Genomic DNA, 272,368 nt, shown 5'->3' on the forward strand with positions numbered 1-272,368 from the left:
TAGGAGGATATATGGCTGATATCTCAGTCTATTGGGTTCACCCTAGTAAACTATAGGAGGATATATGGCTGATATCTCAGTCTATTGGGTTCACCCTAGTAAACTATAGGAGGATATATGGCTGATATCTCAGTCTATTGGGTTCACCCTAGTAAACTATAGGAGGATATATGGCTGATATCTCAGTCTACTGGGTTCACCCTAGTAAACTATAGGGGGATATATGGCTGATATCTCAGTCTATTGGGTTCACCCTAGTAAACTATAGGGGGATATATGGCTGATATCTCAGTCTACTGGGTTCACCCTAGTAAACTATAGGAGGATATATGGCTGATATCTCAGTCTATTGGGTTCACCCTAGTAAACTATAGGAGGATATATGGCTGATATCTCAGTCTATTGGGTTCACCCTAGAAAACTATAGGAGGATATATGGCTGATATCTCAGTCTATTGGGTTCACCCTAGTAAACTATAGGGGGATATATGGCTGATATCTCAGTCTACTGGGTTCCCCCTAGTAAACTATAGGAGGATATATGGCTGATATCTCAGTCTATTGGGTTCACCCTAGTAAACTATAGGAGGATATATGGCTGATATCTCAGTCTATTGGGTTCATCCTAGTAAACTATAGGAGGATATATGGCTGATATCTCAGTCTATTGGGTTCACCCTAGTAAACTATAGAGGGATATATGGCTGATATCTCAGTCTATTGGGTTCACCCTAGTAAACTATAGGAGGATATATGGCTGATATCTCAGTCTATTGGGTTCAACCTAGTAAACTATAGGAGGATATATGGCTGATATCTCAGTCTATTGGGTTCACCCTAGTAAACTATACGAGGATATATGGCTGATATCTCAGTCTACTGATGTAATAGAGTTGGGTTCACCCTAGTAAACTATAGAGGATATATGGCTGATATCTCAGTCTATTGGGTTTACCCAAGTAAACTATAGGAGGATATATGGCTGATATCTCAGTCTATTGGGTTCACCCTAGTAAACTATAGAGGGATATATGGCTGATATCTCAGTCTATTGGGTTCACCCTAGTAAACTATAGGAGGATATATGGCTGATATCTCAGTCTATTGGGTTCATCCTAGTAAACTATAGGAGGATATATGGCTGATATCTCAGTCTATTGGGTTCATCCTAGTAAACTATAGGGGGATATATGGCTGATATCTCAGTCTACTGGGTTCACCCTAGTAAACTTTAGGGGGATATATGGCTGATATCTCAGTCTATTGGGTTCATCCTAGTAAACTATAGGAGGATATATGGCTGATATCTCAGTCTATTGGGTTCATCCTAGTAAACTATAGGGGGATATATGGCTGATATCTCAGTCTATTGGGTTCACCCTAGTAAACTATAGGGGGATATATGGCTGATATCTCAGTCTATTGGGTTCACCCTAGTAAACTATAGGAGGATATATGGCTGATATCTCAGTCTATTGGGTTCACCCTAGTAAACTATAGGAGGATATATGGCTGATATCTCAGTCTATTGGGTTCACCCTAGTAAACTATAGGAGGATATATGGCTGATATCTCAGTCTATTGGGTTCACCCTAGTAAACTATAGGAGGGATATATGGCTGATATCTCAGTCTATTGGGTTCACCCTAGTAAACTATAGGGGGATATATGGCTGATATCTCAGTCTATTGGGTTCACCCTAGTAAACTATAGGAGGATATATGGCTGATATCTCAGTCTATTGGGTTCACCCTAGTAAACTATAGGAGGATATATGGCTGATATCTCAGTCTATTGGGTTCACCCTAGTAGGATATATGGCTGATATCTCAGTTATTGGGTTCACCCTAGTAAACTATAGGAGGATATATGGCTGATATCTCAGTCTATTGGGTTCACCCTAGTAAACTATAGGAGGATATATGGCTGATATCTCAGTCTATTGGGTTCATCCTAGTAAACTATAGGAGGATATATGGCTGATATCTCAGTCTATTGGGTTCACCCTAGTAAACTATAGGAGGATATATGGCTGATATCTCAGTCTATTGGGTTCATCCTAGTAAACTATAGGAGGATATATGGCTGATATCTCAGTCTATTGGGTTCACCCTAGTAAACTATAGAGGGATATATGGCTGATATCTCAGTCTATTGGGTTCACCCTAGTGAACTATAGGAGGATATATGGCTGATATCTCAGTCTATTGGGTTCAACCTAGTAAACTATAGGAGGATATATGGCTGATATCTCAGTCTATTGGGTTCACCCTAGTAAACTATAGGAGGATATATGGCTGATATCTCAGTCTATTGGTAATAGTTCACCCTAGTAAACTATAGGGGGATATATGGCTGATATCTCAGTCTATTGGGTTCACCCTAGTAAACTATAGGAGGATATATGGCTGATATCTCAGTCTATTGGGTTCATCCTAGTAAACTATAGGAGGATATATGGCTGATATCTCAGTCTATTGGGTTCACCCTAGTAAACTATAGGAGGATATATGGCTGATATCTCAGTCTATTGGGTTCACCCTAGTAAACTATAGGAGGATATATGGCTGATATCTCAGTCTATTGGGTTCACCCTAGTAAACTATAGGATGATATATGGCTGATATCTCAGTCTATTGGGTTCACCCTAGTAAACTATAGGAGGATATATGGCTGATATCTCAGTCTATTGGGTTCACCCTAGTAAACTATAGGAGGATATATGGCTGATATCTCAGTCTATTGGGTTCATCCTAGTAAACTATAGGGGGATATATGGCTGATATCTCAGTCTACTGGGTTCACCCTAGTAAACTATAGGGGGATATATGGCTGATATCTCAGTCTATTGGGTTCACCCTAGTAAACTATAGGAGGATATATGGCTGATATCTCAGTCTATTGGGTTCACCCTAGTAAACTATAGGAGGATATATGGCTGATATCTCAGTCTATTGGGTTCACCCTAGTAAACTATAGGAGGATATATGGCTGATATCTCAGTCTATTGGGTTCACCCTAGTAAACTATAGGATGATATATGGCTGATATCTCAGTCTACTGGGTTCACCCTAGTAAACTATAGGAGGATATATGGCTGATATCTCAGTCTATTGGGTTCACCCTAGTAAACTATAGGAGGATATATGGCTGATATCTCAGTCTATTGGGTTCACCCTAGTAAACTATAGGAGGATATATGGCTGATATCTCAGTCTATTGGGTTCACCCTAGTAAACTATAGGGGGATATATGGCTGATATCTCAGTCTACTGGGTTCTGACCCTAGGGTTCACCCTAACTATAGGGGGATATATGGCTGATATCTCAGTCTACTGGGTTCACCCTAGTATATATGGCTGATATCTCAGTCTATTGGGTTCACCCTAGTAAACTATAGGAGGATATATGGCTGATATCTCAGTCTACTGGGTTCACCCTAGTAAACTATAGGAGGATATATGGCTGATATCTCAGTCTATTGGGTTCACCCTAGTAAACTATAGGATGATATATGGCTGATATCTCAGTCTACTGGGTTCCCCCTAGTAAACTATAGGAGGATATATGGCTGATATCTCAGTCTATTGGGTTCACCCTAGTAAACTATAGGAGGATATATGGCTGATATCTCAGTCTATTGGGTTCATCCTAGTAAACTATAGGAGGATATATGGCTGATATCTCAGTCTATTGGGTTTACCCTAGTAAACTATAGGAGGATATATTGCTGATATCTCAGTCTATTGGGTTCACCCTAGTAAACTATAGGAGGATATATGGCTGATATCTCAGTCTATTGGGTTTACCCTAGTAAACTATAGGAGGATATATTGCTGATATCTCAGTCTATTGGGTTCACCCTAGTAAACTATAGGAGGATATATGGCTGATATCTCAGTCTACTGGGTTCACCCTAGTAAACTATAGGGGGATATATGGCTGATATCTCAGTCTATTGGGTTCACCCTAGTAAACTATAGGGGGATATATGGCTGATATCTCAGTCTACTGGGTTCACCCTAGTAAACTATAGGAGGATATATGGCTGATATCTCAGTCTATTGGGTTCACCCTAGTAAACTATAGGAGGATATATGGCTGATATCTCAGTCTATTGGGTTCACCCTAGTAAACTATAGGAGGATATATGGCTGATATCTCAGTCTACTGGGTTCACCCTAGTAAACTATAGGGGGATATATGGCTGATATCTCAGTCTATTGGGTTCACCCTAGTAAACTATAGGGGGATATATGGCTGATATCTCAGTCTATTGGGTTCACCCTAGTAAACTATAGGGGGATATATGGCTGATATCTCAGTCTATTGGGTTCACCCTAGTAAACTATAGGGGGATATATGGCTGATATCTCAGTCTACTGGGTTCACCCTAGTAAACTATAGGGGGATATATGGCTGATATCTCAGTCTACTGGGTTCACCCTAGTAAACTATAGGAGGATATATGGCTGATATCTCAGTCTATTGGGTTCACCCTAGTAAACTATAGGATGATATATGGCTGATATCTCAGTCTACTGGGTTCACCCTAGTAAACTATAGGAGGATATATGGCTGATATCTCAGTCTATTGGGTTCACCCTAGTAAACTATAGGAGGATATATGGCTGATATCTCAGTCTATTGGGTTCATCCTAGTAAACTATAGGAGGATATATGGCTGATATCTCAGTCTATTGGGTTCACCCTAGTAAACTATAGGAGGATATATTGCTGATATCTCAGTCTATTGGGTTCACCCTAGTAAACTATAGGAGGATATATGGCTGATATCTCAGTCTATTGGGTTCATCCTAGTAAACTATAGGAGGATATATGGCTGATATCTCAGTCTATTGGGTTTACCCTAGTAAACTATAGGAGGATATATTGCTGATATCTCAGTCTATTGGGTTCACCCTAGTAAACTATAGGAGGATATATGGCTGATATCTCAGTCTACTGGGTTCACCCTAGTAAACTATAGGGGGATATATGGCTGATATCTCAGTCTATTGGGTTCACCCTAGTAAACTATAGGGGGATATATGGCTGATATCTCAGTCTACTGGGTTCACCCTAGTAAACTATAGGAGGATATATGGCTGATATCTCAGTCTATTGGGTTCACCCTAGTAAACTATAGGAGGATATATGGCTGATATCTCAGTCTATTGGGTTCACCCTAGAAAACTATAGGAGGATATATGGCTGATATCTCAGTCTATTGGGTTCACCCTAGTAAACTATAGGGGGATATATGGCTGATATCTCAGTCTATTGGGTTCACCCTAGAAAACTATAGGCGGATATATGGCTGATATCTCAGTCTATTGGGTTCACCCTAGTAAACTATAGGGGGATATATGGCTGCTATCTCAGTCTATTGGGTTCATCCTAGTAAACTATAGGAGGATATATGGCTGATATCTCAGTCTATTGGGTTCACCCTAGTAAACTATAGGAGGATATATGGCTGATATCTCAGTCTATTGGGTTCATCCTAGTAAACTATAGGAGGATATATGGCTGATATCTCAGTCTATTGGGTTCACCCTAGTAAACTATAGGGGGATATATGGCTGATATCTCAGTCTATTGGGTTCACCCTAGTAAACTATAGGAGGATATATGGCTGATATCTCAGTCTATTGGGTTCACCCTAGTAAACTATAGGGGATATATGGCTGATATCTCAGTCTATTGGGTTCACCCTAGTAAACTATAGGAGGATATATGGCTGATATCTCAGTCTATTGATGTAATAGAGTTGGGTTCACCCTAGTAAACTATAGAGGATATATGGCTGATATCTCAGTCTATTGGGTTTACCCTAGTAAACTATAGGAGGATATATGGCTGATATCTCAGTCTATTGGGTTCACCCTAGTAAACTATAGGATGATATATGGCTGATATCTCAGTCTACTGGGTTCCCCCTAGTAAACTATAGGAGGATATATGGCTGATATCTCAGTCTATTGGGTTCACCCTAGTAAACTATAGGAGGATATACGGCTGATATCTCAGTCTATTGGGTTCATCCTAGTAAACTATAGGAGGATATATGGCTGATATCTCAGTCTATTGGGTTCACCCTAGTAAACTATAGAGGGATATATGGCTGATATCTCAGTCTATTGGGTTCACCCTAGTAAACTATAGGAGGATATATGGCTGATATCTCAGTCTATTGGGTTCACCCTAGTAAACTATAGAGGATATATGGCTGATATCTCAGTCTATTGGGTTTACCCTAGTAAACTATAGGAGGATATATGGCTGATATCTCAGTCTATTGGGTTCACCCTAGTAAACTATACGAGGATATATGGCTGATATCTCAGTCTATTGATGTAATAGAGTTGGGTTCACCCTAGTAAACTATAGAGGATATATGGCTGATATCTCAGTCTATTGGGTTTACCCTAGTAAACTATAGGAGGATATATGGCTGATATCTCAGTCTATTGGGTTCACCCTAGTAAACTATAGGAGGATATATGGCTGATATCTCAGTCTATTGGGTTCACCCTAGAAAACTATAGGAGGATATATGGCTGATATCTCAGTCTATTGGGTTCACTCTAGTAAACTATAGGATGCTATATGGCTGATATCTCAGTCTACTGGGTTCCCCCTAGTAAACTATAGGAGGATATATGGCTGATATCTCAGTCTATTGGGTTCACCCTAGTAAACTATAGAGGGATATATGGCTGATATCTCAGTCTATTGGGTTCACCCTAGTAAACTATAGGAGGATATATGGCTGATATCTCAGTCTATTGGGTTCATCCTAGTAAACTATAGGAGGATATATGGCTGATATCTCAGTCTATTGGGTTCATCCTAGTAAACTATAGGGGGATATATGGCTGATATCTCAGTCTACTGGGTTCACCCTAGTAAACTTTAGGGGGATATATGGCTGATATCTCAGTCTATTGGGTTCATCCTAGTAAACTATAGGAGGATATATGGCTGATATCTCAGTCTATTGGGTTCATCCTAGTAAACTATAGGGGGATATATGGCTGATATCTCAGTCTACTGGGTTCACCCTAGTAAACTATAGGGGGATATATGGCTGATATCTCAGTCTATTGGGTTCACCCTAGTAAACTATAGGAGGATATATGGCTGATATCTCAGTCTATTGGGTTCACCCTAGTAAACTATAGGAGGATATATGGCTGATATCTCAGTCTATTGGGTTCACCCTAGTAAACTATAGGAGGATATATGGCTGATATCTCAGTCTATTGGGTTCACCCTAGTAAACTATAGGAGGATATATGGCTGATATCTCAGTCTACTGGGTTCACCCTAGTAAACTATAGGGGGATATATGGCTGATATCTCAGTCTATTGGGTTCACCCTAGTAAACTATAGGGGGATATATGGCTGATATCTCAGTCTACTGGGTTCACCCTAGTAAACTATAGGAGGATATATGGCTGATATCTCAGTCTATTGGGTTCACCCTAGTAAACTATAGGAGGATATATGGCTGATATCTCAGTCTATTGGGTTCACCCTAGAAAACTATAGGAGGATATATGGCTGATATCTCAGTCTATTGGGTTCACCCTAGTAAACTATAGGGGGATATATGGCTGATATCTCAGTCTACTGGGTTCCCCCTAGTAAACTATAGGCGGATATATGGCTGATATCTCAGTCTATTGGGTTCACCCTAGTAAACTATAGGAGGATATATGGCTGATATCTCAGTCTATTGGGTTCATCCTAGTAAACTATAGGAGGATATATGGCTGATATCTCAGTCTATTGGGTTCACCCTAGTAAACTATAGAGGGATATATGGCTGATATCTCAGTCTATTGGGTTCACCCTAGTAAACTATAGAGGATATATGGCTGATATCTCAGTCTATTGGGTTTACCCTAGTAAACTATAGGAGGATATATGGCTGATATCTCAGTCTATTGGGTTCACCCTAGTAAACTATACGAGGATATATGGCTGATATCTCAGTCTATTGATGTAATAGAGTTGGGTTCACCCTAGTAAACTATAGAGGATATATGGCTGATATCTCAGTCTATTGGGTTTACCCAAGTAAACTATAGGAGGATATATGGCTGATATCTCAGTCTATTGGGTTCACCCTAGTAAACTATAGGAGGATATATGGCTGATATCTCAGTCTATTGGGTTCACCCTAGAAAACTATAGGAGGATATATGGCTGATATCTCAGTCTATTGGGTTCACCCTAGTAAACTATAGGATGATATATGGCTGATATCTCAGTCTACTGGGTTCCCCTAGTAAACTATAGGAGGATATATGGCTGATATCTCAGTCTATTGGGTTCACCCTAGTAAACTATAGGAGGATATATGGCTGATATCTCAGTCTATTGGGTTCATCCTAGTAAACTATAGGGGGATATATGGCTGATATCTCAGTCTACTGGGTTCACCCTAGTAAACTATAGGGGGATATATGGCTGATATCTCAGTCTATTGGGTTCACCCTAGTAAACTATAGGAGGATATATGGCTGATATCTCAGTCTATTGGGTTCACCCTAGTAAACTATAGGAGGATATATGGCTGATATCTCAGTCTATTGGGTTCACCCTAGTAAACTATAGGAGGATATATGGCTGATATCTCAGTCTATTGGGTTCACCCTAGTAAACTATAGGAGGATATATGGCTGATATCTCAGTCTACTGGGTTCACCCTAGTAAACTATAGGGGGATATATGGCTGATATCTCAGTCTATTGGGTTCACCCTAGTAAACTATAGGGGGATATATGGCTGATATCTCAGTCTATTGGGTTCACCCTAGTAAACTATAGGGGGATATATGGCTGATATCTCAGTCTATTGGGTTCACCCTAGTAAACTATAGGGGGATATATGGCTGATATCTCAGTCTACTGGGTTCACCCTAGTAAACTATAGGGGGATATATGGCTGATATCTCAGTCTACTGGGTTCACCCTAGTAAACTATAGGAGGATATATGGCTGATATCTCAGTCTATTGGGTTCACCCTAGTAAACTATAGGGGGATATATGGCTGATATCTCAGTCTACTGGGTTCACCCTAGTAAACTATAGGAGGATATATGGCTGATATCTCAGTCTATTGGGTTCACCCTAGGAAACTATAGGGGGATATATGGCTGATATCTCAGTCTATTGGGTTCACCCTAGTAAACTATAGGAGGATATATGGCTGATATCTCAGTCTATTTATGTAATAGAGTTGGGTTCACCCTAGTAAACTATAGGAGGATATATGGCTGATATCTCAGTCTATTGGGTTCACCCTAGTAAACTATAGGAGGATATATGGCTGATATCTCAGTCTATTGGGTTCACCCTAGAAAACTATAGGAGGATATATGGCTGATATCTCAGTCTATTGGGTTCACCCTAGTAAACTATAGGGGGATATATGGCTGATATCTCAGTCTACTGGGTTCCCCCTAGTAAACTATAGGCGGATATATGGCTGATATCTCAGTCTATTGGGTTCACCCTAGTAAACTATAGGAGGATATATGGCTGATATCTCAGTCTATTGGGTTCATCCTAGTAAACTATAGGAGGATATATGGCTGATATCTCAGTCTATTGGGTTCACCCTAGTAAACTATAGAGGGATATATGGCTGATATCTCAGTCTATTGGGTTCACCCTAGTAAACTATAGAGGATATATGGCTGATATCTCAGTCTATTGGGTTTACCCTAGTAAACTATAGGAGGATATATGGCTGATATCTCAGTCTATTGGGTTCACCCTAGTAAACTATACGAGGATATATGGCTGATATCTCAGTCTATTGATGTAATAGAGTTGGGTTCACCCTAGTAAACTATAGAGGATATATGGCTGATATCTCAGTCTATTGGGTTTACCCAAGTAAACTATAGGAGGATATATGGCTGATATCTCAGTCTATTGGGTTCACCCTAGTAAACTATAGGAGGATATATGGCTGATATCTCAGTCTATTGGGTTCACCCTAGAAAACTATAGGAGGATATATGGCTGATATCTCAGTCTATTGGGTTCACCCTAGTAAACTATAGGATGATATATGGCTGATATCTCAGTCTACTGGGTTCCCCTAGTAAACTATAGGAGGATATATGGCTGATATCTCAGTCTATTGGGTTCACCCTAGTAAACTATAGGAGGATATATGGCTGATATCTCAGTCTATTGGGTTCATCCTAGTAAACTATAGGGGGATATATGGCTGATATCTCAGTCTACTGGGTTCACCCTAGTAAACTATAGGGGGATATATGGCTGATATCTCAGTCTATTGGGTTCACCCTAGTAAACTATAGGAGGATATATGGCTGATATCTCAGTCTATTGGGTTCACCCTAGTAAACTATAGGAGGATATATGGCTGATATCTCAGTCTATTGGGTTCACCCTAGTAAACTATAGGAGGATATATGGCTGATATCTCAGTCTATTGGGTTCACCCTAGTAAACTATAGGAGGATATATGGCTGATATCTCAGTCTATTGGGTTCACCCTAGTAAACTATAGGAGGATATATGGCTGATATCTCAGTCTACTGGGTTCACCCTAGTAAACTATAGGGGGATATATGGCTGATATCTCAGTCTATTGGGTTCACCCTAGTAAACTATAGGGGGATATATGGCTGATATCTCAGTCTATTGGGTTCACCCTAGTAAACTATAGGGGGATATATGGCTGATATCTCAGTCTATTGGGTTCACCCTAGTAAACTATAGGGGGATATATGGCTGATATCTCAGTCTACTGGGTTCACCCTAGTAAACTATAGGGGGATATATGGCTGATATCTCAGTCTACTGGGTTCACCCTAGTAAACTATAGGAGGATATATGGCTGATATCTCAGTCTATTGGGTTCACCCTAGTAAACTATAGGGGGATATATGGCTGATATCTCAGTCTACTGGGTTCACCCTAGTAAACTATAGGAGGATATATGGCTGATATCTCAGTCTATTGGGTTCACCCTAGGAAACTATAGGGGGATATATGGCTGATATCTCAGTCTATTGGGTTCACCCTAGTAAACTATAGGAGGATATATGGCTGATATCTCAGTCTATTTATGTAATAGAGTTGGGTTCACCCTAGTAAACTATAGGGGGATATATGGCTGATATCTCAGTCTATTGGGTTCACCCTAGTAAACTATAGAGGATATATGGCTGATATCTCAGTCTATTGGGTTCACCCTAGTAAACTATAGAGGATATATGGCTGATATCTCAGTATATTGATGATGTAATAGAGTTGGGTTCACCCTAGTAAACTATAGGGGGATATATGGCTGATATCTCAGTCTATTGATGTAATAGAGTTGGGTTCACCCTAGTAAACTATAGGGGGATATATGGCTGATATCTCAGTCTATTGGGTTCACCCTAGTAAACTATAGAGGATATATGGCTGATATCTCAGTCTATTGGGTTCACCCTAGTAAACTATAGAGGATATATGGCTGATATCTCAGTATATTGATGATGTAATAGAGTTGGGTTCACCCTAGTAAACTATAGGAGGATATATGGCTGATATCTCAGTCTATTGGGTTCACCCTAGTAAACTATAGGAGGATATATGGCTGATATCTCAGTCTATTGGGTTCACCATAGTATACTATAGGAGGGTATACGGCTGATATCTCAGTCTACTGGGTTCACCCTAGTAAACTATAGGGGGATATATGGCTGATATCTCAGTCTGTTGGGTTCACCCTAGTAAACTATAGGAGGATATATGGCTGATATCTCAGTCTATTGGGTTCACCCTAGTAAACTATAGGGGGATATATGGCTGATATCTCAGTATATTGATGATGTAATAGAGTTGTGTTCACCCTAGTAAACTATAGGAGGATATATGGCTGATATCTCAGTCTATTGGGTTCACCCTAGTAAACTATAGAGGATATATGGCTGATATCTCAGTCTATTGGGTTCACCCTAGTAAACTATAGAGGATATATGGCTGATATCTCAGTATATTGATGATGTAATAGAGTTGGGTTCACCCTAGTAAACTATAGGGGGATATATGGCTGATATCTCAGTCTATTGATGTAATAGAGTTGGGTTCACCCTAGTAAACTATAGGGGGATATATGGCTGATATCTCAGTCTATTGGGTTCACCCTAGTAAACTATAGAGGATATATGGCTGATATCTCAGTCTATTGGGTTCACCCTAGTAAACTATAGAGGATATATGGCTGATATCTCAGTCTATTGGGTTCACCCTAGTAAACTATATAGAGGATATATGGCTGATATCTCAGTATATTGATGATGTAATAGAGTTGGGTTCACCCTAGTAAACTATAGGAGGATATATGGCTGATATCTCAGTCTGTTGGGTTCACCCTAGTAAACTATAGGAGGATATATGGCTGATATCTCAGTCTATTGGGTTCACCCTAGTAAACTATAGGGGGATATATGGCTGATATCTCAGTATATTGATGATGTGATAGAGTTGTGTTCACCCTAGTAAACTATAGGAGGATATATGGCTGATATCTCAGTATATTGATGATGTAATAGAGTTGGGTTCACCCTAGTAAACTATAGGAGGATATATGGCTGATATCTCAGTCTATTGGGTTCACCCTAGTAAACTATAGGAGGATATATGGCTGATATCTCAGTCTATTGGGTTCACCCTAGTAAACTATAGGAGGATATATGGCTGATATCTCAGTCTATTGGGTTCACCCTAGTAAACTATAGGAGGATATATGGCTGATATCTCAGTCTATTGGGTTCACCCTAGTAAACTATAGGAGGATATATGGCTGATATCTCAGTCTATTGGGTTCACCCTAGTATACTATAGGAGGGTATATGGCTGATATCTGTCTACTGGGTTCACCCTAGTAAACTATAGGGGGATATATGGCTGATATCTCAGTCTGTTGGGTTCACCCTAGTAAACTATAGGAGGATATATGGCTGATATCTCAGTATATTGATGATGTAATAGAGTTGTGTTCACCCTAGTAAACTATAGGAGGATATATGGCTGATATCTCAGTATATTGATGATGTAATAGAGTTGGGTTCACCCTAGTAAACTATAGGAGGATACATGGCTGATATCTCAGTCTATTGGGTTCACCCTAGTAAACTATAGGAGGATATATGGCTGATATCTCAGTCTATTGGGTTCACCCTAGTAAACTATAGGAGGATATATGGCTGATATCTCAGTCTATTGGGTTCACCCTAGTAAACTATAGGAGGATATATGGCTGATATCTCAGTCTATTGGGTTCACCCTAGTAAACTATAGGAGGATATATGGCTGATATCTCAGTCTATTGGGTTCACCCTAGTAAACTATAGGAGGGTATATGGCTGATATCTAAGTCTGTTGATGTAACAGATTTTACCTCATCATTATTATTGCACAAAGACTTTCACACACAACTCACCACTCTTTATTCTGACATCCTCTGTAGACAGAAGAAAGAGAAGATAAAACATGATGTATTATGGGTACTAGAACATGAAGACAGACTACATCCTCTCTATTCTGACCTCCTCTGTAGACAGTAGACAAAACATGATGTATTATGGGTAATTTCCTCTATTTCCTGTGATAATGTTGAATATTACATGAATATATTAAACACAGAGACAACACTTACCCATCTGTTCAGCCAGGTTGAGCAGTTCATCTAGAGGGGAGAAATATATTCACTCATCTTGTCACCAAGACAGAGACAGGAACACAGACAGACAGACAGACAGACAGACAGACAGACAGACAGACAGACAGACAGACAGACAGACAGACAGACAGACAGACAGACAGACAGACAGACAGACAGACAGACAGACAGACAGACAGACAGACAGACAGACAGACAGACAGACAGACAGGAACACAGACAGAGAGGAACACAGACAGACAGAAACACAGACAGACAGAAACAGACAGACAGGAACAAAGACAGGAAGACAGACAAGAACACAGACAGACAGGAACACAGACAGACAGAAACACATACAGACAGAAACACAGACAGACAGGAACACAGACAGAGAGGAACACAGACAGACAGAAACACAGACAGACAGGAACACAGACAGACAGAAACACAGACAGACAGGAACACAGACAGACAGAAACATAGACAGAGAGGAACACAGACAGGAACACAGACAGACAGACAGGAAGGCACATCAGACAAACACACTACTTACAAAGGTAAAGATCTTCCTCATTTGAATCTGTAGATGTTCATAAAACACAGTCAGTTATTAGACATGTTAACACCTTCTAAAACCATGTTATTATCAAACCCTGCTGATACCTCCTCAGAGCCTGGTTCCTCTCTACCCAGTACAGCTAGAAGAGGACTGGTCACCCCTCAGAGCCTGGTTCCTCTGGTCTACCCAGTACAGCCAGGAGAGGACTGGTCACCCCTCAGAGCCTGGTTCCTCTGGTCTACCCAGTACAGCTAGAAGAGGACTGGTCACCCCTCAGAGCCTGGTTCCTCTGGTCTACCCAGTACAGCCAGGAGAGGACTGGTCACCCCTCAGAGCCTGGTTCCTCTCTACCCAGTACAGCCAGTAGAGGACTGGTCACCCCTCAGAGCCTGGTTCCTCTGGTCTACCCAGTACAGCCAGTAGAGGACTGGTCACCCCTCAGAGCCTGGTTCCTCTGGTCTACCCAGTACAGCCAGTAGAGGACTGGTCACCCCTCAGAGCCTGGTTCCTCTCTACCCAGTAGAGGACTGGTCACCCCTCAGAGCCTGGTTCCTCTCTACCCAGTACAGCCAGTAGAGGACTGGTCACCCCTCAGAGCCTGGTTCCTCTCTACCCAGTACAGCCAGTAGAGGACTGGTCACCCCTCAGAGCCTGGTTCCTCTGGTCTACCCAGTACAGCCAGGAGAGGACTGGTCACCCCTCAGAGCCTGGTTCCTCTCTACCCAGTACAGCCAGTAGAGGACTGGTCACCCCTCAGAGCCTGGTTCCTCTCTACCCAGTACAGCCAGTAGAGGACTGGTCACCCCTCAGAGCCTGGTTCCTCTCTACCCAGTACAGCCAGTAGAGGACTGGTCACCCCTCAGAGCCTGGTTCCTCTCTACCCAGTAGAGGACTGGTCACCCATTAAATAACGACTAAATCATGAGATTTATACAGTATAGATTTTGTAAGGAAAGTGTTTTCACTTAAATCACAGAACTTATTGCATGCAGTTGTGAATAACTTTAACACACAACTCACCACTCTGTATTCGGACCTCTGTAGACAGAGAAGATAAAACATGATGTATTATGGGTACTAGAACATGAAGACAGACTACATCCTCTCTATTCTGACCTCCTCTGTAGACAGCAGATAAAACATGATGTATTATGGGTACTAGAACATGAAGACAGACTACATCCTCTCTATTCTGACCTCCTCTGTAGACAGTAGATAAAACATGATGTATTATGGGTAATTTCCTCTCTTTCCTTTGATAATGTTGGTAATGTTGAAAATGACATGAATATAGTAAACACATAGACAACACTTACCCAGCTGTCCAGTCAGGTTTTTATTGAGTTCATCTAGGGGGGACAAATATATTCACTCAACTTGTCAAAAATAAATATAGACAGACAGACAGGAACATAGACAGACAGACAGACAGAAACATAGACAGACAGATAGACAGGAACATATAGAAAGACAGACAGGAACATAGACAGACAGACAGACAGGAAAATAGACAGACAGACAGACAGGAAAATAGACAGACAGACAGACAGGAAAATAGACAGACAGACAGACAGACAGACAGACAGACAGACAGACAGACAGACAGACAGGAACATAGACAGACAGACAGACAGACAGACAGACAGACAGGAACATAGACAGATACACACTACTATAGACAGATACACACACAGATACACACTACTATAGACAGATACACACACAGATACACACTACTCAGTTCTCCTTGTAGTCCATCTGGTGTAAAAATGAAATAAAGATAGTGAGATAGTGATAATTAAATAATCATTGAATCAAGAGATATATACACTACATGACCAAAAGTATGTGGACACCTGCTCATTGAACATCTCATTCCAAAATCATGGGCATTAATATGGAGTTGGTCCCCCTTTGCTGCTATAACAGCCTCCGCTATTCTGGGAAGGGTTTCCACTAGATGATGGAACATTGCTGTGGGGACTTGCTTCCATTCAGCCATAAGAGCATCAGTGAGGTCTTCCTCTCTCTCTTCTCTCAGAGGACCTGCGCCCTAGGACCATTTCTCAGGACAATCTGGCCTGATGACTCCTTGCTGTCCCCAGTCCACCTGGTAGTGCTGCTGCTCCAGTTTCAACTGTTCTGCCTGCGGCTATGGAACCCTGACCTGTTCAGCGGACGTGCTACCCGTCCCAGACCTGCTGGTTTCAACTCTCAAGAGACAGCAGGAGCGGTAGAGATACTCTCAATGATCGGCTATGAAAAGCCAACTGACATTTACTCCTGAGGTGCTGACCTGTTGCACCCTCTACAACCACTGTGATTATTATTATTTGACCCTGCTGGTCATCTATGAACATTTGAACATCTTGGCCATGTTCTGTTATAATCTCCACCTGGCACAGCCAGTAGAGGACTGGTCACCCCTCAGAACCTGGTTACTCTCTACCCTACTACTACAGTGTATTTCCACTAGTCCAGAGTTCAATGGTGGCTTTACAACACTCCACCCAACGCTTGGCATTGAGCATGGTGATCTTAGGCTTGTGTGCGGCTGCTTGTCCACGGAAACCCATTTCATGAAGCTCCAGACAGACAGACAGACAGACAGACAGACAGACAGACAGACAGACAGACAGACAGACAGACAGACAGACAGACAGACAGACAGACAGACAGACAGACAGGAACACAGACAGAGAGGAACACAGACAGACAGAAACACAGACAGACAGGAACACAGACAGACAGAAACAGACAGACAGGAACACAGACAGACAGGAACACAGACAGACAGGAACACAGACAGACAGAAACAGACAGACAGGAACAAAGACAGACAGACAGACAGACAGACAGGAACACAGACAGACAGACAGACAGACAGACAGACAGACAGACAGACAGGAACACAGACAGACAGACAGACAGACAGACAGACAGACAGACAGACAGGAACACAGACAGACAGACAGACAGACAGGAACACAGACAGAGAGGAACACAGACAGACAGAAACACAGACAGACAGAAACACAGACAGACAGGAACACAGACAGACAGAAACAGACAGACAGGAACAAAGACAGACAGAAACACAGACAGACAGGAACACAGACAGACAGAAACAGACAGACAGGAACAAAGACAGGAAGACAGACAAGAACACAGACAGACAGGAACACAGACAGACAGAAACACAGACAGACAGAAACACAGACAGACAGGAACACAGACAGACAGAAACACAGACAGACAGGAACACAGACAGACAGAAACAGACAGACAGGAACAAAGACAGGAAGACAGACAATAACACAGACAGACAGGAACACAGACAGACAGAAACACAGACAGACAGAAACACAGACAGACAGAAACACAGACAGACAGAAACACAGACAGACAGAAACACAGACAGACAGAAACACAGACAGACAGACAGACAGAAATACAGACAGGGACACAGACAGACAGACAGACAGAAACACAGACAGAAACACAGACAGGAAGACAGAGGGGAAGACAGACAGACAGACAGGAACACATACAGACAGACAGGAACACATACAGACAGACAGGAACACATACAGACAGACAGGAACACATACAGACAGACAGGAACACAGACAGACAGGAACACAGACAGACAGGAACACAGACAGACAGGAACACAGACAGACAGGAACACAGACAGACAGAAACACAGACAGACAGAAACACAGACAGACAGAAACACAGACAGACAGAAACACAGACAGACAGACAGACAGAAATACTTATTGCATGCAGTTGTGAATAACTTTAACACACAACTCACCACTCTGTATTCGGACCTCTGTAGACAGAGAAGATAAAACATGATGTATTATGGGTACTAGAACATGAAGACAGACTACATCCTCTCTATTCTGACCTCCTCTGTAGACAGTAGATAAAACATGATGTATTATGGGTACTAGAACATGAAGACAGACTACATACTCTCTATTCTGACCTCCTCTGTAGACAGTAGATAAAACATGATGTATTATGGGTACTAGAACATGAAGACAGACTACATGAATATCGTAAACAGAGAGACAACACTTACCCAGCTGTCTAGACAGGTTTTGAATGAGAACATCTAGGGGGGAGAAATATATTCAATCATCTTGCCACCAAAACAGACAGGAACACAGACAGACAGGAAAACACAGACAAATCAGACAAACACACTACTTACAAAGGTAACGATCTTCCTCATTTGAACCTGAAGATGTTTGTAAAAAACACAGTCAGTTATTAGACATGTTGACAAATTCTAAAACCATGTTATTATCAAACCCTGCTGATACCTCCTCAGAGCCTGGTTCCTCTGGTCTACCCAGTACAACCAGTAGAGGACTGGTCACCACTCAGAGCCTGGTTCCTCTCTACCCAGTACAGCCAGGAGAGGACTGGTCACCCCTCAGAGCCTGGTTCCTCTGGTCTACCCAGTACAGCCAGGAGAGGACTGGTCACCCCTCAGAGCCTAGTTCCTCTCTACCCAGTACAGCCAGTAGAGGACTGGTCACCCCTCAGAGCCTGGTTCCTCTGGTCTACCCAGTACAGCCAGTAGAGGACTGGTCACCCCTCAGAGCCTGGTTCCTCTGGTCTACCCAGTACAGCCAGGAGAGGACTGGTCACCCCTCAGAGCCTGGTTCCTCTGGTCTACCCAGTACAGCCAGGAGAGGACTGGTCACCCCTCAGAGCCTGGTTCCTCTGGTCTACCCAGTACAGCCAGGAGAGGACTGGTCACCCCTCAGAGCCTGGTTCCTCTCTACCCAGTACAGCCAGTAGAGGACTGGTCACCCCTCAGAGCCTGGTTCCTCTGGTCTACCCAGTACAGCCAGTAGAGGACTGGTCACCCCTCAGAGCCTGGTTCCTCTCTACCCAGTACAGCCAATAGAGGACTGGTCACCCCTCAGAGCCTGGTTCCTCTCTACCCAGTACAGCCAGTAGAGGACTGGTCACCCCTCAGAGCCTGGTTCCTCTCTACCCAGTACAGCCAGGAGAGGACTGGTCACCCCTCGGAGCCTGGTTCCTCTGGTCTACCCAGTACAGCCAGTAGAGGACTGGTCACCCCTCAGAGCCTGGTTCCTCTCTACCCAGTACAGCCAGTAGAGGACTAGTCACCCCCCAGAGCCTGGTTCCACTGGTCTACCCAGTACAGCCAGCAGAGGACTGGTCACCCCTCAGAGCCTGGTTCCTCTCTACCCAGTACAGCCAGTAGAGGACTGGTCACTCCTCAGAGCCTGGTTCCTCTACCCAGTACAGCCAGTAGAGGACTGGACATCCCTCAGGGCCTGGTTCCTCTGGTCTACCCAGTACAGCCAGTAGAGGACTGGTCACCTCTCAGAGCCTGGTTCCTCTGGTCTACCCAGTACAGCCAGTAGAGGACTAGTCACCCCTCAGAGCCTGGTTCCTCTGGTCTACCCAGTACAGCCAGTAGAGGACTGGTCACCCCTCAGAGCCTGGTTCCTCTCTACCCAGTAGAGGACTGGTCACCCGTCAGAGCCTGGTTACTCTCTAACCAGTACAGTCAGTAGAGGACTGGTCACTCCTCAGAGCCTGGTTCCTCTGGTCTACCCAGTACAGCCAGTAGAGGACTGGTCACCCCTCAGAGCCTGGTTCCTCTGGTCTACCCAGTACAGCCAGGAGAGGACTGGTCACCCCTCAGAGCCTGGTTCCTCTCTTCCCAGTAGAGGACTGGTCACCCCTCAGAGCCTGGTTCCTCTGGTCTACCCAGTACAGCCAGTAGAGGACTGGTCACCCCTCAGAGCCTGGTTCCTCTCTACCCAGTACAGCCAGTAGAGGACTGGTCACCCCTCAGAGCCTGGTTCCTCTGGTCTACCCAGTACAGCCAGTAGAGGACTGGTCACCCCTCAGAGCCTGGTTCCTCTCTACCCAGTAGAGGACTGGTCACCCCTCAGAGACTGGTTCCTCTCTACCCAGTACAGCCAGGAGAGGACTGGTCACCCGTCAGAGCCTGGTTCCTCTCTGCCCAGTACAGCCAGTAGAGGACTGGTCACCCGTCAGAGCCTGGTTACTCTCTACCCAGTAGAGGACTGGTCACCCCTCAGAGCCTGGTTCCTCTCTACCCAGTACAGCCAGTAGAGGACTGGTCACCCCTCAGAGCCTGGTTCCTCTCTACCCAGTAGAGGACTGGTCACCCCTCAGAGCCTGGTTCCTCTCTACCCAGTAGAGGACTGGTCACCCCTCAGAGCCTGGTTCCTCTCTACCCAGTACAGCCAGTAGAGGACTGGTCACCCCTCAGAGCCTGGTTCCTCTCTACCCAGTACAGCCAGTAGAGGACTGGTCACCCCTCAGAGCCTGGTTCCTCTCTACCCAGTACAGCCAGTAGAGGACTGGTCACCCCTCAGAGCCTGGTTCCTCTCTACCCAGTAGAGGACTGGTCACCCATTAAATAACGACTAAATCATGAGATTTATACAGTATAGATTTTGTAAGGAAAGTGTTTTCACTTAAATCACAGAACTTATTGCATGCAGTTGTGAATAACTTTAACACACAACTCACCACTCTGTATTCGGACCTCTGTAGACAGAGAAGATAAAACATGATGTATTATGGGTACTAGAACATGAAGACAGACTACATGAATATCGTAAACAGAGAGACAACACTTACCCAGCTGTCTAGACAGGTTTTGAATGAGAACATCTAGGGGGGAGAAATATATTCAATCATCTTGCCACCAAAACAGACAGGAACACAGACAGACAGGAAAACACAGACAAATCAGACAAACACACTACTTACAAAGGTAACGATCTTCCTCATTTGAACCTGAAGATGTTTGTAAAAAACACAGTCAGTTATTAGACATGTTGACACCTTCTAAAACCATGTTATTATCAAACCCTGCTGATACCTCCTCAGAGCCTGGTTCCTCTGGTCTACCCAGTACAGCCAGTAGAGGACTGGTCACCCCTCAGAGCCTGGTTCCTCTCTACCCAGTACAGCCAGGAGAGGACTGGTCACCCCTCAGAGCCTGGTTCCTCTCTACCCAGTACAGCCAGTAGAGGACTGGTCACCCCTCAGAGCCTGGTTCCTCTCTACCCAGTACAGCCAGTAGAGGACTGGTCACTCCTCAGAGCCTGGTTCCTCTCTACCCAGTACAGCCAGTAGAGGACTGGTCACCCCTCAGAGCCTGGTTCCTCTCTACCCAGTACAGCCAGTAGAGGACTGGTCACCCCTCAGAGTCTGGTTCCTCTCTACCCAGCACAGCCAGTAGAGGACTGGTCACCCCTCAGAGCCTGGTTCCTCTGGTCTACCCAGTACAGCCAGGAGAGGACTGGTCACCCCTCAGAGCCTGGTTCCTCTCTACCCAGTAAGTAAGAGGTTCTTACCCAGGTGATAGACTAGATAAGGTTTATATTCCAGTGATATGTAACCAGAGGTAGAGAGGTTCTTACCCAGGTGATAGACTAGATAAGGTTTATATTCCAGTGATATGTAACCAGAGGTAGAGAGGTTCTTACCCAGGTGATAGACTAGATAAGGTTTATATTCCAGTGATATGTAACCAGAGGTAGAGAGGTTCTTACCCAGGTGATAGACTAGATAAGGTTTATATTCCAGTGATATATAACCAGAGGTAGAGAGGTTCTTACCCAGGTGATAGACTAGATAAGGTTTATATTCCAGTGATATATAACCAGAGGTAGAGAGGTTCTTACCCAGGTGATAGACTAGATAAGGTTTATATTCCAGTGATATGTAACCAGAGGTAGAGAGGTTCTTACCCAGGTGATAGACTAGATAAGGTTTATATTCCAGTGATATGTAACCAGAGGTAGAGAGGTTCTTACCCAGGTGATAGACTAGATAAGGTTTATATTCCAGTGATATGTAACCAGAGGTAGAGAGGTTCTTACCCAGGTGATAGACAACGTCAGGTTCCAGATCCAGTAGAATCCTGTTAAAGTCTAATTTCAACCTCCTTGAGTCGTCTGCTTCTTCTAGGGCCTTGTACAACTGTCTCATCTGGTCCTGTCTGGTCATCTGGTTGATCCTGGTGTTACAGTACAAGTCATAGAACAGCTCATACATGATGGGCATCACCTTGGTAACCTTCTGAATGAGTTGATCCTTATGGACGTCCACAAAACTGGCACCTGAAAAGAGATGTAGAGTTATATACTGTAGAACAAGAGGACATTACTAGTCAGGTTAAATGTAGAGGACATTACTAGTCAGGTTAGATGGAGAGGACATTACTAGTCAGGTTAGATGTAGAGGACATTACTAGTCAGGTTAGATGTAGAGGACATTACTAGTCAGGTTAGATGTAGAGGACATTACTAGTCAGGTTAGATGTAGAGTTATATACTGTAGAACTAGAGGACATTACTAGTCAGGTTAGATATAGAGTTATATACTGTAGAACAAGAGGACATTACTAGTCAGGTTAGATGTAGAGTTATATACTGTAGAACAAGAGGACATTACTAGTCAGGTTAGATGTAGAGTTATATACTGTAGAACAAGAGGACATTACTAGTCAGGTTAGATGTAGAGGACATTACTAGTCAGGTTAGATGTAGAGTTATATACTGTAGAACAAGAGGACATTACTAGTAAGGTTAGATGTAGAGGACATTACTAGTCAGGTTAGATGTAGAGGACATTACTAGTCAGGTTAGATGTAGAGGACATTACTAGTCAGGTTAGATGTAGAGGACATTACTAGTCAGGTTAGATGCAGAGTTATATACTGTAGAACAAGAGGACATTACTAGTCAGGTTAGATGTAGAGGACATTACTAGTCAGGTTAGATGTAGAGTTATATACTGTAGAACAAGAGGACATTACTAGTCAGGTTAGATGTGGAGGACATTACTAGTCAGGTTAGATGTAGAGGACATTACTAGTCAGGTTAGATGTAGAGTTATATACTGTAGAACAAGAGGACATTACTAGTCAGGTTAGATGTAGAGGACATTACTAGTCAGGTTAGATGTAGAGGACATTACTAGTCAGGTTAGATGTAGAGGACATTACTAGTCAGGTTAGATGTAGAGGACATTACTAGTCATGTTAGATGTAGAGGACATTACTAGTCAGGTTAGATGTAGAGGACATTACTAGTCAGGTTAAATGTAGAGGACATTACTAGTCAGGTTAGATGTAGAGGACATTACTAGTCAGGTTAGAGGTAGAGGACATTACTAGTCAGGTTAGATGTAGAGGACATTACTAGTCAGGTCAGATGTAGAGTTATATACTGTAGAACAAGAGGACATTACTAGTCAGGTTAGATGTAGAGTTATATACTGTAGAACAAGAGGACATTACTAGTCAGGTTAGATGTAGAGGACATTACTAGTCAGGTTAGATGTAGAGTTATATACTGTAGAACAAGAGGACATTACTAGTCAGGTTAGATGTGGAGGACATTACTAGTCAGGTTAGATGTAGAGGACATTACTAGTCAGGTTAGATGTAGAGTTATATACTGTAGAACAAGAGGACATTACTAGTCAGGTTAGATGTAGAGTTATATACTGTAGAACAAGAGGACATTACTAGTCAGGTTAGATGTAGAGGACATTACTAGTCAGGTTAGATGTAGAGGACATTACTAGTCAGGTTAGATGTAGAGGACATTACTAGTCAGGTTAGATGTAGAGGACATTACTAGTCATGTTAGATGTAGAGGACATTACTAGTCAGGTTAGATGTAGAGGACATTACTAGTCAGGTTAAATGTAGAGGACATTACTAGTCAGGTTAGATGTAGAGGACATTACTAGTCAGGTTAGAGGTAGAGGACATTACTAGTCAGGTTAGATGTAGAGGACATTACTAGTCAGGTTAGTTGACTTTACTTCCCTTTTCACTTTTCACAGAAACACTCTACCCAGTACAGCCAGTAGAGGACTGGTCACCCCTCAGAGCCTGGTTCCTCTGGTCTACCCAGTACAGCCAGTAGAGGACTGGTCACCCCTCAGAGCCTGGTTCCTCTGGTCTACCCAGTACAGCCAGTAGAGGACTGGTCACCCCTCAGAGCCTGGTTCCTCTGGTCTACCCAGTACAACCAGTAGAGGACTGGTCACCCCTCAGAGCCTGGTTCCTCTGGTCTACCCAGTACAGCAAGTAGAGGACTGGTTACCCCTCAGAGCCTGGTTCCTCTGGTCTACCCAGTACAGCCAGTAGAGGACTGGTCACTCCTCAGAGCCTGGTTCCTCTCCACCCAGTACAGCCAGTAGAGGCATGGTCACCCCTCAGAGCCTGGTTCCTCTGGTCTACCCAGTACAGCAAGTATAGGACTGGTCACCCCTCAGAGCCTGGTTCCTCTGGTCTACCCAGTACAGCCAGTAGAGGACTGGTAACCCCTCAGAGCCTGGTTCATCTCTACCCAGTACAGCCATTAGAGGACTGGTCACCCCTCAGAGCCTGGTTCCTCTCTACCCAGTACAGCCAGGAGAGGACTGGTCACCTACCCAGGACAGCCAGTAGAGGACTGGTCACCCCTCAGAGCCTGGTTACTCTGGTCTACCCAGTACAGCCAGTAGAGGACTGGTCACCCCTCAGAGCCTGGTTCCTCTGGTCTACCCAGTACAGCCAGTAGAGGACAGGTCACCACGCAGAGCCTGGTTCCTCTCCACCCAGTACAGCCAGTAGAGGCATGGTCACCCCTCAGAGCCTGGTTCCTCTGGTCTACCCAGTACAGCCAGTAGAGGACTGGTCACTCCTCAGAGCCTGGTTCCTCTCCACCCAGTACAGCCAGTAGAGGCATGGTCACCAATCAGAGCCTGGTTCCTCTGGTCTACCCAGTACAGCAAGTAGAGGACTGGTCACCCCTCAGAGCCTGGTTCCTCTCTACCCAGTACATCCAGTAGAGGCATGGTCACCCCTCAGAGCCTGGTTCCTCTGGTCTACCCAGTACAGCAAGTAGAGGACTGGTCACCCCTCAGAGCCTGGTTCCTCTGGTCTACCCAGTACAGCCAGTAGAGGACTGGTCACCCCTCAGAGCCTGGTTCCTCTCTACCCAGTACAGCCATTAGAGGACTGGTCACCCCTCAGAGCCTGGTTCCTCTCTACCCAGTACAGCCAGGAGAGGACTGGTCACCTACCCAGGACAGCCAGTAGAGGACTGGTCACCCCTCAGAGCCTGGTTACTCTGGTCTACCCAGTACAGCCTGGTTCCTCTCTACCCAGTACAGCCAGGAGAGGACTGGTCACCTACACAGGACAGCCAGTAGAGGACTGGTCACCCCTCAGAGCCTGGTTACTCTGGTCTACCCAGTACAGCCAGTAGAGGACTGGTCACCCCTCAGAGCCTGGTTCCTCTGGTCTACCCAGTACAGCCAGTAGAGGACTGGTCACTCCTCAGAGCCTGGTTCCTCTCCACCCAGTACAGCCAGTAGAGGCATGGTCACCCCTCAGAGCCTGGTTCCTCTGGTCTACCCAGTACAGCAAGTAGAGGACTGGTCACCACGCAGAGCCTGGTTCCTCTCCACCCAGTACAGCCAGTAGAGGCATGGTCACCCCTCAGAGCCTGGTTCCTCTGGTCTACCCAGTACAGCCAGTAGAGGACTGGTCACTCCTCAGAGCCTGGTTCCTCTCCACCCAGTACAGCCAGTAGAGGCATGGTCACCCCTCAGAGCCTGGTTCCTCTGGTCTACCCAGTACAGCAAGTAGAGGACTGGTCACCCCTCAGAGCCTGGTTCCTCTCTACCCAGTACATCCAGTAGAGGACTGGTCACCCCTCAGAGCCTGGTTCCTCTGGTCTACCCAGTACAGCAAGAAGAGGACTGGTCACCCCTCAGAGCCTGGTTCCTCTGGTCTACCCAGTACAGCCAGTAGAGGACTGGTCACACCTCAGAGCCTGGTTCCTCTCCACCCAGTACAGCCATTAGAGGACTGGTCACCCCTCAGAGCCTGGTTCCTCTTTTCTACCTAGTACAGCAAGTAGAGGACTGGTCACCCCTCAGAGCCTGGTTCCTCTCTACCCAGTAGAGGACTGGTCACCCCTCAGAGCCTGGTTCCTCTGGTCTACCCAGTACAGCAAGTAGAGGACTGGTCACCCCTCAGAGCCTGGTTCCTCTCTACCCAGTACAGCCATTAGAGGACTGGTCACCCCTCAGAGCCTGGTTCCTCTCTACCCAGTACAGCCAGGAGAGGACTGGTCACCTACACAGGACAGCCAGTAGAGGACTGGTCACCCCTCAGAGCCTGGTTACTCTGGTCTACCCAGTACAGCCAGTAGAGGACTGGTCACCACTCAGAGCCTGGTTCCTCTGGTCTACCCAGTACAGCCAGTAGAGGACTGGTCACCACGCAGAGCCTGGTTCCTCTCCACCCAGTACAGCCAGTAGAGGCATGGTCACCCCTCAGAGCCTGGTTCCTCTGGTCTACCCAGTACAGCCAGTAGAGGACTGGTCACTCCTCAGAGCCTGGTTCCTCTCCACCCAGTACAGCCAGTAGAGGCATGGTCACCCCTCAGAGCCTGGTTCCTCTGGTCTACCCAGTACAGCAAGTAGAGGACTGGTCACCCCTCAGAGCCGGGTTCCTCTCTACCCAGTACATCCAGTAGAGGACTGGTCACCCCTCAGAGCCTGGTTCCTCTCTACCCAGTAGAGGACTGGTCACCCCTCAGAGCCTGGTTCCTCTGGTCTACCCAGTACAGCAAGTAGAGGACTGGTCACCCCTCAGAGCCTGGTTCCTCTGGTCTACCCAGTACAGCCAGTAGAGGACTGGTCACTCCTCAGAGCCTGGTTCCTCTCCACCCAGTACAGCCAGTAGAGGCATGGTCACCCCTCAGAGCCTGGTTCCTCTTTTCTACCCAGTACAGCAAGTAGAGGACTGGTCACCCCTCAGAGCCTGGTTCCTCTCTACCCAGTAGAGGACTGGTCACCCCTCAGAGCCTGGTTCCTCTGGTCTACCCAGTACAGCAAGTAGAGGACTGGTCACCCCTCAGAGCCTGGTTCCTCTCTACCCAGTACATCCAGTAGAGGACTGGTCACCCCTCAGAGCCTGGTTCCTCTCCACCCAGTACAGCCAGTAGAGGCATGGTCACCCCTCAGAGCCTGGTTCCTCTGGTCTACCCAGTACAGCCAGAAGAGGACTGGTCACCCCTCAGAGCCTGGTTCCTCTGGTCTACCCAGTACAGCCAGTAGAGGACTGGTCACCCCTCAGAACCTGGTTCCTCTGGTCTACCCAGTAGAGCCAGTAGAGGACTGGTCACCACGCAGAGCCTGGTTACTCTCTACCCAGTAAAGCCAGTAGAGGACTGGTCACACCTCAGAGCCTGGTTCCTCTCTACCCAGTAGAGGACTGGTCACCCCTCAGAGCCTGGTTCCTCTGGTCTACCCAGTACAGCAAGTAGAGGACTGGTCACCCCTCAGAGCCTGGTTCCTCTGGTCTACCCAGTACAGCCAGTAGAGGACTGGTCACTCCTCAGAGCCTGGTTCCTCTCCACCCAGTACAGCCAGTAGAGGCATGGTCACCCCTCAGAGCCTGGTTCCTCTGGTCTACCCAGTACAGCCAGTAGAGGACTGGTCACCCCTCAGAACCTGGTTCCTCTGGTCTACCCAGTAGAGCCAGTAGAGGACTGGTCACCACGCAGAGCCTGGTTACTCTCTACCCAGTACAGCCAGTAGAGGACTGGTCACCCCTCAGAGCCTGGTTCCTCTCGACCCAGTAGAGGACTGGTCACCCCTCAGAGCTTGGTTCCTCTGGTCTACCGAGTACAGCAAGTAGAGGACTGGTCACCCCTCAGAGCCTGGTTCCTCTGGTCTACCCAGTACAGCCAGTAGAGGACTGGTCACTCCTCAGAGCCTGGTTCCTCTCCACCCAGTACAGCCAGTAGAGGCATGGTCACCCCTCAGAGCCTGGTTCCTCTGGTCTACCCAGTACAGCCAGTAGAGGACTGGTCAACCCTCAGAACCTGGTTCCTCTGGCCTACCCAGTAGAGCCAGTAGAGGACTGGTCACCACGCAGAGCCTGGTTACTCTCTACCCAGTACAGCCAGTAGAGGACTGGTCATCCCTCAGAGCCTGGTTCCTCTCTACCCAGTAGAGGACTGGTCACCCCTCAGAGCCTGGTTCCTCTGGTCTACCCAGTACAGCCAGTAGAGGACTGGTCACCCCTCAGATCCTGGTTCCTATCTACCCAGTACAGCCAGTAGAGGACTGGTCACCTACCCAGTACAGCCAGTAGAGGACTGGTCACCCCTCAGAGCCTGGTTCCTCTGGTCCACCCAGTACAGCCAGTAGAGGACTGGTCACCCCTCAGAACCTGGTTCCTCTGGTCTACCCAATAGAGCTAGTAGAGGACTGGTCACCACGCAGAGCCTGGTTACTCTCTACACAGTACAGCAAGTAGAGGACTGGTCACCCCTCAGAACCTGGTTCCTCTGGTCTACCCAATAGAGCTAGTAGAGGACTGGTCACCACGCAGAGCCTGGTTACTCTCTACACAGTACAGCAAGTAGAGGACTGGTCACCCCTCAGAGCCTGGTCTCTCTGGTCTACCCAGTACAGCCAGTAGAGAACTGGTCACCCCCCAGAGCCTGGTTCCTCTCTACCCAGTACATGCAGTAGAGGACTGGTCACCCCTCAGAGACTGGTTCCTCTCTACCCAGTACAGCCAGTAGAGGACTGGTCACCCCTCAGAGCCTGGTTCCTCTCTACCCAGTACAGCCATTAGAGGACTGGTCACCCTCAGAGCCTGGTTCCTCTCTACCCAGTACAGCCAGGAGAGGACTTCTCACCCTCAGAGCCTGGTTTCTCTCTACCCAGTACAGCCAGTAGAGGACTGGTCACCCCTCAAAGCCTGGGTCCTCTGGTCTACACAGTACAGCAAGTAGAGGACTGGTCACCCCTCAGAGCCTGGTCTCTCTGGTCTACCCAGTACAGCCAGTAGAGAACTGGTCACCCCCCAGAGCCTGGTTCCTCTCTACCCAGTACATGCAGTAGAGGACTGGTCACCCCTCAGAGACTGGTTCCTCTCTACCCAGTACAGCCAGTAGAGGACTGGTCACCCCTCAGAGCCTGGTTCCTCTGGTCTACCCAGTACAGCCAGTAGAGGACTGGTCACCCTCAGAGCCTGGTTCCTCTCTACCCAGTACAGCCAGCAGAGGACTGGTCACCCCTCAGAGCCTGGTTCCTCTCTACCCAGTACAGCCAGCAGAGGACTGGTCACCCTCAGAGCCTGGTTCCTCTCTACCCAGTACAGCCAGGAGAGGACTGCTCACCCTCAGAGCCTGGTTCCTCTCTACCCAGTACAGCCAGTAGAGGACTGGTCACCTACCCAGTACAGCCAGTAGAGGACTGGTCACCCCTCAGAGCCTGGTTCCTCTGGTCTACCCAGTACAGCCAGTAGAGGACTGGTCACCCCTCAGAGCCTGGTTCCTCTGGTCTACCCAGTACAGCCAGTAGAGGACTGGTCACCCCTCAGAGCCTGGTTCCTCTGGTCTACCCAGTACAGCCAGTAGAGGACTGGTCACCCTCAGAGCCTGGTTCCTCTCTACCCAGTACAGCCAGCAGAGGACTGGTCACCCCTCAGATCCTGGTTCCTGTACAGCCAGTAGAGGACTGGTCACCTACCCAGTACAGCCAGTAGAGGACTGGTCACCCCTCAGAATCTGGTTCCTCTGGTCTACCCAGTAGAGCCGGTAGAGGACTGGTCACCACGCAGAGCCTGGTTACTCTCTACACAGTACAGCAAGTAGAGGACTGGTCACCCCTCAGAGCCTGGTTCCTCTGGTCTACCCAGTACAGCCAGTAGAGGACTGGTCACCCTCAGAGCCTGGTTCCTCTCTACCCAGTACAGCCAGCAGAGGACTGGTCACCCCTCAGATCCTGGTTCCTATCTACCCAATACAGCCAGTAGAGGACTGGTCACCTACCCAGTACAGCCAGTAGAGGACTGGTCACCACGCAGAGCCTGGTTACTCTCTACCGAGTACAGCCAGTAGAGGACTGGTCACCCCTCAGAGCCTGGTTCCTCTGGTCTACCCAGTACAGCCAGTAGAGGACTGGTCACCCCTCAGAGCCTGGTTCCTCTGGTCTACCCAGAAGAGGACTGGTCACCCCTCAGAGCCTGGTTCCTCTGGTCTACCAAGTACAGCAAGTAGAGGACTGGTCGCCCCTCAGAGCCTGGTTCCTCTGGTCTACCCAGTACAGCAAGTAGAGGACTGGTCGCCAATCAGAGCCTGGTTCCTCTCTACACAGTACAGCAAGTAGAGGACTGGTCACCCCTCAGAGCCTGGTCTCTCTGGTCTACCCAGTACAGCCAGTAGAGAACTGGTCACCCCCCAGAGCCTGGTTCCTCTGGTCTACCCAGAAGAGGACTGGTCACCCCTCAGAGCCTGGTTCCTCTGGTCTACCCAGTACAGCCAGTAGAGGACTGGTCACCCCTCAGAGCCTGGTTCCTCTGGTCTACCCAGTACAGCAAGTAGAGGACTGGTCGCCCCTCAGAGCCTGGTTCCTCTCTACACAGTACAGCAAGTAGAGGACTGGTCACCCCTCAGAGCCTGGTCTCTCTGGTCTACCCAGTGCAGCCAGTAGAGAACTGGTCACCCCCCAGAGCCTGGTTCCTCTGGTCTACCCAGAAGAGGACTGGTCACCCCTCAGAGCCTGGTTCCTCTGGTCTACCCAGTACAGCCAGTAGAGGACTGGTCACCCCTCAGAGCCTGGTTCCTCTGGTCTACCCAGAAGAGGACTGGTCACCCCTCAGAGCCTGGTTCCTCTGTTCTACACAGTACAGCCAGTAGAGAACTGGTCACCCCCCAGAGCCTGGTTCCTCTCTACCCAGTACAGCCAGTAGAGGACTCGTCACCCCTCAGAGCCTGGTTCCTCTGTTCTACACAGTACAGCCAGTAGAGAACTGGTCACCCCCCAGAGCCTGGTTCCTCTCTACCCAGTACATGCAGTAGAGGACTGGTCACCCCTCAGAGCCTGGGTCCTCTGGTCTACCCAGTACAGCAAGTAGAGGACTGGTCGTCCCTCAGAGCCTGGTTCCTCTCTACACAGTACAGCAAGTAGAGGACTGGTCACCCCTCAGAGCCTGGTCTCTCTGGTCTACCCAGTACAGCCAGTAGAGAACTGGTCACCCCCCAGAGCCTGGTTCCTCTGGTCTACCCAGTACAGCCAGTAGAGAACTGGTTACCCCCCAGAGCCTGGTTCCTCTCTACCCAGTACATGCAGTAGAGGACTGGTAACCCCTCAGAGCCTGGTTCCTCTCTACCCAGTACAGCAAGTCGAGGACTGGTCACCCCTCAGAGGCTGGTTCCTCTCTACCCAGTACAGCCAGTAGAGGACTGCTCACCCTCAGAGCCTGGTTCCTCTCTACCCAGAAGAGGACATGGTCACCCCTCAGAGCCTGGTTCCTCTCTACCCAGAAGAGGACTGGTCACCCCTCAGAGCCTGGTTCCTCTGTTCTACCCAGTACAGCCAGTAGAGAACTGGTTACCCCCCAGAGCCTGGTTCCTCTCTACCCAGTACAGCCAGTAGAGAACTGGTCACCCCTCAGAGCCTGGTTCATCTGGGCTACCCAGTACAGCCAGTAGAGGACTGGTCACCCCTCAGATCCTGGTTCCAATCTACCCAGTACAGCCAGTAGAGGACTGGTCACCTACCCAGTACAGCCAGTAGAGGACTGGTCACCACGCAGAGCCTGGATACTCTCTACCCAGTACAGCCAGTAGAGGACTGGTCACCCCTCAGAACCTGGTTCCTCTGGTCTACCCAGTAGAGCCAGTAGAGGACTGGTCACCACGCAGGGCCTGGTTACTCTCTACCCAGTACAGCCAGTAGAGGACTGGTCACCCCTCAGAGCCTGTTTCCTCTCTACCCAGTAGAGGACTGGTCACCCCTCAGAGCCTGGTTCCTCTCTACCCAGTACAGTCAGTAGAGGACTGGTCACCCCTCAGAGCCTGGTTCCTCTGGTCTACCCAGTACAGCCAGTAGAGGACTGGTCACCCCTCATAGCCTGTTTCCTCTGGTCTACCCAGTAGAGCCAGTAGAGGACTGGTCATCCCTCAGAGCCTGGTTCCTCTGGTCTACCCAGTACAGCCAGTAGAGGACTGGTCACCCCTCAGAGCCTGGTTCCTCACTAAACCAGTACAGCCAGTAGAAGACTGGTCATCCCTCATTGCCTGGTTCCTCTCTACCCAGTACAGCCATTAGAGGACTGGTCACCCTCAGAGCCTGGTTACTCTCTACCCAGTACAGCCAGGAGAGGACTGCTCACCCTCAGAGCCTGGTTCCTCTCTACCCAGTACAGCCAGTAGAGGACTGGTCACCTACCCAGTACAGCCAGTAGAGGACTGGTCACCCGTCAGAGCCTGGTTCCTCTGGTCTACCCAATACAGCCAGTAGAAGCATGGTCACCCCTCAAAGCCTGGTTCCACTCTACCCAGTACAGCCAGTAGAGGACTGCTCAAACTCAGAGCCTGGTTCCTCTCTACCCAGTACAGCCAGTAGAGGACTGGTCATCCCTCAGAGCCTGGTTCCTCTGGTCTACCCAGTACAGCCAGTAGAAGACTGGTCACCCTCAGAGCCTGGTTCCTCTCTACCCAGTACAGCCAGGAGAGGACTGCTCACCCTCAGAGCCTGGTTCCTCTCTACCCAGTACAGCCAGTAGAGGACTGGTCACCCTCAGAGCCTGGTTCCTCTCTAACCAGTACAGCCAGGAGAGGACTGGTCACCCCTCAGAGCCTGGTTCCTCTCTACCCAGTACAGCCAGTAGAGGACTGCTCACCCTCAGAGCCTGGTTCCTCTCTACCCAGTACAGCCAGTAGAAGACTGGTCACCCTCAGAGCCTGGTTCCTCTCTACCCAGTACAGCCAGGAGAGGACTGCTCACCCTCAGAGCCTGGTTCCTCTCTACCCAGTACAGCCAGTAGAGAACTGGTCACCCCTCAGAGCCTGGTTCATCTGGGCTACCCAGTACAGCCAGTAGAGGACTGGTCACCCCTCAGATCCTGGTTCCTATCTACCCAGTACAGCCAGTAGAGGACTGGTCACCTACCCAGTACAGCCAGTAGAGGACTGGTCACCCCTCAGAGCCTGGTTCCTCTCCACCCAGTACAGCCAGTAGAGGACTGGTCACCCCTCAGAACCTGGTTCCTCTGGTCTACCCAGTAGAGCCAGTAGAGGACTGGTCACCACGCAGGGCTTGGTTACTCTCTACCCAGTAGAGGACTGGTCACCCCTCAGAGCCTGGTTCCTCTCTACCCAGTACAGCCAGTAGAAGACTGGTCACCCTCAGAGCCTGGTTCCTCTCTAACCAGTACAGCCAGGAGAGGACTGCTCACCCTCAGAGCCTGGTTCCTCTCTACCCAGTACAGCCAGTAGAGAACTGGTCACCCCTCAGAGCCTGGTTCATCTGGGCTACCCAGTACAGCCAGTAGAGGACTGGTCACCCCTCAGATCCTGGTTCCTATCTACCCAGTACAGCCAGTAGAGGACTGGTCACCTACCCAGTACAGCCAGTAGAGGACTGGTCACCCCTCAGAGCCTGGTTCCTCTCCACCCAGTACAGCCAGTAGAGGACTGGTCACCCCTCAGAACCTGGTTCCTCTGGTCTACCCAGTAGAGCCAGTAGAGGACTGGTCACCACGCAGGGCTTGGTTACTCTCTACCCAGTAGAGGACTGGTCACCCCTCAGAGCCTGGTTCCTCTGGTCTACCCAGTACAGTCAGTAGATGACTGGTCACCCCTCAGAGCCTGGTTCCTCTCTACCCAGTAGAGGACTGCTCACCCTCAGAGCCTGGTTCCTCTCTACCCAGTACAGCCAGTAGAAGACTGGTCACCCTCAGAGCCTGGTTCCTCTCTACCCAGTACAGCCAGTAGAGGACTGGTCACCCCTCAGAACCTGGTTCCTCTGGTCTACCCAGTAGAGCCAGTAGAGGACTGGTCACCACGCAGGGCTTGGTTACTCTCTACCCAGTAGAGGACTGGTCACCCCTCAGAGCCTGGTTCCTCTGGTCTACCCAGTACAGTCAGTAGATGACTGGTCACCCCTCAGAGCCTGGTTCCTCTCTACCCAGTAGAGGACTGCTCACCCCTCAGAACCTGGTTCCTCTGGTCTACCCAGTAGAGCCAGTAGAGGACTGGTCACCACGCAGGGCTTGGTTACTCTCTACCCAGTAGAGGACTGGTCACCCCTCAGAGCCTGGTTCCTCTGGTCTACCCAGTACAGTCAGTAGATGACTGGTCACCCCTCAGAGCCTGGTTCCTCTCTACCCAGTAGAGGACTGCTCACCCTCAGAGCCTGGTTCCTCTCTACCCAGTACAGCCAGTAGAAGACTGGTCACCCTCAGAGCCTGGTTCCTCTCTACCCAGTACAGCCAGGAGAGGACTGCTCACCCTCAGAGCCTGGTTCCTCTCTACCCAGTACAGCCAGTAGAGGACAGGTCATCCCTCAGAGCCTGGTTCCTCTGGTCTACCCAGTACAGCCAGTAGAAGACTGGTCACCCTCAGAGCCTGGTTCCTCTCTACCCAGTACAGCCAGGAGAGGACTGCTCACCCTCAGAGCCTGGTTCCTCTCTACCCAGTACAGCCAGTAGAGGACTGGTCACCCTCAGAGCCTGGTTCCTCTCTAACCAGTACAGCCAGGAGAGGACTGCTCACCCTCAGAGCCTGGTTCCTCTCTACCCAGTACAGCCAGTAGAGAACTGGTCACCCCTCAGATCCTGGTTCCTATCTACCCAGTAGAGGACTGGTCACCCCTCAGAGCCTGGTTCATCTGGGCTACCCAGTACAGCCAGTAGAGGACTGGTCACCCCTCAGATCCTGGTTCCTATCTACCCAGTAGAGGACTGGTCACCCCTCAGAGCCTGGTTCATCTGGGCTACCCAGTACAGCCAGTAGAGGACTGGTCACCCCTCAGATCCTGGTTCCTATCTACCCAGTACAGCCAGTAGAGGACTGGTCACCCCTCAGAGCCTGGTTCCTCTCCACCCAGTACAGCCAGTAGAGGACTGGTCACCCCTCAGAACCTGGTTCCTCTGGTCTACCCAGTAGAGCCAGTAGAGGACTGGTCACCACGCAGGGCTTGGTTACTCTCTACCCAGTAGAGGACTGGTCACCCCTCAGAGCCTGGTTCCTCTGGTCTACCCAGTACAGTCAGTAGATGACTGGTCACCCCTCAGAGCCTGGTTCCTCTCTACCCAGTAGAGGACTGGTCACCCCTCAGAGCCTGGTTCCTCTCTACCCAGTACAGTCAGTAGAGGACTGGTCACCCCTCAGAGCCTGGTTCCTCTGGTCTACCCAGTACAGCCAGTAGAGGACTGGTCACCCCTCAGAGCCTGGTTCCTCTGGTCTACCCAGTACAGCCAGTAGAGGACTGGTCACCCCTCAGAGCCTGGTTCCTCTGGTCTACCCAGTACAGCCAGTAGAGGACTGGTCACCCCTCAGAACCTGGTTCCTCTCCACCCAATACAGCCAGTAGACGCATGGTCACCCCTCAGAGCCTGGTTCCTCTCTACCCAGTATAGCCAGTAGAGGACTGGTCACCCCTCAGAACCTGGTTCCTCTGGTCTACCCAGTAGAGCCAGTAGAGGACTGGTAACCACGAAGAGCCTGGTTACTCTCTACCCAGTAGAGGAATGGTCACCCTTCAGAGCCTTGTTCCTCTGGTCTACCCAGTAGAGCCAGTAGAGGACTGGTCACCACGCAGAGCCTGGTTACTCTCTACCCAGTAGAGGACTGGTCACCCCTCAGAGCCTGGTTCCTCTGGTCTACCCAGTACAGTCAGTAGATGACTGGTCACCCCTCAGAGCCTGGTTCCTCTCTACCCAGTAGAGGACTGGTCACCCCTCAGAGCCTGGTTCCTCTCTACCCAGTAGAGGACTGGTCACCCCTCAGAGCCTGGTTCCTCTCTACCCAGTACAGTCAGTAGAGGACTGGTCACCCCTCAGAGCCTGGTTCCTCTGGTCTACCCAGTACAGCCAGTAGAGGACTGGTCACCCCTCAGAGCCTGGTTCCTCTGGTCTACCCAGTACAGCCAGTAGAGGACTGGTCACCCCTCAGAGCCTGGTTCCTCTGGTCTACCCAGTACAGCCAGTAGAGGACTGGTCACCCCTCAGAGCCTGGTTCCTCTGGTCTACCCAGTACATCCAGTAGAGGACTGGTCACCACGCAGAGCCTGGTTCCTCTGGTCTACCCAGTAGAGCCAGTAGAGGACTGGTCACCCCTCAGAACCTGGTTCCTCTCCACCCAATACAGCCAGTAGACGCATGGTCACCCCTCAGAGCCTGGTTCCTCTCTACCCAGTACAGCCAGTAGATGACTGGTCACCCCTCAGAGCCTGGTTCCTCTGGTCTACCCAGTACAGCCAGTAGAGGACTGGTCACCCCTCAGAGCCTGGTTCCTCTGGTCTACCCAGTACAGCCAGTAGAGGACTGGTCACCCCTCAGAGCCTGGTTCCTCTCTACCCAGTACAGCCAGTAGATGACTGGTCACCCCTCAGAGCCTGGTTCCTCTGGTCTACCCAGTATAGCCAGTAGAGGACTGGTCACCCCTCAGAACCTGGTTCCTCTGGTCTACCCAGTAGAGCCAGTAGAGGACTGGTCACCACGCAGAGCCTGGTTACTCTCTACCCAGTAGAGGACTGGTCACCCTTCAGAGCCTTGTTCCTCTGGTCTACCCAGTAGAGCCAGTAGAGGACTGGTCACCACGCAGAGCCTGGTTACTCTCTACCCAGTAGAGGACTGGTCACCCATCAGAGCCTGGTTCCTCTGGTCTACCCAGTACAGTCAGTAGATGACTGGTCACCCCTCAGAGCCTGGTTCCTCTCTACCCAGTAGAGGACTGGTCACCCCTCAGAGCCTGGTTCCTCTCTACCCAGTAGAGGACTGGTCACCCCTCAGAGCCTGGTTCCTCTGGTCTACCCAGTACAGCCAGTAGAGGACTGGTCACCCCTCAGAGCCTGGTTCCTCTGGTCTACCCAGTACAGCCAGTAGAGGACTGGTCACCCCTCAGAGTCTGGTTCCTCTGGTCTACCCAGTACATCCAGTAGAGGACTGGTCACCACGCAGAGCCTGGTTCCTCTGGTCTACCCAGTAGAGCCAGTAGAGGACTGGTCACCCCTCAGAACCTGGTTCCTCTCCACCCAATACAGCCAGTAGACGCATGGTCACCCCTCAGAGCCTGGTTCCTCTCTACCCAGTACAGCCAGTAGATGACTGGTCACCCCTCAGAGCCTGGTTCCTCTGGTCTACCCAGTACAGCCAGTAGAGGACTGGTCATCCCTCAGAGCCTGGTTCCTCTGGTCTACCCAGTACAGCCAGTAGAAGACTGGTCACCCTCAGAGCCTGGTTCCTCTCTACCCAGTACAGCCAGGAGAGGACTGCTCACCCTCAGAGCCTGGTTCCTCTCTACCCAGTACAGCCAGTAGAGGACTGGTCACCCTCAGAGCCTGGTTCCTCTCTAACCAGTACAGCCAGGAGAGGACTGGTCACCCCTCAGAGCCTGGTTCCTCTCTACCCAGTACAGCCAGTAGAGGACTGCTCACCCTCAGAGCCTGGTTCCTCTCTACCCAGTACAGCCAGTAGAAGACTGGTCACCCTCAGAGCCTGGTTCCTCTCTACCCAGTACAGCCAGGAGAGGACTGCTCACCCTCAGAGCCTGGTTCCTCTCTACCCAGTACAGCCAGTAGAGAACTGGTCACCCCTCAGAGCCTGGTTCATCTGGGCTACCCAGTACAGCCAGTAGAGGACTGGTCACCCCTCAGATCCTGGTTCCTATCTACCCAGTACAGCCAGTAGAGGACTGGTCACCTACCCAGTACAGCCAGTAGAGGACTGGTCACCCCTCAGAGCCTGGTTCCTCTCCACCCAGTACAGCCAGTAGAGGACTGGTCACCCCTCAGAACCTGGTTCCTCTGGTCTACCCAGTAGAGCCAGTAGAGGACTGGTCACCACGCAGGGCTTGGTTACTCTCTACCCAGTAGAGGACTGGTCACCCCTCAGAGCCTGGTTCCTCTCTACCCAGTACAGCCAGTAGAAGACTGGTCACCCTCAGAGCCTGGTTCCTCTCTAACCAGTACAGCCAGGAGAGGACTGCTCACCCTCAGAGCCTGGTTCCTCTCTACCCAGTACAGCCAGTAGAGAACTGGTCACCCCTCAGAGCCTGGTTCATCTGGGCTACCCAGTACAGCCAGTAGAGGACTGGTCACCCCTCAGATCCTGGTTCCTATCTACCCAGTACAGCCAGTAGAGGACTGGTCACCTACCCAGTACAGCCAGTAGAGGACTGGTCACCCCTCAGAGCCTGGTTCCTCTCCACCCAGTACAGCCAGTAGAGGACTGGTCACCCCTCAGAACCTGGTTCCTCTGGTCTACCCAGTAGAGCCAGTAGAGGACTGGTCACCACGCAGGGCTTGGTTACTCTCTACCCAGTAGAGGACTGGTCACCCCTCAGAGCCTGGTTCCTCTGGTCTACCCAGTACAGTCAGTAGATGACTGGTCACCCCTCAGAGCCTGGTTCCTCTCTACCCAGTAGAGGACTGCTCACCCTCAGAGCCTGGTTCCTCTCTACCCAGTACAGCCAGTAGAAGACTGGTCACCCTCAGAGCCTGGTTCCTCTCTACCCAGTACAGCCAGTAGAGGACTGGTCACCCCTCAGAACCTGGTTCCTCTGGTCTACCCAGTAGAGCCAGTAGAGGACTGGTCACCACGCAGGGCTTGGTTACTCTCTACCCAGTAGAGGACTGGTCACCCCTCAGAGCCTGGTTCCTCTGGTCTACCCAGTACAGTCAGTAGATGACTGGTCACCCCTCAGAGCCTGGTTCCTCTCTACCCAGTAGAGGACTGCTCACCCCTCAGAACCTGGTTCCTCTGGTCTACCCAGTAGAGCCAGTAGAGGACTGGTCACCACGCAGGGCTTGGTTACTCTCTACCCAGTAGAGGACTGGTCACCCCTCAGAGCCTGGTTCCTCTGGTCTACCCAGTACAGTCAGTAGATGACTGGTCACCCCTCAGAGCCTGGTTCCTCTCTACCCAGTAGAGGACTGCTCACCCTCAGAGCCTGGTTCCTCTCTACCCAGTACAGCCAGTAGAAGACTGGTCACCCTCAGAGCCTGGTTCCTCTCTACCCAGTACAGCCAGGAGAGGACTGCTCACCCTCGGAGCCTGGTTCCTCTCTACCCAGTACAGCCAGTAGAGGACTGCTCAAACTCAGAGCCAGGTTCCTCTCTACCCAGTACAGCCAGTAGAAGACTGGTCACCCTCAGAGCCTGGTTCCTCTCTACCCAGTACAGCCAGGAGAGGACTGCTCACCCTCAGAGCCTGGTTCCTCTCTACCCAGTACAGCCAGTAGAGGACAGGTCATCCCTCAGAGCCTGGTTCCTCTGGTCTACCCAGTACAGCCAGTAGAAGACTGGTCACCCTCAGAGCCTGGTTCCTCTCTACCCAGTACAGCCAGGAGAGGACTGCTCACCCTCAGAGCCTGGTTCCTCTCTACCCAGTACAGCCAGTAGAGGACTGGTCACCCTCAGAGCCTGGTTCCTCTCTAACCAGTACAGCCAGGAGAGGACTGCTCACCCTCAGAGCCTGGTTCCTCTCTACCCAGTACAGCCAGTAGAGAACTGGTCACCCCTCAGAGCCTGGTTCATCTGGGCTACCCAGTACAGCCAGTAGAGGACTGGTCACCCCTCAGATCCTGGTTCCTATCTACCCAGTACAGCCAGTAGAGGACTGGTCACCCCTCAGAGCCTGGTTCCTCTCCACCCAGTACAGCCAGTAGAGGACTGGTCACCCCTCAGAACCTGGTTCCTCTGGTCTACCCAGTAGAGCCAGTAGAGGACTGGTCACCACGCAGGGCTTGGTTACTCTCTACCCAGTAGAGGACTGGTCACCCCTCAGAGCCTGGTTCCTCTGGTCTACCCAGTACAGTCAGTAGATGACTGGTCACCCCTCAGAGCCTGGTTCCTCTCTACCCAGTAGAGGACTGGTCACCCCTCAGAGCCTGGTTCATCTGGGCTACCCAGTACAGCCAGTAGAGGACTGGTCACCCCTCAGATCCTGGTTCCTATCTACCCAGTACAGCCAGTAGAGGACTGGTCACCCCTCAGAGCCTGGTTCCTCTCCACCCAGTACAGCCAGTAGAGGACTGGTCACCCCTCAGAACCTGGTTCCTCTGGTCTACCCAGTAGAGCCAGTAGAGGACTGGTCACCACGCAGGGCTTGGTTACTCTCTACCCAGTAGAGGACTGGTCACCCCTCAGAGCCTGGTTCCTCTGGTCTACCCAGTACAGTCAGTAGATGACTGGTCACCCCTCAGAGCCTGGTTCCTCTCTACCCAGTAGAGGACTGGTCACCCCTCAGAGCCTGGTTCCTCTCTACCCAGTACAGTCAGTAGAGGACTGGTCACCCCTCAGAGCCTGGTTCCTCTGGTCTACCCAGTACAGCCAGTAGAGGACTGGTCACCCCTCAGAGCCTGGTTCCTCTGGTCTACCCAGTACAGCCAGTAGAGGACTGGTCACCCCTCAGAGCCTGGTTCCTCTGGTCTACCCAGTACAGCCAGTAGAGGACTGGTCACCCCTCAGAACCTGGTTCCTCTCCACCCAATACAGCCAGTAGACGCATGGTCACCCCTCAGAGCCTGGTTCCTCTCTACCCAGTATAGCCAGTAGAGGACTGGTCACCCCTCAGAACCTGGTTCCTCTGGTCTACCCAGTAGAGCCAGTAGAGGACTGGTAACCACGAAGAGCCTGGTTACTCTCTACCCAGTAGAGGAATGGTCACCCTTCAGAGCCTTGTTCCTCTGGTCTACCCAGTAGAGCCAGTAGAGGACTGGTCACCACGCAGAGCCTGGTTACTCTCTACCCAGTAGAGGACTGGTCACCCCTCAGAGCCTGGTTCCTCTGGTCTACCCAGTACAGTCAGTAGATGACTGGTCACCCCTCAGAGCCTGGTTCCAATCTACCCAGTAGAGGACTGGTCACCCCTCAGAGCCTGGTTCCTCTCTACCCAGTAGAGGACTGGTCACCCCTCAGAGCCTGGTTCCTCTCTACCCAGTACAGTCAGTAGAGGACTGGTCACCCCTCAGAGCCTGGTTCCTCTGGTCTACCCAGTACAGCCAGTAGAGGACTGGTCACCCCTCAGAGCCTGGTTCCTCTGGTCTACCCAGTACAGCCAGTAGAGGACTGGTCACCCCTCAGAGCCTGGTTCCTCTGGTCTACCCAGTACAGCCAGTAGAGGACTGGTCACCCCTCAGAGCCTGGTTCCTCTGGTCTACCCAGTACATCCAGTAGAGGACTGGTCACCACGCAGAGCCTGGTTCCTCTGGTCTACCCAGTAGAGCCAGTAGAGGACTGGTCACCCCTCAGAACCTGGTTCCTCTCCACCCAATACAGCCAGTAGACGCATGGTCACCCCTCAGAGCCTGGTTCCTCTCTACCCAGTACAGCCAGTAGATGACTGGTCACCCCTCAGAGCCTGGTTCCTCTGGTCTACCCAGTACAGCCAGTAGAGGACTGGTCACCCCTCAGAGCCTGGTTCCTCTGGTCTACCCAGTACAGCCAGTAGAGGACTGGTCACCCCTCAGAGCCTGGTTCCTCTCTACCCAGTACAGCCAGTAGATGACTGGTCACCCCTCAGAGCCTGGTTCCTCTGGTCTACCCAGTATAGCCAGTAGAGGACTGGTCACCCCTCAGAACCTGGTTCCTCTGGTCTACCCAGTAGAGCCAGTAGAGGACTGGTCACCACGCAGAGCCTGGTTACTCTCTACCCAGTAGAGGACTGGTCACCCTTCAGAGCCTTGTTCCTCTGGTCTACCCAGTAGAGCCAGTAGAGGACTGGTCACCACGCAGAGCCTGGTTACTCTCTACCCAGTAGAGGACTGGTCACCCATCAGAGCCTGGTTCCTCTGGTCTACCCAGTACAGTCAGTAGATGACTGGTCACCCCTCAGAGCCTGGTTCCTCTCTACCCAGTAGAGGACTGGTCACCCCTCAGAGCCTGGTTCCTCTCTACCCAGTAGAGGACTGGTCACCCCTCAGAGCCTGGTTCCTCTGGTCTACCCAGTACAGCCAGTAGAGGACTGGTCACCCCTCAGAGCCTGGTTCCTCTGGTCTACCCAGTACAGCCAGTAGAGGACTGGTCACCCCTCAGAGTCTGGTTCCTCTGGTCTACCCAGTACATCCAGTAGAGGACTGGTCACCACGCAGAGCCTGGTTCCTCTGGTCTACCCAGTAGAGCCAGTAGAGGACTGGTCACCCCTCAGAACCTGGTTCCTCTCCACCCAATACAGCCAGTAGACGCATGGTCACCCCTCAGAGCCTGGTTCCTCTCTACCCAGTACAGCCAGTAGATGACTGGTCACCCCTCAGAGCCTGGTTCCTCTGGTCTACCCAGTACAGCCAGTAGAGGACTGGTCACCCCTCAGAGCCTGGTTCCTCTGGTCTACCCAGTACAGCCAGTAGAGGACTGGTCACCCCTCAGAGCCTGGTTCCTCTCTACCCAGTACAGCCAGTAGATGACTGGTCACCCCTCAGAGCCTGGTTCCTCTGGTCTACCCAGTATAGCCAGTAGAGGACTGGTCACCCCTCAGAACCTGGTTCCTCTGGTCTACCCAGTAGAGCCAGTAGAGGACTGGTCACCACGCAGAGCCTGGTTACTCTCTACCCAGTAGAGGACTGGTCACCCTTCAGAGCCTTGTTCCTCTGGTCTACCCAGTAGAGCCAGTAGAGGACTGGTCACCACGCAGAGCCTGGTTACTCTCTACCCAGTAGAGGACTGGTCACCCATCAGAGCCTGGTTCCTCTGGTCTACCCAGTACAGTCAGTAGATGACTGGTCACCCCTCAGAGCCTGGTTCCTCTCTACCCAGTAGAGGACTGGTCACCCCTCAGAGCCTGGTTCCTCTCTACCCAGTAGAGGACTGGTCACCCCTCAGAGCCTGGTTCCTCTGGTCTACCCAGTACAGCCAGTAGAGGACTGGTCACCCCTCAGAGCCTGGTTCCTCTGGTCTACCCAGTACAGCCAGTAGAGGACTGGTCACCCCTCAGAGTCTGGTTCCTCTGGTCTACCCAGTACATCCAGTAGAGGACTGGTCACCACGCAGAGCCTGGTTCCTCTGGTCTACCCAGTAGAGCCAGTAGACGACTGGTCACCCCTCAGAACCTGGTTCCTCTCCACCCAATACAGCCAGTAGACGCATGGTCACCCCTCAGAGCCTGGTTCCTCTCTACCCAGTACAGCCAGTAGATGACTGGTCACCCCTCAGAGCCTGGTTCCTCTGGTCTACCCAGTATAGCCAGTAGAGGACTGGTCACCCCTCAGAACCTGGTTCCTCTGGTCTACCCAGTAGAGCCAGTAGAGGACTGGTCACCACGCAGAGCCTGGTTACTCTCTACCCAGTAGAGGACTGGTCACCCCTCAGAGCTCTTGTTCCTCTGGTCTACCCAGAAGAGAACTGGTCACCCCTCAGAGCCTGGTTCCTCTGGTCTACCCAGTACATCCAGTAGAGGACTGGTCACCCCTCAGAGCCTGGTTCCTCTGGTCTACCCAGTACAGCCAGTAGAGGACTAGTCACCCCTCAGAGCCTGGTTCCTCTCTACCCAGTAGAGGACTGGTCACCCCTCAGAGACTGGTTCCTCTGGTCTACCCAATACAGCCAGTAGAAGCATGGTCACCCCTCAAAGCCTGGTTCCTCTCTACCCAGTACAGCCAGGAGAGGACTGCTCACCCTCAGAGCCTGGTTCCTCTCTACCCAGTACAGCCAGTAGAGGACTGGTCACCCCTCAGAGCCTGGGTCCTCTGGTCTACCCAGTACAGCCAGTAGAGAACTGGTCACCCCTCAGAGCCTGGTTCATCTGGGCTACCCAGTACAGCCAGTAGAGGACTGGTCACCCCTCAGATCCTGGTTCCTATCTACCCAGTACAGCCAGTAGAGGACTGGTCATCCCTCAGAGCCTGGTTCCTCTGGTCTACCCAGTACAGCCAGTAGAGGACTGGTCACCCCTAAGAGCCTGGTTCCTCTCTACCCAGTACAGCCAGTAGAGGACTGCTCACCCTCAGAGCCTGGTTCCTCTCCACCCAGTACAGCCAGTAGAAGACTGGTCACCCTCAGAGCCTGGTTCCTCTCTACCCAGTACAGCCAGGAGAGGACTGCTCACCCTCAGAGCCTGGTTCCTCTCTACCCAGTACAGCCAGTAGAGGACTGGTCACCCTCAGAGCCTGGTTCCTCTCTAACCAGTACAGCCAGGACAGGACTGCTCACCCTCAGAGCCTGGTTCCTCTCTACCCAGTAGAGGACTGGTCACCCCTCAGAGCCTGGTTCCTCTGGTCTACCCAGTACAGCAAGTAGAGGACTGGTCACCCCTCAGAGCCTGGTTCCTCTGGTTCTACCCAGTACAGCCAGTAGAGGACTGGTCACCCCTCAGAGCCTGGTTCCTCTCTACCCAGTAGAGGACTGGTCACCCCTCAGAGCCTGGTTCCTCTGGTCTACCCAGTACATCCAGTAGAGGACTGGTCACCCCTCAGAGCCTGGTTCCTCTGGTCTACCCAGTACAGCCAGTAGAGGACTGGTCACCCCTCAGAGCCTGGTTCCTCTCTAACCAGTAGAGGACTGGTCACCCCTCAGAGCCTTGTTCCTCTGGTCTACCCAGAACAGCCAGTAGAGGACTGGTCACACCTCAGAGCCTGGTTCCTCTCCACCCAATACAGCCAGTAGAAGCATGGTCACCCCTCAGAGCCTGGTTCCTCTCTACCCAGTACAGCCAGGAGAGGACTGCTCACCATCAGAGCCTGGTTCCTCTCTAACCAGTACAGCCAGGAGAGGACTGCTCACCCTCAGAGCCTGGTTCCTCTCTACCCAGTACAGCCAGTAGAGGACTGGTCACCCCTCAGAGCCTTGTTCCTCTGGTCTAACCAGAAGAGAACTGGTCACCCCTCAGAGCCTGGTTCCTCTGATATACCCAGTACAGCAAGTAGAGGACTGGTCACCCCTCAGAGCCTGGTTTCTCTGGTCTACCCAGTACAGCCAGTAGAGGACTGGTCATCCCTCAGAGCCTGGTTCCTCTGGTCTACCCAGTACAGCCAGTAGAGGACTGGTCACCCCTCAGAACTAGGTTCCTCTCTACCCAGTACAGTCAGTAGAGGACTGGTCACCCCTCAGAGCCTGGTTCCTCTGGTACAGCCAGTAGAGGACTGGTCACCCCTCAGAGCCTGGTTCCTCTCTACCCAGTACAGCCAGGAGAGGACTGCTCACCCTCGGAGCCTGGTTCCTCTCTACCCAGTACAGCCAGTAGAGGACTGCTCACCCTCAGAGCCTGGTTCCTCTCTACCCAGTACAGCCAGTAGAAGACTGGTCACCCTCAGAGCCTGGTTCCTCTCTACCCAGTACAGCCAGGAGAGGACTGCTCACCCTCAGAGCCTGGTTCCTCTCTACCCAGTACAGCCAGGAGAGGACTGCTCACCCTCAGAGCCTGGTTCCTCTCTACCCAGTACAGCCAGTAGAGGACTGGTCACCCTCAGAGCCTGGTTCCTCTCTAACCAGTACAGCCAGGAGAGGACTGCTCACCCTCAGAGCCTGGTTCCTCTCTACCCAGTACAGCCAGTAGAGGACTGGTCACCCCTCAGAGCCTGGTTCCTCTGGTCTACCCAGTACAGCCAGTAGAGGACTGGTCACCCCTCAGAACCTGGGTCCTCTGGTCTACCCAGTACAGCCAGTAGAGAACTGGTCACCCCTCAGAGCCTGGTTCATCTGGGTTACCCAGTACAGCCAGTAGAGGACTGGTCACCCCTCAGAACCTGGTTCCTCTGGTCTACCCAGTAGAGCCAGTAGAGGACTGGTCACCACGCAGGGCCTGGTTACTCTCTACCCAGTACAGCCAGTAGAGGACTGGTCACCCCTCAGAGCCTGGTTCCTCTCTACCCAGTAGAGGACTGGTCACCCCTCAGAGCCTGGTTCCTCTGGTCTACCCAGTACAGCAAGTAGAGGACTGGTCACCCCTCAGAGCCTGGTTCCTCTGGTTCTACCCAGTACAGCCAGTAGAGGACTGGTCACCCCTCAGAGCCTGGTTCCTCTCTACCCAGTAGAGGACTGGTCACCCCTCAGAGCCTGGTTCCTCTCTACCCAGTACAGTCAGTAGAGGACTGGTCACCCCTCAGAGCCTGGTTCCTCTGGTCTACCCAGTACAGCCAGTAGAGGACTGGTCACCCCTTAGAGCCGGGTTCCTCTGGTCTACCCAGTACAGCCAGTAGAGGACTGGTCACCCCTCAGAGCCTGGTTCCTCTGGTCTACCCAGTACAGCCAGTAGAGGACTAGTCACCCCTCAGAGCCTGGTTCCTCTCTACCCAGTAGAGGACTGGTCACCCCTCAGAGACTGGTTCCTCTGGTCTACCCAATACAGCCAGTAGAAGCATGGTCACCCCTCAAAGCCTGGTTCCTCTCTACCCAGTACAGCCAGGAGAGGACTGCTCACCCTCAGAGCCTGGGTCCTCTGGTCTACCCAGTACAGCCAGTAGAGAACTGGTCACCCCTCAGAGCCTGGTTCATCTGGGCTACCCAGTACAGCCAGTAGAGGACTGGTCACCCCTCAGATCCTGGTTCCTATCTACCCAGTACAGCCAGTAGAGGACTGGTCATCCCTCAGAGCCTGGTTCCTCTGGTCTACCCAGTACAGCCAGTAGAGGACTGGTCACCCCTAAGAGCCTGGTTCCTCTCTACCCAGTACAGCCAGTAGAGGACTGCTCACCCTCAGAGCCTGGTTCCTCTCCACCCAGTACAGCCAGTAGAAGACTGGTCACCCTCAGAGCCTGGTTCCTCTCTACCCAGTACAGCCAGGAGAGGACTGCTCACCCTCAGAGCCTGGTTCCTCTCTACCCAGTACAGCCAGTAGAGGACTGGTCACCCTCAGAGCCTGGTTCCTCTCTAACCAGTACAGCCAGGACAGGACTGCTCACCCTCAGAGCCTGGTTCCTCTCTACCCAGTACAGCCAGTAGAGGACTGGTCACCCCTCAGAGCCTGGTTACTCTCTACCCAGTGCAGCCAGTAGAGGACTGGTCACCCCTCAGAGCCTGGTTCCTCTCTACCCAGTAGAGGACTGGTCACCCCTCAGAGCCTGGTTCCTCTGGTCTACCCAGTACAGCAAGTAGAGGACTGGTCACCCCTCAGAGCCTGGTTCCTCTGGTTCTACCCAGTACAGCCAGTAGAGGACTGGTCACCCCTCAGAGCCTGGTTCCTCTCTACCCAGTACAGCAAGTAGAGGACTGGTCACCCCTCAGAGCCTGGTTCCTCTCCACCCAATACAGCCAGTAGAGGACTGGTCACCCCTCAGAGCCTGGTTCCTCTGGTCTACCCAGTACAGCCAGTAGAGGACTGGTCACCCCTCAGAGCCTGGTTCCTCTCCACCCAATACAGCCAGTAGAGGACTGGTCACCCCTCAGAGCCTGGTTCCTCTGGTCTACCCAGTACAGCCAGTAGAGGACTGGTCACCCCTCAGAGCCTGGTTCCTCTGGTCTGCCCAGTAGAGCCAGTAGAGGACTGGTCACCACGCAGGGCCTGGTTACTCTCTACCCAGTACAGCCAGTAGAGGACTGGTCACCCCTCAGAGCCTGGTTCCTCTGGTCTACCCAGTACAGCAAGTAGAGGACTGGTCACCCCTCAGAGCCTGGTTCCTCTGGTTCTACCCAGTACAGCCAGTAGAGGACTGGTCACCCCTCAGAGCCTGGTTCCTCTCCACCCAATACAGCCAGTAGAGGACTGGTCACCCCTCAGAGCCTGGTTCCTCTGGTCTACCCAGTACAGCAAGTAGAGGACTGGTCACCCCTCAGAGCCTGGTTCCTCTGGTTCTACCCAGTACAGCCAGTAGAGGACTGGTCACCCCTCAGAGCCTGGTTCCTCTCTACCCAGTAGAGGACTGGTCACCCCTCAGAGCCTGGTTCCTCTCTACCCAGTACAGTCAGTAGAGGACTGGTCACCCCTCAGAGCCTGGTTCCTCTGGTCTACCCAGTACAGCCAGTAGAGGACTGGTCACCCCTCAGAGCCTGGTTCCTCTGGTCTACCCAGTACAGCCAGTAGAAGACTGGTCAACCCTTAGAGCCGGGTTCCTCTGGTCTACCCAGTACAGCCAGTAGAGGACTGGTCACCCCTCAGAACCTGGTTCCTCTGGTCTACCAAGTGGAGCCAGTAGAGGACTGGTCACCACGCAGAGCCTGGTTACTCTCTACCCAGTACAGCCAGTAGAGGACTGGTCACCCCTCAGAGCCTGGTTCCTCTGGTCTACCCAGTACATCCAGTAGAGGACTGGTCACCCCTCAGAGCCTGGTTCCTCTGGTCTACCCAGTACAGCCAGTAGAGGACTGGTCACCCCTAAGAGCCTGGTTCCTCTTTACCCAGTACAGCCAGTAGAGGACTGGTCACACCTCAGAGCCTGGTTCCTCTCTACCCAGTAGAGGACTGGTCACCCCTCAGAGCCTGGTTCCTCTCTACCCAGTAGAGGACTGGTCACCCCTCAGAGCCTGGTTCCTCTCTACCCAGTAGAGGACTGGTCACCCCTCAGAGCCTGGTTCCTCTGGTCTACCCAGTACATCCAGTAGAGGACTGGTCACCCCTCAGAGCCTGGTTCCTCTGGTCTACCCAGTAGAGCCAGTGGAGGACTGGTCACCACACAGGGCCTGGTTCCTCTCTACCCAGTAGAGGACTGGTCACCACGCAGGGCCTGGTTACTCTCTACCCAGTACAGCCAGTAGAGGACTGGTCACCCCTCAGAGCCTGGTTCCTCTCTACCCAGTAGAGGACTGGTCACCCCTCAGAGCCTGGTTTCTCTGGTCTACCCAGTACAGCCATGAGAGGACTGGTCACCCCTCAGAGCCTGGTTCCTCTGGTCTACCCAGTACAGCCAGTAGAGGACTGGTCACCCCTCAGAACCTGGTTCCTCTGGTCTACCAAGTAGAGCCAGTAGAGGACTGGTCACCACGCAGAGCCTGGTTACTCTCTACCCAGTACAGCCAGGAGAGGACTGGTCACCCCTCAGAGCCTGGTTCCTCTCTACCCAGTACAGCCAGTAGAGGACTGGTCACCCCTCAGAGCCTGGTTCCTCTGGTCTACCCAGTACAGCCAGTAGAGGACTGGTCACCCCTCAGAGCCTGGTTCCTCTGGTCTACCCAGTACAGCCAGTAGAGGACTGGTCACCCCTCAGAGCCTGGTTCCTCTGGTCTACCCAGTACAGCCAGTAGAGGACTTGTCACCCCTCAGAGCCTGGTTCCTCTGGTCTACCCAGTACAGCCAGTAGAGGACTGGTCACCCCTCAGAGCCTGGTTCCTCTCTACCCAGTACAGCCAGTAGAGGACTGGTCACCCCTCAGAGCCTGGTTCCTCTCTACCCAGTACAGCCAGTAGAGGACTGGTCACCCCTCAAAGCCTGGTACCTCTGGTCTACCCAGTACAGCCAGGAGAGGACTGGTCACCCCTCAGAGCCTGGTTCCTCTGGTCTACCCAGTACAGCCAGTAGAGGACTGGTCACCCCTCAGAGCCTGGTTCCTCTGGTCTACCCAGTACATCCAGTAGAGGACTGGTCACCCCTCAGAGCCTGGTTCCTCTGGTCTACCCAGTAGAGCCAGTGGAGGACTGGTCACCACGCAGGGCCTGGTTCCTCTCTACCCAGTAGAGGACTGGTCACCACGCAGGGCCTGGTTACTCTCTACCCAGTACAGCCAGTAGAGGACTGGTCACCCCTCAGAGCCTGGTTCCTCTCTACCCAGTAGAGGACTGGTCACCCCTCAGAGCCTGGTTCCTCTGGTTCTACCCAGTACAGCCAGTAGAGGACTGGTAACCCCTCAGAGCCTGGTTCCTCTCTACCCAGTAGAGGACTGGTCACCCCTCAGAGCCTGGTTCCTCTCTACCCAGTACAGTCAGTAGAGGACTGGTCACCCCTCAGAGCCTGGTTCCTCTGGTCTACCCAGTACAGCCAGTAGAGGACTGGTCACCCCTCAGAGCCTGGTTCCTCTGGTCTACCCAGTACAGCCAGTAGAGGACTGGTCACCCCTCAGAGCCTGGTTCCTCTGGTCTACCCAGTACAGCCAGTAGAGGACTGGTCACCCCTCAGAGCCTGGTTCCTCTGGTCTACCCAGTACAGCCAGTAGAGGACTGGTCACCCCTCAGAGCCTGGTTCCTCTGGTCTACCCAGTACAGCCAGTAGAGGACTGGTCACCCCTCAGAGCCTGGTTCCTCTGGTCTACCCAGTACAGCCAGTAGAGGACTGGTCACCCCTCAGAGCCTGGTTCCTCTGGTCTACCCAGTACATCCAGTAGAGGACTGGTCACCCCTCAGAGCCTGGTTCCTCTGGTCTACCCAGTAGAGCCAGTGGAGGACTGGTCACCACGCAGGGCCTGGTTCCTCTCTACCCAGTAGAGGACTGGTCACCACGCAGGACCAGGTAGAGAGGTTCTTACCCAGGTGATAGACTAGATAAGGTTTATATTCCAGTGATATGTAACCAGAGGTAGAGAGGTTCTTACCCAGGTGATAGACTAGATAAGGTTTATATTCCAGTGATATGTAACCAGAGGTAGAGAGGTTCTTACCCAGGTGATAGACTAGATAAGGTTTATATTCCAGTGATATGTAACCAGAGGTAGAGAGGTTCTTACCCAGGTGATAGACTAGATAAGGTTTATATTCCAGTGATATGTAACCAGAGGTAGAGAGGTTCTTACCCAGGTGATAGACTAGATAAGGTTTATATTCCAGTGATATGTAACCAGAGGTAGAGAGGTTCTTACCCAGGTGATAGACTAGATAAGGTTTATATTCGAGTGATATGTAACCAGAGGTAGAGAGGTTCTTACCCAGGTGATAGACTAGATAAGGTTTATATTCCAGTGATATGTAACCAGAGGTAGAGAGGTTCTTACCCAGGTGATAGACTAGATAAGGTTTATATTCCAGTGATATGTAACCAGAGGTAGAGAGGTTCTTACCCAGGTGATAGACTAGATAAGGTTTATATTCCAGTGATATGTAACCAGAGGTAGAGAGGTTCTTACCCAGGTGATAGACTAGATAAGGTTTATATTCCAGTGATATGTAACCAGAGGTAGAGAGGTTCTTACCCAGGTGATAGACTAGATAAGGTTTATATTCCAGTGATATGTAACCAGAGGTACAGAGGTTCTTACCCAGGTGATAGACTAGATAAGGTTCATATTCCAGTGATATGTAACCAGAGGTAGAGAGGTTCTTACCCAGGTGATAGACTAGATAAGGTTTATATCCCAGTGATATGTAACCAGAGGTAGAGAGGTTCTTACCTAGGTGATAGACTAGATAAGGTTTATATTCCAGTGATATGTAACCAGAGGTAGAGAGGTTCTTACCCAGGTGATAGACTAGATAAGGTTTATATTCCAGTGATATGTAACCAGAGGTAGAGAGGTTCTTACCCAGGTGATAGACTAGATAAGGTTTATATCCCAGTGATATGTAACCAGAGGTAGAGAGGTTCTTACCCAGGTGATAGACTAGATAAGGTTTATATTCCAGTGATATGTAACCAGAGGTAGAGAGGTTCTTACCCAGGTGATAGACTAGATAAGGTTTATATTCCAGTGATATGTAACCAGAGGTAGAGAGGTTCTTACCCAGGTGATAGACTAGATAAGGTTTATATTCCAGTGATATGTAACCAGAGGTAGAGAGGTTCTTACCCAGGTGATAGACTAGATAAGGTTTATATTCCAGTGATATATAACCAGAGGTAGAGAGGTTCTTACCCAGGTGATAGACTAGATAAGGTTTATATTCCAGTGATATGTAACCAGAGGTAGAGAGGTTCTTACCCAGGTGATAGACTAGATAAGGTTTATATTCCAGTGATATATAACCAGAGGTAGAGAGGTTCTTACCCAGGTCGTTGACAACGTCAGGTTCCAGATCCAGTAGAATCCTGTAAAAGTCTGATTTCACCTGGTTCCCTCCTGAGTCCCCTCTTGAGTTGAGAGCCTCGTACAACAGTCTCATCTGGTCCTGTCTGGTCCTAGCAGCATGGATCTCAGAGTACCTCACAGAACGGATCAAGTAAAATGCCATGGGAATCACCATGGTAACACTCTGGATGAGGTGAACCTTGTTTATGTTCACAAATTGGACATCACCTAGACAGGAAAGAAAACAGAGAGTTATATACTGTAGAACAAGAGGACATTACTAGTCAGGTTAGATGTAGAGGACATTACTAGTCAGGTTAGATGTAGAGGACATTACTAGTCAGGTTAGATGTAGAGGACATTACTAGTCAGGTTAGATGTAGAGGACATTACTAGTCAGGTTAGATGTAGAGTTATATACTGTAGAACTAGAGGACATTACTAGTCAGGTTAGATGTAGAGTTATATACTGTAGAACAAGAGGACATTACTAGTCAGGTTAGATGTAGAGGACATTACTAGTCAGGTTAGATGTAGAGGACATTACTAGTCAGGTTAGATGTAGAGGACATTACTAGTCAGGTTAGATGTAGAGTTATATACTGTAGAACAAGAGGACATTACTAGTCAGGTTAGATGTAGAGGACATTACTAGTCAGGTTAGATGTAGAGGACATCACTAGTCAGGTTAGATGTAGAGGACATTACTAGTCAGGTTAGATGTAGAGGACATTACAAGTCAGGGTAGATGTAGAGTTATATACTATAGAACAAGAGGACATTACTAGTCAGGTTAGATGTAGAGGACATTACTAGTCAGGTTAGATGTAGAGTTATATACTGTAGAACAAGAGGACATTACTAGTCAGGTTAGATGTAGAGGACATTACTAGTCAGGTTAGATGTAGAGTTATATACTGTAGAACTAGAGGACATTACTAGTCAGGTAAGATGTAGAGTTATATACTGTAGAACAAGAGGACATTACTAGTCAGGTTAGATGTAGAGGACATTACTAGTCAGGTTAGATGTAGAGGACATTACTAGTCAGGTTAGATGTAGAGTTATATACTGTAGAACAAGAGGACATTACTAGTCAGGTTAGATGTAGAGGACATTACTAGTCAGGTTAGATGTAGAGTTATATACTGTAGAACTAGAGGACATTACTAGTCAGGTTAGATGTAGAGGACATTACTAGTCAGGTTAGATGTAGAGTTATATACTGTAGAACAAGAGGACATTACTAGTCAGGTTAAATGTAGAGGACATTACTAGTCAGGTTAGATGTAGAGGACATTACTAGTCAGGTTAGATGTAGAGGACATTACTAGTAAGGTTAGATGTAGAGGACATTACTAGTCAGGTTAGATGTAGAGGACATTACTAGTCAGGTTAGATGTAGAGGACATTACTAGTCAGGTTAGATGTAGAGGACATTACTAGTCAGGTTAGATGAAGAGTTATATACTGTAGAACAAGAGGACATTACTAGTCAGGTTAGATGTAGAGGACATTACTAGTCAGGTTAGATGTAGAGTTATATACTGTAGAACAAGAGGACATTACTAGTCAGGTTAGATGTAGAGGACATTACTAGTCAGGTTAGATGTAGAGTTATATACTGTAGAACAAGAGGACATTACTAGTCAGGTTAGATGTAGAGGACATTACTAGTCAGGTTAGATGTAGAGGACATTACTAGTCAGGTTAGATGAAGAGTTATATATATATATACTTACGCGTCACTTCCCTTTTCAATTTGTCTGTGGACAAAGGAAATGCAGTACGATATTGAATATTATGTTTTGGTTGTATTATAGTAATAAACCATGAGGTCTGTGATTTAACAGTTGACCCATCAGTATTATAGTAATAAACCATGAGGTCTGTGATTAACAGTTGACCCATCAGTATTATAGTATTAAACCATGAGGTCTGTGATTAACAGTTGACCCATCAGTATTATAGTATTAAACCATGAGGTCTGTGATTAACAGTTGACCCATCAGTATTATAGTAATAAACCATGAGGTCTGTGATTAACAGTTGACCCATCAGTATTATAGTAATAAACCATGAGGTCTGTGATTAACAGTTGACCCATCAGTATTATAGTATTAAACCATGAGGTCTGTGATTAACAGTTGACCCATCAGTATTATAGTAATAAACCATGAGGTCTGTGATTAACAGTTGACCCATCAGTATTATAGTAATAAACCATGAGGTCTGTGATTAACAGTTGACCCATCAGTATTCTAGTAATAATCTTAATCTCTATATGTGAAACTCTAACAAGTCAACAGCCCACTTACCTTGTTCTCGAATCTTCTTCTCTGTAGACAAAAGAAAACAAATGTATAAATCATTACAATAATAAGCATTAAAAGCCTGGATGCTCCTCGAGCCGATTCCTAATTAATTCCTCTAATAACCAAAATCTTCAAGACTTCCATAGCAGTGTCCGTGCTATTTGGCTGTTCAGAATCGGCAAATTAAAGCCTGGTTAAACTCACCTTCAGTATGTTTAAAATCTCTGACTGAGGGACTCTTAATGATGAGACAACAAGGTCCAGTCAGACATCAAAAGGACCAGTCAGAGATCAAGGACCAGTCAGATATCAAGGACCAGTCAGACATCAAGGTTAAACTCACCTGTATGTTTTCTCCACATGTAGACACCAGCTGAAGCTGTGAGAACTACAACAGCTGCAAGAACTATAACAGCTGCAGCTATTAGTAGACCAACCTTCCACCAGTAGGGTAATATAGGAAACACGTCATCTGAAACAGAGAAGCCATGTCAAACCATTACAACAACACCTACACATGTACTGTACAAGAAGTAAAGCATCATTTATAAATACTACTGAACAGACCAATAAGGTCATCCTTTAGGAAACCGTCCTCCACTGACTAGTCTAACTAACTAGAGGTCTCAGGTATTTGGGTTAACCAATGAAGACCTCACCTGGGACATGAATCTCTGTCTCCTTCAGGTGATTGATCTCCGTCTGGTGAACTCTACAGGTGAACCTGTTGGTGTCAGTCTGGTTCACGGTGACATGTCGTCTCACAGTGTAGTGGCCCTCTGAGTCTCTGTGTCTCTCTGGAGGTCCATCAGCAGGGAGGATGGTTCCAGAACTGTCCAGCCACTCCATCTGAGGTTCAGGAAACCAGCCTCCAGACTCACACTTCAGGACCACCCCCCAGTCTTTAGTTCCATCAATAGAGATCACTGGCTGAGATACAGCACCTACAGAAACAAGATAAAACAGAGATCACTGGCTGAGATACAGCACCTACACAGATACAAGATAAAACAGAGATCACTGGCTGAGATACAGCACCTACACAGATACAAGATAAAACAGAGATCACTGGCTGAGATACAGCACCTACAGATACAAGATAAAACAGAGATCACTGGCTGAGATACAGCACCTACACAGATACAAGATAAAACAGAGATCACTGGCTCAGATACAGCACCTACACAGATACAAGATAAAACAGAGATCACTGGCTGAGATACAGCACCTACACAGATACAAGATAAAACAGAGATCACTGGCTGAGATACAGCACCTACACAGATACAAGATAAAACAGAGATCACTGGCTGAGATACAGCACCTACACAGATACAAGATAAAACAGAGATCACTGGCTGAGATACAGCACCTACACAGATACAAGATAAAACAGAGATCACTGGCTGAGATACAGCACTTACACAGATACAAGATAAAACAGAGATCACTGGCTGAGATACAGCACCTACACAGATACAAGATAAAACAGAGATCACTGGCTGAGATCCAGCACCTACACAGATACAAGATAAAACAGAGATCACTGGCTGAGATACAGCACCTACACAGATACAAGATAAAACAGAGATCACTGGCTGAGATACAGCACCTACACAGATACAAGATACAACAGAGATCACTGGCTGAGATACAAGATAAAACAGAGATCACTGGCTGAGATACAGCACCTACACAGATACAAGATAAAACAGAGATCACTGGCTGAGATACAGCACCTACACAGATACAAGATAAAACAGAGATCACTGGCTGAGATACAGATACAAGATAAAACAGAGATCACTGGCTGAGATACAGCACCTACACAGATACAAGATAAAACAGAGATCACTGGCTGAGATACAGATACAAGATAAAACAGAGATCACTGGCTGAGATACAGATACAAGATAAAACAGAGATCACTGGCTGAGATACAGCACCTACACAGATACAAGATAAACCAGAGATCACTGGCTGAGATACAGCACCTACACAGATACAAGATACTAAAAGAGTATTAACAGAAAGATGAACAGAACCCTGCAGCACTCCAATATTAACAGAACCCTGCAGCACTCCAATATTAACAGAACCCTGCAGCACTCCAGTATTAACAGAACCCTGCAGCACTCCAGTATTAACAGAACCCTGCAGCACTCCAGTATTAACAGAACCCTGCAGCACTCCAGTATTAACAGAACCCTGCAGCACTCCAGTATTAACAGAACCCTGCAGCACCCCAGTATTAACAGAACCCTGCAGCACTCCAGTATTAACAGAACCCTGCAGCACTCCAGTATTAACAGAACCCTGCAGCACTCCATTATTAACAGAACCCTGCAGCACTCCAGTATTAACAGAACCCTGCAGCACTCCAGTAGTAACAGAACCCTGCAGCACTCCAGTATTAACAGAACCCTGCAGCACTCCAGTATTAACAGAACCCTGCAGCACTCCAATATTAACAGAACCCTGCAGCACTCCAATATTAACAGAACCCTGCAGCACTCCAATATTAACAGAACCCTGCAGCACTCCAGTATTAACAGAAAGATGGTCAGAAGTCAAGCCATCAACCTGAACATACATTAAATAAAAAAGTAAATACATTAAAGAGATAATTATTAAACCAGCAACAACTTTACTTTAAAGACCTGTTTGACTCAATGTGTGTCAAATGACTTGGACAACAGTAGGAATATTGGGACACAGATAGTGAGTCAACAGTAGGTAGTAGGAATATTGGGACACAGACAGTGAGTCAACAGTAGGAATATTGGGACACCACCAGTGAGTCAACAGTAGGAATATTGGGACACAGATAGTGAGTCAACAGTAGGTAGTAGGAATATTGTGACACCACCAGTGAGTCAACAGTATGTAGTAGGAATATTGGGACACAGCAGTGAGTCAACAGTAGGTAGTAGGAATATTGGGACACAGACAGTGAGTCAACAGTAGGTAGTAGGAATATTGGGACAATACAGTAGGTAGTAGGAATATTGGGACACAGCAGTGAGTCAACAGTAGGTAGTAGGAATATTGGGACACAGACAGTGAGTCAACAGTAGGTAGTAGGAATATTGTGACACAACCAGTGAGTCAACAGTAGGTAGTAGGAATATTGGGACACAGAAGTGAGTCAACAGTAGGTAGTAGGAATATTGGGACACAGACAGTGAGTCAACAGTAGGAATATTGGGACACAGACAGTGAGTCAACAGTAGGAATATTGGGACACAGAAGTGAGTCAACAGTAGGTAGTAGGAATATTGGGACACAGACAGTGAGTCAACAGTAGGTAGTAGGAATATTGTGACACAACCAGTGAGTCAACAGTAGGTAGTAGGAATATTGGGACACAGAAGTGAGTCAACAGTAGGTAGTAGGAATATTGGGACACAGAAGTGAGTCAACAGTAGGTAGTAGGAATATTGTGACACAGAAGTGAGTCAACAGCAGGTAGTAGGAATATTGTGACACCACCAGTGAGTCAACAGCAGGTAGTAGGAATATTGGGACACAGACAGTGAGTCAACAGTAGGAATATTGGGACACAGACAGTGAGTCAACAGTAGGTAGTAGGAATATTGGGACACAGACAGTGTGACAGTGTGGGAGGTTTGGATGTGTGAGGAGTGTGTTGTGAAGGCTGTGTGCTGAACAGCTGAATACATGATGAGGGAGGAAGACCAGCTGAATACATGATCTCTAACAGAGGAAGGAATGATGAGGGAGGAAGACCAGCTGAATACATGATCTATAACAGAGGAAGGAATGATGAGGGAGGAAGACCAGCTGAATACATGATCTATAACAGAGGAAGAAATGATGATATGTCGATAGTGGACAACCTTGTTTTACTCCTCTAGATAGTTTAAACCTTTCTAAGATGTAGCCATTATTTACTATTTTACACCTAGTGTTACTATACATAACTTTAACCCATTTTATAAGAGATTCCCCAAAATGGAAATATTCCAAGCATTTAAATATAAACTCCAGTTGTACTTTATCAAAAGCCTTTTCTAAATCAGCTATGAAAACCAGGCCTGGTGTCCCCGATATTTCATAGTGTTCTATTGTTTCCAGTACTTGTCTTACATTATCTCCAATGTATCGTGAAAAACCTGCATGATTAGGATGAAAAATATCTGACAATACTTTTTAAATTTTATGTGCCAAGCATTTTGCATCACAACACTGAAGTGTAAGAGGCCTCCAATTTTTTAAATGGACTGGATCTTTATATTTACCACTTGTATCTTGTTTCAGTAATAATGAAATCAGACCTTGTTGCGTGTCTGATAATCTACCATTTACATAGGAGTGGTTAAAACATGCTAATAATGGTCCTCTGAGTATATCAGTGGAGTATAATTTGGTCTTCACATGAGTCTTTCTGTACAGATGTTAATTTTACATTATTATTAGGGAAAAAATCCATACAATTAGCTTCGGTTAGTGGAGATGGAGGAGACTGAAAACGAAAACATAATCTTAAAATATTTTACTTCCTCTTTCAAAATATAATTTGGTGAATCACACTCCAGCATTTGTAACAAGTTCCAATAATTTTTTTTTTGTAGCATTTCTATATTGAAGAAGAATTTAGTGCATTCCATCCAATTCGCTTTATTTTTATAATATATTACACTGGATCTGTCTTGAATAAGTTCCTCCATTTCTTTTTGTTTTTCCTCTAACTTATTCTGTGCCTCTATGGTACAATTTGTATTGCTTTAGGTTTTAATGCTGTCTAACTGTACTGTTGGTCCTTCCATTTCCTTTGTTAATATGGACTCCATTGATCTAAATTGCTTTAGTTTTATAGATGAGTACTGAATTGCTTGGCCTCTAAAGGCACATTTAAAGGTGTCCCATACAATAAGGGGATCTGCTATGTTATGTCTGAAAAAGTGTTATAAATTCTTCTGTCCTAGTTCTAAACAATTTATCATCTAGTAGGCTTTGATTACATTTCCAATATCCTCGCCCACGTGGAAATTCTGTAAGAGTAATATATATATGCCAATTATGTGATGACTCGACTGTATTCTGTCCCCCATCAACACTTTCTACACTTTTGGTGCCAGAGAAAGTAGTCAAGATGACTAGCTTGATTAAGCCTCCGCCATGTATATCCAGTAGGGTATTTAAGTCTCCATATATCCACTAATTCTAATATATCCATGACATTCATGATTTCCTTAAGTGTCTGAGGGTGATAGTTTGTAGTGTGATTTCCTTTCCGGTCCATAGAGCTATTTAAGACCTTATTAAAATCTCCCACCATAATAATAGAGTCTAGTGTTGCTTGTAGAGATGATAAATTCTGATATATATTTTCAAAGAAGCTCATCATTATTCGGACCGTATAGGTTAATAAGCCATATCTATGGTCCAATAACATATTTAAAATCATCCATCTACCTTGATGATCTGTTTGGATGATTTGCACATTTGGATCAAAATTACTGTAAATTAAAAACAACACTAACTACTAGGCTACCCTGCCGCCCCTCCACTCTAACCACTAGGCTACCCTGCCGCCTCTACACTCTAACCACTAGGCTACCCTGCCGCCCCTCCACTCTAACCACTAGGCTACCCTGTCGCCCCATCATGGGGGACCTTATGGTTACTAGTCCAATGCTCTAACCACTAGGCTACCCTGTCGCCCCATCATGGGGGACCTTATGGTTACTAGTCCAATGCTCTAACCACTAGGCTACCCTGTCGCCCCATCATGGGGGACCTTATGGTTACTAGTCCAATGCTCTAACCACTAGGCTACCCACCCCACCATCAACCCTTTTGAACGTCTTTGCCCATGGGAGAAATATATCCCCCCCCCAGTCCTTTTTCCACAAAACTTCATCTAAAACTGTTGAATGAGTTTCCTGTAAACAATATATATTATATTCCTTCTCTTTTAGCCAGGTAAATACTGATCGTCTTTTCTAATTATCTGCTAGGCCATTACAATTATACCTGGCTATACTTATTTCACCACTTACCATAATGAGACACAACTTTCAATTCTATTTATCAAAATATATGTTTGTAAACGTACCATTAAAAAGTAACATGATGATTGAGTGTCTATATGGCTGTACCATGATCTTTGCCTTTCTACTAAGTAAACCTCCAATTGGTCCCTACTATTCCACCCGCTAAAAGCCCTCCTCATCCCAATGCCTGGCAGACCACCCTCGACCCCCCGGATCCCATAGCCCTGAACAATCCTGATCTGGGATCAATCCTTCGAAAAGAGCACGGAGTGCCATTTACACAACAGAAGTAGATCAATTCCATCATCCTCACCTCGATTATATGTAGCCATCACAAAAAAACACTGCTCAAAAAAATTAAGGGAACATTTAAACAACACAATGTAACTCCAAGTCAATCACACTTCTGTGAAATCAAACTGTCCACTTAGGAAGCAACACTGATTGACAATAAATGTCACATGCTGGAATAGACAACAGGTGGGAATTATAGGCAATTAACAAGACACCCCCAATAAAGGAGTGGTTCTGCAGGTGGTGACCACAGACCACTTCTCAGTTCCTATGCTTCCTGGCTGATGTTTTGGTCACTTTTGAATGCTGGCGGTGCTTTCACTCTAGTGGTAGCATGAGACGGAGTCTACAACCCACACAAGTGGCTCAGGTAGTGCAGCTCATCCAGGATGGTACATCAATGCGAGCTGTGTCTGTCAGCGTAGTGTCCAGAGCATGGAGGCACTACCAGGAGACAGGCCAGTACATCAGGAGACGTGGAGGAGGCTGTAGGAGGGCAACAACCCAGCAGCAGGACAGCTACCTCGTCCTTTGTGCAAGGAGGAGCAGGAGGAGCACTGCCAGAGCCCTGCAAAATGACCTCCAGCAGGCCACAAATGTGCATGTGTCTGCTCAAACGGTCAGAAACAGACTCCATGAGGGTGATATGAGGGCCTGACGTCCACAAGTGGGGGTTGTGCTTACAGCCCAACACCGTGCAGGACGTTTGGCATTTGCCAGAGAACACCAAGATTGGCAAATTCGCCACTGGCGCCCTGTGCTCTTCACAGATCAAAGCAGGTTCACACTGAGCACATGTGACAGACGTGACAGAGTCTGGAGACGCCGTGGAGAACGTTCTGCTGCCTGTAACATCCTCCAGCATGACCGGTTTGGCGGTGGGTCAGTCATGGTGTGGGGTGGCATTTCTTTATGGGGCCGCACAGCCCTCCATGTGCTCGCCAGAGGTAGCCTGACTGCCATTAGGTACCGAGATGAGATCCTCAGACCCCTTGTGAGACCATATGCTGGTGTGGTTGGGCCTGGGTTCCTCCTAATGCAAGACAATGCTAGACCTCATGTGGCTGGAGTGTGTCAGCAGTTCCTGCAAGAGGAAGGCATTGATGCTATGGACTGGCCCGCCCGTTCCCCAGACCTGAATCCAATTGAGCACATCTGGGACATCATGTCTCGCTCCATCCACCATTGCACCACAGACTGTCCAGGAGTTGGCGGATGCTTTAGTCCAGGTCTGGGAGGAGATCCCTCAGGAGACCATCTGCCACCTCATCAGGAGCATGCCCAGGCATTGTAGGGAGGTCATACAGGCACGTGGAGGCCACACACACACTACTGAGCCTCATTTTGACTTGTTTTAAGGACATTACATCAAAGTTGGATCAGCCTGTAGTGTGGTTCAGCATTTTAATTTTGAGTGTGACTCCAAATCCAGACCTCCATGGGTCGATAAATTTGATTTCCATTGATAATTTTTGTGTGATTTTGTTGTCAGCACATTCAACAGATCTAGGATGTGTTATTTTAGTGTTCCCTTAATTTTTTTGAGCAGTGTATATATATTAAAAATCCTGTTTCTTATTTTCCATAATTAGCAGTCAACACTAAGATCATTTTTGTGCAACAAAAAAAAAAACTGACAGATTTACAACCTCTGATCACATCTCCAGTATTCATGACTCACCAACAAAGAGTTGAACGGTGGTGTCCTTCACCTGGCTGGTCAGTGTTGGAATGAAGCACCTGTAGCTTCCAGCATCAGAGAGAGTAACTCTGTTCAGCTTTAAGGAGACGTTGCCGTTCTTCAGTTCTTCATGAAACATTGATGTCCTTCCCCTGTAGGATGGAAACTGCTCCTCATTGGAGTCTCGACCGTCACGGTAAAGATGGACGTTTCTTGTTGTCAGGTACAATCCTGTCCACTCCACTGTCATGTCCTCAGCACTGACACTGGGTTTCAAGGAACATGGTAGAATGATGTCATCACCAGCTAAGGCAACGACTGGGTCAGCCGGTCCAACAACCTGAACCTCAGACAACCCTGGAGAAAAACAAAACGACACACAGTTAAAGACACCTGGTAACTTCCTGTTCTTCCATGGATTCTGGCCATTCATTCCTATGTGAAGACTCAATAGTACATTGAAGTCAAATGAAGGTGGTTAAGATGGCGTCACATGTGGGAGATTTATGTAGACAGTTTGAAATACATGATCTATGGCACAGTAATAAAGATAAATAATGGTACTGATATAAAGACCTATCTCTATAGTCATTACCCTAATCTATAATGGTACAGATATAAAGACCTATCTCTATAGTCATTACCCTAATCTATAATGGTACTGATATAAAGACCTATCTCTATAGTCATTACCCTAATCTATAATGGTACTGATATAAAGACCTCTATCTCTATCGTCATTACCCTAATCTATAATGGTACTGAAATAAAGACCTCTCTATAGTCATTACCCTAATCTATAATGGTACTGATATAAAGATGAATCCTCTATCTATATAGTCATTACCCTAATCTATAATGGTACTGTTATAAAGATGAATACTCTATCTCTATAGTCATTACCCTAATCTTAACACTCACTAAAGTATACTTAACCGTAACATAACCCTTGCTCCAAAACCTTAATTATTTCGACCTGGTGTGTCTAATCTTTCTTGGCTTTAGCCATTTTTATGACTAAAAAGATCGTAAAACGTATTCTCTTTCTAGTCATAAACATGGCTACACTTCCTTTATGAACGCATCTACCACGGACACTCTTCACGCGACTTGATACAGTTAAGATTTTCTTAACAAGTTAGGAGAGAATTTTCCATGACCCCTTTTCCCAAATTTAACTCAATCTCCTATCCTGCTACGAAACAGTCACTGCCGTATGTAAGTATCGTGAAAATAGTGTGTCTCTGTCATGGACACCCTACAGCACCACACCCAAACTGTCCTGTCTGATCAGACAACTACACAGCGACGACAAGACATCGTACATTTCCTGCACTCGGTTTTGATCCTGCACTTGAATTCTCCCCGTTTCTTTCTTGTTAATATTGTGTTCAGATAATAAAATATCCTTCAGGCTAAATAATGAAGGAATAATGTTGTGTCCTACCTGTCGTTATCAATGAAACACTGATGAACAGAATCCCAAAACACCAGACCGCCGAGGTCGGAAAGGTCTTCATTTCACGAACAAAACAAGTCTGACTCCAAGGTAAAGCTGTTTGTAACTGGTCAATAAAACTATTAGGAGTTTAGAAAAATAAACCAAAACAGTTGAAAGACTAATTTGTCAACAAACATAATGTAACACTGCGTCTGTTCCAGAAATAACGGAGGAAAAAGGGCGGTGGAGTTTCACACTTTACTTTCACTTTCACTTACAGCGCTTCCAGTTGAATAAAATCTCGCGATATCTAGTTCCAACTAGTGTTCTGATATGGTCATTAACTTCATGTCATCTCGCGATATCTATCTCCCTCTAGTGTTCTGATATGGTCATTAACTTCATGTCATCTCGCGATATGTAGTTCCAACTAGTGTTCTGATATGGAAATTAACTTTGTGTCAAATGTCCTAAAACACACACGTGAACTTAAGTGAATCTTGAAATTAACGTGACAACACGTAGGCTGTAGTAAATATTTCAAATTTACAACTTGTGATGTGAAATTGACCCAAGAACATTGATCATATAACATTAATGTGAAGTTCACTGTCAGTTGTTGACTAGCTAGATACTAGAAAGATGGCTAGATAGGTGTGAGCAGTACGGCAGAAATTACACTAATTTAATCAGAGAGGAAAGTAGAGTTATCACCATGTTGCTGCAAGATACTTAACTAATGATTCAGGAATAATTCAGTATTAGAGATATACTATATACATACAGTACCAGTCAAAATTTGACACACCTACTCATTCAAGTTTTTTTAAAGTTTTTTTTACAATTTTCTACATTGTAGAATAATAGTGAAGACATCAACACTATGAAGTAACAGATATGGAATTATGTAGTAACCAAAGAAGTGTTGAACAAATCAAAATATATTTTATATTATTATATTTTAGATTTTAGAATCTTCAAAGTAGCCACCCTTTGCCCCGAGTGGCGCAGCGGTCTAAGGCACTGCATCTTAGAGGCGTCACTACAGTCCTTGGTTCAATTTCAGGCTGTATTACATCCGGCCGTGATTGGGAGTACCATAGGGCAGCGCACAATGGTACTCCCAAGGGTTTGGCCGGGGTAGGCAGAATTTGTTAATAACTGAGTTGCCTAGTTAAATAAAAATAAAACATTGAATTGATGACAATTGATGACAACTGAGCACTTGTTGGCTGCTTTTCCTTCACTCTGCGGTCCAACTCATCCCAAACCATCTCAATTGGGTTGAGGTCGGGTGATTATGGAGGCCAGGTCATCTGATGCAGCACTCCATCACTCTCCTTGGTCAAATGGCCCTTACACAGCCTGGAGCTGTGTTTTGGGTCATTGTCCTGTTGAAAAACAAATAATCGTCCCACTAAGAGCAGATCAGATGGGATGGCGTTTAGCTGCAGAATGCTGTGGTAGCCATGCTGGTTACGTGTGCCTTGAATTCTAAATAAATCACAGACAGTGTCACCAGCAAAGCACCCCCACACCTCCTCCTCCATGCTTCACGGTGGGAACCATACATGCTGAGATCATCCGTTCACCTACTCTGCGTCTCACAAAGACACGGCGGTTGGAACCAAAACACTCAAAGTGTTAGTTGGAACTCAAATTTGGATTCATCAGACCACCGGTCTAATATTTATGAGGTTGGCAATTCTAATGGTTGGCAATTCTAATGAATTTATCCTCTGCAGCAGAGGTAACTCTGGGTCTTCCTTTCCTGTGGCGGTCCTAATGAGAACCAGTTTCATCATTGTGCTTGATGGTTTTTGCGACTGCACTTGAAGAAACGTTTAAAGTTCTTGAAATGTTCCGTATTGACTGACCTTCTGAGTAATGATGGACTGTCATTTCTCTTTGCTTATTTGAGATGTTCTTGCCATAATATGGACTTGGTCTTTTACCAAATAGGGCTATCTTCTGTATACCACCCCTACCTTGTCACAATACAACTGATTAGCTCAACTGATTAGTGACTACCTCATGAAGCTGGTTGAGAGAATGCCAATAGTGTGCAAAGCTGTCATCAAGGCCTGGCTGGCTACTTTGAAGAATCGAAAATATAAAATGTACTTTTTCGTTTACTACATGATTTCATATGTGTTATTTCATAGTTTTGATGTCTTCACTATTACTCTACAATGTAGAAAATAGTACAAATAAAGAAAAACCCTGGAATGAGTCGGTCTGTCCAAACATTTGACTGGTACTGTATGTATTGCGTCTAACGACCAAGCGAGATTACAAGAACACAAATTATTATGAATACAAACAAAACATCTCAAATGAAACAGTGTAACGATAACCAAATAATCTGAATGTCAAGGTTTCTCATATTCTTATTTATTGGTACTGTACATGTGGACACCCCTTCAAATGAGTGGATTCGGATATTTCAGCCACACCCGTTACTGACCAGTGTATAAAATCAAGCACACAGCCATGCAATCTCAATAGACAAACATTGGCAATAGAATGTCCTTACTGAAGAGCTCATTGACTTTCAACGTCATATGATGCCACCTTTCCAACAAGTCAGTTTGTGAAATTTCTGCCCAGCGGTCAACTGTAAGTGTTGTTATTGTGAAGTGGAAACGTCTAGGGGCAATAACGGCTCAGTCACACAAGCTCACGGGACCGCCGAGTGCTGAAGCGCGTGGCGCGTAAAATCGTCTGTCCTCTGTTGCAACACTCACTAAGAGTTCCAAACTGCCTCTGGATGCAACGTCAGCACAATAACTGTTCGTCGGGAGCTTCATGAAATGGGTTTCCATTGAAGAAAAGTCACAAACAAGCCTACGTTCCCCATGCGCAATGCCATGTGTTGGCTGGAGTAGTGTAAAGCTCACTACCATTGGACTCTGGAGCAGTCGAAACTCATTCCCCGAGTGATGAAACACTCTTCACCATCTGGCAGTCCAACAGATGAATCTGGCTACCTGCCTGAATACATAATGTCATGACACTGTTATCGTTAATGTGATGACATACTAATATAATTAACTAGGTTTATAATTACGTGATTAAATTAATCCTGTAACCATTAACTCAGTAACCTGGGGCATCATGGGAAAAGTTTGTTGAATGAGTTACCGTTTCCCGATTTAACTCAAAGAATATCAGAATACCGATTTTAATACAATGGCAACAGGTCCCTAGCGGACCAACACAATAAGACACGTGTTACACAAGATGGAGATTTATAGAAAGAGAGAGAGATTTGGATGCATTCGTAAACTACTCTTAGTTTAGCCCTAACACCCCGAACTGCCTCTCTTATGGGTTTGAAGTGTAATGCATGAATTTACGTGTTCAAGGTCTCTGATGGTCTTTCCTCTGCAGGTGTAAGTCTCTGATTGTCCACAAGATGTCACAATGTCCTTTCTCTTAGTTGTCTGTTTCCTTGCACTCGTTCTGTGAGTGTGGGCATCTGAGGAGGCTAATCAGCCGTGTTGACGCTCCCAGCGTGGGTAGACAACCGGTGACTTGAAAAGTAACGCCCGAGGTTCTGTATTGCTATTATAAACTGGTTACCAATGTAACTAGAGCAGTAAAATAAAATAAAAATCTCTCATACCCGTGGTATACGGTCTGATATACCATGGCTGTCAAGAGATCTCTCTTGTAGAACTGTGATCCACTGTAACCTGATCCTCAAAGGCCAGTTATGACAATAGTGTGACAATTACAGACAATCTGTAAAGTATGGTGGAGGAGGAATAACTGTCTGGGGCTATGTTTCCTGGTTCAGGCCCCATAGTTCCAGTGAGGAGAAATCTTAACGCTACTGCATACATTCTAGACGATTCTGTTCTTCCAACTTTGTGGCAACAGTTTGTCCCTTTCCTGTTTCAGCATGACAATGCACAAAGCCAGGTCCATGCAGAAATGGTTTGTCGAGATCGGTGTGGAAGAACTTGATCTGCACAGAGTCCTGACCTCAACTCCATCGATCACCTTTGGGATGAATTGGAATGCAGACTATGAGCCAGGCCTAATCGGCCAACATCAGTGCGCAACCTCACTAAGGCTCTTGTGGCTAAATGAAAGCAAGTCATTTAGAAGATACTCAAGGCCCTGGGGGCTGCATGGTGGGACCTTGAATGGAGCATTTAGAAGATACTCAAGGCCCTGGGGGCTATAGGGGGAACCTGGAATGGAGCATTTAGAAGATACTCAAGGCCCTGGGGGCTGTAGGGGAAACCTGGAATGGAGCATTTAGAAGATACATAAAGGGAAGTGAGTGAAATTAAAAACAGTGGTTGTGATGTCATTCAGAACTGATTAAAAAACAGGCTACATGATTGAGGAAAATCACTTATTTAATTATATTTGCTACAAAGACAAAAGCAATATCTTACCAGGATGATTAATTGAAAAATAATGGTTTTGCACAAAACAACCACAATAAATCAAAAGGCCTATGTTAGTTTCATGTTTAAATTAAATTAAATTATGCTGCACTATTCTAGAGACCAAAATGGGAAAATAAAGTAAATAATTGTAATAATTGAATTCTCCTCTCCTATATGTTTTCTATCTCTGTAACATGTAACGGTATAACATTATACTGAACCTGTAACAATAATGCCTGAACCACAACACCTATCAGTTGATCTGTATAGACATGAAAAGTGAAGGCATTTACAATGTATCAACCATAATGCTATACAGTATATGACCAGTATATGACTGATGTTAAAGGACAGCTGCTGAATGAATAATACAACACACATTATATTAAAACACATTCCAATCAGAATAATACATGTATCAGTTAATAGATCACATTTGATCAAATGCCACTATTGTTCCAGCAGGTGGAGCTACAATGTAACAACATACAGCATTGTGACTCACAGTTCTATATTAGAATTCCATGAGTTCCATTCTGATGGTTGTTATGGTGATCAGGTGATCTCAGCCTCACTCTTCTTCAACACGATCACCTGTTCAACACAGAAGTAGTTCATCAGTGTGGCCATGTATTTACTTCTCCAATACAGAACCACTAAGAAATGTAAATCATATCAGATGATTTACGAGTCAATACTGTGTTACTTAGAATCCTATCAAATTACTTCCAATGGGGCTCCTGCTTATGTCCAGTTCTCCCTTATCAATACCAGGGTTATTTACTAATTATCAATACCAGGGTTATTTACTAATTATCAATACCTGGGCTATTTACTCATTATCAATACCTGGGCTACATCCAGAATAACAACGGGTACAAAACCCGTCTCACACCAGACAACAATGTGCACAAGCACTTACAACAAACAATTCCGCACAAAGACATGAGGGGAACAGAGGGTTACATTTTTTTTTAAATTTTTATTTTTTTTATTTCACCTTTATTTAACCAGGTAGGCTAGTTGAGAACAAGTTCTCCTTTGCAACTGCGACCTGGCCAAGATAAAGCATAGCAGTGTGAACAGACAACAACACAGAGTTACACATGGAGTAAACAATTAACAAGTCAATAACACAGTAGAAAAAAAGGGGGCAGTCTATATACAATGTGTGCAAAAGGCATGAGGAGGTAGGCGAATAATTACAATTTTGCAGATTAACACTGGAGTGATAAATGATCAGATGGTCATGTACAGGTAGAGATATTGGTGTGCAAAAGAGCAGAAAAGTAAATAAATAAAAACAGTATGGGAATGAGGTAGGTGAAAATGGGTGGGCTATTTACCAATAGACTATGTACAGCTGCAGCGATCGTTTAGCTGCTCAGATAGCTGATGTTTGAAGTTGGTGAGGGAGATAAAAGTCTCCAACTTCAACGATTTTTGCAGTTCGTTCCAGTCACAGGCAGCAGAGTACTGTAACGAAAGGCGGCCAAATGAGGTGTTGGCTTTAGGGATGATCAGTGAGATACACCTGCTAGAGCGAGTGCTACGGATGGGTGTTGCCATCGTGACCAGTGAACTGAGATAAGGCGGAGCTTTACCTTGCAAGGACTTGTAGATGACCTGGAGCCAGTGGGTCTGGCGACGAATATGTAGCGAGGGCCAGCCGACTAGAGCATACAAGTCGCAGTGGTGAGTGGTATAAGGTGCTTTAGTGACAAAACGGATGGCACTGTGATAGATTGCATCCAGTTTGCTGAGTAGAGTGTTGGAAGCCATTTTGTAGATGACATCGCCGAAGTCGAGGATCGGTAGGATAGTCAGTTTTACTAGGGTAAGCTTGGCGGCGTGAGTGAAGGAGGCTTTGTTGCGGAATAGAAAGCCGACTCTTGATTTGATTTTCGATTGGAGATGTTTGATATGAGTCTGGAAGGAGAGTTTGCAGTCTAGCCAGACACCTAGGTACTTATAGATGTCCACATATTCAAGGTCGGAACCATCCAGGGTGGTGATGCTAGTTGGGCATGCGGGTGCAGGCAGCGATCGGTTGAAAAGCATGCATTTGGTTTTACTAGCGTTTAAGAGCAGTTGGAGGCCGCGGAAGGAGTGTTGTATGGCATTGAAGCTCGTTTGGAGGTTAGATAGCACAGTGTCCAATGACGGGCCGAAAGTATATAGAATGGTGTCGTCTGCGTGAGGTGGATCAGGGAATCGCCCGCAGCAAGAGCAACATCATTGATATATACAGAGAAAAGAGTCGGCCCGAGAATTGAACCCTGTGGCACCCCCATAGAGACTGCCAGAGGACCGGACAGCATGCCCTCCGATTTGACACACTGAACTCTGTCTGCAAAGTAATTGGTGAACCAGGCAAGGCAGTCATCCGAAAAACCGAGGCTACTGAGTCTGCCGATAAGAATATGGTGATTGACAGAGTCGAAAGCCTTGGCAAGGTCGATGAAGACGGCTGCACAGTACTGTCTTTTATCGATGGCGTTTATGATATCGTTTAGTACCTTGAGTGTGGCTGAGGTGCACCCGTGACCGGCTCGGAAACCAGATTGCACAGCGGAGAAGGTACGGTGGGATTCGAGATGGTCAGTGACCTGTTTGTTGACTTTTGTTGGCTTTCGAAGACCTTAGATAGGCAGGGCAGGATGGATATAGGTCTGTAACAGTTTGGGTCCAGGGTGTCTCCCCCTTTGAAGAGGGGGATGACTGCGGCAGCTTTCCAATCCTTGGGGATCTCAGACGATATGAAAGAGAGGTTGAACAGGCTGGTAATAGGGGTTGCGACAATGGCGGCGGATAGTTTCAGAAATAGAGGGTCCAGATTGTCAAGCCCAGCTGATTTGTACGGGTCCAGGTTTTGCAGCTATTTCAGAACATCTGCTATCTGGATTTGGGTAAAGGAGAACCTGGAGAGGCTTGGGCGAGGAGCTGCGGGGGGGGCGGAGCTGTTGGCCGAGGTTGGAGTAGCCAGGCGGAAGGCATGTCCAGCCGTTGAGAAATGCTTATTGAAGTTTTCGATAATCATGGATTTATCGGTGGTGACCGTGTTACCTAGCCTCAGTGCAGTGGGCAGCTGGGAGGAGGCGCTCTTGTTCTCCATGGACTTCAGTGTCCCAGAACTTTTTGGAGTTGGAGCTACAGGATGCAAACTTCTGCCTGAAGAAGCTGGCCTTAGCTTTCCTGACTGACTGCGTGTATTGGTTCCTGACTTCCCTGAACAGTTGCATATCACGGGGACTATTCGATGCTATTGCAGTCCGCCACAGGATGTTTTTGTGCTGGTCGAGGGCAGTCAGGTCTGGAGTGAACCAGGGGCTATACCTGTTCTTAGTTCTGCATTTTTTGAACGGAGCATGCTTATCTAAAATGGTGAGTAAGTTACTTTTAAAGAATGACCAGGCATCCTCAACTGACGGGATGAGGTCAATGTCCTTCCAGGATACCCGGGCCAGGTCGATTAGAAAGGCCTGCTCACAGAAGTGTTTTGGGGAGCGTTTGACAGTGATGAGGGGTGGTCGTTTGACTGCGGCTCCGTGGCGGATACAGGCAATGAGGCAGTGATCGCTGAGATCCTGGTTGAAGACAGCGGAGGTGTATTTGGAGGGCCAGTTGGTCAGGATGACGTCTATGAGGGTGCCCTTGTTTACAGAGTTAGGGTTGTACCTGGTGGGTTCCTTGATGATCTGTGTGAGATTGAGGACTAGATTGTAGGACTGCCGGGGTGTTAAGCATATCCCAGTTTAGGTCACCTAACAGAACAAACTCTGAAGCTAGATGGGGGGCGATCAATTCACAAATGGTGTCCAGGGCACAGCTGGGAGCTGAGGGGGGTCGGTAGCAGGCGGCAACAGTGAGAGACTTATTTCTGGAGAGAGTAATTTTCAAAATTAGTAGTTCGAACTGTTTGGGTATGGACCTGGAAAGTATGACATTACTTTGCAGGCTAACTCCTCCCCCTTTGGCAGTTCTATCTTGACGGAAGATGTTATAGTTGGGTATGGAAATCTCTGAATTTTTGGTGGCCTTCCTGAGCCAGGATTCAGACACGGCAAGGACATCAGGGTTGGCAGAGTGTGCTAAAGCAGTGAGTAAAACAAACTTAGGGAGGAGGCTTCTGATGTTGACATGCATGAAACCAAGGCTTTTTCGATCACAGAAGTCAACAAATGAGGGTGCCTGGGGACATGCAGGGCCTGGGTTTACCTCCACATCACCCGCGGAACAGAGAACGAGTAGTATGAGGGTGCGGCTAAAGGCTATCAAAACTGGTCGCGTAGAGCGTTGGGGACAGAGAATAAGAGGAGCAGGTTTCTGGGCATGGTAGAATATATTCAGGGCATAATGCGCAGACAGGGGTATGGTGAGGTGCGGGTACAGCGGAGGTAAGCCCAGGCACTGGGTGATGATGAGAGAGGTTGTATCTCTGGACATGCTGGTTGTAATGGATGAGGTCACCGCATGTGTGGGAGGTGGGACAAAGGAGGTAACAGGGGTATGAAGAGTGGAACTAGGGGCTCCATTGTGAACTAAAACAATGATAACTAACCTGAACAACAGTATATAAGGCATATTGACATTTGAGAGAGACATACAGCGAGGCATACAGTAATCACAGGTGTTGAATTGGGAAAGCTAGCTAAAACAGTAGGCGAGACAACAACAGCTAATCAGCTAGCACAACAAACAGCAGGTAAAATGGTGTTGACTAGGCAACGGGGCCGACAGATAAAACAAACAAGCAAAATGGAGTACCGTGATTAATGGACAGTCCAGCGTGCATCAGCTATGTAGCCAAGAGATCAGTGTCCAGGGGGCAGCGGTGGATGGGCAGGGAAGCTGGACTGGCGAGTGTTATCCAGGTAAAAAAAAAACTAACAATGACTAAATAGCTTGTAGCTAGTTAGCTGGTTAGCGTCTGGAGGTTCTTGAGTGTGTTCTAAAAAATGTAAAAATAATAGCGATTCCGTATCACATTGGGTGAGGCAGGTTTCCGGAAGGTATAAACAAATTAAAAATCAAAAAGAGATAGAAAGTAAATATGGGTCCAGAGAGTGTTTGGGATGCGGCGATTCAGACGGTTAGCAGGCCTGTGCTAACAAGCTAACAGTTCGTAGGCCAGGGCTAGACAAGGTAGCAGTTAGCGAACCGGAGCTAGACAAGCTAGCAGGCCGAGTTAGCAAGCAGGGAGATAGCGAGGGCTAGAGAGTTAGCCTTTGGGGGACGTCGCGATGGGGTGAGTCTGTTTATTCATCTTCATGCGGTGACATCGATAGACCGGTCGTGGGCCCGGGTATTGTAGCCCAGGAGTATGCTACAGGTGCTCTGGCCGGGCTAGCTTCAAGCTAAGTGGGTGGAAACGCTAGCCAGGGGTAATCATCTGGGGTTGCGGTTTAGCTAGATAGCTAGTTGTGGTCTCCAGCTGAAAAATGTTCCGTTTGCGGTGGGAATCCGGGGATGAAAAATAAATAGGTCCGTTATGCTCTGGTTAGAGTCGCGTTGTTCGAACTGGCGAGAGCTTTCCGGGCTAAAGGTTAGCTGATGACCGGTTAGCTGAAGGCCGCTAGCATAGCTGGTGGTTAGCTGGCTAGCTTCAGTTGAGGGGTTCCGGTTCCGAAGTAAATATAAATACTTTAGGAAAAATAGCTACATTGGGTGAGGCGGGTTGCAGGAGAGTATATGGAAGCTTAGGTTTAGCAAAATGTTTTTAAAGAGGTATGCGAAGAAAAATATGTAAAAAAATGAAAAATAAACGATATATACAAGGGACAGGACGACAGGACGACTTACTGCTACGCCATCTTGGATTATAGTACAGAACACGTAATAAGGGAATGAAAACCAGGAAAACAAGACAAAACAAATGGAAAATGGATCGGCGATGGCTAGAAGACCGGTGACTTCGACTGCCAAACAAGGAGAGGAACAGACTTCGGATAATTACCCATACCTGTGCTATTTACTCATCATCAATACCTAGGATATTTACTCCTAATCAATATCTGGGATATTTACTCCTTGTCAATACCTGTTATTTACATCTAAATGCAGGTAGCCTAGTGGTTAGAGTGTTGGACTAGTAATTGCAAGGTTGTGAGATCAAACCCCCGAGCTGACAAGGTAAAAATCTGTCCTTCTGCTCCTGAACAAGGCAGTTAACCCACTGTTCCTAGGCTGTCATTGAAAATAAGAATTTGTTAAATAAAGGTACAAATAAAATATATTCAAATCAGTGACATATTTTGTTAGTTCACTCTAATCCTTTCAACTTCTATTTAGAGGTAACATAATATAATATAGTACACATTGTGTTCAGAATACCATATTGTGGTAGTTAATCCATCCTACTTTCTACTTCTACTAAGAGGTAACATAATATAGTTACACTGTGTTCAGAATACCATATTGTGCCCCTGCAGCTGTTGTGTTGTAAGGTAGAAACTCACCTAATTGGTCTTGGTGGGTCTTCCTGGGTACCCTGGTTTCACCTAAACAGACAGATATCAACACTTTACAACATGGTTCAATCAGAGATACAGTTATCAACACTTTACAACATGGTTCAATCAGAGATACAGTTATCAACACTTTAAACATGGTTCAATCAGAGCTACAGTTATCAACACTTTACAACATGGTTCAATCAGAGATACAGTTATCAACACTTTACAACATGGTTCAATCAGAGCTACAGTTATCAACACTTTACAACATGGTTCAATCAGAGATACAGTTATCAACACTTTACAACATGGTTCAATCAGAGCTACAGTTATCAACACTTTACAACATGGTTCAATCAGAGCTACAGTTATCAACACTTTACAACATGGTTCAATCAGAGATACAGTTATCAACACTTTACAACATGGTTCAATCAGAGATACAGTTATCAACACTTTAAACGTGGTTCAATCAGAGCTACAGTTATCAACACTTTACAACATGGTTCAATCAGAGCTACAGTTATCAACACTTTACAACATGGTTCAATCAGAGATACAGTTATCAACACTTTACAACATGGTTCAATCAGAGATACAGTTATCAACACTTTAAACATGGTTCAATCAGAGATACAGTTATCAACACTTTACAACATGGTTCAATCAGAGATACAGTTATCAACACTTTACAACATGGTTCAATCAAAACTACAGTTATCAACACTTTACATTCACATTTTACATATAAATTGTACATACACATTTTACATACATGGTATATAAAGCAGTCACATAATAACAATACATTACCAAACATACTCTTTAATCCCCCCAGCCTCTCTCAGCCCATCCCACCTATCACCATAGACGTCAGCTCTTTAATCTCACCTCTCAGCCCATCCCACCTATCACCATAGACCTCAGCTCTTTAATCCCACCCCTCAGCCTCTCTCAGCCCATCCCACCTGTCACCATAGACCTCAGCTCTTTAATCCCACCCCTCAGCCACTCTCAGCCCATCCCACCTATCACCATACACCTCAGCTCTTTAATCTCACCTCTCTCAGCCCATCCCACCTATCACCATACACCTCAGCTCTTTAATCTCACCTCTCAGCCCATCCCACCTATCACCATAGACCTCAGCTCTTTAATCCCACCTCTCAGCCACTCTCAGCCCATCCCACCTATCACCATAGACCTCAGCTCTTTAATCCCACCCCTCAGCCACTCTCAGCCCATCCCACCTATCACCATAGACCTCAGCTCTTTAATCCCACCTATCACCATAGACCTCAGCTCTTTAATCCCACCTATCACCATAGACCTCGTTTGGTTTCCATGTGACATATATTTTTCAATTATGCTACAAAATGTTTTAATCTTTCTAATCGTATATTATCTACAGATTGTGAGCTAAAGACAAAAACCTTTCCTACCAGTATTGTAATATTGTTTATTGATTAACTGACTTTCCAAATCACTAATGACGCTGGAGAGATGAAGCAGGAGTAAAACATTTAATGTATAACGGACGAGACAGGAACAGCGTCAAAAAACCGGGAAACAAAGACAAAAGACAATCAATGCAGCAGCAGGGACAAATAATAAACAGACGATGAGTCCTGGTGAGTCCAATATCGCTGATGGGCGTGACGAGGGAAGGCAGGTGTGCGTAATGGATGGCAGGAGTGATTGATGCAACAAAAAGGTAACCTGGCGCCCTCAAGCACCAGGGGGGAAGAGCCGGAGCAGACGTGACACCAACACTGCTATTTGTAAGGTTCATTTTAAGTGCATGTTGTGAATTTTTAACCATGCCGGAACCTGTGAACCTGAACCTGTGACCAGAAACAAGCTACATAGGGGCAATACCAGAATAAATGATCTATTATATATATATATATATATAAATAATATACTATAATATTATATAGCATTCTGTTGGTGGCTGAATGTTAAATAAGAATGAATGTTAAATAAGAATTTAAACTCTAAACTCTAAGTGTTGAATCAAGTGTAGTTTTTTGTACCAGTTGATAAACCATGTGCCATGGAATTGGTACATTGAACATCTCCTCCCATTTATTGTGAAACACGTGTGGTGTAGCTCTCTCCATTTTGTCCTCAGATTAAACTGATATATTGTTTTATTTATGCCAGTTCCAAATAAAATTAAATGTTTTTTGCTCATATGATTTAAAAAACGAGTTGTTCTGGAGTAGGCAGAGCCAGTCAGTCAACTGTGATAGGACCGTTAGTCAGTCAACTGTGATAGGACCATTAGTAAGTCAGTCAACTGTGATAGGACCATTAGTAAGTCAGTCAACTGTGATAGGACCATTAGTCAGTCAACTGTGATAGGACCATTAGTCAGTCAATCAACTGTGATAGGACCATTAGTCAGTCAACTGTGATAGGACCATTAGTCAGTCAACTGTGATAGGGCCATTAGTCAGTCAGTCAACTGTGATAGGACCATTATTCAGTCAGTCAACTGTGATAGGACCATTAGTCAGTCAGTCAACTGTGATAGGACCATTAGTCAGTCAGTCAACTGTGATAGGACCATTAGTAAGTCAGTCAACTGTGATAGGACCATTAGTAAGTCAGTAAACTGTGATAGGACCATTAGTAAGTCGACTGTGATAGGACCATTAGTCAGTCAGTTAACTGTGATAGGACCATTAGTCAGTCAGTTAACTGTGATAGGACTATTAGTCAGTCAGTCAACTGTGATAGGACTATTAGTCAGTCAACTGGAAGGATATTGACCTCATCCCGTCAGTAGAGGATGCCTGGATATTTTTTTTAAATGCCTTCCTAACCATCTTAAATAAACATGTCCCATTCAAGAAATTTAGAACCAGGAACAGATATAGCCCTTGGTTCTCCCCAGACCTGACTGCCCTTAACCAACACAAAAACATCCTATGGCGTTCTGCATTAGCATCGAACAGCCCCCGTGATATGCAGCTGTTCAGGGAAGCTAGAAACCATTATACACAGGCAGTTAGAAAAGCCAAGGCTAGCTTTTTCAAGCAGAAATTTGCTTCTTGCAACACTAACTCAAAAAAGTTCTGGGACACTGTAAAGTCCATGGAGAATAAGAACACCTCCTCCCAGCTGCCCACTGCACTGAAGATAGGAAACACTGTCACCACTGATAAATCCACCATAATTGAAAATTTCTATAAGCATTTTTCTACTGCTGGCCATGCTTTCCACCTGGCTACTTCTACCCCTGTCAACAGCACTGCACCCCCAACAGCAACTCGCCCAAGCCTTCCCCATTTCTCCTTCTCCCAAATCCATTCAGCTGATGTTCTGAAAGAGCTGCAAAATCTGGACCCCTACAAATCAGCCGGGCTAGACAATCTGGACCCTTTCTTTCTAAAATTATCTGCCGAAATTGTTGCCACCCCTATTACTAGCCTGTTCAACCTCTCTTTCGTGTCGTCTGAGATTCCCAAAGATTGGAAAGCAGCTGCGGTCATCCCCCTCTTCAAAGGGGGGGACACTCTTGACCCAAACTGCTACAGACCTATATCTATCCTACCATGCCTTTCTAAGGTCTTCGAAAGCCAAGTCAACAAACAGATTACCGACCATTTTGAATCTCACCATACCTTCTCTGCTATGCAATCTGGTTTCAGAGCTGGTCATGGGTGCACCTCAGCCACGCTCAAGGTCCTAAACGATATCTTAACCGCCATCGATAAGAAACATTACTGTGCAGCCGTATTCATTGATCTGGCCAAGGCTTTCGACTCTGTCAATCACCACATCCTCATCGGCAGACTCAACAGCCTTGGTTTCTCAAATGATTGCCTCGCCTGGTTCACCAACTACTTCTCTGATAGAGTTCAGTGTGTCAAATCGGAGGGTCTGTTGTCCGGACCTCTGGCAGTCTCTATGGGGGTGCCACAGGGTTCAATTCTTGGACCGACTCTCTTCTCTGTATACATCAATGAGGTCGCTCTTGCTGCTGGTGAGTCTCTGATCCACCTCTACGCAGACGACACCATTCTGTATACTTCCGGCCCTTCTTTGGACACTGTGTTAACAACCCTCCAGGCAAGCTTCAATGCCATACAACTCTCCTTCCGTGGCCTCCAATTGCTCTTAAATACAAGTAAAACTAAATGCATGCTCTTCAACCGATCGCTACCTGCACCTACCCGCCTGTCCAACATCACTACTCTGGACGGCTCTGACTTAGAATACGTGGACAACTACAAATACTTAGGTGTCTGGTTAGACTGTAAACTCTCCTTCCAGACCCATATCAAACATCTCCAATCCAAAGTTAAATCTAGAATTGGCTTCCTATTTCGCAACAAAGCATCCTTCACTCATGCTGCCAAACATACCCTTGTAAAACTGACCATCCTACCAATCCTCGACTTTGGCGATGTAATTTACAAAATAGCCTCCAATACCCTACTCAACAAATTGGATGCAGTCTATCACAGTGCAATCCGTTTTGTCACCAAAGCCCCATATACTACCCACCATTGCGACCTGTACGCTCTCGTTGGCTGGCCCTCGCTTCATACTCGTCGCCAAACCCACTGGCTCCATGTCATCTACAAGACCCTGCTAGGTAAAGTCCCCCCTTATCTCAGCTCGCTGGTCACCATAGCATCTCCCACTTGTAGCACACGCTCCAGCAGGTATATCTCTCTAGTCACCCCCAAAACCAATTCTTTCTTTGGCCGCCTCTCTTTCCAGTTCTCTGCTGCCAATGACTGGAACGAACTACAAAAATCTCTGAAACTGGAAACACTTATCTCCCTCACTAGCTTTAAGCACCAACTGTCAGAGCAGCTCACAGATTACTGCACCTGTACATAGCCCACCTATAATTTAGCCCTATCAACTACCTCTTTCCCAACTGTATTTAATTTATTTATTTATTTTGCTCCTTTGCACCCCATTATTTTTATTTCTACTTTGCACATTCTTCCATTGCAAAACTACCATTCTAGTGTTTTACTTGCTATATTGTATTTACCTTGCCACCATGGCCTTTTTGCCTTTACCTCCCTTCTCACCTCATTTGCTCACATTGTATATAGACTTGTTTATACTTTATTATTGACTGTATGTTTGTTTTACTCCATGTGTAACTCTGTGTTGTTGTATCTGTCAAACTGCTTTGCTTTATCTTGGCCAGGTGGCAATTGTAAATGAGAACTTGTTCTCAACTTGCCTACCTGGTTAAATAAAGGTAAAATAAATAAATAAATAAAAAACTGTGATAGGACCATTAGTCAGTCAACTGTGATAGGACCATTAGTCAGTCAGTCAACTGTGATAGGACCATTAGTCAGTCAACTGTGATAATACCATTAGTAAGTCAACTGTGATAGGATCATTAGTCAGTCAGTCAACTGTGATAGGACCATTAGTTAGTAAGTCAACTGTGATAGGACCATTAGTCAGTCAACTGTGATATGACCATTAGTCAGTCAACATTGATAGGACCATGAGCCAGTCAACATTGATAGGACCAACTGTGATAGGGCCATTAGTCAGTCAACATTGATAGGACCATTAGTCAGTCAACATTGATAGGACCAAATAGTTAGTCAACATTGATAGGACCAAATAGTTAGTCAATGTGATTTTTCCATAAATAGACAAGTATTTTCCTCTCCATGGTTGCAGAATTCTATCTATTTTTGTTAACTATCGATTGAAATGAATTGTGGTCAGTTCATTTATATTTTTGTAGATGTGAATGCCAAGTATGTCTACTTCACCATCCACCCATTTTATTGGTCAACTACAAGGTGGTGTAAACACTGTATTTTAACGATCCAATACACAATACTTGTTATAATTAGGTTTTAGTCCAAAGAGGATAGAAGAGTGACCAAGATCTTCAATGAGTCTGTGCAGGGATCCAGATTGCGGACTATAGTCATCAACATACAATAACACTTTTTTTTTCTTTTTTTTCCCCCCTTGATGTTCTTGTTGGATCTAATTTTAATAGCCAGCATTTCAATGGCCATGATAATATAATTCTGATTTACAAATGAGGCGACCCTGTATAAACTCAGGATCTCACCTTGAGCCCTGCTCCTGCAGCCTTTCACCAGCAGTATGATGGTCACCAGCAGGTAGGGAGACCCCACCAGTAGACTACACAGCAGCCTGGGTAGAGACATGGACAACACTGGGACTGCTGGAGATGGAATGGGAGTTGGAACTGCAGTTGGAGAAAGAAAACAATTTAACACTGGAGATGGTGATGGAGAGAGACATGGACAACACTGGAGATGGTGCTGGTAGAGACATGGACAACACTGGGACTGCTGGAGATGGAATGGGAGTTGGAACTGCAGTTGGAGAAAGAAAACAATTTAAAACAACACTGGAGATGGTGCTGGGTAGAGACATGGACAACACTGGAGATGGTGCTGGAGAGAGACATGGACAACACTGGGACTGCTGGAGATGGAGAGAGACATGGACAACACTGGGACTGCTGGAGATGGTGATGGAGAGAGACATGGACAACACTGGGACTGCTGGAGATGGTGATGGAGAGAGACATGGACAACATTGGGACTGCTGGAGATGGTGCTGGGCAGAGACATGGACAACACTGGGACTGCTGGAGATGGTGATGGAGAGAGACATGGACAACACTGGGACTGCTGGAGATAGAATGGGAGTTGGAACTGCAGTTGGGGGAAGATTGAATAAACCCACAGTGCAATCAGCTAACATGCAATCTTTGGAAAATAAAATTTAGGAATACGAGGAAGATTAAACTACTAACGGGACATTAAAACCTCTTGAAACTAGGGGGCACTATTTTATTTTATATTTTATTTTTGGAAAAATAACGTTCCCAAAGTAAACAGCATATTTCTCAGGACCAGAAAATAGAATATTCATATAATTGACAGCTTAGGATAGAAAACACTAAAGTTTCCAAAACTGTAAAAATATTATCTGTGAGTATAACAGAACTGATATTGCAGGCGAAAGCCTGAGAAAAATCCAATCAGGAAGTGACTCTTATTTAGAAACCTCTGCGTTCCTATGCGCCCCTATTGAGCAGTGAAAGGGATATCAACCAGATTCCTTTTTCTATGGCTTCCCTAATGTGTCTAGTGTCACAAGACATAGTTTCAGGCTTTTATTTTGAAAAACGAGCGTGAACGACAACATTGCTTCAGTGGTCAGATGGTGGCTCTCAGAGTGATTTGTGCGTAATAGACAAAGGCGGCCATTGTTTCTCTCGCTCCTACTAAGAAGCCAAATGTCCCGGTTGATATATTATCGAATAGATATTTGAAAAACACCTTGAGGATTGATTATAAAAAACGTTTGCCATGTTTCTGTTGATATTATGGATCTAATTTGGATTATTTTTCGGCATTGTCGTGACCGCAATTTCCGGTGGATTTCTCAACCAAACGTGAAGAACAAACGGAGGTATTTCGGCTATAAAAATAATCTTTATGGAACAAAATGAACATTTGCTGTCTAACTGAGAGTCTCGTGAGTAAAAACATCCAAAGCTCAAAGGTAAATTATTTAATTTGATTGCTTTTCTGATTTTCGTGACCAAGTTACCTGCTGCTAGCTGGACATAATGCTATGCTAGGCTATCGATAAACTTACACAAATGCTTGTCTTGCTTTGGCTGTGAAGCATAATATCAAAATCTGAGATGACAGGGTGATTAACAAAAGGCTAAGCTGTGTTTCGCTATATTACACTTGTGATTTCATGAATATGAATATTTTTTAGTAAGATTTTTTGTCCGTTGCGCTAATTAGTGTCAGTTGATGACAATTCTCCTAGAGCCGGGAGGGGTAGTTCTAAGAGGTTTTTAAGTTTCCCTGCATCTCCGGTGTTTTCCTGTTTGCTTATGGCGGAATACAGCTCATTCAGTGTGGTCTTAGTGCCAGCCTCTGACTGTGTTGGTATGTAAACAGCTACGAAAAATACAGATGAAAACTCTCTAGGTAGATAGTGTGGTCTACAGCTTATCATGAGATACTCTACCTCAGGTGAGCAAAACCTTGAGACTTCCTTAGATATCGTGCACCAGCTGTTGTTTACAAATATACATAGTTCGACCCCCCCCCTTTGTCTTACCAGACGCTGCTGTTCTATCCTGCTGATGTCTAACAATCCAGCTGTTTGTTGTTCAGCCACGACTCAGTGAAGCATAAGATATTACAGTTTTTAAATCTGTTTTACCAAATTTCTCTCAGCATGTTAAATGTTCAACCAGAGGATTAAAAACTCTAGACCACCTTTATTCAACACACAGAGGAATAAAGCTCTCCCTCCGTAACTCTTCCGAATGCATTGAGGAGTACACCACATCAGTCATTGGCTTCATCAATAAGTGCATCAATGACGTCGTCCCCAAAGTGACCATATGTACTTACCCCAACCAGAAGCTTTGGATTACAGACAACATCCACACTGAGTTAAAGGCTGCCTCTTTCAAGAAGCGAGAAATCCCTCTATGCCTTCCGACGAACCATCAAACAGTCAAAGCGTCAATACAGGACTAAGATCGAATCTGTACCACACCATCTCCTACGCTCGTAGGATGTGGCAGGGCTTGATAACCATAACAGACTACAAAGGGAAGCACAGCCGAGAGCTGCCCAGTGACATGAGCCTCCAGAAGAGCTAAATCTCTGGTATGCTCGCTTCGAGGCAAATAGCACTGAAACACGCATGAGAGCACCAGCTGTTCCGGGTGACTGTGTGATCACTCTCTCCGCAGTCGATGTGAGTAAGACCGTCAAACAGGTCAACATGCATGTGCTGACCAACTGGCAAGTGTCTTCACTGACATTTTCAACTTCTCCCTGTCCGAGTCTGTAATACCAACATGTTTAAATAAGCAGACCACCATAGTCCCTGTGTCCAAGATCAATAAGGTAACCTGCCTAAACGACGACAGACCCATAGCACTCACATCTGTAGCCATGGAGCGCTATGAAAGGCTGGTGGCTCACATCAACACCATTATCCCAGAAATGCTAGACCCACTCCAATTTGCATACCGCCCTAACAGATCCACAGATGATGCAATCTCTATTGCACTCCACACTGCCCTTTCCCACCTGGACAAAAGGAACACCTATGTGAGAATGCTATTCATTGACTACAGCTCAGAGTTCAACACCATAGTGCCCTCAAAGCTCATCAATAAGTTAAGGACCCTGGGACTAAACACCTCCCTCTGCAACTGGATCCTGGACTTCCTGACGGGCCGCCCCCAGGTGGTAACTGTAGGTAACAACACATCCGTAGGTGACAACATATCTGCCACGCTGAACCTCAACACAGGGGCCCCTCAGGGGTGCGTGCTCAGTCACCTTCTGTACTCCCTGTTCACTCATGACTGCACAGCCAGGCACGACTTCAACACCAACATTATGTTTGCAGACGACACAACAGTGGTAGGCCTGATCACCGAAACGACGAGACATCCAATAGGGAGGAGGTCAGAGACCTGGACATGTGGTGCCAGGACAACAAACTCTCCCTCAACGTGATCAAGACAAAGGAGATTGTGGACTACAGGAAAAAGAGGACCGAGCACCCCCCCATTCTCATCGATGTTTGAGAGCTTCAAGTTCCTTGAACATCACCAACAAATGATCATGGTCCAAACACACCCAGACAGTCATGAAGAGGGCACGACAAAACCTATTCCCACTCAGGTGACTGAAAAGATTTGGCATGGGACCTCAGATCCTCAAAAGGTTCTACAGCGAGACCTGCATCACTGCCTGGTACGGCAACTGCTTGGCATCTGACCGCAAGGCACTACAGGGTCAGTACATTACTGGGGCCAAGCTTCCTGCCATCCAGGCGGTGGAAGGCCCTAAAAATGGTCAAAGACTCCAGCCACCCATATTCATAGAGCGTTCTCTCTGCTACCTCACGGCATGTGGTACCGGAGCACCAAGTCAAGGTCCAAGAGGCTTCTAAACAGCTTCTACTCCCAAATCATAAGAGACCTGAACATTGAATCAAATGACTACCCTACTACTACTAATTGCCCCCCAAACCCCTCTTCTATGCTGCTGCTACTCTGTTATTATCTATGCATAGTCACTTTAATAACTCTACCTACATGTACATATTACCTCAACTACCTACTACACATTGACTCTGTACCGGTACCCCCTGTATATAGCCTCCACATTGACTCTGTACCGGTACCCCCTGTATATAGCCTCCACATTGACTCTGTACCGGTACCCCCTGTATATAGCCTCCACATTGACTCTGTACCGGTACCCCCTGTATATAGCCTCCACATTGACTCTGTACCGGTACCCCCTGTATATAGCCTCCACATTGACTCTGTACCGGTACCCCCTGTATATAGCCTCCACATTGACTCTGTACCGGTACCCCTGTATATAGCCTCCTGTCACGAATCCCGCTTCCTGAGTCTGTGTTTGCCTGTGTTTCTGTCCTGGAGTGTGTTTCCGGTGTCCTGGAACGCACCCTGTCTGGTTGCCGGGCGAATTAGCTTGTTGGGAGATCGATGTTCACCCGCACCTGTATCCCATCAGTAATCTGCACACCTGTCCTGATCATCACCTCTCCCCTTCAAAAGCTCTGACCTGACATCCATTCCCTGCCGGATCGTTAGCCATGAACAGTATGTTGTGCCATAGTATCAGCCTCAAGTTGGATAGAATTTGTTTTGTTGTTTTTTACGTATTGCTTGCCTTAAACTTACCTCCGTTTGTTCTGTCTTCAGTTACTCACCCGGATCATTTACCCCATTCCCGCCTGGTCGTCGGAGGATTCCGCTACCCCATTGGATCCACCTATTTACTCCCATCAACTCACCACCGCTGCCCGCTACGCCACCTGGATATATCTACCCATTCACATTCACTTGTAAATAAATACTCACCTTCTTCCTACTCTCCTTGTCCTGGTCTGCTTCTGGGTTCGATTTTGAAAGAACGTGACGGAACGATCCGGCCAAGGATGAACCCAGCGGACCTGGACTCCGTTTGCCATGCCATTACCCAGCAGGGGAAGACATTGGGACAACACAAGACGGCGCTACAGGAGATAGCGGGTTCAATCCAGAACTTATCTGCTAGCTTGACACAAATACAGGATCAGCTCAGTTTGCCGGCAATTCATTCACCACCTGTTTCACCCATCTCACCTGCCGTGTCTGGTGCGGTTTCCTTCCGTGAGCCCAAGGTTCCGATACCGGAGAAGTACGAGGGAGATCTGGGAGGATGCCGTTCATTTATTTTACAGTGTGGGTTAGTTTTTGATCTGCAGCCCTACTCTAACGCCAAAGATAAGTCTAGGATAGCTTTTGTTATTGAGCTGCTGCGTGGTAGAGCTCTGGAATGGGCTTCAGCTGTTTGGGAACGACGGGACACATGCATGACGTCATACCAGGGTTTCACGGCAGAGATGAGAAAGCTTTTTGACCATCCAGTCCGAGGTAAGGACGCAGCTAAATGTTTTTTCTCTCTTCGCCAAGGAGCTCGCAGTGTGGCAGACTTTGTGATAGAATTCAGGACATTGGCTGTGGAGAGTGGTTGGAATGAGGAATCATTACAAGCGTTTTTTTACCAGGGGTTGTCGGAGCAACTCAAGGACGAGCTGATCTCCTATCCAGAGCCTAGTGACCTAGATAGTTTGGTCACCTTAGCTATTCGGGTAGATAATAGAGTCCGAGAGAGAAGGAGGGAGAAGCAGTGGTGTCCATCTAATCAATCTGAGACTCGGTTACCATTCGGGTCAGGAAGTGGACCAGAACGGGTTGATCATTTTCCCTCACACGGGATTAGTGGAGGAGTCCTGCCGCCAGATCCTGAACCTATGCAAGTGGGGCGGCACGGGTTAACTAAGGACGAGCGCCAACGTAGACGTGAGACCAACAGCTGCCTCTACTGTGGTAGCTCGGGACATTACATCTCCGTTTGTCCTCAGCGCCCGTTAAACTGCTCGGCTCGTTAAGTTTGGGAGGTTTGTTAGCGAGCCAGTTTCAACCTCTCAAGAGCCCTGTCAGACCTCGTTTTCCTGCTACCCTCATAAATAAGAATCAGAGTTTAGCGATTAACGCTTTCATCGATTCAGGTGCCGATGACAGCTTCATTGATGCCGACTTAGTGGAACAGCTGGGGCTTTCCAAGGAGCAATTACCAGAAGCCATTGAAGCAACCACTCTGAACGGCAGTAGTCTGGCACGGATCACTATGAGGACTGAACCGGTTAAGATGTTGTTGTCGGGGAATCATTCAGAGGTTATTTTTTTTTTTCATTTAGCCTTCCCCCCCATGTTCCTCTGGTTCTTGGATACCCCTGGCTAAGAGAACACAATCCTTCGTTCGATTGGGTGACTGGTAAGGTAACTAGTTGGAGCATTGAGTGCCATGCTAACTGCCTCAGGACTGCCTGTTCTCATGCTATCCCCAGTCGGGTCAGTGAGTCTGCTCCTTCAGTAAGCAGAAAGCTAAGTCACTTCCTTCCCACCGACCTTATGATTGTACAATTAAACTGTTCCCTGGAGCTGCCTTTCCCAAGGGACGGTTATACAGTATTTCTCGACCTGAGCGGAAAGCCCTGGAGACCTACATAAAGGAGTCTCTTGCTGCAGGTCTCATTCGTCCCTCGTCATCACCCCTGGGAGCTGGATTTTTTTTTGTGAGTAAGAAGGATGGCTCTCTTCGACCGTGTATTGATTATCGGGGGTTGAATGATATTACGGTCAAGAACAAGTACCCCTTGCCCTTGATGAGCTCCGCTTTCGATTCTTTACAGGATGCTACTGTGTTTACGAAGCTTGATCTACGCAATGCGTATCATCTGGTTCGGATCAAAGAGGGGGACGAGTGGTTGACTGGATTCAATACACCTATGGGACATTTCGAGTACCAGGTGATGCCGTTTGGACTTTCCAATGCTCCAGCAGTGTTCCAAAGTTTGGTGAATGACGTGCTGTGGGATATGATCGGTCTGTTTGTGTTCGTTTACCTGGATGACATCCTGATTTTCTCCAAGGAGCTTTCCAGCCACATCCAGCATGTTAAGCAGGTCCTGCAGCGGTTATTGGAGAACCGTCTGTTTGTGAAGGCTGAGAAGTGTGATTTTCACGCCCACACTACATCCTTCCTCGGGTACATCATCTCCAGGGGTGAGATCAAGATGGACCAAGAGAAGGTTCGGGCGGTTCGGGATTGGGCACGGCCCGGTACGAGATTGCAGCTCCAGAGATTCCTGGGATTTGCGAACTTCTATCGGAGGTTTATCCGTGATTACAGCCGGGTGGCCGCCCCTTTAACTGCTCTGACGTCTTGCACCAGAATTTTCTGTTGGACTCCTGAGGCAGACCGAGCATTTCTGAACTTGAAGAGCCGATTCACCAACGCGCCGATTCTCTCTCAACCTGACACAAACGGTTGCTCCGCTCCCTCCAACCAGTGACGCCACTCCTCCAAGGCAAGCTTCACAGCGAGAAGCTCCCGGTTACCCACATCGTAGTTTCTCTCAGCTGGTGAAAGACGACAAGAGTAGAAGGCGCAGGGATGGAGTTTACCGTCAGTGGAGCTACGCTGGGACAGGATGGCGCCCACTCCCACATCAGACGCGTCCACCTCAACAACAAACTGACGGGAAGTGGGTAACCGGGAGCTTCTCGCTGTGAAGCTTGCCTTGGAGGAGTGGCGTCACTGGTTGGAGGGAGCGGAGCAACCGTTTGTGGTCTGGACTGACCACAAGAATCTGGCTTACGTGCAATCGGCTAAACGTCTCAACTCCCGTCAGGCCAGGTGGGCTTTGTTTTTTGGACGCTTCAATTTTTCCCTGACGTTCCGACCTGGGTCGAAGAACGGCAAAGCAGACGTCTTGTCCCGGATGTTCTCCAAGACGGATGAGAGTGGGGCCAAGACTGAGACGATTCTTCCCCAGAACCTTGTCGTGGGAGCCGTTACATGGAGGATTGAGGAGGATGTGATGGTGGCCCTTCGGACGCAGCCCGGCCCCGATAACGGTCCACCCGGTCGGTTGTTCGTGCCTCAGTCGGTCCGTTCTGCTGTTCTTCAGTGGTCCCACGCCAGCAAGATAGTCCGAGCAACGCCAGGGTGACAAGCTATGGCGCTACTGCGCAGACGATTTTGGTGGCCTGCCATGGTAGAAGATACCCGGAGGTTTGTTGCCGCATGTCCTGTTTGTGCTCAGAACAAAAGTACCAATCGGCCCAGCTCTGGGCTTCTTCACCCCCTACCTATTCCTCGGCGACCTTGGTCGCATCTGGCCCTGGATTTTGTCACAGGATTGCCCCCTTCTGTTGGGAACACGGTCATTCTGACCATTGTGGACAGATTCAGCAAGTTTGCTCATTTTGTCCCTCTCTCCAAGCTTCCATCTGCCACGGAGACGTCCGAGATCCTGGTTAGGGAGGTTTTCAGGGTCCACGGATTGCCCAGTGACATTGTTTCTGACCGTGGTCCTCAGTTTACCTCTGCTGTCTGGAGATCCTTCTGTTTGGCCATTGGAGCTACAGTCAGTCTCACTTCTGGATTTCACCCACAATCTAATGGTCAGGGGGAGAGAGCCAACCAGAAGATGGAGTCCACGCTGCGTTGTCTTGTCTCCTCTGATCCCACCTCTTGGTCATCTCAATTACCCTGGGTCGAGTATGCCCATAATACCCTTCCTTCATCTGCCACTGGGATGTCCCCCTTCCAATGCCTGTACGGATACCAACCTCCCTTGTTTCCTTCTCAGGAGAGGGATCTTTCGGTTCCTTCTGTCCAGGCCCACATTCGTCGTTGCCACCGGACCTGGCATCGGGCCAGGAAGGTCCTCCTTAGAGTTTCTGACCGGTATCAGATCCAGGAGAATTGTCGCCGTATTCCTGCTCCCGCTTATACCATCGGAGATAAGGTTTGGTTGGCTACACAGGATCTTCCTCTATGGACTGAGTCGAGGAAACTGTCACCAAAGTTCATTGGTCCGTTTGTGGTGGAGAGAATCATTAACCCTGTTGTGGTCCGACTCAAATTGCCGGCAACGCTTTGAGTACACCCCACCTTTCATGTCTCCTGCCTCAAGCCGGTTCTCCTCAGTCCTCTGTTGCCCTCTCCTCCTCGTCCTCCTCCTTCTCGGATGATCGGAGGTGGTCCTGCCTACACGGTGCACCGCATAATGGATTCCAGACGGCGGGGTCGAGGTTTCCAATATCTCGTGGATTGGGAAGGATATGGTCCAGAGGAGAGGAGTTGGATTCCTCGGCGTCAGATCCTTGATGACGACCTGCTTCGTGACTTTTACCGCCTCCACCCTGGCGCTCCAGGTAGTCCGCCCGGTGGTGTTCGTCGGAGGGGGGGTACTGTCACGAATCCCGCTTCCTGAGTCTGTTTGCCTGTGTTTCTGTCCTGGAGTGTGTTTCCGGTGTCCTGGAACGCACCCTGTCTGGTTGCCGGGCGAATTAGCTTGTTGGGAGATCGATGTTCACCCGCACCTGTATCCCATCAGTAATCTGCAGACCTGTCCTGATCATCACCTCTTCCCCTTCAAAAGCTCTGACCTGACATCCATTCCCTGCCGGATCGTTAGCCATGAACAGTATGTTGTGCCATAGTATCAGCCTCAAGTTGGATAGAATTTGTTTTGTTGTTTTTTTACGTATTGCTTGCCTTAAACTTACCTCCGTTTGTTCTGTCTTCAGTTACTCACCCGGATCATTTACCCCATTCCCGCCTGGTCGTCGGAGGATTCCGCTACCCCATTGGATCCACCTATTTACTCCCATCAACTTACCACCGCTGCCCGCTACGCCACCTGGATATATCTACCCATTCACATTCACTTGTAAATAAATACTCACCTTCTTCCTACTCTCCTTGTCCTGGTCTGCTTCTGGGTTCGATTTTGAAAGAGCGTGACACCTCCACATTGACTCTGTACCGGTACCCCCTGTATATAGCCTCCACATTGACTCTGTACCGGTGCCCCTTGTATATAGCCTCCACATTGACTCTGTACCGGTACCCCCTGTATATAGCCTCCACATTGACTCTGTACCGGTACCCCCTGTATATAGCCTCCACATTGACTCTGTACCGGTACCCCCTGTATATAGCCTCCACATTGACTCTGTACCGGTACCCCCTGTATATAGCCTCCACATTGACTCTGTACCGGTACCCCCTGTATATAGCCTCCACATTGACTCTGTACCGGTACCCCCTGTATATAGCCTCCACATTGACTCTGTACCGGTACCCCCTGTATATAGCCTCCACATTGACTCTGTACCGGTACCCCTTGTATATAGCCTCCACATTGACTCTGTACCGGTACCCTGTATATAGCCTCCACATTGACTCTGTACCGGTACCCCCTGCATATAGCCTCCACATTGACTCTGTACCGGTACCCTGTATATAGCCTCCACATTGACTCTGTATATAGTCTCACGATAGTTATTTTACTGCTGCTCTTTAATTGTTACTTTTATCTCTTATTCTGTATTTTGTTGAAACTGTTGGCATTTCACTGTGAGGTTGTATTGCATGTGACTAATACAATGTTATTTGTCTTGAAGCGGTGTTTTGATTTGATCTGAATTAAACATGTTTTGTCATACTTGTGGTATACCAATCGGTATTAAGAGCTGGAACCCCCCAGTTTATAATGCAGGTTTCAGCACCTCTTAATTCAGTCTACCCCCTCGTTTTTCGAACATTCTGTTAAAAATCGCGCAACATTTCAGCGTCCTGCTACTCATGCCAGGAATATAGTATATGCATATGACTAGTATGTGTGGATAGAAAACACTCTGAAGTTTCTAAAACTGGTTAAATCACGGCTGTGACTATAATAGAGCGTGTGTTTCATCGAAAAGCGCAAAAAAAACTGGTCACTGAAAGCTGAAAATAATATCCATGCGCCACTTGCATGTATTGTTTAAAGGACACCAAATTAAATAGGGCCACGGATGCAATTCCTATAGCTTCCACACGATGTCGCCATTGTCGTCATTTTCCTGAGAGTTATTTCTTGGTCAAACAAAGGAAAGAGATTCCATTTCTTCCGGTCTCCGACAGGATGTTTTGGAGGAGAGATTTGACCATGATTTCAAGACGTGGAGCTATTGAATACACATCGCCCCGTGATCAATTTGATAGATTATAAACGTTTACTAATACCTAAAGTTGGATTACAAAAGTATTTCGAAGTGTTTTGTGAAAGTTTATCGTCGACTTTAATTTAAAAACCACCCAGTTTATAATGCAGGTTTCAGCACCTCTTAACAGTGCAAAGAAGAACCACCCAGTTTATAATGCAGGTTTCAGCACGTCTTAACAGTGTAAAGAAGAACCACCCAGTTTATAATGCAGGTTTCAGCACCTCTTAACAGTGTAAAGAAGAACCACCCAGTTTATAATGCAGGTTTCAGCACCTCTTAACAGTGTAAAGAAGAACCACCCAGTTTATAATGCAGGTTTCAGCACCTCTTAACAGTGTAAAGAAGAACCACCCAGTTTATAGTGCAGGTTTCAGCACCTCTTAACAGTGTAAAGAAGAACCACCCAGTTTATAATGCAGGTTTCAGCACCTCTTAACAGTGTAAAGAAGAACCACCCAGTTTATAATGCAGGTTTCAGCACCTCTTAACAGTGTAAAGAAGAACCACCCAGTTTATAATGCAGGTTTCAGCATCTCTTAACAGTGTAAAGAAGAACCAGATCATCTGAATGTCAAGGTTTCTCATATTCTCACCTGTCACAGTCATCCAGCTCTCTGGTGATTCTCCTTTAGAGATGGTACACTTGTAGAGTCCTTCATCTGACTTGGATACTGCAGGGATGGTCATCTCTCCTGTAGTCTCAGTCCTGATGAGGGATCCATCTTTGTAGAAATCAGCTGTGAGGTCAGAGGGAGTTCTCTTATGTCTGCAGCGCAGAGTCACATAATCTCCCTCAGTCACAGGAAGGGCAGGTCTCTCCAGGATCACAGCTCCATCTGTATGTAATATATAAACATCATATATAAACAGGTCTCTCCAGGATCACAGCTCCAGCTGTATATAATATATAAACAGGTCTCTCCAGGATCACAGCTCCAGCTGTATATAATATATAAACAGGTCTCTCCAGGATCACAGCTCCAGCTGTATATAATATATAAACATCATATATAAACAGGTCTCTCCAGGATCACAGCTCCAGCTGTATATAATATATAAACATCATATATAAACAGGTCTCTCCAGGATCACAGCTCCAGCTGTATATAATATATAAACAGGTCTCTCCAGGATCACAGCTCCAGCTGTATATAATATATAAACATCATATATAAACAGGTCTCTCCAGGATCACAGCTCCAGCTGTATATAATATATAAACATCATATATAAACAGGTCTCTCCAGGATCACAGCTCCAGCTGTATATAATATATAAACAGGTCTCTCCAGGATCACAGCTCCAGCTGTATATAATATATAAACATCATATATAAACAGGTCTCTCCAGGATCACAGCTCCAGCTGTATATAATATATAAACAGGTCTCTCCAGGATCACAGCTCCAGCTGTATATAATATATAAACATCATATATAAACATAACATCAGCTATCTGAAACCAGATGAACCACTAAACACTATAATGTCAGTAGATGGTGTTTGTGGACATACCATGTACTGTGATGTTGACAGCATTGCTGTGTTCTCCAGACCCAGACTCACACCAGTACACTCCACTGTCTGATGGTATTAGTGACACGTTGCATGAAGACCCTTGTGGTTTTCCCCATTTTCCTCCACAATCTGAACTCCCCCCAGAGAATGTGTTTCTCTTCACTCTCCATCCAGCAGAGTTCCCCTGAACCTCACAGCTCAGAGAGACAGTCTCATATTTAAAAAACTGAGATCTGTCCGGACTGATGCTCAGAGAGGCTGGAGGAGAGAGAGAGAGAGAGAGAGAGAGAGAGAGAGAGAGAGAGAGAGAGAGAGAGAGAGAGAGAGAGAGAGAGAGAGAGAGAGAGAGAGAGAGAGAAGAGCAGAGGTCAGGATCAGAGCTCCTGCATTTTTCAGCATTTTCTTTAAAAAAGATAGATTAGGAGTTAGATAAACTTGGATTTTTTGTCAGGAACACATACTGGATTCTACCCTCTTCAACATAACCCCTACTTCAAATCAAAACTTAAAACCTACAACCTGATTTTGGACGGAATTACGGAATTACCTGGAAAGTTCACAACAACCAAGGATTTATTACCCTATACAGCAAATTCTCTGGAAAACAACAGAAACCTGAAAACACCATCCAACCTGGAACTGAGTGAGTAATGTTTAGTCTGAAACTATATTTTATTTCCAAAAGCCAAGAAGAAAAATACACAACATTACTTTATAAGGACTGAATTCTAACATAATTCTACCAAGCTTGATACAGCTTCAACTAGCACTGACGTGTCAAGTGAGAGGTGTCAAAGCCCATTAGCCCAACAATGGCAGGAGAGTCACACAGTCTACCCCAACCAAATGGAGAGGCCTTAGAAGCTCCCTCCCGTTGTTCAGAGGTAATTAAAATACAGTACCCTTTGCATGTAAAGAATGATAAGGCAAGAAAAGACCACAAGAAGAAGCTCCTTATGGAAAATCAAGAAACACTTTTTGCTGACTATTACAAAAATGGGAACATCAGCAACCTTATCTTCCACACAAACCATCCCCTGGCATGGCACAGTGCCATATTAGCACACTACCCCTTTGTTAAGAGAGGGGGGGTTAACGAGGGGTGGAAACTCAGAATACTTGATAACGAGGACTCTGAGTTAAGTAATATAAATATCTATAAATCCGGAACAGTAATGGTACAGAATAACCACAAACAGTTTCAGCTGGACTTTCACCTAATCAAAGAATTAGCCCAGCAGGAGAAGCTCTCCCTTGATAAAGATACCCCCACACCGAGCGGGTCAGACCAGACCTCTTCATTATGTAACCCCACAGATGAGCAACCCCCAGCGGAGAGTCAACCTCCCAGCACAGATTACCACTCCCTCATTGAAATGAAGGACAAATTCACCCAGCTGGAGGTAAGGCAGGTGGAGCTGGAACAGCAGGTGATTACACTTCAGTCAGCACAGACCCAGACAACAGTCCAGCACAACAACAGCCCCTTAACCAGACCCGGAGAGCTGGAGGTGGACAGAGACATATCTGCACTTTGGACAGTGGTGAGACAAATACAACAGGAGAAAGAGGAGCAGAACAGAGCACTAGAGGAGAGTATCAGACTGCTGGTGGAGGAGAGGTTGAGGGGGATGGAGGAGAAGTTGAGGGGGACGGCATATGACAGAGAACAACCCACTAGAGAGGTGGCCACCCCCACAGAGAAGCCAGCAGAACAGCCCACCTCAGCACCCAACAAAAGTCTCGACACCACAGCAGAACAGTCCACACCAGACCCTGACCATAGAGTCGACACCACAGCAGAACAGTACACACCAGACCCTGACCATAGAGTCGACACCACAGCAGAACAGTCCACACCAGACCCTGACCATAGAGTCGACATCACAGCAGAACAGACAAATGAAGAACCCCAAGCCCAGAGGCTCTCACCCCCTCTGAGCACCCCCCCTGTCAGCCACCCTGATAGCCCTTTTGACAACCCCCCCACACCCACTGAGGACAAACACAAGACTCAGATTGTACTACTTATGGACTCAAATGGGAAATATATAGAAGAAAAAAAACTTTTTCCCAAACACAGTGTGTCTAAACTCTGGTGTCCAAACACCCAGCGCGCCCTAGACCTTCTGTCTGAAGCCAAACTAGGCTCACCCAGCCACATAATAATACACACAGGCACAAACGACCTGAGAGCACAGCAGGAAAGAGTGGCCACAGCACTGAAGGGAGTGATTGAAAAGGCTTCTTCTACTTTCCCCAACGCACAAGTGGTTATCTCCACCCTGCTACCACGAAAAGACTTCCACCCTGCCACAATACAGCAGGTAAATGCAAGTATTTCCCGTGACTGTGCCTCAAAACCAAACGTTTTCCTGGCCCACCACTCCACCCTGGACTTGAACAGCCTCTATGACCAGGTCCACCTCTACAAGGCAGCAGTGCCCACCTTTGCCCGAACTCTAAAGGACATCGCTCTCAAACGTATCCCCAACACTTCACACAGGAGCAACAGACACCCCATCCAGACCAGCGAGACACCCTCCCAGATCTGCAGGACCCCCCCCTGGACCTACACATAGAGGACCCACGCCAAGAGGAATTACATCCAGACCACAGTACACCCAGACACATCCACACCCCCACCCCAACCAATCAACACCCCCCCACGTCAACCATGCCCACACCCCATTTAGGCCCCCTCAGATCAGACCTATGCCACTCCTGCCCACCCCATGCACCCCACCCCCGCAAAGAGGGCCTCAACATGGAAGCCACACATACGCCCAGGTAGTGAGCGGGCAAACAGTCCCAACCCCCACTCTCACACTCGCCCAAGCCAATGGGATGTACCAGATGCTCAGCAGGCTCTGCTCACACTTACTGGCCTGAGGCCAAACCACGACCAACAACATTGGACACTCTATGGAACAAAAAGCCTTCACTATATTATCCTGGAATATCCAAGGCCTGAGGTCATCTGCCTTTGGCCTAAAGAGCAGAAACCCGGACTTCACCAAAGAAATCGGTAATACAGACATTGTCATCCTGCAAGAAACCTGGTATAGAGGAGACGGACCCACTGGTTGCCCTCTAGGTTACAGAGAGCTGGTAGTCCCATCCACCAAACTACCAGGTGTGAAACAGGGAAGGGACTCCGGGGGTATGCTAATTTGGTATAGAGCAGACCTAACTCACTCCATTAAATTAATCAAAACAGGAACATTCTACATTTGGCTAGAAATTCAAAAGGAAATTATCCTAACAGAGAAAAATGTCCTCCTGTGTGCTACCTATATCCCCCCACTAGAATCCCCATATTTTAATGAAGACAGCTTCTCCATCCTGGAGCGGGAAATCAATCATTTCCAGGCCCAGGGACATGTACTAGTCTGTGGCGACCTAAATGCCAGAACCGGACAAGAACCTGACACCCTCAGCACACAGGGGGACAAACACCTGCCTGGAGGTGACAGCATTCCCTCCCACATATGCCCCCCTAGGCACAACTATGACAACATAACCAACAAAAACGGGTCACAACTCCTGCAGCTCTGTCGCACGCTGGGTATGTACATAGTCAACGGTAGGCTTCGAGGGGACTCCTATGGTAGGTACACCTATAGCTCATCTCTTGGCAGTAGTACTGTAGACTACTTTATCACTGACCTCAACCCAGAGTCTCTCAGAGCGTTCAGTCAGCCCACTGACACCCCTATCAGATCACAGCAAAATCACAGTCTACTTAAACAGAGCAATAATCAATCATGAGGCATCAAAGCCAAAGGAACTGAGTAACATTAAGAAATGCTATAGATGGAAGGAATGCAGTTTGGAAACCTACCAAAAAACAATTAGGCAACAACAAATTCAATCCCTTTTAGACAATTTCCTGGGTAAAACGTTCCGCTGTAATAATGAAGGTGTAAACTTGGCAGTAGAAAATCTTAACAGTATATTTGACCTCTCAGCTTCCCTATCAAATCTAAAAATTTCAAATAGAAAACCGAAGAAAATTAACAATAATGACAAATGGTTTGATGAAGAATGCAAAAATCTAAGAAAGAAATTGAGAAACCTGTCCAACCAAAAACATAGAGACCCGGAAAACCTGAGTCTACGCCTTCACTATGGTGAATCACTAAAACAATACAGAAATACACTACGGAAAAAGAAGGAACAGCATGTCAGAAATCAGCTCAATGCAATTGAAGAATCCATAGACTCTAACCACTTCTGGGAAAATTGGAAAACACTAAACAAACAACACAAAGAATTATTTATACAAAATGGAGATGTATGGGTAAACCACTTCTCCAATCTTTTTGGCTCTATAACAAAGAATAAAGAGCAAAAACATGTACATGATCAAATACAGATCTTAGAATCAGCTGTTAAAGACTACCAGAACCCACTGGATTCTCCAATTACATTGAATGAGTTACAGGACAAAATAAAAACCCTCCAACCCAAAAAGGCCTGTGGTGTTGATGGTATCCTCAATGAAATGATCAAATATACCGACAACAAATTCCAATTGGCTATACTAAAACTCTTTAACATCATACTTAGCTCTGGCATCTTCCCCAATATTTGGAACCAAGGACTGATCACCCCAATCCACAAAAGTGGAGACAAATTTGACCCCAATAACTACCGTGGAATATGTGTCAACAGTAACCTCATTTCCTCAATGAAAACAATGTACTGAGCAAATGTCAAATTGGCTTTTTACCAAATTACCGTACAACAGACCATGTATTCACCCTGCACACCCTAATTGACAACCAAACAAACCAAAACAAAGGCAAAGTCTTCTCATGCTTTGTTGATTTCAAAAAAGCCTTCGACTCAATCTGGCATGAGGGTCTGCTATACAAACTGATGGAAAGTGGTGTTGGGAGTAAAACATACGACATTATAAAATCCATGTACACAAACAACAAGTGTGCGGTTAAAATTGGCAAAAAACACACATTTCTTCACACAGGGTCGTGGGGTTAGATAGGGATGCAGCTTAAGCCCCACCCTCTTCAACATATATATCAACGAATTGGCGCGGGCACTAGAAAAGTCTGCAGCACCCGGCCTCCCCCTGCTAGAATCCGAAGTCAAATGTCTGCTGTTTGCCGATGATCTGGTGCTTCTGTCACCAACCAAGGAGGGCCTACATCAGCACCTAGATCTTATGCACAGATTCTGTCAGACCTGGGCCCTGACAGTAAATCTCAGTAAGACCAAAATAATGGTGTTCCAAAAAAGGTCCAGTCACCAGGACCACAAATACAAATTCCATCTAGACACTGTTGCCCTAGAGCACACAAAAAACTATACATACCTTGGCCTAAACATCAGCGCCACAGGTAACTTCCACAAAGCTGTGAACGATCTGAGAGACAAGGCAAGAAGGGCATTCTATGCCATCAAAATAAACATAAATTTCAACATACCAATTAGGATTTGGCTAAAAATACTTGAATCAGTCAGAGCCCATTGCCCTTTATGGTTGTGAGGTCTGGGGTCCGCTCACCAACCAAGACTTCACAAAATGGGACAAACACCAAATTGAGACTCTGCACGCAGAATTCTGCAAAAATATCCTCCGTGTACAACGTAGAACACCAAATAATGCATGCAGAGCAGAATTAGGCCGATACCCACTAATTATCAAAATCCAGAAAAGAGCCGTTAAATTCTACAACCACCTAAAAGGAAGCGATTCACAAACCTTCCATAACAAAGCCATCACCTACAGAGAGATGAACCTGGAGAAGAGTCCCATAAGCAAGCTGGTCCTGGGGCTCTGTTCACAAACACAAACACACCCTACAGAGCCCCAGGACAACAGCACAATTAGACCCAACCAAATCATGAGAAAACAAAAAGATAATTACTTGACACATTGGAAAGAATTAACAAAAAAACAGAGCAAACTAGAATGCTATTTGGCCCCAAACAGAGAGTACACAGCGGCAGAATACCTGACCACTGTGACTGACCCAAAATTAAGGAAAGCTTTGACTATGTACAGACTCAGTGAGCATAGCCTTGCTATTGAGAAAGGCCGCCGTAGGCAGACATGGCTCTCAAGAGAAGACAGGCTATGTGCTCACTGCCCACAAAATGAGGTGGAAACTGAGCTGCACTTCCTAACCTCCTGCCCAATGTATGACCATATTAGAGAGACGTATTTCCCTCAGATTACACAGATCCACAAAGAATTCGAAAACAAATCCAAATTTGAAAAACTCCCATATCTACTGGGTGAAATTCCACAGTGTGCCATCACAGCAGCAAGATTTGTGACCTGTTGCCACGAGAAAAGGGCAACCAGTGAAGAACACACACCATTGTAAATACAACCCATATTTATGCTTATTTATTTTATCTTGTGTCCTTTAACCATTTGTACATTGTTAAAACACTGTATATATATATATATATATATATATATATATATATATATATATATATATATATATATATATATATATCTATATATATATATATCTATATATATATATATATCTATATATCTATATATATATATATATCTATATATATCTATATATATCTATCTATATATATATATATATCTATCTATATCTATATATATATCTATATATCTATATATCTATATATATATCTATATATATATATATATATATATATATATATATATATATATATATATATATATATATATATATATATAATATGACATTTGTAATGTCTTTACTGTTTTGAAACCTCTGTATGTGTCATGTTGTTAATTTGTGTTGTTTTTCACTTTGTATGTTGTCTACCTCACTTGCTTTGGCAATGTTAACACATGTTTCCCATGCCAATAAAGCCCTTGAATTGAATTGAATTGAAAAAAAAATTCAATACAGACTGAATGGGAACACAGCTATTGAGGCTGTTTAACATGAGGGTTAGTGTAGGGTAGGTAGGGTTAGTGTAGGGGTAGGTAGGGTTAGTGTAGGGTAGGTAGGGTTAGTTTCTGGTAGGTAGGGTTAGTGTAGGGTAGGTAGTGTTAGTGTAGGGTAGGTAGGGTTAGTGTAGGGTAGGTAAGGTTAGTGTAGGGTAGGTAGGGTTAGTGTAGGTAGGGTTAGTGTAGGGTAGGTAGGGTTAGTGTAGGGTAGGTAGGGTTACTGTAGGGTAGGTAGGGTTAGTGTAGGGCAGGTAGGGTTAGTGTAGGGTAGGTAGGGTTAGTGTAGGGTAGGTAGGGTTAGTGTAGGGGTAGGTAGGGTTAGTGTAGGGGTAGGTAGGGTTACTGTAGGGTAGGTAGGGTTAGTGTAGGGCAGGTAGGGTTAGTGTAGGGCAGGTAGGGTTAGTGTAGGGGTAGGTAGGGTTAGTGTAGGGTAGGTAGGGTTAGTGTAGGGTAGGTAGGGTTAGTGTAGGGGTAGGTAGGGTTAGTGTAGGGTAGGTAGGGTTAGTGTGGGGCAGGTAGGGTTAGTGTAGGGTAGGTAGGGTTAGTGTAGGGTAGGTAGGGTAGGTAGGGTTAGTGTAGGGGTAGGTAGGGTTAGTGTAGGGGTAGGTAGGGTTACTGTAGGGTAGGTAGGGTTACTGTAGGGTAGGAAGGGTTACTGTAGGGTAGGTAGGGTTACTGTAGGGTAGGTAGGCTTACTGTAGGGTAGGTAGGGTTAGTGTAAGGTAGGTAGGGTTAGTGTATGGGTAGGTAGGGTTACTGTAGGGTAGGTAGGGTTACTGTAGGATAGGTAGTGTTAGTGTAGGGTAGGTAGTGTTAGTGTAGGGTAGGTAGGGTTAGTGTAGGGGTAGGTAGGGTTAGTTTAGGGTAGGTAGGGTAAGTGTAGGGTAGGTAGTGTTAGTGTAGGGTAGGTGGGGTTAGTGTAGGGGTAGGTAGGGTTACTGTAGGGTAGGTAGGGTTAGTGTAGGGTAGGTAGGGTTAGTGTAGGGGTAGGTAGGGTTAGTGTAGGGGTAGGTAGGGTTAGTGTAGGGGTAGGTAGGGTTAGTGTAGGGTAGGTAGGGTTAGTGTGGGGCAGGTAGGGTTAGTGTAGGGTAGGTAGCGTTAGTGTAGGGTAGGTAGGGTAGGTAGGGTTAGTGTAGGGGTAGGTAGGGTTAGTGTAGGGGTAGTTAGGGTTACTGTAGGGTAGGTAGGGTTACTGTAGGGTAGGAAGGGTTGCTGTAGGGTAGGTAAGGTTACTGTAGGGTAGGTAGGCTTACTGTAGGGTAGGTAGGGTTAGTGTAAGGTAGGTAGGGTTAGTGTATGTGTAGGTAGGGTTACTGTAGGGTAGGTAGGGTTACTGTAGGATAGGTAGTGTTAGTGTAGGGTAGGTAGTGTTAGTGAAGGGTAGGTAGGGTTAGTGTAGGGGTAGGTAGGGTTAGTTTAGGGTAGGTAGGGTAAGTGTAGGGTAGGTAGTGTTAGTGTAGGGTAGGTGGGGTTAGTGTAGGGGTAGGTAGGGTTACTGTAGGGTAGGTAGGGTTAGTGTAGGGTAGGTAGTGTTAGTGTAGGGTAGGTAGGGTTAGTGTAGGGGTAGGTAGGGTTAGTGTAGGGTAGGTAGGGTTAGTGTAGGGTAGGTAGGGTTAGTGTAGAGTATGTAGGGTTAGTGTAGGGTAGGTAGGGTTAGTGTAGGATAGGTAGGGTTAGTGTAGGGTAGGTAGGGTTAGTGTATGGGTAGGTAGGGTTAGCGTAGGGTAGGTAGGGTTAGCGTAGGGTAGGTAGGGTTAGTGTATGGGTAGGGTTAGTGTAGGGTAGGTAGGGTTAGTGTATGGGTAGGTAGGGTTAGTGTATGGGTAGGTAGGGTTAGTGTATGGGTAGGTAGGGTTAGTGTATGGGTAGGTAGGGTTAGTGTATGGGTAGGTAGGGTTAGTGTAGGGTAGGTAGGATTAGTGTATGGGTAGGTAGTGTTAGTGTAGGGTAGGTAGGGTTACTGTAGGGTAGGTAGGGTTAGTGTATGGGTAGGTAGTGTTAGTGTAGGGTAGGTAAGGTTACTGTAGGGTAGGTAGGGTTAGTTTTGGGGTAGGTAGGGTTAGTGTAGGGTAGGTGGGGTTAGTGTAGGGTAGGTAGGGTTAGTGTATGGGTAGGTAGGGTTAGTTTAGGGTAGGTAGGGTTAGTGTAGGGTAGGTAGTGTTAGTGTAGGGTAGGTAGGGTTAGTGTAGGGGTAGGTAGGGTTTGTGTAGGGTAGGTAGGGTTAGTGTAGGGTAGGTAGGGTTAGTGTAGGGTAGGTATTATTAGTGTATGGGTAGGTAGTGTTAGTGTAGGGTAGGTAGGGTTACTGTAGGGTAGGTAGGGTTAGTGTATGGGTAGGTAGTGTTAGTGTAGGGTAGTTAAGGTTACTGTAGGGTAGGTAGGGTTAGTGTAGGGGTAGGTAGGGTTAGTGTAGGGTAGGTAAGGTTACTGTAGGGTAGGTAGGGTTAGTGTAGGGGTAGGTAGGGTTAGTGTAGGGGTAGGTAGGGTTAGTGTAGGGTAGGTAGGGTTAGTGTATGGGTAGGTAGGGTTAGTGTAGGGTAGGTAGGGTTAGTGTATGGGTAGGTAGGGTTAGTGTATGGGTAGGTAGGGTTAGTGTATGGGTAGGTAGGGTTAGTGTATGGGTAGGTAGGGTTAGTGTAGGGTAGGTAGGATTAGTGTATGGGTAGGTAGTGTTAGTGTAGGGTAGGTAGGGTTACTGTAGGGTAGGTAGGGTTAGTGTATGGGTAGGTAGTGTTAGTGTAGGGTAGGTAGTGTTAGTGTAGGGTAGGTAGGGTTAGTTTTGGGGTAGGTAGGGTTAGTGTAGGGTAGGTAGGGTTAGTGTAGGGTAGGTAGGGTTAGTGTATGGGTAGGTAGGGTTAGTTTAGGGTAGGTAGGGTTAGTGTAGGGTAGGTAGTGTTAGTGTAGGGTAGGTAGGGTTAGTGTAGGGGTAGGTAGGGTTAGTGTAGGGTAGGTAGGGTTAGTGTAGGGTAGGTAGGGTTAGTGTAGGGTAGGTATTATTAGTGTATGGGTAGGTAGTGTTAGTGTAGGGTAGGTAGGGTTACTGTAGGGTAGGTAGGGTTAGTGTATGGGTAGGTAGTGTTAGTGTAGGGTAGTTAAGGTTACTGTAGGGTAGGTAGGGTTAGTGTAGGGGTAGGTAGGGTTAGTGTAGGGTAGGTAAGGTTACTGTAGGGTAGGTAGGGTTAGTGTAGGGGTAGGTAGGGTTAGTGTAGGGGTAGGTAGGGTTAGTGTAGGGTATGTAGGGTTAGTGTAGGGGTAGGGTAGGTATTGTTAGTGTAGGGGTAGGTAGGGTTAGTGTAGGGGTAGGTAGGTTTAGTGTAGGGTAGGTAGGGTTAGTGTAGGGTAGGTAGGGTTAGTGTAGGGGTAGGTAGTGTTATTGTAGGGTAGGTAGGGTTACTGTAGGGTAGGTAGGGTTAGTGTAGGGGTAGGTAGGGTTAGTGTAGGTTAGGTAGGGTTAGTGTAGGGTAGGTAGGGTTAGTGTAGGGTAGGTAGGGTTAGTGTATGGGTAGGTAGGGTTAGTGTAGGGTAGGTAGGGTTAGTGTAGGGTAGGTAGGGTTAGTGTAGGGTAGGTAGGGTAAATGTAGGGTAGGTAGGGTTAGTGTATGGGTAGGTAGGGTTAGTGTAGGGTAGGTAGGGTTAGTGTATGGGTAGGTAGTGTTAGTGTAGGGTAGGTAAGGTTACTGTAGGGTAGGTAGGGTTAGTGTAGGGGTAGGTAGGGTTAGTGTAGGGTAGGTAAGGTTACTGTAGGGGTAGGTAGGGTTAGTGTAGGGTAGGTAGGGTTAGTGTAGGGGTAGCTAGGGTTAGTGTAGGGTAGGTAGGGTTAGTGTAGGGTAGGTAGGGTTAGTGTAGGGGTAGGTAGTGTTAGTGTAGGGTAGGTAGGGTTAGTGTAGGTGTAGGTAGTGTTAGTGTAGGGTAGGTAGGGTTAGTGTAGGGGTAGGTAGGGTTAGTTTAGGGGTAGGTAGGGTTAGTGTAGGGGTAGGTAGTGTTAGTGTAGGGTAGGTAGTGTTAGTGTAGGGGTAGGTAGGGTTACTGTAGGGTAGGTAGGGTTAGTGTAGGGTAGGTCGTGTTAGTGTAGGGTAGGTAGGGTTAGTGTAGGGGTAGGTAGGGTTACTGTAGGGTAGGTAGGGTTAGTGTAGGTAGGTAGTGTTAGTTTGGTGTAGGTAGGGTTAGTGTAGGGGTAGGTAGGGTTAGTGTAGGGTAGGTAGGGTTAGTGTAGGGTAGGTAGGGTTAGTGTAGAGTAGGTAGGGTTAGTGTATGGGTAGGTAGGGTTAGTGTATGGGTAGGTAGGGTTAGTGTATGGGTAGGTAGGGTTAGTGTATGGGTAGGTAGGGTTAGTGTATGGGTAGGTAGGGTTAGTGTAGGGTAGGTAGGATTAGTGTATGGGTAGGTAGTGTTAGCGTAGGGTAGGTAGGGTTAGTGTATGGGTAGGTAGTGTTAGTGTAGGGTAGGTAAGGTTACTGTAGGGTAGGTAGGATTAGTTTTGGGGTAGGTAGGGTTAGTGTAGGGTAGGTAGGGTTAGTGTAGGGTAGGTAGGGTTAGTGTATGGGTAGGTAGGGTTAGTTTAGGGTAGGTAGGGTTAGTGTAGGGTAGGTAGTGTTAGTGTAGGGTAGGTAGGGTTAGTGTAGGGGTAGGTAGGGTTAGTGTAGGGTAGGTAGGGTTAGTGTAGGGTAGGTAGGGTTAGTGTAGGGTAGGTATTATTAGTGTATGGGTAGGTGGTGTTAGTGTAGGGTAGGTAGGGTTACTGAAGGGTAGGTAGGGTTAGTGTATGGGTAGGTAGTGTTAGTGTAGGGTAGTTAAGGTTACTGTAGGGTAGGTAGGGTTAGTGTAGGGGTAGGTAGGGTTAGTGTAGGGTAGGTAAGGTTACTGTAGGGTAGGTAGGGTTAGTGTAGGGGTAGGTAGGGTTAGTGTAGGGGTAGGTAGGGTTAGTGTAGGGTAGGTAGGGTTAGTGTATGGGTAGGTAGGGTTAGTGTAGGGTAGGTAGGGTTAGTGTAGGGTAGGTAGGGTTAGTGTATGGGTAGGTAGGGTTAGTGTATGGGTAGGTAGGGTTAGTGTATGGGTAGGTAGGGTTAGTGTATGGGTAGGTAGGGTTAGTGTAGGGTAGGTAGGATTAGTGTATGGGTAGGTAGTGTTAGTGTAGGGTAGGTAGGGTTACTGTAGGGTAGGTAGGGTTAGTGTATGGGTAGGTAGTGTTAGTGTAGGGTAGGTAGGGTTAGTTTTGGGGTAGGTAGGGTTAGTGTAGGGTAGGTAGGGTTAGTGTAGGGTAGGTAGGGTTAGTGTATGGGTAGGTAGGGTTAGTTTAGGGTAGGTAGGGTTAGTGTAGGGTAGGTAGTGTTAGTGTAGGGTAGGTAGGGTTAGTGTAGGGGTAGGTAGGGTTAGTGCAGGGTAGGTAGGGTTAGTGTAGGGTAGGTAGGGTTAGTGTAGGGTAGGTATTATTAGTGTATGGGTAGGTAGTGTTAGTGTAGGGTAGGTAGGGTTACTGTAGGGTAGGTAGGGTTAGTGTATGGGTAGGTAGTGTTAGTGTAGGGTAGTTAAGGTTACTGTAGGGTAGGTAGGGTTAGTGTAGGGGTAGGTAAGGTTACTGTAGGGTAGGTAGGGTTAGTGTAGGGGTAGGTAGGGTTAGTGTAGGGGTAGGTAGGGTTAGTGTAGGGGTAGGGTAGGTATTGTTAGTGTAGGGGTAGGTAGGGTTAGTGTAGGGGTAGGTAGGTTTAGTGTAGGGTAGGTAGGGTTAGTGTAGGGTAGGTAGGGTTAGTGTAGGGGTAGGTAGTGTTACTGTAGGGTAGGTAGGGTTACTGTAGGGTAGGTAGGGTTAGTGTAGGGGTAGGTAGGGTTAGTGTAGGTTAGGTAGGGTTAGTGTAGGGTAGGTAGGGTTAGTGTAGGGTAGGTAGGGTTAGTGTATGGGTAGGTAGGGTTAGTGTAGGGTAGTAAGGGTTAGTGTATGGGTAGGTAGGGTTAGTGTAGGGTAGGTAGGGTTAATGTAGGGTAGGTAGGGTTAGTGTATGGGTAGGTAGGGTTAGTGTAGGGTAGGTAGGGTTAGTGTATGGGTAGGTAGTGTTAGTGTAGGGTAGGTAAGGTTACTGTAGGGTAGGTAGGGTTAGTGTAGGGGTAGGTAGGGTTAGTGTAGGGTAGGTAAGGTTACCGTAGGGGTAGGTAGGGTTAGTGTAGGGTAGGTAGGGTTAGTGTAGGGGTAGGTAGGGTTAGTGTAGGGTAGGTAGGGTTAGTGTAGGGTAGGTAAGGTTAGTGTAGGGGTATGTAGTGTTAGTGTAGGGTAGGTAGGGTTAGTGTAGGTGTAGGTAGTGTTAGTGTAGGGTAGGTAGGGTTAGTGTAGGGGTAGGTAGGGTTAGTTTAGGGGTAGGTAGGGTTAGTGTAGGGGTAGGTAGTGTTAGTGTAGGGTAGGTAGTGTTAGTGTAGGGGTAGGTAGGGTTACTGTAGGGTAGGTAGGGTTAGTGTAGGGTAGGTCGTGTTAGTGTAGGGTAGGTAGGGTTAGTGTAGGGGTAGGTAGGGTTACTGTAGGGTAGGTAGGGTTAGTGTAGGTAGGTAGTGCTGGTTTGGTGTAGGTAGGTAGTGCTGGTTTGGTGTAGGTAGGGTTAGTGTAGGGGTAGGTAGGGTTAGTGTAGGGTAGGTAGGGTTAGTGTAGGGGTAGGTAGGGTTAGTGTAGGGTAGGTAGGGTTAGTGTAGGGTAGGTAGGGTTAGTGTAGAGTATGTAGGGTTAGTGTAGGGTAGGTAGGGTTAGTGTAGGATAGGTAGGGTTAGTGTAGGGTAGGTAGGGTTAGTGTATGGGTAGGTAAGGTAAGCGTAGGGTAGGTAGGGTTAGCGTAGGGTAGGTAGGGTTAGTGTATGGGTAGGTAGGGTTAGTGTAGGGTAGGTAGGGTTAGTGTATGGTTAGGTAGGGTTAGTGTAGGGTAGGTAGGGTTAGTGTAGGGGTAGGTAGGGTTAGTGTAGGGTAGGTAGGGTTACTGTAGGGTAGGTAGGGTTAGTGTATGGGTAGGTAGTGTTAGTGTAGGGTAGGTAAGGTTAGTGTAGGGTAGGTAGGGTTAGTGTAGGGTAGGTAGGGTTAGTGTATGGGTAGGTAGGGTTAGTTTAGGTAGGTAGGGTTAGTGTAGGGTAGGTAGTGTTAGTGTAGGGTAGGTAGGGTTAGTGTAGGGGTAGGTAGGGTTAGTGTAGGGTAGGTAGGGTTAGTGTAGGGTAGGTAGGGTTTGTGTAGGGTAGGTATTATTAGTGTATGGGTAGGTAGTGTTAGTGTAGGGTAGGTTGGGTTACTGTAGGGTAGGTAGGGTTAGTGTATGGGTAGGGAGTGTTACTGTAGGGTAGGTAGGGTTAGTGTAGGGGTAGGTAGGGTTAGTGTAGGGTAGGTAAGGTTACTGTAGGGTAGGTAGGGTTAGTGTAGGGGTAGGTAGGGTTAGTGTAGGGGTAGGTAGGGTTAGTGTAGGGTATGTAGGGTTAGTGTAGGGGTAGGGTAGGTATTGTTAGTGTAGGGGTAGGTAGGGTTAGTGTAGGGGTAGGTAGGTTTAGTGTAGGGTAGGTAGGGTTAGTGTAGGGTAGGTAGAGTTAGTGTAGGGGTAGGTAGTGTTATTGTAGGGTAGGTAGGGTTACTGTAGGGTAGGTAGGGTTAGTGTAGGGTTAGGTAGAGTTAGTGTAGGGTAGGTAGGGTTAGTGTAGGGTAGGTAGGGTTAGTGTAGGGTAGGTAGGGTTAGTGTATGGGTAGGTAGGGTTAGTGTATGGGTAGGTAGGGTTAGTGTAGGGTAGGTAGGGTTAGTGTAGGGTAGGTAGGGTTAGTGTAGGGTAGGTAGGGTTAGTGTATGGGTAGGTAGGGTTAGTGTAGGGTAGTAAGGGTTAGTGTATGGGTAGGTAGGTTTAGTGTAGGGGTAGGTAGGGTTAGTGTAGGGTAGGTAAGGTTACTGTAGGGTAGGTAGGGTTAGTGTAGGGGTAGGTAGGGTTAGTGTAGGGGTAGGTAGGGTTAGTGTAGGGTAGGTAGGGTTAGTGTAGGGGTAGGTAGGTTTAGTGTAGGGTAGGTAGGGTTAGTGTAGGGTAGGTAGGGTTAGTGTAGGGGTAGGTAGTGTTATTGTAGGGTAGGTAGGGTTACTGTAGGGTAGGTAGGGTTAGTGTAGGGGTAGGTAGGGTTAGTGTAGGGTAGGTAGGGTTAGTGTAGGGTAGGTAGGGTTAGTGTAGGGTAGGTAGGGTTAGTGTAGGGTAGGTAGGGTTAGTGTAGGGTAGGTAGGGTTAGTGTATGGGTAGGTAGGGTTAGTGTAGGGTAGGTAGGGTTAGTGTAGGGTAGGTAGGGTTAGTGTGTGGGTAGGTAGGGTTAGTGTGTGGGAAGGTAGGGTTAGTGTATGGGAAGGTAGTGTTAGTGTAGGGTAGGTAGGGTTACTGTAGGGTAGGTCGGGTTAGTGTAGGGGTAGGTCGGGTTAGTGTAGGGTAGGTAAGGTTACTGTAGGGTAGGTAGGGTTAGTGTAGGGTAGGTAGGGTTAGTGTAGGGGTAGGTAGGGTTAGTGTAGGGTAGGTAGGGTTAGTGTAGGGGTAGGTAGGGTTAGTGTAGGGTAGGTAGGGTTAGTGTAGGGTAGGTAGGGTTAGTGTAGGGGTAGGTAGTGTTAGTGTAGGGGTAGGTAGGGTTAGTGTAGGGGTAGGTAGTGTTAGTGTAGGGTAGGTAGGGTTAGTGTAGGTGTAGGTAGTGTTAGTGTAGGGTAGGTAGTGTTAGTGTAGGGGTAGGTAGGGTTACTGTAGGGTAGGTAGTGTTAGTGTAGGGTAGGTCGTGTTAGTGTAGGGTAGGTCGTGTTAGTGTAGGGTAGGTAGGGTTAGTGTAGGGGTAGGTAGGGTTACTGTAGGGTAGGTAGGGTTACTGTAGGGGTAGGTAGTGTTAGTGTAGGGTAGGTAGGGTTAGTGTAGGGGTAGGTAGGGTTAGTGTGGGGTAGGTAGGGTTAGTGTGGGGTAGATAGGGTTAGTGTGGGGTAGATAGGGTTAGTGTGGGGTAGATAGGGTTAGTGTGGGGTAGATAGGGTTAGTGTGGGGTAGATAGGGTTAGTGTGGGGTAGATAGGGTTAGTGTGGGGTAGATAGGGTTAGTGTGGGGTAGATAGGGTTAGTGTGGGGTAGATAGGGTTAGTGTGGGGTAGATAGGGTTAGTGTGGGGTAGATAGGGTTAGTGTGGGGTAGATAGGGTTAGTGTGGGGTAGATAGGGTTAGTGTGGGGTAGATAGGGTTAGTGTGGGGTAGATAGGGTTAGTGTGGGGTAGATAGGGTTAGTGTGGGGTAGATAGGGTTAGTGTGGGGTAGATAGGGTTAGTGTGGGGTAGATAGGGTTAGTGTGGGGTAGATAGGGTTAGTGTGGGGTAGATAGGGTTTGTGTGGGGTAGATAGGGTTAGTGTGGGGTAGATAGGGTTAGTGTGGGGTAGATAGGGTTAGTGTGGGGTAGATAGGGTTAGTGTGGGGTAGATAGGGTTAGTGTGGGGTAGATAGGGTTAGTGTGGGGTAGATAGGGTTAGTGTGGGGTAGATAGGGTTAGTGTGGGGTAGATAGGGTTAGTGTGGGGTAGATAGGGTTAGTGTGGGGTAGATAGGGTTAGTGTGGGGTAGATAGGGTTAGTGTGGGGTAGATAGGGTTAGTGTGGGGTAGATAGGGTTAGTGTGGGGTAGATAGGGTTAGTGTGGGGTAGATAGGGTTAGTGTGGGGTAGATAGGGTTAGTGTGGGGTAGATAGGGTTAGTGTGGGGTAGATAGGGTTAGTGTGGGGTAGATAGGGTTAGTGTGGGGTAGATAGGGTTAGTGTGGGGTAGATAGGGTTAGTGTGGGGTAGATAGGGTTAGTGTGGGGTAGATAGGGTTAGTGTGGGGTAGATAGGGTTAGTGTGGGGTAGATAGGGTTAGTGTGGGGTAGATAGGGTTAGTGTGGGGTAGATAGGGTTAGTGTGGGGTAGATAGGGTTAGTGTGGGGTAGATAGGGTTAGTGTGGGGTAGATAGGGTTAGTGTGGGGTAGATAGGGTTAGTGTGGGGTAGATAGGGTTAGTGTGGGGTAGATAGGGTTAGTGTGGGGTAGATAGGGTTAGTGTGGGGTAGATAGGGTTAGTGTGGGGTAGATAGGGTTAGTGTGGGGTAGATAGGGTTAGTGTGGGGTAGATAGGGTTAGTGTGGGGTAGATAGGGTTAGTGTGGGGTAGATAGGGTTAGTGTGGGGTAGATAGGGTTAGTGTGGGGTAGATAGGGTTAGTGTGGGGTAGATAGGGTTAGTGTGGGGTAGATAGGGTTAGTGTGGGGTAGATAGGGTTAGTGTGGGGTAGATAGGGTTAGTGTGGGGTAGATAGGGTTAGTGTGGGGTAGATAGGGTTAGTGTGGGGTAGATAGGGTTAGTGTGGGGTAGATAGGGTTAGTGTGGGGTAGATAGGGTTAGTGTGGGGTAGATAGGGTTAGTGTGGGGTAGATAGGGTTAGTGTGGGGTAGATAGGGTTAGTGTGGGGTAGATAGGGTTAGTGTGGGGTAGATAGGGTTAGTGTGGGGTAGATAGGGTCAGTGTGGGGTAGATAGGGTCAGTGTGGGGTAGATAGGGTCAGTGTGGGGTAGATAGGGTTAGTGTGGGGTAGATAGGGTTAGTGTGGGGTAGATAGGGTTAGTGTGGGGTAGATAGGGTTAGTGTGGGGTAGATAGGGTTAGTGTGGGGTAGATAGGGTTAGTGTGGGGTAGATAGGGTTAGTGTGGGGTAGATAGGGTTAGTGTGGGGTAGATAGGGTTAGTGTGGGGTAGATAGGGTTAGTGTGGGGTAGATAGGGTTAGTGTGGGGTAGATAGGGTTAGTGTGGGGTAGATAGGGTTAGTGTGGGGTAGATAGGGTTAGTGTGGGGTAGATAGGGTTAGTGTGGGGTAGATAGGGTTAGTGTGGGGTAGATAGGGTTAGTGTGGGGTAGATAGGGTTAGTGTGGGGTAGATAGGGTTAGTGTGGGGTAGATAGGGTTAGTGTGGGGTAGATAGGGTTAGTGTGGGGTAGATAGGGTTAGTGTGGGGTAGATAGGGTTAGTGTGGGGTAGATAGGGTTAGTGTGGGGTAGATAGGGTTAGTGTGGGGTAGATAGGGTTAGTGTGGGGTAGATAGGGTTAGTGTGGGGTAGATAGGGTTAGTGTGGGGTAGATAGGGTTAGTGTGGGGTAGATAGGGTTAGTGTGGGGTAGATAGGGTTAGTGTGGGGTAGATAGGGTTAGTGTGGGGTAGATAGGGTTAGTGTGGGGTAGATAGGGTTAGTGTGGGGTAGATAGGGTTAGTGTGGGGTAGATAGGGTTAGTGTGGGGTAGATAGGGTTAGTGTGGGGTAGATAGGGTTAGTGTGGGGTAGATAGGGTTAGTGTGGGGTAGATAGGGTTAGTGTGGGGTAGATAGGGTTAGTGTGGGGTAGATAGGGTTAGTGTGGGGTAGATAGGGTTAGTGTGGGGTAGATAGGGTTAGTGTGGGGTAGATAGGGTTAGTGTGGGGTAGATAGGGTTAGTGTGGGGTAGATAGGGTTAGTGTGGGGTAGATAGGGTTAGTGATAGTGATATTAACCCATACAAATGAAGGGTAGTATGGAGATATATATAGATATTATCTCACATCACAGAGTAATGAATGAAGAGACATTTTACAATTATAGAACAGGTGATGAATATAGACAAATTATACTATTATAGAACAGGTGATCAATATAGAGAAATGTTACTATTATAGAACAGGTGATGAATATAGAGAAATGTTACTATTATAGAACAGGTGATGAATATAGAGAAATGTTAATATTATAGAACAGGTGATGGATATAGAGAAATGTTACTATTATAGAACAGGTGATGAATATAGAGAAATGTTACTATTATAGAAAAGGTGATGAATATAGAGAAATGTTACTATTATAGGACAGGTGAGGAATATAGAGAAATGTACTCACCTCCACCTTGTCCGAGGCTACAGTATACCAGAGTACTCAACAGCACTGAAACACACAGAGAGAACAATCACTATGGTACATGATGTAAACACTGAAACACACAAAGAGAACTATCACTATGGTACATTATGTAAACACTGAAACACACAGAGAGAACTATCACTATGGTACATGATGTAAACACTGAAACACAGAGAGATAACTATCACTATGGTACATGATGTAAACACTGAAACACACAGAGAGAACTATCACTATGCTACATGATGGAAACACTGAAACACACAGAGAGAACTATCACTATGGTACATGATGTAAACACTGAAATACACAGAGAGAACTATCACTATGGTACATGATGTAAACACTGAAACACACAGATAGGACTATCAATATGGTACATGATGGAAACACTGAGCTGCACCACAGTAACAGAGATAACAATTAATAGTATATTGACACATATACATTAATCTAATTAACATAATACAAACAACTGCTATTTCCCCAATATGGAAAGAAGAGACTCAGATACAGACTAATATTACCCCACTTTGGAAAGAGGAGACTCAGATACAAACTAATATGACCCCACTATGGAAAGAAGAGACTCAGATACAGACTAATATGACCCCACTTTGGAAAGAGGAGACTCAGATACAAACTAATATGACCCCACTATGGAAAGAGGAGACTCAGCTACAAACTAATATGACCCCACTATGGAAAGAGGAGACTCAGCTACAAACTAATATGACCCCACTATGGAAAGAGGAGACTCTCAGATACAAACTAATATGATCCCACTATGGAAAGAGGAGACTCTCAGATACAAACTAATATGATCCCACTATGGAAAGAGGAGACTTTCAGATACAAACTAATATGACCCCACTATGGAAAGAGGAGACTCTCAGCTACAAACTAATATGACCCCTCTATGGAAAGGGGAGACTCTCAGCCAAAAACTCATGTGAACCCAAAATGGAAAGAGGAGATTCTCAGCTACAAACTAATATGACCCCACTATGGAAAGGGGAGACTCTCAGCTACAAACTAATATGACCCCACTATGGAAAGGGGAGATTCTCAGCCAAAAACTCATATGAACCCAAAATGGAAAGAGGAGACTCTCAGATACAAACTAATATAACCCCACTGTGGAAAGGGGAGACTCAGCTACAAACTAATATGACCCCACTATGGAAAGGAGACCCAGCTACAAACTAATTTGACCCCACTATGGAAACAGGAGACCTCTCAGATACAGACTAATATAACCCTACTATGGAAAGGGGAGACTCAGCTACAAACTAATATGACCCCACTATGGAAAGGAGACCCAGCTACAAACTAATTTGACCCCACTCTGGAAACAGGACTCAGCTACAAACTAATAGGACCCCACTATGGAAAGATGACTCAGCTTGAAACTAAAATGACCCCACTATGGAGAGGAGACTCAGATACAAACTAATTTGACCCCCCTTATGGAAAGATGAGACTCAGCGACAAACTAATATGACCCCACTATGGAAAGAGGAGAGAATCAGCTACAAACTAATATGACCCCACTCTGGAAAGAGGAGCCTCAGCTTCAAACTAATATGGCCCCACTATGGAAAGGGGAGACTCTCAGGTACAAACTAATATGACCCCACTATGGAAAGGGGAGCCTCTCAGCTACAAACTAATATGACCCCACTATGGAAAGGGGAGCCTCTCAGCTACAAACTAATATGACCCCACTATGGAAAGAGGAGGCTCTCAGCTACAAACTAATATGACCCCACTCTGGATACAGGACTCAGCTACATACTAATATGACCCCACTATGGAAAGAGGAGACTCTCAGCTACAAACTAATATGACCCCATTACGGAAAGGGGAGACTCTCAGCTACAAACTAATATGACCCCACTATGGAAAGGAGACTCAGATACAAACTAATTTGACCCCCCCCCCCCCCCCCCCCCCCCCTATGGAAAGATGAGACTCAGCTACAAACTAATATGACCCCACTATGGAAAGAGGAGACTCAGCTTCAAACTAATATGACCCCACTATGGAAAGATGAGCCTCTCAGCTACAAACTAATATGACCCCACTATGGAAAGAGGAGACTCAGATACAAACTAATATGACCCCACTATGGAAAGGGGAGACTCTCAGCTACAAACTATTATGACCCCACTATGGAAAGGAGACCCAGCTACAAACTAATTTGACCCCACTCTGGAAACAGGACTCAGCTACAAACTAATATGACCCCACTATGGAAATAGGAGACTCTCAGCTACAAACTAATATCACCCCAATATGGAAAGGAAAGACTCTCAGCTACAAACTAATATGACCCCACTATGGAAAGAGAAGACTCTCAGCTACAAACTAATATGACCCCATTATGGAAAGGAGAGTCTCTCAGCTACAAACTAATATGACCCCATTATGGAAAGGAGAGACTCTCAGCTACAAACTAATATCACCCCACTTTGGAAATAGGAGACTCTCAGATTCAAACTAATATAACCTCACTATGGAAAGGGGAGACTATGAGCTACAAACTAACATGACCCCACTATGGAAAGGGGAGACTCAGATACAAACTAATATGACCCCACTGTGGAAAGGGGAGACTCTCAGCTACTACCTAAAATGACCCCGCTTTGGAAAGGAGCACTCAGCTACAAACTAATTTGACCCCACTCTGGAAAGAGGAGAGAATCAGCTACAAACTAATATGACCCCACTCTGGAAAGAGGAGCCTCAGCTTCAAACTAATATGGCCCCACTATGGAAAGGGGAGACTCTCAGGTACAAACTAATATGACCCCACTATGGAAAGGGGAGCCTCTCAGCTACAAACTAATATGACCCCACTATGGAAAGGGGAGCCTCTCAGCTACAAACTAATATGACCCCACTATGGAAAGAGGAGGCTCTCAGCTACAAACTAATATGACCCCACTCTGGATACAGGACTCAGCTACATACTAATATGACCCCACTATGGAAAGAGGAGACTCTCAGCTACAAACTAATATGACCCCATTACGGAAAGGGGAGACTCTCAGCTACAAACTAATATGACCCCACTATGGAAAGGAGACTCAGATACAAACTAATTTGACCCCCCCCCCCCCCCCCCCCTATGGAAAGATGAGACTCAGCTACAAACTAATATGACCCCACTATGGAAAGAGGAGACTCAGCTTCAAACTAATATGACCCCACTATGGAAAGATGAGCCTCTCAGCTACAAACTAATATGACCCCACTATGGAAAGAGGAGACTCAGATACAAACTAATATGACCCCACTATGGAAAGGGGAGACTCTCAGCTACAAACTATTATGACCCCACTATGGAAAGGAGACCCAGCTACAAACTAATTTGACCCCACTCTGGAAACAGGACTCAGCTACAAACTAATATGACCCCACTATGGAAATAGGAGACTCTCAGCTACAAACTAATATCACCCCAATATGGAAAGGAAAGACTCTCAGCTACAAACTAATATGACCCCACTATGGAAAGAGAAGACTCTCAGCTACAAACTAATATGACCCCATTATGGAAAGGAGAGTCTCTCAGCTACAAACTAATATGACCCCATTATGGAAAGGAGAGACTCTCAGCTACAAACTAATATCACCCCACTTTGGAAATAGGAGACTCTCAGATTCAAACTAATATAACCTCACTATGGAAAGGGGAGACTATGAGCTACAAACTAACATGACCCCACTATGGAAAGGGGAGACTCAGATACAAACTAATATGACCCCACTGTGGAAAGGGGAGACTCTCAGCTACTACCTAAAATGACCCCGCTTTGGAAAGGAGCACTCAGCTACAAACTAATTTGACCCCACTCTGGAAAGAGGAGAGAATCAGCTACAAACTAATATGACCCCACTCTGGAAAGAGGAGCCTCAGCTTCAAACTAATATGGCCCCACTATGGAAAGGGGAGACTCTCAGGTACAAACTAATATGACCCCACTATGGAAAGGGGAGCCTCTCAGCTACAAACTAATATGACCCCACTATGGAAAGGGGAGCCTCTCAGCTACAAACTAATATGACCCCACTATGGAAAGAGGAGGCTCTCAGCTACTAACTAATATGACCCCACTCTGGATACAGGACTCAGCTACATACTAATATGACCCCACTATGGAAAGAGGAGACTCTCAGCTACAAACTAATATGACCCCATTACGGAAAGGGGAGACTCTCAGCTACAAACTAATATGACCCCACTATGGAAAGGAGACTCAGATACAAACTAATTTGACCCCCCCCCCCCCCCCTATGGAAAGATGAGACTCAGCTACAAACTAATATGACCCCACTATGGAAAGAGGAGACTCAGCTTCAAACTAATATGACCCCACTATGGAAAGATGAGCCTCTCAGCTACAAACTAATATGACCCCACTATGGAAAGAGGAGACTCAGATACAAACTAATATGACCCCACTATGGAAAGGGGAGACTCTCAGCTACAAACTATTATGACCCCACTATGGAAAGGAGACCCAGCTACAAACTAATTTGACCCCACTCTGGAAACAGGACTCAGCTACAAACTAATATGACCCCACTATGGAAATAGGAGACTCTCAGCTACAAACTAATATCACCCCAATATGGAAAGGAAAGACTCTCAGCTACAAACTAATATGACCCCACTATGGAAAGAGAAGACTCTCAGCTACAAACTAATATGACCCCATTATGGAAAGGAGAGTCTCTCAGCTACAAACTAATATGACCCCATTATGGAAAGGAGAGACTCTCAGCTACAAACTAATATCACCCCACTTTGGAAATAGGAGACTCTCAGATTCAAACTAATATAACCTCACTATGGAAAGGGGAGACTATGAGCTACAAACTAACATGACCCCACTATGGAAAGGGGAGACTCAGATACAAACTAATATGACCCCACTGTGGAAAGGGGAGACTCTCAGCTACTACCTAAAATGACCCCGCTTTGGAAAGGAGCACTCAGCTACAAACTAATTTGACCCCACTCTGGAAACAGGACTCAGCTACAAACTAATATGACCCCATTATGGAAAGGGGAGACTCTCAGCTACAAACTAATTTGACCCCAATATGGAAATAGGAGACTCTCAGATACAAACTAATATGACCCCACTATGGAAAGGAGAGACTCTCAGCTACAAACTAATATGACCCCACTATGGAAATGGGAGACTCTCAGCTACAAACTAAAATGACCCCACTATGGAAAGGAGACTCAGATACAAACTAATTTGACCCCCCTTATGGAAAGATGAGACTCAGCGACAAACTAATATGACCCCACTATGGAAAGAGGAGACTCAGCTACAAACTAATATGACCCCACTCTGGAAAGAGGAGCCTCAGCTTCAAACTAATATGGCCCCACTATGGAAAGGGGAGACTCTCAGGTACAAACTAATATGACCCCACTATGGAAAGGGGAGCCTCTCAGCTACAAACTAATATGACCCCACTATGGAAAGAGGAGACTCTCAGCTACAAACTAATATGACCCCACTCTGGATACAGGACTCAGCTACATACTAATATGACCCCACTATGGAAAGAGGAGACTCTCAGCTAAAAACTAATATGACCCCATTACGGAAAGGCGAGACTCTCAGCTACAAACTAATATGACCCCACTATGGAAAGGGGAGACTCTCCGCTACAAACTAAAATGACCCCACTATGGAAAGGAGACTCAGATACAAACTAATTTGAACCCCCCCCCCCCCCTATGGAAAGATGAGACTCAGCTACAAACTAATATGACCCCACTATGGAAAGAGGAGACGCTCAGCTACAAACTAATATGACCCCACTCTGGAAAGAGGAGACTCAGCTTCAAACTAATATGACCCCACTGTGGAAAGGGGAGACTCTGATACAAATGAATATAACCCAACTATGGGAATGGGAGACTCTCAGCTACTACCTAAAATGACCCCGCTTTGGAAAGGAGCACTCAGCTACAAACTAATTTGACCCCACTCTGGAAAGAGGAGACTCTCAGCTACAAACTAATATGACCCCACTCTGGAAAGAGGAGACTCAGCCTCAAACTAATATGACCCCACTATGGAAAGAGGAGCCTCTCAGCTACAAACTAATATGACCCCACTATGGAAAGAGGAGACTCAGATACAAACTAATATGACCCCACTATGGAAAGGGGAGACTCTCAGCTACAAACTAATATGACCCCACTATGGAAAGGAGACCCAGCTACAAACTAATTTGACCCCACTCTGGAAACAGGACTCAGCTACAAACTAATATGACCCCACTATGGAAATAGGAGACTCTCAGCTACAAACTAATATCACCCCAATATGGAAAGAGGAGACTCTCAGATACAGACTAATATGACCCCATTATGGAAAGGAGAGACTCTCAGCTACAAACTAATATGACCCCACTATGGAAAGAGGAGACTCTCAGATACAAACTAATATAACCCCACTATGGAAAGGGGAGACTCAGCTACAAACTAATATGACCCCACTATGGAAAGGAGACCCAGCTACAAACTAATTTGACCCCACTATGGAAACAGGAGACTCTCAGATACAGACTAATATAACCCTACTATGGAAAGGGGAGACTCAGCTACAAACTAATATGACCCCACTATGGAAAGGAGACCCAGCTACAAACTAATTTGACCCCACTCTGGAAACAGGACTCAGCTACAAACTAATAGGACCCCACTATGGAAAGATGAGACTCAGATACAAACTAATTTGACCCCCCTTATGGAAAGATGAGACTCAGCGACAAACTAATATGACCCCACTATGGAAAGAGGAGACTCAGCTACAAACTAATATGACCCCACTCTGGAAAGAGGAGCCTCAGCTTCAAACTAATATGGCCCCACTATGGAAAGGGAAGACTCTCAGGTACAAACTAATATGACCCCACTATGGAAAGGGGAGCCTCTCAGCTACAAACTAATATGACCCCACTATGGAAAGAGGAGACTCTCAGCTACAAACTAATATGACCCCACTCTGGATACAGGACTCAGCTACAAACTAATATGACCCCACTATGGAAAGGGGAAACTCTCCGCTACAAACTAAAATGACCCCACTATGGAAAGGAGACTCAGATACAAACTAATTTGACCCCCCCCCCCCCCCCCCTATGGAAAGATGAGACTCCCACTATGGAAAGAGGAGACTCTCAGCTGCAAACTAATATGACCCCACTCTGGAAAGAGGAGACTCAGCTTCAAACTAATATGACCCCACTATGGAAAGAGGAGCCTCTCAGCTACAAACTAATATGACCCCACTATGGAAAGAGGAGACTCAGATACAAACTAATATGACCCCACTATGGAAAGGGGAGACTCTCAGCTACAAACTAATATGACCCCACTATGGAAAGGAGACCCAGCTACAAACTAATTTGACCCCACTCTGGAAACAGGACTCAGCTACAAACTAATATGACCCCACTATGGAAATAGGAGACTCTCAGCTACAAACTAATATCACCCCAATATGGAAAGAGGAGTCTCTCAGCTACAAACTAATATGACCCCATTATGGAAAGGAGAGACTCTCAGCTACAAACTAATATGACCCCACTATGGAAAGAGGAGAGTCTCTCAGCTACAAACTAATATGACCCCATTATGGAAAGGAGAGACTCTCAGCTACAAACTAATCTGACCTCACTCTGGAAATAGGAGACTCTCAGATTCAAACTAATATAACCCCACTATGGAAAGGGGAGACTCAGATACAAACTAATATGACCCCACTGTGGAAAGGGGAGACTCTGATACAAATGAATATAACCCAACTATGGGAATGGGAGACTCTCAGCTACTACCTAAAATGACCCCGCTTTGGAAAGGAGCACTCAGCTACAAACTACTTTGACCCCACTCTGGAAACAGGACTCAGCTACAAACTAATATGACCCCATTATGGAAAGGGGAGACTCTCAGCTACAAACTAATATGACCCCAATATGGAAATAGGAGACTCTCAGATACAAACTAATATGACCCCACTATGGAAAGGGGAGACTCTCAGCTACAAACTAATATGACCCCACTATGGAAAGGGGAGACTCTCAGCTACAAACTAAAATGACCCCACTATGGAAAGGAGACTCAGATACAAACTAATTTGACCCCCCCCCCTATGGAAAGATGAGACTCAGCTACAAACTAATATGACCCCACTATGGAAAGATGAGACTAAGCCACAAACTAATATGACCCCACTATGGAAAGGGGAGACTCTCAGCTACAAACTAATATGACCCCACTATGGAAATGGGAGAATCTGAGCTACGAACGAACATGACCCCACTATGGAAAGGGGAGACTCTCAGCTACAAACTAATCTGACCCCACTATGGAAACAGGACTCAGCTACAAACTAATATGACCCCACTATGGAAAGAGGAGACTCTCAGCTACAAACTAATATGACCCCACTATGGAAAGGGGAGACTCTCAGATACAAACTAATATGACCCCACTCTGGAAAGAGGAGCCTCAGCTTCAAACTAATATGGCCCCACTATGGAAAGGGAAGACTCTCAGGTACAAACTAATATGACCCCACTATGGAAAGGGGAGCCTCTCAGCTACAAACTAATATGACCCCACTATGGAAAGAGGAGACTCTCAGTTACAAACTAATATGACCCCACTCTGGATACAGGACTCAGCTACAAACTAATATGACCCCACTATGGAAAGGGGAGACTCTCCGCTACAAACTAAAATGACCCCACTATGGAAAGGAGACTCAGATACAAACTAATTTGACCCCCCCCCCCCCCCCCCTATGGAAAGATGAGACTCAGCTACAAACTAATATGACCCCACTCTGGATACAGGACTCATCTACATACTAATATGACCCCACTATGGAAAGAGGAGACTCTCAGCTAAAAACTAATATGACCCCATTACGGAAAGGCGAGACTCTCAGCTACAAACTAATATGACCCCACTATGGAAAGGGGAGACTCTCCGCTACAAACTAAAATGACCCCACTATGGAAAGGAGACTCAGATACAAACTAATTTGAACCCCCCCCCCCCCCCTATGGAAAGATGAGACTCAGCTACAAACTAATATGACCCCACTATGGAAAGAGGAGACTCTCAGCTACAAACTAATATGACCCCACTCTGGAAAGAGGAGACTCAGCTTCAAACTAATATGACCCCACTATGGAAAGAGGAGCCTCTCAGCTACAAACTAATATGACCCCACTATGGAAAGAGGAGACTCAGATACAAACTAATATGACCCCACTATGGAAAGGGGAGACTCTCAGCTACAAACTAATATGACCCCACTATGGAAAGGAGACCCAGCTACAAACTAATTTGACCCCACTCTGGAAACAGGACTCAGCTACAAACTAATATGACCCCACTATGGAAATAGGAGACTCTCAGCTACAAACTAATATGACCCCACTATGGAAAGGGGAGACTCTCAGCTACAAACTAATATGACCCCACTATGGAAAGGAGACCCAGCTACAAACTAATTTGACCCCACTCTGGAAACAGGACTCAGCTACAAACTAATATGACCCCACTATGGAAATAGGAGACTCTCAGCTACAAACTAATATCACCCCAATATGGAAAGAGGAGACTCTCAGATACAGACTAATATGACCCCATTATGGAAAGGAGAGACTCTCAGCTACAAACTAATATGACCCCACTATGGAAAGAGGAGACTCTCAGATACAAACTAATATAACCCCACTATGGAAAGGGGAGACTCAGCTACAAACTAATATGACCCCACTATGGAAAGGAGACCCAGCTACAAACTAATTTGACCCCACTATGGAAACAGGAGACTCTCAGATACAGACTAATATAACCCTACTATGGAAAGGGGAGACTCAGCTACAAACTAATATGACCCCACTATGGAAAGGAGACCCAGCTACAAACTAATTTGACCCCACTCTGGAAACAGGACTCAGCTACAAACTAATAGGACCCCACTATGGAAAGATGAGACTCAGATACAAACTAATTTGACCCCCCTTATGGAAAGATGAGACTCAGCGACAAACTAATATGACCCCACTATGGAAAGAGGAGACTCAGCTACAAACTAATATGACCCCACTCTGGAAAGAGGAGCCTCAGCTTCAAACTAATATGGCCCCACTATGGAAAGGGAAGACTCTCAGGTACAAACTAATATGACCCCACTATGGAAAGGGGAGCCTCTCAGCTACAAACTAATATGACCCCACTATGGAAAGAGGAGACTCTCAGCTACAAACTAATATGACCCCACTCTGGATACAGGACTCAGCTACAAACTAATATGACCCCACTATGGAAAGGGGAGACTCTCCGCTACAAACTAAAATGACCCCACTATGGAAAGAGGAGACTCAGCTACAAACTAATATGACCCCACTCTGGAAAGAGGAGCCTCAGCTTCAAACTAATATGGCCCCACTATGGAAAGGGAAGACTCTCAGGTACAAACTAATATGACCCCACTATGGAAAGGGGAGCCTCTCAGCTACAAACTAATATGACCCCACTATGGAAAGAGGAGACTCTCAGCTACAAACTAATATGACCCCACTCTGGATACAGGACTCAGCTACAAACTAATATGACCCCACTATGGAAAGGGGAGACTCTCCGCTACAAACTAAAATGACCCCACTATGGAAAGGAGACTCAGATACAAACTAATTTGACCCCCCCCCCCCCCCCCCCATGGAAAGATGAGACTCAGCTACAAACTAATATGACCCCACTATGGAAAGAGGAGACTCTCAGCTGCAAACTAATATGACCCCACTCTGGAAAGAGGAGACTCAGCTTCAAACTAATATGACCCCACTATGGAAAGAGGAGCCTCTCAGCTACAAACTAATATGACCCCACTATGGAAAGAGGAGACTCAGATACAAACTAATATGACCCCACTATGGAAAGGGGAGACTCTCAGCTACAAACTAATATGACCCCACTATGGAAAGGAGACCCAGCTACAAACTAATTTGACCCCACTCTGGAAACAGGACTCAGCTACAAACTAATATGACCCCACTATGGAAATAGGAGACTCTCAGCTACAAACTAATATCACCCCAATATGGAAAGAGGAGTCTCTCAGCTACAAACTAATATGACCCCATTATGGAAAGGAGAGACTCTCAGCTACAAACTAATATGACCCCACTATGGAAAGAGGAGAGTCTCTCAGCTACAAACTAATATGACCCCATTATGGAAAGGAGAGACTCTCAGCTACAAACTAATCTGACCTCACTTTGGAAATAGGAGACTCTCAGATTCAAACTAATATAACCCCACTATGGAAAGGGGAGACTCAGATACAAACTAATATGACCCCACTGTGGAAAGGGGAGACTCTGATACAAATGAATATAACCCAACTATGGGAATGGGAGACTCTCAGCTACTACCTAAAATGACCCCGCTTTGGAAAGGAGCACTCAGCTACAAACTAATTTGACCCCACTCTGGAAACAGGACTCAGCTACAAACTAATATGACCCCATTATGGAAAGGGGAGACTCTCAGCTACAAACTAATATGACCCCAATATGGAAATAGGAGACTCTCAGATACAAACTAATATGACCCCACTATGGAAAGGGGAGACTCTCAGCTACAAACTAATATGACCCCACTATGGAAAGGAGACTCAGATACAAACTAATTTGACCCCCCCCCCCTATGGAAAGATGAGACTCAGCTACAAACTAATATGACCCCACTATGGAAAGATGAGACTAAGCCACAAACTAATATGACCCCACTATGGAAAGGGGAGACTCTCAGCTACAAACTAATATGACCCCACTATGGAAAGAGGAGACTCTCAGATACAAACTAATATGACCCCACTATGGAAATGGGAGAATCTGAGCTACGAACGAACATGACCCCACTATGGAAAGGGGAGACTCTCAGCTACAAACTAATCTGACCCCACTATGGAAACAGGACTCAGCTACAAACTAATATGACCCCACTATGGAAAGAGGAGACTCTCAGCTACAAACTAATATGACCCCACTATGGAAAGGGGAGACTCTCAGATACAAACTAATATGACCCCACTCTGGAAAGAGGAGCCTCAGCTTCAAACTAATATGGCCCCACTATGGAAAGGGAAGACTCTCAGGTACAAACTAATATGACCCCACTATGGAAAGGGGAGCCTCTCAGCTACAAACTAATATGACCCCACTATGGAAAGAGGAGACTCTCAGCTACAAACTAATATGACCCCACTCTGGATACAGGACTCAGCTACAAACTAATATGACCCCACTATGGAAAGGGGAGACTCTCCGCTACAAACTAAAATGACCCCACTATGGAAAGGAGACTCAGATACAAACTAATTTGACCCCCCCCCCCCCCCCCTATGGAAAGATGAGACTCAGCTACAAACTAATATGACCCCACTATGGAAAGAGGAGACTCTCAGCTACAAACTAATATGACCCCACTCTGGAAAGAGGAGACTCAGCTTCAAACTAATATGACCCCACTATGGAAAGAGGAGCCTCTCAGCTACAAACTAATATGACCCCACTATGGAAAGAGGAGACTCAGATACAAACCAATATGACCCCACTATGGAAAGGGGAGACTCTCAGCTACAAACTAATATGACCCCACTATGGAAAGGAGACCCAGCTACAAACTAATTTGACCCCACTCTGTAAACAGGACTCAGCTACAAACTAATATGACCCCACTATGGAAATAGGAGACTCTCAGCTACAAACTAATATCACCCCAATATGGAAAGAGGAGTCTCTCAGCTACAAACTAATATGACCCCATTATGGAAAGGAGAGACTCTCAGCTACAAACTAATATGACCCCACTATGGAAAGAGGAGACTCTCAGCTACAAACTAATATGACCCCATTATGGAAAGGAGAGACTCTCAGCTACAAACTAATCTGACCTCACTTTGGAAATAGGAGACTCTCAGATTCAAACTAATATAACCCCACTATGGAAAGGGGAGACTCAGATACAAACTAATATGACCCCGCTTTGGAAAGGAGCACTCAGCTACAAACTAATTTGACCCCACTCTGGAAACAGGACTCAGCTACAAACTAATATGACCCCATTATGGAAAGGGGAGACTCTCAGCTACAAACTAATATGACCCCAATATGGAAATAGGAGACTCTCAGATACAAACTAATATGACCCCACTATGGAAAGGGGAGACTCTCAGCTACAAACTAATATGACCCCACTATGGAAAGGGGAGACTCTCAGCTACAAACTAAAATGACCCCACTATGGAAAGGAGATTCAGATACAAACTAATTTGACCCCCCCCCCCCCCCCTATGGAAAGATGAGACTCAGCTACAAACTAATATGACCCCACTATGGAAAGATGAGACTAAGCCACAAACTAATATGACCCCACTATGGAAAGGGGAGACTCTCAGCTACAAACTAATATGACCCCACTATGGAAAGAGGAGACTCTCAGATACAAACTAATATGACCCCACTATGGAAATGGGAGAATCTGAGCTACAAACGAACATGACCCCACTATGGAAAGGGGAGACTCTCAGCTACAAACTAATCTGACCCCACTATGGAAACAGGACTCAGCTACAAACTAATATGACCCCACTATGGAAAGAGGAGACTCTCAGCTACAAACTAATATGACCCCACTATGGAAAGGGGAGACTCTCAGATACAAACTAATATCACCCCATTATGGAAAGGAGAGACTCTCAGCTACAAACTAATCTGACCCCACTTTGGAAATAGGAGACTCTCAGATTCAAACTAATATAACCCCACTATGGAAAGGGGAGACCATGAGCTACAAACTAATATGACCCCACTGTGGAAAGGGGAGACTCTGATACAAATTAATATAACCCAACTATGGGAATGGGAGACTCTCAGCTACTACCTAAAATGACCCCGCTTTGGAAAGGAGCACTCAGCTACAAACTAATTTGACCCCACTCTGGAAACAGGACTCAGCTACAAACTAATATGACCCCATTATGGAAAGGGGAGACTCTCAGCTACAAACTAATATGACCCCAATATGGAAATAGGAGACTCGCAGATACAAACTAATATGACCCCACTATGGAAAGGGGAGACTCTCAGCTACAAACTAATATGACCCCACTATGGAAAGGGGAGACTCTCAGCTACAAACTAAAATGACCCCACTATGGAAAGGAGACTCAGATACAAACTAATTTGACCCCCCCCCCCCCTATGGAAAGATGAGACTCAGCTACAAACTAATATGACCCCACTATGGAAAGATGAGACTAAGCCACAAACTAATATGACCCCACTATGGAAAGGGGAGACTCTCAGCTACAAACTAATATGACCCCACTATGGAAAGAGGAGACTCTCAGCTACAAACTAATATGACCCCATTATGGAAATGGGAGACTCTCAGCTACAAACTAATATGACCCCACTATGGAAATAGGAGACTCTCAGATACAAACTAATATGACCCCACTATGGAAATGGGAGAATCTGAGCTACGAACGAACATGACCCCACTATGGAAAGGGGAGACTCTCAGCTACAAACTAATCTGACCCCACTATGGAAACAGGACTCAGCTACAAACTAATATGACCCCACTATGGAAAGAGGAGACTCTCAGCTACAAACTAATATGACCCCACTATGGAAAGGGGAGACTCTCAGATACAAACTAATTTGACCCCCCCCCCCCCTATGGAAAGATGAGACTCAGCTACAAACTAATATGACCCCACTATGGAAAGATGAGACTAAGCCACAAACTAATATGACCCCACTATGGAAAGGGGAGACTCTCAGCTACAAACTAATATGACCCCACTATGGAAAGAGGAGACTCTCAGATACAAACTAATATGACCCCACTATGGAAATGGGAGAATCTGAGCTACAAACGAACATGACCCCACTATGGAAAGGGGAGACTCTCAGCTACAAACTAATCTGACCCCACTATGGAAACAGGACTCAGCTACAAACTAATATGACCCCACTATGGAAAGAGGAGACTCTCAGCTACAAACTAATATGACCCCACTATGGAAAGGGGAGACTCTCAGATACAAACTAATATCACCCCATTATGGAAAGGAGAGACTCTCAGCTACAAACTAATCTGACCCCACTTAGGAAATAGGAGACTCTCAGATTCAAACTAATATAACCCCACTATGGAAAGGGGAGACCATGAGCTACAAACTAACATGACCCCACTATGGAAAGGGGAGACTCAGATACAAACTAATATGACCCCACTGTGGAAAGGGGAGACTCTGATACAAATTAATATAACCCAACTATGGGAATGGGAGACTCTCAGCTACTACCTAAAATGACCCCGCTTTGGAAAGGAGCACTCAGCTACAAACTAATTTGACCCCACTCTGGAAACAGGACTCAGCTACAAACTAATATGACCCCATTATGGAAAGGGGAGACTCTCAGCTACAAACTAATATGACCCCAATATGGAAATAGGAGACTCTCAGATACAAACTAATATGACCCCACTATGGAAAGGGGAGACTCTCAGCTACAAACTAATATGACCCCACTATGGAAAGGGGAGACTCTCAGCTACAAACTAAAATGACCCCACTATGGAAAGGAGACTCAGATACAAACTAATTTGACCCCCCCCCCCCCTATGGAAAGATGAGACTCAGCTACAAACTAATATGACCCCACTATGGAAAGATGAGACTAAGCCACAAACTAATATGACCCCACTATGGAAAGGGGAGACTCTCAGCTACAAACTAATATGACCCCACTATGGAAAGAGGAGACTCTCAGCTACAAACTAATATGACCCCATTATGGAAATGGGAGACTCTCAGCTACAAACTAATATGACCCCACTATGGAAATAGGAGACTCTCAGATACAAACTAATATGACCCCACTATGGAAATGGGAGAATCTGAGCTACGAACGAACATGACCCCACTATGGAAAGGGGAGACTCTCAGCTACAAACTAATCTGACCCCACTATGGAAACAGGACTCAGCTACAAACTAATATGACCCCACTATGGAAAGAGGAGACTCTCAGCTACAAACTAATATGACCCCACTATGGAAAGGGGAGACTCTCAGATACAAACTAATATGACCCCACTTTGGAAAGGGGAGAACCTGAGCTACGAACGAACATGACCCCACTATGGAAAGGGGAGACTCTCAGCTACAAACTAATCTGACCCCACTATGGAAATAGGAGACTCTCAGATACAAACTAATATGACCCCACTGTGGAAAGGGGAGACTCTGATACAAATGAATATAACCCAACTGTGGAAATGGGAGACTCTCAGCCACTACCTAAAATGATCCCGCTTTGGAAAGGAGGACTCAGCTACAAACTAATTTGACCCCACTCTGGAAACAGGACTCAGCTACAAACTAATATGACCCCACTATGGAAAGGGGAGACTCTCAGCTACAAACTAATATGACCCCACTATGGAAATAGGAGACTCTCAGATACAAACTAATATGACCCCACTATGGAAAGGGGAGACTGAGCTACAAACTAATTTGACCCCACTCTGGAAACAGGACTCAGCTACAAACAAATATGACCCCACTATGGTAAGAGGAGACTCTCAGCTACAAACTAATATGACCCCACTATGGAAAGGAGACCCAGCTACAAACTAATATGACCCCACTATGGAAAGGAGACCCAGCTACAAACTAATTTGACCCCACTATGGAAATAGGAGACTCTCAGATACAAACTAATATAACCCCACTATGGAAAGGGGAGACTCTCAGCTACAAACTAATCTGACCCCACTTTGGAAAGAGGAGACTCTCAGCTACAAACTAATATGACCCACCATGGAAAGGGGAGACTCTCAGCTCAAAACTAATATAACCCCACTATGGAAAAAGAAGTCTCTCAGTTACAAACTAATATGACCCCACTATGGAAAGGGGAGACTCAGTTACAAACTAATATGACCCCATTATGGAAAGGGGAGGCTCAGCTACAAACGAACATGACCCCCCCTATGGAAAGAGGAGACTCAGCTTCAAACTAATATGACCCCAGTATGGAAAGGGGAGACTCTCAGCTTCAAACTAATATGACCCCACTATGGAAATGGGAGACTCTCAGCTACAAACTGATATTACCCCACTATGGAAAGGGGAGACTCTCAGCTACAAACGAACATGACCCCACTATGGAAAGGGGAGACTCAGATACAAACTAATATGTCCCCACCCCCACTCTGGAAAGAGGAGACTCAGCTTCAAACTAATATGATCACACTCTGGAAAGAGGAGACTCAGCTTCAAACTAATATGACCCCACTATGGAAAGGGGAGACTCAGATACAAACTAATATGACCCCACTGTGGAAAGGGGAGACTCTGATACAAACGAATATAACCCAACTATGGAAATGGGAGACTCGTAGCTACAACCTAATATGACCCCACTATGGAAAGGAGTCTCAGCTACAAACTAAAATGACCCCACTTTGGAAAGGAGGACTCAGCTACAAATTAATTTGACCCCACTCTGGAAACAGGACTCAGCTACAAACTAATATGACCCCACTATGGAAAGAGGAGACTCTCAGCTACAAACTAATATGACCCCATTATGGAAAGGGGAGACTCTCAGCTACAAACTAATATGACCCCACTATGGAAATAGGAGGCTCTCAGATACAAACTAATATGACCCCACTATCGAAAGGGGAGACTCGCAGATACAAACTAATATGACCCCACTATGGAAATAGGAGACTCTCAGCTACAAACGAATATGACCCCACTATGGAAAGGGGAGACTGAGCTACAAACTAACATGACCCCACTATGGAAAGGGGAGACTCAGATACAAACTAACATGACCCCACTATGGAAAGGGGAGACTCAGATACAAACTAATATGACACCACTGTGGAAAGGGGAGACTCTGATACAAAGTAATTTGACCCCACTCTGGAAACAGGACTCAACTACGAACTAATATGACCCCACTATGGAAAGAGGAGACTCTCAGCTACAAACTAATATGACCCCACTATGGAAAGGGGAGACTCTCAGCTACAAAATAATACTACCCCACTATGGAAAGGAGACCCAGCTACAAACTCATTTGACCCCACTATGGAAATAGGAGACTCTCAGATACAAACTAATATGACCCCACTATGGAAAGAGGAGACTCAGCTACAAAATAATTTGACCCCACTATGGAAATAGGAGAGTCTGAGCTACAAACTAATATGTCCCCAATATGGAAAGATGAGACTTAACTACAAACTAATATGACCCCACTTTGGAAAGAGGAGCCTCTCAGCTACAAACTAATATGACCCCACTCTGGAAAGAGGAGACTCAGCTTCAAACTAATATGACCACACTCTGGAAAGAGGAGACTCAGCTTCAAACTAATATGACCCCACTATGGAAAGGGGAGACTCTCAGCAACAAACTGATATTACCCCACTATGGAAAGGGGAGACTCAGATACAAAATAATATGACCCCACTGTGGAAAGGGGAGACTCTGATACACATGAATATAACCCAACTATGGAAAGAGGAGACTCAGCTTCAAACTAATATGACCACACTCTGGAAAGAGGAGACTCAGCTTCAAACTAATATGACCCCACTATGGAAAGGGGAGACTCTCAGCAACAAACTAATATGACCCCACTATGGAAAGAGGAGACTCAGCTACAAAATAATTTGACCCCACTATGGAAATAGGAGAGTCTGAGCTACAAACTAATATGTCCCCAATATGGAAAGATGAGACTTAACTACAAACTAATATGACCCCACTTTGGAAAGAGGAGCCTCTCAGCTACTACCTAAAATGACCCCGCTTTCGAAAGGAGGACTCAGCTACAAACTAATTTGACCCCACTCTGGAAACAGGACTCATCTACAAACTAATATGACCCCACTATGGAAAGGGGAGACTCTCAGCTACAAACTAATATGACCCCATTATGGAAAGGGGAGACTCTCAGCTACAAACTAATATGACCCCACTATGGAAATAGGAGACTCTCAGATACAAACTAATATGACCCCACTATGGAAATAGGAGACTCTCAGCTACAAACTAATATGACCCCACTATGTGAAGGGGAGACTCTCAGCTACAAACTAATATGACCCCACTATGGAAACAGGACTCAGCTACAAACTAATATGACCCCACTATGGAAATAGGAGACTCTCAGCTACAAACTAATATCACTCCAATATGGAAAGATGAGACTCAGCTTGAAACTAACATGACCCCACAATGGAAAGGGGAGACTCAGCTACAAACTAAAATGACCCCACTATGGAAAGGAGACTCAGATACAAACTAATATGACCCCACTATGGAAAGATGAGACTAAGCTACAAACTAATATGACCCCACTATGGAAAGAGGAGACTCAGCTTCAAACTAATATGACCACACTCTGGAAAGAGGAGACTCAGCTTCAAACTAATATGACCCCACTATGGATAGGGGAGACTCTCAGCTACAAACTGATATTACCCCACTATGGAAAGGGGAGAATCTGAGCTACAAACGAACATGACCCCACTATGGAATAGGGGAGACTCCCAGCTACAAACTAATCTGACCCCACTATGGAAATAGGAGACTCTCAGATACAAACTACATGACCCCACTGTGGAAAGGGGAGACTCTGATACAAATGAATATAACCCAACTGTGGAAATGGGAGACTCTCAGCTACTACCTAAAATGACCCCGCTTTGGAAAGGAGGACTCAGCTACAAACTAATTTGACCCCACTCTGGAAACAGGACTCAGCTACAAACAAATATGACCCCACTATGGAAAGTGGAGACTCTCAGCTACAAACTAATATGACCCCATTATGGAAAGGGGATACTCTCAGCTACAAACTAATATGACCCCACTATGAAAAGGGGAGACTCAGCTACAAACTAACATGACCCCACTATGGAAAGGGAGACTCTGATACAAACTAATTTGACCCCACTCTGGAAACAGGACTCAGCTACAAACTAATATGACCCCACTATGGAAAGAGGAGTCTCTCAGCTACAAACTATTATGACCCCACTATGGAAAGGGGAGACTCAGTTACAATCGAATATGACCCCAATATGGAAAGAGGAGACTCAGCTACAAACTAATATGACCCCACTATGGAAAGGAGACCCAGCTACAAACTAATTTGACCCCACTATGGAAATAGGAGACTCTCAGATACAAACTAATATAACCCCACTATGGAAAGAGGAGACTCAGCTACAAACTAATCTGACCCCACTTTGGAAAGAGGAGACTCTCAGCTACAAACTAATATGACCCACCATGGAAAGCGGAGACTTTCAGCTCAAAACTAATATAACCCCACTATGGAAAAAGGAGTCTCTCAGTTACAAACTAATATGACCCCACAATGGAAAGGGGAGACTCAGTTACAAACTAATAGGACCCCATTATGGAAAGGGGAGGCTCAGCTACACACGAACATGACCCCACTATGGAAAGGAGACTCAGGTACAAACTAACATGACCCCACTATGGAAAGGAGACTCAGATACAAATTAATTTGACCCCCCCTATGGAAAGAGGAGACTCAGCTTCAAACTAATATGACCCCACTATGGAAAGGGGAGACTCTCAGCTACAAACTAATATGACCCCATTATGGAAAGGGGATACTCTCAGCTACAAACTAATATGACCCCACTATGAAAAGGGGAGACTCTGAGCTACAAACTAACATGACCCCACTATGGAAAGGGAGACTCAGATACAAACTAATATGACACCACTGTGGAAAGGGGAGACTCTGATACAAACTAATTTGACCCTACTCTGGAAACAGGACTCAGCTACAAACTAATATGACCCCACTATGGAAAGAGGAGACTCTCAGCTACAAACTATTATGACCCCACTATGGAAAGGAGAGACTCAGTTACAATCGAATATGAACCCAATATGGAAAGAGGAGACTCAGCTACAAACTAATATGACCCCACTATGGAAAGGAGACCCAGCTACAAACTAATTTGACCCCACTATGGAAATAGGAGACTCTCAGATACAAACTAATATAACCCCACTATGGAAAGGGGAGACTCTCAGCTACAAACTAATATGAACCCACTATGGAAAGGGGAGAGTCTCAGCTCAAAACTAATATAACCCCACTATGGAAAAAGGAGTCTCTCAGTTACAAACTTATATGACCCCACAATGGAAAGGGGAGACTCAGTTACAAACTAATATGACCCCATTATGGAAAGGGGAGGCTCAGCTACAAACGAACATGACCCCACTATGGAAAGGGGAGACTCAGGTACAAACTAACATGACCCCACTATGGAAAGGAGACTCAGATACAAATTAATTTGACCCCCCCTATGGAAAGAGGAGACTCAGCTTCAAACTAATATGACCCCACTATGGAAAGGGGAGACTCTCAGCTTCAAACTAATATGAACCCACTATGGAAAGGGGAGACTCAGATACAAACTAACATGACCCCACTATGGAAAGGGGAGACTCAGATACAAACTAATATGACCCCACTCTGGAAAGAGGAGAATCAGCTTCAAACTAATATGACCCCACTATGGAAAGGGGAGACTCTCAGCTACAAACTGATATTACCCCACTATGGAAAGGGGAGACTCTCAGCTACAAACTATTATGACCCCACTATGGAAAGGGGAGACTCAGCTTCAAACTAATATGACCCCACTATGGAAAGGGGAGACTCTCAGCTACAAACTGATATTACCCCACCATGGAAAGCGGAGACTTTCAGCTCAAAACTAATATAACCCCACTATGGAAAAAGGAGTCTCTCAGTTACAAACTAATATGACCCCACAATGGAAAGGGGAGACTCAGTTACAAACTAATAGGACCCCATTATGGAAAGGGGAGGCTCAGCTACAAACGAACATGACCCCACTATGGAAAGGGGAGACTCAGGTACAAACTAACATGACCCCACTATGGAAAGGAGACTCAGGTACAAACTAACATGACCCCACTATGGAAAGGAGACTCAGATACAAATTAATTTGACCCCCCCTATGGAAAGAGGAGACTCAGCTTCAAACTAATATGACCCCACTATGGAAAGGGGAGACTCTCAGCTACAAACTAACATGACCCCATTATGGAAAGGGGATACTCTCAGCTACAAACTAATATGACCCCACTATGAAAAGGGGAGACTGAGCTACAAACTAACATGACCCCACTATGGAAAGGGAGACTCAGATACAAACTAATATGACACCACTGTGGAAAGGGGAGACTCTCAGCTACAAACTGATATTACCCCACTATGGAAAGGGGAGACTCTCAGCTACAAACGAACATGACCCCACTATGGAAAGGGGAGACTCAGATACAAACTAACATGACCCCACTATGGAAAGGGGAGACTCAGATACAAACTAATATGACCCCACTCTGGAAAGAGGAGACTCAGCTTCAAACTAATATGACCCCACTATGGAAAGGGGAGACTCTCAGCTACAAACTGATATTACCCCACTATGGAAAGGGGAGACTCAGCTACAAACTAACATGACCCCACTATGGAAAGGGGAGACTCAGATACAAACTAATATGACCCCACTATGGAAATAGGAGACTCTCAGATACAAACTAATATAACCCCACTATGGAAAGGGGAGACTCTCAGCTACAAACTAATCTGACCCCACTTTGGACAGAGGAGACTCTCAGCTACAAACTAATATGACCCACCATGGAAAGGGGAGACTCTCAGCTACAAACTAATCTGACCCCACCATGGAAAGAGGAGACTCTCAGTTACAAACTAATATGACCCCACTATGGAAAGGGGAGACTCAGCTTCAAACTAATACGACCCCAATATGGAAAGGGGATGACTCAGCTACAAACTGATATGACCCCACTATGGAAAGAGGAGACTCTCAGCTACAAACTATTATGACCCCACTATGGAAAGGGGAGACTCAGTTACAATCGAATATGACCCCAATATGGAAAGAGGAGACTCAGCTACAAACTAATATGACCCCACTATGGAAAGGAGACCCAGCTACAAACTAATTTGACCCCACTATGGAAAGGAGTCTCTCAGATACAAACTAATATAACCCCACTATGGAAAGGGGAGACTCTCAGCTACAAACTAATCTGACCCCACTTTGGAAAGAGGAGACTCTCAGCTACAAACTAATATGACCCACCATGGAAAGGGGAGACTCAGGTACAAACTAACATGACCCCACTATGGAAAGGAGACTCAGCTACAAACTAAAATGACCCCACTATGGAAAGGAGACTCAGATACAAATTAATTTGACCCCCCCTATGGAGAGAGGAGACTCAGCTTCAAACTAATATGACCCCACTATGGAAAGAGGAGACTCTCAGCTACAAACTAATATGACCCCACTCTGGAAAGAGGAGACTCAGCTTCAAACTAATATGACCCCACTATGGAAAGAGGAGCCTCTCAGCTACAAACTAATATGACCCCACTATGGAAAGAGGAGACTCAGATACAAACTAATATGACCCCACTATGGAAAGGGGAGACTCTCAGCTACAAACTAATATGACCCCACTATGGAAAGGAGACCCAGCTACAAACTAATTTGACCCCACTCTGGAAACAGGACTCAGCTACAAACTAATATGACCCCACTATGGAAATAGGAGACTCTCAGCTACAAACTAATATCACCCCAATATGGAAAGGAGAGACTCTCAGCTACAAACTAATATGACCCCACTATGGAAAGAGGAGACTCTCAGCTACAAACTAATATGACCCCATTATGGAAAGGAGAGACTCTCAGCTACAAACTAATATCACCCCACTTTGGAAATAGGAGACTCTCAGATTCAAACTAATATAACCCCACTATGGAAAGGGGAGACTATGAGCTACAAACTAACATGACCCCACTATGGAAAGGGGAGACTCAGATACAAACTAATATGACCCCACTGTGGAAAGGGGAGACTCTGATACAAATGAATATAACCCAACTATGGGAATGGGAGACTCTCAGCTACTACCTAAAATGACCCCGCTTTGGAAAGGAGCACTCAGCTACAAACTAATTTGACCCCACTCTGGAAACAGGACTCAGCTACAAACTAATATGACCCCATTATGGAAAGGGGAGACTCTCAGCTACAAACTAATATGACCCCAATATGGAAATAGGAGACTCTCAGATACAAACTAATATGACCCCACTATGGAAAGGGGAGACTCTCAGCTACAAACTAATATGACCCCACTATGGAAAGGGGAGACTCTCAGCTACAAACTAAAATGACCCCACTATGGAAAGGAGACTCAGATACAAACTAATTTGACCCCCCCCCCCCCCCCTATGGAAAGATGAGACTCAGCTACAAACTAATATGACCCCACTATGGAAAGATGAGACTAAGCCACAAACTAATATGACCCCACTATGGAAAGGGGAGACTCTCAGCTACAAACTAATATGACCCCACTATGGAAAGAGGAGACTCTCAGCTACAAACTAATATGACCCCATTATGGAAATGGGAGACTCTCAGCTACAAACTAATATGACCCCACTATGGAAATAGGAGACTCTCAGATACAAACTAATATGACCCCACTATGGAAAGGGGAGAATCTGAGCTACGAACGAACATGACCCCACTATGGAAAGGGGAGACTCTCAGCTACAAACTAATCTGACCCCACTATGGAAACAGGACTCAGCTACAAACTAATATGACCCCACTATGGAAAGAGGAGACTCTCAGCTACAAACTAATATGACCCCACCATGGAAAGGGGAGACTCTCAGATACAAACTAATATGACCCCACTTTGGAAAGGGGAGAATCTGAGCTACGAACGAACATGACCCCACTATGGAAAGGGGAGACTCTCAGCTACAAACTAATCTGACCCCACTATGGAAATAGGAGACTCTCAGATACAAACTAATATGACCCCACTGTGGAAAGGGGAGACTCTGATACAAATGAATATAACCCAACTGTGGAAATGGGAGACTCTCAGCTACTACCTAAAATTATCCCGCTTTGGAAAGGAGGACTCAGCTACAAACTAATTTGACCCCACTCTGGAAACAGGACTCAGCTACAAACTAATATGACCCCACTATGGAAAGGGGAGACTCTCAGCTACAAACTAATATGACCCCACTATGGAAATAGGAGACTCTCAGATACAAACTAATATGACCCCACTATGGAAAGGGGAGACTCTCAGCTACAAACGAACATGACCCCAATATGGAAAGGGGAGACTCAGCTTCAAACTAATATGACCCCACTATGGAAAGGGGAGACTCTCAGCTACAAACTGATATTACCCCACTATGGAAAGGGGAGACTCTGAGCTACAAACGAACATGACCCCACTATGGAAAGGGGAGACTCAGATACAAACTAATATGACCCCACTGTGGAAAGGGGAGACTCTGATACAAACAAATATAACCCAACTATGGAAATGGGAGACTCGTAGCTACTACCTAATATGACCCCACTATGGAAAGGAGTCTCAGCTACAAACTAAAATGACCCCGCTTTGGAAAGGAGGACTCAGCTACAAATTAATTTGACCCCACTCTGGAAAGAGGAGACTCTCAGCTACAAACTAATATGACCCCATTATGGAAAGGGGAGACTCTCAGCTACAAACTAATATGACCCCACTATGGAAATAGGAGGCTCTCAGATACAAACTAATATGACCCCACTATCGAAAGGGGAGACTCGCAGATACAAACTAATCTGACCCCACTTTGGAAAGAGGAGACTCTCAGCTACAAACTAATATGACCCACCATGGAAAGGGGAGACTCTCAGCTCAAAACTAATATAACCCCACTATGGAAAAAGGAGTCTCTCAGTTACAAACTAATATGACCCCACTATGGAAAGGGGAGACTCAGTTACAAACTAATATGACCCCATTATGGAAAGGGGAGGCTCAGCTACAAACGAACATGACCCCCCCTATGGAAAGAGGAGACTCAGCTTCAAAGTAATATGACCCCACTATGGAAAGGGGAGACTCTCAGCTACAAACGAACATGACCCCACTATGGAAAGGGGAGACTCAGCTTCAAACTAATATGACCCCACTATGGAAAGGGGAGACTCTCAGCTACAAACTGATATTACCCCACTATGGAAAGGGGAGACTCTGAGCTACAAACGAACATGACCCCACTATGGAAAGGGGAGACTCAGATACAAACTAATATGACCCCACTGTGGAAAGGGGAGACTCTGATACAAACGAATATAACCCAACTATGGAAATGGGAGACTCGTAGCTACTACCTAATATGACCCCACTATGGAAAGGAGTCTCAGCTACAAACTAAAATGACCCCGCTTTGGAAAGGAGGACTCAGCTACAAATTAATTTGACCCCACTCTGGAAAGAGGAGACTCTCAGCTACAAACTAATATGACCCCACTATGGAAATAGGAGGCTCTCAGATACAAACTAATATGACCCCACTATCGAAAGGGGAGACTCGCAGATACAAACTAATATGACCCCACTATGGAAATAGGAGACTCTCAGCTACAAACGAATATGACCCCACTATGGAAAGGGGAGACTGAGCTACAAACTAACATGACCCCACTATGGAAAGGGGAGACTCAGATACAAACTAATATGACACCACTGTGGAAAGGGGAGACTCTGATACAAAGTAATTTGACCCCACTCTGGAAACAGGACTCAGCTACAAACTAATATGACCCCACTATGGAAAGAGGAGACTCTCAGCTACAAACTAATATGACCCCACTATGGAAAGGGGAGACTCAGCTACAAAATAATACTACCCCACTATGGAAAGGAGACCCAGCTACAAACTCATTTGACCCCACTATGGAAATAGGAGACTCTGAGATACAAACTAATATGACCCCACTATGGAAAGAGGAGACTCAGCTACAAACTAATATGACCCCACTTTGGAAAGAGGAGCCTCTCAGCTACAAACTAATATGACCCCACTCTGGAAAGAGGAGACTCAGCTTCAAACTAATATGACCACACTCTGGAAAGAGGAGACTCAGCTTCAAACTAATATGACCCCACTATGGAAAGGGGAGACTCTCAGCAACAAACTGATATTACCCCACTATGGAAAGGGGAGACTCTGATACACATGAATATAACCCAACTATGGAAATAGGAGACTCTCAGCTACTACCTAAAATGACCCCGCTTTCGAAAGGAGGACTCAGCTACAAACTAATTTGACCCCACTCTGGAAACAGGACTCAGCTACAAACTAATATGACCCCACTATGGAAAGGGGAGACTCTCAGCTACAAACTAATATGACCCCATTATGGAAAGGGGAGACTCTCAGCTACAAACTAATATGACCCCACTATGGAAATAGGAGACTCTCAGATACAAACTAATATGACCCCACTATGGAAAGGGGAGACTCTCAGCTACAAACTAATATGACCCCACTATGTGAAGGGGAGACTCTCAGCTACAAACTAATATAACCCAACTATGGAAATAGGAGACTCTCAGCTACTACCTAAAATGACCCCGCTTTCGAAAGGAGGACTCAGCTACAAACTAATTTGACCCCACTCTGGAAACAGGACTCATCTACAAACTAATATGACCCCACTATGGAAAGGGGAGACTCTCAGCTACAAACTAATATGACCCCATTATGGAAAGGGGAGACTCTCAGCTACAAACTAATATGACCCCACTATGGAAATAGGAGACTCTCAGATACAAACTAATATGACCCCACTATGGAAAGGGGAGACTCTCAGCTACAAACTAATATGACCCCACTATGTGAAGGGGAGACTCTCAGCTACAAACTAATATGACCCCACTATGGAAAGAGGAGACTCTCAGCTACAAACTAATATGACCCCACTATGGAAAGGGGAGACTCAGCTACAAAATAATACTACCCCACTATGGAAAGGAGACCCAGCTACAAACTCATTTGACCCCACTATGGAAATAGGAGACTCTGAGATACAAACTAATATGACCCCACTATGGAAAGAGGAGACTCAGCTACAAAATAATTTGACCCCACTATGGAAATAGGAGAGTCTGAGCTACAAACTAATATGTCCCCAATATGGAAAGATGAGACTTAACTACAAACTAATATGACCCCACTTTGGAAAGAGGAGCCTCTCAGCTACAAACTAATATGACCCCACTCTGGAAAGAGGAGACTCAGCTTCAAACTAATATGACCACACTCTGGAAAGAGGAGACTCAGCTTCAAACTAATATGACCCCACTATGGAAAGGGGAGACTCTCAGCAACAAACTGATATTACCCCACTATGGAAAGGGGAGACTCTGATACACATGAATATAACCCAACTATGGAAATAGGAGACTCTCAGCTACTACCTAAAATGACCCCGCTTTCGAAAGGAGGACTCAGCTACAAACTAATTTGACCCCACTCTGGAAACAGGACTCAGCTACAAACTAATATGACCCCACTATGGAAAGGGGAGACTCTCAGCTACAAACTAATATGACCCCATTATGGAAAGGGGAGACTCTCAGCTACAAACTAATATGACCCCACTATGGAAATAGGAGACTCTCAGATACAAACTAATATGACCCCACTATGGAAAGGGGAGACTCTCAGCTACAAACTAATATGACCCCACTATGTGAAGGGGAGACTCTCAGCTACAAACTAATATAACCCAACTATGGAAATAGGAGACTCTCAGCTACTACCTAAAATGACCCCGCTTTCGAAAGGAGGACTCAGCTACAAACTAATTTGACCCCACTCTGGAAACAGGACTCATCTACAAACTAATATGACCCCACTATGGAAAGGGGAGACTCTCAGCTACAAACTAATATGACCCCATTATGGAAAGGGGAGACTCTCAGCTACAAACTAATATGACCCCACTATGGAAATAGGAGACTCTCAGATACAAACTAATATGACCCCACTATGGAAAGGGGAGACTCTCAGCTACAAACTAATATGACCCCACTATGTGAAGGGGAGACTCTCAGCTACAAACTAATATGACCCCACTATGGAAAGAGTAGACTCAGCTACAAACTAATTTGACCCCACTATGGAAAGGAGACCCAGCTACAAACTAATATGACCCCACTATGGAAACAGGAGACTCTCAGCTACAAACTAATATCACTCCAATATGGAAAGATGAGACTTAGCTTGAAACTAACATGACCCCACAATGGAAAGGGGAGACTCTCAGCTACAAACTAATATGACCCCACTATGTGAAGGGGAGACTCTCAGCTACAAACTAATATGACCCAATTATGGAAAGAGTAGACTCAGCTACAAACTAATTTGACCCCACTATGGAAAGGAGACCCAGCTACAAACTAATATGACCCCACTATGGAAATAGGAGACTCTCAGCTACAAACTAATATGACCCCATTATGGAAAGGGGAGACTCTCAGCTACAAACTAATATGACCCCACTATGGAAATAGGAGACTCTCAGATACAAACTAATATGACCCCACTATGGAAAGGGGAGACTCTCAGCTACAAACTAATATGACCCCACTATGTGAAGGGGAGACTCTCAGCTACAAACTAATATAACCCAACTATGGAAATAGGAGACTCTCAGCTACTACCTAAAATGACCCCGCTTTCGAAAGGAGGACTCAGCTACAAACTAATTTGACCCCACTCTGGAAACAGGACTCATCTACAAACTAATATGACCCCACTATGGAAAGGGGAGACTCTCAGCTACAAACTAATATGACCCCATTATGGAAAGGGGAGACTCTCAGCTACAAACTAATATGACCCCACTATGGAAATAGGAGACTCTCAGATACAAACTAATATGACCCCACTATGGAAAGGGGAGACTCTCAGCTACAAACTAATATGACCCCACTATGTGAAGGGGAGACTCTCAGCTACAAACTAATATGACCCCACTATGGAAAGAGGAGACTCTCAGCTACAAACTAATATGACCCCACTATGGAAAGGGGAGACTCAGCTACAAAATAATACTACCCCACTATGGAAAGGAGACCCAGCTACAAACTCATTTGACCCCACTATGGAAATAGGAGACTCTGAGATACAAACTAATATGACCCCACTATGGAAAGAGGAGACTCAGCTACAAAATAATTTGACCCCACTATGGAAATAGGAGAGTCTGAGCTACAAACTAATATGTCCCCAATATGGAAAGATGAGACTTAACTACAAACTAATATGACCCCACTTTGGAAAGAGGAGCCTCTCAGCTACAAACTAATATGACCCCACTCTGGAAAGAGGAGACTCAGCTTCAAACTAATATGACCACACTCTGGAAAGAGGAGACTCAGCTTCAAACTAATATGACCCCACTATGGAAAGGGGAGACTCTCAGCAACAAACTGATATTACCCCACTATGGAAAGGGGAGACTCTGATACACATGAATATAACCCAACTATGGAAATAGGAGACTCTCAGCTACTACCTAAAATGACCCCGCTTTCGAAAGGAGGACTCAGCTACAAACTAATTTGACCCCACTCTGGAAACAGGACTCAGCTACAAACTAATATGACCCCACTATGGAAAGGGGAGACTCTCAGCTACAAACTAATATGACCCCATTATGGAAAGGGGAGACTCTCAGCTACAAACTAATATGACCCCACTATGGAAATAGGAGACTCTCAGATACAAACTAATATGACCCCACTATGGAAAGGGGAGACTCTCAGCTACAAACTAATATGACCCCACTATGTGAAGGGGAGACTCTCAGCTACAAACTAATATAACCCAACTATGGAAATAGGAGACTCTCAGCTACTACCTAAAATGACCCCGCTTTCGAAAGGAGGACTCAGCTACAAACTAATTTGACCCCACTCTGGAAACAGGACTCATCTACAAACTAATATGACCCCACTATGGAAAGGGGAGACTCTCAGCTACAAACTAATATGACCCCATTATGGAAAGGGGAGACTCTCAGCTACAAACTAATATGACCCCACTATGGAAATAGGAGACTCTCAGATACAAACTAATATGACCCCACTATGGAAAGGGGAGACTCTCAGATACAAACTAATATGACCCCACTATGGAAAGGGGAGACTCTCAGCTACAAACTAATATGACCCCACTATGTGAAGGGGAGACTCTCAGCTACAAACTAATATGACCCCACTATGGAAAGAGTAGACTCAGCTACAAACTAATTTGACCCCACTATGGAAAGGAGACCCAGCTACAAACTAATATGACCCCACTATGGAAACAGGAGACTCTCAGCTACAAACTAATATCACTCCAATATGGAAAGATGAGACTTAGCTTGAAACTAACATGACCCCACAATGGAAAGGGGAGACTCTCAGCTACAAACTAATATGACCCCACTATGTGAAGGGGAGACTCTCAGCTACAAACTAATATGACCCAATTATGGAAAGAGTAGACTCAGCTACAAACTAATTTGACCCCACTATGGAAAGGAGACCCAGCTACAAACTAATATGACCCCACTATGGAAATAGGAGACTCTCAGCTACAAACTAATATCACTCCAATATGGAAAGATGAGACTTAGCTTGAAACTAACATGACCCCACAATGGAAAGGGGAGACTCAGCTACAAACTAAAATGACCCCACTATGGAAAGGAGACTCAGATACAAACTAATTTGACCCCCCCTATGGAAACATGAGACTCAGCTACAAACTAATATGACCCCACTATGGAAAGATGAGACTAAGCTACAAACTAATATGACCCCACTATGGAAAGAGGAGACTCAGCTTCAAACTGCTATGACCACACTCTGGAAAGAGGAGACTCAGCTTCAAACTAATATGACCCCACTATGGATAGGGGAGACTCTCAGCTACAAACTGATATTACCCCACTATGGAAAGGGGAGAATCTGAGCTACAAACGAACATGACCCCACTATGGAATAGGGGAGACTCCCAGCTACAAACTAATCTGACCCCACTATGGAAAGGGGAGACTCTCAGATACAAACTATATGACCCCACTGTGGAAAGGGGAGACTGATACAAATGAATATAACCCAACTGTGGAAATGGGAGACTCTCAGCTACTACCTAAAATGACCCCGCTTTGGAAAGGAGGACTCAGCTACAAACTAATTTGACCCCACTCTGGAAACAGGACTCAGCTACAAACTAATATGACCCCACTATGGAAAGGGGAGACTCTCAGCTACAAACTAATTTGACCCCACTCTGGAAACAGGACTCAGCTACAAACTAATATGACCCCACTATGGAAAGGGGAGACTCAGATACAAACTAATATGACACCACTGTGGAAAGGGGAGACTCTGATACAAACTAATTTGACCCCACTCTGGAAACAGGACTCAGCTACAAACTAATATGACCCCACTATGGAAAGAAGAGACTCTCAGCTACAAACTATTATGACCCCACTATGGAAAGGGGAGACTCAGTTACAATCGAATATGACCCCAATATGGAAAGAGGAGACTCAGCTACAAACTAATATGACCCCACTATGGAAAGGAGACCCAGCTACAAACTAATTTGACCCCACTATGGAAATAGGAGACTCTCAGCTACAAACTGATATTACCCCACTATGGAAAGGGGAGAATCTGAGCTACAAACTAATCTGACCCCACTTTGGAAAGAGGAGACTCTCAGCTACAAACTAATCTGACCCCACTATGGAAAGGGGAGACTCTCAGATACAAACTATATGACCCCACTGTGGAAAGGGGAGACTGATACAAATGAATATAACCCAACTGTGGAAATGGGAGACTCTCAGCTACTACCTAAAATGACCCCGCTTTGGAAAGGAGGACTCAGCTACAAACTAATTTGACCCCACTCTGGAAACAGGACTCAGCTACAAACTAATATGACCCCACTATGGAAAGGGGAGACTCTCAGCTACAAACTAATTTGACCCCACTCTGGAAACAGGACTCAGCTACAAACTAATATGACCCCACTATGGAAAGGGGAGACTCAGATACAAACTAATTTGACCCCACTCTGGAAACAGGACTCAGCTACAAACTAATATGACCCCACTATGGAAAGAAGAGACTCTCAGCTACAAACTATTATGACCCCACTATGGAAAGGGGAGACTCAGTTACAATCGAATATGACCCCAATATGGAAAGAGGAGACTCAGCTACAAACTAATATGACCCCACTATGGAAAGGAGACCCAGCTACAAACTAATTTGACCCCACTATGGAAATAGGAGACTCTCAGATACAAACTAATATAACCCCACTATGGAAAGAGGAGACTCAGCTACAAACTAATCTGACCCCACTTTGGAAAGAGGAGACTCTCAGCTACAAACTAATATGACCCACCATGGAAAGGGGAGACTCAGTTACAAACTAATATGACCCCATTATGGAAAGGGGAGGCTCAGCTACAAACTAACATGACCCCACTATGGAAAGGGAGACTCAGATACAAACTAATATGACACCACTGTGGAAAGGGGAGACTCTGATACAAACTAATTTGACCCCACTCTGGAAACAGGACTCAGCTACAAACTAATATGACCCCACTATGGAAAGAGGAGACTCTCAGCTACAAACTATTATGACCCCACTATGGAAAGGGGAGACTCAGTTACAATCGAATATGACCCCAATATGGAAAGAGGAGACTCAGCTACAAACTAATATGACCCCACTATGGAAAGGAGACCCAGCTACAAACTAATTTGACCCCACTTTGGAAATAGGAGACTCTCAGATACAAACTAATATAACCCCACTATGGAAAGGGGAGACTCTCAGCTACAAACTAATCTGACCCCACTTTGGAAAGAGGAGACTCTCAGCTACAAACTAATATGACCCACCATGGAAAGGGGAGACTCAGTTACAAACTAATATGACCCCATTATGGAAAGGGGAGACTCAGCTACAAACGAACATGACCCCACTATGGAAAGGGGAGACTCAGGTACAAACTAATATGACCCCACTATGGAAATAGGAGACTCTCAGCTACAAACTAATATCACTCCAATATGGAAAGATGAGACTTAGCTTGAAACTAACATGACCCCACAATGGAAAGGGGAGACTCAGCTACAAACTAAAATGACCCCACTATGGAAAGGAGACTCAGATACAAACTAATTTGACCCCCCCTATGGAAACATGAGACTCAGCTACAAACTAATATGACCCCACTATGGAAAGATGAGACTAAGCTACAAACTAATATGACCCCACTATGGAAAGAGGAGACTCAGCTTCAAACTGCTATGACCACACTCTGGAAAGAGGAGACTCAGCTTCAAACTAATATGACCCCACTATGGATAGGGGAGACTCTCAGCTACAAACTGATATTACCCCACTATGGAAAGGGGAGAATCTGAGCTACAAACGAACATGACCCCACTATGGAATAGGGGAGACTCCCAGCTACAAACTAATCTGACCCCACTATGGAAAGGGGAGACTCTCAGATACAAACTATATGACCCCACTGTGGAAAGGGGAGACTGATACAAATGAATATAACCCAACTGTGGAAATGGGAGACTCTCAGCTACTACCTAAAATGACCCCGCTTTGGAAAGGAGGACTCAGCTACAAACTAATTTGACCCCACTCTGGAAACAGGACTCAGCTACAAACTAATATGACCCCACTATGGAAAGGGGAGACTCTCAGCTACAAACTAATTTGACCCCACTCTGGAAACAGGACTCAGCTACAAACTAATATGACCCCACTATGGAAAGGGGAGACTCAGATACAAACTAATATGACACCACTGTGGAAAGGGGAGACTCTGATACAAACTAATTTGACCCCACTCTGGAAACAGGACTCAGCTACAAACTAATATGACCCCACTATGGAAAGAAGAGACTCTCAGCTACAAACTATTATGACCCCACTATGGAAAGGGGAGACTCAGTTACAATCGAATATGACCCCAATATGGAAAGAGGAGACTCAGCTACAAACTAATATGACCCCACTATGGAAAGGAGACCCAGCTACAAACTAATTTGACCCCACTATGGAAATAGGAGACTCTCAGATACAAACTAATATAACCCCACTATGGAAAGAGGAGACTCAGCTACAAACTAATCTGACCCCACTTTGGAAAGAGGTGACTCTCAGCTACAAACTAATATGACCCACCATGGAAAGGGGAGACTCAGTTACAAACTAATATGACCCCATTATGGAAAGGGGAGGCTCAGCTACAAACTAACATGACCCCACTATGGAAAGGGAGACTCAGATACAAACTAATATGACACCACTGTGGAAAGGGGAGACTCTGATACAAACTAATTTGACCCCACTCTGGAAACAGGACTCAGCTACAAACTAATATGACCCCACTATGGAAAGAGGAGACTCTCAGCTACAAACTATTATGACCCCACTATGGAAAGGGGAGACTCAGTTACAATCGAATATGACCCCAATATGGAAAGAGGAGACTCAGCTACAAACTAATATGACCCCACTATGGAAAGGAGACCCAGCTACAAACTAATTTGACCCCACTTTGGAAATAGGAGACTCTCAGATACAAACTAATATAACCCCACTATGGAAAGGGGAGACTCTCAGCTACACACTAATCTGACCCCACTTTGGAAAGAGGAGACTCTCAGCTACAAACTAATATGACCCACCATGGAAAGGGGAGACTCAGTTACAAACTAATATGACCCCATTATGGAAAGGGGAGACTCAGCTACAAACGAACATGACCCCACTATGGAAAGGGGAGACTCAGGTACAAACTAACATGACCCCACCATGGAAAGGAGAATCAGCTACAAACTAAAATGACCCCACTATGGAAAGGAGACTCAGATACAAATGAATTTGACCCCCCCTATGGAAAGAGGAGACTCAGCTTCAAACTAATATGACCCCACTATGGAAATAGGAGACTCTCAGATACAAACTAATATAACCCTACTATGGAAAGGGGAGACTCTCAGCTACAAACGAACATGACCCCACTATGGAAAGGGGAGACTCAGATACAAACTAATATGACCCCACTCTGGAAAGAGGAGACTCAGCTTCAAACTAATATGACACCACTATGGAAAGGGGAGACTCTCAGCTACAAACTGATATTACCCCACTATGGAAAGGGGAGACTCAGCTACAAACTAATATGACCCCACTATGGAAAGGAGACCCAGCTACAAACTATTTTGACCCCACTATGGAAATAGGAGACTCTCAGATACAAACTAATATAACCCCACTATGGAAAGGGGAGACTCTCAGCTACAAACTAATCTGACCCCACTTTGGAAAGAGGAGACTCTCAGCTACAAACTAATATGACCCACCATGGAAAGGGGAGACTATCAGCTACAAACTAATATGACCCCACCATGGAAAGAGGAGACTCTCAGTTACAAACTAATATGACCCCACTATGGAAAGGGGAGACTCAGTTACAAACTAATATGACCCCATTATGGAAAGGGGAGGACTCAGCTACAAACTAATATGACCCCACTATGGAAAGAGGAGACTCTCAGCTACAAACTATTATGACCCCACTATGGAAAGGGGAGACTCAGTTACAATCGAATATGACCCCAATATGGAAAGAGGAGACTCAGCTACAAACTAATATGACCCCACTATGGAAAGGAGACCCAGCTACAAACTAATTTGACCCCACTTTGGAAATAGGAGACTCTCAGATACAAACTAATATAACCCCACTATGGAAAGGGGAGACTCTCAGCTACAAACTAATCTGACCCCACTTTGGAAAGAGGAGACTCTCAGCTACAAACTAATATGACCCACCATGGAAAGGGGAGACTCAGTTACAAACTAATATGACCCCATTATGGAAAGGGGAGGCTCAGCTACAAACGAACATGACCCCACTATGGAAAGGGGAGACTCAGGTACAAACTAACATGACCCCACCATGGAAAGGAGACTCAGCTACAAACTAAAATGACCCCACTATGGAAAGGAGACTCAGATACAAATTAATTTGACCCCCCCTATGGAAAGAGGAGACTCAGCTTCAAACTAATATGACCCCACTATGGAAAGGGGAGACTCTCAGCTTCAAACTAATATGAACCCACTATGGAAAGGGGAGACTCTCAGCTACAAACTGATATTACCCCACTATGGAAAGGGGAGACTGAGCTACAAACGAACATGACCCCACTGTGGAAAGGGGAGACTCAGATACAAACTAATATGACCCCACTGTGGAAAGGGGAGACACTGATACAAACGAATATAACCCAACTATGGAAATGGGAGACTCGTAGCTACTACCTAATATGACCCCACTATGGAAAGGAGTCTCAGCTACAAACTGAAATGACCCCGCTTTGGAAAGGAGGACTCAGCTACAAACTAATTTGACCCCACTATGGAAATAGGAGACTCTCAGCTACAAACAAATATGACCCCACTATGGAAAGGAGACCCAGCTTCAAACTAATTTGACCCCACTATGGAAATAGGAGACTCTCAGATACAAACTAATATAACCCCACTATGGAAAGGGGAGACTCTCAGCTACAAACTAATCTGACCCCACTTTGGAAAGAGGAGACTCTCAGCTACAAACTAATATGACCCACCATAGAAAGGGGAGACTCAGTTACAAACTAATATGACCCCATTATGGAAAGGGGAGGCTCAGCTACAAACGAACATGACCCCACTATGGAAAGGGGAGACTCAGGTACAAACTAACATGACCCCACTATGGAAAGGAGACTCAGCTACAAACTAAAATGACCCCACTATGGAAAGGAGACTCAGATACAAATTAATTTGACCCCCCCTATGGAAAGGGGAGACTCTCAGCTTCAAACTAATATGAACCCACTATGGAAAGGGGAGACTCTCAGCTACAAACTGATACTACCCAACTATGGAAAGGGGAGACTCTCAGCTACAAACGAACATGACCCCACTATGGAAAGGAGACCCAGCTACAAACTATTTTGACCCCACTATGGAAATAGGAGACTCTCAGATACAAACTAATATAACCCCACTATGGAAAGGGGAGACTCTCAGCTACAAACTAATCTGACCCCACTTTGGAAAGAGGAGACTCTCAGCTACAAACTAATATGACCCACCATGGAAAGGGGAGACTCTCAGCTACAAACTAATCTGACCCCAGCATGGAAAGAGGAGACTCTCAGTTACAAACTAATATGACCCCACTATGGAAAGGGGAGACTCAGTTACAAACTAATATGACCCCATTATGGAAAGGGGAGGACTCAGCTACAAACTAATATGACCCCACTATGGAAAGAGGAGACTCTCAGCTACAAACTAATATGACCCCACTATGGAAAGGAGACCCAGCTACAAACTAATTTGACCCCACTATGGAAATAGGAGACTCTCAGATACAAACTAATATAACCCCACTATGGAAAGGGGAGACTCTCAGCTACAAACTAATCTGACCCCACTATGGAAAAAGGAGTCTCTCAGTTACAAACTAATATGACCCCACAATGGAAAGGGGAGACTCAGCTACAAACTAATCTGACCCCACTATGGAAAAAGGAGTCTCTCAGTTACAAACTAATATGACCCCACAATGGAAAGGGGAGACTCAGTTACAAACTAATATGACCCCATTATGGAAAGGGGAGGCTCAGCTACAAACGAACATGACCCCACTATGGAAAGGGGAGACTCATGTACAAACTAACATGACCCCACTATGGAAAGGAGACTCAGCTACAAACTAAAATGACCCCACTATGGAAAGGAGACTCAGATACAAACTAATTTGACCCCCCCTATGGAAACATGAGACTAAGCTACAAACTAATATGACCCCACTATGGAAAGATGAGACTAATCTACAAACTAATATGACCCCACTATGGAAAGAGGAGACTCAGCTTCAAACTACTATGACCACACTCTGGAAAGAGGAGACTCAGCTTCAAACTAATATGACCCCACTATGGATAGGGGAGACTCTCAGCTACAAACTGATATTACCCCACTATGGAAAGGGGAGAATCTGAGCTACAAACGAACATGACCCCACTATGGAAAGTGGAGACTCTCAGCTACAAACTAATCTGACCACACTATGGAAATAGGAGACTCTCAGATACAAACTATATGACCCCACTGTGGAAAGGGGAGACTCTGATACAAATGAATATAACCCAACTGTGGAAATGGGAGACTCTCAGCTACTACCTAAAATGACCCCGCTTTGGAAAGGAGGACTCAGCTACAAACTAATTTGACCCCACTCTGGAAACAGGACTCAGCTACAAACTAATATGACCCCACTATGGAAAGGGGAGACTCTCAGCTACAAACTAATATGACCCCACTATGGAAAGAGGAGACTCTCAGCTACAAACTAATATGACCCCATTATGGAAAGGAGATACTCTCAGCTACAAACTAATATGACCCCACTATGAAAAGGGGAGACTGAGCTACAAACTAACATGACCCCACTATGGAAAGGGAGACTCAGTTACAATCGAATATGACCCCAATATGGAAAGAGGAGACTCAGCTACAAACTAATATGACCCCACTATGGAAAGGAGACCCAGCTACAAACTAATTTGACCCCACTATGGAAATAGGAGACTCTCAGATACAAACTAATATAACCCCATTTTGGAAAGGGGAGACTCTCAGCTACAAACTAATCTGACCCCACATTGGAAAGAGGAGACTCTCAGCTACAAACTAATATGACCCACCATGGAAAGGGGAGACTCTCAGCTCAAAACTAATATAACCCCACTATGGAAAAAGGAGTCTCTCAGTTACAAACTAATATGACCCCACAATGGAAAGGGGAGACTCAGTTACAAACTAATATGAACCCATTATGGAAAGGGGAGGCTCAGCTACAAACGAACATGACCCCACTCTGGAAAGGGTAGACTCAGATACAAACTAATATGACCCCACTCTGGAAAGATGAGACTCAGCTTCAAACTAATATGACCCCACTATGGAAAGGGGAGACTCAGCTACAAACTGATATTACACCACTATGGAAAGGGGAAACTCAGCTACAAACTAATATGACCCCACTATGGAAAGGAGACCCAGCTACAAACTATTTTGACCCCACCATGGAAAGAGGAGACTCTCAGCTTCAAACTAATATGACCCCACTATGGAAAGGGGAGACTCTCAGCTTCAAACTAATATGAACCCACTATGGAAAGGGGAGACTCTCAGCTACAAACTGATATTACCCCACTATGGAAAGGGGAGACTCTCAGCTACAAACGAACATGACCCCACTCTGGAAAGGGAAGACTCAGGTACAAACTAATATGACCCCACTCTGGAAAGATGAGACTCAGCTTCAAACTAATATGACCCCACTATGGAAAGGGGAGACTCTCAGCTACAAACTGATATTACCCCACTATGGAAAGGGGAAACTCAGCAACAAACTAATATGACCCCACTATGGAAAGGAGACCCAGCTACAAACTATTTTGACCCCACCATGGAAAGAGGAGACTCTCAGTTACAAACTAATATGACCCCACTATGGAAAGGGGAGACTCAGTTACAAACTAATATGACCCCATTATGGAAAGGGGAGGACTCAGCTACAAACTAATATGACCCCACTATGGAAAGAGGAGACTCTCAGCTACAAACTATTATGACCCCACTATGGAAAGGGGAGACTCAGTTACAAACTAACATTACCCCACTATGGAAAGGAGACTCAGCTACAAACTAAAATGACCCCACTATGGAAAGGAGACTCAGATACAAATTAATTTGACCCCCCCTATGGAAAGAGGAGACTCAGCTTCAAACTAATATGACCCCACTATGGAAAGGGGAGACTCTCAGCTTCAAACTAATATGAACCCACTATGGAAAGGGGAGACTCTCAGCTACAAACTGATATTACCCCACTATGGAAAGGGGAGACTGAGCTACAAACGAACATGACCCCACTGTGGAAAGGGGAGACTCAGATACAAACTAATATGACCCCACTGTGGAAAGGGGAGACACTGATACAAACAAATATAACCCAACTATGGAAATGGGAGACTCGTAGGTACTACCTAATATGACCCCACTATGGAAAGGAGTCTCAGCTACAAACTGAAATGACCCCGCTTTGGAAAGGAGGACTCAGCTACAAAGTAATTTGACCCCACTCTGGAAACAGGACTCAGCTACAAACTAATATGACCCCACTATGGAAATAGGAGACTCTCAGCTACAAACGAATATGACCCCACTATGGAAAGGGGAGACTCTGAGCTACAAACTAACATGACCCCACTATGGAAAGGGGAGACTGATAAACTAATTTGACCCCACTCTGGAAACAGGACTCAGCTACAAACTAATATGACCAAACTATGGAAAGAGGAGACTCTCAGCTATAAACTAACATGACCCCACTATGGAAAGGGGAGACTCTGATACAAACTAATTTGACCCCACTCTGGAAACAGGACTCAGCTACAAACTAATATGACCCCACTATGGAAAGGGGAGACTCAGTTACAATCGAATATGACCCCAATATGGAAAGAGGAGACTCAGCTACAAACTAATATGACCCCACTATGGAAAGGAGACCCAGCTACAAACTAATATGACCCCACTATGGATAGGGGAGACTCTCAGATACAAACTATATGACCCCACTATGGAAATAGGAGACTATCAGATACAAACTATATGACCCCAATATGGAAAGGGGAGACACTGATACAAACGAATATAACCCAACTATGGAAATGGGAGACTCGTAGGTACTACCTAATATGACCCCACTATGGAAAGGAGTCTCAGCTACAAACTGAAATGACCCCGCTTTGGAAAGGAGGACTCAGCTACAAAGTAATTTGACCCCACTCTGGAAACAGGACTCAGCTACAAACTAATATGACCCCACTATGGAAATAGGAGACTCTCAGCTACAAACGAATATGACCCCACTATGGAAAGGGGAGACTCTGAGCTACAAACTAACATGACCCCACTATGGAAAGGGGAGACTCTGATACAAACTAATTTGACCCCACTCTGGAAACAGGACTCAGCTACAAACTAATATGACCAAACTATGGAAAGAGGAGACTCTCAGCTATAAACTAACATGACCCCACTATGGAAAGGGGAGACTCTGATACAAACTAATTTGACCCCACTCTGGAAACAGGACTCAGCTACAAACTAATATGACCCCACTATGGAAAGGGGAGACTCTGAGCTACAAACTAACATGACCCCACTATGGAAAGGGGAGACTCTGATACAAACTAATTTGACCCCACTCTGGAAACAGGACTCAGCTACAAACTAATATGACCCCACTATGGAAAGGGGAGACTCAGTTACAATCGAATATGACCCCAATATGGAAAGAGGAGACTCAGCTACAAACTAATATGACCCCACTATGGAAAGGAGACCCAGCTACAAACTAATATGACCCCACTATGGATAGGGGAGACTCTCAGATACAAACTATATGACCCCACTATGGAAAGAGGAGACTATCAGATACAAACTATATGACCCCAATATGGAAAGGGGAGACTCTGATACAAATGAATATAACCCAACTATGGAAATGGGAGACTCTCAGCTACTACCTAAAATGACCCCGCTTTGGAAAGGAGGACTCAGCTACAAACTAATTTGACCCCACTCTGGAAACAGGACTCAGCTACAAACTAATATGACCCCACTATGGAAAGGGGAGACTCTCAGCTACAAACTGATATTACCCCACTATGGAAAGGGGAAACTCAGCAACAAACTAATATGACCCCACTATGGAAAGGAGACCCAGCTACAAACTATTTTGACCCCACCATGGAAAGAGGAGACTCTCAGTTACAAACTAATATGACCCCACTATGGAAAGGGGAGACTCAGTTACAAACTAATATGACCCCATTATGGAAAGGGGAGGACTCAGCTACAAACTAATATGACCCCACTATGGAAAGAGGAGACTCTCAGCTACAAACTATTATGACCCCACTATGGAAAGGGGAGACTCAGTTACAAACTAACATTACCCCACTATGGAAAGGAGACTCAGCTACAAACTAAAATGACCCCACTATGGAAAGGAGACTCAGATACAAATTAATTTGACCCCCCCTATGGAAATTGGAGACTCAGCTTCAAACTAATATGACCCCACTATGGAAAGGGGAGACTCAGCTTCAAACTAATATGAACCCACTATGGAAAGGGGAGACTCTCAGCTACAAACTGATATTACCCCACTATGGAAAGGGGAGACTCTGAGCTACAAACGAACATGACCCCACTGTGGAAAGGGGAGACTCAGATACAAACTAATATGACCCCACTGTGGAAAGGGGAGACACTGATACAAACGAATATAACCCAACTATGGAAATGGGAGACTCGTAGGTACTACCTAATATGACCCCACTATGGAAAGGAGTCTCAGCTACAAACTGAAATGACCCCGCTTTGGAAAGGAGGACTCAGCTACAAAGTAATTTGACCCCACTATGGAAATAGGAGACTCTCAGCTACAAACGAATATGACCCCACTATGGAAAGGGGAGACTCTGAGCTACAAACTAACATGACCCCACTATGGAAAGGGGAGACTCTGATACAAACTAATTTGACCCCACTCTGGAAACAGGACTCAGCTACAAACTAATATGACCAAACTATGGAAAGAGGAGACTCTCAGCTATAAACTAACATGACCCCACTATGGAAAGGGGAGACTCTGATACAAACTAATTTGACCCCACTCTGGAAACAGGACTCAGCTACAAACTAATATGACCCCACTATGGAAAGGGGAGACTCAGTTACAATCGAATATGACCCCAATATGGAAAGAGGAGACTCAGCTACAAACTAATATGACCCCACTATGGAAAGGAGACCCAGCTACAAACTAATATGACCCCACTATGGATAGGGGAGACTCTCAGATACAAACTATATGACCCCACTATGGAAATAGGAGACTATCAGATACAAACTATATGACCCCAATATGGAAAGGGGAGACTCTGATACAAATGAATATAACCCAACTATGGAAATGGGAGACTCTCAGCTACTACCTAAAATGACCCCGCTTTGGAAAGGAGGACTCAGCTACAAACTAATTTGACCCCACTCTGGAAACAGGACTCAGCTACAAACTAATATGACCCCACTATGGAAAGGGGAGACTCTCAGCTACAAACTAATATGACCCCACTATGGAAAGAGGAGACTCTCAGCTACAAACTAATATGACCCCATTATGGAAAGGGGATACTCTCAGCTACAAACTAATATGACCCCACTATGAAAAGGGGAGACTCTGAGCTACAAACTAACATGACCCCACTATGGAAATAGGAGACTCTCAGATACAAACTAATATGACCCCACTATGGAAAGAGGAGACTCAGCTACAAACTAATATGACTTCACTCTGGAAAGAGGAGACTCAGCTTCAAACTAATATGACCCCACTATGGAAAGGGGAGACTCTCAGCAACAAACTGATATTACCCCAATATGGAAAGGGGAGACTCTGATACAAATGAATATAACCCAACTATGGAAATGGGAGACTCTCAGCTACTACCTAATTTGACCCCACTCTGGAAACAGGACTCAGCTACAAACTAATATGACCCCACTATGGAAAGGGGAGACTCTCAGCTACAAACTAATATGACCCCGTTATGGAAAGGGGAGACTCTCAGCTACAAACTAATATGACCCCACTATGGAAAGAGGAGACTCTCAGATACAAACTAATTTGACCCCACTATGGAAAGGGGAGACTCGCACATACAAACTAATATGACCCCACTATGGAAAGGGGAGACTCTCAGCTACAAACTAATATGACCCCATTATGGAAAGGGGAGACTCTCAGCTACAAACTAATATGACCCCACTATGGAAATAGGATACTCTCAGATACAAACTAATTTGACACCACTATGGAAAGGGGAGACTCGCACATACAAACTAATATGACCCCACTATGGAAATAGGAGACTCTCAGCTACAAACTAATATGACCCCACTATGGAAATAGGAGACTCTCAGCTACAAACTAATATGACCCCACTATGGAAAGATGAGACTCAGCTACAAACTAATATGACCCCACTATGGAAAGATGAGACTAAGCTACAAACTAATATGACCCCACTATGGAAAGAGGAGACTCAGCTACAAACTAATATGACCCCACTATGGAAAGATGAGACTAAGCTACAAACTAATATGACCCCACTATGGAAAGAGGAGACTCAGCTACAAACTAATATGACCCCACTCTGGAAAGAGGAGACTCAGCTTCAAACTAATATGACCACACTCTGGAAAGAGGAGACACAGCTTCAAACTAATATGACCCCATTATGGAAAGGGGAGACTCTCAGCTACAAACTGATATTACCCCACTATGGAAAGGGGAGACTCTGAGCTACAAACTAATATAACCCCACTATGGAAAGGGGAGACTCAGCTACAAACTAATATGACCCCACTATGGAAAGAGGAGACTCTCAGCTACAAACTAATATGACCCCACTATGGAAAGGGGAGACTCAGTTACAATCGAATATGGCCCCAATATGGAAAGAGGAGACTCAACTACAAACTAATATGACCCCACTATGGAAAGGAGACCCAGCTACAAACTTATTTGACCCCACTATGGAAATAGGAGACTCAGATACAAACTAATATGACCCCACTATGGAAAGAGGAGTCTGAGCTACAAACTATTATGTCCCCAATATGGAAAGAAGAGACTCAGCTTCAAACTAATATGACCCCACTATGGAAAGGGGAGACTCTCAGCAACAAACTGATATTACCCCACTATGGAAAGGGGAGACTCAGATACAAACTAATATGACCCCACTGTGGAAAGGGGAGACTCTCAGCTACTACCTAAAATGACCCCGCTTTGGAAAGGAGGACTCAGCTACAAACTAATTTGACCCCACTATGGAAAGGGGAGACTCTCAGCTACAAACTAATATGACCCTATTATGGAAAGGGGAGACTCTCAGCTACAAACTAATATGACCCCATTATGGAAAGGGGAGACTCTCAGCTACAAACTAATATGACCCCACTATGGAAATAGGAGACTCTCAGCTACAAACTAATATGACCCCACTATGGAAATAGGAGACTCTCAGCTACAAACTAATATGACCCCACTATGGAAATAGGAGACTCTCAGATACAAACTAATATGACCCCACTATGGAAAGGGGAGACTCGCACATACAAACTAATATGACCCCACTATGGAAAGGGGAGGCTCAGCTACAAACGAACATGACCCCACTATGGAAAGGGGAGGCTCAGCTACAAACGAACATGACCCCACTCTGGAAAGGGGAGACTCAGATACAAACTAATATGACCCCACTCTGGAAAGATGAGACTCAGCTTCAAACTAATATGACCCCACTATGGAAAGGGGAGACTCTCAGCTACAAACTGATATTACCCCACTATGGAAAGGGGAGACTCTGAGCTACAAACTAATATAACCCCACTATGGAAAGGGGAGACTCAGCTACAAACTAATATGACCCCACTATGGAAAGAGGAGACTCTCAGCTACAAACTAATATGACCCCACTATGGAAAGGGGAGACTCAGTTACAATCGAATATGGCCCCAATATGGAAAGAGGAGACTCAACTACAAACTAATATGAACCCACTATGGAAAGGGGAGACTCTCAGCTACAAACTGATATTACCCCACTATGGAAAGGGGAAACTCAGCTACAAACTAATATGACCCCACTATGGAAAGGAGACCCAGCTACAAACTATTTTGACCCCACCATGGAAAGAGGAGACTCTCAGTTACAAACTAATATGACCCCACTATGGAAAGGGGAGACTCAGTTACAAACTAATATGACCCCACTATGGAAAGAGGAGACTCTCAGCTACAAACTATTATGACCCCACTATGGAAAGGGGAGACTCAGTTACAAACTAACATTACCCCACTATGGAAAGGAGACTCAGCTACAAACTAAAATGACCCCACTATGGAAAGGAGACTCAGATACAAATTAATTTGACCCCCCCTATGGAAAGAGGAGACTCAGCTTCAAACTAATATGACCCCACTATGGAAAGGGGAGACTCTCAGCTACAAACTAATATGAACCCACTATGGAAAGGGGAGACTCTCAGCTACAAACTGATATTACCCCACTATGGAAAGGGGAGACTCTGAGCTACAAACGAACATGACCCCACTGTGGAAAGGGGAGACTCAGATACAAACTAATATGACCCCACTGTGGAAAGGGGAGACACTGATACAAACGAATATAACCCAACTATGGAAATGGGAGACTCGTAGGTACTACTTAATATGACCCCACTATGGAAAGGAGTCTCAGCTACAAACTGAAATGACCCCGCTTTGGAAAGGAGGACTCAGCTACTAAGTAATTTGACCCCACTCTGGAAACAGGACTCAGCTACAAACTAATATGACCCCACTATGGAAATAGGAGACTCTCAGCTACAAACGAAGATGACCCCACTATGGAAAGGGGAGACTCTGAGCTACAAACTAACATGACCCCACTATGGAAAGGGGAGACTCTGATACAAACTAATTTGACCCCACTCTGGAAACAGGACTCAGCTACAAACTAATATGACCCCACTATGGAAAGAGGAGACTCTCAGCTATAAACTAATATGACCCCACTATGGAAAGGGGAGACTCAGTTACAATCGAATATGACCCCAATATGGAAAGAGGAGACTCAGCTACAAACTAATATGACCCCACTATGGAAAGGAGACCCAGCTACAAACTAATATGACCCCACTATGGATAGGGGAGACTCTCAGATACAAACTATATGACCCCAATATGGAAAGGGGAGACTCTGATACAAATGAATATAACCCAACTATGGAAATGGGAGACTCTCAGCTACTACCTAAAATGACCCCGCTTTGGAAAGGAGGACTCAGCTACAAACTAATTTGACCCCACTCTGGAAACAGGACTCAGCTACAAACTAATATGACCCCACTATGGAAAGGGGAGACTCTCAGCTACAAACTAATATGACCCCACTATGGAAAGAGGAGACTCTCAGCTACAAACTAATATGACCCCATTATGGAAAGGGGATACTCTCAGCTACAAACTAATATGACCCCACTATGAAAAGGGGAGACTCTGAGCTACAAACTAACATGACCCCACTATGGAAAGGGAGACTCAGATACAAACTAATATGACACCACTGTGGAAAGAGGAGACTCTCAGCTACAAACTATTATGACCCCACTATGGAAAGGGGAGACTCAGTTACAATCGAATATGACCCCAATATGGAAAGAGGAGACTCAGCTACAAACTAATATGACCCCACTATGGAAACAGGACTCAGCTACAAACTAATATGACCCCACTATGGAAAGAGGAGACTCTCAGCTACAAACTATTATGACCCCACTATGGAAAGGGGAGACTCAGTTACAATCGAATATGACCCCAATATGGAAAGAGGAGACTCAGCTACAAACTAATATGACCCCACTATGGAAAGGAGACCCAGCTACAAACTAATTTGACCCCACTATGGAAATAGGAGACTCTCAGCTACAAACGAAGATGACCCCACTATGGAAAGGGGAGACTGAGCTACAAACTAACATGACCCCACTATGGAAAGGGGAGACTCTGATACAAACTAATTTGGCCCCACTCTGGAAACAGGACTCAGCTACAAACTAATATGACCCCACTATGGAAAGAGGAGACTCTCAGCTATAAACTAATATGACCCCACTATGGAAAGGGGAGACTCTCAGCTACAAACTATTATGACCCCACTATGGAAAGGGGAGACTCAGTTACAATCGAATATGACCCCAATATGGAAAGAGGAGACTCAGCTACAAACTAATATGACCCCACTATGGAAAGGAGACCCAGCTACAAACTAATTTGACCCCACTATGGAAATAGGAGACTCTCAGATACAAACTAATATAACCCCACTATGGAAAGGGGAGACTCTCAGCTACAAACTAATCTGACCCCACATTGGAAAGAGGAGACTCTCAGCTACAAACTAATATGACCCACCATGGAAAGGGGAGACTCTCAGCTCAAAACTAATATAACCCCACTATGGAAAGGGGAGACTCTCAGCTACAAACTAATCTGACCCCACATTGGAAAGAGAAGACTCTCAGTTACAAACTAATATGACCCCACAATGGAAAGGGGAGACTCAGTTACAAACTAATATGAACCCATTATGGAAAGGGGAGGCTCAGCTACAAACGAACATGACCCCACTATGGAAAGGAGACTCAGCTACAAACTAAAATGACCCCACTATGGAAAGGAGACTCAGATACAAATTAATTTGACCCCCCCTATGGAAAGAGAAGACTCAGCTTCAAACTAATATGACCCCACTATGGAAAGGGGAGACTCTCAGCTTCAAACTAATATGAACCCACTATGGAAAGGGGAGACTCTCAGCTACAAACTGATATTACCCCACTATGGAAAGGGGAGACTCTCAGCTACAAACGAACATGACCCCACTCTGGAAAGGGGAGACTCAGATACAAACTAATATGACCCCACTATGGAAAGGAGACCCAGCTACAAACTATTTTGACCCCACCATGGAAAGAGGAGACTCTCAGTTACAAACTAATATGACCCCACCATGGAAAGGGGAGACTCAGTTACAAACTAATATGACCCCATTATGGAAAGGGGAGGACTCAGCTACAAACTAATATGACCCCACTATGGAAAGAGGAGACTCTCAGCTACAAACTATTATGACCCCACTATGGAAAGGGGAGACTCAGTTACAAACTAACATTACCCCACTATGGAAAGGAGACTCAGCTACAAACTAAAATGACCCCACTATGGAAAGGAGACTCAGATACAAATTAATTTGACCCCCCCTATGGAAAGAGGACTCTAACTACAAACTGATATTACCCTACTATGGAAAGGGGAGACTCTGAGCTACAAACGAACATGACCCCACTGTGGAAAGGGGAGACTCAGATACAAACTAATATGACCCCACTGTGGAAAGGGGAGAAACTGATACAAACGAATATAACCCAACTATGGAAATGGGAGACTCGTAGGTACTACCTAATATGACCCCACTATGGAAAGGAGTCTCAGCTACAAACTGAAATGACCCCGCTTTGGAAAGGAGGACTCAGCTACAAACTAATTTGACCCCACTCTGGAAACAGGACTCAGCTACAAACTAATATGACCCCACTATGGAAATAGGAGACTCTTAGCTACAAACGAATATCCCCACTATGGAAAGGGGAGACTGAGCTACAAACTAACATGACCCCACTATGGAAAGGGGAGACTCTGATACAAACTAATTTGACCCCACTCTGGAAACAGGACTCAGCTACAAACTAATATGACCCCACTATAGAAAGAGGAGACTCTCAGCTACAAACTAATATGACCCCACTATGGAAAGGAGACCCAGCTACAAACTCATTTGACCCCACTATGGAAATAGGAGACTCTCAGATACAAACTAATATGACCCCACTATGGAAAGGGGAGACTCTCAGCAACAAACTGATATTACCCCAATATGGAAAGGGGAGACTCTGATACAAATGAATATAACCCAACTATGGAAATGGGAGACTCTCAGCTACTACCTAAAATGACCCCGCTTTGGAAAGGAGGACTCAGCTACAAACTAATTTGACCCCACTCTGGAAACAGGACTCAGCTACAAACTAATATGACCCCACTATGGAAAGGGGAGACTCTCAGCTACAAACTAATATGACCCCGTTATGGAAAAGGGAGACTCTCAGCTACAAACTAATATGACCCCATTATGGAAAGAGGAGACTCTCAGATACAAACTAATTTGACCCCACTATGGAAAGGGGAGACTCGCACATACAAACTAATATGACCCCACTATGGAAAGGGGAGACTCTCAGCTACAAACAACTATGACCCCATTATGGAAAGGGGAGACTCTCAGCTACAAACTAATATGACCCCACTATGGAAATAGGATACTCTCAGATACAAACTAATTTGACCCCACTATGGAAAGGGGAGACTCGCACATACAAACTAATATGACCCCACTATGGAAATAGGAGACTCTCAGCTACAAACTAATATGACCCCACTATGGAAATAGGAGACTCTCAGCTACAAACTAATATGACCCCACTATGGAAAGATGAGACTCAGCTACAAACTAATATGACCCCACTATGGAAAGATGAGACTAAGCTACAAACTAATATGACCCCACTATGGAAAGAGGAGACTCTCAGCTACAAACTACTATGACCCCACTATGGAAATAGGAGACTCTCAGCTACAAACTAATATGACCCCAATATGGAAAGATGAGACTCAGCTACAAACTAATATGACCCCACTATGGAAAGATGAGACTAAGCTACAAACTAATATGACCCCACTATGGAAAGAGGAGACTCTCAGCTACAAACTAATATGACCCCACTATGGAAAGGGGAGACTCAGTTACAATCGAATATGGCCCCAATATGGAAAGAGGAGTCTGAGCTACAAACTAATATGTCCCCAATATGGAAAGAGGAGACTCAGCTTCAAACTAATATGACCCCACTATGGAAAGGGGAGACTCTCAGCAACAAACTGATATTACCCCACTATGGAAAGGGGAGACTCAGATACAAACTAATATGACCCCACTGTGGAAAGGGGAGACTCTCAGCTACTACCTAAAATGACCCCGCTTTGGAAAGGAGGACTCAGCTACAAACTAATTTGACCCCACTATGGAAAGGGGAGACTCTCAGCTACAAACTAATATGACCCCATTATGGAAAGGGGAGACTCTCAGCTACAAACTAATATGACCCCATTATGGAAAGGGGAGACTCTTAGCTACAAACTAATATGACCCCACTATGGAAATAGGAGACTCTCAGCTACAAACTAATATGACCCCACTATGGAAATAGGAGACTCTCAGCTACAAACTAATATGACCCCACTATGGAAATAGGAGACTCTCAGATACAAACTAATATGACCCCACTATGGAAAGGGGAGACTCGCACATACAAACTAATATGACCCCACTATGGAAAGGGGAGGCTCAGCTACAAACGAACATGACCCCACTCTGGAAAGGGGAGACTCAGATACAAACTAATATGACCCCACTCTGGAAAGATGAGACTCAGCTTCAAACTAATATGACCCCACTATGGAAAGGGGAGACTCTCAGCTACAAACTGATATTACCCCACTATGGAAAGGGGAAACTCAGCTACAAACTAATATGACCCCACTATGGAAAGGAGACCCAGCTACAAACTATTTTGACCCCACCATGGAAAGAGGAGACTCTCAGCTTCAAACTAATATGACCCCACTATGGAAAGGGGAGACTCTCAGCTTCAAACTAATATGACCCCACTATGGAAAGGGGAGACTCTCAGCTTCAAACTAATATGAACCCACTATGGAAAGGGGAGACTCTCAGCTACAAACTGATATTACCCCACTGTGGAAAGGGGAGACTCTCAGCTACAAACGAACATGACCCCACTCTGGAAAGGGGAGACTCAGATACAAACTAATATGACCCCACTCTGGAAAGATGAGACTCAGCTTCAAACTAATATGACCCCACTATGGAAAGGGGAGACTCTCAGCTACATACTGATATTACCCCACTATGGAAAGGGGAAACTCAGCTACAAACTAATATGACCCCACTATGGAAAGGAGACCCAGCTACAAACTATTTTGACCCCACCATGGAAAGAGGAGACTCTCAGTTACAAACTAATATGACCCCACTATGGAAAGGGGAGACTCAGTTACAAACTAATATGACCCCACTATGGAAAGAGGAGACTCTCAGCTACAAACTATTATGACCCCACTATGGAAAGGGGAGACTCAGCTACAAACTAAAATGACCCCACTATGGAAAGGAGACTCAGATACAAATTAATTTGACCCCCCCTATGGAAAGAGGAGACTCAGCTTCAAACTAATATGACCCCACTATGGAAAGGGGAGACTCTCAGCTACAAACTAATATGAACCCACTATGGAAAGGGGAGACTCTCAGCTACAAACTGATATTACCCCACTATGGAAAGGGGAGACTCAGATACAAACTAATATGACCCCACTGTGGAAAGGGGAGACACTGATACAAACGAATATAACCCAACTATGGAAATGGGAGACTCGTAGGTACTACCTAATATGACCCCACTATGGAAAGGAGTCTCAGCTACAAACTGAAATGACCCCGCTTTGGAAAGGAGGACTCAGCTACAAAGTAATTTGACCCCACTCTGGAAACAGGACTCAGCTACAAACTAATATGACCCCACTATGGAAATAGGAGACTCTCAGCTACAAACGAATATGACCCCACTATGGAAAGGGGAGACTCAGTTACAATCGAATATGACCCCAATATGGAAAGAGGAGACTCAGCTACAAACTAATATGACCCCACTATGGAAAGGAGACCCAGCTACAAACTAATATGACCCCACTATGGATAGGGGAGACTCTCAGCTACAAACTGATATTACCCCACTATGGAAAGGGGAGAATCTGAGCTACAAACGAACATGACCCCACTATGGAAAGTGGAGACTCTCAGCTACAAACTAATCTGACCCCACTATGGAAATAGGAGACTCTCAGTTAAACTATATGACCCCAATATGGAAAGGGGAGACTCTGATACAAATGAATATAACCCAACTATGGAAATGGGAGACTCTCAGCTACTACCTAAAATGACCCCGCTTTGGAAAGGAGGACTCAGCTACAAACTAATTTGACCCCACTCTGGAAACAGGACTCAGCTACAAACTAATATGACCCCACTATGGAAAGGGGAGACTCTCAGCTACAAACTAATATGACCCCACTAAGGAAAGAGGAGACTCTCAGCTACAAACTAATATGACCCCATTATGGAAAGGGGATACTCTCAGCTACAAACTAATATGACCCCACTATGAAAAGGGGAGACTCTGAGCTACAAACTAACATGACCCCACTATGGAAAGGGAGACTCAGATACAAACTAATATGACACCACTGTGGAAAGAGGAGACTCTCAGCTACAAACTATTATGACCCCACTATGGAAAGGGGAGACTCAGTTACAATCGAATATGACCCCAATATGGAAAGAGGAGACTCAGCTACAAACTAATATGACCCCACTATGGAAAGGAGACCCAGCTACAAACTAATTTGACCCCACTATGGAAATAGGAGACTCTCAGATACAAACTAATATAACCCCACTATGGAAAGGGGAGACTCTCAGCTACAAACTAATCTGACCCCACATTGGAAAGAGGAGACTCTCAGCTACAAACTAATATGACCCACCATGGAAAGGGGAGACTCTCAGCTCAAAACTAATATAACCCCACTATGGAAAAAGGAGTCTCTCAGTTACAAACTAATATGACCCCACAATGGAAAGGGGAGACTCAGTTACAAACTAATATGAACCCATTATGGAAAGGGGAGGCTCAGCTACAAACGAACATGACCCCACTATGGAAAGGAGACTCAGCTACAAACTAAAATGACCCCAATATGGAAAGGAGACTCAGATACAAATTAATTTGACCCCCCCTATGGAAAGAGAAGACTCAGCTTCAAACTAATATGACCCCACTATGGAAAGGGGAGACTCTCAGCTTCAAACTAATATGAACCCACTATGGAAAGGGGAGACTCTCAGCTACAAACTGATATTACCCCACTATGGAAAGGGGAGACTCTCAGCTACAAACGAACATGACCCCACTCTGGAAAGGGGAGACTCAGATACAAACTAATATGACCCCACTCTGGAAAGATGAGACTCAGCTTCAAACTAATATGACCCCACTATGGAAAGGGGAGACTCTCAGCTACAAACTGATATTACCCCACTATGGAAAGGGGAAACTCAGCTACAAACTAATATGACCCCACTATGGAAAGGAGACCCAGCTACAAACTATTTTGACCCCACCATGGAAAGAGGAGACTCTCAGTTACAAACTAATATGACCCCACTATGGAAAGGGGAGACTCAGTTACAAACTAATATGACCCCATTATGGAAAGGGGAGGACTCAGCTACAAACTAATATGACCCCACTATGGAAAGAGGAGACTCAGCTACAAACTATTATGACCCCACTATGGAAAGGGGAGACTCAGTTACAAACTAACATTACCCCACTATGGAAAGGAGACTCAGCTACAAACTAAAATTACCCCACTATGGAAAGGAGACTCAGATACAAATTAATTTGACCCCCCTATGGAAAGAGGAGACTCAGCTTCAAACTAATATGACCCCACTATGGAAAGGGGAGACTCTCAGCTTCAAACTAATATGAACCCACTATGGAAAGGGGAGACTCTCAGCTACAAACTGATATTACCCTACTATGGAAAGGGGAGACTCTGAGCTACAAACGAACATGACCCCACTGTGGAAAGGGGAGACACTGATACAAACGAATATAACCCAACTATGGAAATGGGAGACTCGTAGGTACTACCTAATATGACCCCACTATGGAAAGGAGTCTCAGCTACAAACTGAAATGACCCCGCTTTGGAAAGGAGGACTCAGCTACAAACTAATATGACCCCACTCTGGAAACAGGACTCAGCTACAAACTAATATGACCCCACTATGGAAATAGGAGACTCTTAGCTACAAACGAATATGACCCCACTATGGAAAGGGGAGACTCTGAGCTACAAACTAACATGACCCCACTATGGAAAGGGGAGACTCTGATACAAACTAATTTGACCCCACTCTGGAAACAGGACTCAGCTACAAACTAATATGACCCCACTATGGAAAGAGGAGACTCTCAGCTACAAACTAATATGACCCCACTATGGAAAGGGGAGACTCAGTTACAATCGAATATGACCCCAATATGGAAAGAGGAGACTCAGCTACAAACTAATATGACCCCACTATGGAAAGGAGACCCAGCTACAAACTCATTTGACCCCACTATGGAAATAGGAGACTCTCAGATACAAACTAATATGACCCCACTATGGAAAGGGGAGACTCTCAGCTACAAACTAATATGACCCCGTTATGGAAAGGGGAGACTCTCAGCTACAAACTAATATGACCCCACTATGGAAAGAGGAGACTCTCAGATACAAACTAATTTGACCCCACTATGGAAAGGGGAGACTCTCAGATACAAACTAATATGACCCCACTATGGAAAGGGGAGACTCTCAGCTACAAACTAATATGACCCCATTATGGAAAGGGGAGACTCTCAGCTACAAACTAATATGACCCCACTATGGAAATAGGATACTCTCAGATACAAACTAATTTGACCCCACTATGGAAAGGGGAGACTCGCACATACAAACTAATATGACCCCACTATGGAAATAGGAGACTCTCAGCTACAAACTAATATGACCCCACTATGGAAATAGGAGACTCTCAGCTACAAACTAATATGACCCCACTATGGAAAGATGAGACTCAGCTACAAACTAATATGACCCCACTATGGAAAGATGAGACTAAGCTACAAACTAATATGACCCCACTATGGAAAGAGGAGACTCAGCTACAAACTAATATGACCCCACTATGGAAATAGGAGACTCTCAGCTACAAACTAATATGACCCCACTATGGAAATAGGAGACTCTCAGCTACAAACTAATATGACCCCACTATGGAAAGATGAGACTCAGCTACAAACTAATATGACCCCACTATGGAAAGATGAGACTAAGCTACAAACTAATATGACCCCACTATGGAAAGAGTACACTCAGCTACAAACTAATTTGACCCCACTATGGAAATAGGAGAGTCTGAGCTACAAACTAATATGTCCCCAATATGGAAAGATGAGACTCAGCTACAAACTAATATGACCCCACTATGGAAAGAGGAGACTCAGCTACAAACTAATATGACCCCACTCTGGAAAGAGGAGACTCAGCTTCAAACTAATATGACCACACTCTGGAAAGAGGAGACACAGCTTCAAACTAATATGACCCCATTATGGAAAGGGGAGACTCTCAGCTACAAACTGATATTACCCCACTATGGAAAGGGGAGACTCTGAGCTACAAACTAATATGACCCCACTATGGAAAGAGGAGACTCTCAGCTACAAACTAATATGACCCCACTATGGAAAGGGGAGACTCAGTTACAATCGAATATGGCCCCAATATGGAAAGAGGAGACTCAACTACAAACTAATATGACCCCACTATGGAAAGGAGACCCAGCTACAAACTCATTTGACCCCACTATGAAAATAGGAGACTCAGATACAAACTAATATGACCCCACTATGGAAAGAGGAGTCTGAGCTACAAACTAATATGTCCCCAATATGGAAAGATGAGACTCAGCTACAAACTAATATGACCCCACTATGGAAAGATGAGACTAAGCTACAAACTAATATGACCCCACTATGGAAAGAGTACACTCAGCTACAAACTAATTTGACCCCACTATGGAAAGGGGAGACTCTCAGCAACAAACTGATATTACCCCACTATGGAAAGGGGAGACTCAGATACAAAATAATATGACCCCACTGTGGAAAGGGGAGACTCTCAGCTACTACCTAAAATGACCCCGCTTTGGAAAGGAGGACTCAGCTACAAACTAATTTGACCCCACTATGGAAAGGGGAGACTCTCAGCTACAAACTAATATGACCCCATTATGGAAAGGGGAGACTCTCAGCTACAAACTAATATGACCCCATTATGGAAAGGGGAGACTCTCAGCTACAAACTAATATGACCCCACTATGGAAATAGGAGACTCTCAGCTACAAACTAATATGACCCCACTATGGAAATAGGAGACTCTCAGATACAAACTAATATGACCCCACTATGGAAAGGGGAGACTCGCACATACAAACTAATATGACCCCACTATGGAAATAGGAGACTCTCAGCTACAAACTAATATGACCCCACTATGGAAAGGGGAGACTCTCAGCTACAAACTAAAATGACCCCACTTTGGAAAGGAGACTCAGATACAAACTAATTTGACCCCACTATGGAGAGATGAGACTAAGCTACAAACTAATATGACCCCACAATGGAAAGAGGAGTGTCTGAGCTACAAACTAATATGACCCCACTATGGAAAGAGGAGACTCAGCTACAAACTAATATGACCCCACTCTGGAAAGAGGAGACTCAGCTTCAAACTAATATGACCACACACTGGAAAGAGGAGACACAGCTTCAAACTAATATGACCCCACTATGGAAAGGGGAGACTCTCAGCTACAAACTGATATTACCCCACTATGGAATGGGGAGACTCTGAGCTACAAACGAACATGACCCCACTATGGAAAGGGGAGACTCAGATACAAACTAATATAACCCCACTATGGAAAGGGGAGACTCTCAGCTACAAACTAATCTGACCCCACTATGGAAAGGGGAGACTCGCACATACAAACTAATATGACCCCACTATGGAAAGGGGAGACTCTCAGCTACAAACTATTATGACCCCATTATGGAAAGGGGAGACTCTCAGCTACAAACTAATATGACCCCACTATGGAAATAGGATACTCTCAGATACAAACTAATTTGACCCCACTATGGAAAGGGGAGACTCGCACATACAAACTAATATGACCCCACTATGGAAATAGGAGACTCTCAGCTACAAACTAATATGACCCCACTATGGAAATAGGAGACTCTCAGCTACAAACTAATATGACCCCACTATGGAAAGATGAGACTCAGCTACAAACTAATATGACCCCACTATGGAAAGATGAGACTAAGCTACAAACTAATATGACCCCACTATGAAAAGAGGAGACTCAGCTACAAACTAATATGACCCCACTATGGAAAGAGTAGACTCAGCTACAAACTAATTTGACCCCACTATGGAAATAGGAGAGTCTGAGCTACAAACTAATATGTCCCCAATATGGAAAGATGAGACTCAGCTACAAACTAATATGACCCCACTATGGAAAGAGGAGACTCAGCTACAAACTAATATGACCCCACTCTGGAAAGAGGAGACTCAGCTTCAAACTAATATGACCACACTCTGGAAAGAGGAGACACAGCTTCAAACTAATATGACCCCATTATGGAAAGGGGAGACTCTCAGCTACAAACTGATATTACCCCACTATGGAAAGGGGAGACTCTGAGCTACAAACTAATATAACCCCACTATGGAAAGGGGAGACTCAGCTACAAACTAATATGACCCCACTATGGAAAGAGGAGACTCTCAGCTACAAACTAATATGACCCCACTATGGAAAGGGGAGACTCAGTTACAATCGAATATGGCCCCAATATGGAAAGAGGAGACTCAACTACAAACTAATATGACCCCACTATGGAAAGGAGACCCAGCTACAAACTCATTTGACCCCACTATGGAAATAGGAGACTCAGATACAAACTAATATGACCCCACTATGGAAAGATGAGTCTGAGCTACAAACTAATATGTCCCCAATATGGAAAGAGGAGACTCAGCTTCAAACTAATATGACCCCACTATGGAAAGGGGAGACTCTCAGCAACAAACTGATATTACCCCACTATGGAAAGGGGAGACTCAGATACAAACTAATATGACCCCACTGTGGAAAGGGGAGACTGATACAAATGAATATAACCCAACTATGGAAATGGGAGACTCTCAGCTACAAACTAAAATGACCCCACTTTGGAAAGGAGACTCAGATACAAACTAATTTGACCCCACTATGGAGAGATGAGACTAAGCTACAAACTAATATGACCCCACAATGGAAAGAGGAGTGTCTGAGCTACAAACTAATATGTCCCCAATATGGAAAGGAGACTCAGCTACAAACTAATATGACCCCACTCTGGAAAGAGGAGACTCAGCTTCAAACTAATATGACCACACACTGGAAAGAGGAGACACAGCTTCAAACTAATATGACCCCACTATGGAAAGGGGAGACTCGCACATACAAACTAATATGACCCCACTATGGAAAGGGGAGACTCTCAGCTACAAACTAATATGACCCCACTATGGAATGGGGAGACTCTGAGCTACAAACGAACATGACCCCACTATGGAAAGGGGAGACTCAGATACAAACTAATATAACCCCACTATGGAAATAGGAGACTCTCAGATACAAACTAATATGACCCCACTATGGAAAGGGGAGACTCTCAGCTACAAACTAAAATGACCCCACTTTGGAAAGGAGACTCAGATACAAACTAATTTGACCCCACTATGGAGAGATGAGACTAAGCTACAAACTAATATGACCACACAATGGAAAGAGGAGACTCAGCTTCAAACTAATATGACCACACACTGGAAAGAGGAGACACAGCTTCAAACTAATATGACCCCACTATGGAAAGGGAAGACTCTCAGCTACAAACTGATATTACCCCACTATGGAATGGGGAGACTCAGATACAAACTAATATAACCTCACTATGGAAAGGGGAGACTCTCAGCTACAAACTAATCTGACCCCACTATGGAAATAGGAGACTCAGATAAAAACTAATATGACCCCACTGTGGAAAGGGGAGACTCGCACATACAAACTAATATGACCCCACTATGGAATTAGGAGACTCTCAGCTACAAACTAATATGACCCCACTATGGAAAGAGGAGACTCAGATACACACTAATATGACCCCACTATGGAAAGAGGAGACTCTCAGCTACAAACTAATATGAAACCACTATGGAAAGGGGAGACTCAGTTACAATCGAATATGACCCCAATATGGAAAGAGGAGATTCAGCTACTAACTAATATGACCCCACTATGGAAAGGAGACCCAGCTACAAACTAATTTGACCCCACTATGGAGATAGGAGACTCTCAGATACAAACTAATATAACCCCAATATGGAAAGGGGAGACTCTCAGCTACAAACTAATCTGACCCCACTTTGGAAAGAGGAGAATCTCAGCTACAGACTAATATGACCCACCATGGAAAGGGGAGACTCTCAGCTACAAACTAATATGACACCACTATGGAAAGGGGAGACTCAGTTACAATCAAATATGACCCCAATATGGAAAGAGGAGACTCAGCTACTAACTAATATGACCCCACTATGGAAAGGAGACCCAGCTACAAACTAATTTGACCCCACTATGGAGATAGGAGACTCTCAGATACAAACTAATATAACCCCAATATGGAAAGGCGAGACTCTCAGCTCAAAACTAATATAACCCCACTATGGAAAAAGGAGTCTCTCAGTTACAAAATAATATGACCCCGCTATGGAAAGGGGAGACTCAGTTACAAACTAATATGACCCCATTATGGAAAGGGGAGACTCAGGTACAAATTAATTTGACCCCCAATATGGAAAGATGAGACTCAGATACAAACTAATATGACCCCACTATGGAAAGATGAGACTAAGCTACGAACTAATATGACCCCATTATGGAAAGGGGAGACTCGTAGCTACTACCTAATATGACCCCACCATGGAAAGGAGTCTCATCTACAAACTAAAATGACCCCGCTTTGGAAAGGAGGACTCAGCTACAAACTAATTTGACCCCACTCTGGAAACAGGACTCAGCTACAAACTGATATTTCCCCACTATGGAAAGGGGAGACTGAGCTACAAACGAACATGACCCCACTATGGAAAGGGGAGACTCAGATACAAACTAATATGACCCCACTATGGAAAGGGGAGACTCATAGCTACTACCTAATATGACCCCACTATGGAAAGGAGTCTCAGCTACAAACTAATATGTCCCCAATATGGAAAGATGAGACTCAGCTACAAACTAATATGACCCCACTATGGAAAGAGGAGAATCTCAGCTACAAACTAATATGACCCCACTATGGAAAGGGGAGACTCTGAGCTACAAACTAATATGACACCACTGTGGAAAGGGGAGTCTCAGCTACAAACTAATTTGACCCCACTCTTGAAACAGAACTCAGCTACAAACTAATATGACCCCACTATGGAAAGAGACTCTCAGCTACAAACTAATATGACCCCACTATAGAAAGTGGAGACTCAGTTACAATCGAATATGACCCCGCTATGGAAAGAGGAGACTCTCGCATTCAAACTATTATGACCCCACTATGGAAATAGGAGACTCTCAGCTACAAACTAATTTGACCTCACTATGGAAATAGGAGACTCTCAGATTCAAACTAATATGACCTTAATTTGGAAAGAGGAGACTCAGCTACAAACTAACATGACCTCACTATGGAAAGAGGAGACTCAGATACAAACTACTATGACCCCACAATGGAAAGAGGAGACTCTCAGCTACAAACTAATATGACCCCACTATGGAAAGAGGAGACTCTCAGATTCAAACTAATATGACCCCTATATGGAAAGGAGACTCAGCTACATACTAACATGACCTCACTATGGAAAGGGGAGACTCAGATACAAACTAATATGACCTCACTATGGAAAGGGGAGACTCAGCTACAAACTAACATGACCTCACATACCTTAAGGGAACATTTCGGCATTTCGTGTATGATCAGTGAGAAAGTCCATATTGCAAATGTACGGTCCCTTACCAGACGTCCGAAATCGTTTGTAAAATTCGCGGTCGGCGTCGGGCCGTGTGGTAGGGCCGGACCTACCGGGAAGTCATCGAATTAACTTTGTCGGACGTTCGGTTTCCGTTTAAAAAAAAAAACAAGTTTTGGACCGTTTTTCCGCCGTCCCGGAAATTCCCACCAGATGGCATACGGAATCTTATGGCAATTTGGCAAAACATCACGAGTCACGACGGGGCCTTATCTCAAAAACGGAAAATATTTCGAAGCCGAAACTTGGTGAGCGTAGGTTTGGCGTAATGGGCAGTTGGCCCCGAATGGGATGGCGTCTAGGCCTCGACGGTTTTTGAGTTACGGCCATTTTTCTGGGATTAAAGGCTTAAAATGGAAGTAGAGAAATTATTTTTCCACTTCAGGTCAAAGCCAAGGAGCCTCCGGTGTCAATAAAAAAAGAACCAGCCATTTATCTATCGTCATTTAAGAGAAACGGAACAATGACAAATTGGTGATGGTCACAAATAGGCGTTTTTTTTTTTCAACGGTTACAGATCCAGTTGCAGGGTGTTCATACGAATCTTTTTAAATTGTGCTGCGGAGCTCTGCGACATTTCTGTGATTTTCTATGATTTTCTGAAATAACACAATGACTCAGTTCTTAACGTAAAGAGTTAAAACTCAGGATTATGTAAAGGCATACCCCAATCAGGATATGAGTTTATTTATAGCTTCCTGTGCCAACCAGAAGTGCCTTAAATGGTGTCATAGTGGCTGTTTCCAAGGGTTAAAAAGGTCAGATCTTTTCAAAACTTCATATGTGTGATTAGGCAACCCCCATAAACTGTAAGTCAGTCATTTCTCCCAACAGATGTCAAAGAAAAGCTCTCACACACACACACACACACAGCAAGGATGGAGTGACAAAGTGCGGTGCTTAAAGACACAGAGAGCAGGCAATGCAATGCATTACCATAATCCCTAGGCCGTGCCGAGTTCAACGAGATATCCCGCTTGACCGTAGCTCGCTCGGTCTAGGCGCAGCGACCATTAGAATAGTAGGCCCAAAATGAAGCCTGCCCCACAATGTCATTTGCTTTTGAGTGACAGTGAGAGAACCGTTAGGGTGAGAAGAAAAATTCCACCACATGAATGTTCCTAAGGTCCTCCCGATCTGAACAAGCCTTGACCGTGTGGCATTAACCCTTCACAGTAAAACAGTGTTTTTTGATCTCACAGATTACAGTGACATCTCTCCCCATAGGAATACATAGCCTGCACCACAAAATTCAACCTGAAGCCTATATGGGTTATGAATGCCGTATGAACCTGTCTTCGGTACCAGTCCATCAGGCCATTATGAGGTCTACCTGTGTCGAATCTAAGCTTCCTGGACCAACCGGAAGTGGTTCAAATGCGTTTGACAGACATAGTGCATTCAGGCCTGTGTAAATCAGTCAATTCTTAACGTAAAGACTTAAAACTCAGGATTCTGTAAAAGCATACCCCAATGAGGATATGTGGTGACTTATAGCTTCCTGTGCCAACCGGAAGTGCCATAATTGGTGTCTCAGGGGCTGTTTCGAATGGTTAAAAAAGTCAGATCTGTCCAAAACTTCATATATGTGATTAGGCAACCCCCGTGAACTGTAAATCAGTCATTTTTCCCCCAAAAAATCAAAGGAAAAAAAAATCGCACTAAAACACAACTTGGATGGAGGGACGTATTGGGGTGCGTATAGACAGACAGTGGCTGCAATAGTTAGCTTTGTTGGAGCTAAAAAAGAACGGTCGGACCTAGAGTTCCAAAACTTTAGAAACCTGTTCTAGACCTCCGGTCGATGGTGCGTGGTGAGTTATGTGGCTCTAGACGGTTCTCGGACCGAGAAACAGCCTCGTACATTTGCAATAACTTCAATTCATTTTGACCATTACGAAAATGACGACGTTTAGAAAAGTCTCAGAGACGCAAGGCTAGGTGCATTGAAACCGGCTCGGCCCATAGAGACGGACCCCAACGTTTCTGTCCGATAGCTCGTTCAAGGACCCCGTAGCAAGGCATGGAAATAAGTGGATTTTCAGCACCAATTAGGGTTTTTCTCGGACACCAAATGACCTATCGAGCCGAAACTCGGGATTTGGGGTCGCCTCACATAGGACTTCACATAATGTCCGAACTGGACCCGCAGCTAGAACGTAACTATGTGTTTTACCTTTTTATTATGTTTTAAACTAGAGGCGCTGTGAATTATGGGACTGCTCTGACATATATGATAGTTGGCATCTAAATGAGTAGGAAAAAGTGGGTTTGGTGTCATAATGACATCTAATTGACTGATGGACACTGACTTGCTAGTTGACTTTTGTACATTTGCAATATGTTTAAACGGAGAGGGACCATCACCAAAATGGCATTCTGAAATCAACAAAAAAATGGCATCACCATAGTCTCCAGACTGTGCTGAGTTCAACGAGCTATCCCGCTTGACCGTAACTCGCTCGGTCTAGGCGCAGCGACCATTAGAATAGTAGGCCCAAAATGAAGCCTGCACCACAATGTAATTTGCTTTTGGGTGACAGTGAGAGAACCGTTAGGGTGAGAAGAAAAATTCCACCACAGGAATGTTCCTAAGGTCCTCCCGATCTGAACAAGCCTAACCTTGACCGTGTCGCATTAACCCTTCACAGTAAAACAGGGTTTTTTGATCTCACAGATTACAGTGTCATCTCTCCCCATAGGAATACATAGCCTGCACCACAAAATTCAACCTGAAGCCTATATGGGTTATGAATGCCGTATGAACCTGTCTTCGGTACCAGTCCATCAGGCCACTATGAGGTCTACCTGTGTTGATTCTAAGCTTCCTGGACCAACCGGAAGTGGTTAAAATCACCCTAAAAGTGTTTACCCATACACTGCCTGCAGTTTGATAGACATAGTGCATTCAACCCTGTGTAGATCAGTCAATTCTTAACGTAAAGACTTAAAACTCGGGATTCTGTAAGTGGCCATGTCAATCAAGACATGTGTTGATTTATAGCTTCCTGTGCCAACCGGAAGTGCCATAATTGGTGTCTCAGGGGCTGTTTCGAAGGGTTAAAAAAGTCAGATCTGTCCAAAACTTCATATATGTGATTAGGCAACCCCCATGAACTGTAAATCAGTCATTTTTCCCCAAAAAAATCTAAGGAAAAAAAAATCACACTAAAACACAACTTGGAAGGAGGGACGTATTGGGGTGCGTAGAGACAGACAGTGGCTGCAATAGTTAGCTTTGTTGGAGCTAAAAAAGAACCGTCGGACCTAGAGTTCCGAAACTTTAGAAACCTGTTCTAGACCTCCGGTCGATGGTGCGTGGTGAGTTACGTGGCTCTAGGCGGTTCTCGGACCGAGAAACAGCCTCGTACATTTGCAATAACTTCAATTCATTTTTGCATCACGAAAATGATGACATTTAGAAATGTCCCAGAGTCGCAAGACTAGGTGCATTGCGAACGTCTCGGCCCATATAGACAGACCCCAACGTTTCTGTCCGATAGCTCATTCAAGGACCCCGTAGCAAGTCATGGAAAATAGGGGATTTTCAGCACCAATTAGGGCTTTTCTCGGACACCAAATGACCTATCGAGCCGAAACTTGGGATTCGGGGTCGCCTCAGCTAGGCCAACACATAACATAAGAAATGGACCTGCAGCTAGAACGTAACTACGTGTTTTATGGTTTTTTTATGGTTTGAACCCAAGGCGTTGTGAATTTTGGGCCAGCTCTGAAGTATGTAATAGTTGGCTACTAAACGAGTTGGAAAAAGTGGGTTTGGTGTCAGTTTGTATCAGTTTGGTGGTCAGAATGATATCTAATTGACTGATGGACTCTTGTCCACTTGACTCTTGTACATTTGCAATATGATTCTATAGTGAAAAAACATCACCAAAAGCGGCATTCTGAAATCAACCCAAACGAGCGATTGAGATGACCCAGAATCACTGCAAAGCCATCCCGAGTTCATCGGGCCAGTCAATTTCACATTCCTGCAGGATTTTTATAGCATGACAAATTCGTGATGGTACCTGCCCATTAAAACATATTGCAAATGCACAGTGACTTTGAAAAAGTAAGGAAACATACACAAAAAAACATCAAAAACATTTTTGGGTAACCAGTTGCATATTTTAGATCACAAGATGACAAAGGTATAGTTTGAGCAAAGTAAAGTTTGAATTTTGAGCATGACAAATTCGTGATGGTACCTGCCCATTAAAACATATTGCAAATGCACAGTGACTTTGAAAAAGTAAGGAAACATAAACAAAAAAAATCAAAACAACTTTGTTGCACATTTTAGATCATCAGTTGCACGGAGGAAAATCGTTACTTTTGACTTTGACTTTTGACTTCCTATGACATCATATTGCAAATGGAGAAAACATATGCCTTATGCACAAGTAAAAAAAAAAAATATGATAATAAAGTATGACTAAAGTATGTTGATAAAGTTCTTATACATGTGTTATTGACACAAAAATCGAAAGAATTTTGAAAAACGGTCCAGAAAGCACTTTTTTAAGGATGTGTGAAGTTTACCAAATTTTGACATTTTTGACTTTTGACTTTTGACTTCCTATGAAATCATATTGCAAATGGACAAAACATGCCTTATGCGCATGTAATTAAAAAAAAAACAAATTATGATGACAAAAGTATACTCATACAGTTCTTACACATGTGTAATTGACAAAAAAATCGAAAGAATTTCGAAAAAAGGTCCAGAAAGCACTTTTTTAAGGGGTGATAAGTTTTTTTATTTTTTATTCTTTTTTCAAAATTTTGCTTTTGGATGTTGACTTGGGTGCCATTTGCAATATGAAAAGCCCCGGTGGAACGCACACGCCCCCTATTGGAATTTTGAAGTGTTACAATTGGCAATTGCCATATGGCATTTGCAATATACTTTGCATGAATCAACGCCAAATTGGGTGGTATTGGCCATCGTGTATATGGTTTGTCCAATACCAATATTTTGCCATTCATTTTTGTCCAAATCAGGGGGGTATTCCCTTACTATGGAAAGGGGAGACTCAGATACAAACTAATATCACTCTCATCTACAAACTAATATGACCCCACTATGGAAAGAGGAGACTCCCAGATTCAAACTAATATGACCCCACTATGGAAAGGAGACTCCGCTACAAACTAATATGACCCCACTATGGAAAGAGGAGAGTCTGAACTACAAACTAATATGACCCCACTATGGAAAGGGGAGACTCAGCTACAAACTAAAATGACCCCGCTATGGAAAGAGGAGACTCTCGGATTCAAACTAATATGACCCCACTATGGAAATAGGAGAATCTCAGCTACAAACTAATTTGACCTCACTATGGAAATAGGAGACTCTCAGATTCAAACTAATATGACCTTAATTTGGAAAGAGGAGACTCAGCTACAAACTAACATGACCTCACTATGGAAAGGGGAGACTCAGATACAAACTAATATGACCCCACAATGGAAAGAGGAGACTCTCAGCTACAAACTAATATGACCCCACTATGGAAAGAGGAGACTCTCAGATTCAAACTAATATGACCCCTATATGGAAAGGAAACTCAGCTACATACTAACATGACCTCACTATGGAAAGGGGAGACTCAGATACAAACTAATATGACCCCACTATGGAAATAGGAGACTCTCAGGTACAAATTAATATGACCCCACTATGGAAAGAGGAGACTCTCAGCTACAAACTAATATGTCCCCAATATGAAAAGAGGAGACTCTCAGCTACAAACTAATATGACCCCAATATGAAAAGAGGAGACTCTCAGCTAAAAACAAATATGACCCCACTATGGAAAGGGGAGACTGAGACACAAACTAAAATGACCCCGCTATGGAAAGAGGAGACTCTCGGATTCAAACTAGTATGACCCCACTATGGAAATAGGAGACTCTCAGCTACAAACTAATTTGACCCCACTATGGAAATAGGAGACTCTCAAATTCAAACTAATATGACCCCACTATGGAAAGAGGAGACTCATCTACAAACTAAGATGACCCCACTATGGAAAGAGGAGCCTCTCAGCTACAAACTAATATGACCCCAATATGGAAAGGAGACTCAGATACAAACTAAAATGACCCCGCTATGGAAAGAGGAGACTCTCGGATTCAAACTAATATGACCCCACTATGGAAATAGGAGACTCTAAGATACAAACTAATTTGACCCCACTAGTAATAGGAGACTCTCAGATTCAAACTAATATGACCCCACTATGGAAAGAGGAGACTCTCAGGTACAAACTAATATGACCCCACTCTGGATACAGGACTCAGCTACAAACTAATATGACCCCACTATGGAAAGAGGAGACACTCAGCTACTCTCTCAGATTCAAACTAATATTACCCCACTATGGAAATAGGAGACACTCAGCTACTCTCTCAGATTCAAACTAATATGACCCCAATATGGAAAGGAGACTCAGATACAAACTAAAATGACCCCGCTATGGAAAGAGGAGACTCTCGGATTCAAACTAATATGACCCCACTATGGAAATAGGAGACTCTCAGGTACAAACTAATATGACCCCACTATGGAAATAGGAGACTCTCAGCTACAAACTAATTTGACTCCACTATGGAAATAGGAGACTCTCAGATTCAAACTAATATGACCCCACTATGGAAAGAGGAGACTCTCAGGTACAAACTAATATGACCCCACTCTGGATACAGGACTCAGCTACAAACTAATATGACCCCACTATGGAAAGAGGAGACTCTCAGCTACAAACTAAAATGTCCCCAATATGAAAAGAGGAGACTCTCAGCTACAAACTAATATGACCTCACTATGGAAAGAGGAGACTCAGCTACAAACTAATATGACCTCACTATGGAAAGGGGAGACTCAGATACAAACTAATATGACCCCACTATGGAAATAGGAGAGTGAACTACAAACTAATATGACCCCACTATGGAAAGGGGAGACTGAGACACAAACTAATATGAACCCACTATGGAAAGAGGAGACTCATCTACAAACTATTATGACCCCACTATGGAAAGAGGAGACTCTCAGATTCAAACTAATATGACACCACTATGGAAAGAGGAGACTCATCTACAAACTAAGATGACCCCACTATGGAAAGAGGAGACTCTCATCTTCAAACTAATATGACCCCACTATGGAAAGGAGACTCAGCTACAAAATAAAATGACCCCGCTATGGAAATAGGAGACTAAGCTACAAACTAATATGACCCCACTATGGAAAGAGGAGACTCTCAGCTACAAACTAATTTGACCCCACTATGGAAATAGGATTCTCTCAGATTCAAACTAATATTACCCCACTATGGAAATAGGAGACACTTAGCTACTCTCTCAGATTCAAACTAATATGACCCCAATATGGAAAGGAGACTCAGATACAAACTAAAATGACCCCGCTATGGAAAGAGGAGACTCTCGGATTCAAACTAATATGACCCCACTATGGAAATAGGAGACTCTCAGGTACAAACTAATATGACCCCACTATGGAAATAGGAGACTCTCAGCTACAAACTAATTTGACTCCACTATGGAAATAGGAGACTCTCAGATTCAAACTAATATGACCCCACTATGGAAAGAGGAGACTCTTACAAACTAATATGACCCCACTCTGGATACAGGACTCAGCTACAAACTAATATGACCCCACTATGGAAAGAGGAGACTCTTAGCTACAAACTAAAATGTCCCCAATATGAAAAGAGGAGACTCTCAGCTACAAACTAATATGACCTCACTATGGAAAGAGGAGACTCAGCTACAAACTAATATGACCTCACTATGGAAAGGGGAGACTCAGATACAAACTAATATGACCCCACTATGGAAAGAGGAGACTCTCAGCTACAAACTAATATGTCCCCAATATGAAAAGAGGAGTCTCTCAGCTACAAACTAATATGACCCCATTTTGGAAATAGGAGAGTCTGAACTACAAACTAATATGACAACACTATGGAAAGGGGAGAGTAAGACACAAACTAATATGAACCCACTATGGAAAGAGGAGACTCATCTACAAACTATTATGACCCCACTATGGAAAGAGGAGACTCTCAGATTCAAACTAATATGACCCCACTATGGAAAGGAGACTCAGCTACAAACTAATATGACCCCACTATGGAAAGAGGAGAGTCTGAACTACAAACTAATATGACCCCACTATGGAAAGGGGAGACTCAGCTACAAACTAAAATGACCCCGCTATGGAAATAGGAGACTCTCGGATTCAAACTAATATGACCCCACTATGGAAAGAGGAGACTCATCTACGAACTAATATGACCCCACTATGAAAAGAGGAGAGTCTCAGATTCAACCTAATATGACCCCACTATGGAAAGGAGAATCAGCTACAGACTAATATGACCCCACTATGGAAAGAGGAGAGTCTGAACTACAAACTAATATGACCCCACTGTGGAAAGGAGGACTCAGCTACAAATTAATTTGACCCCACTCTGGAAACAGGACTCAGCTACAAACTAATATGACCCCACTATGGAAAGAGGAGACTCTCAGCTACAAACTAATATGACCCCACTATGGAAATAGGAGGCTCTCAGATACAAACTAATATGACCCCACTATGGAAAGGGGAGACTCGCAGATACAAACTAATATGACCCCACTATGGAAATAGGAGACTCTCAGCTACAAACGAATATGACCCCACTATGGAAAGGGGAGACTGAGCTACAAACTAACATGACCCCACTATGGAAAGGGGAGACTCAGATACAAACTAACATGACCCCACTATGGAAAGGGGAGACTCAGATACAAACTAATATGACACCACTGTGGAAAGGGGAGACTCTGATACAAACTAATTTGACCCCACTCTGGAAACACGACTCAGCTACAAACTAATATGACCCCACTATGGAAAGAGGAGACTCTCAGCTACAAACTAATATGACCCCACTATGGAAAGGGGAGACTCAGCTACAAAATAATACTACCCCACTATGGAAAGGAGACCCAGCTACAAACTCATTTGACCCCACTATGGAAATAGGAGACTCTCAGATACAAACTAATATGACCCCACTATGGAAAGAGGAGACTCTCAGCTACAAACTAAAATGTCCCCAATATGAAAAGAGGAGACTCTCAGCTACAAACTAATATGACCTCACTATGGAAAGAGGAGACTCAGCTACAAACTAATATGACCTCACTATGGAAAGGGGAGACTCAGATACAAACTAATATGACCCCACTATGGAAAGAGGAGACTCTCAGCTACAAACTAATATGTCCCCAATATGAAAAGAGGAGTCTCTCAGCTACAAAGTAATATGACCCCAATATGAAAAGAGGAGACTCTCAGCTACAAACTAATATGACCCCACTATGGAAATAGGAGAGTGAACTACAAACTAATTTGACCCCACTATGGAAAGGGGAGACTGAGACACAAACTAATATGAACCCACTATGGAAAGAGGAGACTCTCAGCTACAAACTATTATGACCCCACTATGGAAAGAGGAGACTCTCAGATTCAATCTAATATGACCCCACTATGGAAAGAGGAGACTCATCTACAAACTAAGATGACCCCACTATGGAAAGAGGAGACTCTCATCTTCAAACTAATATGACCCCACTATGGAAAGGAGACTCAGCTACAAACTAATATGACCCCGCTATGGAAAGAGGAGACTCTCAGCTACAAACTAATTTGACCCCACTATGGAAATAGGATTCTCTCAGATTCAAACTAATATGACCCCACTATGGAAAGAGGAGACTCTCAGCTACAAACTAATTTGACCCCACTATGGAAATAGGATTCTCTCAGATTCAAACTAATATGACCCCAATATGGAAAGGAGACTCAGATACAAACTAAAATGACCCCGCTATGGAAAGAGGAGACTCTCGGATTCAAACTAATATGACCCCACTATGGAAATAGGAGACTCTCAGGTACAAACTAATATGACCCCACTATGGAAATAGGAGACTCTCAGCTACAAACTAATTTGACTCCACTATGGAAATAGGAGACTCTCAGATTCAAACTAATATGACCCCACTATGGAAAGAGGAGACTCTCAGGTACAAACTAATATGACCCCACTCTGGATACAGGACTCAGCTACAAACTAATATGACCCCACTATGGAAAGAGGAGACTCTCAGCTACAAACTAATATGACCTCACTATGGAAAGAGGAGACTCTCAGCTACAAACTAATATCACTCCAATATGGAAAGATGAGACTCAGCTTGAAACTAACATGACCCCACAATGGAAAGGGGAGACTCAGCTACAAACTAAAATGACCCCACTATGGAAAGGAGACTCAGATACAAACTAAAATGTCCCCAATATGAAAAGAGGAGACTCTCAGCTACAAACTAATATGACCTCACTATGGAAAGAGGAGACTCAGCTACAAACTAATATGACCTCACTATGGAAAGGGGAGACTCAGATACAAACTAATATGACCCCACTATGGAAAGAGGAGACTCTCAGCTACAAACTAATATGTCCCCAATATGAAAAGAGGAGTCTCTCAGCTACAAACTAATATGACCCCATTTTGGAAATAGGAGAGTCTGAACTACAAACTAATATGACAACACTATGGAAAGGGGAGACTCAGCTACAAACTAAAATGACCCCGCTATGGAAATAGGAGACTCTCGGATTCAAACTAATATGACCCCACTATGGAAAGAGGAGACTCATCTACAAACTAATATGACCCCACTATGAAAAGAGGAGAGTCTCAGATTCAACCTAATATGACCCCACTATGGAAAGGAGAATCAGCTACAGACTAATATGACCCCACTATGGAAAGAGGAGAGTCTGAACTACAAACTAATATGACCCCACTGTGGAAAGGAGGACTCAGCTACAAATTAATTTGACCCCACTCCGGAAACAGGACTCAGCTACAAACTAATATGACCCCACTATGGAAAGAGGAGACTCTCAGCTACAAACTAATATGACCCCATTATGGAAAGGGGAGACTGTCAGCTACAAACTAATATGACCCCACTATGGAAATAGGAGGCTCTCAGATACAAACTAATATGACCCCACTATGGAAAGGGGAGACTCGCAGATACAAACTAATATGACCCCACTATGGAAATAGGAGACTCTCAGCTACAAACGAATATGACCCCACTATGGAAAGGGGAGACTGAGCTACAAACTAACATGACCCCACTATGGAAAGGGGAGACTCAGATACAAACTAACATGACCCCACTATGGAAAGGGGAGACTCAGATACAAACTAACATGACCCCACTATGGAAAGGGGAGACTCAGATACAAACTAATATGACACCACTGTGGAAAGGGGAGACTCTGATACAAACTAATTTGACCCCACTCTGGAAACACGACTCAGCTACAAACTAATATGACCCCACTATGGAAAGAGGAGACTCTCAGCTACAAACTAATATGACCCCACTATGGAAAGGGGAGACTCAGCTACAAAATAATACTACCCCACTATGGAAAGGAGACCCAGCTACAAACTCATTTGACCCCACTATGGAAATAGGAGAATCTCAGATACAAACTAACATGACCCCACTATGGAAAGGGGAGACTCAGATACAAACTAACATGACCCCACTATGGAAAGGGGAGACTCAGATACAAACTAATATGACACCACTGTGGAAAGGGGAGACTCTGATACAAACTAATTTGACCCCACTCTGGAAACACGACTCAGCTACAAACTAATATGACCCCACTATGGAAAGAGGAGACTCTCAGCTACAAACTAATATGACCCCACTATGGAAAGGGGAGACTCAGCTACAAAATAATACTACCCCACTATGGAAAGGAGACCCAGCTACAAACTCATTTGACCCCACTATGGAAATAGGAGACTCTCAGATACAAACTAATATGACCCCACTATGGAAAGAGGAGACTCTCAGCTACAAACTAAAATGTCCCCAATATGAAAAGAGGAGACTCTCAGCTACAAACTAATATGACCTCACTATGGAAAGAGGAGACTCAGCTACAAACTAATATGACCTCACTATGGAAAGGGGAGACTCAGATACAAACTAATATGACCCCACTATGGAAAGAGGAGACTCTCAGCTACAAACTAATATGTCCCCAATATGAAAAGAGGAGTCTCTCAGCTACAAAGTAATATGACCCCAATATGAAAAGAGGAGACTCTCAGCTACAAACTAATATGACCCCAATATGGAAAGAGGAGACTCTCAGCTACAAACTAATATGTCCCCAATATGAAAAGAGACTCTCAGCTATAAACTAATATGACCCCACTATGGAAATAGGAGAGTGAACTACAAACTAATATGACCCCACTATGGAAAGGGGAGACTGAGACACAAACTAATATGAACCCACTATGGAAAGAGGAGACTCTCAGCTACAAACTATTATGACCCCACTATGGAAAGAGGAGACTCTCAGATTCAAACTAATATGACCCCACTATGGAAAGAGGAGACTCATCTACAAACTAAGATGACCCCACTATGGAAAGAGGAGACTCATCTTCAAACTAATATGACCCCACTATGGAAAGGAGACTCAGCTACAAAATAAAATGACCCCGCTATGGAAATAGGAGACTAAGCTACAAACTAATATGACCCCACTATGGAAAGAGGAGACTCTCAGCTACAAACTAATTTGACCCCACTATGGAAATAGGATTCTCTCAGATTCAAACTAATATGACCCCACTATGGAAAGAGGAGACTTTAAGATTCAAACTAATATTACCCCACTATGGAAATAGGAGACACTCAGCTACAAACTAATTTAACCCCACTATGGAAATAGGATTCTCTCAGATTCAAACTAATATGACCCCAATATGGAAAGGAGACTCAGATACAAACTAAAATGACCCCGCTATGGAAAGAGGAGACTCTCGGATTCAAACTAATATGACCCCACTATGGAAATAGGAGACTCTCAGGTACAAACTAATATGACCCCACTATGGAAATAGGAGACTCTCAGCTACAAACTAATTTGACTCCACTATGGAAATAGGAGACTCTCAGATTCAAACTAATATGACCCCACTATGGAAAGAGGAGACTCTCAGGTACAAACTAATATGACCCCACTCTGGATACAGGACTCAGCTACAAACTAATATGACCCCACTATGGAAAGAGGAGACTCTCAGCTACAAACTAATATGACCTCACTATGGAAAGAGGAGACTCTCAGCTACAAACTAATATCACTCCAATATGGAAAGATGAGACTCAGCTTGAAACTAACATGACCCCACAATGGAAAGGGGAGACTCAGCTACAAACTAAAATGACCCCACTATGGAAAGGAGACTCAGATACAAACTAAAATGTCCCCAATATGAAAAGAGGAGACTCTCAGCTACAAGCTAATATGACCTCACTATGGAAAGAGGAGACTCAGCTACAAACTAATATGACCTCACTATGGAAAGGGGAGACTCAGATACAAACTAATATGACCCCACTATGGAAAGAGGAGACTCTCAGCTACAAACTAATATGTCCCCAATATGAAAAGAGGAGTCTCTCAGCTACAAACTAATATGACCCCATTTTGGAAATAGGAGAGTCTGAACTACAAACTAATATGACAACACTATGGAAAGGGGAGAGTAAGACACAAACTATTATGACCCCACTATGGAAAGAGGAGACTCTCAGATTCAAACTAATATGACCCCACTATGGAAAGGAGACTCAGCTACAAACTAATATGACCCCACTATGGAAAGAGGAGAGTCTGAACTACAAACTAATATGACCCCACTATGGAAAGGGGAGACTCAGCTACAAACTAAAATGACCCCGCTATGGAAATAGGAGACTCTCGGATTCAAACTAATATGACCCCACTATGGAAAGAGGAGACTCATCTACAAACTAATATGACCCCACTATGAAAAGAGGAGAGTCTCAGATTCAACCTAATATGACCCCACTATGGAAAGGAGAATCAGCTACAAACTAATATGACCCCACTATGGAAAGAGGAGACTCTCAGCTACAAACTAATATGACCCCACTATGGAAAGGGGAGACTCAGCTACAAAATAATACTACCCCACTATGGAAAGGAGACCCAGCTACAAACTCATTTGACCCCACTATGGAAATAGGAGACTCTCAGATACAAACTAATATGACCCCACTATGGAAAGAGGAGACTCTCAGCTACAAACTAAAATGTCCCCAATATGAAAAGAGGAGACTCTCAGCTACAAACTAATATGACCTCACTATGGAAAGAGGAGACTCAGCTACAAACTAATATGACCTCACTATGGAAAGGGGAGACTCAGATACAAACTAATATGACCCCACTATGGAAAGAGGAGACTCTCAGCTACAAACTAATATGTCCCCAATATGAAAAGAGGAGTCTCTCAGCTACAAAGTAATATGACCCCAATATGAAAAGAGGAGACTCTCAGCTACAAACTAACATGACCCCAATATGGAAAGAGGAGACTCTCAGCTACAAACTAATATGTCCCCAATATGAAAAGAGACTCTCAGCTACAAACTAATATGACCCCACTATGGAAATAGGAGAGTGAACTACAAACTAATATGACCCCACTATGGAAAGGGGAGACTGAGACACAAACTAATATGAACCCACTATGGAAAGAGGAGACTCTCAGCTACAAACTATTATGACCCCACTATGGAAAGAGGAGACTCTCAGATTCAAACTAATATGACCCCACTATGGAAAGAGGAGACTCATCTACAAACTAAGATGACCCCACTATGGAAAGAGGAGACTCATCTTCAAACTAATATGACCCCACTATGGAAAGGAGACTCAGCTACAAAATAAAATGACCCCGCTATGGAAATAGGAGACTAAGCTACAAACTAATTTGACCCCACTATGGAAAGAGGAGACTCTCAGCTACAAACTAATTTGACCCCACTATGGAAATAGGATTCTCTCAGATTCAAACTAATATGACCCCACTATGGAAAGAGGAGACTTTAAGATTCAAACTAATATTACCCCACTATGGAAATAGGAGACACTCAGCTACAAACTAATTTAACCCCACTATGGAAATAGGATTCTCTCAGATTCAAACTAATATGACCCCAATATGGAAAGGAGACTCAGATACAAACTAAAATGACCCCGCTATGGAAAGAGGAGACTCTCGGATTCAAACTAATATGACCCCACTATGGAAATAGGAGACTCTCAGGTACAAACTAATATGACCCCACTATGGAAATAGGAGACTCTCAGCTACAAACTAATTTGACTCCACTATGGAAATAGGAGACTCTCAGATTCAAACTAATATGACCCCACTATGGAAAGAGGAGACTCTCAGGTACAAACTAATATGACCCCACTCTGGATACAGGACTCAGCTACAAACTAATATGACCCCACTATGGAAAGAGGAGACTCTCAGCTACAAACTAATATGACCTCACTATGGAAAGAGGAGACTCTCAGCTACAAACTAATATCACTCCAATATGGAAAGATGAGACTCAGCTTGAAACTAACATGACCCCACAATGGAAAGGGGAGACTCAGCTACAAACTAAAATGACCCCACTATGGAAAGGAGACTCAGATACAAACTAAAATGTCCCCAATATGAAAAGAGGAGACTCTCAGCTACAAACTAATATGACCTCACTATGGAAAGAGGAGACTCAGCTACAAACTAATATGACCTCACTATGGAAAGGGGAGACTCAGATACAAACTAATATGACCCCACTATGGAAAGAGGAGACTCTCAGCTACAAACTAATATGTCCCCAATATGAAAAGAGGAGTCTCTCAGCTACAAACTAATATGACCCCATTTTGGAAATAGGAGAGTCTGAACTACAAACTAATATGACAACACTATGGAAAGGGGAGAGTAAGACACAAACTATTATGACCCCACTATGGAAAGAGGAGACTCTCAGATTCAAACTAATATGACCCCACTATGGAAAGGAGACTCAGCTACAAACTAATATGACCCCACTATGGAAAGAGGAGAGTCTGAACTACAAACTAATATGACCCCACTATGGAAAGGGGAGACTCAGCTACAAACTAAAATGACCCCGCTATGGAAATAGGAGACTCTCGGATTCAAACTAATATGACCCCACTATGGAAAGAGGAGACTCATCTACAAACTAATATGACCCCACTATGAAAAGAGGAGAGTCTCAGATTCAACCTAATATGACCCCACTATGGAAAGGAGAATCAGCTACAGACTAATATGACTCCACTATGGAAAGAGGAGAGTCTGAACTACAAACTAATATGACCCCACTGTGGAAAGGAGGACTCAGCTACAAATTAATTTGACCCCACTCTGGAAACAGGACTCAGCTACAAACTAATATGACCCCACTATGGAAAGAGGAGACTCTCAGCTACAAACTAATATGACCCCATTATGGAAAGGGGAGACTCTCAGCTACAAACTAATATGACCCCACTATGGAAATAGGAGGCTCTCAGATACAAACTAATATGACCCCACTATGGAAAGGGGAGACTCGCAGATACAAACTAATATGACCCCACTATGGAAATAGGAGACTCTCAGCTACAAACGAATATGACCCCACTATGGAAAGGGGAGACTGAGCTACAAACTAACATGACCCCACTATGGAAAGGGGAGACTCAGATACAAACTAACATGACCCCACTATGGAAAGGGGAGACTCAGATACAAACTAATATGACACCACTGTGGAAAGGGGAGACTCTGATACAAACTAATTTGACCCCACTCTGGAAACACGACTCAGCTACAAACTAATATGACCCCACTATGGAAAGAGGAGACTCTCAGCTACAAACTAATATGACCCCACTATGGAAAGAGGAGACTCAGCTACAAACTAATATGACCTCACTATGGAAAGGGGAGACTCAGATACAAACTAATATGACCCCACTATGGAAAGAGGAGACTCTCAGCTACAAACTAATTTGTCCCCAATATGAAAAGAGGAGTCTCTCAGCTACAAAGTAATATGACCCCAATATGAAAAGAGGAGACTCTCAGCTACAAACTAATATGACCCCAATATGGAAAGAGGAGACTCTCAGCTACAAACTAATATGTCCCCAATATGAAAAGAGACTCTCAGCTACAAACTAATATGACCCCACTATGGAAATAGGAGAGTGAACTACAAACTAATATGACCCCACTATGGAAAGGGGAGACTGAGACACAAACTAATATGAACCCACTATGGAAAGAGGAGACTCTCAGCTACAAACTATTATGACCCCACTATGGAAAGAGGAGACTCTCAGATTCAAACTAATATGACCCCACTATGGAAAGAGGAGACTCATCTACAAACTAAGATGACCCCACTATGGAAAGAGGAGACTCTCATCTTCAAACTAATATGACCCCACTATGGAAAGGAGACTCAGCTACAAAATAAAATGACCCCGCTATGGAAATAGGAGACTAAGCTACAAACTAATATGACCCCACTATGGAAAGAGGAGACTCTCAGCTACAAACTAATTTGACCCCACTATGGAAATAGGATTCTCTCAGATTCAAACTAATATGACCCCACTATGGAAAGAGGAGACTTTAAGATTCAAACTAATATTACCCCACTATGGAAATAGGAGACACTCAGCTACAAACTAATTTAACCCCACTATGGAAATAGGATTCTCTCAGATTCAAACTAATATGACCCCAATATGGAAAGGAGACTCAGATACAAACTAAAATGACCCCGCTATGGAAAGAGGAGACTCTCGGATTCAAACTAATATGACCCCACTATGGAAATAGGAGACTCTCAGGTACAAACTAATATGACCCCACTATGGAAATAGGAGACTCTCAGCTACAAACTAATTTGACTCCACTATGGAAATAGGAGACTCTCAGATTCAAACTAATATGACCCCACTATGGAAAGAGGAGACTCTCAGGTACAAACTAATATGACCCCACTCTGGATACAGGACTCAGCTACAAACTAATATGACCCCACTATGGAAAGAGGAGACTCTCAGCTACAAACTAATATGACCTCACTATGGAAAGAGGAGACTCAGCTACAAACTAATATGACCTCACTGTGGAAAGGGGAGACTCAGATACAAACTAATATGACCCCACTATGGAAAGAGGAGACTCTCAGCTACAAACTAATATGTCCCCAATATGAAAAGAGGAGTCTCTCAGATTCAAACTAATATGACCCCACTATGGAAAGGAGACTCAGCTACAAACTAATATGACCCCACTATGGAAAGAGGAGAGTCTGAACTACAAACTAATATGACCCCACTATGGAAAGGGGAGACTCAGCTACAAACTAAAATGACCCCGCTATGGAAATAGGAGACTCTCGGATTCAAACTAATATGACCCCACTATGGAAAGAGGAGACTCATCTACAAACTAATATGACCCCACTATGAAAAGAGGAGAGTCTCAGATTCAACCTAATATGACCCCACTATGGAAAGGAGAATCAGCTACAGACTAATATGACCCCACTATGGAAAGAGGAGAGTCTGAACTACAAACTAATATGACCCCACTGTGGAAAGGAGGACTCAGCTACAAATTAATTTGACCCCACTCTGGAAACAGGACTCAGCTACAAACTAATATGACCCCACTATGGAAAGAGGAGACTCTCAGCTACAAACTAATATGACCCCATTATGGAAAGGGGAGACTCTCAGCTACAAACTAATATGACCCCACTATGGAAATAGGAGGCTCTCAGATACAAACTAATATGACCCCACTATGGAAAGGGGAGACTCGCAGATACAAACTAATATGACCCCACTATGGAAATAGGAGACTCTCAGCTACAAACGAATATGACCTCACTATGGAAAGGGGAGACTGAGCTACAAACTAACATGACCCCACTATGGAAAGGGGAGACTCAGATACAAACTAACATGACACCACTGTGGAAAGGGGAGACTCTGATACAAACTAATTTGACCCCACTCTGGAAACAGGACTCAGCTACAAACTAATATGACCCCACTATGGAAAGAGGAGACTCAGCTTCAAACTAATATGACCCCACTTTGGAAAGAGGAGCCTCTCAGCTACAAACTAATATGACCCCACTATGGAAATAGGAGAGTCTGAGCTACAAACTAATATGTCCCCAATATGGAAAGATGAGACTTAACTACAAACTAATATGACCCCACTTTGGAAAGAGGAGCCTCTCAGCTACAAACTAATATGACCCCACTCTGGAAAGAGGAGACTCAGCTTCAAACTAATATGACCACACTCTGGAAAGAGGAGACTCAGCTTCAAACTAATATGACCCCACTATGGAAAGGGGAGACTCTCAGCAACAAACTGATATTACCCCACTATGGAAAGGGGAGACTCAGATACAAACTAATATGACCCCACTGTGGAAAGGGGAGACTGATACACATGAATATAACCCAACTATGGAAATGGGAGACTCTCAGCTACTACCTAAAATGACCCCGCTTTGGAATGGAGGACTCAGCTACAAACTAATTTGACCCCACTCTGGAAACATTACTCAGCTACGAACTAATATCACCCCACTATGGAAAGGGGAGACTCTCAGCTACAAACTAATATGACCCCATTATGGAAAGGGGAGACTCTCAGCTACAAACTAATATGACCCCACTATGGAAATAGGAGACTCTCAGATACAAACTAATATGACCCCACTATGGAAAGGGGAGACTCTCAGCTACAAACTAATATGACCCCACTATGTGAAGGGGAGACTCTCAGCTACAAACTAATATGACCCCACTATGGAAAGAGGAGACTCAGCTACAAACTAATTTGACCCCACTATGGAAAGGAGACCAAGCTACAAACTAATTTGACCCCACTCTGGAAACAGGACTCAGCTACAAACTAATATGACCCCACTTTGGAAATAGGAGACTCTCAGCTACAAACTAATATCACTCCAATATGGAAAGATGAGACTCAGCTTGAAACTAACATGACCCCACAATGGAAAGGGGAGACTCAGCTACAAACTAAAATGACCCCACTATGGAAAGGAGACTCAGATACAAACTAATTTGACCCCCCCTATGGAAACATGAGACTCAGCTACAAACTAATATGACCCCACTATGGAAAGATGAGACTAAGCTACAAACTAATATGACCCCACTTTGGAAAGAGGAGACTCAGCTTCAAACTACTATGACCACACTCTGGAAAGAGGAGACTCAGCTTCAAACTAATATGACCCCACTATGGATAGGGGAGACTCTCAGCTACAAACTGATATTACCCCACTATGGAAAGGGGAGAATCTGAGCTACAAACGAACATGACCCCACTATGGAAAGGGGAGACTCCCAGCTACAAACTAATCTGACCCCACAATGGAAATAGGAGACTCTCAGATACAAACTATATGACCCCACTGTGGAAAGGGGAGACTCTGATACAAATGAATATAACCCAACTGTGGAAATGGGAGACTCTCAGCTACTACCTAAAATGACCCCGCTTTGGAAAGGAGGACTCAGCTACAAACTAATTTGACCCCACTCTGGAAACAGGACTCAGCTACAAATTAATATGACCCCACTATGGAAAGGGGAGACTCTCAGCTACAAACTAATATGACCCACCATGGAAAGGGGAGACTCTCAGCTCAAAACTAATATAACCCCACTATGGAAAAAGGAGTCTCTCAGTTAAAAACTAATAGGACCCCACAATGGAAAGGGGAGACTCAGTTACAAACTAATATGACCCCATTATGGAAAGGGGAGGCTCAGCTACAAACGAACATGACCCCACTATGGAAAGGGGAGACTCAGGTACAAACTAACATGACCCCACTATGGAAAGGAGACTCATCTACAAACTAAAATGACCCCACTATGGAAAGGAGACTCAGATACAAATTAATTTGACCCCCCCTATGGAAAGAGGAGACTCAGCTTCAAACTAATATGACCCCACTATGGAAAGGGGAGACTCTCAGCTTCAAACTAATATGAACCCACTATGGAAAGGGGAGACTCTCAGCTACAAACTGATATTACCCCACTATGGAAAGGGGAGACTCTCAGCTACAAACGAACATGACCCAACTATGGAAAGGGGAGACTCAGATACAAACTAATATGACCCCACTCTGGAAAGAGGAGACTCAGCTTCAAACTAATATGACCCCACTATGGAAAGGGGAGACTCTCAGCTACAAACTGATATTACCCCACTATGGAAAGGGGAGACTAAGCTACAAACTAATATGACCCCACTATGGAAAGGAGACCCAGCTACAAACTATTTTGACCCCACTATGGAAATAGGAGACTCTCAGCTACAAACTAATATGACCCCACTATGGAAAGGGGAGACTCAGTTACAAACTAATATGACCCCATTATGGAAAGGGGAGGACTCAGCTACAAACTATTATGACCCCACTATGGAAAGGGGAGACTCAGTTACAATCGAATATGACCCCAATATGGAAAGAGGAGACTCAGCTACAAACTAATATGACCCCACTATGGAAAGGAGTCTCAGCTACAAACTGAAATGACCCCTCTTTGGAAAGGAGGACTCAGGTACAAACTAATTTGACCCCACTCTGGAAACAGGACTCAGCTACAAACTAATATGACCCCACTATGGAAATAGGAGACTCTCAGCTACAAACGAATATGACCCCACTATGGAAAGGAGACCCAGCTACAAACTAATTTGACCCCACTATGGAAATAGGAGACTCTCAGCTACAAACTAATCTGACCCCACTTTGGAAAGAGGAGACTCTCAGCTACAAACTAATATGACCCACCATGGAAAGGGGAGACTCTCAGCTCAAAACTAATATAACCCCACTATGGAAAAAGGAGTCTCTCAGTTACAAACTAATATGACCCCACAATGGAAAGGGGAGACTCAGTTACAAACTAATATGACCCCATTATGGAAAGGGGAGGCTCAGCTACAAACGAACATGACCCCACTATGGAAAGGGGAGACTCATGTACAAACTAACATGACCCCACTATGGAAAGGAGACTCAGCTACAAACTAAAATGACCCCACTATGGAAAGGAGACTCAGATACAAACTAATTTGACCCCCCCTATGGAAACATGAGACTAAGCTACAAACTAATATGACCCCACTATGGAAAGAGGAGACTCAGCTTCAAACTACTATGACCACACTCTGGAAAGAGGAGACTCAGCTTCAAACTAATATGACCCCACTATGGATAGGGGAGACTCAGCTACAAACTGATATTACCCCACTATGGAAAGGGGAGAATCTGAGCTACAAACGAACATGACCCCACTATGGAAAGGGGAGACTCTCAGCTACAAACTAATATGACCCCACTGTGGAAAGGGGAGACACTGATACAAACGAATATAACCCAACTATGGAAATGGGTCTCGTAGGTACTACCTAATATGACCCCACTATGGAAAGGAGTCTCAGCTACAAACTAACATGACCCCACTATGGAAAGGAGACTCAGCTACAAACTAAAATGACCCCACTATGGAAAGGAGACTCAGATACAAACTAATTTGACCCCCCCTATGGAAACATGAGACTCAGCTACAAACTAATATGACCCCACTATGGAAAGGAGACCCAGCTACAAACTAATTTGACCCCACTATGGAAATAGGAGACTCTCAGATACAAACTAATATAACCCCACTATGGAGAGGGGAGACTCTCAGCTTCAAACTAATATGAACCCACTATGGAAAGGGGAGACTCTCAGCTACAAACTGATATTACCCCACTATGGAAAGGGGAGACTCTGAGCTACAAACTAATATGACCCCACTGTGGAAAGGGGAGACACTGATACAAACGAATATAACCCAACTATGGAAATGGGTCTCGTAGGTACTACCTAATATGACCCCACTATGGAAAGGAGTCTCAGCTACAAACTGAAATGACCCCGCTTTGGAAAGGAGGACTCAGCTACAAACTAATTTGACCCCACTCTGGAAACAGGACTCAGCTACAAACTAATATGACCCCACTATGGAAAGGGGAGACTCTGAGCTACAAACTAACATGACCCCACTATGGAAAGGGGAGACTCAGATACAAACTAATATGACCCCACTATGGAAAGAGGAGACTCTCAGCTACAAACTAAAATGTCCCCAATATGAAAAGAGGAGACTCTCAGCTACAAACTAATATGACCCCACTATGGAAAGAGGAGACTCTCAGCTACAAACTAAAATGTCCCCAATATGAATAGAGGAGACTCTCAGCTACAAACTAATATGACCCCACTATGGAAAGGGGAGACTCAGTTACAAACTAATATGACCCCACTATGGAAAGAGGAGACTCATCTACAAACTAAAATGAACCCGCTATGGAAATAGGAGACTCAGATTCAACCTAATATGACCCCACTATGGAAAGGAGAGTCAGCTACAAACTAATATGACACCCACTATGGAAAGGGGAGACTCAGCTACAAATTAAAATGAACCCGCTATGGAAATAGGAGACTCTCGGATTCAAACTAATATGACCCCACTATGGAAATAGGAGACTCTCAGATACAAACTAATATGACCCCACTATGGAAATAGGAGACTCTCAGATTCAAACTAATATGACCCCACTAAGGAAATAGGAGACTCTCAGCTACAAACTAATTTGACCCCACTATGGAAATAGGAGACTCTCAGATTCAAACTAATATGACCCACTATGGATAGAGGAGACTCTCAGGTACAAATTAATATGACCCCACTCTGGAAACAGGACTCAGCTACAAACTAAAATGTCCCCAATATGGAAATAGGAGACTCTCAGCTACAAACTAATTTGACCCCACTACGGAAATAGGAGACTCTCAGATTCAAACTAACATGACCTTACTATGGAAAGGGGAGACTCAGATACAAACCAATATGTCCCCAATATGAAACGAGGAGACTCTCAGCTACAAAGTAATATGACCCCAATATGAAAAGAGGAGACTCTCAGCTACAAACTAATATGACCCCACTATGGAAAGGGTAGACTCAGTTACAAACTAATATGACCCCACTATGGAAATAGGAGAGTCTGAACTACAAACTAATATGACCCCACTATGGAAAGGGGAGACTGAGACACAAACTAAAATGACCCCGCTATGGAAAGAGGAGACTCTCGGATTCAAACTAATATGACCCCACTATGGAAATAGGAGACTCTCAGCTACAAACTAATATGACCCCACTATGGAAAGGAGACTCAGCTACAAACTAATATGACCCCACTATGGAAAGAGGAGACTCAGCTTCAAACTACTATGACCACACTCTGGAAAGAGGAGACTCAGCTTCAAACTAATATGACCCCACTATGGATAGGGGAGACTCTCAGCTACAAACTGATATTACCCCACTATGGAAAGGGGAGAATCTGAGCTACAAACGAACATGACCCCACTATGGAAAGGGGAGACTCTCAGCTACAAACTAATCTGACCCCACTATGGAAATAGGAGACTGATACAAATGAATATAACCCAACTGTGGAAATGGGAGACTCTCAGCTACTACCTAAAATGACCCCGCTTTGGAAAGGAGGACTCAGCTACAAACTAATTTGACCCCACTCTGGAAACAGGACTCAGCTACAAACTAATATGACCCCACTATGGAAAGGGGAGACTCTCAGCTACAAACTAATATGACCCCACTATGGAAAGAGGAGACTCTCAGCTACAAACTAATATGACCCCATTATGGAAAGGGGATACTCTCAGCTACAAACTAATATGACCCCACTATGAAAAGGGGAGACTCTGAGCTACAAACTAACATGACCCCACTATGGAAAGGGGAGACTCTGATACAAACTAATTTGACCCCACTCTGGAAACAGGACTCAGCTACAAACTAATATGACCCCACTATGGAAAGAGGAGACTCTCAGCTACAAACTATTATGACCCCACTATGGAAAGGGGAGACTCAGTTACAATCGAATATGACCCCAATATGGAAAGAGGAGACTCAGCTACAAACTAATATGACCCCACTATGGAAAGGAGACCCAGCTACAAACTAATTTGACCCCAATATGGAAAGAGGAGACTCTCAGCTACAAACTAATATGACCCACCATGGAAAGGGGAGACTCTCAGCTCAAAACTAATATAACCCCACTATGGAAAAAGGAGTCTCTCAGTTACAAACTAATATGACCCCACAATGGAAAGGGGAGACTCAGTTACAAACTAATATGAACCCATTATGGAAAGGGGATGCTCAGCTACAAACGAACATGACCCCACTATGGAAAGGGGAGACTCAGGTACAAACTAACATGACCCCACTATGGAAAGGAGACTCAGCTACAAACTAAAATGACCCCACTATGGAAAGGAGACTCAGATACAAATTAATTTGACCCCCCCTATGGAAAGAGGAGACTCAGCTTCAAACTAATATGACCCCACTATGGAAAGGGGAGACTCTCAGCTTCAAACTAATATGAACCCACTATGGAAAGGGGAGACTCTCAGCTACAAACTAATATTACCCCACTATGGAAAGGGGAGACTCTCAGCTACAAACGAACATGACCCCACTATGGAAAGGGGAGACTCAGATACAAACTAATATGACCCCACTCTGGAAAGAGGAGACTCAGCTTCAAACTAATATGACCCCACTATGGAAAGGGGAGACTCTCAGCTACAAACTGATATTACCCCACTATGGAAAGGGGAGACTCAGCTACAAACTAATATGACCCCACTATGGAAAGGAGACCCAGCTACAAACTAATCTGACCCCACCATGGAAAGAGGAGACTCTCAGTTACAAACTAATATGACCCCACTATGGAAAGGGGAGACTCAGTTACAAACTAATATGACCCAATTATGGAAAGGGGAGGACTCAGCTACAAACTAATATGACCCCACTATGGAAAGAGGAGACTCTCAGCTACAAACTATTATGACCCCACTATGGAAAGGGGAGACTCAGTTACAATCGAATATGACCCCAATATGGAAAGAGGAGACTCAGCTACAAACTAATATGACCCCACTATGGAAAGGAGACCCAGCTACAAACTAATTTGACCCCACTATGGAAATAGGAGACTCTCAGATACAAACTAATATAACCCCACTATGGAGAGGGGAGACTCTCAGCTTCAAACTAATATGAACCCACTATGGAAAGGGGAGACTCTCAGCTACAAACTGATATTACCCCACTATGGAAAGGGGAGACTCTGAGCTACAAACTAATATGACCCCACTGTGGAAAGGGGAGACACTGATACAAACGAATATAACCCAACTATGGAAATGGGTCTCGTAGGTACTACCTAATATGACCCCACTATGGAAAGGAGTCTCAGCTACAAACTGAAATGACCCCGCTTTGGAAAGGAGGACTCAGCTACAAACTAATTTGACTCCACTCTGGAAACAGGACTCAGCTACAAACTAATATGACCCCACTATGGAAATAGGAGACTCTCAGCTACAAACGAATATGACCCCACTATGGAAAGGGGAGACTCTGAGCTACAAACTAACATGACCCCACTATGGAAAGGGGAGACTCAGATACAAACTAATATGACCCCACTATGGAAAGAGGAGACTCTCAGCTACAAAATAAATGTCCCCAATATGAAAAGAGGAGACTCTCAGCTACAAACTAATATGACCCCTCTATGGAAAGGGGAGACTCATCTACAAACTAAAATGAACCCGCTATGGAAATAGGAGACTCAGATTCAACCTAATATGACCCCACTATGGAAAGGGGAGACTCAGCTACAAATTAAAATGAACCCGCTATGGAAATAGGAGACTCTCGGATTCAAACTAATATGACCCCACTATGGAAATAGGAGACTCTCAGATACAAACTAATATGACCCCACTATGGAAATAGGAGACTCTCAGATTCAAACTAATATGACCCCACTAAGGAAATAGGAGACTCTCAGCTACAAACTAATTTGACCCCACTATGGAAATAGGAGACTCTCAGATTCAAACTAATATGACCCACTATGGATAGAGGAGACTCTCAGGTACAAATTAATATGACCCCACTCTGGAAACAGGACTCAGCTACAAACTAAAATGTCCCCAATATGGAAATAGGAGACTCTCAGCTACAAACTAATTTGACCCCACTACGGAAATAGGAGACTCTCAGATTCAAACTAACATGACCTTACTATGGAAAGGGGAGACTCAGATACAAACCAATATGTCCCCAATATGAAACGAGGAGACTCTCAGCTACAAAGTAATATGACCCCAATATGAAAAGAGGAGACTCTCAGCTACAAACTAATATGACCCCACTATGGAAAGGGGAGACTCAGTTACAAACTAATATGACCCCACTATGGAAATAGGAGAGTCTGAACTACAAACTAATATGACCCCACTATGGAAAGGAGACTCAGCTACAAACTAATATGACCCCACTATGGAAAGAGGAGAGTCTGAACTACAAACTAATATGACTCCACTCTGGAAACAGGACTCAGCTACAAACTAAAATGACCCCGCTATGGAAAGAGGAGACTCTCGGATTCAAACTAATATGACCCCACTATGGAAATAGGAGACTCTCAGCTACAAACTAATATGACCCCACTATGGAAAGGAGACTCAGCTACAAACTAATATGACCCCACTATGGAAAGAGGAGAGTCTGAACTACAAACTAATATGACTCCACTCTGGAAACAGGACTCAGCTACAAACTAATATGACCCCAATATGAAAAGAGGAGACTCTCGGATTCAAACTAATATGACCCCACTATGGAAATAGGAGACTCTCAGCTACAAACTAATATGACCCCACTATGGAAATAGGAGACTCTCAGATTCAAACTAATATGACCCCACTATGGAAATAGGAGACTCTCAGCTACAAACTAATTTGACCCCACTATGGAAATAGGAGACTCTCAGATTCAAACTAATATGACCCCACTATGGAAAGAGGAGACTCTCAGGTACAAACTAATATGACCCCACTCTGGAAACAGGACTCAGCTACAAACTAATATGACCCCACTATGGAAAGAGGAGACTCTCAGCTACAAACTAAAATGTCCCCAATATGGAAATAGGAGACTCTCAGCTACAAACTAATTTGACCCCACTATGGAAATAGGAGACTCTCAGATTCAAACTAATATGACCCCACTATGGAAAGAGGAGACTCTCAGGTACAAACTAGTATGACCCCACTCTGGAAACAGGACTCAGCTACAAACTAATATGACCCCACTATGGAAAGAGGAGACTCTCGGATTCAAACTAATATGACCCCACTATGGAAAGAGGAGACTCATCTACAAACTAATATGACCCCACTATGGAAAGAGGAGACTCAACTACAAACTAATATGACCCCACTATGGAAAGAGGAGACTCTCGGATTCAAACTAATATGACCCCACTATGGAAAGAGGAGACTCTCATCTACAAACTAATATGACCCCACTATGAAAAGAGGAGACTCTCAGATTCAACCTAAAATGACCCCACTATGGAAAGGAGACTCAGCTACAAACTAATATGACCCCACTATGGAAAGGGGAGACTCAGCTACAAACTAAAATGAACCCGCTATGGAAATAGGAGACTCTCGGATTCAAACTAATATGACCCCACTAAGGAAATAGGAGACTCTCAGCTACAAACTAATTTGACCCCACTATGGAAAGGGGAGAGTCTGAACTACAAACTAATATGACCCCACTATGGAAAGGGGAGACTGAGACAAACTAAAATGACCCCGCTATGGAAAGAGGAGACTCTCGGATTCAAACTAATATGACCCCACTATGGAAAGAGGAGACTCTCGGATTCAAACTAATATGACCCCACTATGGAAAGAGGAGACTAATCTACAAACTAATATGACCCCACTATGGAAAGAGGAGACTCTCAGCTACAAACTATTATGACCTCTCTATGGAAAGAGGAGACTCTCAGCTACAAACTAATATGACCCCACTATGGAAAGGGGAGACTCAGTTACAAACTAAAATGACCCCGCTATGGAAAGAGGAGACTCTCTTATTCAAACTAATATGACCCCACTATGGAAATAGGAGACTCTCAGCTACAAACTAATATGACCCCACTATGGAAAGAGGAGACTCATCTACAAACTAATATGACCCCACTATGGAAAGAGGAGACTCAGATTCAAACTAAAATGACCCCACTATGGAAAGGAGACTCAGCTACAAACTAATATGACCCCACTATGGAAAGAGGAGAGTCTGAACTACAAACTAATATGACCCCACTATGGAAAGGGGAGACTCAGCTACAAACTAAAATGAACACGCTATGGAAATAGGAGACTCTCGGATTCAAACTAATATGACCCCACTATGGAAAGAGGAGACTCATCTACAAACTAATATGACCCCACTATGAAAAGAGGAGACTCTCAGATTCAACCTAATATGACCCCACTATGGAAAGGAGACTCAGCTACAAACTAATATGACCCCACTATGGAAAGGGGAGACTCAGCTACAAACTAAAATGAACCCGCTATGGAAATAGGAGACTCTCGGATTCAAACTAATATGACCCCACTATGGAAATAGGAGACTCTCAGCTACAAACTAATATGACCCCACTATGGAAAGGGGAGACTCAGCTACAAACTAATATGACCCCACTATGGAAATAGGAGACTCTCAGATTTAAACTAATATGACCCCACTAAGGAAATAGGAGACTCTCAGCTACAAACTAATTTGACCCCAATTTGGAAATAGGAGACTCTCAGATTCAAACTAATATGACCCACTATGGATAGAGGAGACTCTCAGGTACAAACTAATATGACCCCACTCTGGAAACAGGACTCAGCTACAAACTAATATGACCCCACTATGGAAAGAGGAGACTCTCAGCTACAAACTAAAATGTCCCCAATATGGAAATAGGAGACTCTCAGCTACAAACTAATTTGACCCCACTATGGAAATAGGAGACTCTCAGATTCAAACTAACATGACCCCACTATGGAAAGGGGAGACTCAGTTACAAACTAATATGACCCCACTATGGAAATAGGAGAGTCTGAACTACAAACTAATATGACCCCACTATGGAAAGGGGAGACTGAGACACAAACTAAAATGACCCCGCTATGGAAAGAGGAGACTCTCGGATTCAAACTAATATGACCCCACTGTGGAAATAGGAGACTCTCAGCTACAAACTAATATGACCCCACTATGGAAAGAGGAGACTCATCTACAAACTAATATGACCCCACTATGGAAAGAGGAGACTCTCAGATTCAAACTAATATGACCCCACTATGGAAAGGAGACTCAGCTACAAACTAATATGACCCCACTATGGAAAGGGGAGACTCAGCTACAAACTAATATGACCCCAATATGAAAAGAGGAGACTCTCGGATTCAAACTAATATGACCCCACTATGGAAATAGGAGACTCTCAGCTACAAACTAATATGACCCCACTATGGAAATAGGAGACTCTCAGATTCAAACTAATATGACCCCACTATGGAAATAGGAGACTCTCAGCTACAAACTAATTTGACCCCACTATGGAAATAGGAGACTCTCAGATTCAAACTAATATGACCCCACTATGGAAAGAGGAGACTCTCAGGTACAAACTAATATGACCCCACTCTGGAAACAGGACTCATCTACAAACTAATATGACCCCACTATGGAAAGAGGAGACTTTCAGATTCAAACTAATATGACCCCACTATGGAAAGGAGGCTCTCAGCTACAAACTAAAATGAACCCGCTATGAAAATAGGAGACTCTCGGATTCAAACTAATATGACCCCACTATGGAAAGAGGAGACTCAGCTACAAACTAATATGACCTCACTATGGAAAGGGGAGACTCTCAGCTACAAACTAATATGACCCCACTATGGAAAGGGGAGACTCAGTTACAAACTAATATGACCCCACTCTGGAAACAGGACTCATCTACAAACTAATATGACCCCACTCTGGAAACAGGACTCAGCTACAAACTAACATGACCCCACTATGGAAAGAGGAGACTCTCAGCTACAAACTAAAATGTCCCCAACATGAAAAGAGGAGACTCTCAGCTACAAACTAATATGACCTCACTATGGAAAGAGGAGACTCAGCTACAAACTAATATGACCTCACTATGGAAAGGGGAGACTCTCAGCTACAAACTAATATGACCCCACTATGGAAAGGGGAGACTCAGTTACAAACTAATATGACCCCACTATGGAAAGTGGAGACTGAGACACAAACTAAAATGACCCCGCTATGGAAAGAGGAGACTAATCTACAAACTAATATGACCCCACTATGGAAAGAGGAGACTAATCTACAAACTAATATGACCCCACTATGGAAAGAGGAGCCTCTCGGATTCAAACTAATATGACCCCACTATGGAAATACGAGACTCTCAGCTACAAACTAATATGACCCCACTATGGAAATAAGAGACTCTCAGATTCAAACTAATATGACCCCACTATGGAAATAGGAGACTCTCAGCTACAAACTAATTTGACCCCACTATGGAAATAGCAGACTCTCAGCTACAAACTAATATGACCCCACTATGGAAATAGGAGACTCTCGGATTCAAACTAATATGACCCCACTATGGAAATAGGAGACTCAGCTACAAACTAATATGACCCCACTATGGAAAGAGGAGACTCTCATCTACAAACTAATATGACCCCACTATGGAAATACGAGACTCTCAGCTACAAACGAATATGACCCCACTATGGAAATAAGAGACTCTCAGATTCAAACTAATATGACCCCAATATGGAAATAGGAGACTCTCAGCTACAAACTAATTTGAACCCACTATGGAAATAGCAGACTCTCAGCTACAAACTAATATGACCCCACTATGGAAATAGGAGACTCTCGGATTCAAACTAATATGACCCCACTATGGAAATAGGAGACTCAGCTACAAACTAATATGACCCCACTATGGAAAGAGGAGACTCATCTACAAACTAATATGACCCCACTATGGAAAGAGGAGACTCTCAGATTCAAACTAATATGACCCCACTATGGAAAGGAGACTCAGCTACAAACTAATATGAGCCCACTATGGAAAGAGGAGAGTCTGAACTACAAACTAATATGACCCCACTATGGAAAGGGGAGACTCAGCTACAAACTAAAATGACCCCGCTATGGAAATAGGAGACTCTCGGATTCAAACTAATATGACCCCACTATGGAAAGAGGAGACTCTCAGCTACAAACTAATTTGACCCCACTATGGAAATAGGAGACTCTCAGATTCAAACTAATATGACCCCACTATGGAAAGAGGAGACTCTCATCTACAAGCTAATATGACCCCAATATGGAAAGGGGAGACTCTCAGGTATAAACTAATATGACCCCACTCTGGAAAGGGGAGACTCAGCTACAAACTAATATGACCCCACTATGGAAAGAGGAGAGTCTGAACTACAAACTAATATGACCCCACTATGGAAAGGGGATACTCAGCTACAAACTAAAATGAACCATCTATGGAAATAGGAGACTCTCGGATTCAAACTAACATGACCCCACTATGGAAAGAGGAGACTCTCAGATTCAACCTAATATGACCCCACTATGGAAAGGAGACTCAGCTACAAACTAATATGACCCCACTATGGAAAGGGGAGACTCAGATACAAACTAAAATGAACCCGCTTTGGAAATAGGAGACTCTCAGCTACAAACTAATTTGACCCTACTATGGAAATAGGAGACTCTCAGATTCAAACTAATATGACCCCACTATGGAAAGAGTAGACTCTCAGGTACAAACTAATATGACCCCACTCTGGAAACAGGACTCAGCTACAAACTAATATGAACCCTACTATGGAAAGAGGAGACTCTCAGCTACAAACTAATTTGACCCCACTATGGAAATAGGAGACTCAGATTCAAACTAATATGACCCCACTATGGAAAGAGGAGACTCTCAGCTACAAACCAATATGTCCCCAATATGAAAAGAGGAGACTCTCAGCTACAAAGTAATATGACCCCAATATGAAAAGAGGAGACTCTCAGCTACAAACTAATATGACCCCACTCTGGAAACAGGACTCATCTACAAACTAATATGACCCCACTCTGGAAACAGGACTCATCTACAAACTAATATGACCCCACTCTGGAAACAGGACTCAGCTACAAACTAACATGACCCCACTATGGAAAGAGGAGACTCTCAGCTACAAACTAAAATGTCCCCAACATGAAAAGAGGAGACTCTCAGCTACAAACTAATATGACCTCACTATGGAAAGAGGAGACTCAGCTACAAACTAATATGACCTCACTATGGAAAGGGGAGACTCTCAGCTACAAACTAATATGACCCCACTATGGAAAGGGGAGACTCAGTTACAAACTAATATGACCCCACTATGGAAAGTGGAGACTGAGACACAAACTAAAATGACCCCGCTATGGAAAGAGGAGACTAATCTACAAACTAATATGACCCCACTATGGAAAGAGGAGACTAATCTACAAACTAATATGACCCCACTATGGAAAGAGGAGCCTCTCGGATTCAAACTAATATGACCCCACTATGGAAATACGAGACTCTCAGCTACAAACTAATATGACCCCACTATGGAAATAAGAGACTCTCAGATTCAAACTAATATGACCCCACTATGGAAATAGGAGACTCTCAGCTACAAACTAATTTGACCCCACTATGGAAATAGCAGACTCTCAGCTACAAACTAATATGACCCCACTATGGAAATAGGAGACTCTCGGATCCAAACTAATATGACCCCACTATGGAAATAGGAGACTCAGCTACAAACTAATATGACCCCACTATGGAAAGAGGAGACTCTCATCTACAAACTAATATGACCCCACTATGGAAATACGAGACTCTCAGCTACAAACTAATATGACCCCACTATGGAAATAAGAGACTCTCAGATTCAAACTAATATGACCCCAATATGGAAATAGGAGACTCTCAGCTACAAACTAATTTGACCCCACTATGGAAATAGGAGACTCTCGGATTCAAACTAATATGACCCCACTATGGAAATAGGAGACTCAGCTACAAACTAATATGACCCCACTATGGAAAGAGGAGACTCATCTACAAACTAATATGACCCCGCTATGGAAATAGGAGACTCTCGGATTCAAACTAATATGACCCCACTATGGAAAGAGGAGACTCTCAGCTACAAACTAATTTGACCCCACTATGGAAATAGGAGACTCTCAGATTCAAACTAATATGACCCCACTATGGAAAGAGGAGACTCTCATCTACAAGCTAATATGACCCCAATATGGAAAGGGGAGACTCTCAGGTATAAACTAATATGACCCCACTCTGGAAAGGGGAGACTCAGCTACAAACTAATATGACCCCACTATGGAAAGAGGAGAGTCTGAACTACAAACTAATAGGACCCCACTATGGAAAGGGGATACTCAGCTACAAACTAAAATGAACCATCTATGGAAATAGGAGACTCTCGGATTCAAACTAACATGACCCCACTATGGAAAGAGGAGACTCTCAGATTCAACCTAATATGACCCCACTATGGAAAGGAGACTCAGCTACAAACTAATATGACCCCACTATGGAAAGGGGAGACTCAGATACAAACTAAAATGAACCCGCTTTGGAAATAGGAGACTCTCAGCTACAAACTAATTTGACCCTACTATGGAAATAGGAGACTCTCAGATTCAAACTAATATGACCCCACTATGGAAAGAGTAGACTCTCAGGTACAAACTAATATGACCCCACTCTGGAAACAGGACTCAGCTACAAACTAATATGAACCCTACTATGGAAAGAGGAGACTCTCAGCTACAAACTAATTTGACCCCACTATGGAAATAGGAGACTCAGATTCAAACTAATATGACCCCACTATGGAAAGAGGAGACTCTCAGCTACAAACCAATATGTCCCCAATATGAAAAGAGGAGACTCTCAGCTACAAAGTAATATGACCCCAATATGAAAAGAGGAGACTCTCAGCTACAAACTAATATGACCCCACTATGGAAATAGGAGAGTCTGAACTACAAACTAATATGACCCCACTATGGAAAGGGGAGACTCTCAGCTACAAACTAATATGACCCCACTATGGAAAGAGGAGACTCTCAGATTCAAACTAATATCACCCCACTATGGAAAGGAGACTCAGCTACAAACTAATATGACCCCACTATGGAAAGAGGAGAGTCTGAACTACAAACTAATATGAACCCACTATGGAAAGGGGAGACTCAGCTACAAACTAATATGACCCTAATATGAAAAGAGGAGACTCTCGGATTCAAACTAATATGACCCCACTATGGAAATAGGAGACTCTCAGCTACAAACTAATATGACCCCACTATGGAAATAGGAGACTCTCAGATTCAAACTAGTATGACCCCACTATGGAAATAGGAGACTCTCAGCTACAAACTAATTTGACCCCACTATGGAAATAGGAGACTCTCAGATTCAAACTAATATGACCCCACTATGGAAAGAGGAGACTCTCAGGTACAAACTAATATGACCCCACTCTGGAAACAGGACTTAGCTACAAACTAATATGACCCCACTATGGAAAGAGGAGACTCTCAGCTACAAACTAAAATGTCCCCAATATGAAAAGAGGAGACTCTCCGCTACAAACTAATATGACCTCACTATGGAAAGAGGAGACTCAGCTACAAACTAATATGACCTCACTATGGAAAGGGGAGAATCAGTTACAAACGAATATGACCCCACTATGGAAATAGGAGAGTCTGAACTACAAACTAAAATGACCCCACTATGGAAAGGGGAGACTGAGACACAAACTAAAATGACCCCGTTATGGAAAGAGGAGACTCTCTGATTCAAACTAATATTAACCCACTATGGAAAGAGGAGACTCATCTACAAACTAATATGACCCCACTATGGAAAGAGGAGACTCTCAGATTCAAACTAATATGACACCACTATGGAAAGGAGACTCAGCTACAAACTAAAATGAACCCGCTATGGAAATAGGAGACTCTCGGATTCAAACTAATATGACCCCACTATGGAAATAGGAGACTCTCAGCTACAAACTAATATGACCCCACTATGGAAATAGGAGACTCTCAGATTCAAACTAATATGACCCCACTATGGAAATAGGAGACTCTCAGCTACAAACTAATTTGACCCCACTATGGAAATAGCAGACTCTCAGATTCAAACTAATATGACCCCACTATGGAAAGAGGAGACTCTCAGGTACAAACTAATATGACCCCACTCTGGAAACAGGACTCAGCTACAAACTAATATGACCCCACTATGGAAAGAGGAGACTCTCAGCTACAAACTATTATGACCCCAATATGAAAAGAGGAGTCTCTCAGCTACAAACTAATATGACCCCACTATGGAAAGGGGAGACTCAGTTACAAACTAATATGACCCCACTATGGAAATAGGAGAGTCTGAACTACAAACTAATATGACCCCACTATGGAAAGGGGAGACTGAGACAAACTAAAATGACCCCGCTATGGAAAGAGGAGACTCTCGGATTCAAACTAATATGACCCCACTATGGAAATAGGAGACTCTCAGCTACAAACGAATATGACCCCACTCTGGAAACAGGACTTAGCTACAAACTAATATGACCCCACTATGGAAAGAGGAGACTCTCAGCTACAAACTAAAATGTCCCCAATATGAAAAGAGGAGACTCTCCGCTACAAACTAATATGACCTCACTATGGAAAGAGGAGACTCAGCTACAAACTAATATGACCTCACTATGGAAAGGGGAGACTCTCAGCTACAAACTAATATGACCCCACTATGGAAAGGGGAGAATCAGTTACAAACTAATATGACCCCACTATGGAAATAGGAGAGTCTGAACTACAAACTAAAATGACCCCACTATGGAAAGGGGAGACTGAGACACAAACTAAAATGACCCCGTTATGGAAAGAGGAGACTCTCTGATTCAAACTAATATGAACCCACTATGGAAAGAGGAGACTCATCTACAAACTAATATGACCCCACTATGGAAAGAGGAGACTCTCAGATTCAAACTAATATGACACCACTATGGAAAGGAGACTCAGCTACAAACTAAAATAAACCCGCTATGGAAATAGGAGACTCTCGGATTCAAACTAATATGACCCCACTATGGAAATAGGAGACTCTCAGCTACAAACTAATATGACCCCACTATGGAAATAGGAGACTCTCAGATTCAAACTAATATGACCCCACTATGGAAATAGGAGACTCTCAGCTACAAACTAATTTGACCCCACTATGGAAATAGCAGACTCTCAGATTCAAACTAATATGACCCCACTATGGATAGAGGAGACTCTCAGGTACAAACTAATATGACCCCACTCTGGAAACAGGACTCAGCTACAAACTAAAATGTCCCCAATATGAAAAGAGGAGACTCTCAGGTACAAACTAATATGACCTCACTATGGAAAGAGGAGACTCAGCTACAAACTAATATGACCCCAATATGAAAAGAGGAGTGTCTCAGCTACAAACTAATATGACCCCACTATGGAAAGGGGAGACTCAGTTACAAACTAATATGACCCCACTATGGAAATAGGAGAGTCTGAACTACAAACTAATATGACCCCACTATGGAAATAGGAGAGTCTGAACTACAAACTAAAATGTACCCGCTATGGAAATAGGAGACTCTCGGATTCAAACTAATATGACCCCACTATGGAAATACGAGACTCTCAGCTACAAACTAATATGACCCCACTATGGAAATAAGAGACTCTCAGATTCAAACTAATATGACCCCACTATGGAAATAGGAGACTCTCAGCTACAAACTAATTTGACCCCACTATGGAAATAGCAGACTCTCAGCTACAAACTAATATGACCCCACTATGGAAATAGGAGACTCTCGGATTCAAACTAATATGACCCCACTATGGAAATAGGAGACTCAGCTACAAATTAATATGACCCCACTATGGAAAGAGGAGACTCTCATCTACAAACTAATATGACCCCACTATGGAAATACGAGACTCTCAGCTACAAACTAATATGACCCCACTATGGAAATAAGAGACTCTCAGATTCAAACTAATATGACCCCAATATGGAAATAGGAGACTCTCAGCTACAAACTAATTTGAACCCACTATGGAAATAGCAGACTCTCAGCTACAAACTAATATGACCCCACTATGGAAATAGGAGACTCTCGGATTCAAACTAATATGACCCCACTATGGAAATAGGAGACTCAGCTACAAACTAATATGACCCCACTATGGAAAGAGGAGACTCTCATCTACAAACTAATATGACCCCACTATGGAAAGAGGAGACTCTCAGATTCAAACTAAAATGACCCCGCTATGGAAATAGGAGACTCTCGGATTCAAACTAATATGACCCCACTATGGAAATAGGAGACTCAGCTACAAACTAATATGACCCCACTATGGAAAGAGGAGACTCTCATCTACAAACTAATATGACCCCACTATGGAAAGAGGAGACTCTCAGATTCAAACTAATATGACCCCACTATGGAAAGGAGACTCAGCTACAAACTAATATGAGCCCACTATGGAAAGAGGAGAGTCTGAACTACAAACTAATATGACCCCACTATGGAAAGGGGAGACTCAGCTACAAACTAAAATGACCCCGCTATGGAAATAGGAGACTCTCGGATTCAAACTAATATGACCCCACTATGGAAAGAGGAGACTCTCAGCTACAAACTAATTTGACCCCACTATGGAAATAGGAGACTCTCAGATTCAAACTAATATGACCCCACTATGGAAAGAGGAGACTCTCATCTACAAGCTAATATGACCCCAATATGGAAAGGGGAGACTCTCAGGTATAAACTAATATGACCCCACTCTGGAAAGGGGAGACTCAGCTACAAACTAATATGACCCCACTATGGAAAGAGGAGAGTCTGAACTACAAACTAATATGACCCCACTATGGAAAGGGGATACTCAGCTACAAACTAAAATGAACCATCTATGGAAATAGGAGACTCTCGGATTCAAACTAACATGACCCCACTATGGAAAGAGGAGACTCTCAGATTCAACCTAATATGACCCCACTATGGAAAGGAGACTCAGCTACAAACTAATATGACCCCACTATGGAAAGGGGAGACTCAGATACAAACTAAAATGAACCCGCTTTGGAAATAGGAGACTCTCAGCTACAAACTAATTTGACCCTACTATGGAAATAGGAGACTCTCAGATTCAAACTAATATGACCCCACTATGGAAAGAGTAGACTCTCAGGTACAAACTAATATGACCCCACTCTGGAAACAGGACTCAGCTACAAACTAATATGAACCCTACTATGGAAAGAGGAGACTCTCAGCTACAAACTAAAATGTCCCCAATATGGAAATAGGAGACTCTCAGCTACAAACTAATTTGACCCCACTATGGAAATAGGAGACTCAGATTCAAACTAATATGACCCCACTATGGAAAGAGGAGACTCTCAGCTACAAACCAATATGTCCCCAATATGAAAAGAGGAGACTCTCAGCTACAAAGTAATATGACCCCAATATGAAAAGAGGAGACTCTCAGCTACAAACTAATATGACCCCACTATGGAAATAGGAGAGTCTGAACTACAAACTAATATGACCCCACTATGGAAAGGGGAGACTCTCAGCTACAAACTAATATGACCCCACTATGGAAAGAGGAGACTCTCAGATTCAAACTAATATGACCCCACTATGGAAAGGAGACTCAGCTACAAACTAATATGACCCCACTATGGAAAGAGGAGAGTCTGAACTACAAACTAATATGAACCCACTATGGAAAGGGGAGACTCAGCTACAAACTAATATGACCCTAATATGAAAAGAGGAGACTCTCGGATTCAAACTAATATGACCCCACTATGGAAATAGGAGACTCTCAGCTACAAACTAATATGACCCCACTACGGAAATATGAGACTCTCAGATTCAAACTAATATGACCCCACTATGGAAATAGGAGACTCTCAGCTACAAACTAATTTGACCCCACTATGGAAATAGGAGACTCTCAGATTCAAACTAATATGACCCCACTATGGAAAGAGGAGACTCTCAGGTACAAACTAATATGACCCCACTCTGGAAACAGGACTTAGCTACAAACTAATATGACCCCACTATGGAAAGAGGAGACTCTCAGCTACAAACTAAAATGTCCCCAATATGAAAAGAGGAGACTCTCCGCTACAAACTAATATGACCTCACTATGGAAAGAGGAGACTCAGCTACAAACTAATATGACCTCACTATGGAAAGGGGAGAATCAGTTACAAACTAATATGACCCCACTATGGAAATAGGAGAGTCTGAACTACAAACTAAAATGACCCCACTATGGAAAGGGGAGACTGAGACACAAACTAAAATGACCCCGTTATGGAAAGAGGAGACTCTCTGATTCAAACTAATATGAACCCACTATGGAAAGAGGAAACTCATCTACAAACTAATATGACCCCACTACGGAAAGAGGAGACTCTCAGATTCAAACTAATATGACACCACTATGGAAATAGGAGACTCTCAGCTACAAACTAAAATGAACCCGCTATGGAAATAGGAGACTCTCGGATTCAAACTAATATGACCCCACTATGGAAATAGGAGACTCAGCTACAAACTAATATGACCCCAATATGAAAAGAGGAGTCTCTCAGCTACAAACTAATATGACCCCACTATGGAAAGGGGAGACTCAGTTACAAACTAATATGACCCCACTATGGAAATAGGAGACTCTCGGATTCAAACTAATATGACCCCACTATGGAAATAGGAGACTCTCAGCTACAAACTAATATGACCCCACTATGGAAATAGGAGACTCTCAGATTCAAACTAATATGACCCCACTATGGAAATAGGAGACTCTCAGCTACAAACTAATTTGACCCCACTATGGAAATAGCAGACTCAGATTCAAACTAATATGACCCCACTATGGAAAGAGGAGACTCAGGTACAAACTAATATGACCCCACTCTGGAAACAGGACTCAGCTACAAACTAAAATGTCCCCAATATGAAAAGAGGAGACTCTCAGGTACAAACTAATATGACCTCACTATGGAAAGAGGAGACTCAGCTACAAACTAATATGACCCCAATATGAAAAGAGGAGTCTCTCAGCTACAAACTAATATGACCCCACTATGGAAAGGGGAGACTCAGTTACAAACTAATATGACCCCACTATGGAAATAGGAGAGTCTGAACTACAAACTAATATGACCCCACTATGGAAAGGGGAGACTGAGACACAAACTAATATGACCCCGCTATGGAAAGAGGAGACTCTCGGATTCAAACTAATATGACCCCACTATGGAAATAGGAGACTCTCAGCTACAAACTAATATGACCCCACTATGGAAAGAGGAGACTCTCATCTACAAACTAATATGACCCCACTATGGAAAGAGGAGACTCTCAGATTCAAACTAATATGACCCCACTATGGAAAGGAGACTCAGCTACAAACTAATATGACCCCACTATGGAAAGAGGAGAGTCTGAACTACAAACTAATATGACCCCACTATGGATAGAGGAGACTCTCAGATTCAAACTAATATGACCCCACTATGGATAGAGGAGACTCAGGTACAAACTAATATGACCCCACTCTGGAAACAGGACTCAGCTACAAACTAATATGACCCCACTATGGAAAGAGGAGACTCTCAGCTACAAACTAAAATGTCCCCAATATGGAAATAGGAGACTCTCAGCTACAAAGTAATATGACCCCAATATGAAAAGAGGAGACACTCAGATACAAAATAATATGACCCCACTATGGAAAGGGGAGACTCTCAGCTACAAACTAATATGACCTCACTATGGAAAGAGGAGCCTCTCAGCTACAAACTAATATGACCCCACTATGGAAAGAGGAATCTCTCAGCTACATACTAATATGACCCCATTATGCAAAGGGGAGACTCAGACACAAACTAACATGACCCCACTATGGAAAGGAGACTCAGCTACAAACTAAAATGACACCACTATGGAAAGAGGACTCATTTACAAACTAATATGACCGCACTATGGAAAGAGGAGACTCTCAGCTATTACCTAACATGACCCCACTATGGAAAGGGGAGTCTCTCAGCTACAAACTAATATAACCACACTATGGAAAGAGAAGTCTCTCAGCTACAAACTCATTTGACCCCGTATGGAAAGAGGAGACTCTCAGCTACAAACTAATATAACCACACTATGGAAAGAGGAGTCTCTCAGCTACAAACTCATTTGACCCCGTATGGAAAGAGGAGACTCTCAGCTACAAACTAATATGACACCAGTATGGAAAGAGGAGACTCTCAGCTACAAACTAATATGACCCCACTATGGAAAGACGAGCCTCTCAGCTACAAACTAATATGACCCCACTATGGAAAGAGGAGCCTCTCAGCTACAAACTAATATGACCCCACTATGGAAAGATGAGACTCAGCTACAAACTAAAATTACACCACTATGGAAAGAGGACTCAGCTACAAACTAATAGGTCCCCACTATGGAAAGACTCTCAGCTACAAACTAACATGACCCCACTATGCAAAGGGGAGACTCAGACACAAACTAAAATGACCCCACTATGGAAAGGAGACTCAGCTACAAACTAAAATGACACCACTATGGAAAGACGACTCATCTACAAACTAATATGACCCCACTATGGAAAGGGGAGTCTCTCAGCTACAAACTCATTTGACCCCGTATGGAAAGAGGAGACTCTCAGCTACAAAGTCATTTGACCCCGTATGGAAAGAGGAGGCTCTCAGCTACAAACTAATATGACCCCACTATGGAAAGGGGAGACTCAGCTAAAAACTAATATAACCCCACTATGGAAATAGGAGACTCTCAGCTACAAACTAATATGACCCCACTATGGAAATAGGAGACTCTCAGCTACAAACTAATTTGACCCCACTATGGAAAAAGGGGAGTCTCAGCTACAAACTAATATGACCCCACTATGGAAAGAGGAGACTCTCAGGTACAAACTAATATGACCCCACTCTGGAAACAGGACTCAGCTACAAACTAAAATGACCCCACTATGGAAAGAGGAGACTCTCAGCTACAAACTACAAAGACCCCACTATGGAAGGAGGAGACTCTCTGATTCAAACTAATATGAACCCACTATGGAAAGAGGAGACTAATCTACAAACTAATATGACCCCACTATGGAAAGAGGAGACTCTCAGATTCAAACTAATATGACACCACTATGGAAAGGAGACTCAGCTACAAACTAAAATGAACCCGCTATGGAAATAGGAGACTCTCGGATTCAAACTAACATGACACCACTATGGAAAGGAGACTCAGCTACAAACTAATATGACCCCACTATGGAAAGAGGAGACTCTCAGGTACAAACTAATATGACCCCACTCTGGAAACAGGACTCAGCTACAAACTAAAATGACCCCACTATGGAAAGAGGAGACTCTCAGCTACAAACTACAAAGACCCCACTATGGAAGGAGGAGACTCTCTGATTCAAACTAATATGAACCCACTATGGAAAGAGGAGACTAATCTACAAACTAATATGACCCCACTATGGAAAGAGGAGACTCTCAGATTCAAACTAATATGACACCACTATGGAAAGGAGACTCAGCTACAAACTAAAATGAACCCGCTATGGAAATAGGAGACTCTCGGATTCAAACTAACATGACACCACTATGGAAAGGAGACTCAGCTACAAACTAATATGACCCCGTATGGAAAGAGGAGACTCTCAGCTACAAAGTCATTTGACCCCATATGGAAAGAGGAGGCTCTCAGCTACAAACTAATATGACCCCACTATGGAAAGGGGAGACTCAGCTAAAAACTAACATGACCCCACTATGGAAAGGGGAGTCTCAGCTACAAACTAATATGACCCCACTATGGAAATAGGAGACTCTCAGATTCAAACTAATATGACCCCACTATGGAAAGAGGAGACTCTCAGGTACAAACTAATATGACCCCACTCTGGAAACAGGAGAGTCTGAACTACAAACTAATATGACCCCACTATGGAAACGGGAGTCTCAGCTACAAACTAATATGACCTCACTATGGAAAGGGGAGACTCTCAGCTACAAACTAATATGACCCCACTATGGAAATAGGAGAGTCTGAACTACAAACTAATATGACCCCACTATGGAAACGGGAGACTGAGACACAAACTAAAATGACCCCGTTATGGAAAGAGGAGACTCATCTACAAACTAATATGACCCCACTATGGAAAGAGGAGACTCAATTTCAAACTAATATGACACCACTATGGAAAGGAGACTCAGCTACAAACTAAAATGAACCCGCTATGGAAATAGGAGACTCTCGGATTCAAACTAATATGACCCCATTATGGAAATAGGAGACTCTCAGCTACAAACTAATATGACCCCACTATGGAAAGAGGAGACTCAGCTACAAACTAATATGACCTCACCATGGAAAGGGGAGACTCTCAGCTACAAACTAATATGACCCCACTATGGAAATAGGAGAGTCTGAACTACAAACTAATATGACCCCACTATGGAAACGGGAGACTGAGACACAAACTAAAATGACCCCGTTATGGAAAGAGGAGACTCATCTACAAACTAATATGACCCCACTATGGAAAGAGGAGACTCTCAGCTACAAACTAAAATGTCCCCAATATGAAAAGAGGAGACTCTCAGCTACAAACTAATATGACCTCACTATGGAAAGAGGAGACTCAGCTACAAACTAATATGACCTCACCATGGAAAGGGGAGACTCTCAGCTACAAACTAATATGACCCCACTATGGAAATAGGAGAGTCTGAACTACAAACTAATATGACCCCACTATGGAAAGAGGAGACTCTCAGATTCAAACTAATGTGACCCCACTATAGAAATAGGAGACTCTCAGCTACAAACTAATTTGACCCCACTATGGAAATAGCAGACTCTCAGATTCAAACTAATATGACCCCACTATGGAAAGAGGAGACTCAGCTACAAACTAAAATGAACCCGCTATGGAAACAGGACTCAGCTACAAACTAATATGACCCCAATATGAAAAGAGGAGACTCTCAGCTACAAACTAATTTGACCCCACTATGGAAATAGGAGACTCTCAGATTCAAACTAATATGACCCCACTATGGATAGAGGAGACTCTCAGGTACAAACTATTATGACCCCACTCTGGAAACAGGACTCAGCTACAAACTAATATGATCCCACTATGGAAAGAGGGGACTCTCAGCTACAAACCAATATGTCCCCAATATGAAAAGAGGAGACTCTCAGCTACAAAGTAATATGACCCCAATATGAAAAGAGGAGACTCTCAGATACAAAATAATATGACCCCACTATGGAAAGGGGAGACTCAGACAAACTAAAATGACACCACTATGGAAAGAGGACTGATTTACAAACTAATATGACCGCACTATGGAAAGAGGAGACTCTCAGCTATTACCATCGTGTATATGGTTTGTCCAATGCCAATATCTTGCCATTCATTTTTGTACAATTCAGGGGGGTATTCCCTTACATGACCCCACTATGGAAAGGGGAGTCTCTCAGCTACAAACTAATATAACCACACTATGGAAAGAGGAGTCTCTCAGCTACAAACTCATTTGACCCCGTATGGAAAGAGGAGACTCTCAGCTACAAACTAATGTGACACCAGTATGGAAAGAGGAGACTCTCAGCTACAAACTAATTTGACCCCACTATGGAAATAGGAGACTCTCAGATTCAAACTAACATGACCTCACTATGGAAAGGGGAGACTCAGATACAAACTAATATGACCCCACTATGGAAAGAGGAGCCTCTCGGCTACAAAGTAATATGACCCCAATATGAAAAGAGGAGACTCTCAGCTACAAACTAATATGACCTCACTATGGAAAGAGGAGACTCAGCTACAAACTAATATGACCTCACCATGGAAAGGGGAGACTCTCAGCTACAAACTAATATGACCCCACTATGGAAATAGGAGAGTCTGAACTACAAACTAATATGACCCCACTATGGAAAGAGGAGACTCTCAGATTCAAACTAATGTGACCCCACTATAGAAATAGGAGACTCTCAGCTACAAACTAATTTGACCCCACTATGGAAATAGCAGACTCTCAGATTCAAACTAATATGACCCCACTATGGAAAGAGGAGACTCAGCTACAAACTAAAATGAACCCGCTATGGAAACAGGACTCAGCTACAAACTAATATGACCCCAATATGAAAAGAGGAGACTCTCAGCTACAAACTAATTTGACCCCACTATGGAAATAGGAGACTCTCAGATTCAAACTAATATGACCCCACTATGGATAGAGGAGACTCTCAGGTACAAACTATTATGACCCCACTCTGGAAACAGGACTCAGCTACAAACTAATATGACCCCACTATGGAAAGAGGAGACTCTCAGCTACAAACTAAAATGTCCCCAATATGGAAATAGGAGACTCTCAGCTACAAACTATTTTGACCCCACTATGGAAATAGGAGACTCTCAGATTCAAACTAACATGACCTCACTATGGAAAGGGGAGACTCAGATACAAACTAATATGATCCCACTATGGAAAGAGGGGACTCTCAGCTACAAACCAATATGTCCCCAATATGAAAAGAGGAGACTCTCAGCTACAAAGTAATATGACCCCAATATGAAAAGAGGAGACTCTCAAATACAAAATAATATGACCCCACTATGGAAAGGGGAGACTCAGACAAACTAAAATGACACCACTATGGAAAGAGGACTGATTTACAAACTAATATGACCGCACTATGGAAAGAGGAGACTCTCAGCTATTACCATCGTGTATATGGTTTGTCCAATGCCAATATCTTGCCATTCATTTTTGTACAATTCAGGGGGGTATTCCCTTACATGACCCCACTATGGAAAGGGGAGTCTCTCAGCTACAAACTAATATAACCACACTATGGAAAGAGGAGTCTCTCAGCTACAAACTCATTTGACCCCGTATGGAAAGAGGAGACTCTCAGCTACAAACTAATGTGACACCAGTATGGAAAGAGGAGACTCTCAGCTACAAACTAATTTGACCCCACTATGGAAATAGGAGACTCTCAGATTCAAACTAACATGACCTCACTATGGAAAGGGGAGACTCAGATACAAACTAATATGACCCCACTATGGAAAGAGGAGCCTCTCAGCTACAAAGTAATATGACCCCAATATGAAAAGAAGAGCCTCTCAGCTACAAACTAATATGACCCCACTATGGAAAGAGGATACTCTCAGCTACAAACTAATATGACCCCACTATGGAAAGAGGAGCCTCTCAGCTACAAACTAATATTTTTTTTATTTATTTATCCGTTATTTTACCAGGTAAGTTGACTGAGAACACGTTCTCATTTGCAGCAACGACCTGGGGAATAGTTACAGGGGAGAGGAGGGGGATGAATGAGCCAATTGTAAACTGGGGATTATTAGGTGACCATGATGGTTTGAGGGTCAGATTGGGAATTTAGCCAGGACACCGGGGTTAACACCCCTACTCTTACGATAAGTGCCATGGGATCTTTAATGACCTCAGAGAGTCAGGACACCCGTTTAACGTCCCATCCGAGAGACGGCACCCTACACAGGGCAGTGTCCCCAATCACTGCCCTGGGGCATTGGGATATTTTTTAGACCAGTGGAAAGAGTGCCTCCTACTGGCCCTCCAACACCACTTCCAGCAGCATCTGGTCTCCCATCCAAGGACTGACCAGGACCAACCCTGCTTAGCTTCAGAAGCAAGCCAGCAGTGGTACGCAGGGTGGTATGACCCCACTATGGAAAGACGAGCCTCTCAGCTACAAACTAATATGACCCCACTATGGAAAGAGGAGACTCTCAGCTACAAACTAATATGACCCCACTATGGAAAGAGGAGCCTCTCAGCTACAAACTAATATGACCCCACTATGGAAAGATGAGACTCAGCTACAAACTAAAATTACACCACTATGGAAAGACGACTCATCTACAAACTAATATGACCCCACTGTGGAAAGAGGAGACTCTCAGCTACTACCTAACATGACCCCACTATGGAAAGGGGAGTCTCTCAGCTACAAACTCATTTGACCCCGTATGGAAAGAGGAGCCTCTCAGCTACAAACTAATATGACCCCACTATGGAAAGAGGAGACTCTCAGCTACAAACTAATATGACCCCACTATGGAAAGACGAGCCTCTCAGCTACAAACTAATATGACCCCACTATGGAAAGAGGAGACTCTCAGCTACAAACTAATATGACCCCACTATGGAAAGAGGAGCCTCTCAGCTACAAACTAATATGACCCCACTATGGAAAGATGAGACTCAGCTACAAACTAAAATGACACCACTATGGAAAGACGACTCATCTACAAACTAATATGACCCCACTATGGAAAGAGGAGACTCTCAGCTACAACCTAACATGACCCCACTATGGAAAGGGGAGTCTCTCAGCTACAAACTAATTTGACCCCGTATGGAAAGAGGAGACTCTCAGCTACAAAGTCATTTGACCCCGTATGGAAAGAGGAGGCTCTCAGCTACAAACTAATATGACCCCACTATGGAAAGGGGAGACTCAGCTAAAAACTAATATAACCCCACTATGGAAATAGGAGACTCTCAGATTCAAACTAATATGACCCCACTATGGAAAGAGGACTCAGCTACAAACTAACATGACCCCACTATGGAAAGGGGAGTCTCAGCTACAAACTAATATGACCCCACTATGGAAATAGGAGACTCTCAGATTCAAACTAATATGACCTCACTATGGAAAGAGGAGACTCAGCTACAAACTAATATGACCTCACTATGGAAAGGGGAGACTCTCAGCTACAAACTAATATGACCCCACTATGGAAAGGAGACTCAGTTACAAACTAAAATGAACCCGCTATGGAAATAGGAGACTCTCGGATTCAAACTAATATGACCCCACTATGGAAATAGGAGACTCTCAGCTACAAACTAATATGACCCCACTATGGAAATAGGAGACTCTCAGATTCAAACTAATATGACCCCACTATAGAAATAGGAGACTCTCAGCTACAAACTAATTTGACCCCACTATGGAAATAGCAGACTCTCAGATTCAAACTAATATGAACACACTATGGAAAGAGGAGACTCTCAGGTACAAACTAAAATGTCCCCAATATGAAAAGAGGAACCTCTCAGCTACAAACTAATATGACCCCACTCTGGAAACAGGACTCAGCTACAAACTAATATGACCCCACTATGGAAATAGGAGAGTCTGAACTACAAACTAAAATGACCCCGCTATGGAAAGAGGAGACTCTCGGATTCAAACTAATATGACCCCACTATGGAAATAGGAGACTCTCAGCTACAAACTAATATGACCCCACTATGGAAAGAGGAGACTCTCATCTACAAACTAATATGACCCCACTATGGAAATAGGAGACTCTCAGATTCAAACTAATATGACCCCACTATGGAAAGGAGACTCAGCTACAAACTAATATGACCCCACTATGGAAAGAGGAGAGTCTGAACTACAAACTAATATGACCCCACTATGGAAAGGGGAGACTCAGCTACAAACTAAAATGACCCCGCTATGGAAATAGGAGACTCTCAGATTCAAACTAATATGACCCCACTATGGAAAGAGGAGACTCTCAGCTACAAACTAATTTGACCCCACTATGGAAATAGGAGACTCTCAGATTCAAACTAATATGACCCCACTATGGAAAGAGGAGACTCATCTACAAGCTAATATGACCCCAATATGGAAAGGGGAGACTCTCAGGTATAAACTAATATGACCCCACTCTGGAAAGGGGAGACTCAGCTACAAACTAATATGACCCCACTATGGAAAGAGGAGAGTCTGAACTACAAACTAGTATGACCCCACTATGGAAAGGGGAGACTCAGCTACAAACTAAAATGAACCCGCTATGGAAATAGGAGACTCTCGGATTCAAACTAATATGACCCCACTATGGAAATAGGAGACTCTCAGCTACAAACTAATATGACCCCACTATGTAAATAGGAGACTCTCAGATTCAAACTAATATGCCCCCACTAAGAAATAGGAGACTCTCAGCTACAAACTAATTTGACCCCACTATGGAAATAGGAGACTCTCAGATTCAAACTAATATGACCCCACTATGGATAGAGGAGACTCTCAGGTACAAACTAATATGACCCCACTCTGGAAACAGGACTCAGCTACAAACTAAAATGACCCCACTATGGAAAGAGGAGACTCTCAGCTACAAACTAAAATGTCCCCAATATGGAAATAGGAGACTCTCAGCTACAAACTAATTTGACCCCACTATGGAAATAGGAGACTCTCAGATTCAAACTAATATGACCCCACTATGGAAAGAGGGGACTCTCAGCTACAAACCAATATGTCCCCAATATGAAAAGAGGAGACTCTCAGCTACAATGTAATATGACCCCAACATGAAAAGAGGAGACTCAGATACAAAATAATATGACCCCACTATGGAAAGGGGAGACTCTCAGCTACAAACTAATATGACCCCAATATGAAAAGAGGAGAATCTCAGCTACAAACTAATATGACCCCAATATGAAAAGAGGAGACTCTCATCTACAAACTAATATGACCCCACTATGGAAAGAGGAGACTCTCAGATTCAAACTAATATGACCCCACTATGGAAAGAGGAGAGTCTGAACTACAAACTAATATGACCCCACTATGGAAAGGGGAGACTCAGCTACAAACTAAAATGACCCCGCTATGGAAATAGGAGACTCTCAGATTCAAACTAATATGACCCCACTATGGAAAGAGGAGACTCATCTACAAGCTAATATGACCCCAATATGTAAAGGGGAGACTCTCAGGTATAAACTAATATGACCCCACTCTGGAAAGGGGAGACTCAGCTACAAACTAATATGACCCCACTATGGAAAGAGGAGAGTCTGAACTACAAACTAATATGACCCCACTATGGAAAGGGGAGACTCAGCTACAAACTAAAATGTCCCCAATATGGAAATAGGAGACTCTCAGCTACAAACTAATTTGACCCCACTATGGAAATAGGAGACTCTCAGATTCAAACTAATATGACCCCACTATGGAAAGAGGGGACTCTCAGCTACAAACCAATATGTCCCCAATATGAAAAGAGGAGACTCTCAGCTACAAAGTAATATGACTCCAACATGAAAAGAGGAGACTCTCAGATACAAAATAATATGACCCCACTATGGAAAGGGGAGACTCTCAGCTACAAACTAATATGACCCCACTATGGAAAGAGGAGCCTCAGCTACAAACTAATATGACCCCACTATGGAAAGAGGAGACTCTCAGCTACATACTAATATGACCCCACTATGCAAAGGGGAGACTCAGACAAAAACTAACATGACCCCACTATGGAAAGGAGACTCAGCTACAAACTAAAATGACACCACTATGGAAAGATGACTCATTTACAAACTAATATGACCGCACTATGGAAAGAGGAGACTCTCAGCTATTACCTAACATGACCCCACTATGGAAAGGGGAGTCTCTCAGCTACAAACTCATTTGACCCCGTATGGAAAGAGTAGACTCTCAGCTACAAACTAATATGACCCCACTATGGAAAAGGGGAGACTCAGACACAAACTAACATGACCCCACTATGGAAAGGGGAGACTCTCAGCTACAAACTAATATAACCCCACTATGGAAAGAGGAGACTCTCAGCTACAAACTAATTTGACCCCACTATGGAAATAGGAGACTCTCAGATTCAAACTAACATGACCTCACTATGGAAAGGGGAGACTCAGATACAAACTAATATGACCCCACTATGGAAATAGGAGACTCTCAGATTCAAACTAACATGACCTCACTATGGAAAGGGGAGACTCAGCTACAAACTAATATGACCCCACTATGGAAATAGGAGAGTCTGAACTACAAACTAATATGACCCCACTATGGAAACGGGAGACTGAGACACAAACTAAAATGACCCCGTTATGGAAAGAGGAGACTCATCTACAAACTAATATGACCCCACTATGGAAAGAGGAGACTCTCAGCTACAAACTAAAATGTCCCCAATATGAAAAGAGGAGACTCTCAGCTACAAAGTAATATGACCTCACTATGGAAAGAGGAGACTCAGCTACAAACTAATATGACCTCACCATGGAAAGGGGAGACTCTCAGCTACAAACTAATATGACCCCACTATGGAAATAGGAGAGTCTGAACTACAAACTAATATGACCCCACTATGGAAAGAGGAGACTCTCAGATTCAAACTAATGTGACCCCACTATAGAAATAGGAGACTCTCAGCTACAAACTAATTTGACCCCACTATGGAAATAGCAGACTCTCAGATTCAAACTAATATGACCCCACTATGGAAAGAGGAGACTCAGCTACAAACTAAAATGAACCCGCTATGGAAACAGGACTCAGCTACAAACTAATATGACCCCAATATGAAAAGAGGAGACTCTCAGCTACAAACTAATTTGACCCCACTATGGAAATAGGAGACTCTCAGATTCAAACGAATATGACCCCACTATGGATAGAGGAGACTCTCAGGTACAAACTAATATGACCCCACTCTGGAAACAGGACTCAGCTACAAACTAATATGACCCCACTATGGAAAGAGGAGACTCTCAGCTACAAACTAAAATGTCCCCAATATGGAAATAGGAGACTCTCAGCTACAAACTAATTTGACCCCACTATGGAAATAGGAGACTCTCAGATTCAAACTAACATGACCTCACTATGGAAAGGGGAGACTCAGATACAAACTAATATGATCCCACTATGGAAAGAGGGGACTCTCAGCTACAAACCAATATGTCCCCAATATGAAAAGAGGAGACTCTCAGCTACAAAGTAATATGACCCCAATATGAATAGAGGAGACTCTCAGATACAAAATAATATGACCCCACTATGGAAAGGGGAGACTCTCAGCTACAAACTAATTTGACCCCACTATGGAAATAGGAGACTCTCAGATTCAAACTAATATGACCCCACTATGGAAAGAGGGGACTCTCAGCTACAAACCAATATGTCCCCAATATGAAAAGAGGAGACTCTCAGCTACAATGTAATATGACCCCAACATGAAAAGAGGAGACTCTCAGATACAAAATAATATGACCCCACTATGGAAAGGGGAGACTCTCAGCTACAAACTAATATGACCCCAATATGAAAAGAGGAGACTCTCAGCTACAAACTAATATGACCCCACTATGGAAATAGGAGAGTCTGAACTACAAACTAATATGACCCCACTATGGAAAGAGGAGACTCTCATCTACAAACTAATATGACCCCACTATGGAAAGAGGAGACTCTCAGATTCAAACTAATATGACCCCACTATGGAAAGGAGACTCAGCTACAAACTAATATGACCCCACTATGGAAAGAGGAGAGTCTGAACTACAAACTAATATGACCCCACTATGGAAAGGGGAGACTCAGCTACAAACTAATATGACCCCACTATGGAAAGAGGAGACTCTCAGCTACAAACTAATATGACCCCACTATGGAAAGGGGAGACTCTCAGATTCAAACTAATATGACCCCACTATGGAAAGAGGAGACTCAGCTACAAACTACAAAGACCCCACTATGGAAAGGGAAGGCTGTCAGCGACATACTAATATGACCATACTATGGAAAGAGGAGACTCTCAGCTACAAACTAATATGACCCCACTATGGAAAGGGGAGACTCTCAGCTCCAATCTAATATGACCCCACTATGAAAAGGGGAGACTCTCAGTTACAAACTAATATGACCCCACTATGGAAAGGGGAGACTCAGCTACATACTAATATGACCCCACTATGGATCGGGGAGACTCTCAGTTACAAACTAATATGACCCCACTATGGAAATAGCAGACTCTCAGCTACAAATTAATATGACCCCACTATGGAATGAGGAGACTCAGATTCAAACTAATATGACCCCACTATGGAAAGAGGAGACTCTCAGATTCAAACTAATATGACCCCACTATGAAAAGGGGAGACTCAGCTACAAACTAATATGACCCCATTATGGAAAGAGGAGACTCTCAGCTACAAACTAATATGACCCCACTATGGAAAGGGGAGACTCTCAGCTACAATCTACAAAGACCCCACTATGGAAAGGGAAGGCTGTCAGCTACATACTAATATGACCATACTATGGAAAGAGGAGACTCTCAGCTACAAACTAATATGACCCCACTATGAAAAGGGGAGACTCAGCTACAAACTAATCTGACCCCACTATGGAAAGGGGAGACTCTCAGCTACAATCTAATATGACCCCACTATGGAAAGAGGAGACTCTCAGCTACAAACTAATATGACCCCACTATGAAAAGGGGAGACTCTCAGATTCAAACTAATATGACCCCACTATGAAAAGGGGAGACTCAGCTACAAACTAATCTGACCCCACTATGGAAAGGGGAGACTCTCAGCTACAATCTAATATGACCCCACTATGGAAAGAGGAGACTCTCAGCTACAAACTAATATGACCCCACTTTGGAAAGGGGAGACTCTCAGCTACAATCTAATATGACCCCACTATGAAAAGGGGAGACTCAAATACAAACTAATATGACCCCACTATGAAAATAGCAGACTCTCAGCTACAAACTAATATGACCCCACTATGGAAGGAGGAGACTCTCAGATTCAAACTAATATGACCCCACTATGAAAAGGGGAGACTCAGCTACAAACTAATATGACCCCACTATGGAAAGAGGAGACTCTCAGCTACAAACTACAAAGACCCCACTATGGAAAGGGAAGACTGTCAGCTACATACTAATATGACCCCACTATGGAAAGGGGAGACTCTCAGTTACAAACTAATATGACCCCACTATGGAAAGGGGCGACTCAGCTACATACTAATATGACCCCACTATGGAAAGGGGAGACTCTCAGTTACAAACTAATATGACCCCACTATGGAAAGGGGAGATTCTCAGCTACATACTAATATCACCCCATTATGGAAATACTTATTTTCCACCATAATTTGCAAATAAATTCATTAAAAACCTACATTGTGATTTTCTGGATTTTTTTCCTCATTTTGTCTGTCATAGTTGAAGTGCACCTATGATTACAGGCCTCTCTCATCTTTTTAGGTGGGAGAACTTGCACAATTGGTGGCTGACTAAATACGTTTTTTGCCCCACTGTATAGGAGACACTCTCCAAAACCTTATTCTTATTCCTAATGAACCATTGACAATTTCCTTTTTTTTCGTGGTATTTTTGAATGTGTTATTAAATGCACATATGTAGTAGTACTACTGTATACAGACAGGTGTAGTAGTACTACTGTATACAGACAGGTGTAGTTGTACTACTGTATACAGACAGGTGTAGTAGTACTACTGTATACAGACAGGTGTAGTAGTACTACTGTATACAGACAGGTGTAGTAGTACTACTGTATACAGACAGGTGTAGTAGTACTACTGTATACAGACAGGTGTAGTAGTACTACTGTATACAGACAGGTGTAGTAGTAGTAGTACTGTATACAGACAGGTGTAGTAGTAGTAGTACTGTATACCAACAGGTGTAGTAGTACTACTGTATACCAACAGGTGTAGTAGTAGTACTGTATACAGACTGTGTTCCTTAAATTCATAATTAAATAGCTTAATGATCCATGTTCGACCACTTAAAACAATTCTATATGTTATCTGAACCACCCTTTTTAGAGGATATATTAAACCATATAGATATTGAACTATATAGATTTTAAACCATATAGATATTAAACCATATAGATATTAAACCATATAGATTTTAAACCATATAGATTTTAAACCATATAGATTTTAAACCATATAGATTTTAAACCATATAGATTTTAAACCATATAGATTTTAAACCATATAGATATTAAACTATACAGATATTAAACTATACAGATGTTAATCTATATAGATATTAAACTATATAGATATTAAACCATATAGATATTAAACCATATAGATATTAAACCATATAGATATTAAACTACATAGATATTAAACTACATAGATATTAAAATGTACAGATATGAAACCATATATATAATATTTTAAACTCACAGAATGGAAGACAGGTCCGTTCCATCTCAACATGTCGATCACTAACTACTACCTCTCTCTAAACACTTGTGACCACTTCTCCTCTCTACCCATCTCTACTTCCTCTCTGCTGAGAAGGACTGAGAGGTGTGAAAGATGTGTGTGACAGAAGGAGGGGGCCTAGAGAGAAGAGACACACAGAGAGAGAGAGAGACAGGTCTGGGGTTCGTTCACCAACCAAGAACACCAAATTGAGACTCTGCATGCAGAATTCTTCAAAAATATCCTCCGTGTACAACGTAGAACACCAAAACCAAATAATGCATGCAGAGCAGAATTAGGCCGATACCCACAAATGATCAAAATCCAGAAAGGAGGCGTTAAATTCTATAACCACCTAAAAGGAAGCGATTCCCAAACCTTCCATAACAAAGCCATCACCTACAGAGAGATGAACCTGGAGAAGAGTCCCATAAGCAAGCTGGTCCTGGGGCTCTGTTCACAAACACAAACACACCCCACAGAGCCCCAGGACAGCAACACAATTAGACCCAACCAAATCATGAGAAAACAAAAAGATAATTACTTGACACGTTGGAAATAATAAAAAAAAAAACGAAACGGTGCTGAAATAGTTGACCACGTGCTTTAAATGCCACAATGTCACAAATAATTGAACACACACAATTCTAAGAAGTCATCTGCATCTGCATTACTGTTTCGGTCCTCTGTCAGTCTGTCCGTCTGTCCGTCTGTCCGTCCGTTATAATCTCCAACCCGTTTGGATTTTTTAGTATAACTTTTGTATGACTTTAGTGAAGGTCTAATACTTTAATAATATTGAAACATTTCTTCCCTCCGATTTCAAATTCATGATATTTCCTTCAAAAACAAGAACATTTCTAAGTGACCTCAAACTTTTGAACAGTTTACTAATAATGTACATATTATTGTCTCCAGGCTGTTCTACTGTATATACAGTTGAAGTCGGAAGTTTACATGCACTATAGCCAAATACATTTAAACTCAGTTTTTTCACAATTCCGGACATTTAATCCTAGTAAAAATTCACTGTTTTAGGTCAGTTATGATCACCACTTTATTTTAAGAATGTGAAATGTCAGAATAATAGTAGAGAGAATGATTTATTTCAGCTTGTATATCTTTCATCACATTCCCAGTGGGTCAGAAGTTTACACACACTCAATTAGTATTTGGTAGCATTCCCTTTAAATAGTTTATCTTGGATCAAACATTTCGGGTAGCCTTCCACAAGCTTCCCATAATAAGTTGGGTGAATTTCGGCCCATTCCTCCTGGCAGAGCTGGTGTAACTGAGTCAGGTTTGTAAAGGACTCCTTGCTCGCAAAGGCTTTCACAGTTCTGCCCACAAATTTTCTATAGGATTGAGATCAGGGCTTTGTGATGGCCACTCCAATACCTTGACTTTGTTGTCCTTAAGCCATTTAACCAAAACTTTGGAAGTATGCTTGGGGTCATTGTCCATTTGCTTCAATAGTTCCACATGATGCTGCCACCCCCGTGCTTCACGGTTGGGATGGTGTTCTTCGGCTTGCAAGCCTCCTTTTTTTCCTCCGAACATAACAATGGTCATTATGGCCAAACAGTTCTACTTTTGTTTACAGTTTTATTTTTATTTCATCAGACCAGAGGACATTCTCCAAAACGTACAATCTTTGTCCTCATGTGCGTAGTCTGGCTTTTTTATGACAGTTTTGGAGCTTCGTCTTTTTTTTTAAATTAAAATTTTTTTAAATTACATTTTACCCCTTTTTCTCCCCAATTTCGTGGTATCCAATTGTTTTAGTAGCTACGATCTTGTCTCATCGCGACAACTCCCTTACGGGCTCGGGAGAGATGAAGGTTGAAAGTCATGCGTCCTCCGATACACAACCCAACCATGCCGCACTGCTTCTTAACACAGCGCCATCCAACCCGGAAGCCAGCCGCACCAATGTGTCGGAGGAAACACCGTGCACCTGGCAACCTTGGTTAGCGTGCACTACGCCCGGCCCGCCACAGGAGTCGCTGGTGTGCGATGAGACAAGGATTACCCGGGCGACGCTATGCCAATTGTGCGTCGCCCCACGGACCTCCCAGTCACGGCCAGTTACGACAGAGCCTGGGCGCGAACCCAGAGTCTCTGGTGGCACAGCTGGCACTGCAGAACAGTGGCTTCTTCTGAGCAGCCTTTCAGGTTATGTCTATATAGGACTTATTTTACTGTGGATAAAAATACTTTTGTACCTGTTTCCAGCATCTTCACAAGGTCCTTTGCTCTTGTTCTGGGATTTATTTGCACTTTTCGCACCAAAGTACGTTCATCTCTAGGAGACAGAACGCATCTCCTTTTTGAGCGGTATGACGGCTGCGTGGCTCCATGGTGTTTATACTTGTTTGTACAGATGAACGTGGTGCCTTCAGGCGTTTGGAAATTGCTTCCAAGGATGAACCAGACATGTGGAGATCTACAATTTTTTTCTGAGGTCTTGGCTCATTTCTTTTGATTTTCCCATGATGTCAAGCAAAAAGGCACTGAGTTTGAAGATAGGCCTTGAAATACATCCAGAGGAAAACCTCCAGTTGACTACAATTATGTCAATTAGCCTATCAGAGGCTTCTAAAGCCATGACATAATTTAGACATAGCTTTTTAAAGGCACAGTCAACTTAGTGCATGTAAACTTCTGACTACAGTACGACAGTACTATACCTGCTACAGTAAAACAGCACTACACCTGCTACAGTACTACAGTACTACACCTGCTACAGTACTACACCTGCTACAGTAAAACAGTACTAAAGTACAACACATGCTACAGCACTACACCTGCTAGAGTACTACAATACTACACCTGCTACAGTACTACAGTACTACACCTGCTACAGTACTACACCTGCTACAGTACTACAATACTACACCTGCTACAGTACTACAATACTACACCTGCTACAGTACTACACCTACTACAATACAACAGTACTACATCTGCTACAGTACTACAGTACTACACGTGCTACAGTACTAAAGTACTACACATACTACAGCACAACACCTGCTACAGTACTACAATACTACAGTACTACAGCACAATACCTGCTACAGTACTACATTACTACACGTGCTACAGTACTACAATGCTACATCTGCTACGGTACTACACCTGCTACAGCAATACAGTACCAAACCTGCTACTGTACTACAGTACTGGTGTACTACACCTGCTAAAGTACTACACTTCTACATCCGCTCCAGTACTACAGTACTACACCTGCTACAGTACTGCAGTACAACAACTACAACAGTACTACAGTACTAGAGCATTACACCTACAACAGTACTAAAGTACTACACCTGCTACAGTACTACAGCACTACACCTGCTACAGTACTACACCTGCTAAAGTATTACAGGACCAAACCTGCTACAGTACTACAGTACTACAGTATTACACCTGCAAAAGTACTACAGTACTACACCTGCTATAGTACCACACATGCTACAGTACTACAGTACTACACCAGCTACAGCACTACACCTGCTACAGCACTACACCTGCTACAGTACTACAGTACTATACCTGCTATGGTACTCCACCTGTGACAGTACTACAGTACTCACCTGCTACAGTACCACATTACTAAAGTACTACACCAACTACAGCACAACACCTGCTACAGTACTACAGTACTATACCTGCTATGGTACTCCACCTGTGACAGTACTACAATACTACACCTGATACCGTACCACAGTCCTTATCCAACCACAGTACTACAGTACTCACCTGCTACAGTACCACATTACTAAAGTACTACACCAACTACAGCACAACACCCGCTACAGTACTACAGTACTATACCTGCTATGGTACTCCACCTGTGACAGTACAACACCTGCTACAGTACTACAGTACTACACCTGCTACAGTATTATCATACTATACCTGCTACAGTACTAGAGTACTACACCTGCTACAGTACTACAGTACAACACCTGCTACAGTGCAACAGTACTACACGTGCTACAGTACTAAAGTACTACATATACTACAGTACAACACCTGCTACAGTACTACACGTTCTACACCTGCAACAGTACTACAGTACTACACCTGCTACACCTGCTAAAGTACTACAGTACAACACCTGCAACAGTACTAAAGTACTAGAGCACTACACCTACTACAGTACTAAAGTATTAAAGTACTACAACTGCTACAATACTGCAGTACTACAGTGCTACAACTGCTACAGTACTACAGCACTACACCTGCTACAGTACTACACCTGCTACAGTACTACATTACTACAGTATTACTCCAGCTACAGCACTACACCTGCTACAGTACTACACCTGCTACAGTACTAGATAACTACATTTCTAATCCAACTACAGTACTACATTATTACACCTGCTACAGTACTACATTACTACAGTATTACTCCAGCTACAGCACTACACCTGCTACAGTACTACAGACTACAGTACTACACCTGCTACAGTACTACAATTCTACAGTACTAGACCTGCTATTGTACTATACCTGTGACAGTACTACACCTGATACAGTACTACCGTCCTAATCCAACTACAGTACTACAGTACTACACCAGCTACATTACTACACCCGCTATGGCACTACACCTGCTACACTACTACAGTACAACACCCGCTACAATACAACAGTTTTACAGTACTACATCTGCTACAGTACTACACCCGCTACAGTACTAGGGAACTACACCTGCTATAGTACTACACTGCTACAGTTCAACACCTGTGACTGTACTAAGGTAGTACACCTGATACAGTACTAGAGTACTACCGTCCTAATCCAACTACAGTACTACACCAGCTACATTACTACAATACTACACCTGCTATGGCACGACACCTGTTACAGTACTACATTACCACACCTGCTACAGTACTACAGCAAAACACCTGCAAAAGTACTACAATACTACAGTACCACAGTACTACACCTGCTACAGTACAACGGCAGCAACAGCACTACACATGCTAGAGTACTACAGTACTACACCTGCTACAACTACTATGGTAATACACCTGCTACAGTACTACAGTAACCTGCAACAGTACCACGGTTCTACACTTGCTACAGTACTACATCACTACACCTGCTACAACTACTATGGTACTACACCAGCTACAGTACTACAGGTACTACAGTACTACACCTGCTACACCTACTATGGTACTACACCTGCTACAGTACTACAGTATCACACCTGCTATAGTACTACAGTACTACACCTGCTACAGTATTACAGTACCACACTTGCTACAGTACTACATCACTACACCTGCTACAGTACTACACCTGCTACAGTATGACACCTGCTACAGTACTACACCAGCTACATTACTACAATACTACACCTGCTATGGCACGACACCTGTTACAGTACTACATTACCACACCTGCTACAGTACTACAGCAAAACACCTGCAAAAGTACTACAATACTACAGTACCACAGTACTACACCTGCTACAGTACAACGGCAGCAACAGCACTACACATGCTAGAGTACTACAGTACTACACCTGCTACAACTACTATGGTAATACACCTGCTACAGTACTACAGTAACCTGCAACAGTACCACGGTTCTACACTTGCTACAGTACTACATCACTACACCTGCTACAACTACTATGGTACTACACCAGCTACAGTACTACAGGTACTGCAGTACTATAATGCTACACCTGCTACGGTACTACACCTGCTACAGTATTTCAGTACTACACCTGCTACAGTTCTCCAGTACTGGAGTACTACAACCGCGCAAGTACGAAAGTACTACATTAACAAGCCTGCTACAGTACTACACCTGCTACAGTACTACAGTACTACAGTGCAACACCTGCTACAGTACTACAGTACCACAGTACTACAACTGCTACAGTACTGCACCTGATACAGTACTACACCAGTTACAGTGCTACAGTACTACACCTGCTAGAGTACTACAGATCTACACCTGCTCAGGAAAAACAGTACTACACCTGTTACAGTACTACACCTGTTACACCTGCTACAGTACTACAGTACTACCGTTCAACACCAGCTACAGTACTACAGATCTACACCCGCTACAGTACTAAATAGGCTACAGTACTAAGGTACTACACCTGTTACAGTACTACACCTGCTACAGTCCTGCAGTACTACACCGGCAACAGTACAACAGAACTACAACCACTACAGTACAAGAGTACTACAGCACTACACCTGGCACAGTACTCCAGTACTACACCTGCTATAGTACTACAATACTACACCTGCTATGGCACTACAACTGCTACAGCATTACAGTACTACACCTGCTACTTTACTACAGTACCACACCTACTACAGTACTACACCCGCTAGAGTACTACACCTGCTACAGTACTACGGTACTACAGAACTACACCTGCTACGGTACTACAGTACTACAGATGCAACAGTACAACACCTGGGACAGTACTACAGTACAACACCTGCTAGAGTACTACAGTACTACACCTGCTAGAGTACTACACCTGCTACAGTACTACACATGCTACAGTGCTACACCTGCTACACCTGCTATGGCACTACACCTGCTACAGTATTACAGTACTACACCTGCTACAGTACTACACCTGCTACAGTGCTACACCTGCTACAGTGCTACACCTGCTATGGCACTACACCTGTTGCAGTACTACAGTACTACACCCACCATCTACAGAACTACAGTCCTACTCCAACTACAGTACTACACCTGCTACAGTACTGCAGTACCTCAGTACTACACTTGCTACAGTACTACAATTCTACAGTACTAGACCTGCTATGGTACTACACCTGTGACAGTACTACAGTACTACACCTGATACAGTACTACCGTCCTAATCCAACTACAGTGCTACAGTACTACACCAGCTACATTACTACAATACTACACCCGCTATGGCACTACACCTGCTACAGTACTACAGTACTACACCTGCTACAGTACTACAGTTCTACACCCGCTACAATACAACAGTTTTACAGTACTACAATACAACAGTTTTACAGTACTACATCTGCTACAGTACTACACCCGCTACAGTACTAGGGAACTACACCTGCTATAGTACTACACTACTACAGTTCAACACCTGTGACTGTACTAAGGTAGCACACCTGATACAGTACTAGAGTACTACCGTCCTAATCCAACTACAGTACTACAGTACTACACCAGCTACATTACTACAATATTACACCTGCTATGGCACTACACCTGCTACAGTACTACAGTACTACACCTGCTACAGTACTACAGTATATACCAGCTAATTAACTACATTACCACACCTGCTACAGTACTACAGCAAAACACCTGCAAAAGTACTACAATACTACAGTACCACAGTACTACACCTGCTACAATACAACGGCAGCTACAGCACTACACATGCTAGAGTACTACAGTACTACACCCGCTACAACTACTATGGTAATACACCTGCTACAGTACTACAGTACTACACCTGCTACAACTACTATGGTACTAGACCTGCTACAGTACTACAGTACCACACCTGCTATAGTACTACAGTACTACACCTGCAACAGTACCATGGTTCTACACTTGCTACAGTACTACATCACTACACCTGCTACAACTACTATGGTACTACACCAGCTACAGTACTACATGTACTGCAGTACTATAATGCTACACCTGCTACGGTACTACACCTGCAACAGTATTTCAGTACTACACCTGCTACAGTACTCCAGTACTGGAGTACTACACCCGATCAAGTACGAAAGTACTACATTAACAATCCTGCTACAGTACTACACCTGCTACAGTACTACAGTACTACAGTGCAACACCTGCTACAGTACTACAATACCACAGTACTACAACTGCTACAGTACTGCACCTGCTACAGTACTACACCAGCTACAGTGCTACAGTACTACACCTGCTAGAGTACTACAGTTCTACACCTGCTCAGGAAAAACAATACTACAGCACTACACTTGCTACAGTACTACACCTGTTACACCTGCTACAGTACTACAGTACTACCGTTCAACCCCAGCTACAGTACTACAGTACAACACCTGCTACAGTACTACAGTATTACACCTGCTACAGTTATACAGTACTACACCTGCAAAACTACCACAATACTACAGCACTACAGTACCACACCTGCTACAGTACGGCACCAGCTACAGCACTACACCTGCTAGAGTACAACAGCACTACATTACTACACCTGCTACAGTACTATAGTACTACAATACTACACCTGCTATGGCACTACAACTGCTACAGTATTACAGTACTACACCTGCTACTTTACTACTGTACCACACCTGCTACAGTACTACAGTACTACACCCGCTAGAGTACTACACCCGCTACAGTACTACGGTACTACAGAACTACACCTGCTACGGTACTACAGTACTACACATGCAACAGTAAAACACCTGGGACAGTACTACAGTACAACACCTGCTAGAGTACTACAGTACTACACCTGCTACAGAACTACACCTGCTAGAGTACTACAGTACTACACCTGCTACAGTACTACACCTGCTACACCTGCTATGGCACAACACCTGCTACATTATTACAGTACTACACCTGCTACAGTACTACACCTGCCAGAGTTCCACAGTACTACAGCTCTACGCCTGCTACAGTACTACAGTACTACACCTGCTACAGTACTACAGTATCACACCTGCTATAGTACTACAGTACTACACCTGCTACAGTATTACAGTACCACACTTGCTACAGTACTACATCACTACACCTGCTACAGTACTACACCTGCTACAGTACTACAGTACGACACCTGCTACAGTACTACACCTGCTACAGTACTACAGTACTACACCTGCTACAGTACTACACCTGCTACACCTGCTATGGCACTACACCCGCTACAGTATTACAGTACAACACCTGCTACAGTACTACAGTACTACACCCGCTACAGTACTACAGTACTACACCCGCTACAGTACTACAGTACTACACCCGCTACAGTACTACACCCGCTACAGTACTACAGTACTACACCTGCGAAAGTACTACAGTACTACACCTGCGAAAGTACTACAGTACTACACCTGATACAGTAATAGAGCACCACATACCTTATCCATCTACAGTACTACAGTCCTAAACCTGCGACAGTACTACACCTGCTAGAGTACTACAGTACAACACCTGCTACAGTACTACACCTGCTACACCTGCTATGGCACAACACCTGCTACAGTATTACAGTACTACACCTGCTACAGTACTACACCTGCCACAGTTCCACAGTACTACAGCTCTACGCCTGCTACAGTACTACAGTACTACACCTGCTACACCTACTATGGTACTACACCTGCTACAGTACTACAGTATCACACCTGCTATAGTACTACAGTACTACACCTGCTACAGTATTACAGTACCACACTTGCTACAGTACTACATCACTACACCTGCTACAGTACTACACCTGCTACAGTACTACAGTATGACACCTGCTACAGTACTACACCTGCTACAGTACTACAGTACTACACCTGCTACAGTACTACACCTGCTACACCTGCTATGGCACAACACCTGCTACAGTATTACAGTACTACACCTGCTACAGTACTACACCTGCCACAGTTCCACAGTACTACAGCTCTACGCCTGCTACAGTACTACAGTACTACACCTGCTACACCTACTATGGTACTACACCTGCTACAGTACTACAGTATCACACCTGCTACAGTACTACAGTACTACACCTGGCACATTACTACAATACTACAGTACTAGGGCACTACACCTGCTACAGTACTACACCAGATACAGTACTACGGTACTACAGAAATACACCTTCTACAGTACTACACCTGTGACAGTACTACAGTATTACACCTGCTATAGTACTAGATTACTACAGTCCTACTCCAACTACAGTATTACACCCACTACAGTACTACGCCTGCTACAGTACTACAGTACTACAGTACTACACCTGCTACACTACTACACCAGCTACAGTACTACACATGCTACAGTACTACAATTCTACAGTACTAGACCTGCTATGGTACTACACCTGTGACAGTACTACAGTAACGGCTTTCTTGTGGAGAAGGAGAGTCGGACCAAAATGCAGCGTGATGATGATTCATGATATTTTAATGAAGGAAAAAACTATACATGAAGAAACTACAAAATAATGAAATGTGAAAACCGAAACAGCCCTATCTGGTGCAAACACAAAGACAGGAACAATCACCCACAAAACACTCAAAGAATATGGCTGCCTAAATATGGTTCCCAATCAGAGACAACGATACACACCTGCCTCTGATTGAGAACCACTCCAGACAGCCATAGACTTTGCTAGATAACCCCACTAAGCCACACACCCAACACCCCACAAAACCCCAAGACAAAACACACCACAATAAACCCATGTCACACCCTGGCCTGACCAAATAAATGAAGACAAACACAACATATTACGACCAGGGATTGACAACTACACATGATACAGTACTAGAGTACTACCGTCCTAATAAAACTACAGTACTACAGTACTACACCCGCAACAGTACTGCAGTACTACAGTACAACACTTGCTACAGTACTACAGTAATACAGTACTACAGTAATACAGTACTACACCTGCTACAGTACTACACCAGCTACATTACTACAATACTACACTCGCTATGGCACTACACCTGCTACAGTACTAGAGCACTACACCTGCTACAGTACTACACTACTACAGTACTACACCTGCTACAGTACTACAGTTATACACCCGCTACAATACACAGTACTACAGTAGTACATCTGCAACAGTACTAGATTACTACAGTCCTACTCCAACGACAGTACTACACCCGCTACAGTACTGCAGTACTACAGTACTACACTTGCTACAGTACTACAGTACTACGGTACTACAGTACTACACCTGCCACAGTACTACACCAGCTACAGTACTGCAGTACTACAGTACTACACCTGCTACAGTACTGCAGTACTACAGTACTAGACCTGCAATGGTACTGCACCTGTGACATTACTACAGTACTACACCTGATACAGTACTAGAGTACTACTGTCCTAATCCAACTACAGAACTACATTACTACACCAGCTACATTACTACAATACTACACCCGCTATGGCACTACACCTGCTACAGTACTACAATACTACACCTGCTACAGTATATACCTGCTAAATATCTACAGTACCATACCTGCTACAGTACTACAATACTACAGTACCACAGCACTACACATGCTAGAGTACTACAGTACTACCCCTACTACAGTATTACAGTACTACACCTGCTACAGTACTATACCCGCTACAGTACATCAGTACTACAGTATTACACCTGCTACAGTACTACACCTGCTACAGTACTACGGTACTAAAGAACTACACTTGCTACGGTACTACAGTACTACACGTGCAACAGTACTACACCTGTGAAAGTACTACAGTAAAACGCATGCTACAGTACTAGAGTACCACAGTACTACAACTGCTACAGTACTACACCTGATACAGTACTACAGCACTAAACTTGCTACAGTACTACAGTACTCATCCTGCTACAGTACTACAGTTTTACAGTACTACACCTGTGGTACTACAACTGTGAAAGTCCTACAGTATTACACCTGATACAGTAATAGAGTACCACAGTCCTTATCCATCTACAGTACTACAGTAGTAAACCCGCTACAGTACTGAACCTGCTACACCTCCTACAGTACTACAGTACTACACCTGGCACATTACTACAATACTACAGTACTACACCTGCTACAGTACTAGGGCACTACACCTGCTACAGTACTACACCAGCTACAGTACTACGGTACTACAGAAATACACCTTCTACAGTACTACACCTGTGACAGTACTACAGTATTACACCTGCTATAGTACTAGATTACTACAGTCCTACTCCAACTACAGTATTACACCCACTACAGTACTACGCCTGCTACAGTACTACAGTACTACAGTACTACACCTGCTACACTACTACACCAGCTACAGTACTACACATGCTACAGTACTACAATTCTACAGTACTAGACCTGCTATGGTACTACACCTGTGACAGTACTACAGTAACGGCTTTCTTGTGGAGAAGGAGAGTCGGACCAAAATGCAGCGTGATGATGATTCATGATATTTTAATGAAGGAAAAAACTATACATGAAGAAACTACAAAATAATGAAATGTGAAAACCGAAACAGCCCTATCTGGTGCAAACACAAAGACAGGAACAATCACCCACAAAACACTCAAAGAATATGGCTGCCTAAATATGGTTCCCAATCAGAGACAACGATACACACCTGCCTCTGATTGAGAACCACTCCAGACAGCCATAGACTTTGCTAGATAACCCCACTAAGCCACACACCCAACACCCCACAAAACCCCAAGACAAAACACACCACAATAAACCCATGTCACACCCTGGCCTGACCAAATAAATGAAGACAAACACAACATATTACGACCAGGGATTGACAACTACACATGATACAGTACTAGAGTACTACCGTCCTAATAAAACTACAGTACTACAGTACTACACCAGCTACATTACAGTACTCCACATGCTACAGTACTACAGTTCTACACCTGTTACAGTAAAACAGTACTACAGTACTACACCTGCTACACTACAGTACTACACCTACTACAGTACTACACTACAATACTACACCTGCTACAGTACTGCACCTGCTACAATTATAAGGTAATACACCTGGAACAGTACTACACCTGCTACACCTGCTACAGTACTACAGTACTACCGTTAAACACCAGCTACAGTACTACAGTACTACTCCTGCTACAGTACTACAGTTCACCACCTGCTACAGTACGCAATACTACACCTGCTATGGCACTACACCTGCTACAGTACTAAGGTACTACAGCACTACACCTACTACAGTTCTACAGTACTACAGCACTACACCTGGCACAGTACTACAACACTACAACTGCTACAGTAGTACAGTTCTACACCCGCTACAGTACTACAGTACTATAGTACTACACCTGCTATGGTACTACACCTGCTACAGTATTACAGTACTACACCTGCTACAGTAGTACAGTACTGCACCTGCTATGATACTACACCTGCTACAGTACTACAGTACTACACCTGCTATGGTACTACACCTGCTACTGTACTACAGTACTACACTTGCTACAGTACTACAGAACTACTGTACTACACCTATTACAGTTCTACAGTACTACAGTACTACACTGTCTACAGTACTACAGTACTACACCTGCTACAGTACATCAGTACTACAGTATTACACCTGCTACAGTACTACAGTACTACAGTACTACACCTGCTACAGTATATCAGTACTACAGTATTACACCTGCTACAGTACTACAGTACTACAGTACTACACCTGCTACAGTACTACACCCGCTACAGTACATCGGTACTACAGTACTACAACTGCTACAGTACTACACCTGCTACAGTACTACAGTTCTACATCCACTACAGTGATACAGTACTACACCTGCTACAGTATATCAGTACTACAGTATTACACCTGCTACAGTACTACAGTACTACAGTACTGCACCTGCTACAGTACTACACCGGCTTCAGTACATCAGTACTACAGTACTACACCTGCTACAGTACTACATTAATACACCTGTTACAGTACTACAGAACTACAGTACTACACCTGCTACAGTTCTACACCTGCAACATATATGCAACCTGCTACATTACTACAGTACTACACCTGCTACAGTACTACACCTACTACAGTACTACACCTGCTACAGTACTACAGTACTACGCCTGCTACAGTACTACAGTTCTACACCTACTACAGTACTACACCTGCTACAGTACTACAGTACTACACCTGCTACAGTACTACTGTACTACAGTACTACACCTGCAACTGTACTACACATGCTACAGTACTACAGTACTACACCCGCTACAGTACCACAGTACTACACCTGCAACTGTACTACACCTGCTACAGTACTACAGTACTACAGTACTACACCTGCTACCGTTCTACACCTGCTACAGTACTACACCTGCTACCATTCTACACCTGCTACAGTACTACACCTGCTACAGTACTACAGTACTACAGTACTCTTGTGAACAACTTTTCTAAATGCCTCCAGCTGTCCATCACTATTATAAAGACAGAGCATCTTGTTTACATTCTTTATTGTAACCACAATCTCACAAATCACTTGTAAATACTTTTAGAGTTTGGGATTTACAAATGTACGCTTTTCATGTCATTTTTCGATAGTTTGGTCTGTGATATAATTATGTCCTTATATATATGATCATCCTAATGTTTGAACGTGTGTGACGGAGAGAAACAAAATGGTGCATCTTGGGACCCAAAAGCATAATCAGTGCTCTAACTTTGTTTGAGGTCATGAGGCCGACAGTCAAAACAAGGACATCATGGTCAACAGTGTCGAATTCAAAACTTACATTTAAGAGTACAAGGACAGAGAGCTGTTTGGCATCTGTGTTGGCTCTAAGGTAATTTACCACTTTAACTAAGGTTGTCTGTGTTGGCTCTAAGATAATTTACTACTAACTAAGACTGTCTCTGTTGGCTCTAAGATAATTTTCCACATTGAAAACATCCAAAGTTTTTCAAAGGTAATGATTTTATTTGAATGCTTTTCTTGTTTTTGTGAAAATGTTGCCTGCTGAATGCTAGGCTTAATGCCATGCTAGCTATCAATACTCTTACACAAATGCTTGTGTAGCTATGGTTGAAAAGCATATCTGAGATGATAGTGTTGTTAACAAAAGGCTAAGCTTGTGAGCCAATATATTTATTAATATATTTATTTCATTATTTCATTTGCGATTTTCATGAATAGTTAACGTTGCGTTATGGTAATGAGCTTGAGGCCATGATTACGCTCCCGGATACGGGATTGCCCAACATAACATGGGCATAGAACGAAACGGATGGACATTTTCCAGGTTTAATAACATTACAAATAGTGGTAGTTTATTGCAAATATGCAGTTATTATAATTAATTTTTCTATTTTTTCTTGTTTGGTCAATTTATTTTTGTTTTGAGGAAAATAATTGCATATTGTTCCTGAGGAGGGACTGATATAAATTGACTAAAAATGATTTGATAATGTTTAAGTATGTATCAAACTATGGAAGGAAATTAGGAGTAGTGACTTACGTGTTATGGGTTAGAAAAACTGTAACTACATTGGGGGCTCATACATGAAGGTTATGGTAGCGGAGGGGTGTTATTTCTGGAAACGATGTATATTAATAGACGAGATAACTCACAGAAAAGGAAGGACAGTTGGCCCTGTAAAAATATAGGGATATAAAATATAGAGACAATTCTAAAGTAAATAGAACATTACACATAACTAGATTGTGGTAAAAGTAATAAGTGGTGGCATTTTGAACACTAGAGCAAAAGTTTAAGAAACTTGTGACTTAGTTTTGTTAGGATTGGATATTCTTCCAACTGGAAGACACTTAACTGATTACATGTTATTCTTACAGCAGTTGCTGTAGGGACCATAATGTAAAATATCATTATGAACATTTTTGTGGCAGGAGGCCAGGTATTTGAGACAGAATGTTTACATAGGGCTGTTATTTAAAAATTAAGATTTAGTTATCTTGCTATAAGAAGAAAGTCTGTTGTCAGGAAATAACCCATGTGTTAGCGTGTATGTCCTTAGGAAAAAGCAACACATAAGAGGCCAGATGGATGGGCTGAATTCTGGAGACTGACTGTACACCAAGATACACCAGGCTGGGGGTATACTTCTTACAGCATCTGCAGTGGTAAATATTGTCATGTCTTTCTTTGGTGGGTGCATAAGTCTCACAAGAAGTAAGATCCAGCTGAATAATGGGTGAGCTTAAAAACACCATGACAGAGGACGTGGAGAGAGAGAGAGAGAGAGAGAGAGCGAGAGAAAGACTAGATTCCACTGTAGACATACTGGGTTGAGTTTAGGGGCTACTTGTTATATTTGTTAATGCATCATGTGAATAAGGATAGATGTTAGGGTAATTGAACTCTAAACAACATGTTGAAGGTTTGATGTGAAAGCATATACAGTGTTGAATTATTTCAAGAAGAGATAATGTTGATTAAGGTTATTTTGAGAAGAGATAATGTTGATTAAGGTTATCAGTTGAAATAGAGCAGATGGGGAAACTAAGTAAAAAATGACAAGATTTGGGAACACCTCTCTGAACCTGGGGCCGAAAGGGGAAGACTGGGTGGAAGCATGAGGAAGCTTTTTAGGGCTTTTATTTTTGTGGAGTCCAGCAGAAAAGTATCCTGGAGTCATAGAGTCAGGTGAAGAGAGAGTGGGAATTGTCATGGTCTCAGATTTCAGTTTTCATGAATATATTCATGCATAACACATAACATTGTCAATACTGTTATGTTTTGTCTTTTGCTTTCCAAGTCTTATGTTTAGGAAACCAGAAGGAGAAGCGTTCGCCAGCTTCAGCTACAATGTCAGTTTGTTGTGTGATGAGGATGTATGGTGTAATCATAGAACAGAGGTCTTAAGTCTCTAAGTCTGAATGCCTCACAGAAAGAATGCAGAAACCTGAACCAGGACGAGAGGTTCCACGTCCGATGATCCAAGGGGACCAGAAGGACCTCTCCCAGTGATACCAGGAGATCTAGTCTACGTTGGAGTGTTCCAGAGGAAGTGGGATCAACCGAGGAGAGAAGGACCCTACGAGGTGGCCGCAGCAACAAACACGGCCGTCCAAGTGAAAGGAAGCAAGATGTGGTACCATCTGAATCACTGCACCCGAGTCCCAACAGAATGAAGGACACAACCATATAGAGATGAGGACACAGAAGATGCTGATTCACCAGGAGGGAGCCCGGGGAGAGCAGGAACAGCGAAAGCAATCGAGACACCAGTGATGAGCCAAGAGGACAGCAGACCAAGTGAAAGCCAAAATACGACAGGTGCATCGCCTAATGCACCCAGAAGAAGACGAAGGAGAGACAACACTGGAGAGAGAACCTGCGAACATCAGAAGTCACTCCTGTGGGGCCAGAGAGTCCAAGGATGGGAGGGAGTAACATGCCCGATACTCTGATGACATACCTGTTGTGGCAGACCTCATTGAAGGAAGCCCTCCACAGAGGGACAGAATGGGAACATCTCTTCCCTAAAATTGACACCCTTCCAGATGGAAGCCCAGTCCGGCCTGAGGAGGGAGCCTCGGGGGAAGAAAGAGGAGGAGAGGCCTCACAAGGAACAGAAGGAGAGACCCCACAAAGAGGAGGGGAAGTCCCGCAAGCTGAAGAAAATGGCGATTTCACCACAATTGACTTTTCAGCTCTTGAATGGTCTCCTTAACAGACAATTGAAGTTAGAACCACAGTAAAACAATGACATTGACATAACAGAAGTAACAGTGAACGCTAGTATAGAAACAACAGACTCACGCACAATCAAGATGTAGGGTGGAAACAGGAAGAGAAGACAGGAACCAGCCGAACAATCTAAAAGGAATGACAGGGTTAGAATCTCTGTTCCACCTCAACTCATAACAGGAGCAGGAGAACAGAAGTCTATCTCAATCATAAGGATCAAACCCTTACCGGAGATTGCGCTCTGTGGAAGGACACATCACCAAACAAAGGGAGAAGTCGTTTGGGACCCAAAAGGATGTGACCTGACATTAATCAAAGAAGAAGACGAGTGGGTGCTCATCATGAACAAGATTGAACCAGTGGAAGGTGAGGAACATATAGTTGAAATAACAAGAACAACAGTGACCGGAGGGAGTAGCACCACAGTCATTAAGATTGATCCCACCCCTGCACCTGAACAGGAAGAACCTGTGACAACTAGAACAACGACAACAACAATGGTGGCAGCTGCTGTGAAGACCACAGTAGCTACCACTAAGATAACATCAACTGCCCTTACCAAGCAGTCCACTGTACCAACAAAGAGACCTGAAGCATCAGAACCAGGAGGGTTCTTCACTGACATTTGGAACTTTTTTGACAAATTCTAATGATCTACCTCAAAACAAAAACATTGTAAAAGCGACATATATCTTAGAATCAGAACCACTCAAGAACACCACACGAGAAGAATTAGTGAAGAACGAGCAGTGCGAATGGGCTAAGTATACAGCAAACAAACATAGGATGGACAATTGTATTTTGTGTAGCAAATCACCTTTGTCTGATCTTTTGATAGTACCTGAACTTGCATAATTTGAAGAATGTGTTATGGAGATAATGGGATGGATGTGGGAAACACTATAGTTAATTGAATAAACTATTTGGGTGTTAGAACCTGCAGAAATTAGTAAATTTGATAAAGTAATGATTGTGAAACACAAAGGTAAATGTGGTAATATAACTCAGGTAACATTATATCTTGAAATGTTAAAGAATCAGGATTAAGGAATAGCTGATAGTTTCTGGATGTGTGGGCATACTACATGCTCATTGCTTCTTCACACTATAATGAGTGTTTAAGTGTTTTATTTTTTACAGACTAGATCTATGTTATTGTTTGGAGATGTTTGGTCCAGGTGATTTGTAAGCTTTTTTTAAAATCAAATCAAATCAAATCAAATTTTATTTGTCACATACACATGGTTAGCAGATGTTAATGCGAGTGTAGCGAAATGCTTGTGCTTCTAGTTCCGACAATGCAGTAATAACCAACAAGTAATCTAACTAACAATTCCAAAACTACTGTCTTATACACAGTGTAAGGGGATAAAGAATATGTACATAAAGATATATGGATGAGTGATGGTACAGAGCAGCATAGGCAAGATACAGTAGATGGTATCGAGTACAGTATATGCATATGAGATGAGTAATGTAGGGTATGTAAACAAAGTGGCATAGTTTAAAGTGGCTAGTGATACATGTATTACATAAAGATGCAGTAGATATAGGGTACAGTATATACTGTAATGACCATAATTTGCAAATAAATTCATAAAAAATCCTACAATGTGATTTTCTGGATTTTTTTCTTCTAATTTAGTCTGTCATAGTTGAAGTGTACCTATGATGAAAATTACAGGCCTCTCTCATCTTTTTAAGTGGGAGAACTTGCACAATTGATGGCTGACTAAATACTTTTTTGCCCCACTGTATATCCTACCTATCCGATGGTATCGAGGACAGTATATACATATGAGATGAGTAATGTAGGACATGTAAACATTATATTAGGTAGGAATTGTTTAAAGTGGCTAGTGATATATTTTACATACATTTCCATCAATTCCCATTATTAAAGTGGCTGGAGTTGAGTCAGTGTGTTGGCAGCAGCCACTCAATGTTAGTGGTGGCTGTTTAACAGTCTGATGTCCTTGAGATAGAAGCTGTTTTTCAGTCTCTCGGTCCCTGTTTTGATGCACCTGTACTGACCTCGCCTTCTGGATGATAGCGGGGTGAACAGGCAGTGTCTCAGGTGGTTGTTGTCCTTGATGATCTTTATGGCCTTCCTGTGACATTGGGTGGTGTAGGTGTCCTGGAGGGCAGGTAGTTTGTCACCGGTGATGCGTTGTGCAGTCAGGTCAGGTGGAGGTGATATGGTCCTTGACTAGTCTCTCAAAGCACTTCATGATGACGGAAGCGAGTGCTACGGGGCGGTAGTCGTTTAGCTCAGTTACCTTAGCTTTCTTGGGAACAGGGACAATGGCGGCCCTCTTCAAGCATGTGGGAACAGCAGACTGGGATACGGATTGATTGAATATGTCCGTAAACACACCGGCCAGCTGGTCTGCGCATGCTCTAAGGACGCGGCTGGGGAAGCCTTCTGGGCCTGCAGCCTTGCGAGGGTTAACACGTTTAAATGTTTTCCTCACGTTGACTGCAGTGAAGGAGAGTCCGAAGGTTTTGGTTGCGGGTCGTGTCAGTGGCACTGTATTGTTCTCAAAGCGGGCAAAAAAAGTTATTTAGTCTGTCTGGGAGCAAGACATCCTGGTCAGTGATGGGGCTGGTTTTCTTTTTTGTAATCCGTGATTGACTGTAGACCCTGCCACATACCTCTTGTGTCTGAGCCATTGAATTGTGACTCTACTTTGTCTCTATACTGACGCTTAGCTTGTTTGATTTTCTTGCAGAGGGAATAGTTACACTGTTTGTATTCGGTCATGTTTCCGGTCACCTTTCCCTGGTTAAAAGCAGTGGTTCTCGCTTTTCAGTTTCACGCGAATGCTGCCATCAATCCACGGTTTCTGGTTTGGGAATGTTTTAATCGTAGCTATGGGAACGACATCATCAATGCACTTTCTAATGAACTCGCTCACCGAATCAGCGTTTTCGTCAATGTTGTTGTTGGACGCAATGCGGAACATGAGGGATCAACAAAATGGAGTCGTGGTCAGCTTTTCCGAAAGGAGGGCGAGGGAGGGCCTTATATGCGTCGCAGAAGTTAGAATAGCAATGATCCAAGGTTTTTCCAGCCCTGGTTGCGCGAACGATATGCTGATACAATTTAGGGAGTTGTTTTCAGATTAGCCTTGTTAAAATCCCCAGCTACAATGAATGCAGCCTCAGGATATGTGGTTTCCAGTTTGCAAAGAGTCAAATAAAGTTTGTTCAGGGCCATCGATGTGTCTGCTTGGGGGGGAATATATACGGCTGTGATTATAATCAAAGATAATTCCCTTGGTAGATAATGCGGACGACATTTGATTGTGAGGAATTCTAAGTCAGGTGAACAGAAGGACTTGAGTCCCTGTATGTTGTTGTGATCACACCACGTCTCATTAATTATAAGGCATACGCCCCCGCCCCTCTTCTTACCAGAAAGATGTTTGTTTCTGTCGGCGCGATACGTGAAGAAACCAGCTGGCTGCACCGACTCCGATAGCGTCTCTCGAGTGAGCCATGTTTCCATGAAGCAAAGAACGTTACAGTCTCTGATGTCCCTCTGGAATGCTACCCTTGCTCGGATTTCATCAACCTTGTTGTCAAGAGACTGGACATTGGCGAGTAGTATGCTAGGGAGTGGTGCACGATGTGCCCGTCTCCGGAGTCTGACCGGAAGACCGCCTCGTTTCCCTCTTTTACGAAGTAGTTTTTTTGGGTCGCCGGCTGGGATCCATTCCGTTGTCCTGGGTGAAAGGCAGAACACAGGGTCCGCTTCGCGAAAGTCATATTCTTGGTCGTACTGATGGTGAGTTGACGTTGCTCCTATATTCAGTAGTTCTTCCCGACTGCATGCATTGAACCCTAAGATTACTTGGGGTACCAATGTAAGACATAACACGTAAAAAAAAAAAAAAAAAAAAAAAAAAACACTGCATAGTTTCCTAGTAGCGCTAAGCGAGGCGGCCATCTCTGTCGGCGCCGGAAAACACTATCCTCCAAGATGGAGGAGTAGTATCCAGATGGAGGAGTAGTACCCAGATGGAATGGCTGTGATAGGAGAAAACTGAGGATGGATCAACAACATTGTAGTTACCCAAATGACAGAGTTGAAAAGAAGGAAACTTGTACAGAATAAAATATTCCAAAACGTGCAACCTGTTTGCAACTAAATTAAAACAGTGACAAACTGACACATTTTCTAACACATTTTAGGAAGCTTTATTTGACAAGTTAGCAACCATACAATGGTGTTGCTCAAGCTAAACACGCACAACGACATTATAGAAAAATACAATTTACAATTTCACATTAACAAACAGAATATAACAGAGCAGATCAATATAAAACACATTGAAGCCTTTACGACATTCATCATGGACAAAACACTACAACTTTCCTTCTGTTAGTAGTAATGAAGTCTTTACATCATTCATCATGGACAAAACACTACAACTTTCCTTCTGTTAGTAGTAATGAAGTCTTTACATCATTCATCATGGACAAAACACTACAACTTTCCTTCTGTTAGTAGTAATGAAGTCTTTACATCATTCATCATGGACAAACCACTACAACTTTCCTTTACAACTGATACTGTCAGCTGGTTCCAGTCAGTGGTGTCTGTATGTTGTCATGATAAATTAACTGTGTTGTGGAAACTTCACACCTCTCTGTTGCTGAAGCTGTTGATGGCGGTCAAGGCCGCAGTGTCTAAAGAGAAGTACATGATAAACTGACTCTAACTCTGTTGTAGAAACTTCACACCTCTCTGTTGCTGTTGATGGCGGTCAAGGCTGCAGCGTCTAAAGATAAGTGCGTTGGTGCGAAAAGGGAAGGAGGGAGAGAGAAGATAAGAGAAAGGAGAAGTAAAGAGATGGACTGACAGGGTTGTGGTTATTCACCGCTGCTGAAGAGAGCATCTTTTTCCATCCACCATGACGTTCTGATGAACAGGGTCACTAGGTAAAGAGAGAGGAGAGAGAGATGAGTGAGGGACAGATGAGCTGATCCAGTCTACTACAGTGAAGACCTCCAACACCACTGGAACAGTTATACACCCCAACAGGTCTCAGTGTTTAATGTGTAGTTAGATACATTTATACACCCAACAGGTCTCAGTGTTTAATGTGTAGTTAGATACATGTATACACCCCAACAGGTCTCAGTGTTTAATGTGTAGTTAGATACGCACCAACATATAGCCCACTATTCTGACTGATTCAACCAGGTGTTTGACTGGTGTTTTAAGTGTTTAGAACTTAGTTTACTTGTTTAGCCCAACATACAGCCTCTATTTTTAATGCTGTCAGTTGTAAGGAAGTTCCATTTGTAACGACTGTCTTCGGGTGAAAGAGGACCAAGATGCAGCGTGAATAATAATCCATATTTAATGGGAAATACCGCTGAACAAAACAACAAACCGACAAAAAGGAACGAAGATGATACAGTTCCCTAACGTGACCACTAAACAGGAACAATCACCCACAAAATACCCAAAGAACATGGCTGCCTAAATATGTCCCAATCAGAGACAACGATAAACACCTGTATTTAGGCAACCATCTTCTTTGGGTATTTTGTTGGTTATTGTCTATGTGTAGTTGCCTGTGTCTGCTCTCGTTGTCACGTTCGTTTTGTTGTTTTTTGTTTAAGTGTTCTTCAAGTTTATCAGCCTTTATTAAAAGTATGTATTCACACCACCCTGCTCTTTGGTCCCCTCCTTTTATTTATGCTTTATTTATTTATTTATTTATTTCACCTTTATTTTAATCAGGAAGTTGGTTGGGTCACGGCGTTTCAGACAGCTAGCCGGGCCATCGGTAGCAAGCTAGCATAGGATGGAGGTCTGTTTTTAGCCACCTCGTGCGTTTCCATTAGTAGGATTAGTGGGGTTCCGTGTGGTAGAGGAGATCAATCCAATTCGCAAAAAAAAACAATAGATATAGTTATAGAGGCCCAAGAAGAATTATAATTTTTTTTTAAATAAAAAAAAATAATTGTCCAATAGGTCTATTCAGATAGCAGCCGATAAGACCGCAGATGGGCGTTCAGGTAACGTCGCGACGGAGGAGCCAGCCAGATAACTCCTTCGGGCAGATAACGTCGGTAGTCCAGTTGTGAAGGCCCGGTGGGGCTCCGCGTTGGCAGTAAAACGGGTCCGGATAGGTGAATGTGTCGTCCTTACGACGATCGTGACACATTTGGTGACTTTGGGTCTTTTGAGAATCGTGCTATACTGTTTAAATGTCAGCCACCAGACCAGAGCATCATGTTATACTGTTTAAATGTCAGCCATCAGAGCAGAGCATCATGTTATACTGTTTAAATGTCAGCCACCAGAGCAGAGCATCATGTTATACTGTTTAAATGTCAGCTACCAGACCAGAGCATCATGTTATACTGTTTAAATGTCAGCCACCAGACCAGAGCATCATGTTATACTGTTTAAATGTTGTATGGGGGATCGTTTCAAAATATAACACTTACAAGAACTTGTGAATTCAATATAGGCTTTTAATACAAACACATCAGAAGCCTAGATGGTCCGTGGAACACACACTTTTCCAGAGCACTGGCTCTGTTTTTATACACATACAACATATGAGTCCATCCCACATGCAAATGAAGTTACTTCCCTCAGTCCATCTGCCACCATTATATCCCAATCTGTGCATCCTACTTGTTCAGCTCGATAACGCCCATATCTGCTTTCGGTTAAGTTATAATGGTGACAGGACCTCTTCATGTCCAAAAAAGAATACATGCCCATCTTATCTTATGGGCCCCTTATGTTCAGCTTGGTGTGTTCTTTGGTATGTCTGTCCTTATTAGGACTAGTAGACTATGTGTCTCTTCTCTTCATGTCCTAAAAATATATGCCCTATGTCTATAGTCCATCAGTTGGTCATTTTGCTGACCCCCTCCTTTGTGTGTCTCTCTGACCTTGGTATGTCCAGGTGTCCTATGCTCTCATGGCCTTACTTTGGTTTCCTGTCCTATGCAATAGACAATGCATTTTACCCTAAACATTTATGCATTTTATGGCTTTGGCCATTACGTCTGTTATTTCTTGGTTTCCTGTTTTTACCAGAATGGCAAATGCACTCTAAGTGTGTCCTCTTCCTCTTGTGGTCTAATGTACACCATTGCTCTACAGTATTATCTTTGTCCCTATATGTACCTTTTGCTCCCACAAATCCCTCCTCTGGGGCTAATTTTGCCCCAAAAACTACACTAAAAGGACATATAGGGTGGAGTCCAACACCAACAGTTGACAAAGACATTATCAAAAATAAAGCTTACTGTCACGTTCTGACCTCTATTTCTGTTGTTTTGTATTTATTTAGTATGGTCAGGGCGTGAGTTGGGTGGGCAGTCTATGTTTGTTTTTCTATGTTTTGGGGCATTTCTATGTTTTCGGCCTAGTATGGTTCTCAATCAGAGGCAGGTGTCATTAGTTGTCTCTGATTGAGAATCATACTTAGGTAGCCTGGGTTTCACTGTGTGTTTGTGGGTGATTGTTCCTGTCACTGTGTTTGTTGTCACAGGATAGGACTGTTTTGCGTTTCACATTTCTTGTTTTTGTTAGTTTGTTCATGTGTAGTGATTTATTAAAACATGAATAACCACCACGCTGCGCTTTGGTCCGCTTCTCTTCCTCCTACAGACGAACGCCCTTACAGAATCACCCACCACAACAGGACCAAGCAGCGTGTCAACAGGCAGGAGCAGCAGGAGAAGCAACAGCGGCAGCAGGAGATACGTAGTAAGGAATTCTGGACATGGGAGGAAATCCTCGACGGGAGAGGACCCTGGGCTAAGCCAGGAGAATATTGCCGCCCCAAGGCCGAGCTGGAGGCAGCAAAAGCAGAGAGGCGGCATTATGAGGAACTAGCACGGCAGAGCGGATGGAAGCCGAGAGTCACCCCCCAAAATTTATTGGGGGGGGGCACAGGGGGAGTGTGGCAGAGTCAGGAGTCAGACCTGAGCCAACTCCCCCCGTTTATCGTGAGGAGCCAAGGAGGAGCTCAGAACCAGAGCTGGTGTTGGAGGTGAGCGAAGCAGAGACTGTGAAGGAGTTAATGGGGAAATTGGAGGAGAGTGATGAGGGACTTGCTGGTTTGGTGCATGAGGCACGACATTCGCCCGACGGAGCGTGTCAGGGATTTAATGGCACCGGGGTCAGCTCTCCATACTCATCCTGAGGTGCGTGCGAGGGGTCTGGTGAAGACTGTGCCAGCCTCACGCACCAGGCCTCCTGTGCATCTCCCTAGCCTTGCACGTCCTGTGCCATCTCAGCACTACAGTGCTCCTAGCAGTGCTAACTGTGGCGGGCGTGGTGCTGGTCAGGCACCGTGTTATGCAGTTGTGCGCACGGTGTCCCCAGTACGCGTGCTTAGCCCGGTGCGCTACATCCCAGCTCCCCGCATCTGCCGGGCTAGGGTGAAGATCCAGCCAGGGCGGTTGGTGCCAGCCCTGCTCTCAAGATCTCCAGTACGCCTTCACGGCCCGGTCTATCCGTCACCACCTCCACGCACCAGCCCTCCGGTGGCAGCCCCCCGTACCAGGCTGTCTCTCCGGCCCATCCTTACAGGGGCTTCCTCCTCTCCAGCGCTGCCGGAGCCTCCCACCTGTCCGGCGCCTCTGCCGGAGCCTCTCGCCTGTCCGGCGCCGCTGCCGGAGCCTCTCGCCTGTCCGGCGCCTCTGCCGGAGCCTCCCGCCTGTCCGGCGCCTCTGCCGGAGCCTCCCGCCTGTCCGGCGCCTCTGCCGGAGCCTCCCGCCTGTCCGGCGCCTCTGCCGGAGCCTCCCGCCTGTCCGGCGCCTCTGTCGGAGCCTCCCGCCTGTCCGGCGCCGCTGCCGGAGCCTCCCGCCTGTCCGGCGCCTCTGCCGGAGCCTCCCGCCTGTCCGGCGCCTCTGCCGGAGCCTCCCGCCTGTCCGGCGCCGCTGCCGGAGCCTCCCGCCTGTCCGGCGCCGCTGCCGGAGCCTCCCGCCTGTCCGGCGCCGCTGCCGGAGTCTCCCGCCTCTCCGGCGCTACCAGGGCCTTCCTCTTCTCCAGCGTTGCCGGAGCTTCCCGTCTGCCCAGCGCCAGCTGAGCTTCCCGTCTGCCCAGCGCCAGCTGAGCTTCCCGTCTGCCCAGCGCCAGCTGAGCTTCCCGTCTGCCCAGCGCCAGCTGAGCTTCCCGTCTGCCCAGCGCCAGCTGAGCTTCCCGTCTGCCCAGCGCCAGCTGAGCTTCCCGTCTGCCCAGCGGCGCCAGCACCGCCCGTCTGCCCAGCGGCGCCAGCGCCGCCCGTCTGCCCAGCGCCGCCAGCGCCGCCCGTCTGCCAGGAGCCGCCAGCGCCGCCCGTCAGCCAGGGGCCGCCAGTGCCGCCCGTCAGCCAGGGGCCGCCAGTGCCGCCCGTCAGCCAGGGGCCGCCAGTGCCGCCCGTCAGCCAGGGGCCGCCAGTGCCGCCAGTCAGCCAGGGGCCGCCAGTGCCGCCAGTCAGCCAGGGGCCGCCAGTGCCGCCAGTCAGCCAGGGGCCGCCAGTGCCGCCAGTCAGCCAGGGGCCGCCAGTAAGCCAGGGGCCGCCAGTGCCGTCAGTCAGCCAGCTGCCCCTCTGTCCCGAGCAGCTGCCCCTCTGTCCCGAGCAGCTGCCCCTCTGTCCCGAGCAGCTGCCCCTCTGTCGCGAGCAGCTGCCCCTCTGTCCCGAGCAGTTGTCCCTCTGTCCCGAGCAGCTGCTTCACCTCTGTCCCGAGCTGCCCCTCTGTCCCGAGCAGCCCCTCTGTCCAGTGGGGTCATTGAGAGGGGTGGCCATGGTGAGTAAGCCAGGGAGGCGGACAATAAGGCGGACTAAGACAATGGTGAAGTGGGGTCCGCGTCCCGCGCCAGAGCCGCCCCCGCGGACAGACGCCCACCCAGACCCTCCCCTATAGGTCAAGGTTTTGCAGCAGGAGTCCGCACCTTTGGGGGGGGGGGGTACTGTCACGTTCTGACCTCTATTTCCTTTGTTTTGTATTTATTTAGTATGGTCAGGGCGTGAGTTGGGTGGGCAGTCTATGTTTGTTTTTCTATGTTTTGGGGCATTTCTATGTTTTCGGCCTAGTATGGTTCTCAATCAGAGGCAGGTGTCATTAGTTGTCTCTGATTGAGAATCATACTTAGGTAGCCTGGGTTTCACTGTGTGTTTGTGGGTGATTGTTCCTGTCACTGTGTTTGTTGTCACAGGATAGCTGTTTTGCGTTTTCACATTTCTTGTTTTTGTTAGTTTGTTCATGTGTAGTGATTTATTAAAACATGAATAACCACCACGCTGCGCTTTGGTCCGCTTCTCTTCCTCCTACAGACGAACGCCCTTACACTTACAAATCACCTGGACCAAACAGCTCCAATACATGAACACAGATAGGAGTAAAAGATCCAATTTGAAACATAAAACACTTACAAAACCCAACTAGACCAAACATCTCCAAACAATAACATAGAGCTGTAGAAACATTAATTTATTCCCCCTTTTCTTTTCTTTTTACAATAGTAAACCCATCATTCTGAGGATCATTCAATTCAGTTCTTATGTTGCACATTCATGTTCTCCCAACATATATTTTTTGAATTCACTTCTGCCTTTAGTGTTACCAATGCCAAACTGCATTATATGTTACACAAAGGAATGTAGTATTTTCTCTGAATACATTGAACATTTTACATTTAACACATTCTTCAAATGATGCAAGTTCAGGTACTATCAAAAGATCAGACAAAGGTGATTTGCTACACAAAATACCATTGTCCATCCTATGTTTATTTTTGCTGTATACTTAGCCCATTCGTACCACTCATTCTTCACTACTTCTTCTCGTGTGGTGTCCTTGAGTGGTTCTGATTCTGAGATATACAGTGCCTTGCGAAAGTATTCGGCCCCCTTGAACTTTGCGACCTTTTGCCACATTTCAGGCTTCAAACATAAAGCATAAAGATATAAAACTGTATTTTTTTGTGAAGAATCAACAACAAGTGGGACACAATCATGAAGTGGAACGACATTTATTGGATATTTCAAACTTTTTTAACAAATCAAAAACTGAAAAATTGGGCGTGCAAAATTTTTCAGCCCCCTTAAGTTAATACTTTGTAGCGCCATTTGTAGCATGCATTTAGGTTTACTTGCATTTAAGAGCAGTTGGAGGCCACGGAAGGAGAGTTGTATGGCATTGAAGCTCGTCTGCATGTTAGTGTCCAAAGAAGGGCCAGAGGTGTACAGAATGGTGTCGTCTGCGTAGAGATGGATCAGAGAATCACCAGCAGCAAGAGCGACATCATTGATGTACACAGAGAAGAGAGTTGGCCCGATTATTGAACCCTGTGGCACCCCCATAGAGACTGCCAGATGTCCAGAGAACAGGCCCTCCGATTTAATACACTGAACTCTGTCTGAGAAGTAGTTAGTGAACCAGGCGAGGCAGTCATTTGAGAAGCCAAGGCTGTTGAGAATCACCAGCACAGGAACAGGGTGGCATTTGGAGAGAAATTATCCAGTACCTTTATCCATTCAACTAACATTATTCCAGTATAAAGACAGAAGGAAAAAAGGGACCTTTGAGTCTCAGATTTGCATTAATTTGTTCCAATTTGTAGCTTCACTACATTGGTAAAGGCGTAAAATGTAGAACCTGTTAGCCTTTTCTAATAGTGTGTTTTATTTCAGGACCACAGACAGCTACTGTGCGGCAGAAATGCAGGGTGTGTCGTGGCTGAACCACGGCAGTGGTAACTTCAACCATGGAGTTAAAACCCTGGACTTAACTGACATATGTAGCGTTAAAACCCCTGGACTTAACTGACATATGGAGAGTTAAAACCCTGGACTTAACTGACTTATGGAGAGTTAAAACCCTGGACTTAACTGACATATGGAGAGTTAAAACCCTGGACTTAACTGACATATGGTATATGCTGCTCAGCCTGTAATACTCATGGGAAGCGGCTTGCTTTAACATAAAAGAATAATGTTCCAACCCGGAGAGTTCCTATGTCTTCAGAAACTGGAACGAGAGGTAACTCTGTCGGGAGCACGCGTCATGAGACCGAGGCTCTCTGCCAGACCACTGACTCAAAGAGGTCTCATAAGCCCCTGCTTTATAGCAGAATCCTCAAACCAGTTTCTAAAGACGGTTGACATCTAGTGGAAGCCCTTGGAAGTGCAACCTCATCTATATCTCAATGTGTATTCAGTAGGCCAAGCTTTGAAAAACTACAAACCTCAGATGTCCCACTTCCGGGTTGGATTTTTCTCAGGTTTTCGCCTGCCATATGTGTTCTGTTATACTCACAGACATCATTCAAACAGTTTTAGAAACTTTTTCTATCCAATACTAATAATAGTTTTAGAAACTTCAGAGTGTTTCTATCCAATAGTAATAATGCATGTATTAGCATCTGGGACAGAGTAGGAGGCAGTTCACTCTGGGCACGCTATTCATCCAAAAGTGAAAATGCTGCCCCCTATCCCAAAAAGGTTAAATGTGCAACCAGAGGGGAAAAAACTCTGGACCACCTTTACTCCACACACAGAGACGCGTGCAAAGCTCTCCCTCGCCCTCCATTTGGCATATCTGACCGTAATTCTATCCTCCTGATTCATGCTTAAAATCAAAAACTAAAGCAGGAAGCACTAGCGACTCGGTAAATAAAAAAGTTATGAAGCAGATGCTAAGTTCCAGACTGGAAATGTTCAGGGATTCTTCCGATTGCATTGAGTACACCACACCTTTATCAATAGGTGCATCGATGACATCATCCCGACAGTGGCTGTACGTACATACCCCAACCAGATGCCATGGATTACATGCAACATCCGCACTCAGCTAAAGGGTAGAGCTGACGCTTTCAAGGAGTAGGACTCTAACTTGGACTTAGATCAAATCGGCTCCGACACTCGTCGGATGTGGCAGGGCTTGCAAACTATTACAGACTACGAAGGAAAGTACAGCCGCAAGCTGCCCAGTGACACGAGCCAACCAGACGAGCTAAATTACTTCTATGCTCGCTTCAAGGCAAGTAACACTGAAACATGCATGAGAGCATCATTCCATGACTGTTTGATCACGCTCTCCGCAGCCGATGTTAGTACATTCACAAGGCCGCAGGGACCACGGATTACCAGGACGTGTACTCCGAGCATGCTGACCAACTGGCAAGTGAGCATGCTGACCAACTGGTCTTCACTGACATTTTCAACTTCTCCACAGATGATGCAATCTCTATTGCACTCCACACTGCCCTTTCCCACCTGGACAAAAGGAACACCTATGTGAGAATGCTATTTATTAACAACAACTCAGCGTTCAACACCATAGTGCCCTCAAAGCTCAGCAATAAGCTAAGACAGGGACTAAACACTAAACACCTCCCTCTGCAAATGGATCCTGGACTTCTTGAATGGCCGCCCCCAGGTGGTAAGGGTAGGTAACAACACATCTGCCACTCTGATCCTCAACACAGGGGCCCCTCAGGGGTGTGTGCTCAGTCCCCTCCTGTACTCCCTGTTCACTCATGACCGCATGGCCAGGTACGACTTCAACAACAACATTAAGTTTGCCGATGACACAACAGTGGCCTGATCACCGAAACGACGAGACATCCTATAGGGAGGAGGTCAGAGTCCTGGCCATGTGGTGCCGGGACAACAACCTCTCCCTCAACGTGATCAAGACAAAGGACATGATTGCGGGCTACAAGAAAAGGAGGACCGAATACGCCCCCATTCTCATCGAAGGGGCTGTAGTGGAGCAGATTGGGAGCTTCAAGTTCCTTGGTGTCCACACCACCAACAAACTAACATGGTCCAAGCACACCAAGACAGTCGTGAAGAGGTCACGACAAAACCTATTCTCCCTCAGGAGACTGAAAAGATTTGACATGGGTCCTCAGATCCTCAAAAGGTTCTACAGCTGCACCATCGACTGGTTGTGTCCCTGCCTGGTATGGCAACTGCTCTGCCTCTGACCCCAAGGCACTACAGAGGGTAGTGCGTACAGCCCAGTACATCACTGGGGCCAAGCTTCCTGCCATCCAGGACCTCTATACCAGGTGGTGTCAAAGGAAGGCCCTAAGAATTGTCGAAGACGTCAGCCACCCTAGACATAAACTGTTCTCTCTGCTATCGCATGGCAAGTGGTTACGGAGCGCCAAGTCTAGGTCCAAGAGGCTAAACAGCTTCTACCCCCAAGCTATAAGACTCCTGAACATTTAATCAAATGGTTACCCAGACTATTTGCATTGCCCCCCCCCCTTTACACCGCTGCTACTCTCTGTTATTATCTATTCATAGCCACGTCAATAACTCTACCTACATGTACATATTACTTCAATTACCTCAACTCTGACCGGTGCCCCCGCACATTGACTCTGTACCAGTACCCCCTGTTAATAGCCACTACTGCTATTTTACTGTTGAATTATTTGTTACTTTTATTACTTATTTGTTTTTTATGTATTTTTTCAATATATGGTTTTATATATGCATTTCACAGTAAGGTCTACCTACACCTGTTGTATTCGGCACATGTGACAAATACAATTGTATTTTATGTGTAACAGTAATTATTAAGTAATTATACTGTAACAATAATGCCTGAACCACAACACCTCTCAGTTGATCTGTATAGACAAGAAAAGTGAAGGCATTTACAATGAATCAACCATAATGCTATACAGTATATGACCAGTATATGACTGATGTTAAAGGACAGCTGCTGAATGAATAATACAACACACATTATATTAAAACACATTCCAATCAGAATAATACATGTATCAGTTAATAGATCACATTTGATCAAATGCCACTATTGTTCCAGCAGGTGGAGCTACAATGTAACAACATACAGCATTGTGACTCACAGTTCTATATTAGAATTCCATGAGTTCCATTCTGATGGTTGTTATGGTGATCAGGTGATCTCAGCCTCACTCTTCTTCAACACGATCACCTGTTCAACACAGAAGTAGTTCATCAGTGTGACCATTTATTTACTTATCCAATACAGAACCACTTAGAAATGTAATTAATTTCAGATGATTTACTAGTCAATACTGTGCTACTTAGAATCCTATCAAATGATTTCCAATTGGGGCTCCTGCTTATGTCCAGCTCTCCCATATAAATACCAGGGCAATTTAGTAATTATCAATACCAGGGCAATTTACTCCTTATGTCCAGCTCTCCCATATCAATACCAGGACTATTTACTCCTTACGTCCAGCTCTCCCATATCAATACCAGGACTATTTACTTCTTATCAATACCAGGGCAATTTACTCCTTATGTCCAGCTCTCCCATATCAATACCAGGGATATTTACTCCTTATCAATATCAGGGCTATTTGCTCCTAAATTCATGAATTCATATCAGTTCCATTACCTGTTGTGGTAGTTGATCCATCCTATTTTCTACTTCTACTAAGAGGTAACATAATATAGTACACACTGTGTTCAGAATACCATATTGTGGTAGTTAATCCATCCTACTTTCTACTTCTACTAAGAGCTCCAGCTGTATATAATATATAAACAGGCCTCTCCAGGATCACAGCTCCAGCTGTATATAATATATAAACATCACATATAAACAGGCCTCTCAAGTATCACAGCTCCAGCTGTATATAATATATAAACAGGTCTCTCCAGGATCACAGCACCAGCTGTATATAATATATAAACATTATATATAAACAGGTCTCTCCAGGATCACAGCACCAGCTGTATATAATATATGAACATATATAAACAGGTCTCTCCAGGATCACAGCTCCAGCTGTATATAATATATAAACATCACATATAAACAGGTCTCTCCAGGATCACAGCTCCAGCTGTATATAATATATAAACAGGTCTCTCCAGGATCACAGCTCCAGCTGTATATAATATATAAACATCATATATAAACAGGTCTCTCCAGGATCACAGTTCAGGCTGTATATAATATATAAACAGGTCTCTCCAGGATCACAGTTCCAGCTGTATATAATATATAAACAGGTCTCTCCAGGATCACAGTTCAGGCTGTATATAATATATAAACAGGTCTCTCCAGGATCACAGTTCCAGCTGTATATAATATATAAACATCATATATTAACAGGTCTCTCCAGGATCACAGCTCCAGCTGTATATAATATATAAACATCATATATAAACAGGTCTCTCCAGGATTAAAGCTCCAGCTGTATATAATATATAAACAGGTATCTCAAGGATCACAGCTCCAGCTGTATATAATATATAAACATCAAATATTAACAGGTCTCTCCAGGATCACAGCTCCAGCTGTAAATAATATATAAACATCATATATTAACAGGTCTCTCCAGGATCACAGCTCCAGCTGTATATAATATATAAGCATCATATATAAACAGGTCTCTCCAGGATCACAGCTCCAGCTGTATATAATATATAAACATCATATATAAACAGGTCTCTCCAGGATCACAGCTCCAGCTGAATATAATATATAAACATCATATATTAACAGGTCTCTCCAGGATCACAGCTCCAGCTGTATATAATATATAAACAGGTCTCTCCAGGATCACAGCTCCAGCTGAATATAATATATAAACAGGTCTCTCCAGGATCACAGCTCCAGCTGAATATAATAAATAAACATCATGTATAAACAGGTCTCTCCAGGATCACAGCTCCAGCTGTATATAATATATAAACATCATATATAAACAGGTCTCTCCAGGATCACAGTTCCAGCTGTATATAATATATAAACATCACATATAAACAGGTCTCTCCAGGATCACAGCTCCAGCTGTATATAATATATAAACATCATATATAAACAGGTCTCTCCAGGATCACAGCTCCAGTTGTAATTAATATATAAACAGGCCTCTCCAGGATCACAGCTCCAGCTGTATATAATATATAAACACGTCTCTCCAGGGTCACAGCTCCAGCTGTAAATAATAGATAAACATCATATATAAACAGGCCTCCACAGGATCACAGCTCCAGCTGTATATAATATATAAACATCATATATAAACAGGTCTCTCCAGGATCACAGCTCCAGCTGTATATTATATATAAACAGGTCTCTCCAGGGTCACAGTTCCAGCTGTATATAATATATAAACATCATATATAAACAGGCCTCTCCAGGATCACAGCTCCAGCTGTATATAATATATAAACATCATATATAAACAGGTCTCTCCAGGATCACAGCTCCAGCTGTATATAATATATAAACATCATATATAAACAGGTATCTCCAGGATCACAGCTCCAGCTGTATATAATATATAAACATCATATATAAACAGGTCTCTCCAGGATCACAGCTCCAGCTGTATATGATAAATAAACAGGTCTCTCCAAGATCACAGCTCCAGCTGAATATAAGATATAAACATCATATATAAACAGGTCTCTCCAGGATCACAGCTCCAGCTGTATATAATATATAAACAGGTCTCTCCAGGATCACAGCTCCAGCTGAATATAATATATAAGCATCATATGTAAACAGGCCTCTCCAGGATCACAACTCCAGCTGTATATAATATATACACATCATATATAAACAGGTCTCTCCAGGATCACAGCTCCAACTGAATATAATATATAAACATCATATATAAACAGGTCTCTCCAGGATCACAGCTCCAGCTGTATATAATATATAAACAGGTCTCTCCAGGATCACAGCTCCAGCTGTATATAATATATAAACAGGTCTCTCCAGGATCAAAGCTCCAGCTGTATATAATATATAAACAGGTCTCTCCAGGATCACAGCTCCAGCTGTATATAATATATAAACATCATATATAAACAGGTCTCTCCAGGATCACAGCTCCAGCTGTATATAATATATAAACAGGTCTCTCCAGGATCACAGCTCCAGCTGAATATAATATATAAACATCATATATAAACAGGTCTCTCCAGGATCACAGCTCCAGCTGTATATAATATATAAACAGGTCTCTCCAGGATCACAGCTCCAGCTGTATATACTATATAAACAGGTCTCTCCATGATCACAGCTCCAGCTGAATATAATTTATAAACATCATATATAAACAGGTCTCTCCGGGATGACAACTCCAGCAGCATATAATATATAAACATCATATGTAAACAGGTCTCTCCAGGATCACAGCTCAAGCTGTATATAATATATAAACATCATATATAAACAGGTCTCTCCAGGATCACAGCTCAAGCTGTATATAATATATAATCATCATATATAAACAGGTCTCTCTAGGATCACAGCTCCAGCTGTATGAAATATAAACATCATATATAAACAGGTATCTCCAGGATCACTGCTCCAGCTGTATATCATATATAAACATCATATATAAACAGGCCTCTCCAGGATCACAGCTCTGGCTGTATATAATATATAAACATCATATATAAACAGGTCTCTCCAGGATCAATTTTCCAGCTGTATATAATATATAAACATCATATATAAACAGGTGTCTCTAGGATCACAGCTCCAGCTGTATAAAATATAAACATCATATATAAACAGGTCTCTCCAGGATCACAGCTCCAGCTGTATATAATATATAAACAGGTCTCTCCAGGATCACAGCTCCAGCTGAATATAATATATAAGCATCATATATAAACAGGCCTCTCCAGGATACAGCTCCAGCTGAATATAATATATAAACATCATATATAAACAGGTCTCTCCAGAATCACAGCTCCAGCTGAATATAATATATAAGCATCATATATAAACAGGCCTCTCCAGGATACAGCTCCAGCTGAATATAATATATAAACATCATATATAAACAGGTCTCTCCAGGATCACAGCTCCAGCTGTATATAATATATAAACAGGTCTCTCCAGGATCACAGCTCCAGCTGTATACAATATATAAACAGGTCTCTCCAGGATCACAGCTCCAGCTGTATATAATATATAAACAGGTCTCTCCAGGATCACAGCTCCAGCTGTATATAATATATAAACAGGTCTCTCCAGGATCACAGCTCCAGCTGTATACAATATATAAACAGGTCTCTCCAAGATCACAGCTCCAGCTGTATATAATATATAAACAGGTCTCTTCAGGATCACAGCTCCAGCTGAATATAATAAATAAACATCATATATAAACAGGTCTCTCCAGGATCACAGTTCCAGCTGTATATAATATATAAACAGGTCTCTCCAGGATCACAGCTCCAGCTGTATATAATATATAAACATCATATATAAACAGGTCTCTCCAGGATCACAACTCCAGCTGTATATAATATATAAACATCATATATAAACAGGTATCTCCAGGATCACAGCTCCAGCTGTATATAATATATAAACATCATATATAAACAGGTCTCTCCAGGATCACAGCTCCAGCTGTATATAATATATAAACATCATATATAAACAGGTCTCTCCAGGATCACAGCCCCAGCTGAATATAATATATAAACATCATATATAAACAGGTCTCTCCAGGATCACAGCTCCAGCTGTATATAGTATATAAACATCATATATAAACAGGTATCTCCAGGATCACAGCTCCAGCTGTATATAATATATAAACATCATATATAAACAGGTCTCTCCAGGATCACAGCCCCAGCTGAATATAATATATAAACATCATATATAAACAGGCCTCTCCAGGATCACAGCTCCAGCTGTATATAATATATAAACATCACATATAAACAGGTCTCTCCAGGATCACAGCTCCAGCTGTATACAATATATAAACAGGTCTCTCCAGGATCACAGCTCCAGCTGAATATAATATATAAGCATCATATAGAAACAGGTCTCTCCAGGATCAAAACTCCAGCTGTATATAATATATACACATCATATATAAACAGGTCTCTCCAGGATCACAGCCCCAGCTGAATATAATATATAAACATCATATATAAACAGGTCTCTCCAGGATCACAGCTCCAGCTGTATATCATATATAAACATCATATATTAACAGGTCTCTCCAGGATCACAGCGCCAGCTGTCTATAATATATAAACAGGTCTCTCCAGGATCACAGCTCCAGCTGTATACAAAATATAAACAGGTCTCTCCAGGATCACAGCTACAGCTGTATATAATATATAAACAGGTCTCTCCAGGATCACAGCCCCAGCTGAATATAATATATAAACATCATATATAAACAGGTCTCTCCAGGATCACAACTCCAGCTGTATATTATATATAAACATCATATATAAACAGGTCTCTCCAGGATCACAGCTCCAGCTGTATATAGTATATAAACATCATATATTAACAGGTCTCTCCAGGATCACAGCTCCAGCTGTATATAATATATAAACATCATATATAAACAGGTCTCTCCAGGATCACAGCTCCAGCTATATATAATATATAAACATCATATATAAACAGGTCTCTCCATGATCACAGTTCCAGCTGTATATAATATATAAACATCATATATAAACAGGTCTCTCCATGATCACAGTTCCAGCTGTATATAATATATAAACATCATATATAAACAGGTATCTCCAGGATCACAGCTCCAGCTGTATACAATATATAAACAGGTCTCTCCAGGATCACAGCTCCAGCTGTATATAATATATAAACAGGTCTCTCCAGGATCACAGCCCCAGCTGAATATAATATATAAACATCATATATAAACAGGTCTCTCCAGGATCACAACTCCAGCTGTATATAAAATATAAACATCATATATAAACAGGTCTCTCCAGGATTACAGCTCCAGCTGTATATAATATATAAACATCATATATGAACAGGTCTCTCCAGTATCACAGCTCCAGCTGTAAATAATACATAAACATCATATATAAACATGTCTCTCCATGATCACAGCTCCAGCTGTATATAATATATAAACATCATATATAAACAGGTCTCTCCAGGATTACAGATCCAGCTGTATATCATGTATAAACATCATATATAAACAGGCCTCTCCAGGATCACAGCTCCAGCTTTATATAATATATAAACAGGTCTCTCCAGGATCAGAGCTCCAGCTGTATATAATATATAAACAGGTCTCTCGAGGATCACAGCTCCAGCTGTATATAATATATAAACATCATATATAAACAGGCCTCTCCAGGATCACAGCTCCAGCTTTATATAATATATAAACAGGTCTCTCCAGGATCACAGCTCCAGCTGTATATAATATATAAACAGGTCTCTCCAGGATTACAGCTCCAGCTGTATATAATATATAAACATCATATATAAACAGGTCTCTCAAGGATCACAGCTCCAGCTGTATATAATATATAAACAGGTCTCTCCAGGATCACAGCTCCAGCTGTATATAATATATAAACAGGTCTCTCCAGGATCACAGCTCCAGCTGTATATAATATATAAACAGGTCTCTCCAGGATCACAGCTCCAGCTGAATATAATATATAAACATCATATATAAACAGGTCTCTCCAGGATCACAGCTCCAGCTGTATATACTATATAAACAGGTCTCTCCATGATCACAGCTCCAGCTGAATATAATATATATACATCATATATAAACAGGTCTCTCCAGGATGACAACTCCAGCAGTATATAATATATAAACATCATATGTAAACAGGTCTCTCCAGGATCACAGCTCCAGCTGAATATAATATATAAACATCATATATAAACAGGTCTCTCCAGGATCACAGCTCCAGCTGTATATAATATATAAACAGGTCTCTCCAGGATCACAGCTCCAGCTGTATATACTATATAAACAGGTCTCTCCATGATCACAGCTCCAGCTGAATATAATATATAAACATCATATATAAACAGGTCTCTCCAGGATGACAACTCCAGCAGTATATAATATATAAACATCATATGTAAACAGGTCTCTCCAGGATCACAGCTCAAGCTGTATATAATATATAAACATCATATATAAACAGGTCTCTCCAGGATCACAGCTCAAGCTGTATGTAATATATAAACATCATATATTAACAGGTCTCTCCAGGATCACAGCTCCAGCTGTATATAATATATAAACATCATATATAAACAGGTCTCTCCAGGATCACTGCTCCAGCTGTATATCATATATAAACATCATATATAAACAGGTCTCTCCAGGATCACAGCTCCAGCTGAATATAATATATAAACATCATATATTAACAGGTCTCTCCAGGATCACAGCTCCAGCTGAATATAATAAATAAACATCATGTATAAACAGGTCTCTCCAGGATCACAGCTCCAGCTGTATATAATATATAAACATCATAAATAAACAGGTCTCTCCAGGATCACTTTTCCAGCTGTATATAATATATAAACATCATATATAAACAGGTGTCTCTAGGATCACAGCTCCAGCTGTATATAATATATAAACATCATATATTAACAGGTCTCTCCAGGATCACAGCTCCAGCTGTATATAATATATAAACAGGTCTCTCCAGGATCACAGCTCCAGCTGTATATACTATATAAACAGGTCTCTCCATGATCACAGCTCCAGCTGAATATAATATATAAACATCATATATAAACAGGTCTCTCCAGGATGACAACTCCAGCAGTATATAATATATAAACATCATATGTAAACAGGTCTCTCCAGGATCACAGCTAAAGCTGTATATAATATATAAACATCATATATAAACAGGTCTCTCCAGGATCACAGCTCAAGCTGTATGTAATATATAAACATCATATATTAACAGGTCTCTCCAGGATCACAGCTCCAGCTGAATATAATAAATAAACATCATGTATAAACAGGTCTCTCCAGGATCACAGCTCCAGCTGTATATAATATATAAACATCATAAATAAACAGGTCTCTCCAGGATCACTTTTCCAGCTGTATATAATATATAAACATCATATATAAACAGGTGTCTCTAGGATCACAGCTCCAGCTGTATATAATATATAAACATCATATATTAACAGGTCTCTCCAGGATCACAGCTCCAGCTGTATAAAATATAAACATCATATATAAACAGGTAT

At 44.5% G+C, this 272,368-nt stretch overlaps 2 protein-coding genes across 4 annotated transcripts; both read right to left on the bottom strand.

Annotated features, from left to right (window-relative positions):
* Positions 1–55,093: 55,093 nt before the first annotated feature.
* LOC139415754 (butyrophilin subfamily 1 member A1-like) lies at positions 55,094–64,079 on the bottom strand. Its single transcript, XM_071163833.1, has 3 exons — positions 63,897–64,079; positions 62,450–62,806; positions 55,094–55,398 (listed from the first exon to the last, which is right to left on the bottom strand). The coding sequence occupies exons 1-3, from the start codon at positions 63,967–63,969 to the stop codon at positions 55,094–55,096; spliced, it is 735 nt and encodes a 244-aa protein (XP_071019934.1). The 5' UTR covers positions 63,970–64,079.
* Positions 64,080–68,245: 4,166 nt separating this feature from the next.
* LOC139415752 (Fc receptor-like protein 5) lies at positions 68,246–231,945 on the bottom strand. Of its 3 annotated transcripts, XM_071163829.1 has the most exons (8): positions 231,849–231,945; positions 112,276–112,320; positions 93,451–93,711; positions 92,530–92,772; positions 80,834–80,974; positions 74,755–74,796; positions 69,297–69,350; positions 68,246–68,890 (listed from the first exon to the last, which is right to left on the bottom strand). In XM_071163829.1, the coding sequence occupies exons 1-7, from the start codon at positions 231,871–231,873 to the stop codon at positions 69,316–69,318; spliced, it is 792 nt and encodes a 263-aa protein (XP_071019930.1). In that variant the 5' UTR covers positions 231,874–231,945; the 3' UTR covers positions 68,246–68,890; positions 69,297–69,315. The 3 variants fall into 3 exon arrangements, with proteins under 3 accessions (XP_071019930.1, XP_071019931.1, XP_071019932.1); XM_071163830.1 differs by lacking the exon at positions 69,297–69,350 and having other exon boundaries at positions 231,849–231,928; XM_071163831.1 differs by lacking the exons at positions 69,297–69,350; positions 80,834–80,974 and having other exon boundaries at positions 231,849–231,902.
* Positions 231,946–272,368: the final 40,423 nt, after the last annotated feature.

Source organism: Oncorhynchus clarkii, chromosome 9 (assembly GCF_045791955.1).
Source record: "Oncorhynchus clarkii lewisi isolate Uvic-CL-2024 chromosome 9, UVic_Ocla_1.0, whole genome shotgun sequence".
NCBI lineage: Eukaryota > Metazoa > Chordata > Actinopteri > Salmoniformes > Salmonidae > Oncorhynchus > Oncorhynchus clarkii.

What these genes read in the sequence shown, in the direction of transcription:
- LOC139415754 (XM_071163833.1), bottom strand. Translation starts at nt 63,969, where the DNA reads ATGAAGACCTTTCCGACCTCGGCGGTCTGGTGTTTTGGGATTCTGTTC. An exon ending in TGTTTCATTGATAACGACAG is followed by an intron (nt 62,807 to 63,896) that starts GTAGGACACAAC and finishes GTTTTTCTCCAG; the next exon opens with GGTTGTCTGAGGTTCAGGTT. An exon ending in CACCGTTCAACTCTTTGTTG is followed by an intron (nt 55,399 to 62,449) that starts GTGAGTCATGAA and finishes TTGTTTCTGTAG; the next exon opens with GTGCTGTATCTCAGCCAGTG.
- LOC139415752 (XM_071163829.1), bottom strand. Translation starts at nt 231,873, where the DNA reads ATGGAACGGACCTGTCTTCCATTCT. An exon ending in ACGGACCTGTCTTCCATTCT is followed by an intron (nt 112,321 to 231,848) that starts GTGAGTTTAAAA and finishes TGTGTGTTTCAG; the next exon opens with TGCTGTTGAGTACTCTGGTA. An exon ending in TGTCAACATCACAGTACATG is followed by an intron (nt 92,773 to 93,450) that starts GTATGTCCACAA and finishes TATTACATACAG; the next exon opens with ATGGAGCTGTGATCCTGGAG.